Raw genomic sequence first — 208990 nt, forward strand, 5'->3', positions numbered from 1 at the left:
ACTGGGTCAGACCAAGAGTCCATCAAGCCCAGCATCCTGTTTCCAACAGAGACCAATCCAGGCCATAAGAACCTGGCAAGTACCCAAAAACTAAGTCTATTCCATGTGGCTATTCTCTAAGTCAACTTAATAGCAGGTAATGGACTTCTCCTCCAAGAACTTATCCAATCCTTTTTTAAACACAGCTATACTAACTGCACTAACCACATCCTCTGGCAACAAATTCCAGAGTTTAATTGTGCGTTGACATACATAGCTAAGGGTCGTCTAGTTCCTGAGGGCTTGTGAGCCCACTCTATGCGCTCTCAGGCGACCTCGTGGGCTGAGGCTCAGTTGGTTTAGCCGCAGGAAATTTGCAGGGTGGCGACTTGGAAGTCACTGCATACGTTTGCGAGGCACTGTCATTTGCATGTGGGGGATCGGAGTCCCAGTCTTTTGGCGAGAGTGTTTTGTGAGCAGGACTCTCCAGGTCCTACCCTATGTAGGGAGCTTTAGTACCTCCCAGGAGTCTGGACTGATCTGGGTACATACAGGGAAAGGAAAATTGGTTCTTACCTGCTAACTTTCATTCTGTAGTACTACAGATCAGTCCAGAACCCGCCTGATCTGTGGAGGTGGAGAGTTGTCCGCTTATTCGATTTTCTTGTTATGGACTACAGACTTTTTTTTTTTTTTTTTAAACAAGGAGAATTTTTGTGTCTTACTGTTTTTAAGCTTGGGTACAGGCCAATACCGAGGAACTGCAGGCGGCACATGTGGTTATGTTGCACTGTCAATAAAACTTTCTCTGTCTCCATCTGCTGGCAGGGATGCAAAACCCAGGCGTCTGGATTGATCTGTGGTTGTACAGGAACAAAAATTAGCAGGTAAGAGACAAAGGAAAATTGGTTGATAACTCCATGTTTTCTTAAAATGCTACAAGTCTTACAAATTCTGCCAGGGTTATGTAAACTTATGAGCACAACTGTATGTTCAGTCGGCTGCAAACGAATTTGTGTACAGGAAGGCTACTTCCAAACATGGCGGGAGTAACCGTTCTACACTTGTTGAGTTGGTATAGCCGGGAACTCTACAAATAGCAACTCCTCTACAGTCCTAACTGGACCCCCAATGCTGGTTACATCCAAAATGTGTTCTCCGGTAGATGTCGAGGAGGAAGCCACCGAGCCTGAGGTCGGAGGTCAGCACGGCTCTGAGCTCTGGGCGGATAATGGAAGTGGGACAAGAATCTTTGGGAATAGGAAGCTGAGTCTGAGTGGAGCAGAGGACGACAGCACACAGAACAACCCCAAGGAAGAGAATAAAACCAACAAGAACAAACCTCAAAAGGTACGTTCACCCTGACGCGCTTTAGTAACTTGCCCTGCGGGGGGGCATTGATGTCTGGCAATCAAGTTGCAAGATGAAGTGCCCGTGAAGGTTAAGGGCAACCTGGCTGCCGTCAGCATGTGCCTCGAACTTAAAGCTAATAATGCACTGCTATCTAGTTGAAGAGATTCAATTTTCAGTAATTCGAACGAACGCAGCCTGTCTTTCTGAGGTTCATCTTTTGTAGTATGCCCCTTGGGTTTTTTTTTTTCTTCCTGAGCTGTTGAGCTCGTCCAGCCCAACAACTGAGAACCACTGTAGTATACAGGTGACAATAAGTGGTAACATGCTGCAGATGTTGGGGAGGAGGGGGGGGGTGATGCAGATGCAGAACATATTCGTTAACCTGGTTGGCTGATGCTTGCTTCTTTGCTTGCTTCCACTGCGCCTCTGTACCGCGTCCTTAGTTTTCCCCCAGTAGGAATCATGGAAGCTGAACTTTTGCTTCAAACTTGAGAACTTCAAATGAATTTGATTTGCAGTATATCTGTGGAATAAATTTGGTCTAAGAATCGGGTTAACTTGCATATTTTGGTTGCCCTGGAAACCAAAGCCACGCCTGAAAATTGATATGCACTTTGCAAAGAAATTTTTAGTGCATACATAAGTAGAGCTGGCACACATTTTCTACAGCACAAGAATATAATTGTTGTAGAATATACCAAATACAACAAAAAATACTGTTAGATTATATTTGCACACATTGTTTTTATGTAATGCCGATAGTGTATATAGCATTGTACAAAGTCTGCATGCATTCAGAACTATAGTGCTACAAGGACTGATGAAAAAATATTACGAGCATAATAGATGGAGGACCTTGCCCAAAAGCAATTTAGATTCTAAAGGGTTTTGGGGTGCTAAATTATTACAAATAACATACAGTTTTGCTATTGCCTTATAAGCCAGAGCCCTTTACATTCATACAAGCTGCATAGGCATATGGCCTAAGTTTATTTTGCTAATGTCTATCAGTCTGCACTAGTTTGTGCAACTAGTGACAGACCAGTGCCATCAAAGTAGATTTTATATGCTTATGATGCTGTAACTTCTTAAAATAAGATGCAGACTGCGCTGTTCAGTTCTTTGCAGGATTTGCTTGTGGGGTTGTATAGGCTTACAAAGCAGATAGTCTAGGATTCAATTTGATCAGTGAGCTAAAAGTGTAGTGGCCCACATACAACATCTGTTTTTCATGTTGTGTGGGATGCGGGGGTATAGCATCTTGATGACTAATATCTAACAGTAAATAAATATCTCTCATTCAGTCTTCCTCCCCTTGAAATCCATGCAGCCCTGCCCTGGTTGTACTTATAATCGTTGGGCCAGGAATCCGCATTAGGACCTGCTCACTGTTGGCTGTCTTTTGTATTCATCCCTTTTCCTGTCCGCGGTGCTGCTCCCAGGGTGATGTACTTGCCAGCCAGGCTTCTGTTTTCAGAAGCCCAGCTTCTGAAAGGTGTGGACCATTACTAAACTGATCTCCTGAAAATGCATGCTTTTTTTTTTTTTTTTTTTAATTGCTTTAAACCTCTGTTTCAGCAGTCCACTAAGCAAAGAAAAGTGGAACAACGGCAGGAGAAGAAGCGCCGGCAGGAGGAGCGGCACAGGCAAAAGGTCCTGGAAACCAGAAGCAACAATGCTGACAACAACCGGCAGAGTGCGCAAGAGCCAGACCCTCAGGTCACCCTGGTGAAGGCCTTCGCTGCCGTCACCATATGATCTGCCCCGCTCCTCTCCCTCGCGTGTTTACAGGATACTGAGTTGCATAAAGTGACTGCAGTGCAACATGACGGTTTTTGGTGTTTTTTTTCTTTTAAATGCCCAGCTCGCTGGCTTCCTTCCCAGCGTCGTGTCTGGAAGAAGGGTTTCACGTCCGTCCACGTCGTCTTCAGTACCTTCGACAAGGGGGAGGTCAATAGGAAATTCAAACTTTTACTTTTAGTGCAGGAGAGGCAAGGATCTGCCCCTGCGTTCTTTTCTGTACTAGATGATTTAAACTCTCTTTACAAAATGGTTATTCCTGTTTTATTTTTTTACATAATTTATATATGAGGAAAGGGGGAAACTTGCCATGCAGTGGGTTATTGTAGCAGGCATTACGAATATGAAATGGTTTCATTTTGCCATTTAAGACTGGCTTTTTTTTTGTTTTTTTTTTTGCAATAGCAATAATGACATCAGCCTGGGTCCTAATAGCAAGGAAGAATTAGAAACAGGAGGATCACCTTGCCTTGTTTGGCCAAGGATGGTCACCTCATTTGTTAAAGCAGGGAACGAACTTCCCTTGGGAAGGAAAATGAAAATACCTAGAAGCAGTGTAGAGCTAATTGTTTTCACATTGACTAATGGGCCGCCTTATTGAGGTTTGCAGTGCAGCGGGGCTTGAGGAGCATGGGGGGGGGAGTGGTGGTGACCGGACAGGCCCCACACAACCAGGCCCAGAACAGCAGAGTCCCCAATAAGTGATGCATCTTTCCTGTCCCCTTGGCTGTGGCTATGGACCAAGTGATTTGTTCCTCCTTGTGGTAGTGAAGGGCTAGGCCAGCTGAAGGATTCCGGCCTGGTCGCTTTACCGCCTTTGCTGTTAGCTGTCATACTAGGTCCTGCCATGTTATGGGCAGCTTTTAGAATGGACCTGGTACCAGAAGGCTGGGAGTGGGTGTGACTAGATTCTGTAGTGGATGCCCCCTGAGGCGACTGAAAGGTATTACTCTGTTCACTCAGGACAAAATGAGCTTCGTGTAATTTTCTCATGTGTTCAGAAGTCAACTATGATAGATTTAGTGATAGGCAGGAGAAACATTGTGTTGAAATGGGGGGAAATAAAAAATCAACCCATCTGAATCACAGTCCACCACTCTCAAAGGTCCTGCCAAGGGCTCTCGCCTCTTCCCTGTTACATTCTTAGGTCTTCTTGTAAGCACCACCTTGGCTGTTGGTGAGCTTAATTTGGTTGAATTGCAAACAATGTTCACTGATTTTTTTTCCCCCTCCCCCAAGAGGCCACGGTGCCCCATTTGCTATGTACAAGTGCTGCAAGAAACGTTGCAGAAGGGCCGGAGAGACGCTGAATTCCAGCCCTCGTGCCGCCTCTCCTGTCATTCGCACAGCAGCCTTTACCTTGCTGGTGAATTGGTGTTTTGTGTTAGAATTGCTGCTACTCGTGGTCCCATAGAAGGAACAAATCCCTGTTTTACCTGGAGCACCTAATCCCCAGCCAGGGCTGGTGACTTCAGGTGTGTTTCATGCCAGGTTCCATGAGTCTTGACTGGAAGTTTGGCAGCTGTGCCAGTACTGAGTGCAAGCAAAAGCAATTAACTTCTTGTAGATTTACACCAGGAATTCAGACAAGGTAATCGGCTCAGGACTAGAAGAGTAAAAAGCGTGCAGAATTTCACTCGTGGATGGAAGTGGATTGATTATACAGCATTGATGAGAGAGAGTAGTAACTGCTCTAGGAGCACTCGCGTGCCCCTGCTTTAAACATCTCTTCAGGTGCGGAGCTGTACAGAAAAGGTCGCTGGCCTGAGCCTTCGAGGTTACCTGCGTGCTGTGCTTGACCAGGCAGTGTCAGAGTGAGGATTTCATCTCTCTTCAGTACTCTGTGCAATAAACGACAGCAAGTGCTGTCCTATGAACTGTGAACTTGAACTTCTGTATTTTGATTCTGTGATTATATATCTGGAAAACCATCTATGCTTGTCCTGTTTTAATTGCTGTTCTAACTACTGTGTGAGAGATGAAGGAAAGAGGGTTTGACACTCGAATTTTATACTGCATTGATGTAGTGTTCTGTTCCGTTGATGTCTAATGCAGTTGTTGAAGATTAGACGTGACGCTGTCATGCTGTACCAGCTCCCTGTATATAGAAATTCAGCCAAAGGGGAGAAGTTGGTGTGGGACAGGCAGCCAGCTAGCTAGGCTAGTTGCCATGAGCTCCTTCATTGCTGCTGCTCCCAGCAAGTCATGGGCAGGGCTCCATCCATGCTCTCTCCCTCGCTTTCACAGCCTGGGACTAGAAAGACATACGTCATGCAAGGTGTGCGCCAAACAAACTGGGTAACAGCTATCTATGCCCTCCCACTCCAGGCCTCATCGTATAGTCAAGGGCAGCAACCTTTGCTCTGTGCGGACTGCCTCTTATCTTCATTTCCATGTAAATATGGACTGAGCGAGTGGCACTGTTGGGTGGTGCTTCGTGAGAGGCCTGAATTTTTTATTCTTGCGCTTGGCTTCTGCTCCTCAGGTTAGCCAAGGGAAGGGTGCGATGTGATGTTACACTTTAATACCACCTTCCTTGCAACAACTCAAGGCCATTTACATCAAGCAATAAATACAATAGTCAAACCACACATGTCAACAATTAAATAGCACTGACTGGTATAGCTACTTGTCCCTGGTTTCCAGCTCCCTGTGGGTAGGGAGAACCTGGCCAGTGTAAAACCAGGGGCAGATGCTGAGTGCTGGAGGAAACCATGCTCCTGTCAGCCAGAAGACTGTGTCTCTGTAGTGAGGGGGCTAGATGGAAGGTGGGGTTAAAAATGGTTTTGGGGGGGAGGGGGGTCCTTCACTAACAGCATATTCAGATTCCTGAAGCTATAGCCCTAGCAGGGGCCAGTTCCAATTGAGCAGGAGGAAGATACCAGCCCACAAATAATGGTAGTTTGTACAGTGTATTGTATATATGTACCCTGGGCTTTGCGTGAATAGATTGAATTATCCCACTGCTGGATGCCAGTATACCAGTGTTCTAGTCTGGATGTTTGCAGAGCTGGTCCATAGTGCTGTGAGAGCATATACATATGTATTACCTCTTGAAAATAAAAGTAAAAAGTTACAGCTTTCCACTAAGTTGGAAAAAGAGGAAACTACTTAAAAGTGCCTTTTTCCTTCACGCATTCTGTTTTTCTTAATGTGAGAATGGGGGAGCGATCTGAGGTTTTTCTTGCTGATGAGGGTGATTGAAGGCTATCGCTTTTAACCTTGAGCAGGAACGATTCCTTGGCCACAGGTGGGAGAGGGCCCTGGACACAGAAAGTCTAGAATGGTGCGGTACTTCAAATGCCAGTTCCTAAAAGCATTTTCAAAGCAGATGGTAGCTTTCATATCGCAGTTACAGAGCAGCCTCTGGCAGGGCGTGCCCCCTCCTGAAAACAGAAAAAACAGAAAAGGATGAGCATGCACGGACTCGGTACTGAGGCATGGACAGCGACGTCATGTTCAGTGGCTGCTATCCTCCCCTGTGCTCAAGCCTAGATTTATTTTTTTAACAAATTTCTGTACCGCTTGTCAACATTTCCAAGCGGTATACAATAACACATTCATAATAAATATATATAAAATATCAAGAAATAATAAAATACTTATTTAGAAACACAAAAATACAAAATATAACACAAAACCAGAAACCCACTACTCTTTATGGTGCATAGATGTTGTGTACAGTGCTAAAGCTACTGTATTTGTTGAGAAGCATTGCCCAAATCTGTATGGCTTGGTTTTTTTTTTGGGGTAGGGTATCAGGCATAATCTTTCAATTTCCTTCATGATATCTCTGCAGCCTTGTGGTCAAGCAGTTTATCTTGAGATGAAAACTGGAGGCGCACCCAGTTCGTAGGGTTGCCATTAGCCCTCAGCATCATTTAAGTCAGAGGCTGGGCATGAGAAGTGTCTGTTTTATGGTATGTCTCATCCAGAGGGGTAGCCATGTTCATCTCTTTGACTAACAGATTTATTGAAGTGGATGCTTTCAAGGAGAAGTCCATGAGATGCATTATTTTTCTAGAGTTTCATTGAGGTGTAAGCTTTCAATACAATTTTGAATTTTTTTTAATAATTTGCACTTTGAGGGTGAAAATACAATTGCAGGTGTATTTTCATTACAATCTGTCAGCCGATGATTGCTCATGCTGAGGTAGGAGCTGTGTTGTGTGTTTCAGTTACAAGACATTGCAGGGCAATTTTGTAAGGGCCTGCATAGATTTGAAGGCAGTTACCCACCTGTGTTACACCAGCTTTCAAAGGGAAATCTGCATGCATACTTTCACTTTGAAAATTATCTCACCCAAACTACATGTATGCATTTATATCTGCTAATGCATGTGCATAGGTTATCCAAGAAATTTGATATGCATGTAACAGACACATTCAGAGGTATCCATTGTAAAATTGACATCATTAAAGAATTTTAGACCTTATATGTGATGAAAATTCTAACTAGAGTTGATTTGTAGACTGTAATGCTAACCCTCTTAACCCCAGCCCACCTCCTGAAAATTCACCCCGAATCAAAGTGCCCCTTACAATGGTCCATATATAGAGTTTCAGACTGAGCCTTAAAGATTCTCTCTCTTTCCCTCACCTCCCAACTGCATGCAAGTCACGCACAGCCCTTTTAAAATCTACCTGTATGTGTGCAAATGCAAACTTTTTTCCCAACTCCACTCTGGGAATGCCTCTGCATATAGGCCTATGCATGCAATTTCTTCCACAGAGCAGGTGGACAATTTTGTAAAAGGCCATTTCTGTTGGTAATGTACTGTTTGGTCTGCGAAAATGATCCTCTTTAATGAGCTACATCTATCATCCAGTGCGGAGAATGGGGAAGAGGGCTGCTATGTCTGTAAAACGGGTCTGAAGTGAAAGACGACAATGTAAAAATGTCACAAAGAAGAGCAAGGAGCAATATTCCAGGCCAGACCACTCTATGAATGACCTTATGATCAGGATAATAAAAGAGAATTTCAATGCACGCAAGAATGAAAGACACTGAAGATTAAAATGACCAAACAACTTCCAAAAAAAATGGACTTCATCGGGTCATGGGTTTCCTCACCCATTAGCAAACCTCGTCCTGCTGTCCCTCTGTTGGTCCTCGCACTGCTCTGCCTATACATTACTCCTTTATTCACTCACCCGCCCCACTACCTGTCACTGTACTACCTGTGAGTTTCGTATTTATTCAGACATCATCCTTAGCTCCATCTGCCCTCATAAGCTGGTCAGAAGTGGATGATGTTAGTCGAGTGTGGGGTGTTTTTTTTTTTTGTTGGCTTTTATTTCTGTGAATATATTAAAGGAAAAGATTCCAGAGAATGTTTTCCGATGGAAAGGGACTAACATTAGTAACGGCATTTTCTGTCAGATTCTGAAAATATAGCAGCTTGCTTGTCTCTTGGCCTTCTTTCTTCATAGTGTCCCTTTTATTTTTTGGGGGGTGGGGTGGGGGGGGCTGAGTATATTATGTCTTATGTTGTAGAGATTATTGAAATGAAAGAACATAGCTCGTAAGAACATAAGGTATGAAACATTTTTTGATTGCCATGATCCCTTTTTTTTTTTTTTTACAGTCTGTCTCCCTGAGTCCGTGCAGCGTTCATGCTTTACGTGTTTCTGGGCAATATCTGCACAGGGTTCTGATGGGGATCAGTCCAGCGGTTGCCCTGAAGAAAAGCTGAAGGAGCTAAGGAAGGGAAACTTAAAAAAAAAATTAGCACTAATCTCTCCTCTGCAATGAAATATTAGTGAAAAAAGGAATTTTTGCTGAAATTTAGGGACGTCCATTTGTTTAATTAATTAATTAATTAATTAATTAATTAATTTTTAGTGCTCACTAAATAAAAACAAAACATTTAATGAAAAAGAAAAAAAACAAATAAAACAAATTTGAAAAGTCAAACAAACTGAAAAAGAAAATGACAAATTTCTGGCTGCACACCCTCTATTGAAATTGCGGTTTTTCTCCTGTTCTTCTCCTCCCCCTATAACCACACTCACCACATGTAATGTTTTTATCTTCTATCTTGAAGTGATAGGTATCAAAGTAAATTTTGCATCCCATGGTCTCCAGAACCCCATAGCAACAGTCATGCTTTTGGCAACACCTGGAACGAACAAAATAGCTTGTTGAAGCTAGCCACAGAGATCAGGTAAGATTGTGTTAAACATTGCTACCATTATCTGTGTGACTTTTACATTATGCCTTTCAGGCACTTCAGAACAGATTTCATTCAAGTGCTGTAGTTATTTTTTCATTTGATTTACATTCCGCTTTTCAGTACTTCAAAGCGGATTACAATCAGGTACTGTAGGCATGTCCCTATCTTCAGAAGCCACAGACAGTCCAAGTTTTCAGGATATCCACAATGAATATGTATGAGACAGTTTTGCATGCACTGCCACCATTGTATGCAAAACTTTCTCATGCATATTCATTGTGGATATCCTGAAAACCTGGCCTGATTTTTGGCTCTCGAGGACCGGAGTTGGCCACCCCCTGATCTAAGGTCTATAGCCACTAAGCCGCAATGTTGGGTTTTTTTTTGTGGGTGTCCCTCTATTGCGGGGGATGTCGCCCAGATAGTGGGACCCCCTTCCACCCGCCAAAAAACATCATGGCTCTATGCTGCATTCTTTTGTCTCAAGCCCCAACAACCTAGGGCAAAAGAATGGGCCTAGTGGCCCATTAAGGGGACGGAAGCCCTGACCTCAATTGGCTGCTATTACCTTAAAGGGCTGCCCCAAAAAAAACAAACAAACCTCAATACTTCTGGAAAGGGATGAATTAAAAGTTTAAATAAAGGATCATGGTGTTCATTGTGTCTTGCATCAGAGCAGGAAGGAGAGCCAAGTACTAACACTTGGGGGTAGATTTAAAAAAAAAATGCGCGTTCGCGTACTTTTGTTGGCGCACCAGTCGCAAACAAAAGTACGCTGGATTTTAGTAGATACGCGCGTATCTTCTAAAATCCAGGATCAGCGCGCGCAAGGCTGCCGATTTTGGGCAGCCGGCCCGAGCCGCGCAGCCTGCCTCCATTCCCTTCGAGGCCGCTCCGAAAGCGGAGCGGCCTCGGAGGGAACTCTATTTCGCCCTCCCCTCCCTTCCTCTACCTAACCCCCCCCCCCCCACCTTTGTCCACGGATTTACGCCTCCCGGAGGGAGAAGTAAATTCACGCGTGCCAGCGGGCCGCTGGCGCGCAGAGACGCAACCCGGAGGCGGTTCCGGAGGGCGCGGCCATGCCCCCGAAACGCCGCATCCCGCCCCCAAAACGCCGCGTCGATCGGCCCCGCCCCCGACACGCCCCTGACAAAAAACCCCAGGACTTATGCGAGTCCCGGGGCTCTGCGCGCGCCGGCAGGCCTATGGAAAATAGGCATACCAGCGCGCAAGGCCCTGCTCGCGTAAATCCGGGCGGATTTACGCGAGCAGGGCTTTTAAAATCCGCCCTTTGATGAATGGGCAAGAGGTACACAGGCATTCCTCTCATCCTGTGGGAGTAAAATGCTTCAAATATCTGAACTTAAAAACTCGAGATCTCGTTACTGTCCCACTTACCAGTCGGTCTCATCTTTGGGCTGACCACGGCCTCCCTTGCCGCACCAACATCCATAGCCATAGTAATACACAGAACTAGGCCTCCCGGTGTACTTCTGGATCATGTTTGCAAACTGCAAGAGGTTAGAGGTGGCCGGAGGCAGAACTGCAGCCAGGCAGAAGTGCAGAGTTAAAGCCATCTCCAGACGAACAAAACCCATTCACCCCTCACCTCCCTCCACACAGATTACCCTTGGGTATCACTGTGATCCAACACCTACCAGAGGGGCCTATGGCAAGATGTCTATAACATCTGTTATTTATTTATTTATTTATTTAAAATACTTTTGATATACCGATACTCAAGACTGGTGTCTTATCGTCTTAAAAAAATAAAGCTTGCCATGCTAATCATTTCATATTGGATGGGGCTCTTGGGGGTCCCTTGTTAAACGTGTATTATGGAAAAAAAAAGTAACTGTGTGTGGTGGTGGTGGGTTTAAACTGAGCAGAAAGAGCCTCTTGCTTGTGACTTAACGATGAGCCATTTTATTTGCACAAATTGTTTAATTAAAATAAAGTTGGGCTTGGGGATTGAAGATTTATTTACTCTTAATTGTTTCTTCACTGGGGCACTGTGACAGAGTGTGCCAGAGAAACCCTCAGAACACCTTAAAGGACTGGTCCCAGAGCTCTGGGTCCGGTCTACCTTGAGGCAAGGCATTCTGGGTGCAGGGCGGCTTCTCCTGAGCAGGAATAAAGCACGTAGGCTCAGGGGAGATCAAGGGAGGCCCTGGGAAGATGTGGAGAAGACAGCTCCAGCTAAATACTGCTTTGATGATATGCAGGGTAAGCCATTTCAGATTTATGTTAAATGCTGTGAAGAATAAAGATTTGTGTAAAGAAGAGCCAGATTCCTGCAGGTGTTTGGCCTCTGGCAGGCTGTAAACCGCTCGTGCTTTACCACATATGGTGTCAGGGCGGGGATTTCCTGCACTAAGCGATGCACAGGCAGAAAGAAGCCCAAGACGCCAGAAAAAGGCTTGAGAGAGAAAGAGAGAGAAAATGTTTCACTGTTTGCTGTGCAACAGTTATCAGAGCAGAGACTGGGATTACAGGACTCTCCGAGTGATATTATAGCAGCCCAGAGCAGTGCTCTACCCAGGAAAGAAGAAAGGAAAACAACACGTTTTTTTTTTAAACTGAGAAATCTTGGCCACATGAGGCACTAACCAGATAAATGCAGTGTGGAAAGCACACACAAGAGTAGAGAATTTTCCAGGGGCCTGGTTGTAGTCACAACCTAAAAGTTTGGACTTATAATGGGCAAAGGAAGATAGTTCCGCCCAGGTAGTTAGTATACAGAAGTCAGTAAGTGCTGGGCAAGCAAAGTGTGCTTTTTTTTTTGTTGTTGTTGACTTTTCCCTTTCTGAAAAAAAAAAGAAAAGATTTAGTGCGGTGCATTCCTGAACAGAGCGGACCCCCCCCCCCCCCCCCTTTAAGGCAACTTCTGTGCTGCCTCACTGCTTCTCCTGAAGTAAAAGGGAAAAGTCTGTACCTATGAGAGAAGACAGGGCGGCCGCCTCGGCACTAGAATTAAAAACGATGTCCGCCTTCAAATCCTCCTGGAGGAGCCAAGGCAGTTACAAGAGAGCTTCCTAAAGAGCCAAACTTCCTGTGCTAAGGCCAGAAAGGAGCTTGAAGCAGAGTTTGCTCTCATAACCTCCAATGGAGAGGGAGAGCTTGACTTTCCTGGAAGCGGAGGCAGCGCGGGAACCCTGTGAGCCGCCTGAGCGGGGTTGCGCTCTCCAGACATACAAAGACTGGGAGATGGAAGAAGACATGAAGGCCAAGGCTGACCAGGGTCATACCAGAGAGTGGATCAAGGAAGGAGCCCTGGCCATGAGCCAGAGTAACCGGGAACTGCTCCACTGGAAACAGGTGAGGGACCATTGCTTGAAAACCCATCGGCAAGCCAGGCAGCGGCAGATGCCAGACCCCCAGGGAAGGGGCAGCAGGAACTAGCGCGAGGGCTGCCACGAGAGCAGCTGAAAACCACCGAGAGGACTGAGGAATTAATGAAGCCAGAGGTGCCAACTCCAGTCAGGAAACTTTCGCCAGCCCTACAGGGCATGGAGAGATCTCCCAATGCTGACACAGCGGCGGTGAGTCCCCCCCCCCATTGTAAGGATGCTGGTAGCGCTCCTTGCTCTGGTTTGGGCACTTATATGGTCCCGCGAAAGAGGGCAGGACTCAGATGCAGACAGTTCTTGAAACAGAAGCTGGCAGGCCTTCAGATGGAGGAGCTGAGCAGGTGGCTCAAGGCTGACCCGTGACAGCAAGTCCCTAGCCCGGGTGAGCCATTTTCAAAGGAACGGGTGGCAGAAATTAAGGAGGTTTTCTCCTTTGGTGCGGAGGATGGAGAAGACCCCCAGTGCTACCAAAGAGAACTGGTTCTGGTTCACGGGGGCAGAACCCCATGGATGCCAAATTACAGGATGGGACTTATGAACTGGACAGGGTTGAGAGCGAGGTTTTGGGCTTTCCCAGGGCTGAAAAGGAGTCTTGGCAGGAGGGTGTCCCTAGCAGGGAGCAAAAGAGAGATCCCCAGCGGGGCCCGAGGCATGCTCGTTTCCAAGAGGCCCAGAGAATTAAGAAGGGTTGGAGAAAAGAGAAACTGGGATTACACCAGGAACTCGTAGCCAAGATCCCAAAAACGGCAGGGAAAGAGGGGGAAAAAACCCCCAAAATCAGATTACACCCAGGCTTGGTTTCCCAAAGACAGAATGGAGGCAGTCACAGGGCTTAAAGCACGAGACACCCTATGTGCTAGGGGCTCAGAACAGGCGCGAGAGGTTCCTAACTATGGGCAGGGCCCTAGGAGGAGCAATCGCTCAACCTAAGAAGGTGGAGCTGAAGGGGAGGGTAGGTGGCAGAGAGTGCCAGAGGAAACCTCAGAACACCTTCAAGGTGTTCTGGGCCCGGTCTACCTTGAGGCAAGGCATTCTGGGTGCAGGGCGGCTCCTCGGAGCAGGAATAAATAGAGGAGAGAGCAAGAGAGGCATTGGGAAGACGAGGATAAGGCAGCTCCAGTTAAATGCGGATTTGTCGATGTTGTTTTCTGAAGTACTGCAAGATAAGCAGTTTGAGGTTTATGTTAATTTATGTGAAGAATAAAGATTTGTGCAAAAAAAAGCCAGATACCTGCATGTATTTGGCCTCTGGCAGGCTGTTAACTGCTCATGCTTTACCACAGGCACCTTCAGCAAAGATTTGCTGAAAGGCTTGGGTGGGTTTGCAGAATCATATTTTGAAAAAAAAAAATATGAGTATCTCAATCATAATCAAAGAATCTGTGGTATCTTCATCCAACTTACTATACAGCTTAGTATGCCAGAAACAAACAGAATCATGTCTTGGCAGCACATTTCTGATTAACTGCATAGAAGCATCCATAGGGGTGAGGGGAAAATAAATATTATTAACTTTCCATTTATATCTGGTATAAGTTTCCATATTAATTTTATTCATTTATAGTTGGTCAAACTGAATCATAGGAAGAGCACATGAACTGCCCAGGATCACACAGAGTCAGTGACTGAGGCACAGGGGATAAAGTGACTCCCCCAGGGTCACACAGAGAGTCAGTGACTGAGACACAGGAGGGTAAAGTGACTCCCCTGGGGTCACACAGAGAGTCAGTGACTGAGATACAGGGGGATAAAGTGACTCCCCCAGGGTCACACAGAGAGTCAGTGACTGAGGCACAGGGGGATAAAGTGACTCCCCCAGGGTCACACAGAGAGTCAGTGACTGAGGCACAGGGGGATAAAGTGACTCCCCCAGGGTCACACAGAGAGTCAGTGACTGAGACACAGGAGGGTAAAGTGACTCCCCCAGGGTCACACAGAGAGTCAGTGACTGAGGCACAGGGGGATAAAGTGACTCCCCTAGGGTCACACAGAGAGTCAGTGACTGAGACACAGGGGGATAAAGTGACTCCCCCAGGATCACACAGAGAGTCAGTGACTGAGGCACAGGGGGATAAAGTGACTCCCCCAGGGTCACACAGAGTCAGTGACTGAGGCACAGGGGGATAAAGTGACTCCCCTAGGGTCACACAGAGAGTCAGTGACTGAGACACAGGGGGATAAAGTGACTCCCCCAGGATCACACAGAGAGTCAGTGACTGAGGCACAGGGGGATAAAGTGACTCCCCCAGGGTCACATAGAGAGTAACAAAAGGTATCTGAATTGCATGCCAAGACTTTTCATTCAGTTCTCTAACCATATAAACATATTATCATTATTTTAATACTGTTCCATGTAAACCGATGTGATGTGTTAACGAACTTTGGTATAAAAAAGCTTTAAATAAATAAATACAATGTAATTGGTATTTACTTCTTTCAGTGCAGATAAACTGTCAAACAAAGTAAATTAATATAAATTATGAGATGTAAAAGGAAATGGCATATTGTCACATTGCGAAGTGCAGGAATAACTTACGGCAGAGGCAGATGATACAGATGATGAGCGCTTTCATTGTTCTTGTGTTTAGTTGGAGAAAAAAATATCCAAGCAATTAGAAAAGACTGAAAAAAACACCTATCAACTTGTCAGCACTTAGAATTAGCTCTCTTCCCAGTCCTTAAATATAGAGGCACTGAAAGACCACTCCCCTTTCATACAGTGTATAAGAGATGATTACTTATTTGCATATCAATACCTCCTCCTTGGCTGAATGAACCTATCCTGATGTTCAAACCTTATCCTGAGTTGTAACAGTACAGTCCATCGTATTCCGTTCCTTTTTTTTGATTTTGGGGTTTTAAAAGTCCTGTTCTGCTTTGGGAAAGATTTGCTTAACTTTCCCATGTCATTAGATTAAAAAGTTGATTATTAGCATCCGTTCGAGGTTCTGCGCTTACTTACAAATACTGTACAGAAGGAGAGGACTGAAACTTAGTCAAGATAGAAAGGTCTGAATGTTTCAGAATCTAGAACTGTGTTGTCTAGGGCTACTCACAGGGAGCACGCCCGGGTCGAGATTTAGGCAAACTACCCCAGTTCCCTCTTCTAGGTCCTCAGTGGTTGATCAGACAGAAGAATAGCTCAGGTTCTCAATGACTGTAAGATGGGAAGGTGCCTGCAACAAGAAAGAGAATTCCCATTTTCCTGGGGTTTCCATGCTACTGGATCCAGATCTCCATCTTTTTTCAAGATGGTGAGGCTTTCGCTTGTACAGCAGCAGCCCTATGATAAAAGAAATCATGGACAGGGCTCTACAACACTGTAAATAATATCTTTACCACCATGCCCTAAAACAATTGGGAGGGACAAGTGATGATGGAGACAGGACCAGTGAATCTGTCAGTCGTCAGTCATGAGTTTGCATGTAAGTGGTAGGGCTCGATGGTCGCCTTGAATTTGGGATGAGATAAACACACATTATGGCGGCAGCTACCAGGACTTGAGCAGTCCTGTTCAAGATCCCCTTTGTTGTTCACTACAGGGAAGGAGTAAGAAAAGGTGCCTTAAATCTGACTGGCTAACTGGATCCAGTGAGATCACTCCCCCTCCATTTGATATCACTCCATGAAGTTAGCATGGGGCACATCTAAAACTAATCAGAGAAAGTTCTTTTTTACTCAGCGCACAATTAAACTCTGGAATTTGTTGCCAGAGGATGTGGTTAGTGCAGATAGTATAGCTGTGTTTAAAAAAGGATTGGATAAGTTCTTGGAGGAGAAGTCCATTACCTGCTATTAAGTTCACTTAGAGAATAGCCACTGCCATTAGCAACAGTAACATGGAATAGACTTAGTTTTTGGGTACTTGCCAGGTTCTTATGGCCTGGATTGGCCACTGTTGGAAACAGGATGCTGGGCTTGATGGACCCTTGGTCTGACCCAGTATGGCATTTTCTTATGTTCTTATGTTCTTATGAAGGCAGCAACTATGATGATGATCTTTGCAACATGGAATGTCCACAGCTTAATGGGCAATCAAGACAGCAACATCCAGAAAGAAGAGCTGCTGTTGTCTCCAGAGGATTAGCAAGATATAACATTGATATTGCTGGTCTGAGCGAGACCAGATGGCTAGATGAGGATCAGTTGAGGAAAGAGGGTGGAGGTTACACCTTTTCTAGAAAGGGAAACTGACACATTCATAGTCCTCAGCGGATGGGAGTCCCAGCCATTGTGCAATGGTGACACCTACTGATTGGATTTAGGGTCCATGATTGCCAAGAACTTTCACTGCAATGACTGCGCTAAGTGAATTCAATTGCCTAGTCTGACAGGGAGCGAGCTCCCTATCTCAGCTGTAATAGCTCTGACGTAGCAGTGGGCAAGTGTGCGGGGTCATCAAATGCTTGCTTGAAATTAAGGACGAACTGCTGCAGATTACTTAATAAGGGATCCTGGCGCTCCCACATTGATGATGCCAGCTTAACGCCTTCCCTTCCAAAAGTGACAAGATATAGGCTATTTTCACAGAGTCCGAGGGGAACTGACCAGGGAGTAGAGAGAACCTGATGTAGCTCTGGTTCAAAAATCCCCGGCAGCCTTTGGCCTCTCCTGCGAAGCGTGAGGGCGCGGGCAATTGAGTGGGAGCAGTAATGTTCACAGTAGGAGCCGGAGGGGGTAATGATGGTGGCTCTAGCAGAGTGGCATCCAGGCGATTCGCCAGCCTCTCGACGGTGGCAGCCAGAACGTCGAGACAATGTTGCTGCTGTTGCAAGCGTTGGACCATTCCTGGAATGGCTTGCAGACCAGAGATATCCGCCGGGTCCATGGCCTAGCAGACTGTTGCAGACTGTTGCGGACTGGACAGTGGACCCTTGGGCCGACATGGTGGAGGAAGATGGTTGGAAGAGAGAGCTCCGCGGAGATGGGACAGGCCGGGAGGCGGTACTAAGATGAACGCAGAAACAGAATCTTCACCCTGGAGATCAGAGATCCCCCCCCCCCCGGGAGGAGCCCGTAAGGACCCGGACCGCTGGGACTTAGAAGGCAGTAGCGAATCCTGAAGAGAAGATGGAATCTTCACCCTGGAGATCCGAGATCCCCCTGGGAGGAGCCCTTGAGGATCCGGACCGCTGGGACTTAGGCAGCAGAAGCGAGTCCTGAAGAGAAGATGGAATCTTCACCCTGGAGATCCGAGATCCCCCTGGGAGGAGCCCGTAAGGACCCGGACCGCTGGGACTTAGAAGGCAGTAGCGAGTCCTGAAGAGAAGATGGAATCTTCACCCTGGAGATCCGAGATCCCCCCCGGGAGGAGCCCTTGAGGATCCGGACCGCTGGGACTTAGGCAGCAGAAGCGAGTCCTGAAGAGAAGATGGAATCTTCACCCTGGAGATCCGAGATCCCCCCCGGGAGGAGCCCTTGAGGATCCGGACCACTGGGACTTAGGCGGCAGCAGCGAGACCAAAACGAAGACAGAGCAGAAGTCGAGACAGGCAACAGACACGGAGTATCAGAGGTGAACCGGGATCAGGAACCAAGGAGACAAACCGAGAAGAATCCGGAAGATGACCAGGATCAGGGACACAGCAGGACCAAGATCAGGAGCACAGCAGGATCAGGATCAGAAACACAGCAACTGGTGCCTCCAAGGAGAGAACCTCGTTGCTAGGCAACCTCCTTAGCCAGACGCCAAGCTTAAATACCTTGCCGGCGTCTGACATCATCAAGGAGGCGGGCCGGAACTTCCTGCAGTCGAATCTTTAAAACAGTCTCCCTCGCGCGAGAGAGGAAGGTAAGGACCCGGTCGCGAGTCTAGCAACCGGGACCGCAACAGAGATACGCGTGTACTCATGCGCCTTTTATAAACCATGCGGCACACGCTGGCTCGACTTTCACCTGTAAGAGTACTTAAGTCCTCGTAAAATTACAGCTCAGTAAACTTAGTTTCCACTAAATCCTGCAAATACAGTGGGACAGAAACAGACATTTCTATCCGAGGGGGGACGACAATGACCCTAATCTGAGGACCATATTCAAAAGCATTTAGCAGGATAACTCAGAAGTGAGTGAAAACTTAGGTAATTATGTGTTGGACTTAAAAGACATCCACACTACTGAACTATCTGTGGACCAAGATGCCATGCAGATCGCAGATTACCATTATGAGCCTCCTGATGAAGACATTTTATGCGCTGATTATGTTTTGACGTCCCTGTGGTAAAGCATGAGCGATTTACAGCCTGCCAGAGGCCAAATAAATGCAGGACTCTGGCTGTTCTTTACACAAATATTTATTCTTCGCAGCATTTAACATAAATCTGAAACTGCTTACCTTGCAGTACTTCACAAAACAACCTCAATAAAGCAGTATTTAACTGGAGCTGCCTTCTCCTTGTCTTCCCAGGGTCCTCGTTTGCTCTCCTCTGAGCCTCAGCTGTATTCCTGCTCAGAGGAGACCACCCTGCACCCAGAATGCTTTGTCTTAAGGTAACCGGGACTAGAGCCCTGGGACCAGTCCTTTAAGGTGTTGTGAGGATTTCTCTGGTACGTTCTGGCACAGTCCCCTACATTTTGCATTCTTTTGTTCACACAGTATGTTATTTTGTTCTTTTTGAATAGAGAGGTCCATGTTCAGCCACTGAACGGCCTGGCTAGTTAGCCAGATAAAAAATGAGTGCAGCTCCAGTGCAGACAGAGTGAGTGCTCCTCTCATGCGGTGGAGGAGGATGGGCAAAAGATGCGTCCTTCTCCTAGCAAGGCCGAAGCGCCTCTGCCAGACTCAATAAAGTGGAAAACCATGCCCCGTGCCACTGGAAGATGGGCCACAAAATGGTGATGGACTGCTGGTGAATGGAAGAAGGCACAGCCTCGGAGAGATAGACCCAAGCACTTTCCTTCCTCTTGGATGTCATTTCGACAAAGAAACAAGTTAAAAAGGCAACAGGATAGCCAGAGGGAAAAAAAAAGTTGTGGCCCTCTCATGCCACTATCTTAACTCCTCCCACCCGGATGGATTCCCTGTTTAACCATTGTCGGGGTAATTTTGACAAAGTGGAAATCCTTGCTTTGGGTTGCTACGGAGAGGTCATCTGCAAAGATGAAACTTTAGGTGTCTTTGGTGTAAATATTAAATAGTACTGGTGACATGATGCTGCTTTGTTAAATGCTGCAAGTTAGGTTTCTGAAGGTCAGGTGGGTAGAAATCTAGATCATGCGACATCACTGCTACTTTTTCCGTGCAAGCCTTTAGCATTGTGGCTTGCGTCATTTTGTATCCATCCCTCCAATTTACATCAGCGATGGCTATTTTGGGGGCACAGGGCCTCACATGCTCGGGCAATAACGTTTAAATCATCCACTGCATGTGTCCTCTAGCGGACAGCACCGGAGCAGTTTAGGCATTGACGCCTGCCTCGGCATCAGCACGAAAACTCCTGCTACTTGTGCTCACAATGGAAGGAGCAAGATCCTCTTACAACCTGGACCACCCAGGGCTGGTGACGTCAGGAGCAGTTAATACCAGGTTACATGAATCCTACCTCCAGTATACAGTGCGAACGCAACTGGAAGTTATTCCAAATTTAATTTCTGGTGGAAACAGAAAAAAGAACCGAGGGCAAGTTAATCCATTTTGCGTAATCAGCCTGGGACCAGAACAGTTCGCGGAAACAGTGCTTAAACTGCTCCGGATGGAAGTGGATGAATGTTGTGTTATTGATAGCAGTGAAGAGTGGGTAAGAGCGCTCATGTGCTCTTGCTTTAAACATCCCTTCAGGTGGGGAGCTGTACAGAAGAGGTCGCTGGCCTGAGCCTTTGATGAGGTTTCCTGCGTGTTGTGCTTGACCGGGCAGTGTCAGAGCGAGGGTCTCATCTCTCTCCTTTCAGTACTCTGTGCAATAAGTAACAGCAAGTGCTGTTCTATGAACCTTCCTCCCTGCAGCTTCACATCATAACCCCTTGTCCTTGAACTTCCTTTTTTTTTTTTTTTCTGGAAAATTTCATTTTCCTATGTTTTGAAAGCCTATCAGATATTTTAAATCTTTCAGCAAATATTTTGTGAGTGTCCTTTTGGCCTCTCTTTGTAGGGTTTGTGTTGTAGGCCTTGTGTCGTTTCAGTAACCATTTTGTGACCCACTTTCATCCTCTCAATGTCCTGTTGAAGGTGCAGCCTCCAAAAAATGAGCACAGTATTAGAGGGGCCTGATTTACTAAGCTATTATTCCCATGGACACAGAATGTGAGAAAAGTCTTAGTAAATTAGGCCCTGTCAGCAGTGACCTTTACAAAAAGCAATATTATCTGCTTTTTCCTTCTGAAAATACCTTTACTTAGAAAATCGAGCATACTGTTAGCTTTCCAAATTCCAGTTAACATCTACCTTGAGACCATCTGAAATGATTACTCCTAGATCCTTTTCTTGCTTTCAGAAACGTCACTAATAATGATATGGAAAAGAGAGGAGAGAAGAATGGATGATGAGATTATTCGTTTTACAGTTTTTTAAAAACAAAATTTATTTGAGATATTTTAAGAATTACAAAAATCAAGGCTTACACTTGTAACAGAAAACCCATAATATTGAAATTTCAAATTAAATGAAGGAAAAAGGAATAAAAAGACATTATTTATCATGGGCCGGATACTGAAAGTGCGTTTAGCGCTGGATAGCCGAATAAGTCACTTATCCGGCTATCTGTTAGCCGGCCAATTTGTGGCCAAGCAGTGGACAGATCTGGACGGCTCTACTTATTCGATTAAATTAACTAGATATGTAGCAATATTCATTCTTATCCAGTTAAGATGGTTGGATAAATTATATCAGCCATAGAGCTGATCTAGCTTAGCGGGATTTAACTTATCTGGCTAAGTAGTGCCTTGACCATAGATAATCAGTGGTATAGTCATGCTGCTGAATATCCCTTGTAACTTAGCTGGATAAATCATATTCAGCTAAGTTACCTGGCCAGCGCTGAATATCGGGCCAATCAATTCTGCAATTTTTGCTGTATTTCTGTTTGCATGTTTAAATTGTTTTATGTTACAAAATGTAAATCCTTTTGAGCGTATGCTCAAGAAATCTAAATAAATAAATAAATGCATACGCAGTAATTAACGTCCTGTTTTATAATGCATCGAACTTGTCACTAGAGGGCGCTCAAGCTTCTATCATTGGACAGAATAGAAAAGGTGGTGGCTGCAATAGCCTAGTTCAGTGATTTTCAACCAGTGTGCCGCGGTACACTAGTGTGCCGCGACACATGGTCGGGTGTGCCGCGGGGAAAGTTCCCCAAACTATAGTGCCCCCTGTGTTTTGTTCCCCTACGATGCGCAGTCACGCTTCCTACAGTGTAGGAGCCGTGTATAATAACACATGCGCGAGCTTTGAACGCTCGCGCGACTTAATGACATCACCGAGCTGGTACTTGTACTCTGGCCTCATGACCATAGTATTTCTCATTGTACCCCTTTATATTGCAGTATATGCTTGGCAGAGGTCCTTTAAGTGTGGCAGATAATGTAATACTCTTCTATTTTAGTGTGTGGCTGCGCACACTATCTCAGCAGTGATGGAGAAGTATTTGAGAATGGAAAAGGCAAATGCCGAACAGGACCCTGGACACAATTCTGACCTAGATGAAGGCCCTAGTATGAGAGGTCGACAAAAGAAAAAAGACAAGACGGTGAGCTCAAGGCAATACAGTGAAAACTATCTTTCATTTGGATTTACTTTCACTGGGGATGCGACAGCACCAACACCACTGTGCTTGGTGTGTGGTGAGAAGCTATTCAATAGCGCCATGGTGCCAAGCAAGCTTAAATGCCATCTCCAAACGAAACACTCTTCCGTTCAAAACAAGCCGATGGAGTATTTTGTACGCTTACGTACAAACAATGAGAAAGAAGCAACTTTTTTGAGAAAAAGCACACAGGTAAATGAGAGAGCCCTCAAAGCTAGCTACCTTGTTGCTGAACTCATAGCTAAATCAAAAAAGTCTCACACTGTGGCAGAAACATTAATACTACCAGCTTGTAAAGCTATTGTAAATGAGATGCTTGGCCCTGACGCAGCCAAAGAGATAGCTAAAGTGCCTCTCTCTGATAACACAATTTCCAGACGGATTGATGACATGTCTGCTGACATTGAAACAGTTGTTTTGGAAAAGGTGCGCATCAGTAAGAAATTTGCCTTGCAACTTGATGAGTCGACGGATATCAGTGGACATTGTCAGCTGTTGGCCAATGTGCGTTTTGTGGATGGAGAAGCCATTAGAGAAAACTTCCTATTTTGCAAGGCACTGCCAGAAAAATCAACAGGAGAGGTAATATTCCAGGTCACATCGGAATATCTTGATAAAAGTGGGCTTACATGGGAAAACTGCACAGGTGTCTGCACTGATGGAGCCGCAGCCATGGTCGGGCGCATCAAAGGCTTTGTAAGTAGGGTTAAAGAAAGAAACCCAGATGTTCTTGTTACCCACTGTTTCTTGCACCGTGAGGCCCTCGTTGCAAAGACCTTACCAGCAGATCTAGTTCCTGTGTTGGATGATGTTGTGCGCATAGTGAACTTTGTGAAGATGCGACCTTTGCGATGTTGCTTATTTGCGTCTTTGTGTACAGAAATGGAAGCGGAACATAAAATCTTATTGCTCCACACGGAGGTCCGGTGGCTGTCACGCGGCAAAGTGCTGGCCCGTGTGTATGAGTTGCGAGAGGAACTTAAAATATTTCTGACAAACGAGAGGTCCGATTTTTCAAAGCTGCTTGCAAGTGATGAGTGGTGTACAAAGCTGGCATACCTGGCTGATATATTTCAATATCTGAATGAACTGAACACACGGATGCAAGGCCGAAATGAAAACCTGCTTACAAGCACTGATAAAATGAACGGATTCCGTTTAAAGGTGCAGCTCTGGCAATAACATGTTCAGGGTGGCAACCTTCAGATGTTCCCGCTCACCGAGAAACTGCATGATGGCAACACTGCTGCAATGTGCGAGGTGATTGGCAGACATTTGAAAACTCTTGAGGAGAAATTGTCGTTTTATTTCTCTTCAGCCTTCACAGAATGCCTTGACTGGGTTAGGCACCCATACAGTTCATTATCCGTTGCTGGAAAGGACATGACTTTAAAGGAGCAAGAGGAACTCATTGAACTGAAGCAAGATCGCGGTTTAAAGCTAAAGTTTGCTGATCTTCCTTTAGACAGTTTTTGGTTATCTGTTGCCAAGGAGTTCCCCATTGTGGCCAACAAAGCTATTTTGACATTGCTCCCATTTTCAACCACATATCTATGTGAGCTGGGCTTCTCAAGCTTGACTGCCATAAAAACTAAAAACAGGGAGAGACTGAGAACTGTTGAGGAAGAGCTTCGTGTGTGTCTTTCCACCATTCCTGCCAGGATATCCCTTTTGTGTTCATCGAAACAGGCCCAGGTTTCACACTGAATGAGTATAGATACATTTAGAATCTATATTTTTAAACATATGTATAATATGTACTGTTTTAGTGTCATTTTGTGCCATTTTGGTTGGTGGTGTGCCCCGGGATTTTTTAAGTGTAAAAAGTGTGCCGCGGCTCAAAAAAGGTTGAAAATCACTGGCCTAGTTCATGCTCACAGATGGCATGCGATTATATATTTTTCATGGCTGTGCCGTGTGTAATGGCTAAAGAGGCCTTTAAGCTTAGCCAGTTGTTCAAAAGGATTGTGTTGAGCTTACTTAGCCAGTTGTTGTAGGCTGTGTTGAAGGGCACTCTATGAGTGTGGGAAAAGAAAGGGAGTGTATGTGCATAGCATGGTTACAGTACTCTAAGGGCTCAGGAGCTGAAAATAGCTCCCTTTTAAGGAGATACAGAGGCATTATGATATTTTCTGTTTTATTCTCCATTCCTTTCCTAATAATCCCTAGCGTTCTGTTTGCTTTCTTGGCTGCTGCTGCTGCACACTGAGCAGAAGATTTCAACATATTATCAACATATTATGATATTTTCTGTTTTATTCTCCATTCCTTTCCTAATAATCCCTAGCGTTCTATTTGCTTTCTTGGCTGCTCCTGCACACTGAGCAGAGGATTTCAACATATTATCAACAATGATGCCTAGATCCTTTTCCTGAATGGAGATTCCTAATATGGAACCTTACATTGTGTAGCTGTAATTTGGGTTATTTCCCTAAGTGCACTTGTCTACATTAAATTTCATTTGCTATTTGCATACCCGGTCATCTAGTTTTGCAAGGTCTTCTTGCGATTTCTCACAATCTTCTTGTGATTTAATAACTTTGACTAATTTTGTGTCATCGGCAAATCTGATCACCTTACTCATCGTTCCCATTTCCAGGTCATTTATAAATATATTAAAAAGCAGTGGTCCCAGAAAAGATCCCTGGGGCACTCCACTATTCACCTTTCTCCATTGGCAAAATTTACCATTTAGCCCTAGTCTCTGTTTTCTATTTTTTAACAAGTATGTAATCCACAATAGGACACTGCCCCCTATCCCATGACATTCTAATTTCCTAAGAAGCTTCTCATGAGGGTCTTTGTCAAATGCTTTCTGGAAATCCAGATACACTATATTAACTGGTTCACCTTTATCCACATGCTTATTTATGCCTTCAAAAAAATGTAGCTAATTTGTGAAGCAAGTCTTCCCTTGGCTAAATCCATGTTGGTTTTGCCCCATTAAACTGTGCCTATCTATATGTTCAGCGATTTTGTTCTTTATGATAGTTTCTACCATTTTGCCTGGTACGGACATCAGACTCGCTGGTCTGTAATTTTCTGGATCACCTCTTGATGCCTTTTTAAAAAAATGATGTGTTTTGTCTCCTTTCTTTCTTCTAGCGATGGAATATAAGGTTTGAACTGGGATCTTATTTCAAGAACCAAAAGGACATCTGGATCAGAGAGAACAGAGCACTGGACAGACTGTGTCTGCCAACTGGTCTTTATCTGCCATCATCTACTGTGTTACTATGTTATAGCACACCCTTGATACAAATGGAAAAATGCATGCTGCAATCTCAAATAATGTCGCTAAGCAATGTCTCAGGCTTTTTTTTTTCAGAGTACCATAAATCGGCATTAGTATTGGTACCTTCTGTCTGTTAGCACCAACAAGAAATGCAATACCATACTAACACATCAGGAAGTGCTCTCCACGTGGTAGAACTTCTCGGGGAAGTCAGCAGCAGGGGGCGGTGCTTCTACTGAATCGGCAATAACTTCTGGGGCCGAGCCCGAGGCATTGCATACCTTAAATTAGTTTCCCTCCAAAGTTTTTGTGTACTTATGGAAATGGCAACGGTTTATTTATTTACAATAATTTCTATTCCACCTAATTGCCTGGTTCTGTTCTAGGCGGATTACAGAAAATAGAATGTATAAGAAACAAAATCAACAAAACAATTTAAAACAAATCATTGCAACTAATTTTTAGTATTGCCGTTTGCTGTGCAGCTCTCAGCTATCTCTTGGTGATCTGCAGTAGCCGGGTTCCAGGCTACCTCAGCACACACTTGGCAGTTCTTTCCACATTATCTCCCTTATCGGTGAATTGAATTTGATTCATTGATTTAGAAATAGCATTTTTCAAATCAATGATCCGTACACAGCAGTATACAATAATGAAATACAAACAAATTATAAAATAAACAAGCATCAGCAGGAACAATCATCCAACTAAATAACAACATAAAGTGCATTTATAGGACAAAATAACCTAAGCAACCAGAAGATGACAACCCAACCCATTAACTGCTAGATGTTGGTGAATGGTGACGTATTTCTGCTTCCTGTCACATTATTTAGGCTTTTCCCAAAAAAGCTGTTGTCTGGAAGAAAAGGTCTGCTTCACAGTGTGGCCTCATCCATTGATAATCTCCTGAACATCAGCGTCAAAATGTCCATTGGGGGAGGTGGGGAAGCTATTAACATTGAGGCTGAAGACCTGTACAGAACAAGTTACTGTACATGGTGTATTTGCCCTTGTAGTTGTCATTGTTTCTTTTAAAACACAGAGCAGCCTCCTTGTCACACTCACAGATTTGCCTGGCGCAAGTGCTCGCCAGTGTCTCATTTTCAGGATCAACTGTGGGAGAGAGAGATGTACAGCTGATCAGGGGTCTTTTCTGAGATGGAATAGGAAGTAGCATTGTCAACAAGCTCTGTGTCACGAGGTTTTATCCCATTCTGCCTAGGCATTTGCAGGTTTGCCTTTTTTTTTAAGAGAAATTGGAAACAACTACAAATCTGTAGGTACTATGGGTTGAAATCTGGACTGACTCAACCTGTCTCACTTGACTTGGAGCCTGTTGACAACTCCAGTGAGAAGAGTGTGCAGCTTAGTCTGGACTATTTATTTAAAATGTTAAGCCCAAGAGCACTAGGTAGGACGTTGCATTAAGCCCCCACTCCTCCAACTCCTGCTTTTTTTTCCCCTTAAATATTTTCCACAGATCATTACTGGAATGACTTTCCTGCCCCATAGTTTTCTCACCCGGCAAACGCGCGCACATTTGTGCCTGCGCATCAGTTTGAAAGTTACCATCTGAGTGAACAAGAAACGTCCGTGAGAACTGTTTCCGTACATCTGTCCAGCACTAATGGTTACTCTAGTACAGCAGAGCAGCACTCACTGCAGGTGACGTTCCCCTCGAGGTAGGCGTATTTATATGACTGAGTCTTTGGATGGCATCCCAATTTGCTTATCCGGTCAAAACAGCAATCGTGAGCATGGCAGCACCTCGGGAGGAAGGAACAGATAGGGGGCGAGATGAATTAAAATGTCTTTGGTGAAGCCCTGCTTAATTGGCGAAGCTCAACATCAGTCAAAAGCTGTCTACTGGGACCCTCCACTCTCAGCCGACCTGGCTGAGCCACCCCCCTCCCTGTCAAATGCAAGGGGCTCCCCGCACCAGCCTTATTCATGGATGGGAATTTGATCTCCTTTATGTAGTGTTTCTGGCCTCGATGGAAGTCCATAATTACTGAAGAAAGCTGAAAAAAAGCTTTCCTGTTCACTTGCCCTGGTATCCCGAAGAAAATGAAATTCTATGCTTTATACATTTTCTTTTTAGGAAGCGTTTTCCTCATATTTCAAATATTTGTTAACGTTCTATTCATCACGGTTCAGAAACTCGCAATATGCATTCATCTATTGTCATAGATGTAATAAATTAGACCATTAAATTTCCCATTTATAATGGAGACAGATTTACCAACAGAGAACCAAAAAAAAACAACTTATATATAGACATGAGTGCCAGGCTAAATACTTACTGAATTCCATTTAAGCTAGTATTAGAGATGCATGAATAAAAAACTTTCAGTAGTATTCATAAAAGAGTAACTCTCCAGCATGAATGATAGAGTTATTTTTAGGTATATTTTTGTCATATGGTTTAATTGCTGCTGGGCTTCCCAAACTTGTCCTGGGGACCCCCATAGCCAGTCAGGTTTTCAGGATATCCACAATGAATATGTATGAGATAAATTTACATACCGTGGAGACTCAGTATATGCAAATCTATCTCATACATATTCATTGTGCATATGCTGAAAATCCTGCTGGCTGTGGGGTCCCCAGAGCAGGTTTGGGAAGCTCTGCCCTAATTACTATAAGCTTAATTTGAGGATTCCCTTCTAACAGTAGAAGGGTTGCCGATTATGAACCTACACAATAATAGCCAGATGTGGTTAGACTTGGCCCACATCTCTTACCACCCTAAAGTCCACCCTTCTTTTGGAGAGAGGCAGCGACAGGGCCCCTGTGTCTTACCAGTCAATCTCGTCCTTTGGCGCTCCCTTTCCACTGTGCCCACAGTGACACCCGTAGGCAATGTAGTAAATGAGTGGGTTTCGTTTGGTCATTTGATAAATCATTATTCCAAACTCCAGGAGGCTGGCATGTGCAACCCTGGCAACTGCAAGACATGTAAGCAGAGAATGTCAGGAAGGAACACAATCCACTAGTTCTCTCTGGCATAGGTCACTTTTTCCATTGTTTAGCACAATCTTAAAAAGTTCATAAAAGTCTGGACTCCCACTTCTCTAATAAATGCGTCCTGCTTCTTGAGAATAATGAATTAATGCTAAAGGACAAATAGTAAAAACCGGGATTGTGCAGGCTTCAAGACTAAGCTATGAAGTCTGTAGACCCAGGGTTAGATCATGCCTCCTTTACCAACTGTATGATCTTGAGCAACTCAGCTGACGTGGAGGAACAGAGGAGAGCCAAGACACAGTAAACAAAGGAGGAAGGAGGGGGTGCCGATTCAGTGTCTCAGCGGCGGTCCTGCACGCTGCCATGTAGATGGCCTAAGCTTGATTCCCAGGCCAGGTCCTCCATTCTCCAGGCTGATTGGGGCTTGGGGATGTCACAGGTGCAGCATCAACGGATTCTGGGGTAGGGGGAGCTGAGTTCCAGCTGTTGCACAACAGCGACATCCAGTGGCCAGACTCAAGGTCTGTTTCAGCCAAACTTCAGAAGGGGCCACGGCTCCTGGTCCCTGGCTGAGGGCCGTCACTTTGATGGCTGAGCTGAGGACGATGGCTGGTTGGGAGGGGAGGAGGATGCAAAATGGTGAGAAATAAAACAAATTTGGCAAAAAAGAAAAAGAAGAGGGCAAGCCTCGGTCAGCACCAAAAATATATCTGAAAGAGGAGGCATTGGGGGTGGGGGGGTGGGGTGGAGGGAGTGACTTTGAAGTTGGCTCGTGCATGGTTACATAACTGGCAGCTTTGAAAGAAGATCAGAAATCCAAGATAAATCCACCCTTCTTCCAGCTCCATGGCGATTCCAGAGGAAGGTGATAAAGCCCTGGTGAGAGTGGCTGGCTTGATTACAGAGGAAATGAGAATCGAGGTGAATGAATAATATACAGGGATTTATCTGGCCTCAGAAAGTGTGTGCGTGTATAGAGCCTTCAGCATATAGATTCTCCCATGTTATTTTTCTGGTATAATAAAAAGGAGCTGTGAGGTTTCTTTTTATTACATTTTTTGGGAGGGCATGGACGGAGGAGCCAGCATTAATGTCCACAAACACCACTGACTATAACAGGGAAACGCTCAACAGCGAAGAAAATATAGCATTTGTGAGCACCACGTGACAGGAATTATTCATGGAGAACTGGTATGGGCGTTCCCATCCACGGTCTTACAGACAGGCTGTCTGGGTTCAACGAGTCTTGAATGCCTGGAGAGACACATTGGCAGAGTAAGTAGCAAGAGTGAGGTTATGGTGCTGTTATTAGTGCGTGTCAGCGAAAATGGGAATGTATCCCATACTTACTGCAGACGGCAATCACCAAGGCTAATGGGAATAAATGATTCATCTTTGGGCAGGACTCGAAGCTTTGCCCCTTTTGCCAGCCTAGGATTCCACCTCAGTCCTGGTGAAATGCAGCCACAATACTGCTCTCAGGACCTGCTTGTTCCGTGTTGGGACCACTTTGTCACGCCGATTCCAGAGACACGCTGTTTGTGTCTCATCCCAGAGTGGCACAACTGGAAGTAGAAAAGGAGTTCACAATCCATCAGATCCATCAACAATGGAAGAGACCTCTTTGGGCGGTTGGCCCCCTCTCAAGGCGAGCTCATAGCGCCAAGTCATGAGGGACACATTTGAGCCAGTCTTGAGTTTTTCATCTCCCGTTAAGCATTCAGGAAAGTTCTCTTGCTTTTGTGAAGCAAGAGCCCTGAGCAGGGCGATAAGGAAGATGAAATAAAACTAGTACTCCACTGTCACTTTCGACTCGAAGTTGGTTAGCAGGTGTGAAATGCTCTGTTCCTCGCTTTACTATCAGGCCGATTCAGTAAAAGTCACGGGAGAGCGGGCGAGCACACAGGCCACTCTCCTGTGCACGCGATTCAGGGGGGGAGAAGATGCAAATTAGGGCCCACGGTAAAAAGAGGCACTAGGGACAGTAGCGCGTCCCCTAGCGCCTCCTTTTTGACAGGAGCAGCGACTGTCAGCGAGTTTGACAGCTGACGCTCAATTTTTCCGGCGTTGGTTCTCAAACCCGCTGACAGCCACGGGTTCAGAAAATGGACGCTGGCTAAATTGAGGTCTGTCTTCCAACCCGCGGGCCGCCGGCCGATTTACTTTTTTTTTTTTTTTAATTTTACTTTTTGATTTTTTTAAATTCTGGGGCCTCCGACTTAATATCTGCTTTTCTGCACACTTTCCCGGTGCCGGCAGAAATTAATGCCAGCCTTTGGGCAGGCATTAATTTCTGAAAGTAAAATGTGCGGCTTCTGCATCGCGTGGGAATAACTAATAGGGCCATCAACATGCATTTGCATGTTGCGGGCGCTATTAGTTTTGGGGGTGTTGGACGTGCGTTTTCAACGCGCTATTACCCCTTACTGCATAAAGGGTAAAGCCAGCACGTCAAAAACGCACATCCAAACCCGGGCTAACAGTGCGCTCCACTGGAGTGCACTGTACTGCATCGGCCCGAGAGGGAGGTAGGGGGCAGTTAAGGAGGCATCTCAGAATACTGCCAGTGATAAGGGGTGGTCACCCTAATCTAGGAAAGACAAAAAGAGGTGTGTGAACCACACAATAAGAATGAAAACAACAGGAGTGGTACACAAAGGACAAGAAGATGATCAATAGATAAATAGATATAAAATATTAAATTAATAATGTATTTAAAATATTACAAATTTAATATCAATAAAAACATAGATACATTAAAATAAAAAATCAAATGTAAAATGAAAACAGTGATGGATCCAATACACCTGACATGGCCATGTTTTGACAAGATGTCTGCATCAGGGGTGATTACATAAATGATTATCCTCAGTCCCTATCAAGAAACAATAAAAATCTATCACCAAACTAGTACAATTGGAATAAATAACAGAAACTGTATATTAAAAACATACAAGTCGATTTTAAAAGGCCGCAAATACCGGGGGTTACGCGTGCAACTGGGCCTTGCGCGCACCGAGCACATTTTAGAAACGGCCTGGCCGCGCGCGTAACTCCGGATATACGCAGAAGTGCTGGGCTTGAAGAAAGGAGCAGGCCAGGGGCGGGCTGGGACAGGACCATTAGACGCTGTCCTGGGGAAGCACGGGCCGGCAGCTGGTCGGCGTGCAGAGTTTACTTCTGCTCCAGAGGAGCAGTAATTATAAAAACAAAAAAATTGGGGTTAGCTAGGATAGGTTTAGGGGTCGGGGAGGAGAGGGGAAGAGGGAAAAAGGATAGGGTTAGGGTCAGGGAAATTCCCTCCCAGTCTACAGTACCTGAATGTAATCCACTTTGAAGCGCTGAAAAAAGTGTGAAAAGCTGAATATAAATCTAAATAAATAAATGTGTTATTTTTTCTTTTCATGTATTTCTTATATGCAATACCATTTTTAAAGTTGTATTATTTGAAAATATTTTTACAGTAGTATTGGTTTAGGCTTTATTTCCTATGTTTTTAATATAAAAATTTTTGTAGTATTTGTTATTTATTACAGGTCTAGTAGTTTGATGATAGATTTTTACTTTTTCTTAATAGGGTCTAAGGACAACCATTTATGTAATCACCCCTGATGCAGACATCTTCTCAAAACATGGCCATGGGTGGATTGGATTCATCACTGGGTTAATTTTACATATGGTTTATATTTTTAATATATTTATGTTTTTATTGATATTAAATTTATAATATTTTAACATTTTTAATTTAATATTTTATATGTCTATTTATTGTCTTCTTGTCATTTTGTGTATCACTCCTGTTGTTTTTTTCTTTGCACCCTATTCTAGTAACAGAGGAGGTCAGTGTGCTTGCACACTATACATCAGATTTTCAAAGTTTCTTTTCTGGCTGGCTCTCTCCTTATTTTTTTTCACACTGCAGTTTGTGCATTTATACAAAAACCTACTTGCAGGGCAAGACCAGTGGCTCAGGTGGTAAGAAACTGTGCTAACTGGAAATCTGGTTAAGCCTAGGGATTACTCAAAGCTGCTGTATGTGAGCTTTCAAGGCCATATAGGTCTCCTTGTCATGTCACATACACCACCATTGCTGGTAATTCTTATGTCGGCCCAATAAAAGGTATCACCACCTCCAGAGAGTCCAGTTTTCTCCAGGGGCCACAGGGCTACTAGAATTCTGCACTCTAGGAGAAAAAGAAAAAAAACACATTGAGAAAATGATCTTGAGCTTCAAATCAAGAAACATATCCAAAGCGCTTAAGGCGAATGAAATGAAATTGTAGCACAAGAAGTTAATGTTATGAGGCTCAGAGGGGGGTAAGATCAAGAGTGACATTGGAAAATATATCTTCAAAGAAAAGGTGTTGGAGGTATGAAGGGACTTCCCATGGTACACAGAGGAAGTAAAAACACTAATAGAATCCAAGGAAGCCCAGGATAAGCACAGAGGGTCTTTAGTTGTTGGCAATTTGGGGATAAATCATGGGATAAGCACAGATGAACCAACCGTGGTCTGTGATATACAAAAGGACGTGAGCTGGGCAGGCTAGGTGAATCTTACAGTCCTTATCTGCTATCATATCGCACAAGTCTCTATTGCTAAATAACCAAAAAACAGAAGTATCTGGTACATTGGTCAAAGATGGAAGCTGTGGTTTTATTACATAAAAAATGTTACTTGGAGTGGAAAAAAAAACCACGGATGACATTAGATTCTATTCAGCCCATATCTATAAATGTCCTGCATGTGGCTTCTCTCACCCTAGAGGGCCCTTGTCATTGTCTGGCCTCTCAGCCTGTGCAACCTGAAGCCCAGGTGGAATCCACTTCACCCCACTCGTTCGAAAAATATACAGCAATAACTAGAATTTTCTTAAGAACATAAGAACATAAGAAAATGCCATACTGGGTCAGACCAAGGGTCCATCAAGCCCAGCATCCTGTTTCCAACAGTGGCCAATCCAGGCCATAAAAACCTGGCAAGTACCCAAAAACTAAGTCTATTCCATGTTACCATTGCTAATGGCAGTGGCTATTCTCTAAATGAACTTAATAGCAGGTAATGGACTTCTCCTCCAAGAACTTATCCAATCCTTTTTTAAACACAGCTATACTAACTGCACTAACCACATCCTCTAGCAACAAATCCTAGAGTTTAATTGTATGTTGAGTAAAAAAGAACTTTCTCTGATTAGTTTTAAATGTGCCCCATGCTAACTTCATGGAGTGCCCCCTAGTCTTTCTATTATCCAAAAGAGTACATAACCGATTCACATCTACCCGTTCTAGACCTCTCATAATTTTAAACATCTCTATCATATCCCCCCTCAGCCGTCTCTTCTCCAAGCTGAAAAGTCCTAACCTCTTTAGTCTTTCCTCATAGGGGAGCTGTTCCATTCCACTTCCCTGTACCTTCTCCATCGCAATTATATCTTTTTTGAGATGCAGCGACCAGAATTGTACACAGTATTCAAGGTGCGGTCTCACCATGGAGCGATACAGAGGCATTATGACATTTTCCGTTTTATTCACCATTCCCTTTCTAATAATTCTTCTTCTATAATAGGTAGCATTTGATTTTGCAGATCCTGGATGGTTTATTGAAAAATGAAAAATTTACACAGGCCAATAGGCGGCAAAATTTAGTTAGGATTATTTGACCCTCACCACTGATAAGATGGTGTCAAAATATAGTTTCAATTTTTCAAAATAAAGCATTTTCACAGTTGCTTATTTCATTTTCTAATAGTCTTCTTGCCTGCTGATATTACTGCCAGTCGCCATTTACTTGACAGTCGATACCATTACTTTGGCTCGGTATTGGGGACTGGTCTACCATGAACCCAACTGCATGAGCATCAATATTATTTGCAACAATAAGCCCTATTACTTCATTGCATGAATGGCAAGAATTCCTTCCCTCCTTTCTCATAGGTTTTCTCTGCAGCATTATTTCACATATCATACTGCCACATTTCTCCTTATATTCTTTTGTGAAGTCAATGAAAGACTTAAGTGAAGAAAAAGAATGCTTAGTTAACCTCACCCAACTAGGCGCATCCTCCTGGATCGGTCAGCGTCGGTGACGCTGGGCCAGGGAACCATGGGTCTCCTGCTCAGGTGCGAGATGCTGTCTGTCGCCAGCTGTCCTGCCCTGAAGAGATCACCGGTTCATTCCCACCTACCACGTCAGGCGCGTGTTACACATATCATCCCTTGATATGTCAATAGCGCGCTGCATTGTGCTACCAAGGATAATTTGTTTGCTTTCCTCTTTACAGAGTGTGTCATCAGCTGAGGTATAAACAAGATAAACCGGTGGAACCCCCTTTAAATGCTGGTCCATTCAACAGAATTATGAAACTGATCTCATTACTGAAAAAGGGATCCACGCCTTGTAAATTCCAGGGCTTCCCTGCCAACTAATGTGCCCTGCAGCCAGTTAATATAGGAAGGATTTCTTGCTAAGGTACTGGTTATGCAAATTCATAAGAAAACTGTCACACAAATGGTTCCTATTCAGTAACAAGGAATATGCTGTAAACCTCATTTCTATGGTTGTCTGACTGGAGGAAGGGAGGTTCAATTAATGTTTTCTTATTCCTTTTCTTATGCCCCTCTGTTTTTTTGGGGTTTTTTTTTTTGTAGACTTGTTGCAATCTGTGGTAAGGAGAGACCCACAGTACCTGAATGTAATCCCTTTTGAGGTGTCACCAAAGGCGGAATATAAATACATTTAAAAACTGTATTTTCTAATACAACTCCTTGCTTGATTGCAAATTGATCCAAAAATTCAAATTAAAACAAAAAAAGAAAATCTGACAACATATAAAGAACCATAAGGTCCATGTACTCTGCCCATCGGCTTCCTTCTTCAGCACCATAGACTACGGTTGATCTCCGGCTTTCTCTTCACTTCTTTGCAACTAAGGATCTTCTGAGCTTAATGCAGACCTCCTTGAATTCCATTAATGCTTTTGCCTACGCTGTCTCCTCTGGGAAGGCCATGCCATGCTTTCAGCACCCTTTCTGCAAAGAAATATTTCCTAGTATTACTCTTGAGTCTACTGCCTTGGAATCTAATATCATGACTTCTAGAAGTTTCTTTCCTCTTAAAATTGTTTGCTTCTTGCACACTAGGTATGTCTCTGTCATACTACAACAGCCAGAAGGGTAAGCCTATAGTCAACTTCAGTAAACTCTTGAAAAGATAACTTTAACATTTTTATTGTACTGTCTATCAGTTTTAATACAAATTAGTTTCCATGTTTTACATATCTATTTCCATAGTGTATACAAATTTTCAATATATACTAATGTGTCACAGATATTACAGTAAAACTTTGCCACATAAAAATGAAAAAACACACAGTAATACATACCATGCATTCACACATACAATCTCCTGGAAAATCACAAATCACCTAACTGAGATTCAGAGCAACATCATTTTCTAATTAAATTTATAATATCTGGTCATCAGACATTAAATAACACCCAGTAATTAAAACTAATAAGGATTTTAAAAATCCCCCACGCTCCATACCTGTCACCCTGAGATTGTTGTGAACTAGGGGTACACACACACACAGACACAAACAAAATATGCTCCCTCTGTCTCTCACACATACACGTTTGGTGAGAGACAGAGGGAGCCTGAGTGTGTGTGTGAAAAAGACAGACACACACATTTCCTCCGTCTCTCTCCCACATACTTGCTTCCTTTGTATCTCTCACACACGATGCCTGCCTCACCCAGGCGCACACACACACAAGCTTCCTCTCTTTTACCCCCCACCCCTGCACACAGGCACCCTCTCATATATATATACACAGGCACACACACTCATACACTTTTCTATACACTCACTGTCTCATATACACACAGGTATCCTTTCATAAACACACACATCCTCACACCATTTCATACACACACACATACACACACACAGGCTCTCACACAGACACACACACACACACACACTCTTCTATACACTCACTGTCTCATATACACACAGGCATCCTCTCATACACACACACATCCTCACACCATTTCATATACACACACACACAGGCTCTCATGCAGACACACACACACACACACACACACACATAGGATCTCACACACACACATGCACACACAAACAGGCTTTCACTCATTCACACAAGCTCATACATATCATGGCCTCCTGTTGTCTTCAGGCCATGGTGGGATGAGCTCCACCATGGCCTGAAGGCCTCCTGCTATGTTCAGGTCATAAGACCCACCAATCTTCCTGCTTGGGGGGGGGGGGGGGGGTGGAGGGAGCGGAAGCTGTGTGCGGGAGGGATGTGGTGCGGTAATTCTAAAATTTGGTAAAATACTCATGTGTGTTATAAAATTGGCTATACACGAGCATAAGTTGGGGTGGGGGGGATTTTAGTAGCTATGCGCTGTCCCGTCACACCCCCCCCCCCCCCCTTTGGAGAGGCCCGGCACTTGTGCGCGTGTTGGAGTTTACGCGTGTGGCTGGGCCCGTTACACAAATGCGCACAGCATGCGCAAGGCCCAGCCACGCAGGTAAAACCCAGGTATTTGCGTGCGCAGGCCTTTGAAAATTTACTTAATAATCAGGTAAAAAAAAAAATATATTACAACAAAATACCCCAAACCCCTGTTCACCTGGTGCATGTTGTTGGTATTCTTTGGACTACTGAGGTAATGGTTATCTCATGACAATGAATTTTCTGGGATTAATCTGATGAAAAAAAGATTCCCCTGTGCGTGGTTTATCCACCACGTTTTTCTTTTTGCTGTATGCTTGAGCTCGGGTTCTGTTCTGACGGGTTGCTTTGTGACTCTGGTTCTGATGCGAGAATGGGACGCCTGCATTAGAGCGCTCCACGGTCTTGCGGCCCAATTCTTCCTGCCCGGGGGTGCCCTGCAGGGTCGCCTTGCACAAGAGGTTGGGAAACCTTGTAGAGACGAGAGCCGCGGCTCTGTAAGTTCTGTTGGAAGCTTGCAGCAACCCCCAAGGTGCATTTCCTAACATCCTTCGTCCCTGGTTTGAGAAATAGCTCATCAAATCCCATGTTCACTAGTGAAAGGTAAAAAGAAAAATGAAGCAATAAAAAACACCCAAGTTGTATTCTGAACCCTCCCCCCCCACACACGCTTTCTTTCCTCTTTGCTCTCTTTAACTCTTCTCTCTGGCATGTTCCCTCTCCCTCTTCTTCTGCGTGCGCCTCCCCCACGTTCTTCTTTGGAGTCTGTCCCTAAGGCTGGGCCCGCAGCTGTGGGTGAAACCGGAGGCAGCAACAGAGCGGGCTGCAGGGAAGATGCTGGGGGGAGGGTTTCTCTGAGGCTCGGGGCACGGGCTCCATGGGCCCGGTGCTCACGATGCCCCCTGCCTGCCGCCCCCAGCCTCCAGCTTCCCGGCACTGACCCTGGCAGGTTTCTGGGTGGTTGTAGCCCATCTGGCTGCCCCTCCCAGGTCATGGTTTTTTTTTTTTTGCCTCTGCATTTTTTATTCTTTACCTCTGCTCTTGCCTTTGCTGCTGGGGTAGTGAAGGGTGGGCTGCTTGCAATACTGCATCCTCCTAACCCTGTTCCTGTTACTGTCCTAGAGTACGACAGCAGCTAAGAACCATTATCCCATCTGGTGTGTGCCCAACCATACTTCTGGTCCAGGGCCACAGACCCAGCCGATCTCCGGCTTTCCCATTAGAATCTCTGTTATGCAGTCATTTACCTAGAATTTCACTGCCAAGTGTCTGACTAGTCCAAATCAGCATTTCAGTGATGGACACCCCAAAGCCAGGTAATAAATGAAAAAGTCCAGATAAGCGACTTTGAGGTCCAAACAAGGCAGCTGACTTGCGGGAGGGATGCACCTCTTGTGACCAACTGCCTCTGACCACAGAGGCCACCGCCTTCCTGCACCCCAAATCTCAGGTTCTCACCCACAACCTTTCTTTTGACCACGGCCTCTGCTGTCACTGCCTCCTTCCCCCTCCCTGTCACGCTCTCTTGTTACAACTCTGCCCCTCTGTTGCCCAAAAGTCGTTTGAACTTCAGAGGCTGCCTCTGTTGCCACCACTTTTCTCCTCCCCACAACCCCCACTACCATTGACATGTAATGCCACTCCTTCCAGGGGATGACTAGATATCCAACACTTGCAATTATCTGACCTCGCTCATATGGCCTTTCTCATAAGAAATTGCCATACTGGGTCAGACCAAGGCTCCATCAAGCCCAGCATCCTGTTTCCAACAGAGGCCAATCCAGGCCATAAGAACCTGACAATTACCCAAACACTAAGAAGATCCCATGCCACTGATGCAATTAATAGCAGTGGCTATTCCCTAAGTCAACATGATTAATAACATTAATGGACTTCTCCTCCAAGAGCTTATCCAAACCTTTTTTAAACCCAGCTACACTAACTGCACTAACCACATCCTCTGGCAACAAATTCCAGAGCTTAATTGTGTGTTGAGTGAAAAAGAATTTTCTCCAATTAATTTTAAATGTGCTATATGCTAATTTCATGAGTGCCTCCTAGTCCTTCTATTATCTGAAAGTGTAAATAAGATTCACATCTACTCGTTCAAGACCTCTCATGATCTTAAAGACCTCTATCATATCCCCCCTCAGCCGTCTCTTCTCCAAGCTGAACAGCCTTAACCTCTTTAGCCTTTCCTCATAGGGGAGCTGTTCCATCCCCTTTATCATTTTGGTTGCCCTTCTCTGTACCTTCTCCAGTACAACTATATCTTTTTTGAGATGCAGCAACCAGAATTGTGCAAAGTATTCAAGGTGCGGTCTCACCATGGAGCGATACAGAGGCATTATGACATTTTCCATTTTATTCACCATTCCCTTCTTAATAATTCCGAACATTCTGTTTGCTTTTTTGACTGCTGCAGCACACTGAGCCGACGATTTTAATGTATTATCCACTATGATGCCTAGATCTTTTTCCTGGGTGGTAGCTCCTAATATGTAACCTAAAGTTGTGTAACTTCTGCTTGGGTTATTTTTCCCAATATGCAACACTTTGCACTTATCCACATTAAATTTCATCTGCTATTTGGATGCCCAATCTTCCAACTTCGCAATGTCCTCTTGCAATTTATCACAATCTGCTTTGATACAACTACTCTGAATAATTTTGTATCATCTGCAAATCTGATAACTTCATTCGTCATATTCCTTTCCAGATCATTTATAAATATATTGAAAAGCACCGGTCCAAATACAGATCCCTGAGGCACTCCACTGATTACCCTTTTCCACTGAGAAAATTGACCATTTAATCCTACTCTCTGTTTCCTGTCTTTTAGCCAGTTTGTAATCCATGAAAGGACATCGCCTCCTATCCCATGGCTTATTAGTTTTCTTAGAAGCCTCTCATGAGGGACTTTGTTAAATGCCTTCTGAAAATCCAAATACACCACATCTACCAGTTCACCTTTATCCACATGTTTATTAATCCCTTCAAAAAAAATGAAGCAGATTTGTGAGGCAAAACTTCCCTTGCGTAAATCCATGCTGACTGTGTTCCATTAAACCATGTCTTTCCATATACTCTGTGATTTTGATCTTTAGAATAGTTTCCACTAGTTTTCCCCGCACTGAACTCAGGCTCACTGGTCTATAGTTTCCCAGATCACCCCTGGAGCCCTTTTTAAATATTGGGGCTACATTGGGCACCCTCCAGTCTTCAGGTACAATGAATAATTTTAATGATATGTTACAAATTTTAACTAACATCTGAAATTTCATTTTTTAGTTCCTTTAGAAGCCTGGGATGCATACCATCTGGTCCAGGTGATTTGCTACTCTTTAGTTTGTCAATCTGGCCTACTACATCTTCCAGGTTCACAGTGATTTGGTTCAGTTCATCTGACTCATCATCCTCCTGGGCCACTAAGACATGGAGAAATTATGTGTTAAAATATCTGATCTTTCCCTTTGAAGGTCAATGGACATTGTAATATTCTGTGTAATGGGAAAGTTCCAGAGGGAGAGAGTTCCTCGTAGGGGTAAGGGCTCCAGAGGAGAATATAACCCCCCTTCGCTTTAGGGCTGGGGCTTCTCCAGAGTAACAGAGCAACAAGAAGGATGTAGCTGTTATCCTGTCCAGGGATTTCAGCATGAGAGAAATAGAGATCAAGTGGGGATACTCTCAGGCAGCCTGAGGGAGAAGTAGAGTGGAGATGAACCTGAAAGAGAAATTTAAGAAGAGGTTTTTTTTTTAACTGAGGAGGGAACCGGCAGGATTAGGAGATAATTGTGCCTGACTGGAACTTGCCACAAGGCTAAGAGGATTACATTTCTAAGAGAAAAAGAGGTGAATCTTCCTTGAGCTGATCAGGATAATAGTGAATATCTAAAGCAGAGTGTTTAGAGAGTGCCTAGGTAGGCCGAAGAATGGATTTATCAAGTGAATTGTGAGTTTTCTTTTGATCTCATGTAGAGAGTGTTGTTTTCGCTTTGGCGCTGTTTTAGTTGTGACTACTGGAAGATTTACACACTTAATCTGTCTTTTTGTTTGGAGCACATTCTTGGGAGTGGAAATTTTTTTTTTTTTGGTTGAGAGGGTCCAGTCCAGTTTGGCTCTGCATGATATCCAGTTCACAGCCCAGGAGAGATCATATCCCACCTTGGAGGAGTTTTTTCAAGTGCTCGCCAAGGCTGGAAAGGTGACCCCTTGGCATAGGGTTAACACTCAGGTCCCAAGAGGGGTTGGATGATAGGTCAGTGTCTGTATTAGGAAAAATGGCAAGAGAAAATATTTACAAATCCCTGAAGAGTAAGCCATGTGTTGCCAGAAACTGCATAATTCTTTCAGCTCTTTGATAATTACTATAACTGCTCCAGTCAATATGTGAGACATTGATACAGCAGATCACTAACAACTCAACTATTGATGTCAAGTTATCTTTATTATATATCTTTTATTGTAGGATATATGACAATACAAACTGCATAGACATCCTGAGTCATATCAAGCAGCTATCCAGCAAGTCCATGAGTTTAGTTTAAACATAGTAAAGATGAGGTCCATATTCAGACACAGCCCAGATAGCAAACTTTGAAGGTCTATTCAATGGTGCAGCCACACTATTGAATATAGTCAGCTAACTATAGCCGGCTAACCTTAGGACAGCTCTTTGACTCGAGCAGACTTAGTCAGCTAAGTCATCCGACTAACTCTGAATATTGGAGTTAGCCAGTTAATATAGCTGGCTAACTCAACTTCTCCCAGTGATGCCCCTGGAATGCCCAAAACTTATCCGGCTAAATTCTAGCCCCCTTTGTGGCCAATTATTCATTTAGGTGATTAACATCTCAGTTATCCGGCTAAATGCTTTTGAATATGGACCTAGACAAGTTTAGCAATTCCAGAGCTGAAGCCAATATCTACAAGCTTTCACCAAGGCATATTCGACAGTGTACCAGCCACATAATACCATGGATGCAGGCAGTAACCACACAGAAGCAAAAGACTGCAAACCAAGATAATGCATACAGAACACCATTGGGAGCACATAACTACCGTAAACAGCTCTAAAAATTAAAATATAGAGTCAGGAGAGGTTAGTACATGTAATCTGTGATCTCGCTAGCCTAATTTGACTCCCAATGGAGAAGCAAATCAAAACCCAAGAAGAGCATGTAAGGGCTGTAAAGCTTTGCAATTTAGCCCTGGAAGACAGATCATACATGAGGATTTTATCCAGATGTTCGTGATCTAAGAGCTATCGTTTTGGCTCAGGAAAGGCTCTGGTGGGATCGGTTCCTTGGCAATTAGAAAAGACTGTGAAACCTTTCATCAGCCCCCAACAAAACAGATGTTGTGGACATGAGTTAGGGAAAAACATATGGGCTCCTTCTTCAGGCCCCCTAACTGTTAAATTGTGGTTTTCATGAAATACTCAGGCCTCTCTGATATGCTTCCTGGATAGTAATTATTTTCACCAATCTCATTTTGGTGCTAAAATAATGAATGCAGTGAAGATGAAATCCAGTCTCAGTAGCATCCCAGTACCTGAATTATTAGATTATGAACTTCACGCCCCTTCTGATTCCAGGCTGTTGATGACATTACTACATAGATTACTCTTTCTAAAAAAGCTATATAATTTGCTAGTAGATGTCTTAATCCATGTACAGGTAGTACACCACTAAAAAGAGGAAGTTAGAAATTGCACAGTGGGAAAAGACAAAGGACTACTGTGCTCTCACTCAGTCCCATGGAATCGCCAAATTCTCTTTAAATGCCAGGTCCCAAACAAGCAATGCAAATTAGCTCTCAGCAAAAGGCCACCTCTTATTCAGCATGAAGCGTCTCCCGTACACAGTGCATTTGGGTAGTACGTATAACGAAGCCTGTAGCTTCCGAGATTTCTTCTGAAGCAGGTGGTAGCTGCCTTGTCGCATTCACAAATGGCTGTTTGGCACGAAGACCATGCGCCTGTGTGGGGAGAGAAGCAGACTTTCAGAGTTTACGCAACAGAGTTGGTGTCAAGTCTTGCAAGATGCTTTTGCTTCAGCACAAGATCCTACTTTGTACACAGAAGCCTTGGTCTGCAACGCATTAATATGTGTGGACATTATTGGCAAGGTCTCCGTCCAATCAGAACACCATCATGTCTTATAAATATCAATCAGACTGCCCACAAGCCACAAACAGGCAGGCCTCATGCAATAACAGGGTTAGGTCGGGGGCGCTAAGGGCGCAGTTTTGAGAATGGCCTCGGGGCTTGCACAACAGACCATGGAGGGGAATTGCGGGGGTGGGCATTTATTTTTATTGCTTGATTAGGAGATTGATGGGAGATTAATCTCCTTCTGATGGTAGGAGAAAATTGAAGCAAACTGAGGGATGAGTAATTTTTTTAATGTATTTGGGTGGCTATGTTTAAAAGTATTTTATAGTAGTGGGGGCGGTGTTGAGATTAAAATTTATGTAATTAAACATGTTGATGCCGTAATTTTTCATTTGTTAACCGCCTGGAGACTAATTGGGATTAGTTGGTTTATGAAGTTCGATAAATAATTTCCCGCAGGCCTGAATGTCCATTTTCAAAGGTAAACCCATATAACGAGCTTGGACAATGACCCTCCCAGGCACCATTTTGTAAGGAGAAGGAATGAGAGAAGGGGAAAGGTGATCTCAACCAATCACAGTAAAACAAACTGAGAAAAGGGGAGGTGGGGTGGTCTCCAGTTTAGGAGTTTCTGATATAAGAATAGGAATTATAAGGAGAGGCATTTCCAGGCAGATTGCCTGGTTGCAAGGCCCGGGTGCCATTGGATATGTGCAATACACTCACTTGTAGTTACTTGCAAAGAGAAACAAGTGGGGCCATTTCTCATGCTATTTGCACCTGCTTTTTGTGTTGGCTGCCGATCTGTGTGTGTGTGTTTGGGGAGGGGAGGGGTGGAGGTTAAAATGGCACGTGTACATTTGAAAAAGCAAAGGCCCGCGCACTGTATACGCCTGCTACCTGAACGTGCCTGAGGATGGTGCCTCGTTTTCTCCTCATTATGGAAACCCACACATACTTTTACCCAGGGAGAGGAGGAGGGGTATATTCCGCCAGGGCAGTTAGCTAGTTACCCAGGTGGGCGGCTTTGCAAATTGCCCTTCCTGTGCCTGAAGAACCCAGGGAAAGGCGGCCAGACCTCAGGTGGATTTAACCCCGGCAGCAGTTTCCCCACTTACCGCAGAGGACGATTCCTCTTCTGTAAACGAATCTATACGTGTCCGTCTTGGGCCTGCAGCCGCGCCTTTCCAGTCTGTAATAGCAGCAGTCGTGGCTAAGGCAGCATCTTCGGGGAAAAATCAAAAAGACACACCCTGAGTCAAGGCAGAAACTTGGGCTTGATTGCCAACTTAGGGTCTCTTACTCTGCGCCGGTCAGGAAAGGGAGAGTGCTGAGGTGAAAGCCTCTGACAGCGAGGATACCCGGATGTGCTGCTCTCACGGGGATACCTGCTGCCTGATGCAAGCGCAGCTTGAACAGTCACTGCGGGGCATCCAGCGCAGTCTTCAAACACAGAAGGTGTGTGCATGCATGTGCCTGTAAGAGCTTGGGGGTAGGGGAACAGAGAGGATAAAACAAAAGGCCGCTCATCAGAATCCATGCTAAAGCCTTAAACTCCCTCAAAAGAGCCATTGAATTGTGCCATTAAGATTAAGTCTCTCCTCTAAGCGGATATCTCTGGGCATATAGATGTTGTTCAACTCTCACACGATGATAATGGAATCATTTGATGGTAACGTAATTTCGTAATATAGACGGACAACTGGGTCATTTTGTAACATCCCGTGTAAAAAAATAAAAAAAAACACCCCAGCAAATCCGTGCATAAGTTGCCCCGATTTTCAAAGGAAACGCAGGTGCCAATATTCACTTTGAAAATGAATCCCAGCAAAGCTACCCACACACCGTTGCACCTGCTAATTTGTGCGTGGGAATTGTTTTGAGGAAGTTTGCATTCGTTCTTTTGAAAATTCAAAAGCATGCACGGAAGTCCCAGTCTCTCCCCGGCTTCGCCTGCAGGAATGCCTGGGGCCAGTCCAGGGAAACGTATGCGCGGGCAGCACATCCATGCGTAAGTGTACCCACGTATCGGCTGGGCAATTTCCTAATGAGTCATCTATGCTGGTAATTTACTCTCTCTAGGAGGGCAATTCTCAAAGGGACTTCAGGGCCCGACAGGGTTTCACGTGCAGAAATAACCTCTTACAAAACTGCAGGGAAACCTACGCGCGCATGTCATACATGTTTGGAAGTTTACCTGGACTGAGCGGACGCATTCCCCGGGGGTGGAGATGGCGAGGGGTTTGCACTTGCACACATACTTGTGGATTTAAAAAAGTGATAGGCACAAGTTTTCATGGAAAATCTGAGTAGATGTTTTAGCAGCTGTAAGTGTGTGTGTGGGTTAGGTTTGGAAGGATAATTATGAGCGTGGATGTATGCGCGCAAGTGTTTGCAAGTTGTTGTAACCTCTGTGTACATTTCCTGACATTTTTATGTGCTATATCATAAAACTATCCCCAAATAAGGAAGAATATTCCCTTGAAGCAGAGACGCCGTATGCTTCTCAAAACGCTTATCGGCGTAGGGCAATTGGACTGGTTATTGGGCTATTATTTGTAAAGAATAACAAGAAACAAGATAAGACCATGCTATTTTATGTGCAATAATAAAAAATTATATGAAAAATTGAAAGAGTTCCATAATTATGCACACCATCATAATAAGTGCATATGTTTGCTGTAATAGTATTGGCGGATTACAATATGAAGGTCTCCACTGATTAATTCAAGTTCATATTCATATAATATTTGATGGCAACATCCTAATAGGTGGATTATTTAATTGGTATAAAATTACCCCCTCCCCACCAAGGGGGTAATTTTCAAAAGGAATTACATACAGAAGCCCCAGTTTCCGTGCACAGATCCACGTTTGACAATCATTGCTGGGTGCATGGCTTTTACGTACATAGTAAGGCATTCTGGTGTGGTGGTGGTGATGTTCAAAAGCGTACATGCAATCCACATGCCCATAGCTACACCCGCTCTCGTTTACGTGCACCAGCTTCCACGCACACCTGCAAAGTTTACCCGCAGAAATCCACTTTGGAAATAGGGCCTGAAGTCTGTGGGTACCTGGCAGTGCTACGCAGGCCACTTAAAATTACCCAGTCCTATGTCTAGGGACCTTCCTTTTCAGTTTTTATTTAATTTTTCCTGGTGATTTTCCTGGTAACAAAAAAAAACCCCCACACACAAGAGAACAATGAGTGGAAAAGTCATTTTTCCACTGATTCTTTTTTTTTATTATAGCATTGAAATTCCCAGGAAAAATGAAATAAAAATTGAAAATGAAGATCCCTACCTATTTCTTGTCTGAGTCGTGAATTCCCTGCCTTCAGCAATGAAAACCTGAAATCCATCTTGCACTTAGGCTCATAGAATAAGGCAGCAGATAAAGAGTGCAAGGTCCATCTCATCTGTTCATTTTCCTAACCAACTAACTCTGCAAATCTTATTTGATTTCTGGCTTTACCTTCACCTCTCCCCACCAAGGATACTCTAATCTTGAATTTTTTTCCCTTCACCACCTTTACCAGGAGGATGCTCCATTCATTTACCACCCACTTTATGAGGAAATATGTCTTTACATTACTCTCAAGTACAAGGATCATCATATTTTGGAGGCTCCCGATTTGGCCCAGCGACTCCTGCATTCCAAAGGAATTGCTGGGTCTCCAGAAAACCCAGGAAAACTCCCAGAAGAGGAAGTTACCAAGACTCGCAGAACGAGGAGCGTTGGCCTGTGGCTGAGAGGGGAGGAGGAGTCCCATCTGCCACAAGTAGCAGCCTATTAACGTGGGCCCAAACAGCTGGAAGTAGCAGCAGTGTTCGTGTCTTCCAGCAGAAGGAGCAGGGGGAAGTGTCGACCCATGCAGCTGTCAGCAATAGGAGGAACACCGTCAGCCATGTGGGCCTGAAGGAGACTTCTGCCATTGATGGGTTAGGGGGCTGAGGAGAGAGGGAACATGAATGGGTTAGTGTGTGCATGAGTGGGGTTGTGAACTGGCTTGAGTGTGTGTGTGTGTGGGAGTGCGCATGTGTGTGCGAGTAGGTGTATATGTGAGTGAGAATGAGCATGTGAGTGAGCGAGAGTTTATATGTGGGAGAATAAGAGGAGTAAAAGTGAGAGAGAGAGAGAACATGTGAGTGTGTTAGAGTGTGTTTTTATATGCCAGGAGGAACTCACTGTTCCTGATTCCCCTTCCCCCTCTCCCCTTCCCCAGATAATCCACAACATTCCCAGGGTTTCTGGAAATCAAATGTTTCAGGTATGTATATCATCTGGAACTTAATTTCTATTGAAAAATGGTTGCCTCTTGTGCATTATTTATACCTCAGATATTTTAATGTCTCTATCATATCTATCTTCTCACTCCTCTTCTCATCTGATATGGGTTATGGCACAAATAGACTCAGCACAGTTTGGTAGCCCCCACTTGACCTGCCTCTGCTCTATGTCCTTCTGGTGATGTGGACTCCAGAACTAGGTATAGTATTCCAGATCTCACCAAGCCTGGCCTTCTGTGGCATATATGTGTGCGTATCATAGAATCGGCTATCCGCGTGTGCACGATTTTATATTGATGTGCGTATGTGCATGCGAATGCCATCTCAAGCGTGTAAAGGGGGGAATTTCGGTAGGTATGTACGGCCAGTTTGCTCTCAGTTCACCCCAGTAAAGGAGAGGACTTCCTAAACTCCCTAGATAACTTGCCTCCCTTTTACCCTATTGCCCCCGACCCTTAATACCCCACTAACTAGTGTATTTGTTTCTTTGTTACATGACTTACACGTTGTCCATAACAGAAGTAAAGTTACACGGTCGGGGACCCCGGCGTGCACTTGTGCGTGTAAATACTTACACACTGGATTCATGCTACAGACCCAGCCCGCTCCTGTCTTGCCCTTGCTTCACCCAGACCACGCCCATGCCCCACCCCTTTTACAGAAAACCGTGTTTACGCACGCACCAGGAGATATGCGCATGGCCGAGGGCCTTTTAAAATCTACGCGGCGCACGCGGGTTTGAGTCAGGCGCGTATCATCTGGTTTTGGCGCACGCAAGCCTTTGAAAACTGACCAGTTTATGTACACACCGGGAGATACATGCGGCGCCGGCCCGACTTCTGTGTGTATCTCTCGACTTCAGCATGCATAAGGCTTTTAAAATTCACCTTAAAGTTCATAGCTGGACGTCGCCTGCATCTCACAAGAGCCTCCCATACTAGGAGCTAATTACCCCCTGTCCTGCAATCAGACAGAAATCTATCGTTAGGTAGTATGCTCTCACACGGTATCAGGAATACAGGGTGTGCCAACCAATGGGGCAATTTTAGAGATGCCCCCATGCTCTATAATGTTCCAACACTGTGTCCCAGTTCTGCTTTGAATGGGAGATCTCTGGGAAAGAGGAGAGGATTCCAGATGATATCAGCTGGGTCGTGAACATCTGTCTGTTGCAGTGAGACTGCATACACTGCTGAATGGCTGTCAAAGGGTAATGAATTGAAGGCTGTAACCTTGCTGCAAGATTCTCAGTATCTCAATGCACCCTCTCCATGTGATGCCCTTTTGTATTTTCTCCTGTCCTCTCGTTTTGTTGACCGCTGAACAGCTATAGTAGGTCAAGCAGAGATGAGGTAACAATCAGGTAACAACTTACCGGTCTGTCGGATCCTTTGGCGTTCCACGTCCGCCGATTCCGCAGTAGCATCCGTACGAAGAATAACTTGGTATGGCGCTTTTCCCAGTCATTAGTTTAATCATCGTCTGAAACTCGAGAAGGCTGCCGTGTGCCACGATCACACCTGAGATAAGGAGAAAAGCACTGACGGGAAACGTTGCCGAGAGCATCACCCTCCCCGCCCCCGTCTTGCCTTTGACCCATTGAGCCCCTATTGGTGAGAGCTGTTCATAAGGGGGATCGTTCCCATGGGTAAAACAGTGCTTTACCTTCCGAAGAGGGTTTTTACAAAATTGCTTCGCGTTTAACTTTGGCAGAGGCGAGCAGAGGGCATTCCTGGCGCTGAAGTTGGGAAGGGGCTTCTACTTACACGCACACTTTTGAATTTTAGGAGGTGGGGAGTTTTGCTGGGGAAAAAAAAAATGGTGAGAAATGCACTGATATCAGCCCCAGTGTGGGCAGTTGGAAACGTTACCCCTCCCAAATGTTTAGTGCAATCTCTGCCTCCCTCACGGAGCTGAGGAAACAGCCAGCATACAGAGCCAGGAGTAATCTAGGGGAGGTGATCTCAAGTTACACGGCGCTTTTAAGACGCATGCTTTATACACATTGGTCAAAGAGACACGAGCTCTCCTCCTTTCTTTTTTAATAATCAGCCCCAGTGCGTTAAGAGCCGTTTCCATAGGTTGCACCTGCTGCTTGCGTGAGCAGCCAAGTGGAGGCAAAATAGCGCACATACAGCCTAAAACCACCCATCCACGCGCTATTTTACTTTCCTCTGACCTAAACACAAAACAAAAAAAAAACAAACTCCCCTCCCCCCCAAAAAAGAAAAGCTAAACAAAACACAAAGGGCCTGATTTTCAAAAGCACTTATTGGGTTTTATGCATGTAAATGCACTTTGCTTTTGAAAATTGCGTCGATGGTATGTTACATTTAATCACATAACTCCTTTGAAAAGTCACCTAAAAATGTTTGCCTGGTCCCTTGATGAGACTGCAAGGAGCAGGTCCCAGCCGGGAGCGAGCATTCTCCTTCTATTCTCACAAATGCTGCTGGCCCTTAGCTCCTCCATCACCTTGCCGAGAATGGCATTGATATGAACCCAGAGCTTCTGGTTTTAGGTAGGTAGAGTTTATATTTCAGCTCTCTCGGGGTTTTATGCGGATACAAGACCTGCTGTTTTAGGGGGTATTCCCCTGCCAGCAGCCCATCCCTTCATTCTCTCTCTCTCCCCAGTGTTAACTATCCTCACCACTCTCTCTCTCTCTAGCTCATCCTTCTTCACCCTCATCCCCACAACTTCCTTTTCATCCGCCCCCCTTCCTTTGCTCATTCTGCCCTCTTACCAATAGCTCCACTGCTCACCTTTGGAAGTACCTGAGATGGGAGGAGCACAGCAGGTGGCAACCCCAGAGGGTCCCAGGCAGGCAAGGAAGGGTGAGAGAATATTGGACGCATTGGTCTTTCCCCCAGAGTTCATCTTTTTTTTGAATTGGGGAGGAGGCTATTGGTATTTATTAGTTAAAATCTAAAACTAGAAGCCTCTGTTAAACACCAATAACACTATATTTATTTATTTTATTTATTAGTTTTTATATACCAGTGTTCAATATGGAAGATCACATCGGTTTACATTGTAACTGTACTCAAGAAGTAGGGGCTTCCTGTTTTACATTATAACATCAATATAGTCTTATTTAACATTGTAAATAATTCTTATTTAACCTTGTAATTAACTTTTATTTAACATTGTAACTTTACACTTTATTAAATTCTTACTAGGAGACTAAACCTGAAGCAGTGATGGCAATAGTCATCAATACACATTTACAACTGCTTGAATGCACTTACAGGTGATGATGAGAGTGAGCGAGATGATGGAATTCTTCATTTCTGCAAGGAATCTAAAGACAAAATAAACAAAAAAAAAAGCCATCTCTATAGTGGTCATCCAGCTTTACAAAGTCAGTTCCCAGTGTCCTGGACAGTCCCCAAGGACCCTCTGCAATGCAGTAAAGAGTTAAGGCTACGCTGCTCTTTATAACACAAGGTCCGGGAGTGGGAACACTGGTTTCAGCAGATTTACACAATAAATCCATTGAGCTCTATTATGTTGGGGTTTGAATTTTTTGGGACTTAGCATTGCACCTGAAGAGCTCATGTCACAGGCAATTAGAACGGGGCAGACGTCTTGTTCTGCTCGTCAGGGCTGTCACCAGTGGTAGGCAAGACAGCTGGCCGCTTCGGGTGTCATGCGGCCCATATGGATCACCGTCTATGAGTCTGTGAGCCCAAAAGTGAAGGGGGTCGGCCCTTGCCCAGAGTGCACTTTTGTCGAGCACTAAACTTGTGTCTGTTACTGCGGAGAATTCGGAGGTTCTCGTGTCTCAGCCGAGTCTCATTATTTCTTGACTCCAGGAGATTCATTGCATTTTTGTTTGCATGTTTTTCTGTTTTGTATATTTAAAAATAAAAATCCACTAGCAGAATTTTTTTAATTCTCTGCAAATTAAAATAAAATAACGAGGGTTTACATGTTAATGCAACCCTCTTGATTGCTGGTTATATAGAGAAGGCTCTTTTCCATATGATATTAATATCTGTATATTTACTAATATGCAGAATTCCCACCAAATATTGAAAATGAAAAAAGCCCACGCAGTACAAATACTGAGAATTCAGAGAATAGCCCATTAGGAGCTCAAGAGTTCTTTGTGGCTCGGATAATGTAAATCTGTGGTGGTTACAGATTTACAATATCAGAAGATGTGTTTAATCCCCTTTATATACACTCTTTAGGGACATTTTTGTGCATTGAATGAGGTGTATCATTGGTACTGGAGCTGTAAGCCAGTGATCCATGTGGTCCTATGCTTGTACGCTGTAGTGTTTGGGTAATGGATTTCAGGTTTTTCATTGCTCGCTGCGGCAGGGCACTTTTCAGGGTGGTCCCTTAATTCAGTTCGCTTCTAATGGGCATTTGGAAAGGTTTGGAGGGTGGTTATCAAAAAAGGAAGATGCTGGTATCAGACTAACTTTGATGAACAATGCAGCCGAGAAATAGGCACACATGGTAGGGAAAAACACCACAAAACTCATCAATTAAAAAGAACAGCAGCAAGTCAATTGCTGTTTTGCACAAAAATTATATAAAAGCTCCTGAAAATAAGGTTTTTTAAAAAAGTGTAAATGCATCTATAAAGCAAATAACATCTGAGGGACAGTGCAAACAAATTTATCTCACGTTGTGGATATTCTGAAAACCAGATTGGCTGGGTGTGTCCCAAGGACTGGGTTGAGAACCCCTTCCCTAGGGGAAAGTAGTCTGATTGCCTTGGTCCAGCTGGATACAGAGAAAATAAGGTCAACAAACAATCTGCAGGAGAGACCATGTTATTGCACTACTGATGGCATCCAAGAGCTCTGCTGCCTTTATCAGGTCAATGCAAAATCAGCTAAGCCTAAGGTTTCCAGAATATGCAAGCCAATTACTAGTTACTACTTATTCTTACCATATTCAATTTAGCTTGTGATTTATATCATATTTTTCTTCTTAAACTTGCCAGCAGGGGAGAATACTCTGGACAATATTGTCCCTATATAGTGCTGCACCAGGGACATCTCTACACCTTTCCATTCAATCTCTCGCCATAAGCAGCAGTGCACGAGGAGTTTGGGGCTTTCGTCAAAACAACTTGGCCACAATGCACAGAACAAATAGTTATAAATATTTAAAATCAGCAAATATAAAATGTAAACAGAGCTTAAAAGGGGACCTGTGTGATCTTGAAAGCTGATCCAATCCAAAGTATTTCCCAACCTACAAAGTTTCTAATTATAAAACCAATAATTACATCTATTAAAGGATATTCTAATTACAGTAAATTAAATGTTTGAGATCCAGTCATTAGGTTTTCTAATGATAAAAAGGCTCTATTACCCAGGAAAGAATCTAGCTTAATCAGGTAACCATTGCCTTAAAATGAAAAAAAAAAGTTTTAAGTCTGAGAATTTATTGTATTTGTAAATATGATAGCTCTATCTTGAGAAGTTTAGCTAATCCCACCTAGAAGAGGCTGCTTTCCTCTGGCTGCTGGGAGACTCTTGGCTGTTCTGCGAACTGTTATGTCCCGTTGCATGAGATGGGTCTTGGCATGCAGCCTCCCTTAAATAGACCAGCAGCCTTGGCATAGGACCAGATGGGTAGGGCTGAATGCAATAACAGGCACACGACAAACCGTAACTGACAAGTCATCCAGACCTGGAAAGTGAAAGCATGCGCAGATTCCTCACTTTTACTCCAAATCAGTAATTGAAGGAGAGCTGTGGACCTTTGTAGAACGGGTCCTAGATAGCACAAATTTAAGTACCCAGCCATGCCTAAGAATGGCATAACAATTAACGGAAACATCTTTATACATTATAATTTATAAATAAAGCATAATGCCAGTATCACAATACAATATCCACAATGCTGATAGGTATGCTAAAAAATGTTAATGGGGGTATTTATATTCACACGTGTCAGGCCGATACAGTACAGTGCGCTCCGACAGAGCGCATTGTTAGCCTGCTCTTGGACGCGCGTTTTCCCTTACCCCTTATTCAGTAAGGGGAGGAAAATGCGCGTCCAACCCGTGGCACCTAATAGCGCCCTCAACATGCAAATGCATGTTGATGGCCCTATTAGGTATGCGCGCGGGATACAGAAAGTAAAATGTGCAGCCAAGCCACACATTTTACTTTCAGAAATTAGTGCCGACCCAAAGGTCGGCACTAATTTCTTCCGGCACCGGGAAAGTGCACAGAAAAGCAGTAAAAACTGCTTTTCTGTGCACCCTCCGACTTAATATCATAGCGATATTAAGTCTGAGGTCCCAAAGGGTAAAAAAAGTAAAAAAAAAATAAATTTGAATTTGGCCCGCAGCTGTCAGGCCGAAAACCGGACGCTCAATTTTGCCGGCGTCCGGTTTCCGAGCCCGTGGCTGTCAGCGGGCTCGAGAACCGACGCCAGCAAAATTGAGCGTTGGCTGTCAAACCCGCTGACAGCCGCTGCTCCTGTCAAAAAGGAGGCGCTAGGGACGTGCTAGTGTCCCTAGCGCCTCCTTTTGCCCGTTTTTACCGCTGGGCCTAATTTAAATACAGAATCGCGCACACCGGCGAGTGGTCGGTGCGCGCGCCTCTCCCGCGGACTTTACTGTATCGGCCTGTTAGTCAGATTTAATCAGCAGTAGGCAATTGTTTGGGAAGTAAAGCTCTGAAAGGGCAGAGAGCCAGGGACAGAGAGGAAAGACAAGTGAAACAGACAATTTCCAATTCATGACTACTCTAATGATCTCTGCTTTCCCTATGGTGCTGGCTATACCACAGATATGTGAAAATATTTGCAACAGAAGCAATGACAACTAGGATGTCCATATCTGGCCACTGGCTGGATTGCAAAGATAGCCAGATAGCTAACTTTGGCGAGATATTCAGTAGTGCAGCCACATTGAGTCATTGTGATAGTGGGGCCCTTCCTTCCAAAAAACCTCACACCTCTATGTTGCGTTCTTTTGTCTCATGGCCAAACGCTGCAGGGCAAAAGATCGCGCCTAGCGACCCTTTAACATAATGGTGGCCCCAACCTCAAGGGACCTCCATCGCCTTCAAGTGTTGCTGGGCCCCTAAAAAAAAGTCCCAGAAAAATGAGGAAGCTGAGTAGTGGTGACCCTGCCTCCCCCGCCGGCTCAACCGGAGGCTGCCACTCGAACTGGCCCTGACTGCCCCAAAGTAAAGAAATTACAGAAAGTGTCCACGCGGCAACAGCCTGGTCCTCTATTGCCCTTCCCAAGGGTGATGGTTAAAGAAAAGATTGGTAGCTGAGGGGCCCCCTTCCTCCCCCCCCCCCCCAAAAGAGATAAAAAAATAAGTGTGCATATTGTTTTGTTTACTGTGCATATTGTTTCGCATTTTGGGGTTTCTCAGCTGTTTCCCTGAATAAACCCACTTGAAGATACAAACTTTTGAAGCCTCCTCTTGTCTGGTAGGGGGATCTTAGGACCCTAAAAAGGGCTAGAGATGCCAAGCTATAGCTCGGCCTGTTACATTAAGTTTAAAAAGGAAATACACTGGTACGAAACGCCCTCCATTTTATCCTTGTTTTCTTTTGGGATCATTCTGATTCGGGCCCTTACCGTGGAAGACGTTAAATCTTGAGCAGAAAGGATAGTTCTGAAGAGTTTGCTCAGCAACAGATTTATAAAACCATTGGGACCTGGCACTTTATTTAATTTAAGTTCTTGCAAAATGTGTAGTGATTCAGATTCCATGGCTAAAACTTCCTTTTCAAATTTTTCAAGACTGTTGAGGAAAACCGAAGCGAGGATAAACATTCATTAAGATGGGTAACTTTCAAACCGGCGCACGGGCAGACGTTGGCACGTGTACATCGGCTCGTGCCCGTCGCGGCCATTTTATAATTTGCACGCGTATATTCATGCATGTTATAAAATAGCCTGGCCATGCGTACATGTGCTACAAATTTTAAGTGGGCTAACAAATCCCAGTTCTACCATGTAAGCTGGGGCATTTTAAAAGGGGAGCGCGCCGTTGTCATTACCAGTTTATCCACTAGTTCACCCGGTTAACAGCTAGGTCCTCTAGACCCTCCTGGTTTGATAGCCTGTCCCCCACTCCCCGTCACGCCAGACCCTTTAAACCCCTCCAGAATGGCTGGATCATTTTTCTTTTCTAACTTACACGCCATCCACAGCAGAAACAAAGTTATGTGGCAGGGGACTTCGGGTGCGCGCCAGGGTGGTAATTGTTTACGAGCACGTCTCTTGGCCAGGCCCTGACACGCCTAGGCTATGCCCATGCCACGCCCTTTTTTTGAACAGTTTTGAGATGTGCGCGCCTCAGCATTTACACGCCCATCTGGGCACTTTTTAAAATACCATCGGTGCATGCGAGGTTGACTTATTCATGCTTCCCCTATTTAATGCGTGCACTGGGCTTTTAAAATTCGCCTTTAAGCGAGAAATGACCTTATCTTTGACATAAAAGGTGAATAAGAAGATAAATCTTTCCCTAATGCTTCTAGACTCCGAGTCAATTTTACTGTCTCTAATTTTATTAATGTTTCTAGCTAAAATAAATTTATGCAGTTTTTAAAAGCTAAGAAGCTATCATCCATATTTCCTTTTTCATAATATAACGGTCTGGTCTTTCTCAATTTAAAATCTATTTCATCAGCAAAGAGCCATTGCAAATATCCTTCCTCTGAGCACAATGTTTCTAATAATTTAGAAGAGTCTGTGCATCTAAAGATCGTGTTATCTTATGAAGACTTTCTTAACTTTTTAATTTGACTTTGTACTTGAATTTCTGAGGAAATCATTATCTTTCTCTTTTGAGCTGCACTTTCCACTTAGAACAACTTTGAACAAAGTGCATCTCATGGTCAGACCCATTCCTGTATCTTCATTTAGCTCAGAGTAATCTGATTTTCAGAATACCTGTAATACTTGGAGGCTCGCAAGCTGATTTTCATCAGGAAAGTACCTGTGGAGTTTCTCCTTAGCAATCCGGTTCCCAGAGGGGATTGTGGGAACGTAAGATATCCGTAGGTGAAAACGCCCTGCTGGAAAGAAAGCACACAGAGGCCGATGCAATACGAGTGCGTAGAAAACAGGCACGCGTATTGGGCGCCAGATTTCCTATCGTGTGCCCAACCACCTTTCCTAGGTGCGTGATTCAATATGGTAATAAGGAACCATGCTAAAAAAGATGCAGGAGGGATCAGTTGTGTGTTTCTACTCTAGTGCGTCCTTGTCATTGGGCGCCCAGGAGACACGGCTGTGCGTGGGTTAGGAAAACAGATGCTTGCAAATCGAGCTTCCTTTTTTCCTAACCTGACGCCATTAAGACTTTTTCTGATGCTGCTTTCTGTGGTTTCTCCTACTTAGTATCACACTAATATTAAGTAGGAGGAACCACAGAAAAGCAGTATTTTTGGCTTTCCGTGAAGCTTTGGGGCTCTTCAATACTTAATGTCAGCTCTGCGGCTGGCATTCATTTTTGCATGATAAAATGTGCACGCCGAGCACATGGTGATTTTTTGCATCGGGGGTATTTGCATGGTATTTACATGTGATGAGCACTGTTAGCTACGCGCTGGTTTGGACGCATGGTTTGAATGCTCGGTTTGGATGCGCTAATCCCGTTATTGCATCGGGAGTTATTCTACGTGTCCAAAACGCGTGTTCAGCCGTGCATCAGGCTGTGCGCAGGGCTGAGCTCACTCCATTGCATTGGCCCCACTGAGTTCAAAACAAACTCCCTGGGTGCAGTGTGCTGGGATGGCCCTGCCTTTGCCCCTTTTCCCTGGGTACAGCATGCTGGGCAGGGGGGAGGGACAGGTTTGAGAGGGGCTTTCTTCATGGGGAAATGCCTGTTTAGCCACAGAGCATTGCTTTCAGAACGGCTTCCACAAATCGTATGCTCCCAGCGGCATCCAGCAGCACTGTCGGATAACACTGTGACAACAATGCCGGCACCTTGTAGCTTTATCATCACATTTATTTATTTAAAAACCTTTCTTGCACGCTTTAACTCTAAGTGAGGTACAAACTCCAAAAAGAGGGCTATAAAGTCATAATATCCAACACATCTAAAGAAATAAAAATTACAACACACATAATCAGGTAAAAAACAAATATTACAACAAAATACCCCAAACCCCTGTTCACCTGGTGCAGATTGTTGGAATTCTTTGGACTACTGAGGTAATGGTTATCTCATGACAATGAATTTACTGGGATTAATCTCATGAAAAAAAGATTCCCCTGTGCATGGTTTATCCACCACGTTTTTCTTTTTGCTGTATGTTTGAGCTCGGGTTCTGTTCTGACGGGTTGCTTTGTGAATCTGGTTCTGATGCGAGAATGGGAAGCATGCATTAGAGCGCTCCATGGTCTTGCGGCCCAATTCTTCCTGCCCGGGGGTGCCCTGCAGGGTCGCCTTGCACAAGAGGTTGGGAAACCTTGTATAGACGAGAGCCGCGGCTCTGTAAGTTCTGTTGGAAGCTTGCAGCAACCCCCAAGGTGCATTTCCTAACATCTTGGTCGCTGGTTTGAGAAATAGCTCATCAAATCCCATGTTCATAAGTGAAAGAAGTTAAAAAACATACAAACCATGTTTTGTTTAGCAGTTCAGAAATGCATTCCCCTCTTCCCCCAGCACAGGAAACCACTTTCTTTCCCCATTTTCTCTACATTTCTTCTTTCTTACATGTTCCCTCAGCCCTCTGTTTCTTTCAAACTGTGTTATTGGGTTCCTAAAAAGGAAATGTAGGAGCCCCTTCCATGCCGCACTAATTTAATGTGCTCCCTGAAGCAGCCCCCTGTAAGCGGGCAAAACCCGGCCAGAGTCGGGCGATTATTGGGCAACTTGTCTTCGCTATAATAAAGTATTTTAAGGACTTCTGGATAAAGCCTGTTTTTGTTACCCTTCCTTTATACAGGACGTGTTTTGGCGTACAGAGAGGTGGTAGGGTCCATCCAGAAGAGCACTATTTTGGGAGATGGCTGGTGTGGGTCAGACCTGTGAGAGATGTAAGCAGCTTTTTCGGTTCCTTCTGTCCTGCAGAGAAGCTGCAGGGGGCCACGCAGAGAGCACAAGAGCTGTCGTGCGCAAGGGGAGTTTTTCCAGGCCCAAGGAAGGGGCTTTCAGGCTCTCTCCTTATTTTTGGAGAGCTAAGGAAGGGGAAAGCGAATGTTAAGCTGTCTTCTCTAAGGCCTTAAAGTTGTGAAGAGCAGGAGGAGGAGGAGCGAGAGTTTCCCAGTGGAGTGGTTGCTGGCTGTCGCAGGAGTTTCCCAGGGGAGGACAGAAAGTGAGTTCTTTAAGGAGATAGGGAGTTTCTCATGTTGATCTTCCGGACACTGTGACCCAATGCCTGAAAGATGCTGGAGTCAGTGCCAAGCAGGTGCAGCAGAAGAGGAGGTACTCAGCCTAAGGAGAAGAGACTATCCTGCTAATGAACAGTGCAACCATGCATTAAATAAAGTTACACCCATACATTTTGCATGCAAAAGTCGGAAATTTTTCTAACATACCATTTATGCACTGAAAACTGCATAAATGGCTTTGGAATTTTGGCCCTTAATGTGCAGCTTAAGCAGTGAGCCGTGTCTCTGAGGACCATAAGCCTAATAATTTACACAGGTAGCACCATCTAGTTTTGGGCTGCTTTAGCATTCGATAGTGAAAAAGAGCTACTCTGAAAATTAAAAATGGCCATAGACGGTTCCCGAGATAGAGATTGAGTGCTCTTGCCCTCTCTAACCTCTGCTTCTCTAGTTTATACAGAACGCATCAGGTTCCTTCAGGCAGCTTTCGCAGATTGCCCACAGTCTGCCATAGATGGAAGGAGAAGCTTCTCCATCGATTCACTGCTGTTGTCTTGATATTTTTAAAGTAATCTTTTTCAGCAAGGCCATTCATTATATATTCCTATGTTTACAAAAAAAAGTCCCTTTCTTTTTAAATAAAATAAACTGTCTGCTGGTTCATCAAAAACTCAGATTGGAAACTGTTGTCATGATACCAGCTACTATTTTTAACAGCTTTGCATCTTCAGCATCTGTGAAATCCGGCCCTTATGGTAAAATTAGGAAGTAAAAAACTTCCCTAGGTTGAGATGGACTCCTCATTGCCCGTAAATAGGTCATCTCTTGGAAATAACAAACCCACAGTTCCACACAGCAAGGGAACCTGGTACAGTCTGGAATGAACACAAGCTGATTTTCCACAAGTGTGACCCGGCCTGGGTTGTTTGCCTAGATGAGAGGTCAGTCTGGTACCCAGCAGATGGCTTTTAGCTCGTGCATTACAGATTCGTGACCAAGCAAAAATGAATTATTACACAGGGCCATCCACCTAGAACACTGATAAGGCTTGTAAACAATTCCTGTGCATCATCACTAGTGTTCATAGTTTCTTTAACTACTGTCCCAATTCTCAACACTTGCTCCACCCATATCACATTGCACAGAATATGTTCTTTTTTTCCAGAGTATTTCTACCCTGTTTAATGAGTTATTCCAGGTTACTTTTTCCCTGTTCATTGTAAAACAAGACTTTGTCTCTGTTATTTTTTTTGCTGGTTGTAATGTAAACCGAAGTGGTAATTAACTCTGTTGATTGAACTCCGGTATATAAAAGTTATAAATAAATAAATAAATACTAACTTAAATGCCCAAAAAAACATGATGGGCTGCAATTTTTTATTTGTTGGCACATCTCGCAGTAGCGAACTGACAGGGAGCTGCTTATGCTTGGAGGCCTGTGTGGCGGCCATTGGGGGGAGGTCCTCTGAGTAGGATTGGCAAGTGAAGGACCTAAGTGTAGGACTGACAAGTGAAGGACCCAAGAGTAGGATTGACAAGTGAAGGACCTAAGAGTAGGACTGGCAAGTGAAGGACCCAAGAGTAGGATTGACAAGTGAAGGACCTAAGAGTAGGACTGACAAGTGAAGGACCTAAGTGTAGGATTGACAAGTGAAGGACCTAAGAGTAGGACTGGCAAGTGAAGGACCCAAGAGTAGGATTGACAAGTGAAGGACCTAAGAGTAGGACTGACAAGTGAAGGACCTAAGAGTAGGACTGGCAAGTGAAGGACCCAAGAGTAGGATTGACAAGTGAAGGACCTAAGAGTAGGATTGACAAGTGAAGGACCTAAGAGTAGGACTGGCAAGTGAAGGACCCAAGAGTAGGATTGACAAGTGAAGGACCTAAGAGTAGGACTGACAAGTGAAGGACCTAAGAGTAGGATTGACAAGTGAAGGACCTAAGAGTAGGACTGGCAAGTGAAGGACCCAAGAGTAGGATTGACAAGTGAAGGACCTAAGAGTAGGACTGACAAGTGAAGGACCTAAGAGTAGGACTGGCAAGTGAAGGACCCAAGAGTAGGATTGACAAGTGAAGGACCTAAGAGTAGGACTGGCAAGTGAAGGACCTAAGAGTAGGATTGACAAGTGAAGGACCTAAGAGTAGAACTGGCAAGTGAAGGACCTAAGAGTAGGACTGGCAAGTGAAGGACCTAAGAGTAGGACTGACAAGTGAAGGACCTAGCTCCAACTCACTTCAGGGCCTGTGACAGGTCAGAGGCTGCTGGCTGAGCGCTGGGCTACCTGCAGCTGACATTTGTGAACCTCCCATACACAGAGGGGAAGGTGGGCTGCCCTGGCCTCACCCCAAGGAAATCTACCTCTACCTTTGAGCATTCCAGACAGAGGGACAAAAAGCAAACTTTTATACGATAGGATCAGTATTGCAATCATTTCTAAAGGAAATTTTCAAACTGTCTGCATTAGCACAAAGCCTGTGGGCACTTTCTACCTGCAGACTTTGCACCAAGATTTAAAGGGGATGTCAATGCCTATTTTCACTTTGAAACGTGCCATGGGGGGCATCTGCACCTTCCTTTTGTGCAGGTAGATCTTCAGAAAGCAATGCATATAGACTGGAAAACATGATCCCAGTGCATTTAGTTTCTGACTCGACCCCCCCCCAAAAAAACAGCCCCCAGAATTGCTTCCCCTGATGCCTGCTTTTAGCCAGTTTTAAGGAGACAATAATGTATAAATGACTTTGAAATTCTCTGGCCTCTCTCTTAAAATCCCTCTTTAATAATTACGCTTTAATGTGAGTGTCTGTAGGCACCGGAGACACTAAAGGCTTTAGGAAAACAGTTAGATAGGCAGGGGACACCAGGACTTATTCTCAGCAAGAAGGCCATATTGTCATTGAGCTGTCTTGCTGAGAACATGGCGTGAATGATGGTTTCCCCTGATGCAGGCACATACTAGTGCCAAAACGCTGCAGGTCGGGAGAACGTTCATTGGGTGAATTACCTTTGACGATGATGTTGGTTAGTGGTGCTCAGTAGTGAGTACCAGGAGAGACGTAATTGTAACAAAGTCAGGCAGTGTGTTTAAAAGTCGGTACTGGAAGGAGGAATTCAGCAATATTCATGGTGATTTTTAAAGACTGGAATTTAATTAATCTTTGAGTTGACTGGAGATTCGTGCGTAGTGAACACAGACTGAACTTTTGGATGAAAAGCTGGTGTTCACCTCTTATCACTGGTTTGGAATATAACAGGAAGGGTTCATGTTGCATGAGTTAACAACATTCTCTGACTGCAATTCCATCCCGTCGCCAAAAAGACTAACATCGCCTTTTAGTGAGCCGTTGTAATCCTGTATTTTGGACCTTAAAAATTAGAGATTAAAAACTGTTAGGTTAGATTATGTGAATTACATTTTGTGCATAGTGTATGATGGTGATTGAGGATTATGTGAAGGTTGTGGTAAGTATGAGTGTTGATTCGAGTGTGGTTTTTTATGAGAAGCTCTTTTGATACATCTAAATGTCTTTTACAAAATGTTCTTTATTTCGATGGGATTTTATAATGTAAGGAGGGTATTACTAATAAGAGATATATTAATGATTGGTGTTTTAATAGTTTAATAAATTATAGAGATTCCCATGAGACTGTTCTGGTTTGTATTTTAATATTATATAACCTACCCTTCCCACCCCTCATCCCACAAGACTGAAGAACCTTACTCTACAATACCTGCACAGAAATAGAGACTGTACTATATGAGGTGCATATTTAAAGCCTAAACGGTGAAGTAACTTAACTGGTTATTCAGCGGCTGCTAGGTAGCCAGATATAAGTCCTTCTTATCCAGCTATCTGCCAGCTGAAAATCGGGCCCCATCTTATCACATGCCCATTGCAATAAAAGGGAAGCTTTAGCATTTGATATTCCTTCTCACATACAGCAGGGAGGAAACTGCACCCTAGGGTACCAGGTGCCACACTCCCTCTCCCCAAACTGATAAGGAGAAAAGCTGAGCCATGTGACATATTCCTCATGGGCATCAGAGCCGTTCCACCCACTGCATGCCCGGAAGATCCTGAGAAGCCGTAGGTGAATCCATCCCCACCAGCTTGTTTTTAATATTTTATTTTGATTACTGCAGGCAATGACAACTGAGCAGCGAAATTCCTGAACCGATTTATTACGTCCAGGATGCAGATAGCATTAGCTGGTCAGGGATTCAGTGGGCCTCTTAGCAACAGGCCTTGGCTTTTCAGAATTGGCATCTTGTCCCCCAAAATAAGTGTACACGGTATTTTTACGGATGTCATATTCTGTTTTAATGAGTCCTCTTTCTACCAAGCACACACAGTATGTTTGCTCCCAGCGTTCTGCAAACAGGTAGTACTGTATTTGACTTTCATAACCCAGACGGCACTTGGCCAGGCTGATCCTTTTGGAAGATTCATTGTTCGCAGATCATTCAAAGCCTGCAGCATTACTGCGACGGGCACCGAAAAGAGGATTGCAATAGAATTTGATTGTCATAGCCCTTGTATCAGAAAGCCCTAGACAGAGGGAGCAGAGAGAGTACTTGCATTCACAGCCTTGTTTTAAACTCTTGAGAAATAAAGAAGAAGCCTACCAGATGCTGGGATGCAGGCATATGAGAAGCAGCCGAGAGATATTTACCTACTGGCAGCTTCCAACCCTAAATCAACTAAATGAGCCAATTTCAGTAGATGGAGAGTATTACCTCAGCAAGCAAATGCAGAACACCAAAAGGCATTGACTTGCATTACCAGAGCTACTCACCGGGTCAACTGCAGCGTTCACCTGGGCAGAGGGGCTACAGGGAGCTGGCGCTGTCATATGTACCCAGTAATATTCAATCCACTTCTGCAGAGGAAGCTGTTAATAGTCTTTGAGTCCGATATTCAGTGCTTCTTAGCCAGATAAGTAGCAATTTATCTGGCTAGGCTCAGCAGACACTGAATATCTGACTACGTTCAGTGGCTGCCACATAGCCAGATAAGTCATTTATCCGGCTAAGTAGTTAGCTGGATACTTAGTGGGCGGGCAGTGGGCGGTTAACGTAGCCACATAAGTAGCGGTATTCGTAGTTACAGGATCTGGTTAAGTTAACCATACAGCAGGTCAGTTTCCCTCCCTCTCCTGGTCTTCTGTCTGGCTTTCAGGCCTGCTCCGGGCTCCTGAACACCTTCAGCTCTTAGTCCACCCTCCTGCTCGTGCTTCTGACTTTTAGCTCCCTCCTGACCTTGAGCCTCGTCTGCTTTCATGTCGCTGCTCCCTTTCCAGGCTCTCAGCGGTTTTTGTATTCATGCCTTCTCAGTTTGCCTTCTGGCTCCCAGAACCTCCTCCAGCTTGCCACTTGCTCTCATCCAATTCTCAACCCTCCTTTTGTCCCACTGCTGATACCTCTCTGACCCTTGGTCTACCTTCCTGTTTACCAGGCTACTAATTATCTGAGAAACGCCCTTGTGGACAACTATAACCTTACTCAACGATTACCTATGGCGTGCAGTTTGAAAGCGCCGCTGAGTGATGGAGTTAACCAGTTAAATTTAACTGGTTTATTTTGCCTGGATTTTCAGCCACATTGTGCAGCTGAAAATCCAGAGAAATCTAAGCAGTCAAAACTTGATTGGTTAGAATTAGGCTGGCTTTTCTGCAGCCCAGGAAGAGCAGTAAAATTAGCTGGCTAACACCGAATGTCGTGCTAACCAGCTAAATTCCAAAACCCATCCACTCTGGCCCCTTTTCTGACCGGCCTAATCTGACCAGCCAGAGAGGAGAAATTCCAAAACCAGCGTTTGTAAGTGGCTAAGTCCTGACGTAAACCAGCTCATTATACCTGTGAGCAAAACTCTTCTGAACCTGAACTTCTGCCCTCCCACCACTTTTTCCTCATCCTTTATTCCTTCTTTCACCAGGACGCTTATCGTCTGGTTTCTGAAAGACATTCCCCCCCCCCCAAGACAACCCAAGAATGGGGTCAGATAGTGCAAAATGGAAACTTGTTTCATGATAGGCATAACAGCATTGGCTAACGATCAGACATGATAAAACTGATTTCCGTGGCTGACCATTAGTTCCTGTGAGAAGAGGAGAGCATGCTGGCTCCTTTAGTTAAAGATAATGTGCATCTTTCTCCAAAATTCATGGTTTCCCCCTCCCCCCGTGAATTCTATTTATTTATTTGAATTGAATTGCTTGTGCTTTTATGAATACAATAAAATCCTACATATGAACAGCAAAAAAATCTTTTGGACAATTGAAGTTTATTCCAAATCTTTCTTCCGCTCCTTTTTTTTTTTTTTCTCCAGCAGTCTGGGCCTGCACATGATTGTTCATCTTTCTTTTTTTTTTTTTTCATCATTCCCTGGACGCTTGTTATTTTTGCAATTAGTCCAATGAGAGAAATCTTTGTTAACGTGGCAGCTCTTAGAAGGCTGCAGCGGTCTTCATAAGCAGCTTCCTCTCTCCTTTTGAAATGGCCTTTGCTCGCATGGAAATTTCTAGGAAGGAGCTCATTGCACTCAGGGACATATTGTGGTTGGCAAAGTAGGTGGCTGAAGTGAACCATTTGCTAACCACCCCCCTGCGGAATGTGCCACGATGGTTATTTCTGTGGTTTAGTACAGTGACCCTCTAGGGTTTTCCGTAACGAGAGAAAGATAGATAGTGGTAAGGAGAAGTAATTCACCCCCTCTCTCTGGCAATGATCTTATGCAATGTTTGATCTGAGGAATTTTTCCCTGAAGGACCTCTGATGAAGAACGGTCAAAGTTCAAAAATCTCCCCTCGCTCTCTGTGTGGGCAGGAATCTGTGACAAAAGAATTCCTCCCAAGACACAACTGGAACGAAATCTCCACAAAACACTGCTCTCTTCCCTGGTCTTCCCTGCCAGGTCATTGCTGTCCCTCCTTTAATTGGGCAGAGGGGAGTCACAGCAACTTCCTGACCACCAGTAGGCGGATGGAAAATCATCCTAAAGCAGGCGCAGGATCCCAAACGTACAAATACACAAACTCTTTCAGACCCTCTCAAAAATCTTCTCCTCCTCCCCAGGCAATTCCTTCTAGATCGTGGGGTACTGGGGCCAGGCTGGGTGCCCAGAAATGAGAAGATGCCACCACTCTCTCTTAGCTCCAGAACTCCACTTCCAGTGTCCCGGGTATCAGGCTGGGGACCCCCCAAAAATTGGGAATCTCCCCTAACAGTCCTGCAACTCAGAAATGCTACCAGCCCAAAGCGAAAGAAGGCACAGCAAGTCCTCATGCGCGGTGGCGTTTTATAGGGCACTGCTGACCAATTCAGGCAAGCCTCAGCGGAACTGGGGTACTGGGACCAGGTCTGCAAGTCACAGGTTCCTAATGAAAGCAAGGAGGTAGGGCCAACTTAATTAGTAAAGCTCTAGGGCTCTCTACACCCACAACACATAAAGATGCTCTGCAGCTAATTGTGCACTCACTTTTCTCTCCCTACTGTTTAATCATAATAATGTGAATACTTTGTGGCCTTGCTCAGGATAGGTAGTGTATAACGTAAAAGCAGGGTAATAACATCTGTTCCACTACCAGTCCTCTTTGTGATCTCCATTGCCTCAGGTATAAACTTTGACTGTAAGCCATTTGGGGACAGGGAGATACCCTGCTGTCCCTGAATTGTACTATACTCCTCCCAGTTCTGTCAGCCCATAGCCTTGGGATCATCTTTGATGCCTCTCTCTCTCCCTACACACATCCAAAATCCTGCAAAAGTGTTTTCTTTCTTCCTCTATGACATCTCTCCCTTCCTGTCTGAGCATGCTCCCGATACGCTCATCCACTTTCTCATCACCTCCCGCCTAGAATACTGCAACTTGCTGTTTGCTGGCCTCCAGCTGAACCAATTGTCTCCATTGCAACCTGTTCAAACATCAGCTGCACAACTTTATCTTTGCCAGCGCTATGATCATGTAACTCCTATTCTCAAGCTGGTACCCTGGCTCCCCATCCACTTCAGCATACAGTTCAAGCTTCTCTTACTCGCCTACAATTCCATTCACTCTGCAGTTGCTCATTACCTATCTTCTCTTCTCTTCTCTTACCCTACACCCTTCCTCGTGAGCTCCATTCATCTTGCAAGTCGCTCTTATCTGTGGTCCTGTCCTCCACCGCAAACCTCCGACCTTATGCTTCCCGTCTTGCTGTGCTAAAGGCCTTGAACAGACTTCCTGAGTATGTGGGTCAAGCTCCCTCTCTGGCCGTACTCAAATCCTGTTTAAAACCTCCCCTTTTGGAAGCTGCTTTTAAATCCTAAGCACTTCTCTGCAATAAATATACTCCTCACAGACTCTTGTTTGTCTTGATTAGACGGTAAGCTCCATGGAGCAGGGACTGCCTGTACAGCACTGCACATGTCTAGTGGTGCTATAGAAAAGATAAATAATCAAAGCAGAAATTGTCACTCGCCCTGAGCATGGGTTTGGAAGAGCAATTTAGAGTGCAATTTTTAAAACCTGTAGTCCCTTAGATACATTTTACCCATGGGACTGCAAGCTTATTTTGGGGGGGGGGGGGGGGGGAGGGTTCCCCTTTGAAAATGCACCAGCTGTGGGAACGGGACCTGAGCTCTGTCCGTCCACTTTTACCCGCTTTGAAGCGCGTACAAACATTCCCACCAAAAGAATACGTGGGGGCTTTCAAAATGCAGGCCCTCCCCTGGCCCTTCCCTGCGACAGTCACAGCGCAGGTATCTTTACCAGCATGGGAAGAGGGGGCACGTTTTCAGTAGGGCTCTTTTTGCAGGTAAGCAATTGCTTTCCTGTGGAAAAAGCTTTGAAAATTGCCCTTTAAATCCTGAGAATCCTCTCGCAGGCTTTTCTCCATCTAATCACAATCTGCCTGCGCTGCGGCATTGCTCAGGACAGGTGTAAGTGAAAGGGGAGTCACTGGGGGTAATGATTAATCTGTGGGATTAGAGAGAAGATGGGTGAGATTTCTCAGGCTGACACCCAAAAGTCACATCTAGCTCCTCAGGACCCTGGATTCGGATCCTTTCACTCAGGGGACTTCATTTTTCATCTGGCAGTTTCCTCCTCCTCCGAGCTCCGGTGATTCAGTGCCGAGGTGCCTGGAGAGCAGAGTCCTGGACCAGGAACCGAGCCCCAGGTCGTCTGCGTGGCAGTGTGCGGCACTGGCGTTCTGGGTTCAGAGCACGGTGCACAGAATGCAGCAAGGGGCTCACCTGCACTAGAACAGGGCTTACCCCGGGACTAATGCACATAAACACACAGGGACCAAAACCAGAAAAAGGATGTACTGAGGGGCTTTCACCTTGGGGCTAATCAAACAAACAAAACCCCACACACTCATACACACACTGAATCAGTAATTGATTGAAGGTTTATTTGAGCAGTCTCTAAGCAGCAAGATAATAGCACAAAAGGAATAATAGCAAGCACTGAAGAGTTCATTGCAAATAGCAATAATAATCACTACTGGAAAGGTACTTAAATATAGAAATAGAGATAGCAAAGCTTATGGTCCTGATCAATATTGTTAATAGGATTGCTAGCTAGCTCCAGATTTTCAGGACAGGCTTTTACCCTACTGCATGAAGGGACTTGTAGTCTTGCTTTTCTAAGGTACAGCAATAGGGAAGTCAAAACCACAGGTCCTAGCGTGCAGTTTGCTCAGTCCAGGACTGGATCAACCAGTCCTGAAAATCCAGAGCTAGTTGGCAACGCTAGTCAATAACAGGCCCAAGAAATCAGTCTCTTCTGCCACTTCTGAAAGTTTGTACTGTTCTGGTCATTTACACTTGTGCTTACTTTTATAATATTGGAGCCTAACACTGGCAGCTACCTAAGGTAGGAAGGAGCAAGCAGCCCCAGACGGGGTTCTTATCAGTCTTGACCTCATAGTCCAGAATGCCTGCTTTCTCAGACGCTGGTGCTGCTTTGATGCTTACTTTCGTGCCTGGTGCTCTCTACAGTAATAGTATTTGAAGATGGCTCTTTTGAACACAGAGTTCTGTGCTTAGGTTAAGTGGGACTTGATGGTAAAAGCATTTAAATGGATCATTGAGTGATGTACTTATTGTTGAAGAAAGAACCTGTAGCCTTCATATATTTATTGTACCCCTGGGTATTTATTTATTTATGTATTTATTTATTTGCTTTTTTATACCGACATTCAATTCAAAATATCACATCGGTTTACACTGAACAGAATTGTCATCAAATACTATTGAGGACAGAATACAGTAAAGCAGTTCAAAAACATTAAGTAGTCCGCTAAGATGTCCCCTAAAACTAGCCAAATACTATGAAAACCATAAGCCACCCTTGCTGCTGGTTATAGTGAGGGAACCCCCTTAAGGCACTGTTATGGTGGGGGGGAGGGGGTGTCTACAAATGCAGAGGGATGTCCCTGAAAGATCAGCAGAAAGAAGAGAAATATACATTTATATTCCAGATATCCGATTACCCTGTCCCCTTGCACACCTCTTAAACCTCAAGGTAAGCCTTGCGATCAGATGGTGATTTACAGGACGTGATCTGCACAATCAGAACCTTAAAAGCTGCTTTATGTTTAATTATCACTGGGAAATGAAAACTTTACTGTAAAATCGGTTGGGGGGAGATGAGAGTGAGCGTGGAGGCTTCAGCAGGCTTCTGTCGTCCCCGTGCAATAGCTCTCGGGATAACAGGTATAATTCTTATTGTAGGTGTTCAAGTTGCTCTTCAGACAGAAAGCCAGAGCCCTGTCACATTCACAGAGATCTGTGTCGCAGGTCCCAGGGCTGCCACCTGCACGGGGAGCAAGAGAGCACAAAAAATCAATGGCAGCAAAAGGAAAACGCAGGCTGTGCAGGCAAAAACGTGCAGGAAAGGATTCAGTTCTGAGGATTCTTTAGCATAGAATTTAAAGGGAAATTTTTGGATGAAGCAGGCAAGTGAGGACAAATCTGAGATTCTCCGTGGGTAAACAAATCTGCCTCCTCCCCAAGGGCATTACATCAGTGCCAATGCTGTTGTGGCAAAGAACACAAGGAGAAGATATTTGGAAAGGGAAACTCCACAGATACTGCCAACCTATGAGCTACACCGGGGGACTGAGAATGTGTTCCCCCCCCCCCCCAAACAAAATCCCGGGGACCAGCTTTTGGAGACAGTGGCTAATTAGGTGAATCTCAGAAATGTATTCAAAAAGACGATCCGCAGGGATACAAGCCAGACCCTTATGCTGTTTAAGAATGGATCAAATCCATGTTTTTACTGAATCTAGTGTGCCCTGATCAGCCTCTGATTTTATTGTTCCCTTACACAGGGGCTGCTTCACAGGGTGACCAAAACATACAGATAAATCTGATTCTTACCCCAAACTGTGCAAACATAGCTGACAACTACACATTGTGGAAATCCAGCAAAGCAGACCCTATCTATGGTGCATGTGCCCCTGTGCCTCACACTGGGATAACATGGGACCGAAGCATAAAGGTGGACTGCTCCTTGTTAGGAGAACACTGGGGGGGGGGGGGAGAGAGAGCGCAAGAGAGAGAGAGAGTCTAACTGCATTGTACAAATCAATTTATAAAGTCAAAAATTCTCTACTGATGTCGATTTTACAATGGATACCTCTGAATGTGTCTGTAGCACCAACCCCCTAACCCCAACCCACCTCCCGAAAACTCAGCCCTGAATCAAAGTCCATATATAGAATATCAGACTGAGCCCCAATGTTCGTCCAGGCTCCTGTACCTAACCAGTTGCTGTACCGAAGTGTGGCGCACATATGTATGTGCGTACAGCTCCAGACATTCATGGAGAGTATTTTATAACCTACACACATATTTTATGAGACAGCGTGTATTTTTGTATGGGCGTACACGTGGCCCTTTTAAAATCTAACTTGTGTTTATTAATAATAATAATAATAATAATAATAATAATGTGATGTGAATGCTGGCATATCTTCCCCTCACCACAAGTGATCGTGCTTTCCTTGTATATTGCACAGTACGGGGTTAAGTAGGGATTGCAGTTTCTCGATGTAAGACGGTCATAACAGCAGTCATGGGTGTGGCAGCACCTACAAATGAAAATATTAACCAACAGAGATATCAGATGTCAGTGTGCAAGAATCAATAACGCATAAAGCAAAGTCTACAAAAAAAAAAACCCCCATTGGCTAGATCAGTGGCTCCCAACCCTGCCCCCAAGACCCACTCAGCCATGTATGCAAATATCTCATGCATATTCATTGTGGATATCCAGAAAACCAGCTTGGCTAGATGGAGAACCATTGAGTTAGGACAGAATATGACACTACAATCTTCATTTCATGGGCTCCACCAAACTAGTTCAAAGCCAGTTCCAACCTGATTTAAAATAATGATCTTAGAATGAATGAAATTCATTTTTGGGCAAAGCTAACTAGATATTTAAACAGAAGAATCGAATTGAGGTTAATGTGATGCCAGCTTTGTGTCATTTTTATGGGTGAACATAGCCGGATCCCTGATGATGACTAGCTCAGCTCCTCCCCGTTATGCCCATTCCCTGCCCCTGACATATCCAGCTAAAAACGTAGCCAGATAAGGGACGCCCATTGACCTTAAGTAGGACTTATCTGGCTAACTACCGTTTTGAATATCAGGCTCCTTATACCTGACTCGTATTATCATAGGCATACCAAATCCCATCATTGCATCAAGATTGGCCAGCTAGCCCAGCTCTAATACCAAACAATTGTCACATAAAAATTCCACCAAAATATCAATTACAAAACGCTAACTCTAGACTCTAATCATCAGGCTAAAACTTCCCAGCAACATGCTTCTCCTGAAGTAGTGAGGAAGGTTAATCATGTCATTCAAAGGCCATTCTAAATAGCCAAGTGTGCAATGATTTGCAAAATGTCTCAGTAGAGGTCATTAAATGCAATTGTTCTGGCAAGGTGTTCCAGAACAGTGGGCCAGCCGCAGAGAAGGCCCGATCCCTGGTTTCTGCTAAGTGCGCCAGCTGAGAGAAAGGAACTTCTAAAAGACCATGTTCAGCTGACCTCAGTGCTCAGGATGGCTGATATACTGTATATATAACGTTGCGCAGACCCATGGTGACGTACTATTGCTAACATGTTTGTGAATAATCATATCAACTTTATGCATATTTCTCCACTAAATCAATAACCAGTGGAGAAAGTAAAGAATGGGAGTAATATGTTCTCTCAAATAAATACGAGTGGCAGAGTTCTAACTATTTCATGGCGTTAGCAGGATGATCCATACATACTGAATAGAGGTAAACATTTAATTTTGTTTTTTAATTTCATTATTGGGGTGTTTTTTTTTCCATGAATTTCATTTTGTTTAATCTTTATTTAGTTTTCTTTACTTTTCAAAAATGAAATAAATATTTTTTTTAAAAAACACCTCAAAATAAAGACAAAAAACGGGGCCTCCTGAAGCCTCCCGTCCCATCTGTCCCAACCACAAAAATGCCGAGGCCAGGGTTTTTCTCGGCCCCCTCTTGCCCGGTCTGAGGGGGTGATCCACTGAAGAGGCCTCGGCTCTACGCAAAGCTCAGACTTCGAAGCCTGGTCCCAATGCCGGGGCCTAGGCTCGGACCTAGACCCGATGTTGAGGCCCGACCCAGAGGTCAGTTCCCAATGCCTGGGCCTCAACCTAGGCCCAGACCCAACACCGGGGCCCAATCTGGAGTCCGGGTCCCGATTCCTAGGCCTCGGCCAAGGCCCGGGCCCAAGCCCAATGCTGGGGCCTGGTCTGGAGACCACATCCCAGTGTCTGGGCCTGGGCTCGGACCCATGCCCAATACCAGGGCCCTACATCTGGGCCTCAAAATGGTGTCCTCTGCTTAGGAGGATGTGCCAAAGTTAATTAACTCTGGTACATCCCAAGCAGAAGTCATCCTTTCAAGTAAGAAGGAAGAAGACATCACAAGAGGGACCTCCAAGGCCTGGGCTTCAAGCCTGGACCATGGCATAGGTATTGGTACCTAGCATCCAGACCAGGCCCTGGCCCTGGCCTAAGCCAAGACCCAGGTATTGGGTCCCGGCCTCTGGGATGGACCCCAGCATCGGGCTTGGGTCTGGGCCATCAGGACCCAGTCTCCGAACTGGCACTGGTGTTGGGCCTGGGCATCAAGACCAGGCCTCCAGGTTGGGCCTGGGCCCGGGACTTGGTCTAGGCTGTGATCCAGGCGTCGTGACCCGGCTTCTTGTCTAAGCCAGGACGATTGATCAGGTAAGTGTGCTACATTTTTGGTGCCTGGGCCTTTGCTCAGCTCTCGAAAGATACTTCTGCATCAAGACCCCAGCAATGCACCCAGGTGTGGTCCACGACCCCTGCGTTGGGCCACGGCTTATGTCTAGGCCTAGGCTGGGATATCAGAGTTGTGCTCGGGCATAGGCTGTGTCCTTGCATTGAGTCTCGGCCTATTCCCTAGCAAGGCCCTGGCTTTGGACCTCAGTGTAGGTTCGATGGCTGACTTTGTTTTTTATTCCCAATTTTCAAAACGGAATGAAATTCCAACCAAATTTTATAGGAATTTAAATCGTTCCATTTTGAAAACGATCGAAAATGAAATAGGAAATTTTGTCTCCTTTCCTATTTTGTTTCTCCTGAATGCACATCCTAAATACTGAATTATAGTAATCCGGGCGTGAAAGGATATGAGCCTGGAGTATCGCCCTGAATTCAGAAGGATTCAATAATGGCTTAAGCCTCCGCAATACCCTAAGAAAGAGTATGTTGTAGGAAGACTCATTTTATTCTCTCCCACTTACCAATCTGTTGCGTCCAAAGGTTGCCCCGACCCACCTAAGCCACAGAAGCATCCGTAGAATAGGTATTCAGGGAGGGCAGACTTCTTTGTCATCGTTGTAATCATTAGGCCCAGATTGGCAATGCCGCTATGCACGGCAATACAAACTGCAACACACACACACACACAAAAATGAAAATCTCCAAAATAACAAGGTCTGAGAGGGCACAGTCAGCAGGAGAAAGGAAGTCGAGCAAGACCATTCACATCATATTATTGGAACTGGTGATTGAGACATTTTTTATAATCATTTTTTTATACACCAATTTGAATCTAAGGAGGGCCTGAACAGCCCTTACAACAGGAGCATTCTAGAAGCTACAATCTAGAGAGTGACATCCCATGGGTATGGCCTGGGAACCCACTGCTGGCGTTCAAACTTCAGTGGACCTTCCCCGGGAGTAATGGAGGCGGATATGCTTTAAGGGCCTGATTTTTAAAAGCATTTATTGGCACAAAACCCAGGGAGTACTTATACACACAAAAGAGGAGATCCGCGGAGGGGCTGGTGCTGGATGCTGGGAAACCATTTGCGTGCATACTTTTGATTACGATCACCACCCGGGTGGGTTTATGGTGTGCTCAGCTTTCCTTTCCTTTGTCCATGTTTCCAGATCTTTTTCTTTTTTAATATCAGCCCAGACTGCTCTGTTTCGTTTTCCCTCTAAGGCGACCTTCGGTGTTTCCCTCTGAATGCATGACCAGCAAATCTCTTTTTCCCTTTTGCCCGATCTGCTACCAGGGTTCCTCCATCTCCCGTCATCTCGTGCACTCTTTCACGAGGGACCATGTCCTTTCGGCTAATTTTCAGAATTCTTCTATAACACCACCATTCAAATGCCTGGATTTTCTTTACAATCTCTTTACTTTAAGTTCATATTTCACTTCCGTACCATCCTATTGAAAGATGTTGTAGTAAAAGAATGCCTTAGCTGGTATTTAAGATCTCCTTGCAAACAATTTTAGCTGTAAACAGGTAATAACATCTTCCTGTTAATGATTTTTGTTATCATCGATGTGTATATTATTTTTGTTTTGGTTTATTTTAGATAATTTTATTAAGAACTTTTTTTTGATTGTGATTTAAATTTAGTTTTATTACAGTCCCTTTGTCTGTTTATCTTTTTTATTCTCTTTTATTTTTAATGTCTCTCCGCTTGGTTCACATGCTTTAGAAGTGGTATATACAATTTTATTAATAATAATAATAATAATAATAATAATAATATTGTCTGTGATCAGGAGCCTCTTGTTCAGCTTTAAAGCCTCATTCTTTCAAAAAAAAACTTCTTACAGTCCCAAAAGTTGTTTGCTTGAATTGCCAGTTTTTCTTTTTACTTCTGTTAGACATTTTCTGTCTTCTATGATTCTGCTGCTGAGAAATTTATGTTCTTTGATTTGTTCCAGTATCATTCCTTGATAGTTCTTTGGCATAAAACTTTATTTCTTGGTAGATTTCTTTAGGGAGCCTGTTTATCTTTTTTTTTTTTCTTATTTTTTCCTGCTACATTTTCTATTTGCTGTAAATATTTGTGCTGAGTTCACAGTTTGCGCTAAATTATTGCTCGACTTCTAGACATGTTTTGAGCATTTTCGCACTGCTCACATTGGGACTCACATGTCATGGTTACTTTTGCTAGGGATGTGCAGGGATATTTTTTTGTTCTTTTTATTTCTGTTTGCACATGTAAAGGGAAAATCGAAAGAAAACCGAGTTATAGTTTTACTTTCACTTCTCTTTGAAAACATTTTGTTGACGCTTCTGTGTCATTTTGAAATGAAAGCAAATCCCACTACATTTTACCTGGGGAAACGTTGCGGTGGCTTTCGAAGAGAAGTCCGCACGCCCTCTCACTTTGATATTTGCCACGGGTGCAATGTACCCACTGACATTTGAACCTGCCTCTTGTGGGGGTAGATTTTCTTTGGCAAACAGCACACGTGGACCAAAAAAAACCATAACCTCCGTGCTTTTATTTTCCTTCCCCTGGAATTCCTTTCCTGCTGCGGCGCGCCACATCACGTGCACTTTTAGCTGCGGTGAAGGAGCGCAATTTGCAGACAGTCAGCGTGCATGTGTAAATCGCCATTTTTCCTGTGTCAAATGCCTATGAAAATTGTCTTCAGTGCAGCCCGCAGTGCTGAGATAAATACAAACATGCAGACTGTATATTACACTAACCTGCTGCTGGAGCCTGGCATGGCCTGCCCATGAGTGTAGCTTGCTATCACCCACCCATCGGTCTGGCTTGGTATTTGCAGCTCTTCTTGTTTAAGAGAGAGGCTTCCCCAACACTGATCGGTTTTCTGGGTCTTCTCTAAATTTTAAGAACATGAGAAGTGCTACGTTGGGTCAGACCTATGGTCCATTTGAGCCCAGCGACTCAGCCAATCCAGGCCACTTGCAAGTTACCAGAAGATCTTTTCCCTGTCGTTCGTTCCCAGATGTAGGAGGTGGTGATCCTCACACTTACCTGGCTAATAAGTAAGTATTAATGGACCTCTCCAAGTGTTTTTTAGACCCAACTATGCTATTAGCTTTAACTTAAAACTATGGCAATAAATTCTAGACCTTAATTGCCCATAGATTGAAAAAAACCCTCTCAAATTTGTTTTAAATCTGCTACCACTTGGTTTCATGAAGTGACCCTTAGTCCTAGAACTATTTGATAGAGAAGATACCCATTGTCTGTTTACCTGCTTCACACTACTCATGATTTTGTAAACTTCTATCTTAGCCCTTCTCAGTTGTTTCTTCTTCAAATTGAAGAGCCCTAGGTGTTTAAACTTTCTTCCTCCCCCTTTCTCTGACTCTAGTACCTTCCGGGGTGGCAGAATGATATCTACTTTTTATTTCTTTAAAATTGATGTCTTTAATTTATAGGTGTATATGGCACCATTTAACTCAGAAAACTGTTATCAAGACAAAAGTGCACACTCTACAAATACAAAACCTTATGGCACCATCGATCCATCACTAGTGCCTGACATCACCTCCCCTTCAACCTCACTGCTGTTCTCTACAACACCCCTAGTGGTCAGCCAAAGAGTTGCATTGGGAATAGCTCAAAGGGCAGCCATAGGAGGTCTATGCAACACCAGAACTGAAGAGAGAGGATGTGGGAGAGAACAATGAAAACCCTGGGACTGCACAGGATGACTTTATGATGTGAATGAGCAGAAGTCTTCAGGCCATGACAGTCAATAACGGCAAAACGAAACTCTGCTGGTGTACGTGGGAGCTCTACAGGCTGCGCTTCACAATTGTTCAGTTTTATGGAGTCATCAGTTGAGCTGACGTAAGACTTGAGATATGGTTTACCTGTTCATGGACAGAGGATGTTATGAACTACAGCTGACCAGTAAAATATTCCTGTTACTTACAGCAGATGAGCAGCACGCTGACAATAGCCAGGTTCTTCATCTTGTCTCAGGACTCAAGAGGTGCAGAATCAGATGTTCGTTTTTCAGGGTAGAGCACTAGCTCTTCTATCTGAACAATCAGCCTGGGATTTAAATTGGATCAAGGGAAGTTTATTTTTCAACATCTAAGGGAATCCAAGCAAGCAAGGTGTATGCAACACAATCAGCATCTGAACATCTCTGGCCATTGAACAGAAGAGAACGTCTAATGGACCAGCCTGACTCTTCACACTCCTCTTCTGGCTTTCATCAAGTGCATGTTATCAATGTAATAAAATATACAGTACTAGCAAGTGTTTTTCTTGTGCTGTTGTCAACAGGAGAGTTCACACCAGTTGTTGTCAAACCAACATGTTTCTATTGTATCAATTTCTGGTTCACAATTAGGGTTACCTTTTTAAAAGCTTAGTGGGGACTTAGGTGCCTAGAGGTTGATATTCAAAGGGGATGTCTGACTTGGGACATTCCCAGGGCGCACTTTCAAATTGTCTCTCCATGGCAAAAAATGAATGCATTTGTACATGGCTGATTTTCCTCCCTAGGAATATCAGAGGTGCTTTTTGTATACCTATTGATGTTGTCAATTCTAATTAATTCTCCTTCCCAAGAAATGAATCCTTTTTGGTTTTTGCCTAGTGTTTCCAGCATTCTGGATAGGAGGAGCAGTAAACTGTGTTTTATTCTCCGGATGCATTTAGCTGAAGGAAGTCCTGTGTGGTATCCCTGATCCTGAGTGTTTCACCATTGTGGACTCAGGTTGGGTGTCAGGCAGTTTTGCTGGCATCGTGCCATATGACGCCCAGGGATGTTACTTAGTGGGTCTGTTAGCATTTTGCCATGTAACCCCCACATGGAATGGGTTGTTCCTGAGTCTGGATACAGTTTGTCCATTAGGGGCTGAGACTGGAAAGAGAAGTTGTTTGAGTTCCAAATAATTTGCTTGAGAGTTATGTCGGGGATTGAGGATACCCCATGGAAGTGAGCTATGCTCCCTGGCTGGGATCATGGTGGCAGCCTATTACCTACTAACCCTGGGCAGAGGTCAGCTCTCATCTGGAGCTTGAGGAAAACAGAGAGCAAGAGAGCAACTAATAATTGCCAAATAAGTGTAAAAGGGGTAAAACTATATTCTTCACTGACCCACTATCAACTGACCATACCAACCATCAAATGAACTCTCAACTCTAATCTCCAACCAAACTCGCTTCCCTCCACTTCCAACCCAAGAATAGTTATTTGACCTGACTTGCTTATTTCTATATATGCTCATTCTGTTATAATGTTTCAATACTGTTAAGAAAATAATATTCACTTTGTAAACCGTTATGATGGCTCTACCAAATAACAGTATATAAAACTCATCAAATAAATAAATAAATAAATAAGACAGCAATGCCTGTTACAACAGAGAATCTTCACCTTAGCCTGAAATAGAGTTAAATTAAGAAATATGAAGTTTCATGATTTTGGAATTGTGAATATATATATATATATATATATATATATATATATATATATATATATTATATATATATATAGTGCAACATAAAAGTCGTGTAGAGGTGATGAGTGTACAGAACCCTTCAGTGACTGCTCTGAGAATGTACTGGGAAAGAATTTGCACCAGAGAGTTCCCATTGTCCTTGGTTGCGGCAAAATAAATTCAGCCCTTGCCAGGACTAATTTCTGACTTCATGTTGAAGTTTGTGAAGCAAATAATGGTTAAATGTTGTTGGGGGTAGCCCCTGAGATCAAAGCGGTTTTCTACAATTATCACCTGTGGTCAGCTACACCATCTGATGACCCATGAGACTGACCCCTAACAACCCCCAAGGGGTACCTGCTGCGTATGCTTTCCTCACATGCGTGCATCATATATGTTTATCGTTAAAGAGTATTAACAGCTTGGAGGGTAGAACTTACCGCTAAAAGACTCTCTTGGAAATATGCCTCTGTAGAAATGGCCCAGAAAGGGAGATTACCCGGTACATACGACAGCGCCAGCTCCCTGTAGCCCCTCTGCCCAGGTGAAAGCTGCAGTTGACCCGGTGAGTAGCTCTGGTAATGCCTTTTGTGTTCTGCATTGCTTGCTGAGGTAACTCCGTGTATTGAAAATGGTTCATTTATTTGATTTAGGGTTGGAAGCTGCCAGTAGGTAAACATCTCTTGGCTGCTTCTCATATGCCTGCATCCTAGCTTCTGGTAGGCTTCTTTATTTCTCAAGAGTTTAAAACAAGGCAGTGAATGCAAGAACCAGGCCTGTTGCTAAGAGGCCACCTGAATATCTGACCAGCTAAGGTTATATGCATACTGGCTGCTCCAAAGCTGTTCAAAAATTTCTCTGGTCAATTGTCATTCTCTGTAGGAACCGAAATAAAATGTTAATGTAGAGCTCTTATACCTCTTATACCAGAGGGAACGTTTCAACTAATGTTTGGGAAAGAACAGATTTAGGATTATAGAAGGATAGCTCCCCATGAGGGAGCCTAGAATGGTATGCTCTTGGGGTATAAAAACCTCTGCCACATTTTGAGGCATGGAATCTTGAGTTGACCCTTCTAGGGGCATCATGCCCATGGTTCCTACCTGTTTTGTTTTATTTTTATGGAGTAAGGACTCTGGGGACTCAGGGTCTCAGAGTGGAGATATAATTAAGCCACCATGGTTATGGAAACCTTTCTTTTCCTTGAGAGGGGAGCTTTCCGCTCTCCTCATTTCATAATTTGGTTTCCCCAGTGTGGGGGACAGCTTGGGAGTGAGCATCAAGGTGGTGGCATGGGTTACAAGTTGGTTGACTGATAGGAGACGGAGTGTAATGGTAAATGGAACCTAACCTACTCTGAAGAGAATTCAGATACCAAAAAAGCACGAGATAAACACAGGGAATCTCTAAGGAAGTGCTGAGAATTATAATGCTAAACTAATTGGATGGATGGGCAAACTGGATGGGCCATACAGTCTTTTTCTGCTGTCACGTTTCTATGTTTCTGTATTTCTATGTTTAAGATGGGTCACCAATTAAAAAAACACAAGAAAATAGACAAACCCAATTTCCAGGGACTGCCTCCCAACCAGAGCAGGTCCCTTTTCAATTACAGAGACAACAAAAATGTATACAAGATGATTCAAATAATCCCTTCTCTCATCACAAAACACCAAAATACACTCCCCACAATCCCACCTCCACCACTTCCCAACTTCTTCCACCCCGTCAAACAATTAAAAGAGAGCATAGAAAAGATCCAACACCAAAAGAACACAACCAAGGAAATTCTTCTAGATCAGCTCTTAGGACTACAGTTTGAGAGCTCGGGTGCCACCACCTAATGAAAGAATACAAAATTCAAAAGAGAAATGATTGCGTGAAACAAGAGAAAAAGTTCATGCAAATATACGTGCACAGTCTAATAACTGAATTTCCGAGAATAACTTGCAATTAAGAAGAAGAGAAAACCAAAATCTGTCCAATTCAAACAATGAAAATTCTAATTAAATCATTCAATGTTTGGCTTCAGAGTCTGCAAAAAGGATTTGGCTTCAGTGGCTGCATCAAAGTGTATAAGGTGTGCCAGATACTGCAAGACAAATGTAATCTTATTGAAAAAGTCTGAACAAAGAGGTGAAAACTGTCTCTTTCGTTGAGACATTTTATTGGAGGAGTCTTGAGAAATCTGAATTTTCCTGCTGTGTAGACTCAGACCCACCTTCCTCTAAGCTTGCAAGATCAAAGCTTTATGCGCATAATTCAGCAAGCATGCAATCGTTGGTCTGCCATGTTGACACCCAACCTATATGCACGCTGGTCGCCTTCCAAAATGAGGTCGTTCAGACGCACAGGTAATAGGGCTTCAAAAACACGTGTAGGTTCGGCATCAGTAACTTTCTCGTTGATACCTACAAAATTTATTTATTTATTTATTTAAATTCTTTTAATATACCGATGCTCAAGACGAGGTCTAATCGTACCGGTTTACAATGGAACAAGGGGAAACCAATTAACAACAATATAGAAGGTAAAGTTACATTGAACAGGGAGCATAAACATGGGCATTGGAAGAAAGAAAGATTTCAAACTAATACAACTAGAGAGAACTAAAATAGCAGCGAGACATATGAAGATTAACATAAGGTTGCTGAAATTCAGTTGGAGATTTATCTTAATTTACCTTAAAATGTAGGCCATTGCATGGGATCTATTTTCAGGATCCTCTGTTTTCTCATCTAACCCAGCCACTCACTTCTTTAAAGCCTCACATTGGGACTGCAGATTAGCAATCTCCTCTTTTGCTGCTGCTGCTTGTTGCTTAACTATTTCAGTATATGCACACCTACTTCACGCAAGGCAGTGTTAAACGCGGGAAACTGCGGATGCCCTTTGTCAAAGTCTATTTTTAAAGCAGCCACTACCAAAGAAGTTATCTTGTGAATCAAGACCTCTTCGAGATCGTTATTTGAATCAGTCTCTGTTTTCCATTCAGCCATTTTGGATTGGGTTGGCCATTACTTTTCTTTCTCTTTCTCTTTCTTCAGCAGTTCAGAAGACATCAGTGCAATGACTTATTAGCGGCACAACAATGCTACTGAATATATCCAGATAAGTATTAAAGTTAGGCAATAAGCTTATCCACTTAGCTGGATAAGTTTGATTTATCCGGCTAAGTAGCGATTGACTATCTTACTCCGGATGCTTTGAAATATTTATTCTTTTTATTAGCATGGTTTAATTGATATGATTCATGAGAACAGACTGGCGTAGTGCTGCAGGACCCCAGCAATGAGAAGCTCGTTCTTTGCCACACTGAACCCGAGTGCCCGCAGTCTCTGCCGTACATACTGGCGTAGTGCTGCAGGATCCCAGCGATGAGAACAGACTGGCGTAGTGCTGCAGGACCCCAGCAATGAGAAGCTCGTTCTCTGCAACACAGAACCGGAGTGCCCTCAGTCTCTGCGTTCCTGACACTCCTCCTCCGCTCCTTACACTCCTCATCCACTCCTGACACTCCTCCTCCACTCTTCACACTCCTCATCCACTCCTGCCATTCCTTCTCTGCTTCTCACACTCCTCCTCAAACTCTTCACCCATTCCTGACACTCCTCCTCCGCTCCTCACACTCCTCATCCACTCCTGACACTCCTCCTCCGCTCCTCACACTCCTCATCCACTCCTGACATTCCTTCTCTGCTTCTCACACTCCTCCTCACACTCTTCACCCGTTCCTGACACTCCTCCTCCGCTCCTCACACTCCTCATCCACTCCTGACACTCCTCCTCCAACATTACAAACTGCTGCAAAACTTCCAGACTGGAGGAAAAACCTTTACTGCACATGGATATCCGGGGGGCGAGGCTCCACTCTCAAAGGATGATACGTGATGAGGTCGCTTGGTTCGATGCGCCGTGAATTAGGACAATTCCCCCTAATCCCTTCCCCCCTCCTTAACGCATGAGACGTATTACAACTAGACTTGCGCTCACTCTCCATCTGCTGGAGATAGGAAATACTCTGCAGCATCGCTCGGGACCGGTGGAAAGTGAAAGTGGAGTCAAGGTCTCTCACTGGGGTAATAATATCTGAGGGGGGGGGGAGGGGGGAGGGATTTCTCAGAGTGGTGCTCAAGAGTCAGTGCCCTCAAAGTGACTTTCACTTATGGGATTTCATTTCTGATCTTCCTGCTTCTTTGGACTTCCAGATAAATTGGAATCAGAGCTGGGATCTGGTGCTGATATTATTATTATTATTATTATCGATCATTTGTATAGCGCACCCCCTGATGTATGGCGTGCTCTTAAAGAGACGCATAACAGACAGGGCCTACACTCACTCCTTGAAGCTTGCAATCCTGTCAAAATGGACAAACAGGCATCAAAGAACAAACACGAGGCGACAGCCAGACAATGACTGAGACTGAAGAATTAAAGTAGACTATTTTTGGTTACAAGTGGGATTACCCTGAAGATATTGAGTATCATCAGATATGATCGTGGGGTCTTTTAGCTGGGCAAGCAGAACTCTTCTTATCAATGTTAAGGTCACAGTGTGATTGCATTTGCAATTGACTCTTTTTGAACTAGACTCACTTCAAATGTCTATTCTAGTAGGAAATGAGTGCCCGTGGAATACTCAGTAATCAACAGAAAGTAAAATTATAGTGACATGGGCGTCATCATCTGGATAAAGGTGCACTTTTGTTATATGAGCGTTGCAAGATAAATGCCACAGACATGAAGCTGGACTTTACTGCATGAACGCAATAAGATAAGTGTAGTAGTTCCCCTTAAAGGGGGTTTCTAATAAACCTTTTCTGGATTTCAGGTCCTGTTGGATGTGGGGTGGAGTTTCTTGCTTTAAACAAAGTTTTTGTATAGTTTAATCTTTTTATACACACGTGGGAAAGCACTTTGAGAAGCACAGTTTTTTGGTTTGTTTTTTTTAAATACTGTATTTATGGCCACATGTATAAGGATACAACCTTTTTTTTTTTTTTTGCCAGTTATGATTATAAATACCTTGCACTGGCTTGGCAAAACTGTATTTATCATTTTGCTTCAAGGATATGACCTGGCTTTTCATCCTTTAAAGGATATTGCATAATTAATTGTGTCCCCTTATTGTACATAGTGGTGTACAAGGTGATAAGTGTTCAGGTACAATAAGTTACTGCCGGAGGCAATGGGCAATAAAGCGGAGTGGAAGAGGAGCCTTGTGGTTAGAGAGAAGCAGGCTACAAATCAGAGAAACCAGCATTCAAATCCCGCTCCTCAGATACAAGTTTAGATGGCAACATTTAAATAGGTGCGTGCATGTGCTGGCTTGCGCCAAAATAGGCTGTATGCGTGCACGCAATTTTCTTATGAGCATGTGCACACAAATGCTGCCTTTACTGCATAAGTGGAGGATTTTAGTAGACACAAGTGCCCCTGTATCTTCCAGCAGGCTGTCCCCCAAAACTAACCAAAGAAGATGAAAACTGCAAGGAGCTCTTCCTACTGCTTATATTGAGGGAATCCCCTCAACATACTGCTTATGGGGGATCTGTGATTGCAAGGGATGACCCTAAGAGATCAGTCACCAGAAAAGAAATACTGCGTTTATATTCTAAATAACAGATTTATTATCATGTCCCGCCTTCCAGAAAAGGCCTGCAATCAAACGGCAAAAATCATTCCCTTTAAAGCTGCTCTTAATTTTCACTTGAAAAAAAAGGCAAAGTAAATCTACCATAAAATCATTTGGTGGTAGTGGGACGAGAGTGTTATTTCTGGCAAGCTCTTTTCGTTCCTGTGCATTTTGAATTAGAATAATATTTATAGTTATTATTGTAGGTGTTCAGGTTTTTCTTGAAACAGAGTGCTGCAGTCTTGTCACATTCACAGGCCAGCGCCCCGCAGGATCCAGATGCACTGCCTGTAGGGGAAGCCAAAGCAATGACTCCAGATTAGAGACTGGATCTCACTGAGACACAAGAATCATTTATAGCAAGGGCAAACGTTTAGGTTTTGTGGAATAATATGCAGAAGAGGACTGCTCCTGAAATTTCATTTACATAAAATTTAAAGTGACATTTTTGGACGACACAGGCGAGCGACAGCAAATCTTGCTTCTTTCACTGTATTTGCAGCCTTCCCTCCCCCTTTATAATTCAAAAACACAGAATTTGCAAATCTCAATTGTGTTCTACGTTTCATTTGGAAACTCTCCTTTTAAAGCCTCTGAGGGAACCCCCCCTCAGGTGCAAGTCTGTGAATCTGCCGCATATCCGTGACGATAGTCTCAAAATGAAAATTTTACATTTCACATTTCCTTAACATCCAGGACCAGCTCTAGAAAACTCTTTCTGGTTCCCAGATAATCCCGCCAGAAATGTGACTTAAGCTTTACTTCTGCCCTGATCCCAAGTTAAAAAACTTGCACTAAAACGTCTCCCTGCTAAATGCGGCTTTCTGCAATGCCCTATAATAGCTAATACCTTTGTTTACATGTGATCTGCATGCACATGTGCTAAGCATACCAAGGGTTTCTCAGCACGGGATTTTCGATGCTAAAACCATATTACACGTCTCAGTAAGATTCCTGACTGAATCCAGAATAAATACCCACAGTAGGCTCAGTGTGGCTTGTTACATCAGCCCTTCGGTGACCAAAATATGCCGAGTAACTTTGTTTGTTCTTCAGTCAAGTCGTGCAAGCAAGCATAGCTCTTGTTAACATTCAGAAAATCAGTCCTGTTCTGACCCAGGAAGACCATCGCCCTGCCTTCCTGCCTTACACCGAGAAAGCAAACACGAGTAAGCATTTGATAATGGCATGACGTGAGCATGGGAACATTTTTCTCTCACCGCAAGTGACAGTGTTTCTGCTCTTCGTTACCGAGTACTTGTAAGGGGTCAGATATGGGTTGCATTTTGACTTTTTCAAACGTGCATAGCAACAGTCATGGACATGGCAGCACCTTCAAATGAAAGCATTAAAACACACACAGAAATATCAGATGCCAGTGTGCAAGAATCCGTAACACATAAAATAATGCCTCCAAAAATCCCATTGGCTAGGACAGTGTCTGTGATCCCTGTCCTTAAGGTCCACCCAGCCATGTATGTAAAAACCACAGGCATTTTCATTGTGGAGTCCCTAAAAACCAGACTGATTGTGTGGGGGCCTTCTGGCAGGGCTGGAAGGGAGAATCGCTAAGCTAGAATATAGTATGCAGATTAACTGTCTGAACATTGCTACTGAACAAGTATGAAACCGCTTCTAAAATGGCAGAGCAGAACTAAGAAAAGGGCAATAGAACTGAAGGTGGGAATTGCAGTATCTGTCTTAGGAAGAAAGGCTGAAGAGTTTGGGGCTCTTCAGCTTGGAGCATATAACAGAGGTTTATAAAATTATGTCTGGTAGGAAAGAGGTCCAGGAATGATTGTTTACACTATCAAACAGTACTAGGACTAGGGGGCACTGCCTGAAACTAACAGGTAGCAAATTAAAGAAAGTATTTATTTAGAGGGACGGCAGCTTTCAAGCTGGCGCAGGGGATGCGCATGGGCACCTATGCGTCAGCGCGAGCGCCCATGGATGTGGCCATTTTATAACGTGCGCACGTACATTCACACACATTATAAAACAGCCTGGTCGCGTGCACGTGTACCAGATTTTAAGTGGGCACGTGCATGGGCGAGCAAATCCTGCTTCTACCATAGAAGTCGGGGGATTTTAAGAGGGGCGTGCACCCATGCCATTGCCAGTTTCAACGGTTCTTCCACCAGTTAGCTCAGTTTAAGAGCTAGGTTCTCCACACCCTCCTAGTTTTATTTATTTATTTTATTTATTTAAGTCTTTTTTTATACCGAAGTATAGCAAATGCCTTCACTTCGGTTTACAGTAAAACAACTTGATACATACAACTTACAAAATGAATGGTTATCCAATAAAATACAGACAACGAACAATATAAGTGGGTAACATGTTAACAAGATGTTACGGAAAAACTTTGTAGTAAGAAGTGAGGTTAAACATGTCTAACTATGTATAAATATTGCCTTATCAGGTTATATATATGTCAAACTATGTATAAATATTGCCTAGTCAGGTTATAATCGAGTGCTGATGCGTTAATTTTATGAAAAAAACAGGATAGCGCTGGAGAGTCTTTTTGGAGAGTGTATGATGTATGCTTATCCAGTATCATCTGTAAAAGTCTGTCTGAAAATCCATGTTTTGAGTTCTTTTTTGAAGGATTTTATGTCTCTGAGTGAACTTAGGTATAGTTTGATAGCCTTCACTCCCCCCAGTTAGCCCAGACCCTCAAAGCCCTCCTCCATAGCAGAAGTAAACTTGCGCGGCACTAGGACCTACGCACGCCCAGGCAAGAAAGTATTTGCTCTCAGCCCCGCCCCCAGAACGCCCTTGCCCCTCCCATGCTTTGTCCAGACCACGCCCCTTTTTGAATCAGAGTTACACGCATATCTGGGCAGCTTTTAAAATACTGTGGGTGCACACGAGCCCGACTTGTTCACTCATCCCCCGATAGATGCTCATGCCAGGCTTTTAAAATTCACCTCTTAATGCACAGCTAAGCTATGGAGCTTCTTGACAGGAAATGTGGTCAAAGGCTTAGGCAAGTTTGTGGAGGACAGGTCCATAAATAATTATTAGCCAGTTAGATTTTGATTTCTCCACCTCATAGTTCTTGGGTAGAGCGACATGGAATAGACTTTTATATTGGGATTTGCTGGGAACTTCCAAGCCACCCGGACAGGTCACTGTTGGAGACAAGATCATTATTTTAAACTTTTTTCTTACTGATTTTAGTTGCTTATAAAAAAGAAATGCCTAGTGTATATGGAGTACCAATCTTTACAAAACAACTCAAATGTAGAAATGAAGGAGCTCTGGGTTTTGGGGGCAGTTTCTAAAACTATGTGGAACTGTTGCAAAGTCCATGGTTCATTCCCTTTGAAGGTTGCCTTGGAGCTCCACAAAGCTCAATATTACCAGCTTTATTGTTTAATATCATTCTTTCACCATTAACAACTATAATACAAGACTGTGGCTTTCGTCCTTCATTTTATGCAGATGATAATCTATCTGGTTTCATGCAATGTCTTGATCGTGTAGCCATTTGGGAACGCGTCCATGGGTTACAGGTTAATCTCCTAAAATGAGAGGCTATGTGATTTAGTTCTAAATCTTTTATACCATTAGTTACGCCAGACATTGATGGTACTCCTATTTCTTTAAAATCTGATGTTTCTACTCTGGTTGTCCTCTTTCTTCAATAGTTCAAAAATCTTTTTTTTATTTGCGATATGTTTGTCAGTACGCCTTTTGCTAGATACTCCTGATTTAAAATTATCCGTCCATGCTTTTATTATTTCTAAGTTGTACTACTGTAATTTGCTGCTTCTAGGATTATCCAATTCTCAGTTGAAATGTCTTTAGCTTCTTCAGAATACAGCTGCAAGGGAATTTTTGGTCTCCACAAATTTGATCAAATTTTTCTAGTTTTGTATCAATTATATTAGTTCCTTGTTTCATATCGTATTAGATTTAAAATTTTATGTTTAACCTTTCGTGCTTTTTGATTTGATCTTCCATTTTGTTTATCTAAATTAATGACTCCTTACATTCCTTTACATAGCCTTTGTTCCTCTCAGATGCGTTTTCTTCATATTCCTCCACCGTCTGTTATCTGTATAGATTGCACAAGGGAGTCTTCTTTTAACTATCAGGCTCCAATTTTATGGAAATCTCTGCCTTTTGAAATTCTTATGGCAGTAGATTACTTAAAATTTAGGAAGGCTATAAAAACCTAGACTTGATTTAATACTTTATTTTGTTAGAGCCTTTGGTATATTCAATTTATATTCTATTTTATTTTATAGGTTAGGCTTTTATAGCATTCATTCTAATCACAATTGGTATTTTAGTGATTTTATACTGCCTTTATTGTTGTTTTCACTTGATATTTTATTTTAGTGTAGTTTGTAGGAGCGATTTGTTTTATGTTTTGTTTTGTTTAATAATGTTATATTTTTATGTTATTTTAAGTTTTATTTGATTTGTATGTTGATTTTATTTTGTTCTCCCACCTGGATAACATGTTTTACAAGCAGAATATAAAAGTTTAATAAAAGAAATGAAATAAAGTACTCACAAACATTCGCACCTACTTTTCCTGTGGACACTATTTCCCATCAAAACAACTCACGTAATTTTGAAATTACCAAACTATGAGGTCCTTTTACTAAAGGTTTTCTCCCATATTGTGTCTAGGGGAAAAATGCTTGATAAATGATCCCTTATGTGCATTTTTGTCTCCCCCTGCCTGATCCGTCCCTGGGAATGCCTCAAAAAATATGGTTAAATGTAGGGTGGGCTATGTTATTTTATTAGCATGATATTGCTTGCTGAAGAGCTGATTTGCTTTCTAATCCAGCGTAGTGCCAGGTTTTGATGTGGGGAGATAATGTGCAAGATTTGAAGTACACCGCATTACCTCCATGATGAGGCTTTTACTTTGTGTTAAAACCCCAGCGCGGCTTAATAAATGACCCTCTCTGTGCATTATTTCCTCCCCTGACTAAATGCTCCCCAAGAATGCCTCCAAAAAATTACAGGTAAATGCAGTGTGGGTAATTTTCAGCCTATTTACCCTCCAAAATGGAAAGATTTCACACCAAGGGGTAGATTTTCAAAAACCGCGAATAGGCGTACTTTTGTTGGTACTCCAGGCGCAAACAAAAGTACGCTGGATTTCAGTAGATACGCGCGTAGCCGCACGTATCCGCTGAAATCCGGGATCGGCGCACGCAAGGCTATCGATTTCGTATAGCCGGCGCGCGCCGAGCCGCGCAGCCTAACTCCGTTCCCTCCGAGGCCGCTCCGAAATCGGAGCAGCCTCGAAGGGAACTTTCCTTTGCCCTCCCCTCACCTTCCCCTCCCTTCCCCTACCTAACCCACCCGCCCGGCCCTGTCTAAACCCCCCCTTTACCTTTGTTGGGGGATTTACGCCTCCCGGAGGGAGGCGTAAATCCCCGCGTGCCAGCGGGCCGCTAGCGCGCCGGGATGCGATCTGGGGGCGGGTCCGGAGGGCACGGCCACGCCCCCGGGCCGTAGCCACGCCCCCGGGCCCGCCCCCGGAATGCTCCCGACACGCCCCGAAAACGCCGCGCGGTTCGGGCCCGCCCCTGACACGCCCCCCGACACGCCCCCTCCGAAAACCCCGGGACTTACGCGAGTCCCGGGGCTCTGCGCGCGCTGGTAGGCCTATGTAAAATAGGCTTACCGGCGCGCAGGGCCCTGCTCACCTAAATCCGCCCGGATTTGGGCGGATTTAGGCGAGCAGGGCTCTTAAAATCCGCCCCCATGCGCGTAGACTGTATAGAATGTATTGTATGGACTCATTTTTCACTCACCGATCTGTTGCATCCAGAGGTTGCCCCTTTCCACTCACACCACAGAAACACCCATAGGTGGTGTAATTGGGGATGGCGTACTTTCCAGTTACCCTTTTAATCATGTTGCTAAAATTCAAAAGGTTGCCATGGGCCACAACACTAACTGCAACACAAACAAAAAAAATTACACAAAATAAAGGCTGCAATGGTAACTTTTAAATAGCCAGGCGGGTGCATGTGTACGCTGGCTCACTCCAAAAGACGCAGCCATTTTATAATAGGTGCACATAAAATAGGCTGTACGCATGTTCATATGCACACAATTTTATATGGATGCACGCATGTGCACACAAATGCCACCTCTGCCGCGTAAGTGGGGAAAATTTTATAAGGGATGTGCGCCAACGCAATTACCAGTTCCCCCAGTTTCCTCCCAGTTTGCCCAGCTAATGGATAGGACTTCGTTAACCCCCTAGTTAAAAAGCCTCCCTTTTACCCTGTTAGCACCAGCTCTTAAAACCCCGCTGACCAGCCTGATTTTTTTTATTTTATTATTTACACGCTATCCATAGCAGTGGTAAAGTTACGCGGCAGGGACCCTGGTGCGTGCTTGTTAAAATCCCACTCATGCCCTACCCAGACCATGCTCACGCCTCGCCCCTTTTTTCAACATATTGTGTGCGCGTGACCCGGAAGATACGCGCATACGTGGCGCGCGCCAGCCTGACTTCTGCGCGTTATCTCCCGGCTTTGGCTCACGTAGGGCTTTTAAAATTCACTTCTGTGAGTGCACAGTCAGCAGGAAGAAGGAACTCCAGTAAGATCATTCATATTATGCTATTGTGTAATACATGTTCGGGGTGAGCACAACACCAACTATAATAATACTTTTTCATAGATCAACTTGAATCTGAGCAGGAACGAAATGGTCCTTACAACTTGAGCATTTTAAAAGCTAAAGTACAGAATGTGGTAGCTTATGGGTAGACTTGGTAGCCCACTGCTGGCAGCCTGGCAATCAAAACTTTGGAGACTTTCCCCAGGACGAACGGAAACTGATGGGCCTAAGGTGCAGGTTATGGTTATACACGTGCTGTCAGCGAATGAGCTAACAGAGTAGTCACTGTCAAATATAGCTGTAAAATTCATCACTCTGAGAGTCCTCATGACCAAGTGTCGTCTTCCATATGAAGGTAGAGCATGCTATTTCTATCTGGGTTCAGCTTTCCTCTTTGTTTCATCTATATTTTCAGGGTATTTGTTATTGCCCTAAATGTATCTCTGCTTTCCTCTATTATGCCCTCCGGATTACTTAATTTGCCACCAGAACTTCTTGCTACATTTTATAGTCGCTATAAATATTTGTGATTTTTGCTTTATATTTACTCTATCTGATAATTAGACATACAGTATCAGTGCAGTCTAAAGCACTAGCACTGGGATATACACATACATGTTTGCAACTTGTCCCACCTACCTATCACTGCAAACTGACATTCTACAGCCATTTGTATGGTTGGATATCATGTATCCAGTTGATAACCTACTATTTACTTATTTATTTAGTCGTTTTATATATCGTCGTTCCAAAATCAGATGACAGCGGTTTACAATATCAGCTTACGGTTGCTCGGTCAACATTTCCATTCAATGCTCATATTCTAGGGCGATATAACAGCATGTACATTTCTAGAAAATATATTTTCTAGGTCTATTTTATACATAATCTAGTTCATCTCAACAGAAAATGCGTATTCTGGGTCGATACATCCACATTAATTGGGGTGCGTTGAAGTAGAATTATACCCTAAGATTTCCATTACATTAGTGAATTCTGGATTGTACAGGAAGCCAGTGCAGGGCTATCAGTGAGGGGGTGTTGTGGTCAAATTTCCTTGTCCCTACTAAGAGTCTGGCAGAGGCATTTTGTAGTAACTGTAGAGGTTTTAGTAGTCCCACGGGTAAGCCTAGTATTAGGGAGTTCCAGTAATCAAAGTTTGAAAATATTAGTGTTTATATGTAAAACTGTGCGGAAGTCTTGTATTGTTAGCAATGCTTTCAGCTGATGTAGTATTCCAAGCTTGGTGTATCCTGATTTAATTACTTTACTTATATGTTTTTTTCATTGAAAGGTTCTCGTCGATCTGAATTCCTAGATCTCGTACTTGATCAGAGGGTGTAATGCTAAAATTTCCTAGGTCTAAGGCTGGGGGTTTGATTAACATGGAGTTTTCTCCTTAACCACATAATTTCAGGGTTTTTTGTAATTAGCGTTAGCTTCAGTTGAGAGAGTTTTTGTTGTATTGTCTTCATGTAGGTGGACAGGGACGAAGCAGTTTTTTCAAATGACCCGTTGAATAGTATATAGAATTGCTTGTCGTCTGCATATAGGAAGAAGTTGATTCCTAGATCCACTAGGAGGGAGACCTAAATTTATCTCTGACTCGAGTGCATTCCAATAGGGCAGAATGGTATCTTGTCTTTAATTTTTTTTAAATTGATGGCTTTCATTTCTGGGAGTATTTGGCACCATCTACCCATCACTGCAGCCTGGCACATCACTACTGTCCTCAAGGCCACAGCTAATGGAGAGCCAAAAAGTTGCATTGGGAATAGCTCAAAGGGCAGCTGCATCCTTTCTTCAGCCACAGGAGGCTGATACAGTGCCTGAAATATAGAGAGAGGAAGGGTCTACACGGTATGACTTTCCGATGAGAATGATAAGCTAAAATATAATGCAAGCAGGAGTCTTCAGTCCATGGCAATCTATAATGACAAAATGAGATTTCACTGGTATATGTGGGAGCCCTACAATCTGCAGTTCACATATGCTCCTTTTACAGTTTCTGCAATTGCGCTGACGTGTCTCAAGATGTGTTTTATCTTTTCATGGACTAATAATCTTATGAGCAAGGAGAATACAGAGGAAGATCAGTGAGGAACTCTTGTATGTACGCTCTTAACATTCTCAGTGCTAGTGTAGTGTGACTGGTGAAAATATTCCTGTTACTTATGGCAGATGAGCAGCACGCTGACAATAGCCAGGTTCTTCATCTTGTCTCAGGACTCAAGAGGCGCAGAATCAGACGATCCTTTTCAAGGCAGAGTGCTAGCTCCTGTATCTGGACAATCAGTCGGATTTAAATAGGATCAAGGGAGGTTTATGATTCAACATCAAAGGGAATCCAAGCAAACAAAGTGTGCAACACAATCAGAAACTGAACATCTGCTCATGCAGGAGATGAGAAGGACTGAGGTCCAGCATGACCCTTCAAGCTCCTTTGGTGGCTTTGATCCAGTGCATATTATCAGTGTAATAAAATATACAGTACTAGCAAGTGTTTGCTTTCCTTGTGCTGTTATCAGCAGCAGAGTTCAGGCCAGGAATTGTCAGACCAACATGTTTCGACTGAGTCAATTTCTGGTTTACACCTAAGGTTACACATTGAGAAGCTTAGTTGGGACTTAGATGCATAGAGGTCAATACTCAAAGGGGTCTCTGGCTGAAGACATTCCCGGGGTGCGGTACTGATTTTCAGCACTGCTCGGACAACGTTAGCCAATTGAGTCTGGACAGACAAACACCTGTACTAAAGTTATCTGAATAACTTTATCTGGATATGTTCAGCGGGAACATGTTCCATTGCATATCCGGCTAGGGCAAAATGGAAATTTCATGATAGGCGTAACAGCATTAGCTAATGATCAGATGTGATATAATTGATTCAGTGGCTGAGCATTAGTTCCTATGAGGTGGGAGCTACAGCTACCATTGGTGGCAGAGCCCTGGGACAAATTATTAGCTTGCCTGAGGCGTCCACATGTCTCGGTCTAGCCCTGTCCCTCAGACGCACCAAACCCCATGAAACAGCACAGGGCTCATATCCCGTACGCTCATCCTTCCCAGGTGCTGAATATCGTGCTGACCTGCTAAATTCCCAAACTCATCCCTGGAATGCCTCTGATCCTACCCCCTCTTGGACTGGCCAAATTTGACCACCTTCTGTGCTTTGTATTAGAACAGCTGTGAAGCGGCCAGTCTGGCGAAACCTTGGCCATGCTGGCATCTCCAGTGTCCCATTGATATCAGGGTTTTATGCTGTGTTTATTGCTGTCTTGGCTTTGAGCACCGTTCTGAAGATAAGTTATTGATGGAATTACAAATATTTGTTCATGTTGATAATGACAGAAAGATTATGATTTAAATGCAAATAGGAGGATTTTCTGACTGATGGTGGAAAGCACCAGCTGGATATGAATAGTTATTTGGATGCACAGCTTATATCTGAGGTCTTTCCTCCTTTGTTTCATCTGTTTTGCACTTATTATTCAGTTTGCTTAGGTGGGGTTTTTGTGTTTCTTTTCACATTTACTCTCGCTGCCTCTTTTTCTTTTTGACAGCTTCATATTGGAGTAAAACACAACAAGGTGTGTGTTGATTAGATTCATGATGTGTTGTCCCTCTTTGTCATCCTACACCTCCCATAACATGTAGAGGACTCTGCACATTGATGGTGCTAGGTAATAACAATTAAATTATAACCACATAGATGACTTTGTGAATTTTACATTTCTCATTTATTTGATTACTGTACTTCGGGCCGATACAGAAAACTTCGCAGTTTTTTCTGCTTTTCTGTGCACTTCCCCGGCGCTGGCAGAAATTAACGCCAGCCTTTGGGCAGGCGTTAATTTCTGAAAGTAAAATGTGAGGCTTGGCTACACATTTTACTTTCTGTATTGCACAGGAATAACTAATAGGGACATCAACATGCATTTGCATGTTGTGGGCGCTATTAGCTAAGGGAAGGTTGGCCACGCGTTTTCGATGCGCTATTACCCCTTACTGTACAAGGGGTAAAAATAGCGAGTCAAAAACGCACGGCCAAACACGGGCTAACAATGCGCTCTGCCGGAGCTGTGTCGGCCTGATAGTTAAGTTGCATCAGGGAAGCCAAGACAGAAAATGAGATGAAACGTCTGGTGGAGATGATATAGAAGTGATTATAAAACAACTGGATGAGGATGGGATGGAGAAACTGCTTCTGACACTTCTCCCTCCCCACCTCCATTTCATCGCTAAGCTCTCCTCCTCTTCCTGCACGCACGCTCACGCTGGCTCTCAACTCCTAGCTATTCCCTCAGGAGTAATCAGGAGGGGAGTCATTTCTCAGTGAAACCCCTGGCATTACAAACTGCTGCAGAGCTTCTAAAGAGAAGGATCTGTTGTTGCTACTTTTATAATTATTAATCAGTTGTATAGTGCACATCAGATGTACGCAGCACTGCACTGAGACACATAATGCCCCTACTCCTTAGAGCTTACAATCTAGTCAAGATGGACAGACCAAACAACAAAACAAACATAAGACAGAAAAGCCATGGCTGAAAAGGCTTAAAATAGGTGGTTATATGTGGGATTAAACTGAGCATCATCAAATATAATCTTGGAGTCTTTTAATGTGCCTATGAATGTTTTTGTTAGTGTCGTGAACCTTCCTTTGCATCTCTGTCCCCCTGGGGCTGTCCCCCTATTTCATTTCCCTTCCCAAATCAGCCCAATCATCTCAGCGACAGTCCAGAGCCGGGGGCACCACACCAAGGCTCTTTCAGGAAGCCTGCATTAATGGACCTCAAATCCAGTCCCTATGGAGGTGCCATTGTGCAATGACAGGGGATTACTGTCCCCCAAGGGCTGTGGACATTGCATCTTCAGCACCTCCAGCCCCAGAGTCCTGGGCCAAGCATTGATTGAACCCAGGTGATATGAATGGCAGTGTGTGGCACTGGCCGCTGAGCCGGCCCAATACAGTATTTAATTTATTTAATATTTGGTTACTTGCCAGGTACTTGTGACTTGGATTGGCCACTGTTGGAGACAGGACACTGGGCCGGATGGACCTTTGGTCTGACCCAGTATGGCAAGTCTTATGTTCTTATGCTCTTATTTGAAGATGGCTCTTTTGAACACAGAGTGGTGTGCTTAGGTTAAGCGGGACTTGATGGTAAAAGCATTTAAATGGATCATTGAGTGATGCACTTATTGTTGAAGAAAGAACCTGTAGCCTTCATATATTTATTGTACCCCTGGATATTCCGCTAAGATGTCCCCTAAAACTAGCCAAATACTATGAAAACCATAAGCCACCCTTGCTGCTGGTTATAGTGAGGGAACCCCCTTAAGGCATTGTTATGCTGGGGGGGAGGGGGTGTCTACAAATGCAGAGGGATGTCCCTGAAAGATCAGCAGAAAGAAGAGAAATATACATTTACATTCCAGATATCCGATTCATTACCCTGTCCCCTTGCACTCCTCTTAAACCTTAAGGTAAGGCTTGCGATCAGATGGTGATTTACAGGACGTGATCTGCACAATCAGAACCTTAAAAGCTGCTTTATGTTTAATTATCACTGGGAAATGAAAACTTTACTGTAAAATCAGTTGGGGGGAGATGAGAGTGAGCGTGGAGGCTTCAGCAGGCTTCTGTCGTCCCCTTGCACTTGCTATTCGAATAAAATGTAAACTTCCTATTGTAGGTGTTTCGGTTTCTCTGGAAACAAAATGCCGCGGTTTTGTCGCATTCACAGGCCAATCTCCCACAGGACCCAGAGCTGCCACCTGTGGAGGAAGCAAGAAAACCAGGTCACACACAGACACAGGAAGCATTAGCGACAAAAATATGCAAAACAGGATCAGCTCTGAGAATTCTTTAGCATAGAATTTAAAGGGAAATACAGTTCTCCTTCCCCCTTTTCATTATAAAAAAACGTGGAACCTGCAGATTTCATCCTTTTCTGCATTTCACGTGGAAATTCTCCTGTTAAAGCCAAGGAGGAAATCTTTCAAAACTTCTTGCATGCCCCCATTTATGTATTTATATGGGTGCACCGGGAGATGATAACTTTAAATAGGCACGCGGGTGCACTTGTGTGCGTATTCGTTGACCCGCGCCCAGGTATGCGGCCATTTTATACCATATGCACGTATATGCGCGCATGTTATAAAATAGGCTGAGCATGCAAATGCCTCTTCTACCACCTAAGTGGGGGGATTTTAAAAAACTCGCACGCTGACACCATTACCAGTTTTACCAGTTCATTCCCAGTTCGCCCAGGTATGGAATAGGACTTCCAAACCCCCCTGGTTTAATAGACTCCTTTCTCCCATTAGCCCCGACCTTTAAAACTCTATCGATCTATTTGCTAACTTCATAAAGTACCCCCTAGACCTTCTATTATTTGAGAGAGTAAATAACTGATTACATTAACCTGTTCAAGTCCTTTAATGATTTTGTAGACTTCTATTACATCCCCCCTCAGTCGTCTCTTCTCCAAAATGAAAAGCCCTAACCTCTTTAACCTTTCCTCATGGGGGAGCCATTCCATGCCCCTTATCATTTTGGTAGCCCTTCTCTGTACTTTCTCCAGTGCAGATAGTGTAGCTGGGTTCAAAAAAGGTTTGGATAAGTTCTTGGAGGAGAAGTCCATTAATGGCTATTAATCAAATTTACTTAGGGAATAGCCACTGCTATTAATTGCATCAGTAGCATGGGATCTTCTTAGTGTTTGGGTAATTACCAGGTTCTTGTGGCCTGGTTTGGCCTCTGTTGGAAACAGGATGCTGGGCTTGATGGACCCTTGGTCTGACCCAGCATGGCAATTTCTTTTGTTCTTAATGTTTCTCCTATAGTCCAATATTGCTGATAAATACTGATTAAAATTTTAGCAAAAATATCACAACTAAGAGTGGAGGATATACAGTCCCTATTTTGATAGATCTTGATCAAACTGGCTTTATAGGCAAATAGGTGCCTAGTGTTGTTCGTAGACTATTTAGCATCTTATTCTTGGCTGCTAAATACAAGGTTTCTGGGGCCATTATTTAAATTGATGCAGAGAAAGCGTTTGATCACAGATCTTATCAATTTATTTTTTTGATGCTTCAGAAGTGGGGTCCTCCTGATGTCTATATATAGGTATCACTATGTGACAGAGGGGCACTTTGTATTGGTATGGGTTTTCGGGAGGTGGGTTGGGATTAGGTGGAGTGTTGTGTACATTTATTTATTTAGACATTTTATATATCGAATCAACTCCTCTTGTTAGACTTTTCATCACTTATAAGAGCTATAATTCTTTACTGATGTCAATTTTACTATGAATACCTCTGAATATGTCTGTAACAACACCCCCCGAAGCCTAACCCAGCGTCTGAAAATCCACCCCGATTCAAAGTGCCTCTCTAGAGTGGTACAGACAGACTGACTCTATACAGAGTCTGTCTGTCTGTCTGTCTGTCTTTCTCCTTTTCTCCTTTTCTCCTTTTCTCCTTCTCCTTCTCCTTCTCCTTCTCCTTCTCCTTCTCCCTCAACCCCCTCCCCCAGCTTCTTAAAATTCACGTGGGCCCACATACACGCCTCAATATAGTGCTTAATAATAACAATATAATGAGAATGCTGGCACATCTTCCCCTCACCACAAGTGACAGTGTTTCCCTTGTATTTTGCAAAGTACAGATTCAGGTAGGGATTGCATTTTTTCGCCTTCAGATGTTCATAACAGCAGTCATGGGCATGGCAGCACCTACAAATGAAAATATTAACCAGGAGAAATATCAGATGTCAGGTGTGCAAGAATCCTTAGGGGCGGATTTTAAAACCCCTGTGCACGTAAATCCTTCCGGCCGGCGCGCACAGAGCCCCGGGACGCACGTAAGTCCCGGGGCTTCCTGTCGGGGGCGTGTCGGGGGGCGCGGCGGGATGACGCGGCGTTTAGGGGGCAGGGCGCGGCGTTTCGGTGGTGACGACGTGGGCGTGGTTTCGGCCCGGGGGCATTCCGGGGGCGTGGCTGTGGCCTCCGGAACAGCCCCCGGGACCGGACCACGGAGCGGGGCAGCCGGCCGACGCGCGCAAAGTTACGCCTGCTGAAAGCAGGCGTAACTTTGCCGACAAAGGTAAGGGGGGGGGGGTTTAGATAGGGCTGGGGGGGGGTTAGGTAGGGGAAGGGAGGGGAAGGTGGGGGGAGGACGAAGGAAAGTTCCCTCCGAGGCCGCTCCGAAATCGGAGCGGCCTCGGAGGGAACAGGCAGCGCGCGCTGGGCTCGGCGCATGCAGGTTGCACAAATGTGCACCCCCTTGTGCGCGCCAACCCCGGATTTTATAAGATACGCGCGGCTACGCGCATATCTTATAAAATCCAGCATACTTTTTTCGCGCCTGCTGCGCGAACAAAAGTACGCGCTCATGCAAGTATTTAAAATCTGCCCCATTATGCATAAAGCAATGTCTGCAAAAGATCCCATTGGCTAGAACAGTGCCTCTCATCCCCATCTCCCACCCAGCCATGTATGCAAATACCTCATGCATATTCATTGTAGATATCCTGAACACCAGATTGGCTGAATGGAGAACCACTGAGTTAGAATAGAATATAATACTACAATCTTCATTTCATAGGCGCCACCAGAGTAGTTCAAAACCAGTTCAAAGAGCTGATAATTATGTTAGAATAATGCACACATTACTGATTTGAAGATCATTTTTGGGGAAAGATAACTAGCTTTGTGACGTTTTTATGAGTGAGTGTATCCGGATCCTTGATGATGAATTAGAGAGCGGGAGAAAAAGCAATCAAGAGGGTCATTTATTAGATTTTATTTTAAATTTTCTTTTTATTGTTTTTAACTTTTTACAACAAATAAATACCGGTACCCAGTTTCCTTAGAGTAGCAATCTGTAATGTAGAATTGAAGGTATCCAGCACATTCAGTGGCTATAGACAATCTACATCTCTTCCAAAATGTTTACCTTTTCTTGCCTTATAGCCTAGAAGTAAAATGCATTAAACCAGTGTTTGTTCCAGGTAGCCACATATCCTATCTTATAAATGCCAAGTACAACATATAATCCAGAATTGGTTAGAAAATGAAGTACAAATAAAAACATAGAATAACTTCCTTGGATGACTGTCCACCCCCTTTATACTTCTGTAGGAATCCTAAATACTTAAAGCTCTGGTGTAACCAATCGCTTTCAAAAGCACACACAATGGAGGTAATTTTCAAAGGAGTTAAGCGTGTAAATTTAACATACTGTCTTAGCAATTTTCAAAAGTCATTTACATGCTGTTGTACTCATGGCCCGGGCTGGCGTGGTTCCCCAAGGTCGGAGAGCCCCCGTTGCTGCTGACGCCGGCGCAGGGCCTCCGGTGTGCAGGATGCGCTGGCGCCACCCCGAGCTGTTTCCTGCCTCAGGCGCGCGCACGCCTTCAGCAAAGATTTAAAGGGCCCGCGGCAGGAAGTCAGCGCCGGCCCTCCTCGCTGACGTCAGGGGCTCTTCCTCATAAAAACCTTCAGCAGACGTTCCCCTGACGACTTGGCAACAGGTCTGTTCAGGGTATCCCTTGTGGTGCCGTGCTTGTTCCTGCATTCCTGATTCTGTTCGACCCATTGCCTGTTCCTGTCTTTCCAGTGCCCGTTCCTGCCTTCCAGCCTTGTTCCAGCTTCTGCTCCTTCTCCCTCGGACGGATTCCCCTCGCTTGACTTCGGATTGGACTTCACACTTCTTACTCGCCGCCTGCCCTTGACTTCGGATTGGACCTCATGCTTCTTGCTCGCCACCTGCCCTTGACTTCGGATTGGACTTCACGCTTCTTACTCGCCGCCTGCCCTTGACTTCGGATTGGACCTCACGCTTCTTGCTCGCCGCCTGCCCTGGACTTTCGGACCAGACCTCACGCCTCCTGCTCGCAGCCTGCCCAGGACTCGGATCATCACTTGTCGGAGCTTCATCACAGGGGCCCACCTAAGTCCAGCCAGCCCCCGGAACTCAAGGCTCAACCTGCGGGGAATGGGGTTGGTAGTGGTGAAGCCTCAGCCAGCTGGCCCCTGTCATCCGCTGGCCTCACCTCCAGACGTTGGGAGCCTGTGATTGGTCTTCCTCTCAGGTGACGTCAATCCCAACTCAGACCAAGGGTCTGTTGCGTCCGTTGCTGCTCGACGCCTCACTCCGCCCTCTTTACCTCTGTGGCAACTCCCTCTGGGTCTGATGGACGGCTGGCTGCCGTGGCATCTTCTTGCCATCTCTCTCCAGCGTCCCCGGACCGGCACGATGCTGCGGATCTGCCATGTTGCCTGATGACATAGGGCGCGTGCTCCGTTTGATGTACCAGCAAGGGCGCGAACTTCGGGGGCGTCCCCCTGAGATGACATCATCCGCTTCCAATATAAAAGGTCTCAGTATTCGCTAACGAATCGAGTTAGCAAGGGGATTGCTTCGGCTTTTCTCCCAAGCTACTCTGCCTCCTCAAACTTACCAGGGGTACCCATTCCTCGGGGGCCTCGCTCTCTTTTCTTTATTTCATATTGCAGATAGGAACCGGTACTCGCTCCTCAAGGGCCCATGTTCCTGAACACTCTGAAGATTCTCTACTGCCTGGAAGCTATCCAGATACAGACATTTGTGAGTTACCATCGCTCTCTCAGAGCTTTCCCTGGGACCAGGTACTTGCTCCTCGAGTTAGTACCCAGCTACTGAGCTTCTTAAAGACCTTATCTGAGTTTTGTCATCCAGTTCTGGCTATGAACACAGCATACCCTGTCTACTCACTATCTATAGTTTCTCTACAGCTCAGCAACCCTGGGATTGCTGTTCCAGTACCTGAGGGACTTCAGCCCTGCCGGGCATATCAGCTCACTACTGCCACCTCTGGTGGTTCTACTAACCTGTCTAATAAAAGCAATATCTGTGTTTGTCTCCGTACTCAAGCCTAGCCGGTGGTCCCTCTCAGGATATCCTCCTGGGGGTGCAGTCATCTGCCATCGGCCCAAGGATCCACCTATCTACATTCCTCTACAGCTGGGTGCCCTCTCCAAGCACTCTGCTGGTAACAGATTGCTACTCCTTACTCATCAGGAGCCTTCAGCAACAGATTCATAACAGATTGCAACTCCGCAGTCTATACTTTAACGGATTGTTAACTCCTCCCTTCTTGAGGAATAGAGCATGTCAGTTTGCTAACTCATCCTTCCATAGGAGCCAGTTCCATAACAGATTGCTAATTCCTCCTTCCACAGGAGCCGATTCACAACAGATTGCTAACTCCTCCTTCCACAGGAGCCGATTCATAACAGATCGCTAACTCCTCCCTCCACAGGAGCCGATTCACAACAGATCGCTAACTCCTCCCTTCTTGAGGAGTAGAGCATAACAGGATCCACAACCCACATCGAGGTCACAACTCATGCGTAAAGTGTACTTACCCATGAACTAAGTCTGGACAACTCAATGACTTTTAAGTGTCTAAAACCTCATATTATACATGCAAGATACTTTAAAAAGTTCAGTCCAAAAAGTTCGGGATTACAAAAAAAAAACCCCAGAAAGATTCCAGTCTGCAAACGTAGACTAAGAGTTTGTTGTTAGTAGACTGGTTTCTTCTCTCCCACTTACCGATCTGTTGCATCCAAAGGTTGCCCCTTCCCACCCTTTCCACAGAAGCACCCATAAGTGGTGTAACTGAGGACAGCAGGCTTCCTTGTTGCCCACGTAATCATGTAGCCAAAATTAACAAGGTCGCCTTCCACAGCAATACAAACTGCAACACAAAATAACAAAGTCAGCAGGAGAAAGGAAGTCGAGCAAGATCATTCACATCATACTGTATAATACATTATCAGGGTGAAATGCATCACTAATTACTAATTATAACAATCATTTTTTTATGCATCAACTTGAATATAAACAGGACCTGAACAACCCTTACAACAAGAGCATTTTGAAAGCTACAATCTAGAGAGTGACATCCCATGGGTATGGGCTGGTAATCCACTGCTGGCGTTCAAATTTCAATGGACCTTCCCCAGGAGTAATGGAGGCGGATATGATTCAAGGGCTGATTTTTAAAAGCATTCACACTAAAGCTCACTTTTGTGAGTGTAAATGGACTTTTGAAAATTGCCCTGGAAGTTATGCATATACCGGTAGAAGTACCCATGGGAACTCAAGAGGCATTCTTGGGGGGGGAGGGGGGCAGTGTTGTGGGGGGGGGGGGAAATCATTCCAGTTTGTATTTTTATTTATTTATTTATTTATTTATTTAAAAACTTTTCTATACCGGATTTGCACCTGCTCTGGAGTTGTTCTGCTGTGGTAGGTTTCCTGAGCACAGCTCTAATTTTCAGAGTGCACTTATGCAGAGACATTAGCCAGGTTATAAGTATCCACGTGCGGTCAGTATTTCAGCTAACAGTGTCACTATCAAATACAGCTGTAAAAATCGCCACTTTGATCATCCTCAGCACCAAGTGATATCTTCAATATGATGTCTGGTGCACCAGTGCACTCTGTGCTCAGCTTTTCTTTGTTTTGCCCGTGTTTCCAGATCTTTTTAAAATATTTTTGCCCCAGACTGCTCTGTTTAATTTTCCCTCAAACATGTCCTCCAGTAGGTGATCAGTCAATTTGTCCCCAGAACTTCCAGCTGCATGACCAGCAAATCTATTTTTCCCTTTGTCCAATCTGCTACCAGGGTTCCTCCATCCTCTCATGTGCTCTTTCTTGTGAGATCCTGTCCTTCTAGCTTATCTTCAGAATTCTTCTATAATATGACTGCAAAGGAGTATGCAGGAGAAAACCCCCAAACACCTTAAAGGACTGGATTCAGAAATCTGCCCCGGTTCACCTTAAGCCTAAAACAGCAGAGAATCCTGGCCCAGGCAGAGATCCCTAGGAAGGGAAATAACTAGCCAGGCCTAGGAGGGAACAGGAGGCCCAGGGGAGAGAAGGAAGCCTAGAGAAAGAGAACATTGCTGAACCGTAAGTTGTAAAACTACATTTGTGTTGTTAAATTGTGAAGAATAGCAGAGCTGCTTTAGTTTGTTTTCTTGTCACTAATAAAGAAGTTTATACAAGATTTCTGCCCGCCTGAATCTCTCTTCTGGCTACTCTACGACAGCTCATGGAACCACAACTATGTTTCAAATGCCTGTGTTTTCTTTACTCTCTCATTATTCTAACTTCACATTTCACTTCCATGTCATCCTACTGAAAAGATGCCTGCAATCAAGAACTTCTTTAGCTTTAAAGCCACATTGCCTCAAAGAAAATCTTTACAGTCCCAAAGTTCATTTGTTTGCATTCAGTTTTTCTTTTTTACTTCTGTTAGACATTTTCTGTGTTCTGTGATCCTGCTGCTGAGATATTTATGTTCTTTGATTTGTTCTGGTTTAATTCCTTCAACAAATATTTTGATAGTTTTTTGGTTTAAAACCGTATTTCATGAGAGATTACTCTATGGAACATGTCTACCTTTTTTCATATTTTTTTCCTGCTACATTTTCTATTTGCTGTAAATATTTGTGCTGAGTTTACAGTTTGCGCTAAATTATTGCTCGACTTCTAGACATGGTTGGAGCCATTTTCTCACTGTCCACATTGGGTCAAACTCCATGGGGGTGCAAAGGGATGTGCAAAGATATTTTTTTGTTTTTATTTCTGTATGCACATGTAAATGGAAAATCAAAAGACAATTTAGTTTTTTTACTTCACTTCTGCTTGCAAACTTTTGCCATTGCTTTTGCATTATTATCGAAAGAAAGCAAGTCCTCTGATTTTTACCTATGGACATTGCTGCAAGTTTCAAAGAGAAATCCGCACATCCTCTCACTTTGAAATTTGCCACGGGTGCAATTTCCCCGCCCCCCCCCCCCCCGGGTAGATTTTCTTTGCAAACAGCGCACATGGACTGATAAATCATACGCAATTTAATTTCCGTCAGCACCCAAAACACGCCCCCGTGTGTGAAATAGGTAAACAGGGAATAGTTATTTACGCTTTCAAATAGCACTAGGACTAGGAGATGCTCGATGAAACTAACTGGAGGCAGATTTAAAACAAATTAGAGAAGGTATTTTTTCAGACTATGTGCAATTAAGTTCTGGAATGTATTGCCAGAGGATACGGTTAAAGTTAGTAGCGTATCCCTTCTTACTCAATTCTTCTCCACACTGAAGAGCCCTAACCTGTTTAAACTTTCTTCTTAAGGGAGCTGTTCCATCCCCTTTCTCTGACTCTAGTGGATTCCAGTGTGGCAGAATGGTATCTACTTTTTCTTTCTGTAAAATTGATGTCTTTAATTTCAGTGTGCATATAGCCCATGTAGCTCAGACAAACTGTTAGCAAAAGTGCACATATACAAAAGACTTATGGCACCATCACTACTGCCTGACATCACCTCCCCTTCAACCTCACTACTGTTCTCTACAACACCCCTAGTGGTCAGCCAAAGAGTTGCATTGGGAATAGCTCAAAGGGCGGCTCCATCCTTTCTTCAGCCATAGGAGGTCAATGCAGTACCTGAACTGAAGAGAGAGGATATGGGAGGGAACAAGGAAAACCCTGGGACTGCACAGGATGACTTTATGATGTGAATGAGCAGAAGCCTTCAAGCCATGACAGTCAATAACAACGAAACCAGACTGCACTGGTGTACGTGGAAGCTCTACAGGCTGCGGTTAACATTTGTTCAGTTCACAGTTTCAGCAGTTGTGCCGACATGTGATTTGAGATGTATTTTATCTGCTCATGAACATGGTTTTAAGAGCAAGAAGAGTAAAGAGGAAGAGCAATGAAGACCTCTTGTCTTGAAGGTACACTCTCAGAAGAACATGAGACTTGCCATACTGGGTCAGACCAAGGGTCCATCAAGCCCAGTATCCTGTTTCCAACAGTGGCCAATTCAAGCACCTGGCAGGGTCCCAAGGGGTAGATAGAGTCCAAGCTGCTTATCCCAGGGACAAGCCGTGAATTTTCCCAATTCATAGAAACATAGAAACATAGAAATGACGGCAGAAGAAGACCAAATGGCCCATCTAGTCTGCCCAGCAAGCTTCACACATATTTTCTCTCATACTTATCTGTTTCTCTTAGCTCTTGGTTCTATTTCCCTTCCACCCCCACCTTTAATGTAGAGAGCAGTGATGGAGCTGCATCCAAGTGAAATATCTAGCTTGATTCGTTAGGGGTAGTAGCCGCCGCAATAAGCAAGCTGCACCCATGCTTATTTGTTTTACCCAGACTATGTTATTAGCCCTTATTGGTTGTTTTTCTTCTCCCCTGCCGTTGAAGCAGGGAGCTATGCTGGATATGCGTGACGTATAAGTCTTCTCCCATGCCGTTGAAGCAGAGAGCCATGCTGGATGTGCATCGAAAGTGAAGTATCAGGCACATTTGGTTTGGGGTAGTAACCGCCGTAACAAGCCAGCTACTCCCCGCTTTGTGAGTGCGAACCCTCTTTTCTTCTCCCCTGCCGTTGAAGCAGAGAGCTCTGCTGGATGTGTGAAGTATCAGTTTTTCTTCTCCCCTGCCGTTGAATCAGAGAACTTTGCTGTATATGCATTGAAAGTGAAGTATCAGGCTTATTTGATTTGGGGTAGTAACCGCCGTAACAAGCCAGCTACTCCCCTCTTTGTGAGTGTGAATCCTTTTTTCCACATTTCCTCTTGCTGTTGAAGCTTAGAGCGATGTTGGAGTCACCGTAAGCCTGTGTATGTTTATTTAATAAGGGTATTGACTCCAGGCAGTAGCCATCATTCTGGCGAGTCACCCACTCTTCATTGGCAGCCTCTTGACTTTATGGATCCACAGTGTTTATCCCACGCCCCTTTGAAGTCCTTCACAGTTCTGGTCTTCACCACATCCTCCGGAAGGGCATTCCAGGCATCCACCACCCTCTCCGTGAAGAAATACTTCCTGACATTGGTTCTGAATCTTCCTCCCTGGAGCTTCAAATCGTGACCCCTGGTTCTGCTGATTTTTTTCCTTCGGAAAAGGTTTGTCGTTGTCTTTTGATCATTAACACCTTTCAAGTATCTGAAAGTCTGTATCATATCACCTCTGCTCCTCCTTTCCTCCAGGGTGTACATATTTAGATTCTTCAATCTCTCCTCGTACGTCATCCGATGAAGATCCTCCACCTTCCTGGTCGCCCTTCTCTGTACCGCCTCCATCTTGTCTTTGTCTTTTTATGTCTTTTTAAACCTTAATAATGGTTTATGCACTTTCCCCCAGAAACTTGTCCAGTCTTTTTTAAACCTACCAACACTAACAGCTTTCACCATATCCTTTAGCAACGAATTCCAGGGCTTATTTGTTTAGTGAAAAAATATGTTCTCCTATTTGTTTTAAATGTACCACCTGGCAACATCATTGCATACCCTCTAGTCTTTGTACTTTTTTGAAAGCAGAAACAACCGATTTGCATTCATTTGTTTCGCTGGGCCTCATTATTTTATCCTATCTCCCCTCAGCCACCTCATCTCCAAGATGAAGGGCCCTAACCTTTTTAGTATTTTCTTGTTGGGGAATTGTTCCATGTCATCATTTTCAGTGCTAGTGTGGCAAACAAAGCTACAGTATGACTGATTAAAAACATTCCTGTTACTTACGGCAGATGAGCAGCACGCTGGCAATGGCCAGGCTCTTCATTCTTGTCTCAGGACTCAAGAGGCGCAGAATCAGACGTTCCTTTTCCAGGGCAGAGTGCTAGTTCCTGTATTTGGGCAGTCGGTCTGAGATTTAAATAGGATCCAAGGTCTGTTGATTGTTCTGCATCAAAGAGTTTCCAAGCCATTTGTCTAATTGCTATTTTAGAATGAAATATGTTTGCTGTGGTTTGTTACGTTATATGTTATTCTCTGCTGTCCATTTTGAGAAATAAGGAGTAAAAAATGAAAAAGAGTTTCCAAGAAAACTTGGTTATGTGCAACACAATCAGCAGCTGAGCATCTGACCCTTCAGGAAACGAGAAGGGTCCAGCATGGTCGTTCAAGCTCCTCTTGCATCAAATCATCAGACTTTGACTTTGATCAAACTCATATTATCAATGTAATAAAATATACAACCCTGTAGCTGGTTGTCTGATTATTTTCTTCAAGCTGTGATAAACCTTTTCATTATTTTACATACTGTACGTCTTTTATGCAGTTTTGAACTGGTTCCATTATTTGTGAAATCTTTAAAGTTCTCAGTTGTTTAATGTTATTAACAAGGATTGACATTTTTAAAGTTTTTATTTATTCAGCAAAAATATAAACAAACATGGAAATGACTGCCATTTGAGGCTTGAAGAAAAAACAAATTAAACTGCACCTTTTGTCATTGACTTGAGATAATATAAATAAATAACTGCTGGAGTTGGTTACAGGAGAAAAAGAGGCTGAGCAAAGGAATGAGACAGGAGCTGTGAAAGAAGTTTTATGGGCAAAAATATGCCAAAGAGCATTTTGTGAGCCAGGGTATTTGCCAAAGGTGATTACTGATAGCGCTGATTAAGAAAAACCCAGAGTCCTTTGCACACCGAATGCAACAGTTATTGAGTTTTATTGGCAGGAGCCAAAGGTGCATCCATGGGTGGCCCTTGGGGGCCTGTGGCAGGAGACTCCAGGACTGGGCATTGGAATCATGATCCCCTGTGCTTTTAAGGAGGCAGGAGTTACTTTCTGTATTGCGCGGGACTAACTAATAGGCTCATCAGCATGCATTTGCATGTTGCGGGCGCTATTTGTTTCGGGGGGGGTTGGCCGCGTGCTTTCCACGTGCTATTATTACCCCTTACTATATAAGGGGTAATAATAGCGCGTGGAAAACGCACATCCAAACGGGGGCTAACGGTGCGCTCGGCCTGAGCACACCGTACTGAATCGGCCTGATTGAGGGGCACTGGGACTGCAGGGGATATCCCTAAATGATCAGTCACCAGAAGAGAAACTGCTACCCTTGTATTCTAAACTTCAAAATTGTTATTATGTCCCCCCTGCACATCACATACTGTTAGGGTCATGGGCTTATGTAAAATGAGCTTATACCTGCATAGGTAACCTCTGTGCATGGTAAGTGAATATTCAGAAGGGTGGGAGTGCACACCTATGGTCACAACTGTGCTGAGAAGTGTGCGCATACAAAGCGGGCATTTCGAGGGCGTTTCTGGGGTGGCCTTTGGATGCACGAGCACATTTACAGATTTTTCGATGGATTACACGTAGCGTTATCAAACAAGCATGCATGCTTTTACACCCGCCGATCCAGCCGCAGACAGTAAACATGACTTCTCTTTTGCCTGCGGTTTTTGGGTGAGGTTCCCTGGTGCCAGGGCCAGATTAAGACAGCATGGGCTGGGGGAACGACCCCCCTCCTGCCAAATCCTCCTCCCGGGGTGTCCCCTCAGCTCCACATCGCAGCAGCTTCCTCCTCTTGCACGGGGGGGGGGGGGCTTTATGTTACCGGGGAAACCCATGGGAAGGGTGGGAGCCGCCCCGCAGGGTCTGTCAGGTCCTGTGCGGATTTTTCCTTCCTGCTGGGTTGCTGCTGTGATCTGAAGTCAGCACTGCCAGAGGAGAGAAGCAGCTTCAGGGTGTGGATGCTCCAGCACCTCTAGGAATTTGACACTGGTTGCCTGTGTTGCCTGTGGCTCAGTCTGGGCCTGCCTGCTGCACAGTTCATAAAATGCAGGCATAACTTTGGATGCTCGATTGATACGTGCATGTTTGGAGTTATGCACACTCTTCAAAATTAGCCTCTTAAACTTCAGAGAAAGCCAGGCAGCGATTTATGGGAGGCGTTCTTGGAAATCATTCCCTTTAAATCTGCTTTATTCTTAATTTTCACTTAGAAAAAAAAGCAAAGTAAAATGTAACCATAAAATCAATTGTGAGACACTTGGCAGGCTTCTATCGGTCCCTTGCACTTCCAGTTAAAATAATATTTATATTTGCGATTGTAGGTGTTCAGGTTTTTCTTGAAACAGAGTGCTGCAGTCTTGTCGCATTGGCAGACCAGCGCCCCGCAGGACTCGTGTTCAGCATCTGTAGGAAAGGTAAGGACATTGATTAAGGGCTAGGTACCGGCTCACACGAAGACCCAAGAATAATTTACAGCAAATGTACAAATGCAGGCTTTCCAGAAGAACATGCAGAGCAGGGCTGCTTCTGAAAATCGCTGTAAGAAGGCCTGGGCTATTCCTTTGGGATGTTATCGGGGTCCCTGTGACCTGGATTGGCCACTGCCGGAGACAAGATGATGGGTCTGACGGACCTTTGGTCTGTCTCAATACCACATTACTTGTGTAAAGGGAAAGTTGTGGATGAAGCAAGCACGCGATGGCACATCTTGCTCCTTTCACTGCATTTGCAGGTCTCCCTCCCGCTTTTTAATTTGCATAAGAAGTACCTGCAAAGCCCCTCGTGCTCTCCATTTTACATGGACCCTCTCCTTTTAAACCCTCTGATGAAGCAAGTTACAGGGTTTTGTTTTGTTTTTTTTATTTTGCAGCATAATTGTGAAACTGTTCTCAAAATGAAAACTTCACTTTTCACGTGTCCTTAGCATCTAAAAGGGATCTTTCGGATTCCCAGGTAAATGGCCCCTATTGGAATCAGATCCCCAGTAAAGCCTGGGTGAAAAGGACAAGCTGTGATTTTAGATAAACTAAAGGCGAGAATATAGGAAATTCATACAGAAGCATTACAATTCTTGGGCACAGCTCTGAAGACAGGAAGTGCAGTGGCTAATTGGGTGACTCCTGGAAGTGCCTCAAAAAAGATGAGGGATATCGCCCAGCTCCTGCCTCCTGTTCAAGGCTGGACCGGATCCATGTTTTCAGTCTCCCCAAGATTCTACTGGGCCCTCATCACCCTGATTTTATTGTTCCACTACGCCAGGGATGAGCTACACACGTGGCTCTTAGAGTGATCAAAATGCGCAGCTTAACCTGGTTCATAGACCAAGTTGTGCAAACATAGCCCATGACTGTTCCTTGTGAATATTCAGGAAATCAGACCTGCTTTGACCCTGGAGGACCGTCGCTGTGCCTCCTTGACTTACACTGAGAATGCACAAGACTAAAGGACAAACACAAGTGAGCAGTGATTTTGGCATCAAGTGAGCACCGGAACATTTTCCTCTCACCACAAGTGACAGTGTTTCCGCCGTTCGCTACAGAGAACTTGTAAGAGTTCAGATAAGGGTTGCACTTTTTCTGTAACACACGTTCATAGCAGCAGTCATGGGCATGGCAGCACCTTCAAATACAAACATTAGCCAGCATAAGTATCAGAAGTCAACGTGCAAGAAGCGATTAGAACATAAAACAGGGTTTACACAAAATCTCATTGGCTAGAACTGTGGCTCCTAACCCATCCTTGAAGCCCACCCAGCCATGTATGCAAATATCTCACACATATTCATTGTCAATATCCCTAAAACCAGACTGATTGTGGGGGCCTCCAGGCCGGGCTGGGTTGGACATCACTGAGCTGGAAAAGAATATGCACAATAAAATCTTTTCTGCCAGTGAAGGAGTTTGAAACCAATTCAGAACTAGAGATGAGCATCAAAGTTGATTGTGGGGAAGAAAGTCGAAGCTGGTTCGTATCCCATACCCGCATTGGGAACAGTCATCAAACCATCAACTCACTCATGAAACAAGTCATTTTCTTCTGCTCTAACCTGGGTGTGAGGGGGGGGGGGGGGGGGAGTCATTCCAGGCCCGAGGGGCAGCTGTTGAAAAGGTCCCATCAGAAAAGCGCTCATGCAGTTTATGAGAGAAGGCCATAGCTGAGGAACATCTCTGTGAAGAACGGACCAGGCCAGGTCTATACCAAACCAGCTAGCCCCAAAGATATTTAGGACTAGTACTTCTCAGGAATCAGATTTGTGAAATGGCGCTGGTCAGCCAATTTTATACCTTTGCCCCATCATGTGAAGGGGCAAGACTGGACTTTGGCTGGCCGGTGCCATTTTGAAAAATGGTGACAGCAGGCCCAAATAGCTAGGAAGCCATCCAAGCCCCCCTGGACAGCCAGGGTTTATGAGGCAAGGCCTGGGAAAGGGGGATGGGGGGCCAGGTCTGAGGGGGGGGGGAACATTCTTTTCAAAGAGGGGGGGGCTGAGGTTTGGGAGGGCGGAGCAAGGGAGGGGCTAGGAACCGGTCACATTCTTCCATTTTTATTTTATTACTGGGGTCGCCTCAGGGGTCATCCAGAGAGGAGGGAGTGGTGGAACAGGGGGGTCTTGAGACCCCCTGAGGTTCTTGTGATACCTGAGGGGATTCTTCAGGCTTCTTTAAATGATCACCTGGGGAACGATGGGACTCGCGCTAGCATCCCGATTCTCCCAGGTAAAGTGTCAGCTTTTGTGTTGTAGCTGATGTTCCTCAAAATAACAAGGCTTGCAACCTCATTATTTTACCATTCCAGCATTGTGCCAGGTTTTGATGTGGGAAGATAATGTGCAGGATTTGACATACAGCGCATTACCTTCGTGATGAGGCTTTTACCATGTATTAAAGACCCAGCGTGGCTTAATAAATGACCCTCTGTGTTCATTGTTGCCTTTCCTGCCTAACCCCCTCCCTGGGAATACTTCCACAAAAATGCAGCTAGAAGCAGGGTGTGCAGATTTCAGCCTATGAACCAAAAGAATGGAAAGATTTCACTCCATGCACATGGGTTGTAGGAAGATTAATTTCTTCACTCTCACTTACCAATCTGTTCCATCCAGAGGTTGTCCCTTTCCATTCATACCACAGAAACACCCGTAGAAGCTGTAACTGGGGATGGCGCTCTTTCCTGTTACCAGTCTAATCATCTTGCCAAAATTCAAAAGATGGCCGTAGACCACAATACAAGCTACAACACAAAAAAAGCACACAAACATAACCAAGTCTGGGAGGGCAGGAGATCGTTCGTGTCATTTTCAGGGTCAGTGCATCACTAAACATAACAATACATTTTATTTACCAAACTGAATCTGAGCAGGACTGGAGCAGTCCTTACAACCTGAGCGTTTTAGAAACTACAGCTGCAATCAAACTTCAGAAGATTAGTGGAAAAATGGGAACCGATGGTCCTTAAAGTTGCAGGGCGCTGTGAGCCAGGTTATGATTATACACGTGCTGTCAGCATTTGGGCTTTATCAAATACAGCTGTAAAAAATCATCACTCCGAGAGTCCTCAAGCTCAAGTGTCGTCTTCCATATGAAGGCTGGAAGCTAGAGCATGCCATTTCTATCTGTGATCAGAGTTCCTCTTTGGTATCTGTCTTTCATTTCTTTAAAACTGATAGCTTTAATTTCTGGGAGTATTTGACACCATCTACCCATCATGGCAGCCTGGCACCACCTCCCCTTCAAGCCAACTTCACTCCTGTTCTCAAGGCCACAGCTAGCGATCAACCAACGTGCTGCATTGGCAGTAAGTCAAAGGGCAGCTGCATCCTTTCTTCAGCCATAGGAGAGGATGCGGGAGAGAATTAAAAAAAACCCAACAAAAAACCTGGGACTACACAGGATGACATTCTGATGAGAAGGAACTGAAATACAATGCAAGCAGAAGTCTTCGGGCCATGACAGTCAACAATGACAAAACAAATCCGCACTGTGCGCACGAGTGCTCTACAGACTGTGGTTCACCTTTTGTTCACTTTGCAGGTTCAGCAACTTTACCTGCTCAGGGACAGAGGATGTTATGATTAAGGAGAATACAGAGGAAGAGCAGTGAGGATCTCGTCTCGTTTCTATGCTTTTAACATTTTCGGCGCTAGCGTGGCAGCCGAAACCACAGGGTGAGCGGTAAAGCATTCCTGTTACTTACAGCAGACGAGCAGCACACTGACAATAAGAGCCAGGTTCTTCATCTTATCTCAGCACTCAGGAGGCATGGATTCAGATGCTCTTTTCCAAGGCAGTGCCAGCTTCTATATCTTGGCAATCAGTCTGGGATGTAAAGAGGATCCAAGGGCTGTTGATTATTAGGCATTTTGCTATTTCAGAAGGAAATCTAAAACGATAGCTTTTAAACGGGTGCGCGGGCGCCCATGTGCGTGTGTTCGTTGGCCCGCGCCCGGGGGACACGGCCATTTTATAACATTCGCACGTATATGCACACGTGTTATAAAATAGCCTGACTATGCGCACATGTGCGTGCAATTTGAAGGGGACGCGTGCCTGGGCGCGCAAATGCCGCTTCTACCGCTTAAGTGGGGAGATTTTAAAAGATGCGCGCCCACCCCATTACCAGTTTTACCAGTTCATTCCCAATTCGTCCAGGTAAGGAATCGGATTTCCAGACCCTCCCCCCCCCCCCCCAGTTTAATAGCCTCTCTTCTGCCCTGTTAGCCCCCGACCCTTAAAACCTCGCTGACTAGCCAAGTTTTTTTTGTTTTTTTTTTAACGTAGCAGAAGTAAAGTTACGCGGCAGGGAACCCCGTCCTGCGCCTGTGCATGTAATTATTTAAGCACAAATTTCAAGGTGAAATGCAGGATCGCCCATGCCCCGCCCAGTCTAGGCCTATGTACCCACCCCTTTTTTCTGAACCTTTCATTTGTGCACATACGACTACAATTTCGGCTTTTAAAATCCGATCGGCATGCGCCGGCCCAACTTGTGTGCATTTCTTACGCTTTTGGCGCACGCCCGGCTTTTAAAATTCACCTTTAAGTGTATACATCAAACTCAGCAGCTGAACATCTGTCCTTTGGAGAGATGAGAAGGAGAAAGGGTCCAGCATGATCCTTCACGCTCCTCTTGAAACAAATAAACTGACTTTGCCTTTGATCAAGTACATATTATCAGTGTAATAAAAATATACCATAATAGTAATTGTTCATTTAATTTTTGTTTTCAAATGGCTTTGATGAATTTTTTTCATTGTTTTATGTATGTCTTTTGTGCATTTTTTTTTAACTAGTTCAAATGCTTTATTAGTGAAAGTTTGGAAGAACTAAATTGTGAATATTATTAACAAAAATTAGCATTTTAAAATGTCCATTATTCAGGAAAAAACAAAAAACCTCACAAGGAGATAGCCACTTGATGTTTGAAAAACAATTGAGTTTGAGATAACAGCAGTACAGAAAAGTAATTTAATAAATGCTAAGTACTGAAGTTAGTTGTAGGGGGAAAAGGCTGCATGAAAGAGTGAGATAGGAGCTGTCAAAGGATATTTTGTGGACCAGGGGTTTTCAGAGCTATAAATGTAAAGCAATATAATATTGCTATAGTTCTGATTGGAATAAGACATGGGTTCATATAACCTTTTTTCTACTGGCACTTCCTCTCTGCATATTTCAGCCATCAGACCACATGGTGCCAACGCATCAGCAGATACCATCTGTGGCTTACCCAATTTAGGGTAGTGGTGCCCTACCAGATGGAGACCACCCCCAAGGCGAGTGTCCAGAACATTTGCCCCTACATTGTGAAGTAACTCCATCGCTGTGCAAGGCATGTACTGTGTCTCACGTGTCAAGAAAGAACCCGGTAAGGTCTCTGAAGATAACAAGATAAGATCAGGAGATTAGAAAAGTTTGGGCATGCGGGCGTACTTCACAGAGGGCTGAGAGAGTGAGAAACAGCTGAGACGGAATCCAAGTTAAACTATGCTGATAGGTCAAAAGTGTAAACAATGTACCTTACTAGTTGGATGGCACCGAGATATCTCTCTGGTCACTGTGAAATATTCATCTTAGTCCCTGAGAATATTCTAAACTGGGCATTGTTTGCTCATGTGTGTTCCATAAACGTTGTTGCCATGGTTGAGAGTTTGTCATACAATATTCGCCATATTGCAGCGGATGCACCAATTACTGAAACACAAGATGGAGGACTAAGCTGCTGTTATCTTGGCTCAAGGGACGCTTGGTGAAAGCTGAACAACTAATTAGGCTTCGTAGTTGCCATTTTAGCAGATCAGACAAAAGTCTATGACCAGAGCGCCTGGTTTTCGGTGGCATATTTCTCAAACTTCTGTGGCAACTATGAGGCAACTTTGCAGAATTTTGCAGAAAGTTTCACACCTCCAATGATGCCAAAAAAAGGTCAATTTTATTGAACACCATTTATATTGTTTTTAACAATAAATAAAAAAATGTACCAAGTACAAAAATCAGCAATTTCTAAAGTTAAGACATATAAGTTTATAAACTTTTGACTGTGGAATGTCATTTTTGTTGGGAATTGAAATACAGTGCAACCATCCTTTTCATATTTTTTGAGAAAGTCCTAGCCTGAGTATATGAACTTCTGCATGCTGAAAATGCCCTCAGTATCAGCAGTGTGTCGCGCTGTTGATTACGCAGAAAGAGACGTGTGCAATTCTTGGACTCAAGGTAAAAGATAGAAAAAGAGGTTGAATTAGTAGAGCTTGAAACTTGTCGGCAGTAGTGCCAGTCATCAAGGCTTTCTACGGACTGAAATGAATGCCCTCTCTGCCGGCTGTTGCAGACTTCCGAAACGCATCCAGGTATTGGCCCATGGAGTCTGACTGCCCACCTAGACTGTGCAAGAATCTTTGTATAAAGATGAAATTCTTCTGTGGGGACTGTCCCTCCATCCAGAAACGATATCAAAATTATTTTTGGTTTGAGGATTTAGTTGAAATCTTTTTTTTTTTAATTCATTTTCATAGGTGATCTTTGAGGGATCAAACATTCTGATGGCTTCCTTTTTCAACGTCACTTCCCCTCTGCTCCCCATTCCACTTCAGGACAGGAGGAAGTGGGTGGAGACAAGAGAAAATATGCTCTATTTTATTTTCAGTTCAGAATCATTTCTAACACTCTGTTCACTTTTTTGACTGTTGCCACACACGATGATTTGAGAATTTCATTTTATTATCCACACTAACTCCAGGATCCTTTTCCTGGGTGGTGACTCCTAATATGGAAACCAGTATTGTGCACCTGTAGTTAAGATTTTTTTTTCCCCTTCATCCATTCCCTTGAAATTTTGTGTCATTTTAGATGTTCAGTCCCCCAATCTTGCAAGGTTCTGTTGCAGATCCTCACAATCCACTCACTTTTTATATTTGCCTGTTTATTGACATTTTCATTAAAATACACGAACAAAGAAAAAGAGAAAGAACGGAGACCTTAACTGTGATAATTGTACACATACTTGAAAACATATTGACATCTTAATGTACAGTAGGTAATTCTGTGAATAATTCTTAAAAAGACCCCCCATCCCCTCCCACTCCCACAGTAAACCTAACTTGATATCAAACATCTCTTACATAGAGGATTTACCATGAAGTTATTATTTGTTATCTATGGTACTAATTTTGTGCTGAGATATTTCATCCCTGAGGACATGATAAAATGCGTTGCAAATCTGCCCACATTCCAGAGCCGTATTCCTTTCCTGAAATTCATTCCATTTGTAGCTCATTATGCGTTGTCGTTTTCACAGTTTGCCAGCTGGTGGCGTGTCTGCCATGCATTGGATCATTATACACTTTTTGACTATAATCATGCTTTTACGAACTAACAAGGCATGATATTTCTTTAAATAAGCCAAGCTCATAATTTTTGCCGAATTATTACTCTTCCTGATTATTAGACATATGTTATGGGATGTCGAATTTTTAAAAGCTTTCGGTACGTAAAATTGGGAGCTACGCATGTAAGCAGCATGCACACATGTAAGTAGTATTTTGTAAAAACCTGAAGTATGTGGGGGTCGCGCGTAAAGGTGGAAGGGAAAATGGCAAGCTCAGGGCACTCTGGGGCAGGGCTCTGAAGTTCGTGCATGTTGCTATTTTGTAAGCAGTGTATGTGCGTGCATTACCGCACTTGTCCATCTGCTTTAACAGACGCTAATTGAATCGCGGTCCTGAAATCACACTTGTGTTTTGTCTGCAGTTTTCGGGTGAGAGATTTGGGTGAAGAGGTGGGGGCTAATTGTTGGAGCGGTTGGGTGAAGTATTTTGATATGCGGACTATGCACATTCATTCTAAAATAGATGCCTCCACGTATAATTGATGATTATTAAATGCATATGTTACATAGTTAAGCTCTGGAATTCATTGCCAGAGGATGTGGTTATAGCAATTAGTGTAGCTGGGATTAAAAAAGGTTTGGATAAGTTCCTAGAGGAAAAATCCATAAACTGCTATTAATTAATAAGCAAATGTAGCTTGTGAATTATTTAATGTTTGGGGTACTTGCCAGGGACTTGGTGACTTGGATTGGCCACTGTTGGAAACAGGATACTGGGCTTGATGGACCCTTGGTCTGACCCAGTATGGCATATCTTATATGCTCGTAAAACGTATAAGGTAGATTTTAAAAGACACACTGATTTTATAACATATGCACGTCGCCGCGCGCATGTTATAAAATATCGGCGCATGCATGGGCGCGCGAGTGCCGAATCGCATGCACAAGGGGAGAGAATTTTAGTAAAAGCCACGTGGCAACACGATCAGGCCTACCCCAGTTCTCTATCCCCCTACCTATTCTTCCTCCCTTTTCCCCTCTCCTCCTCGACTGCTAAACCAACCCAAATTTTTTTTTGTTTTCCAACTTACTTCATCTTCAGAGCAGAAGTAAGTTGTGCACGACGGCAGCACCGGGACAGCACAAAATGGTGAAATGGGACCATCGGTAAAGGGCCTACATATTTTGACTTTGATCCTTTTTTTTTTATTATTTCATGATGGGCTCAGATTTGCTTGTGTTTATGGAAGAGGGTTGGAGAATAATGAAAAGCTCAGTGCCCTCTGCTCCTCCCTAAGTAGGTTTTTATCCAGACCTTTGTTTCTTTTTATATTTATTTTTTTAATAATATAAATGATGGCCCCCCCCCCCCCCCCCCGCTCAGTAATTCAAGAAGTACAGCAGACAACAGCCTTTACATTTCTTCCCATACAAGGAGAAAATGCTCTTTAAACCTTGGAAATCATTGCAGTCCTTTATTTACTAATTACAACAAAGCAAATCAACACCAGCAGAGACAGAATTTGAAAAGTATGGTCAAAGTAAAATGCAGTTATAATATGAATCATGTAGTACAGAATTTAGAGGCTGTACTGTCCTTGGATTAGATTCTTTGTGGGTAGGGATATCTAATGTTGGGCCACTATAAGAATTATCAAGACCAGATAGGGTCGGTCTTCAGAAAGCTCTCATACATCATCTTTGGATGTCTTCTTATGGCAGGGAGTGGGGGGGGGGGGGGGGAGGGTTTAATAAAATGTACCACGGTCTTCCCAGAATCCAATGTGGCAGACTGAAATAGCCAGTCCTGCTAGGGCGAGATCATGGGACTGCTCAGGCCAAATTCTGTTTCCCACTGATCGATCTCGCCGGCGCCTTTTTACTTAAACCTTGAGTGAGAGTGTGTGCATTGGGCCTGTATGTACGTCCTTTTATCCTCAGTGACAAGAGGCATTTCCAGGGATGGGGCTGGGGAAGGATTTGCACCCACGCACAAACGTTTATAATTTCAAAAGTCTGCACGCATTTGTTCTTGGAAAAACTGTCCGTACAAGTTAGAAGGCGTAAACGCGGGCTGGCACTTTTTCTGAAATAATTTTCAAAGGGAAAGTAAACATATCCATTCCCTTTGAAAAGTCCACAGGTAATTAACTTCGAATCTATGCAGGCAGCTACAAAATTATCCCCTTTATGCATCTTCTGGGAAGTTGAGGAACCCAAGGTCTCAGCTCACATCTCACAATCCAACTAGATCCTTACCATACTTGAGGAGGAAACGAACAGTTGTATGAAGGGCAAAGTAGCATGGAAAAGGCTGAAACTGATACCCAGGTGGAGATGAGATAAGAACCAGTTCCTGACCCATTCTCCATTCCATCTTCTCCCTAATCCTGCTAACTTTCCCAGGTAACATAATCTCTTCTCAACAAAACCACAGAACCTGGGGAGCTTATAACTCATACAGAGGGCCATGATCCCCAAGGAGAATCTTTTCTGTTGTGCATAACATGGGTTAGCACGCTACCATTCATGTAAAGATATTCAATTACATGAGCATCATGTGATGAAATGCCTTGCCAATTGTAATTTAGGTTTGCTCTCCTCTGGATGAGGCTGTTCTCAGCTCATAGCGTCTCTACCTTCATATTCTTTCTCATTGCCAAGGCCGGTCTTAAAGCACAAACTGAGCTTCCATGACTTCCATGATGGAGGTGGTGGTGTGTGTGGGGTGGGGGGGGGGGTGGGGTGAGGGGCTGTGAAAACCAGTGGGCTGGGAAAGAATTGGTGGGTTGGGTCTGTGGAAGTTAACTTCAGGAGCAATTCTTTATGCCACAATTTCAGAAATATCTCCACTGATCCCCTGGAGGAAGGTAAGGTTTGGAGTCAGTGTCCTACAGAAAGCCAACACATTCAGAATTCCCGGATACGTGAATTCAGACCCTACTGCTTTTATTTTTCCCTTGCAATTGCGCAAATTGACAAAGGGGCTTAAGAGTGTGGGCCACCCTCAGCATGCCACTCTCCTGCCCCTGCAGCGCGCGATTTTCAATCTCTGTTTCCGATCGTAGGTGTCCAGGTTCGTCTTGAAACAGAGCGCTGCAGTTCTGTCGCATTCACATGCCAGCATCCCACAGTCGTCTAGCTCATTATCTGTGGGAGAGAAAAACGAATAGCGTGTGAAAACCTGACCGTTTGCAATGCCAGGATGTTTCTTCTGCGGGCTTGTCACTGGCTAGGATGGAAGTGATGGGCATTACTCACTGCTTGAAAGCAGGGGTTTTTTTGTTTGTTTTTTTTCAGATTCCTTCCTGCTCTTCTTCCATCTTTATCAATGTCTTGCACTTTGAGGATTTTTATCTCTAGTTGGTAGTTCCCCTCCCTGCTCCTATGCGCTTCCAGCTGAATCAAAATCAGAACTGGCACCATGAGCCTTCATTCACAACTACCTTTATTTCTTTACTTCCTTTATTTAGATTTTTTATATTCTGCTTTTTTGTGCTTCTCCCCGCCCCTCTCCCCCAGGTCACATCCCCTCCCAACTCACTGTAGTTCACTCATTCGTTCTCAGTTGAGGGCCCTGCAATCAGCAGCCCTAAATCCACTCATTAACCCTTTGAACCCATTGTCCCTGAATTCAGGGATGGCCTAATATCAATATCAACACCCGTTATCCTGGTAAACCCGTACAATCGCATACTGAATAGCCAATACTAATATTAAAAATAGCACATTGACAAAAATTATTGGTTTTCCCGAGGAAATTAGGGTTGACAGGTTTATCGCCATAGGAACCTAGGGTGCCATTGCGTGATGACTGTGACCCCTCTCCCTCACCAGCCCCTGCAGGGGCTTCTCAATTCTGACTCCACGGCATCCCCAGCCCTGGCCAACCCGGGAAACGGGCGACCCGAGCTGGAACCCAGGTCCTCCCTCATGGCAGTAGGGCAGCACTAGCCCTGAGCCACCGTAGGCGGCTCTTCCTAGTTCTGCATTCTGAGAAAGAATGAGCATAGATTTTCTTCTGCATTCACAGGCTGAGAGCTGACTGCTTTAGACCCTGCTTAGCTCTATAGCAGTTCCCTGGTAAGGGCAGCCAGAGCTTCAGTTTTCAGGTTATTTTCCTTCTGAATGATGAACAGCAGGATGAAGTAAAGGTTATAGATCTGTGGGCGGCTTGGAGAAGAATTGACTGACGGGATATGATTGAAGTTTATAAAACCATGGATGACGTGACACAAGTTAACAGGAAATGGTTAGGGGGACGCTCCATGAAACTAACTGGAAGGAAATGTAAAACATATTGAAGAAAGTATCTTCTTTCCGTCAATGCATAATTAAGCTGTGGAATATGCTGCTGGAGGATGCAGTAAAGGTTAATAAAATAGCAGGGTTTAAAAAAAAGGTTTGGATAACTTTCTGGGGGTCAGGTCCATTAACACTTATTAGTCAAGTAGATTTGGGGGTTCGCCCCATCTTTTGTGAATGAGCGACGGGGAATGGACCTTCCTTTGGAAATGAAGGAGAAAATGAGTGTAGAGGGGAGTGGGGTTTCCTTAATCTGTCCCTCGATAGTAGCATCAGAGTCCCCCCCCCCCCCCCAGAGTAGGCGTGGTAGAAGAGGTGTGACACTTCCCAACGGGTGGGGTCATGAGTTTAACAAGCCCTGGTGGTTTGGGGGTTCCTTGGGGCGACTCTCTGGTTAAAAAATGTGCTAGAGGGTGGTCTCTCCAAGGGGAGGGGGACGACTTCTTGTCCTGAGAAGGTGGCTGGGGCCCATGGTCGGAGTGCCCAGGCCTTCGGGACTGAGGAGGTCTTATCTTGGGGTACGAGAGTGGTTCCTGAGTTTCCCTGAGGATCCGTAAAAAAGGGGGGAGCTAAGCTCCGTCTAAGAGGGATTTCTTAAGAGAGTTAGAGAGTCAGAGGAAAGACTGCCGAACAGGGGAAAGGTCCCAGCGCTTACTGTCTGAGGAAAACATCAGTCAGAAGCTCCTTTGCTTTTCCCCATTGGATGTAAGAAAGTTGCATCCAGGAGTGCAGGTACCAGGGGAAGAGGCCAAGGAGGTTCACCAATGCCAGGTACCCACTTCTATTGACTTGAGACTGTGGATTTTGGTTCTTGTGTACTGCTCAGAGCGTAACCTATTGTGGATTTTTTGTTTCCTGCACGTGAGTTTACACTTAAGGATTTTATTTCTGAATAACGGCTGCAGTGTGGTGTATTTCTGTTTGCAGAGGAGCTCCAGGCACAGAAACGTTTAAGAGCCTGGGAAGACTTTTCCTTCCTCACCCACCCCCCCCCCCCAATGCATCACAACCTGGCAGCACGAGTGTAGCAGTGGCCCATGACCTCCCACATAAGCCCCTGTGAACCCAAAGAAGTTGGGGGCGGGGCTATTTAGAATTGACAGAAGGTGAAGGGGAACGCTTGATTGGATTGTACTGACATCTGTTGACCCTCATGGCAGAACACACCGCACTGGGGTTGTGGTAATCCAGCTCACTCATAACTCTAAACAATTTGGGAATTCAGCTACTAGACTGCACCAAGTCATCGGGCAGAAAAGGAGCATGCCTCACTTTTGAATATTGCGACTTAAGAGTATTAACTTCCCAAAGTCAAAGCCCATAAATGCAATGCAGCAAACCCAGGACTGGCTCTACCTACAATGCCCTGAGCTTATCCAATAACTCTCTCAGTAATCCCTTTCTGGCAGCTTTCACTAGGAAGGAGGGAAGTACATTTTTCAGAGGGGGGAGTGACATCATGGCTGTGGCAGTTCAGATTCTGCAAAAATCTGTGAAGTACACATGTGAATGCAAGGTAACATAGATAGATGACAGCAAAGAAAGACCAATTGATCCCATCCATTCTACCTAGTTACCCTTAACCGCACTGCTATGGATCTATCCCAGCTGTACACCGTAGAAGCTTGACTGCTAACTGGACATCACGCCTTATCCAAGACAGTTTTTCTCGTCATTCTCTTGGGCAGATAAGCATGCAAGATTCTCTGTTTAGTTCACATCCTGCCCATCCCATGTATAATCAAACATTTTTGAAAAAGTGTGTTTTTGAATTGGCTTATGTTAAAAACAAAATGACAAAATGAGAAGGCAGATGAAACCCACCTCAGCACAGCTGGAGACCGTGAGATGCCACTACACGCAACCCCAACAGTTATTCTATGAATTTTATTTAAAACATCCCTACCCAAAGCTATTCTTACCACAGGTGACGTTTCCATTGCTAACGGTGTAATCGTATCCGTCAAACTGTGGCCTGCAGCCCCCTGCTGAGAGATCTGCATAGCAGCAATCATGAGCATGGCAGCATCTGGAAGGAAGGAAAGCAAAACATGGTTTTATTTCTAGCAACGTAATATAAAAAGGAGAATGTACACCGTAGTCACAACACGTGGAGCTTCATTGGTATAGCGTTTTCCCGATGAAGCACTCCGCCCCTTGTCATTATATGCCAGTCTTTTAATTGTATTTTAATTGTGAATTTCCAAAAACTAAAGAAGAAACATGGATGCCCCCAAGCGTCAGTCAAAGAAAGTCAATGAGAGATTAACAACTTAACTTAATCCTCTCAAGATCGGCGTTCATGAAGTTTCCTTCTTCCAACAACTTCCTCCGGAAAAATCTTGAGAGGATTAAGTTAAATTGTTATCTCTCATTGACTTTCTTTGACTGACGCTTGGGGGCATCCATGTTTCTTCTTTAGTTTTTTGATATTCACAATTAAAATGTTTAAATCACTGCTTAATGAAACAATTAAAAGACTGGCATATATAATGACAAGAGGTGGAGAGCTTCATCGGGAAAACGCTATATTGATGAAGCTCCACGTTTGATGCCTCAAAAAATGTACACAACTGTGTTGTTTGATTAAATGCGTGGTAAGCTCTCCACTCAAGTTCTGTTGTGACTATTTATTTCTAGGAAGCCTCAATAGTTTTGCTCTAAAAATGCAGTTTTTTTTCCAGAACAGCTCTTTTTCTTTCTTTTCACCCACTTGTCTGTTGCATCCACAGGTTTCCCTCTTCCAGCGGCGCCGCAGTAGCATCCGTAACTGGCATAATGGACAGCAGCATCCTTTCCAGTTACATCCTTCACCATCTCAGCAAAGTCTATCAGGTTCCCATGGACCATGATATAAACTGCAAGGGAAAGGGAAAGCTGAAATCTAGAAAGGCAAGACAAAGACATAGAGCGAGAAGCATTGGCCAGGCCAGGATGTGCCAGACTGACACGTGCCAAAGGTTTTGTAATAACTGCCACTGAGCTGAATGCTTCCGAGTAGCACAGCCTCAAGGTTTCTAGCAAGGAGTATCAACATATGAACTTCCAATCCCAAGCTCTTTTTTATTTTTGTCCTTATATTATTTTGGGCTTCCAGCTTAATCAAATCTTGTCTCTTTAGGCCGGCCCACTGGCAGAGCTCTGCACTGCCAAGTGTCCCCAGTTTATTTCCCAGACTGGGCCTTCCGCATCCCGGGTCAGCTGGGGATACTACAGAGGCAGCATTTTTGGGGAGGGGATGGGGGGGGACGACACGACCTCATGGTCCTCATTAAGAGCAGCACCTGGTTGCTGGATTTAGACCCCATGATACAAGGTTCTGGAAGGAGCCTTGTTGCATGACTCCTGACCCCAGGCCCGTGGCTGCAGTGGCCACACTAGGAACAGTGGGAGGGTTAGAATAGGGGAAACCTTGTTGTGACTGAAGATTCATGCTGCCAGAATCCTAGCTCTGGTACTGATTGAATTGGAAGCAAAAGGAGAAAGGATGGACTGCACCTGCCTTCCCTCCCCCCCCCCCCCCCTCAAAAAAAAAGAAACTGTTCTCTTTGAGGTTCTGGTTCCAGGAGTCTTCATCGCAACTACCCAGGGCATTTTCTCCTATGTTATTGCCACTTGTTGCAGTGATAGTCCTCCTTGGCCAGGGGGCATGAACCACAGCTCCCTGCAGAATGCAGTAACAGAGACCTGTAGATTGGCCATTGATGCTGGCCTGGAAAGCAGAGCCCCGGCCTAGGAACTTAGCTCAAGCCCTCCGCATGGCAGTGTACAACACCGCAACTGAGCCATCGGGCTCGCCAACAATCCTCCGTTCCAAACCAAAGACACTGCAGATGATTCCCTCTGGGTAATGTCGCCAAATGGATTTCTTTTGTGCATATCACTAAGGGAATGAACCTGACTCGTGAGCCAGTGTATGCGGGCTATGATCTCAGTCTCTCAGATTTAACGCCGGTGCTCGTCTTAATACTTGCATTGTACCAAAGACAGCTTCTTTCTGGAGTTCATAGGGTTTAATATAGACAGGTGATATATCAAGATATCTTTGGAGGTTCTTTCAAATCAGGACAGTGACCCACTGCAATTGAGTCTATTTCTGTATCTTTCTGCCACATTTTTTTGGTTTCTGATTGCATCTCTACAGACTTGAGGATCTTCTCTCTCGCCACGTGTAGCATAGAATAGTCACTTGATGCTGACACCTCAATTAGCAAGGCCATTTTGGGGTTTTTCTCCTTTACCACTATGTCGGGTTTTCTTGCATCGAGCTTTTTATCGGATGGAATATAAATGTTCAACGTCTTCATTTTCTGCAGTTCTGTTAGTGCTGTCATTCCAGTGTTTTTCTGCTACAGCGTTGCTATAACATTTAACAGTTTTTGGTGGATAAGCCTTGCTATCTTATTCCGCCTTTCTGTATACATGCCTTCCGATATCAGCACATCACACCCAATGATGAGATGAGCAACCATTTCCAGTTCTCTGCTACATTGGTCAGGGGTTTTTTGTAAGAGTTTTTTCTTTGCTGTCCAAAGTCTGCTCCAGTGCTTCATTTATCGATCTGCCCTTATCGGTCAATCTTTAGATTGACGTTTACCCTTCTTTAGCTGTGCCTGTGTCCGGTTTTGACCCATGTGTGATTGCTGGAATAACTCTTTGCATTTTCCACTCTATTTGTGCTTTACACAATCGCTTTTCCTTGTTTGCTGGTTGAATTTTTTAGAGATTTTTTTTCCCCCTTGGTTTGCTGATTCTATGGTCTCATTCCCTGAGTGTGCTGGCAGATTCTTGCTAGTTCCTTCCACTCATTGAAACCATTGTCCAAGCTCAAGGAAGGAGACCGATTCAGCACCTTGAGTATTTGAGTCTGCTGATGCTGTTAAGTGTAGTGCACTCAGGTAGTCACATTAACACCCCGTGATTAAGTTACAATATTATTGATGCTTCCCTGCCGTCTCTTGTTTCCACTTTGGAGCCTGTGCTATAAAGTGCGCAAGTGCTGAAAAAATGAATCGTCATTCCACCCCAGAAGAGGCTTAAGTGCTATGATTCATAAATGTTTTGGGGGCTCCTGTTTCCATGAAAGGTGCCACGGCAAAGCAGGCAAATCATTTTTGCTTCAGATGTCCTTCTTTGTAACACAAACCAATCTTGCACAGACTCATTGTTAGAATAATCCAGTTCTACAAGAACAGGATGTTTCAATAGCAAGCAAAGTTATTGTTTCAAAGCCCCATCATCCTAAAGAAGAATCACTCTGTTCCTAGCATTAAACAAAATATCAGCACCCTGTCTGCGCTACTCAGAAACCCATACACCAGCCTGCTTGTTCATGTCCCTGCACTTATCACACTGGGTACAGAGAGAATATAGAATGGTTGCCCATTACAAAAAGGTTTCATTTGACTGCTCATGTGAGGGTAGGTGCATGCATAAGTCATGAGTGGCCATCACAAGCCAGCAATGCAATTCTTGCTCACAGATAAACAATGAGCATAAACTCTGCATCTAATGGAAAACCACGGCCTACTACATGTGCTACATGGGAAATGGCATTTTGTTTAAATTAGTGAATGTGGCTGTTGCAGGCTGATTCAGTGAGGGGTGCCTTCATGATCCCACCAGGAAATAAAAAACTAGTGACATCAGTAAGGTCTGATTACTTATTTATTTATTATTGGCCAGCAGTCTCCTGCAAAATTCCAGTCCAATTCCAGATTAGTATTTAAAATTCTAAAAGCAGATTTAAAAAAATGCATATTATATTTTATGGACATTTCTTTAATGGTTGCTCAAGGAGATAAGGAGACAAAGGGATAGATCACTGAAGGGAGATTACAAAGATATGGAAAGCATAAGAAGAGAGACAGACTGAGATGTAATGTAGGTAGGATGATAGAATAAAATTAAGAGTGTTATTGAGAGAGAATAGAAGCATATAGTCAGAGAACGAGAAGTTATAATGTAGAGCATACAAAGGACAGGGTATTTCCTGCTGCAAAATTCCTTTTGTTGCTTCTGGTGCACCAGCTGCTTTCCAGCTGAGTTGAGCTGGAATAGGCGAGAAGTAAAAACCCAAGCGATATCTGGAGTCAAAATGGCCAGGTAAACAAGAGGGTCTCAGAATCCTTGTCCCATAATGCCGCTGAACCAGCATTAATCCCATGGAGCAGAAAAAGACCATATGGCCTATTTAGTCTATCCATCCACACCAACTGCTCAGCTCTAAAATGCCTACCACTCTCAGACATCCCTTGTGCTTATCACGTGTTAACTTGAAATCAGATCTTCTCCTTGAGAGAGAGCAACATTAGAGAGATAGAACCTAAGGGCTATAGGAGGACAGCACAGCATCTAGCCTTCCTTGTCTCAGCCTTCTCTTGAAATATTTCCTTCTGTAAAGCTATAGAAACTCAGAAACGTGGAAATGATTGCAGAAAATAACCAAATAGTCCATCCAGTCTGCCCAGGAAGCTTAAGGTAGTAACTGCCACTCTGTGCAGGTTACTCATACACATTTTAACAATATGCTCCTTCACCCCTGCCACAGGATTCACTGCAATAAAACGAAACCATTCTCCGAGGCCCTCTCTAGCAAAGAGTTTCTGTTACTTACAGAAGACAAGCAGCACACTGAGAGTTACAGAAGTCTTCATCTTTTCTCAGGATTTGGGAGAAACAGAACCGAGTGCCCTTCTCAGTCGTGAAGAATTCTCTCCCGTCAATGGACAAGTCTTCAGCCCAGCATTTATTACATTTAAACTCTTCTGGGGCTGGAATATTGTTGAGCTTCAAAGTGATAAAAGCAAACGATATGGGTACACAATGCCAACAGCAGCTGAACATCTGAGCATCGAGGAGAACATAGATAAGGGAAGGAGGGATCTAGTTTTCCCTCCCCCCCATCTCTTTTGATCATTTAGCTGGTTACACTAGAATCAGACAACCTGGCTGTGGCTTTGATCTTATCCATATTATCAGTGGAACAAAGTGTTTAATGAGGTACATCTCAATAATTTTCTGGAGGTGATATAAGCTGGCAGGCAGCCAAGTCCATCAGATGCAACAGATGCCTTATTTCATGCTGACTGTAATCTTTTATCCCCTCTCATTGGTACTGTTTCCATATCCTTACTACTAATCCTCCCTTGCTTATGCTCTCCCTATATATATCCCATATCCCCTCGTTCTCGACTTATTTTGCTATTCCCATGTCACTCCCTTCAGTCTTATCTGCTCTCTCCAAATCCTTCTAGCCTGCTTTCCATCAGTATCTCTCTGCATTTTGTCACCTGACATCTACCCCTCACCACAGCTACTGACCTGCAGCATATCACTCCTAATCTGTCACTTCAAACAGCAGGAGCACCCAAGGCAGCTGCAGCTGCAAGTCTGAATCTCTCGCCAGTGTTGCAGGCAGCCCACTGTGCCAAGTATAAGAATACTCAAATTAGAATGCAGATAGGGAAAATAGTCTAAATTATGCTAAGCCAAAAACTTTCAGCAAAGTGTGAGCAACGTGTCTTACTCCTTGGATGGCACCGAGATGTCTCTGGTCCACTGTGATCTTTTCATCTTAGTTTCTGAGAATGTTTTAAGCTCAAGATTATTTGGTCATGTACAGTATGTTCCATAAACATAGTGGCTATGGTTGTTAGCTTTCGCCATACAATATTTGACATTTTGTAGCAGAAGCAGATATTGGTGAGACACAAGATGGAGGAATAGGCTGTTGTTGTTTTGGTTCGTGGGAAGTTAGGTGAAAGCTAAGCAGCTGTAACAAGATGCCTGAATGGGAGGTAGGCAGACCTGCACAATACTAAACACACACACTGACACACACACACTATGATACAAGATACGAGATATATAGTAATGAAAATATAGCTTTATTTACAGCACACACACTTCATTTCCCATGACTATAATACATACCAAATCAGCATCCTGCCACTCATCAGGTCAGGGAACCCCAGTGCGACCGAAAAACAGCATCAGGTCAGGGAACTCCCAGTGTGACCGAAAAGCAGGAGCACACAGCTAATCAGCATCCTGCCACTCAGGTCGGGGAACCCCCAGTGCGACTGAAAAACAGGAGCACACAGCTAATCAGCATCCTGCCACTCATCAGGTCGGGGAACCCCGGTGCGACCGAAAAACAGGACCACACAGCTTCAACGGGAAAGATCCTGCACCACTCGTCAGTGCACAGGTGAGGCTCCAAGTTCCCACCGGAGAACCCTGAACTTTTATAGGGCTTTGTAAACAAGTGTGTGTGCGTAGATGAGCCAGCACTGGGTCTGGGAATCTTTCTGTAGGGCTGCTGTCCAGGCATTCCTCCTCCTGTTGAATCAAGTCCCAGGCACAGACAAGCTGCTCTCCCCCACAACCACTTGTGTAAGCCCTGCTGATACAGCTTTTTGCTTAAAAAACAAGTCCCCAGCTTAAAAAGTGACAGGACAGCATAATGTTTGTTATGAGAGCATTTTTTTAACCCATCGTATTACAGCAGCTAAACATCTAATTAGGCTATGTAGCTGCTGTCTTAGCAAGAATGCTGGATGGCAGCAAAACATCAAAGAAATATATTCTAAATGCAGCAGCGCTAATAATAGTAATTCTTACAAATAAGATGCTCTTATTTACTAGCAACCAAGAGGTGTTCCAGAACAGAGGTGATGCTACAGATAGGAAGAGCTGCACAGCACACACCAGATCTTTTATGACATATAGTAATACAGTAGATCTGGTGTGCACCATCTTCTCCTGTGCAGAGCTTTTCCTGTTTGTAGATTCATCTCAGGTTCCATTCTGTAGCACCTCTTGGTAATTAAGTAGCTAGCAGCCACTTATCTGCCTCTCTTTGCATTGTGGATATATACATGTATAACTGCACCTCAGTTACCTGTCCCAAACCATTCCCAGCAGTCTATGTTTAAAATATATGTATTTGTTGTATGCTAGTTTAACTGACATCCAGCATCCTTATATACATAAGATACCAGAATACTGACAATCTACGCACTAATTACTTCCTGTGTTACAAGTGTCCTTTACTGCTCTTCTCACCATTAGGGATTTATTTCTCTATTACCACATTTCCTTGTTTGAGTTCAGCTTGTCCAGTCTGCTGCGATGGTGATTACGTAGCCTAGCTTTCACCAAGCCTTCCACGAGCCAAGATAACAACAGCCTATTCCTTCATCTTCTATGAGAGTGGGAGACAGAAATGTAATAGGAAGTGAAAAGAGGAAGACTGAGGACTGGGAAAGAATGAGCATTAGAGGTGGGGGTGAAGGATATGGAGCAAAAAAAGAAATGTTGGGAAGGGCTGAAGGAGGGTTGGAAAAAGAATGGTTGGGAGAAGTGAGGGGGAAGATTGGAGAGAGAAAGTCAGCATGGGGAATGCTTTGAAGGGGAGTTTTCAAAGAACCAGAAAGGAAGAAATTGATATAGGGAAAGGACAAGAGAGCCAGGGGGAAAGAGAGGGGAGAGTCGGGGAGGTATAAGGTTGGGAAAAAAACTGGAGGGGGAGAAAGAGGGATGAAATCTAGCTATGAATAGAGAGGGAGAGAAGAGGGAAATGGAGATGAAAGGGGAAGACCAAAGGTAGAGACAAATGCAGATGAGGAAGTGAAGAAGACAGAAGGATCAAGAAGAAAGGGAAAATGGAAAAGAAATCCTGGAAAAGGAGTTATAAGACAACAAGAGCAAAGTGGAAAAAAAGTGACTGGGATCAATACAATTAGAAAACAAAGACAACAAAGGTAGAAAAAAGCATTTTATTTTCAGATTGGACTATGCCAGCCATGGGAATCTGTACCGAAAGAAATCCATTTCTATTTCTGTTTCTCCAGTGGTGCTTCTTATGGTTTCCATTCCAGGTTTCATGTGCACATTCTAATTTATTTTTATCTTTATTGGATTTATGAAGTGCCCAGGCCTTGGCAACAGGTGATGTACAACAGAACATATATAATATCCAACTTATCCATTCTATTAAAATAAAACATAAAAACATAAAAATAAACATAACAGGTAAACCAAAATCAACACACTTATAACATAAGAACATCTGAAAAAAACACTGTTCTTAAACAACAATTTAGAAATAAGCCTATCTAAAAAGACAGGTTTCAGTAAACTCTTAAATGTTTTTGTGCAATTCATGAGACACAGCTGTTCAGAAAGCAAGTTCCAAAGTGTTAGAGCAGCGACCAAAAAAGATCTTTCCCTTGTCTCAACAAGGCAGGAATGTTTCAATAATGGAAATGCCCAACATATTCTTTCCAGAGATTAACTGTGCAGCTAAATTCTGCAAAAGTTGTAATGCTTCCATTGTCGCAGCTGGAAGACCAATGTTATCTATTCTATATTTTGTGTCTGTGTTCTGTATGATGACCAAGGTGTGGTATTCTGCTATAATTCCTGTATAGGGATCTATAGGGGGTGCATTGGTGTTCTAGAGCCTGTTGCAATATTTGCAATGCTGCCTTTTCATAGCAAGGGTTAATTGCTGTCTGTGTCCTAGAAGATACTGCTGTTATGGTATGGCAAGATTTTCAAAGGGATTATAGTACTTAATTTTGCCCCTTGAATATATACTAGACATCTAAAAAGTGGGTGGGCCAGGGTGGGGAAAGTAAGTTAGGCACTTAGCACTGATATCCAGTTCCAGGTGCCTAATTTAAGCACCTACATTTAGAGAGTGAATAGCAGCCCTAAAATTAGGTACTTTACTTTTAAACACTTTACACAAATCTTCAGCCTAAAACTTATCCTAATTTTGGCTGAAATTTCACTGAATCTTAGTCACCTAAAATAGAGATGGTTAGGTCAGGTGTTCAGCATCCTTGGGCTTTGTGTTACCTCACAATTTGTCTGGTAGTAGAGCAAACTGTCAAGGTGAAACCAATCACCCACCTGGGTTAAAAAAAGAAGAGATCTGGGTAATAAACAGCTATCCAGATCAGCCCTTCTGTGTAATGTCCTTATGAGCTGCTGACGTTCAAAGGATCTCTATCTACCTACCTACCTTTTAACTTCTGTCTATGTGGCTTTCCTCCTGTCTTTATTTTTATTTATCTATTTCAATCTATCAAACATCTCTCTTTATATTTATACAATGGCTGCATCATAAAATCCAGGGTGATACTGTCACACACTCTCCCAACAAACACAGATACAACAGCGCTCTCTGCCCTCAAACACACACAATTTCCAATCTTTTAAAGCTATTTTGCAAGTTAAACAGCTTAAAGAGCAGCTTCAGTAATTCCTAGGCACATCAATTTTGTACAGAGCAGTGGGAACAGTCAGTAAGATTGGCTTTGCTCCCATTCAGCTGAATTACAAACTCTATAACATTGAGCGAGACTGGGTTGGACAGGTGGAGATGCTGTGCACTGCTACACAGAGGCACTGGATTCAGTTCCTGGTCAGGTCTTCCATTCCCTAGGTTGGCTAGAGTTACAGATGCAACATTCACAGACCTTGTACAGAGAGGGAGTCCATCTAGTGACTGGATCTAAGGCCTACAATTTCAGAGCTTCAGAAGGGTTCCTTTCAGCTTTTCCGCATCTTTTCCTGGCCTGTGAGCCTGTACAGGGATACCAGAATGAGGCTGAAATGCCCCTACATACTAGTTTAGCGACTGCCTTTGCGGTGTGGTAGGAGTAGGGCAGCATGCACAACCAGAACTACTAAACCAGAGTAGAGGCAGGTGGAGTAACTACTGCTGCTATTTGCAAAAGAAACAAGAGTTGCAAATCACCTAGACTAGATGATATACACACAGAGTTCTGAAAGAACTAAAAAATGGACTTGCAGACCTATTATTTATTTATTTGTTTGTTTATTTAAACAATTTATATTCTGATTATCCACAAATCTAAGTGAATTACAAGTAACATACACAAAATATTTGTAGTAATTTATAACCTATAATTTGTAAAATAATCTGGAAAAGGGATAGTGAGGTGATCAAATTTTCAGATGACACAAATATATTCTGGGTTATTCCATCACAAGCGGATTGTGTGAAACTGCAGGACTTTATGAGACTAGGCATCCAGATAGCAGATGAAATTTATTATAGACAAATGCAAAGTACTGCACATAGAGGAAAGTAATCCTAACATGAGGTTAGGTTCCATACTACGAACCACCACCCAGGAAAAGGATCTAAAGGTCATTGTGACAATATGTTGAAATCCTTGGCTTTGTGGGAGGCGAGGGTCAAAAATAAAAACAGAAAGTTAGGAATTATTTGGAAGGAATACAGAATAAAACAAAGAATATCATAGTACCTCTGTTTCACTCCATGGTGTTACCACATCTACAGTATTGTGTACAATTCTGGTCACCGCATCTTAGAAAAGGTTCAGAAAAAGGAGACCAAAATGATAAAAGGCAATGGAATGGTTCCTCTACGAAAAAAGGCTAAAGAGGTTAAGGCTCTTCAGTTTGGAGGAGAGATGGCTAAAAAGAGATGGGATAGAATTCTATAAAATCATGAATGGAATGGAATGGGTAAATGCAAATTGGCTGTTTATTCTTTCAAAAAATAAAAAGACTAGAGGACACTCCATGATATTACTAAGTAGCACATTTAAAACAAATCAGAGAAAATATGTTTTCAATCAACACACAATTAAGCTCTGGAATTCATTGCCAGAGGATGTGTTTAAGGCAGTTAATGTAGCTGGGTTTAAAAAAAGGTTTGGTCAAATTCCTAGAGGGAAAATCCATAAACCGTTATTAACCAGGTGGACTTGAGAAAAGCCATTGCTTATCTCTGGGCAGGCAACATGAAATCTATCTCCTATTTGAGATCCTACAAGGTACTTGAGACTGGATCAGCTACTGTTTTACTGGGCTTGATGAACCCTTGGTCTCACCCATTGTGGCAGTTCTTATGTATGCAAAACGAGGTGAGCTATGCTGGAGCAGAATTGCACTTGCCGCTGAAGGAATTTATACATGTAAATAAAATCCATCTCGATCCCTGCAAAGCCAATATTCAACCACCCACACTCCTCCAAGCCCAATCATAGCAGCAAGCCTTGAGCACTACCAGGCACTGCAGGCTGCCCACCAGCGATGGACATTTCCGGTACACGTACACGTCTCCGGGCGTCAGGACGCACAGGAACGTGCTGCGTGCAGGTTGCCTGGGGAACGTAGCGTTGTTTACCGCCGGGAGCCTTGGAGGGAGCGGGCCCGGACGCTCGATGGAGGCAAATGCGCCCGAGGTGAGACCACCCGTGGGCAAAATGGGGCGATAAAGGCGGAGAGCACCTGCGGAGCCCCAAACGGGGGAGAAATGGGGGTTTACCCAGGGTCGAAGGGGGAGAGACGAGGGAATTACCTGGGATGGGGGTGGGAGAGAGAGACGGAAGGCTGCACAGCGAGGGGAGGAGCGCCGGATAGGGGCGAGAGACGGGAGGTTACCGGGGAGGTGAGGTGTGCATAGACGGGGGTCCCACGGAGACCAGCGAGGTTACCCGGGGGAGGGAGAATGGGGGATTTGTAGGGCGGGAGGAGATGATCTTGGGGCTAGAGGGAGAGGCTCAGCTTAACCACCTGTGAGGAGAGGGAAGGAGGTAGCGCCGTCCGTCCTGGCCTGGGCAGCGGCAGCAGCCTCTGTCCTTCCGTCACTAGCCGGGGACATATTTCCTGGAACTTGCTTGAGATGCCAGCGCCAGCAGTTCTGCACCAGAGGTTATAGAGAAATCTACTTCCTAAAACTCACTAGCCCAGGAGGTATTTAAACCATTTATTTTAACAGCCAGGCGTATCATAAACTTGATTTTAACCCCCGCGACGAGCAGTGAGAGAGCAAAAATAGAAAACAGGCTTCTTGTGAAGTGTGGGCGAAAATCATAGTGTTGTTAATCATACATATAAAAAGACAGGTATTTCCCCAAACAATCAGATGGCAAGGTGGCAAAGGCAGATCAAGGGCACCTTTATAATACAGCCTTAAATCCAGCCTGCTATCCATGGGAAGCCCAGGAATCAACGACAGTGTCAGCAAGATCCCAACATCCCCATCTAATCAGCAATGCGAAATAATTATGTAAAACGCTGATCTTTTCTATTCATACCAGAAATTCATTGCTAAGTATGAATATAAAGTTAACTGATGAATAATGCTGTGTTCAGAATGCATGAGATTTATAGGGGCTGCTTTTATATCTGGTAAAGATGAGGCAGGCTCAGGGAAGCAATGTGATGCCTTCTCCCTGCCTTACTTCTTTCTTAGCTACTCTGTAATTTCTCACCAGGTTAGGGAGCAAATGGGACTGGGGATATCTCCATGATGTGCTAGCTAGGGGGGGTGAGCTCTTGTATGTTTCACAGAGTGGAGGAGAGCTGGCAAGCAAGACCCACTTGATAAGAACATGGGAGCACATTACTGTGAAAGCAGCAAACAAATATGGGGCCAAAAAAATTCAGCAACTTTGAAATAACACATATTTTGCTCAACGCTTTAACCCTTTCACTGCCCTGATATTTGCAGTCTACATAGCTACATGGATTTTGGGAGGGAGAGAGGTTTGCAGTAAAATATTTAAACCACAATAATACATACTGTTTTTATGTATACCCATTCAAACCATACATCATTTAACTCAGCTCAAGGGTTTTCAATTGATATAAAACTCATGTGGATATTTAATCACATTTCTCCATAATCCCTCTGTAGATGTGTGGAAGCAAAGCGTTGTTCAAACTAGCTAGCTTAAATGCCTGTCAAAAGTAATGAGTTGCAATTTATTCATTAAAAATTTCCATTTCATTAAAATAGCAGTCACTTTAGTCTGTCATCACATTTATGGTACACTTCAAATATTTTGTTTTAGACATTTCTCCTGAACGCTTTTTTATTATTATTCAATAAGCTTCCTTGATTGTCACCCTCAGCACAAAATCTTTCAAATTGTTCAACATTAGGATGTCTTTGTCCTTTGCAGAATTATGATTTTCTTTGACAGTTTCTCTATATTTCTGATATTAATAGAATTTCTGTAACTTTTTCAATCATTTTTTCGGGAATTTCAAAAATCCCATCAGCTAATTCATAGATTTTTGTAATTGATGATCTTTATTATCGGATTCCCCACCATTTTGAATAAGAAATCGTAAACTAGTTGAAAAGGCCTGTCAAAAATGACAGGATGACATGGCCTCTCCACATGTTCACAAAAGCCCTGACTGCACCTTTCTCCTCTCTCATACTGCTGCCACTCTGGATGTCCTCGGGCCCACATGGTCTGCTTCAACCCCACAGTGTTTTTTGTTTTTTTTCTGTTATATGGCCTGCACAGGCTGCCACCATCTTTGGCCTCTGCGCACACCAGCGGGAGGTGTAGCAATTCTGCTTCTCCAGGTCGGCACTGCAAGATCTGTGGGCCTGCCCCCAGCTCTATCAAGGTGGCTAAATGGAATATTGGTGACGGTGCATAGCACACTATGTGCCATCCACTTGTGCATGCACACATGGGGGCTGGGAAAACAAGCAAAAAAAGCTTAAGTTTGGTTTGTTAGTATATGTAAGCTACACTCTTCAACTTCACTGTGATTTAGTCTGTAAAGCTCACCCTGCAGCTTGACTGTAATCCACCTTTACAGTGGCTGTCTAGCCATGAAAGACAGAATAAAAATCCAAATTAAATGCACAAGCCATTATAGAGTGCATGACAGAGTAAATTGCTGAAAATCTCAATAATAATTCTAATTATTTTAGATATTTTCATTTCTTTATTTCAAAAATAATTTTTGACTGACACTTTGAAATGTTTTACATCAGAGATACCTTTTAGCATTATAGGCAAAAATGCAAAAGTCAAAGCTGTGTTTGAGTAAAGGGTGAAAAAGTCTTTAGAAAGGTACTTTTTCCTGTGGTAAAAATCAAAGCTAACATATGATTGTATTTTTCTTTGATTATTGGTGCAATCCCCACAAATAAAAAGCATTCACAGTGTTTGGTCTGACCCAGTATGGCATTTTCTTATGTTCTTATTGCACCTGCACTGTTTTCATAGAGTAAAAAGGGGTAGGGCTGTTGCTGGCTGGTGAACCACTGCTGGCTGCTTGGTTCTCACCCCACTTGTCTCTGTAAAAGACCACATCCTACTATAGGTAACGTTGTCTGAAACAAGACAAAATTAGGATTTCAGAAGTAGCACAATGGTGTGGAATGGGACCACTTTTGAGCAGTAGTGCTCCAGTTTACAGGTACGAAGAATATAAGCAGTTTGCAGGCAAAATAATTCTCCCCCATCTGGGAAACCCTTAGAAGCCCCACTGCATTTTTCCATAAAGTTTTACTTTTGCAATATTTTCTGTGGATTCCCTTTGGTTCCAGAAGACAAGGGAAATTAAATTCTTAGGCTAAAGATGAGCTGTTTCAAATCCATGCAAGCAAATTAACTTGTAGGCTTTTTCAGGTCTTCTGTCCACAACCTAAATCTAGCTCTACAATTTATTTATATATATATATTAGGAATAACTTTTGCAAGGTGTAAAAAATGCCTGCTCTAGGGAAAATATAGGGGTAGGATACATTATTCAGGGATTCCAAATGCCAAGGGGTATGTTTTCCATAATACGCTAACTGCATAGTTCCACACATAATTTTAAGTGGGCACAAAACCACATGCTGAAGTTGACTTGGAGGATCAAGCTGCTATGGAGCTAAATGTCTGTGAATAACTCTACCCATTCTACAAAGAATGGGTAGAGTTATTCATAACCAATCAAAACCAATAGGTGGACTATTTTCACACCGAACTTAGTGACAATTCAGTTTTATGCACTTAAATCCTCCTGAAACCTCTCACAGAATGCCCCATTTTGTTGCAGGAAAATTTACATATATAAAGGCGAATTTTTAAAGCTCTGGGCAGATTTTAAAACATACGCGCACGGCGTACATTTGTGCGTGCAACCCAGCGTGCACAAATCTACGCCCGATTTTATAACATGCACGCGCAGCTGCAGAATCGACCCGAAGAAGAGCAGCAGCGGTGTCGGCCCAAAGAAGAGCAGCAGCAACGCCCGGAGCAAAACGAGGAGCAACGTCAGCCCCCTCGGCCAATGGGACTCCTTTCTTGAGGCCGCGAGGGCTGGAAGAGGAGGAGGCTTTTGCTGCCGTTAGTCTGATGGGGCGTGACTGAGTGAGCGAGTATGTGTGTGTGTGTGTGTATATATGTGTGCGTGTATAAGAGAGAGAGAGCATGTGTATATGTGTGTAATTGAGAGCCTATGTAAGTGAGAGAGAGAGCATGTGTGTGACTGAAAGGAGAAATTTGCAGACAACCCCCCCCCCCCCTCCTAATTCACAACAATCTCAGGGCCCCTGGAAATCAAACATTTCCAGGTATGGAAAGCAGAGCATTTTTTAATCCTTATTTTTCATTATTGGGTCTTTGTGTCTGCTATTTTGAAATATTTTATTGGTATCTAGAAATGTTTGATATGAAATTTTAATTTTTGGATATTCCTTTCATCAGCCATTTTGAAATCTGTTCTTTTTGTTAGTATGCTTTTACTGCTACTGATTTTTATATTTCTTGATTTGTTTTATAAGGATGGGTGATGTTTCTTTTTTCCTTTGTTACACTGCATACAGAGACTCTGGCTTGTTGCAGTTTCCAATTCAGTTTTTTCTGCCTGCTTCTCGTTATGCGTTTTGGTCTCTTTATTCTTTGTTAGGTGAGGGTCAGCACATGTGACTCAGGTGAGGTTTTCTGCTGGCGTGTAGTTTCTGTATAGGGCTCTATAGCAGCCTGGCTTGGTCCGTTTTCCTAATAGGAGGTATATTGGTGTCTTAAGGCCAGGTGTAATATTTTCAGTGTTGTCTTTTCTAAGATAAGGAGTTACTGTTTGAGTGTTGGAAGTTGGTTCTGTTCTGGTATGGGGGGTTTACTATTTATATAATTTATGTTCAGAGAGAGTATTCTTATTTTTCCCTTGTGTCATTCTTAGTAATAAGGGGCCTTTTTTGTTTTTTTCCCGTCATAGGTTGTAATGAGCAGTGTGTCACGCATGTGAGAACCATCTGTCAGGTGTGTCTCGATTGAAAGAAGGTTGAGAATCATTGTGTTATAAAATGGCTGCGTCTCTGGGCGTGTACGTGTATGTCCCTATGAACTTGTATGCGTATTATTAAGCAGTTGAAAATGGGACACTGTGCACATGTTCTTATTTTATGCCTGTATCCTTGACTAAGCTTTTACATAGCATCACAGCAAAAAAAAAGACCAAATGGTCCATCCAGTCTGCCCAGCAAGTTTCTTATGGTAGTAACTGCCGCTCTATGCAGGTTGCCGGTAACCCCCAAGCCTTATAATAAGGGCAGTAATATTTACAATCAAAACCAAGCAACTGTCAAACCCATAACAAAATTACTGCTGGCAACATTCTTTCAGGGTGAGCAGTCTTCTTGATAATTCAGACAATGCTGCTTGAATGTGCTTTGCATTTGGACTTGACCATAGGAGCAGACCTGTACTTTTTCCCTAATGTCTGCATATCAGTATCCCAGACCATAAAAATTGGGGTTCAGCATTGGCTGTCATCTGAATCCAATTCTCCTTTTTGCCCCTGCTGATGAAGCGGAGAGCAATGTTGCAGTTGTATCAAAAGCATCGAGGCTAATTGGTTAAGGGTAGTAATCCCCATTCCTTCTGTTAAGGGTAGTAAGTGCTGCTCCGTGTAAGTTACCCCCATGCACCCTTTTCTTTATTTCCAACCTCTTGCCTTTAGGGATCCGCATAGTTTATCCCATGCCCTTTTGAATTTGTTTACTGTTTTTGTCCTCACCACATCTTCCAGAAGGGCATTCTAGGCATTCATCTCCATGAATAAATATTTCCTGATGTTGGTTCTGGAGTTTCATTTCCTGATTCCTAGTTCTATAGTTTCCTTTCCAATGGAAAAAGTTTAAATTTCATGCATCATTAAAACCATTCAGGTATCTGAAGGTCTGTATCATATCTCTCCTGCACCTCCTTTCTTCTAGGGTACACATATTCAGATCCTTCAGTCTCTCTTCATAGATTTTCCCAATATAGACCCCACACCATTTTGGTTGCCCTTCTCTAGAGCGCCTTTGACTTGTCTCTATCCTTTTTGGGATTCGGGCTCCAGAACTGAACACAGTACTCCAGGAGAGGCCTCACCGAGGGTCTGTACAAGGACATTATCGCCTCCTTTTTCTTACTGCTTATTCCTTTCTCTCTGCAGCCCAGCATTCTTTTGAAGACTTTACTCCTAAGAAATCTATTCTGAAAAGCCAGAGCTTCAAAAACACAAGTAAGGAGTTTGTGAAAATGCATTTCTTGGGCAGTAGAAAGTCTGTTGGGATGTTGGTAATCGCTCATTTTCTGCTCTTTGTGGACAGCTAGCCAGATGCACGCTCCAACATTATTAGCCTTTTTCACAGTTTTGAAACCTGCTCAAATGGAATACAGAGAAGGAAAGTCTGCTTTGTTGAACATTAAAACATGAGGTTTATTGAATAAATTTTAATAATGAATATCAAAATGATCCATAACCTTTGGGACTTATTAAAGAATATTTCTTGGACAGTGGAAGATTTATTGTGACAGACAGGTGGGCAGAAGATCAATCCAGTTTTCAAAAATAAGGGCTAATTAAAATGATTATTTTTGGCCTGGAAGTTTCATCCTGCTCCTTTCCTTTCTAACTCAGAACCAGCTTTTGTTCATCTGCAGCTTACAGTGCTACAAGCCTTCGTTCACAACTACCTGGTGTTGTTCCCTATCCAACTCAACCCAGTCGTCGCATCATTATAGTGACAGTCCTTGATCAGGGGCCATAAACTTCAGCTCTCTCCAGAACCTAGCTGACATGGGCCCTACGTCTACTAGATATCACTGCTGCATGATGACTGGGAGTCCTTCTTGACAGGGTCTGTGAAGCAAGGATGGTGCTAGGCAGTGTCACGCAGGGCACATACCCTGATTCTATTTGACACAGTCCTGAATTGAAGTAGTCTGGCAGATGCCGTGAATGCCATCTTTGCAGCATCCCCACTCTTTATCCGGCTGGAGCAGCAGAGTTCTGGTCCCAGGAATTACAGACCTTCTGCTTGGATGTGCAGCTTTTGAAATGCACTAACAAGGGAATGCCCCAAGGGAATGTTATGGCCCCAGGAGGTTTAATCCACACCCTACAGCACAGACATACTTAATTGTGGCAGAACTCATCAACTGCATAAAAGAACATTCACCTGCTCTTAAAAAGAGCAGGCTTTATTTATCTCTTAGGCCGTAAAGCTCCATGGGGACTAGTTGCTCACAAATTCATAGTATGTGGGATGGAGGTAGGAAAGGAATTATATAATTCTTTCATTGGAGTAGAACAAGAGTCCTGCTGGTAAAGCTTTTTATCTACATTAGTGAGCAATTTGCTACTCTTTTTTACTTCATGCTAATACATTTTGAAAATCAAAATTGACCGCTACCGTCAACTGCTTTTGCCTAGTGCAACCTTAAACAATACAAATTGACAGCTGGGTGGCACATTTTTAGTCTTAAAGCAAAATTACTGTTTACGAAAATGTGCTGGTTTGGCAGTGCTGGAAATGTAAGTCCTTTATTTTATTCAGAAAGTGGGTATAACACAGAAAGGGCGATAGATGTGTGGAATCCCCTCCCGAAACAGGTTGGTGAAGGATGAAATGGTAACCATTTTCAAAAAGGCATGGAATAGTTGCAAAAAAGTGATAAGCCAGCAGTGTTTAAAGTGCCTTACTCAAACGATTCAATAGCAGGGCCCAGCTTTAGGGCTCTGAAGCCCATAGGAAACCCCCAGGGGGAAGTGGGATTGAAGAATAGGGGAAATGAGTCAGGGGAGGGTCCTGGGATGCCCCTACCCAGGTGATCCTGCTTCTGCACATGCAGACCCTCGTTCTCCCCATGGCCTTTCCCCAAATCCATCTTCAGCCCAGGGCAGCAATAAAAAGATGATTAGGATGGGGACCTGTGAACCAGGGCATGCTCACAGGCCTTGCAGCAGCCCTGGCCCATCCTCAAACATGTGCCTCCTGTTATTAAGGGAACCCATGTAACAAATGGGGGCTGTCAGAGGGCCTGTGAGTGCATCTCAACTGAAAGGCCCTGCACTGATTGTCTTTCTATTGCTGGTAAGGCACCACCTGGCAAGCTTTGAAGTGGGCTGGTGCTGGTAGCAGGATGATGCCTTAAGAAATGTGTCACTGTAAATGTGCAAAACTCTAGGCCTGCTCATCCCCCATTAAAGCCTGATGCCCAACATCCCTTTCTGTCTTCCCTCCACTCACAATTCAAGCCCCTTGCTCAGCATCCTTTTCTCTCCTGCCATCCCTCCCTTTTTAAAATCCTCTGTCCAGCATCCCTGTCATCTCTTCTCTGTTCCCTTGCCCAGCGTCCCCCCTGCATTAAAGTCTGGTGCCCAGCATCCATTTCTCTCTTCCCTCCCCCATTCCCGTCACCTCATGCTCTTTCTCTCTGTCTCCCTTCTCACCACCGGAGGCTGCAGGCTTTGTCACATCTGTCCACAGACTGGCAGGCTGGCACTTTCCCCTACTTTGAGCAGTAGCTAGCAATTAGTGTGACTCCATCACCTGCATATTGTTTGCACGCCACGTCTGCATTGGGAGCCTCACATGCTTGTTGGCTGGTGGCACAGTTGTGTGGTGCCTTCAAAATCTGGGGCCTTTGACAACTGCCTACATAGCCAATCTGCAAGTTTGGGCTTGTTTAACAGCAAGTATTGGGGCTGCCAGAATGAATACAAAATGGGTCATATGAAATGTTAGAATTGAAATGCAGACAGCCATGTAGATGGGTCTATCAGGCAGGCTGCAATGACAGAATCACAACTGGATCTCGCTGGTGGGCTATAAGCACAGTATTATCTAGAATTCTTAACAGAAACATAGGCAGCCATGTAGCTAGGTCTGTCTGTTGGTCTACATGCTCTTCTTTTTGACTGGGTCAGTGCAGCAAGTTGGTAGTGGCAGGGTACCATCCGAGTAGGCCAAGTGAACTTAGGAGGCTGGATGTTTTGGGCAACAACCATGCTGGTGTTAGTGACTGTTTGGATTAGACATCGCAGAGATAGCAGGTGGGAACTAAATAAGGAATTTTGCATACTGATCTACTCAGGAGAGTGGAGTATGTATGTATGTATGTATTTATTTATTTATTTATTTAAAGTTTTTATATACCAACATTAGTAGGGAACATCATACCGGTTTACATCTGAACTAAAAGGTGGAAAGTACAAAAAACAGGTAATGGGGAAGGGCAATGAACAGAAAGGCCGAGAGGGTACAGAGGAGGAAGACAATAGAGAGTACAGAGGAGGAAGACAATAGAAATTGCTTTAATAAGAAGTGATATCCTACAGGTGGTCACACCCTATAGCAGGCAGCTGGGATAGTTCCTTGGCAATGAGGACAGGAGTAACTGGGTAGACTGGATGATCTGCTATGTTATGGTGTAACACAGGTGATGACATTGCTAGCTTTTCCTGTGTATCCCCACCAACTTGCCTCAGTCTTGTTTTGGAAGGATCATCTTTAGGTGCGAAACTCATTCAGTCCTTAGCAATCCAGTTGTTTATGGTAGTCTTACTGTCATAAAGCACATCCTGTGAGAAATGGCGTTCAGGCAACCCTGATCTAGGGCATAAATGAACAAGCAACCTAGAGGTGAAAGGTTTTGTCCTCCTGTTGCAATCTGCTTGATTCTATTCTCTTCTATATGTGTTTATCCAGTCTCCTGGGATAATCTGTTGTGAGCTATGCCCAGATTGCCTTTCTCTGTATTGCAGTGTGTTTACTGCCTTTTATATTTACCTGATGTGCCATGGAAATGAAGGGCTTGTAGTGAACAGGTCCTTTTGGAAAGCATGCCGAGGCATGCCCATGCATAAGGTCTCTTGTTATCTCTGCTAAATGTTATTTATATAATATAATGAATCAGAGTAGATTGTTTGAGTTTCCATAACTTCAAGGGAAACAGCCCTTTCTTTCTATCATGGACCTATTTTGAGGTGTTCAGAAATCTTAAAATCAAGTCTGCAGAAGCAATCCAATTTAGTTTGTCTCGTATATTTTGCAGGTGCCTTGTTTGAATTAAAAAAAAAAAGTTTCTGTAGTTGAAAAATTAAATTGCTATGCTGAATTGTTGCCTTTCTTTTGGTGCAACCACTGCAGATCCTTTGATGTTTAGTATCTAGCAAACTAATGATGTATTTGCAGTAAATCAGTTATATTTTACATCATACTAACACAAAGGCTTTATAAATCACAGTCACCCTAAAACATAAAGCCCTCCTTTGGCTAAAGCTCATCTGATCTTAAGTAACTTAGTTGAAACATTTGCAAATGTAATTGATAGTGTTCTTGTGCTAATTGGTTCTGCACATTCAGATCCACTGTATGGAATAAATCGGTGAGATTTGACTTGGAAAAACCCATTCTTGAGCTTCAGAATATGCAGCTTTCGTAGTCTGTAACTGATATTCACTAAACTTCTATAGGTTTCTATGTACTCTAAAGCTGAGCTACAGTGTGGATTTAATCCATTGTTATATTCTTTAGTTAGTCGGAGAGAGATTTACCTTCCCCTCCACAGAGCTTTATTTGAGAAATGAGTTGATTTAAGTTCTGTTCTAATGTACCAGGTGCTCACATAACAAAAAATGATCTCACAATTAACAGTAATTAGTACTGTAGTCGGCCTTGTCGTTGAATCCGAATGAAGAGAGTTGGACGTGATCGGATTATTCTCTTCTTTTGACTTTATTGACTAGGTAACCAGGAACTACTCTCAGACATGGAGATGTTGTTTTCTAAACTGGGTTGAGGCATATGCATTGGTAGGCATATTTAGTGAAGATATATTGAACTGTTGCTGTCTGGACTGTGATGTTTATTTTCCAGTACTCTAATATATTTTACCAGCATAAGATTCACTAGAAATATGCTACATCTTGCTCACTTCGCTCTCCAACCCTACCAGTGAGCTAACTGATCTCGACACTATATTCGTGCTTAGGTGGAAAATGCACTGAATGGCTGGATGGCGCAACTGCATTTAATGATAGCAAGAGTGGGGAGAGAGCTATAGGATTCTTGACCCTCCATTTTACCCTGACTGAGTGTGCATGGACATTAAGGAAACCCCCCAGAAAAGAGAAGGTAAGACTTGCATGCCTTCTAAGAATGTGTTTTATGACTTCATGGCTTGGTTATGTACGTTACGGAAGGTATCTTGTACCAACAGGAAAAAGGAGGTGCTAATGCCCCTGTACAGTCATTGGTGAAGCTTTGCCTGAAGTCTGTATCTCACAAAGGATTGCCAGAGGAGAGAAGTGGTCCAGAGAAAGGCAACTAAAATGTGGGATCTGTACCAAAAGCCATACAAGATGAGATGAGACCAGAGTACCTAAATATGCATACCCTAAAAGAGAGGAGAAATGGAGCGGTTAAGATACAAACTATTAAATACCCAAAAGGAATCAATAATACTGAAGAATCAAACTTTTTCCAGTGGAAGGGAAGCTGTAGCACTAGGGGCCATGATATGAAGGTCTAAGAGGGTAGACTAAGGAAAAGATCAGGAAATATTTTTTCTCAGAGAGGGTGGTGGATGCATGGAATGCCCTCCCCCTCCTGGAAGAGGTGGTGAAGACAAGAATAGTAATAGGATTCCAAAGGGCATGGGACAAACTGAAGATTCCTAGATTATGTTTATGGGTAGTGGATTTGATACACCACATGTAAAATAGAATTATCCAAGTGGTTTACAAAGTAACTAATCAATAAATACAGTCATTAGGTAAAACACTAATCAAATAAAGCAAATTAGTTAATTGTGCAAGTTACAACAAAAGCACAAAATAACTTAAACAACTACTCAAATAAAGGCGAATTTTAAAAGCCCTAGGCGCACCAAAGCCAGGAGATACACGAGTACCTTGGACGGCCGTTGCAGTGTGGATTTTAAGAACCGCCGAGTACGGACACTAATGGGAAAGGCAAAAAAGGGGTGGGGTCTAGATGGGGCATGGGCAGGACGGGTATATGAAGAAATGGGCGAAATTAAACAAATACTTCAGTTCTATGTTCACTAAAGAGGACCCTGAAGAAGGACTGTCGCTAGTTGACAAGACTGTGGATGGGGGTAGAGTAGATGAAACTCCGTTTACAGAAGAGAATGTATGGGAAGAGCTAGGAAAACTGAAAGTGGGCAAAACCATGGGGCCGAATGAGGTACATCCCAGGATATTGAGGGAGCTCAGAGATGTGCTGGCGAGTCCGCTGAAGGACCTGATCAATAGATCCCTGGAAATGGGAGGGGTGCTGCAAGATATGGAGAAGAGCAGTGGTGGTCCCACTTCACAAGAGTGGGAGCAGAGAGGAGGCTGGAAACTACAGGCCGGTTAGCCTCACCTTGATGGTGGGAAAATTAATGGGGACTCTGCTGAAGGAAAGGAAAGTGAACTATTTACAGTCTGGAGGGTTGCTCGACCCGAGGCAGCATGGATTCACTACGGGAGGTCTTGTCAGACAAATCTGATTTTTTTGATTAGGTGACTAGAGAATTGGATCAGGGAAGAGCACTCGATGTGATTTACTTGGATATAGTAAAGCTTTTGATACCATCCCACATAGAAGACTCATGAACAAAATGAAAAGCTTGGGAGTGGGTGCCAAGGTAGTAGCGTGGATTGGAAACCGGTTGACTGACAGGAGACAACATGTGATGGTAAATGGAATCTACTCTGATGAAAGAACGGTGTTGGAGTGCCACAGAGATTGGTTTCGGACAGATTCTGTTCAATATCTTTGTGAGAGACCTGGCGTAAGGGATAGAAAGTAAAGTTTGTCTATTTGCAGATGGTATTAAGATTTGCAACAGAGTGGACATGTCTGAAGAGTAGAGAGAATGAAAAGTGATTTAATAAAGCTTGAAGAGTGGTCAAAGATTTGGCAGCTGGGATTCAGTGCCAAGTGCAGTGTCATGCATCTGGAGTGAGGCAATACAAAAGAGCTTTATGTGGTGGGCAGTGAAAGATTAATGTGCGCATGCCGGGAGAGGGACCTTGGGGTGATAGTGTCTGATGATCTGAAGATGGTGAAGCAATGTGACAAGGCGATAGCTAAAGCCAGAAGAATGTTGGGCTGCATAGAAAGAGGAGAAGAACAAGTAAGAAAAAGGAGGTGATAATCCTCTTGTACAGGTCCTTGGTGAGGCCTCACCTGGAATAATGTGTTCAATACTGGTGCCCGTATCTCAAAAACGGATAAAGAAGAGTGACCAAAATGGTGAGGGTTCAGCATTGGAAGACTTGTGAGAGGCTGAAGGATCTGAATATGCATACCCTTGAAGTGAAGAGGTGTAGGGGAAATATGATATAGATCTTCAGATATCTGAAAGGTTTAATGATGTACAATCATCCAACCTTTTCCATTGGAAAGAAATTAGTAGAACTAGGGGTCATGAAATGAAACTCCAGGAAGGACGACTCAGAACCAATGTCAGAAAATATTTCTTCACGGAGAGGGTGGTGGATGCCTGGAAAGCTCTTCCAGAGAAGCTGGTGAAGATGAAAACTGTGAAAGAATTCAAAGGGACATGGGATAAACACTGTGGATCCCTAAAGGCTAGAGGTTGGAAATAAAGAAAAGAGTGCATGGGGGTAACTGGGGGTAACTTGCTGGTGTGGCAGTTGTTACCCTTAATAATTAAACCTTGATACTGTTAATGCAGCTCCATCATTGCTTCAATGGCAGTGGGAAAAGGGGAATTGCATTCAGACAGCAGCCAACGAGGGCCATGACTTTTAAGGTTTGGGGAACAAATAAACATGGGGGTAACTTGCTGATGCAGCGCTTACTACTCTTAATCACCAGGCCTGATACTTTTGATGCAGCTCCAACATTGCTCTCTGCTTTCACGGCAACGGTTAAGGGAAATTTGATTCAAACAGCATCCGAGGACCCTGACGTTTACGCTCTGGGAAACTGATAAGCATGGGGGTAACCTGCCCAGTGCAGCAGATACTGGCATAATAAGCTTGCTGGGCAGACTGGCTGGCTCATTTGGTCCTTTTCTGCCGTTATTTCTATGTTTCTATGTAACAAAACTCTCATTCTCTTGATGTTTGTGGAATAATATAAGGTCTCATCTTTTAGCGTTGTGGATTTTTTTGTATTTCTTAAAATATTTCTATTTTGGTTTTAAATCCCTCCTTTCCAGTTGCAAGGGCTGCTTAAAGCAACCTACAATTAATCCAATTTATGTTTAAATCTGTTTATTAATAAGATGTGAACTATGTAACAAACATAAGCCAAGGTGCGTGGGTTCTGCAACACCCCGGCTACCAATACAAAATAATACTTTTCAGTTTTAATACAGTTCAGTTTTTCCCCCAGCACCCTCTACGCTTATCGAGGAGGACTCGAGAGCCAAATCACAGGTTTAACTAATAGCATCTACTGACTGTGATAAAATAATATCATTCAAAATTAAACTTTGTGCTCAAGGAGAAAGATATTGCAGCTATAGGCCCCAAATTTGTAAGAAAGGCCAATGATTCTGAGAACGGTCCATACGCTCCACATACTTTTCCATCAGGCAGGTTTAGAATATAACATTTTTTAGGTGTCCAATAGAAGGAGGGTCATCCCTCATCCAATGTTGAAGAATACATTTTTTGGCTAGCAAGAGTATTTTCCGGCACCATAATTTTATATATCGGTTAGGGAACGAAGGTCTTCAAATAGGAGCACCTTTACATCTAAAGGTAATGTCACTTCTGTGATTATGTGTAATAATTCCTGCACCTTTTTCCAAAATGCTTGGCTAGAGGTACATACCCAAAACCTATGTCCCAGCTTCCCAGTTATCTCTTTCCACTTCAAACAAAATGCTGTGGGCGTTAGATGGCACTTAAATGCCTGGGATTGAGAGCAGAATGCCCGGAGTAGGAACTCTCAGAGGGCAGCGTTAATGGTTATACTACGCTCTCTTGACAAGTAAATAAGAACTCCTCTGTTAGATCTGTGTGCAATTCTCCATTGCAGGCCCTCACCCCGATGGGGGTTCCTCAGCATTTTGTACCAAAAAGAGATAAGAGTAGCAGTCTGGGTCATCTTAATCCAATTTAAACAATTCCAATTCCATATGTAAAGACAAATGCAATTAAAAATCATACAATTCAGTACATATACATAACTATCAATTAGTCTAAAAAAGTAGTTCTCACTCTGGTCCTTTGGATGTACCTAGCCAGTCTGGTTTTCAGGATACCTACTTATGAATATGCATGAAATAGATTTGCATGTGCTGTCTCCATTGTATGCAAATCTATCTCATGCACATTCATTGTGAATATCCTGATAATCAGACTGGCTGGGTGTACCCAGAGGACTAGATTGAGAACCTCCAGTCTAAAAAAAAAATCATCACCATTGTATTAACAATTAACAGATCATTTGGACTACCTGTCTGAGGGTGATTGGCCAGAACTGAAGCTCCTACTCCAAATGTGTCAGATGACAGCATTGTGCAATGGACGCATGCCATCTGTTTATTGCTTCCACTCCATGCTTAGGGGGTCATTTTCAAAGGAGTTACGCATGTAAATGTGACATACTATCGTAGCAATTTTCAAAAGCTATTTACTCGAGTAAAGTGCACTTACTTGAGTAAATCCTATGGACAATTCAATGGCATATATTGTAGCAATTTTGAAAAGCCCACTTACTTGAGTAAAGTGTATTTACTCGAGCAAAAACCAGTTTTGCTCGAGTAAATGCTTTTTAAAATCTACCCCTTAATGTATGCCAACACCAGCCCTACTTGGGCTGTTGCTTGACTTTGCCCACTAATTGCCAGTTTATTAATTTCTGATATGCCCAGGTCATTCACTTGACTAGTGTCTGCAAGTATGATGCTTGTCGGTTTGAATTTCTGATTTGTTACTGAGAAACTCCCTCTCCCCACCACCCCATAGCTTCTCCCTCCAGTTAGTGCAGGTTTCTGCTTTTCCAGCTCCTGAAATGATGAACTCTTAAATTGCTCTCTGTCTCAATCTGTCACATCGTTATGTAGCATGACAGACAAATCTCTGAGACAACCAAATTATATTAAATAATATGGAAAGCTGACAAATGTGTATATTCATTAGAAATGATCATCTAATTAGTTTAGCCAGCATATAAACACTTTAGTTCATCTAGTTTTTTTTTCTCTTTTCTTGCAGGCATCTTGAGAAGCAATGGCAACAGCACCTCCTGAGCATATTACTACTCCAGGGAGAACTGAGTCCTTCACTTGGCAGCCAAGCACAATCAACATGCACGTCACGAGGCCGAAATCTGCCAAGGGACGCACCCGAACAAATCTGAGCTACTCGCACAATGTGGAGGCCTACTCTTACCAAGTGCCATCCCCTCCTCAGCCAGCGGCGGCGTATGAAGTCGCGAGCGGCCTACGAACCTCTGCTTCAGCCACAAGACAACCTCTTATGGGAATCTGCAAGAGTCAGGGGGAAATTGCAGAGATCCTGAAGCAGGTGCCTTCGAGGCCCTCCTCATCCCTGAATAAATACAGGGTGCTGCCTTCCATAGAGAGAAAGGGCTCAAGAGGCAGCCTGGGGGAGAAAATAAGTGAACAAATCGGCACTCTGAACCTGAATAACAAACCTGCATACAGAGGAAGCAAACCAGCCAGTGCAAAGTCAGAAAGTAAAGGGACTAATGGAGCTCACACCAAAAGCCAGGCTCTGATTTCTGAGAAGGCACATGTTACAGCAACAGAAGTGCTTTTAAATCTAGAGGAACCATCAGAAGAGCCCAGACTGCTGCTTGCCGTCAGGTCTCCCTCTGGTGAGAGGTTTGAACGCTACTTCAGGCCTAGGGACAGCCTTCAAACAGTCCTGGTTGTTGCAGAGCACAAGACCACCTGCCAGTACAAGAATTGTATCATTGAGACCATGGAGGTACCAAGGAGAAGCTTCTTTGACCTGACTAAATCTCTGCAAGAGTGTGGGATTTCCAACAAATCTGTGCTGTGTATTCTGCAGGCAGAGAGAGACTGAGGGCTTGGCATGGGCCATGACACACTGCAGACCTCTGCTGTCTCTACTGGAGAACTCTACTGGATGCCATGGACTTTTGCAATATGAGTCCATAAGAACACACAGTGACTTCTGAAACACTGAAGAAAGTCTACCGTTCTTAGCCCTGCTGTCTTCCACCGAGATGTTTTCACAAAAGAGACTTGTATATGAAAAGAGTGTGCTTAAAGATTAAATACCAAGAAAGTACACCTGTATACAAACACACAAACATGCGCACACACACACACACACACACACTTTCTTTGTCATATGATCAGACGTTACATATCTGACCTGGACACACATAAAATCCTACCAGCAGTTCGTCTGCGTTTAAGATTTGTGACAAACAACATAAGGTTTGAGGGCTCAGGAAAGTCTTTTGGAACGCACAAATTATGGGAATATACTCAGTATCAAAAAGTGTTCATACCCAGATTAACAGAGATGGTTAGGCCCTAAGAACAGCGCCGGGTATTGCCTTACCTCTTCAATATTGTTTCCCGTTACTCTCTTCACTCCCTTCCCTCCCCAACTGTAAACCTCTGAAAGGCTCAGCTCCACTTCTAGACATCCAATCAGTTTGCTTATGGCATCTTTAGCACGGAGTGACAAACAGGTAAGAGGTGTGTACTGACGTCTGATCTCCTCTCTCCTAGAAAGAACATGTGAAAACCTTAACGTTTATCCAGCTCATGTTTTCTAGCCCAGAGGCCTCACATTAAGGCTGCACGTTTCCATGCAAGAGCCTGGGTTCAGAGGTGATCTTAGACCAGTGAAGCGGAGTGCAGCTGTAGCGTGTTAACCCCCGACGGCATCTGAGTGATTCACCACAAAGAAATCCTCTTGCATTCTGTTGGTCAGGGTGCCTCATGGCTACTTACAGTATCCTAAGGCCACCAGCCTCTCGCAGAGCAATGCTGAGTGAAGGCAGGCCAAGTATCATGTGTGGAGTCAGAGCCAGGAAGCATTCAGAGAGCAGATGGGAAGGTTTGGAGGGGTGAGGTCCAGGAGCTAGCTGAAGAGAAAGGGAAGTTAGGAGACCACCAAATATCATAATGTGTTTCTTTACTCAGGATGACAAGGGAAGATGCACATTCCCTTTTGTATTCTTCTGGCCTTTCCTCCTGCTTCTGCTCATACTGCTGATTTTCTCTTCCTGTAACTTTCTACATTTTTGTACTTTTCTTGACAGTGACATACTGGGAGGCCAAATTTTTGTCAGCAGATGGTGCTTAATTTGTTTTAGGACATAATCACTACGTAAAATAGTTAATTATAGAAACAGGGCAGAGATCGAATGATAACCTGCCTCTCCACAGCACAAAAAGGCTGAAACAAATGACATGTGTAATGCCAAGCAGCAAGATGTGGAATTTGGAAATATTTGCTGTCATTTTTTTGGTTGGATATTTTTTTTTTCCCCATAGTTGCGAAACAGTCAGAAACCCTTGGTACGTCAGGCTCTAATTGTTACTGCATAAAGGGGAAACAAATCCAGAGCTGGCAAGTCTATTTTTCCATTCGAAGCTTCTGTGTGGGTACTGGTTTCTTGACCCCTCTTTAGAAACCTGCCTTCCACGTTGATTTCTCATCTTCAAGGCCCAGACAGTTTGGCAGTGAATACTGAGGGGCAGAGCTGTGGCTGAGTTGCAGACACACTCCTGCGATGCCCTCATGTGTCTTGCAGGCTTGCTGACAAACTGTCTGTCATAAGGAACAGGTTGCATCTGTCCTAGTGAATTGAAACTAAGTGCAAAGATGCAAAGGGTTAAAAGCAAGCATTAGCTCAGCTTGTGACACAGAGTTTGTTAGTTTCTGTCATACTATTTGTTCCCTTTCCCTATTGGTGTTTTCAGCATAGACTTCAAATGGAAAAACTGCTTCAGTAAGGGCCAGATTTACAAAACCTTTTCGGTTCTCATAGACACAGAATAGGGAAAAAGCTTGAGTGAATTGGGCCCTAGGTTTGAATTGTGTCACCTTTCATGTAGTGCCAGGCACGAGCAGTAGCAAATACTTTAGAATCAAAGGAGGGGTTTGATGCTAAGAAACAGCAACGGTTACAAAAATGTAGCAGCTTGTATAAGATTTGGCATTTCGTTCATAATCTTCCACACTCAAGCCAATCGCAGAAGTAGAAAATTCCCCACCGCTTCAGTGCTCAGGTCATAATGCAAGCAGTATAAAACCAGTGTGCCACATGGGAAGATGTCCTATTAATGTTAAGCCCCCATCTTGCAATAGAATGGGTTTGTGGGCCATGGACATTCTGTTTTCTGTGCTCCTACTGCAACATTGTCTTCAGGACTCTGCAAATGTTCGTGCTATGTTGGGTGCATTCTGTAGTCAATATTGCTTGATCTTAATGTAAATATGCTGATCGGGGAAGGGTAAATATAGAACCTGAATCTAGCACTTGTCAATATATCCATTCAAATTATCAAGCGATGGTTTGAACTTGGCTTCTAAAACTGTTAAGTAAATTGCAAGGTTAACCACCCATCTGCTTAATGGTCTGTAACATTTGAGAGAAAGTTTGCATGTGATCACCTCAAAGTCAAAAGGTCATTATACTTGTTTTCTTCCTCAGAAATAAATAGCCCAGCTGAGGCTTGCACCTAGACTTTTGTTCCCAGCTTACCATACATTTCTTTCTGGGGATATCAGGAAAGCGGGTATGATTTTAGTATCCCTCCGATTTGGACAGCTGTGCTCAGTGGGAAATTTTCACTACAGAAAAATGAAGTAAGATGTATGCTGGGATAGTCCCAGTATAGGATTCTACATATGCTTGGCCTCCTAATACCATGTCAGTGTACAGGGATGGTGCTTGTGGTTCTGTGAAGAGCAGTGTCCTATCACACTGTGATTGTATGAAGCGACTGGGACTCTGTGCAGCATGATTCAAAGTGCATTCTCCTATCAGATAGACAGGGTTTCACTTTGGAGGGAAGTTGTCCTCTCTCTCATACATTCCCCCTCCTAGTAATCTACCAAAGATAGGGAGACTCTAGTTACGTGGGGTGGTGTCCCTTTGACAAAATAAGATCTCCAACTTGCCTGCCTGTACCTGCTCGACTACTTGTTAAAATTACTTCTTTTACACTCACTAGCCAGACAGAGGCGTACGTATCTCAGCATGTTGTTCATGTAGCTGTTGTACAGCTGTCATCGGCTATAAAAAGACACCCTTGGATTTGTATTCTGAGGACTTATTTTATCAAAGGTGTTTTTCAGTAGGTACAGGAAAGGAGGAAAATCCTCAAATCAAACTCCACTAAGTAAATTCAAGTCAGGGTGCTAAGAAATTTCCTCTTACTCATGCAGACTAGAAAGTTAACCACAACCTACAGCAAATAAGCTCCAGCTTGCTTTTTACTGGTTAACCTTAATGTGTGTGTGTGTGCGTAGGAGGGTGCGTGTGTGAAATTGGACTTAATCTGTTCTAAGCACATTGGTTGTCAACAATAAAATGACTTTTAGGAATAAAAGTGACCCATCTGCTACTCACAAATGGCCTCAAGCTCTTCAGTAAATGAACAGCAGACAGCATCCTGCACATAAAAAGCACTGGTCCTCGCTATGGAATCACATTCTGGACATTTTACTATTTCTTATTGTTGAACATGCCCTTTCATTACAGCCCAGGGCATGTTACAAATCCACACACAATAAAAAAAAAGGAAATATATTTCTAATTTATTAAAGATTATTATTGTATAGAATCCTGTAGGTCTGGCCTGATATGCCAGCTGTCCCAGAACTGCTTTAGAGCTTTCTCTAAGAGGTGCCATGCTCAGATCAAACCAGTGGTCCATCCAAGCACAGCATCTTGTCCTTGACCATGGCCAATCCAAATCCTTTGGAAGTATCCTCAAGATCCCTTCCCTAGTGCCCTTTGCCAGCTGTAGGTGGTGGCAATACCCATGCCTGCTTAGCTAATATGCAGGTTCATGGACCTCTTCTCCAGAAACTTGTGCAAACCTTTTTCTAAATCTAGGCAGGAGGCGGTATCCTTAGCCACAAACCAGCAAAACAAGCTTAGTCTCTGCTGACTGCAGGGCTTTGCAACCATGTGTAGCAGTCACGGTCCACTAGACCTTGGACTGCTGTCTGACAGGTGTTGGAAATTCTTGCTGCATGTTGCTGGGGAGGTTGACTGCATGGGGGAAGGCCATACCCGCTGGATGGCCTCCAAATACTGGCCGCTGGAACTGTGAAGAAAAATGGCAGGCAGGAACGGGAAAAGAGAAAGTCCATCCCGCAGCACACACCACACTGCAGGGCCCATGCATTTTAGGATTTGATCTAACTTTTTGAGGCATGCCAATCTTTTCCACTTCTTTTTAAGCTGTCGCAGCAATTTTCTGCTAGGAGAAGTCAACCGTCTGTTTGAAAGAAACTTGTGCTTATTTGATGTAAAGGCTGAATTCAAAAGGCTCATGAAAATGGTTTTAAAAGTACATTTCAATAGGAATATGGTAATAATAATAAAAGTACTGTAATTTGGTTGTCAGAAAAACAAGTCTGACATTTTCAGATTTCTGCCACAGCTAATCCAGCTCTCCCCATGACAAAATTACAGTCCATGACATCATTTCCCCACTGGATGTTGTACCAATGGCTGCACTTTGTTTAAAAAAAAATATACCAGCAAAACTCCCAAGGCTTAAAAGCATTCAACCAAAGCCAGAGAAGCAATTTTTTACTTAAGGCAGCAGTGCTGTCAAATCATTGCTTAATTGAAGTCTGCAGTGTAAGGGAGCAAATTAAAAACACACTCCTCAGGTTTGATTTAGAAAGCAGAATATACATTTAAATAAATAACAGACCTGGCCTGGTCACAATCCTAATTAAAACTTTCTCAAGTTCAAGAGATTACCAGGGAATAGGCACTCATGGGTTTATAGGAAACTACCAGTTTTAGCTTTCAGAACAGAGGTCTGGTTTTCAGGATTTCCAGAGGACATCGTGCATGCAGATATCTCTCACACAGATTCCTCATAGAAATCCTGAAAACCATACCAGTTTGCAGCCCTTGGGAACCAGATTTGAGCAACCGGTAGGTTTGCCCAAGACAACAAATTCAAGGAGGGACCACAAGGTACTGCTTGCTTGGGATCCAATTCCTACTATTTTCTCAGATGCAAGAAAAATCTTTTTTTTTTTTGAAAGCTTAAAAAGAAAAATTTTCCATGGAAAGGTTTCCTTATGCTGCTGCTGCTGTTACACTCCTTCTAGCAAAATATAAACAAACATATTGACTAGAGGTGGGGGATGCACCATCAAAAAGTCCATTTCTTTTGACCTTACCAATGATCATGCATCTTTTGTTCACCTTTTAAGAGGATGCCCATAATTATAGAAACATAATGGCAAAAAGGACCATGTAGCCTATCTAATCTGCCCATCCACACAGCTGCTTAACTCTAATCTCTCTCTCATTCCCTCATCACCTGGGCCAAAAAGTGAGCTGGAATTTCATTTCCCTATTGAAAACATTTTGTTTTAAATCCTGCTTCTAAATGTACAAGGTTTGCCTTCTTGACAGAGGGACCTGTCTGGACTACATGCAAATTAGCAGCAGCTTTAGTATAGGTAAGACTAGAAGCACAGTTATAAGTTTTTCATCGCTCGTGTAATTTAGGTAAACAATTAAAAAAAAAAAAAAGATACATAAAGAACCTGGATAAGAATTTAATGCTCCAGTACATTCTAATTCTCCATCTACTGGAGGCCATTTTTGTCTTACAATTTATTTTATTACACGGAAAAAAGAATGCATAAAATGACCATTCGCAAGTCGTATTGGGGAGAGGGCAAAAGTATATGAGAGGATGTCTGTTTAATGAAAGCAATAGTGCCCATGCAGAGTTCTGGTATAGTTTCTTTATTACAATTCAGATACAAAGGAAAAAGCACACGGGAGCAGAAGAGGGGAGGACGGTCCCACCCACTGACCTGCCATAAACACAGTCACTCCCTACTGGTGAAAATTAGGCAACTGCAATTTAACGTCCACTCAACACCCATTCATTTTAAAGCCACTTTAAATAGGTTCCAATAGCAGAATAAAAATAGATTCAAGCCCCATCATATAAAAGTTCAATTTATAATCATTTTCATGAAAGCATTTATACAAATTGATAAAAGGGTGCTCAAGTTTCCTAAAACTTTAGGTACATTTAAAATGAGCTTTATTTATTTTTTTTTACTTGGTAAAAGGATCCATGCTCCTGTTTCATAACAGAATAAATGATGGCCAAAGAAAAAGCAGGGCACACTGAACTTTGAAAAGTTTTAATTTGACTGGGTTCTGTTAAAGCGCAGAGAGAGTGTGACAAGTCAGCCAACGTGGCCAGAGGCTCCTCCCTGCCCCCTCCCCCCAAAATTAAAAAAAAAACCTCTCTCTCAAATATACCCAATCCCATTTCTTTCAGGCTTATCTACACACCATGATCTTTTACTGAAAAAAAGGACCCCTCATGAAAAGCCAACATATGAAGGATGATTAAAAACAGCAAAATCGTACTTTGCTTACCAATGCCTTTGTACTAGCGAGCAAGTGAATGGTTCCACAGAAGTCTCATATGGACTGTAGTTTGGATGTTACTGGGTTACTCTATCTAATTTTAAGGGAAGGGGGAAATAGGCCACAGGTTTGTATTGCACACTTGACCCTAAAATACATGCCAAAGTCAGCAGCAGTTACTTTGATTTCTAAAGGAGAGTAAGGGAGGGCATGACGCTTCACCGACAGGACCATGAAAGCCTGTCCCCAGCGGCTGACTACAGATCTCCCCCACTGCTCACAGGCAGAAAAATCACTTTCTGCACAATCTAATGCTCAAGAGGAGGATCGCTCTACCCCGGGGCCAAATTTAGAAAGCTGGTCCTTTAGTCATTCACTGAGAAGGGGGGGTAGGGCTGGCAGGGCTCAGCTCTATTCTCTTCTCCTTTAAAAACTTTTGCCCCGATGCAATCTGGGAGTTCTGATTTCAGAGCTTCCCTGTTAAGGAAGGCAAAGGCAAGAATAAATACAAAAGGAGGACTACGGTGGCTGAGAAAATGGCAATTTGAAATCAAGTTGTAGGCACTCTCAAACCAGTCCTTGAACTCTGCCCAGCCAGACTGATTTTCAGAATCGCCATAACAAACATGCCCGAGAGCATCTGCATACAATATGAACATTTGTTGTGGAGATTCAGATTGCTGAGCGGGTCTGAAGGTCCAGGTTGAGAAGGAGTACTGTATGTGTGGATCTCATTCTTAACAAAACAACCCCCAAACCTAATTGCTGCCCTTAGCCTCCCAAGATAACCGGCCCTGTTTTTAGGCTTTCGCCTGGGATACCAGCTGGCACAAAATGTCGCCATCCAAACCATAACGCACCAAATGGAAGCAGCACCGTACCTCGTCATTAAATAACGCACACGGACCCGAAAAACCCTGCCCTGGGTGGAAGGCAAACCAACACAAGGTGCCGGCTTCCCTGACCCCCACCCAAAGACAGCATGGGCAGAGAAAGGCCGAGCCCCATCCCCAAATCTCAAATTGCAGAAACCGCAAGCAACTGCTTTTTACTTTTCAAATCAAAGTTCTTCCGTTTCCCTTGGCCTTTTGTATGTTTTATGAGGACAAGGATGATTTAACATGAAAAAAAAAAAAAAGATTTATTTTCCCAATTAAAAATAAACGAAAGTGTCTATTTCCTGGACATTGGCTGAATATCCATTTTCTTTTTTTTTTGGCAAGGAGTTATTTCTTAGAATTTAAACCATTTCCCTAGATTAAGGCTCAACTGAGAAATGTCAAACGCTTCCATGTACTTGACCTTTTCTCCCCTTCCAATGGCAAAAGTTGCGTTTTCCCAACTGCAGCTCCTGAAATGAGGTAACTTCAGCGACTTCCTCGTCCTGTGTCCGACAGGCAGCTGCAGCGCGATGCACCCCGGTCCGTTGGTACTGGCTTTTAGGTTTTGACCACAGAAGAGGAAGCGGGCGGCTCTCCCGTTTCAGTTGGCAATTTTCTCAATTTCATCCAAATCGTCGGTATCTAGTTTCTCTATTTTCTTATCTGCGTGGGAAGAACCAACGAGAGAGGGGATAGGTAAACTAGGCCAATGGGTGTCCAAACCCAGTGGCGATGGGTTAAGTCCCTCTCTGCCACCAGCTGCAGGTACAAGACACCTCCCACCTCGCTACAGGGAATCCTGCTGCTTTGTGAGAGAACCCTGTCCCCCAGTAAAAAAAAAAGTGGGGACTGGCCCTGCATTTCTTTTCTCACAATAATAATGTTACTGTACACGATCCCTGCAATGACTTGCCACAGAAGGCTGCAAGGTTAGTACCATCTGTTTTAAAGTCCTGCCTCTCCTGTCCGATATGTAATTTTATAGGCAGATGATGCTTCTAACTGGAATCCAGTAATCCTGCCACAGTGGGAGCCAGGCTTCCCATAGTCACTACAGGGAGAGGCCCTCTGTATGGGAACTGCACAAACGTTACCATAGGCAGTTCATGCCCATTGCCATCACCAAAGTACTGCATTCAAATATTTAAAAAGAAAGACCTGATTTTTGAAACCGGTTTTCAAAATCACAGCCTATACCACTGTACATAGTGATTCCAGGGTATTCACTGCAATTCTTCATACCTGTTGTAAGTCCTCTAAGGAAGGCAAGAGCAAGCTCTCCACTTGTAAGAAAATCAAATATATATTAAAAATGTAAATACTAACACACAAATCTGATAAGAGAGACTTAAAACTTGATGCTCTTAACAGTTTCACATCATGTAGCAAGATCAGTTCCTGGGCCATGCTACTATTTTGTATATAGGAGCAAAGGACGTCGTTTTTTTTAGGGGGGAGGGGGTCAGAGATAGCTTTGGGGTTCTGCATTTAAACACAAGAGGAGAGGGACGGATTCGGCTAGGGTCACTGGCATTTTTACACTTCAAAGAGCGAGTCAAGGAGTCATCTCGCTCTGTTAATCTGCATATTGATCTGCTACATTTGTGCGTTAGCCCCGTTCAGTCACGCTCCACAGAGTAAATTTGTACTGCCTTTTTGGGACATTTAATGGAGAAATTACTTACCTGATAATTTCATTTTCCTTAGTGTAGACAGAAGGATTCAGGACCAGTGGGTTTATGCTCTCCTACCAGCAGATGGATTCAGAGCAAGCTCATTACTATATAACCCTGGAGTGACCCCAATCTGCCAGTATTGTCTTCAAAAGCAATTGTGGACAGACTAGCAAAAAAAAAACAAACCAAAAAACCAAACTTGATTAAAACATGACTAAAAACAGGCAACCATAACTGTACTCAACCAACAAGAAACACTGAACTTACGTAAAATTGTAGGTACCCCAAGCAAGGGACTGGATGAACGGGATTCGCATCCCCACAGGAAGACTATTAACACACTCATACAGCAGAGACTGCATCCACACGTGCATCTACCTTTGGGAAACGGAAGCGCTCTCTCACCCCTGAATCCAGAGGGTACAGGCCCTTTGGAAATAACTTCAATCAATTATAGAATAGCTTCCAAAAAACAAGAGGCTTTACGCAAGGGAAACCAAACTAGGATTTCTCTTTGGCTCAGAAATGGAATCTGCCCAGAACTCCAAGCATCGTCAAGGTATGGGAAAAACAGAGCTGGCAGTTCTCTATACAGCTATATACAGTTCTATACAGCTCCAATCCGGGGGGGGTGTGTCTCATCCTCAAGAGAGGCCGGACCGGTGCCATCCTCCGAGCCAGCCTGAGCTCCAATCCAGAGGACCTGCTGCCGCTTGAGGGACACTGTGGTGCTGAAAAAAGGTAGATGCATCCAGACCGAGAGGCATCTGAGGACTACATACTGAGCCGCCTTCCCCTGCTGAGGAAGTTAGGGAAGGGCCAAGGTCAGGCACCCCACCTGAGATGTTTTCAACCAGACCACATTTGGCTGGGAAGAACCAGGCTTAGCCAAAAACAGAGGAAGACAAGACACTCAGCTTCCAAGCAGCTCGCGTCCCAGGAAGGAAACGCCTGCAAAGAACAGGAACGTATGATAGTGCAAAAACAAGGCCCTTAGGCTTCTGAGGCACAGGCACTTATTATGGCCGACAATGCACTGAGCGGCAGCCGGAGGAGTACGTCTAGCTGCTTTCTGCCTCTTTTTTTTTTCGTTTTGAGATATATGCACTCAATTAGGCACCCAAAAATTGCGTCCAAGACTTATATGCGCACATCTCAGCGCTCAACTTTGTGCCTAAAAATTAGGCATCCAAGACTTATGTGCACACACCTAGGCGCTCACTCTGACAACCAAAATGAGGGCGCACAAAAAATCTCAAGCACACAGTGCCACTTGAGTGCTTACGGAAGCGAATGGCCACTAGGTGGTGCTTAATGTGGGTGCTCAAAATTCAAGGCTTTACTGTGCACCCAAGAACTGAGCGCACAGCGAGACGCATATGCCGGACCAACAAGCCAGTAGAGGGCAGCCTCCTTAAGTGCTCAAGCAGCCATTACAGCCTATCACACTGCGCGCAGCAAAAAGCCTCAGGAGCATGGCCTAGCCTACAGAGACTGGTCAACCCAAGCTGCCCACATCCCTCGACCTCCCATGCCGAGCTCAGAGACCGGGTGGGAGAAGGAAACCCTGTACAGTAAAATCTCCCACTAAGTCTGTGTGTGTGTGTATATGTATATATATATATATGGTTTTTTTTTAAACTTAGAAGAGCTAAGCCTTACCTGGCTGAGCACAGAGACTGTCTTTGGCTGCAGGGGGCAGAGGGCAATTGCCGTCACCGCCACACTCAGCTTCTTGCACCTGTTGCCTTTTAGCTGCTCAAGCAGTGAAGTCCACGCCAGCAAAACCAGCTACTGGATGACCAAAGCACACCTCTGAAGGACCACGGAAATCACTTCAGGAATTCTCAACTGGGGGAGGGACCTTTATGTATCACCACAGGAGTGCGGGGCTTTCTTATCCTTAATTTAGATTTCAAATTTCTCCTTCCAAAAAACTATAAGCAATCCCCATAGGGAGATGCACATCCACCATCTGCTGGAGACGGAGAATACTGGCAGGCTGGGGTCAATGCAACACTATATATATACTGTGATGTCAGCTTGCTCAGTCTCCATCTGCTGTCAGGGGAGCATAAACCCACTGGTCGTGAGTTCCTCTGAATATACGCTAGGAAAAGATTTCACTTTCTTAGGGTGTGCATTCTTTATCTCACAAACAATTGTGCCTGAGCAATGTCAACAAAATATGGGTGAGCATATCTGTACGCTGTGTAAAAAAAACAAAAAACGACTCTAGAACACTGTGCTTAGGTAATAGTAAGCGTGCAGCTGAACAATTTGTTTGCCTTTATGTCCTACAAAATGTACATGCACCATCAGTGGCTGAGAAAAGGCTCAATGCCAGTGGGGGCGGCTCTGACTCTCCAGGTGTAAATGCATTTTTTCCTGTCATTTTTGATGGGCCCTTACACTAGTGTAGCTGTAAAATGTTTGACATCTTAGCGAAATAATAGAGGAACTTTTCTAACAGGTATGCTAAAGTCAAGCACACATGGTTTTCCATTAAGCGATATATGGACTGTTCCCCACAGCTGCTTATGGAACTTTTAACTTCCATTGCATTCACCTGCCCCCTTTCAAGCTAGAACAAAGAAAGAAGCACGTACTGAAGTGTTCTTGGATTCGCGTTAAGATGTTCAGACTGTGTTTGCTGTCCACCATGTTAATTGCCAATCCTCGCTTCCCAAAACGGCCAGTGCGTCCGATTCGGTGCAGGTAGGTCTCGTTGTCTGGGTTACCATCTTTATCCACAGGAAGGTCGAAGTTAATAACTACAGAAACCTGCTCAACGTCAATGCCTGTGGGAGACAGGAAAGGTTTTCCCCAATGGCTCCATTTGGAACTAATGCTCCATTACATTTATTAAAATTACTAACGAAAAATGCCTGGCGTTGCTTGGGAAGTCTGCAAGCTTGTATGCGTGCACGAGAGATAGGGCTTCACAAACAGTGTGACCAACACAAGCCATATATTATATAGTGCAAGGAGATTATATAGCAACATACAGTGGGGATCAGCGCTTGCACTTCAAAACAGGTGACATCATAAAAATTATTTACACAACACTCTGGGCACTGTTTAATAAAAATCATGGGAGATGCCTTTCGTTTTACAGAAGCATTGCCTTGTGACACTAAAAGCTGACCGAAGCCTCACTCAAACTAAGGCCAGAAAAGCCAGTCTGACTTACCTCGGGCGCAGACGTTGGTGGTTACCAGCACTTTCTCTTTGCCTCCACGGAAACGCTCGATCACGGCAGCTCGCTGTTCTACCATCATTTCGCCGTTCAGCAGTGCCACCTGGTGGCCTTCCTTTGACAGCTCGGCTGCCAACCAACTGGCCGTCTTCCTGGTCTGAACAGAAAAAAAAAAAAAAAGGATTCAAACCATAAAGCAGCGGGAGGTGAAGTGGGGTGAACTCCTGCGCCCAGCTTGTCCCTTCCCACCCACCTCACTCACACCGCCCATGAGCTTACTACCAGCTAAGAGATCAAGCATTACCTGCATGGAAAAAATCTTCATTGGTTTAAATACATTAAGGCTTTCCTCAGACACAAAATGGTAGAAATCCTTTAGTACATCTGGCCCAATGTGCTCACTCCTAGACAAGGAAGGGCAAGAGTCCTGTCTCCGGGGAAAGGAAGAAGAGGGCTTCACTGAAATCCACTCCCCTTATTTTCCGATGGTTAACTTACATGACAGAAGATCATGGCTTGTGCAATAGTGATTGCCCCATAGATGTTGCAGAGAGCCTGGAACTTCTCCTCCCGGTTATTGCACAGCACATAATATTGTTTAATGGTGTCCAAAGTCTCTTCCTCTCTCTTCAATTTGATAATATTTGGATCGGGAACCATTTTTTGAGCAAATTTCCACACGGAGTCCTCAAAGGTGGCAGAAAAGAGTAGCATCTGGCAATCTTTGGGCAACATCCTGCAGAGGAGAGAGAGGGCAAAGGGTAATCACCAATTGCATCCTCCCAGACTGAGAATCCAGTGGTCAAAAATCAGGGCCCTGCATTAAGGATGTGTATTCGTTATTTGCTTTTGGGTTTTTTTTTTATCGCGCACCAAATCGAAATAGTCTGCACTATTTAGAAAACAAAAAGTAACAAGAATAAAAAAGAAAAAAACCACACAATAAAAAGGAATATAAATTTTTTTCTGGCTGTACAACCTTAGCCTGCATCCTCTCAGACCAAGGACTCAACGGGCAGGAATCAGAGTAAGAGAGAAAAATGACAGCAGATAAAGACCAAATGGGCCGATTCTGTAAATTGCGCTCGGCCGTGCGCCCTGTTTAACACGGGTTTGGCTGCGTGTTTTCAAGAGGCGTCTATTACCCCTTATACTGTACAGGATTTAGTGCCTCGAAAACGCGCAGCCAAACCCCCAGAAAACTAATAGCGCACATCACGTGCAATTGCACGTTGATGAGGCTATTAGTCAGTCACCCGGGATTCAGAAAGTAAAATGTGCGGCCAATCCGCATAATCCAGCCCGGAAATGCGTACAGAAAAGCAGAAAATACTAACCAATTGCTGTCAGCGGGTTCGGAAAACAGACGCTCGTAAAATTGAGCCCTGGCTTCCTGAACCTGCTGACAGAGCCACCTCTCCTGCGGCCAAGGAGGCGCTAGGGGGCACATAATCGTCCCTAGTGCACCTCCTCATTTAAATATAGGATCGCGCGCCCAGGAGAGGTGGCTGGCTGCGCATTAGGAGAGTGGGCCTTCAACGCGGAGTGCCCGCTCTCCTGCGAGCCTCTCTGTATCGGGCTGAAAATGGCCTTGCAGAAAGTTGTTTAGGGTTGGCATCCTCGGAAAGCAAAGCTCCAGCGGGCAGGAGTTTGTCCCTAAGATCAGACAGTTCCTCACCTCTGAATGCGGATACTCTGGTCCTGGTGGCCTTGAGTTGCTATCATCACATCTGCCTCATCCAGCACGAACACTTTGATCTTCTTGGGGTCTATAAATTTCAGCTTAGAACACCAGTCCAGGACAGTGCCAGGTGTGCCAATCACAATATGCTCCGAAATCTTCTGACCTCGCTCCACTGTGCGCAACCACAGAAAGAAAAAGCAAAAATCAACCAGATGGCGCACAGAGCTGGAGGAGATTATAATAAGAGAATTGCTTCTGAAACTGCACTGGAAGGATTTATGTCCCATTGTATTACAATGATCATTTTCAGGATAAAATGGGAACCAAATTTTCTATCTTTATCTGGATTCTTGGATACTCACATTTATTTCCTCGGACCGCATATTCTAATTTCAGTTCAGGATAAAACTTTCCCATTTGTTCGATTACTTTTCCAGTCTGAAGGGCCAACTCATATGTTGGGGATAGACATAAACACTATGGAGACAGGAGAGAGAATGAGACGCTTTAAACGAAAGCCAGACTGCTGCTCAACATTTCAGAAATGCACACAGCTGGTAGGAATATCCATGTTTATCCGTTACAAATCATTAGTACTAAGTTATTCATCTTGAAAGTCCTTTAAACAATAACTTTGCAATTCTATTCAACTACCGGGGGAAGCCACAATTGCAACAGCATGACAAATTACCTCCAACAGAATGATGATCATATTGGTTTATACAGAGGAGCAATTGTGTTAGTTTACTGTAGGTGGAGACACCTCATAGACAAACAGATTTACTGAGGCATAAGCTTTCCAGGATAAGATGCATCTGACTAAGTGGATTTTTACCCTCAAAAGCTTATGCCTCAATTCATTTATTCTGTTCTTCAATAAAGTGCCACCAGCCTCTGTGTCATTTTTGGTTAATGCAACATTTGCTGGCATGTGTGATCTCAGAACCAACATGAAGCAATCTGATCCAGAAAAAAAAAAAAAAAGAGTGGGTGGGTATCAGATCAGGAGAAATATGGGCCAGCTGGATTCAATCTGAAGGACTTCAAAGGGGCGTGGGATAAACACTGTGGATCCATAAAGTCTAGAGGACATGAATGAAGAGTGGGTGGCTCACGGGAATGACGGCTACTACCTGGAGATAATACCCTTATTCAATAAACATACACACGGTTAATGCGACTCCAACATTGCTCTAACCTTCAACGGCAAGAGGAAACGTGGAAAAAAAGGATTTGCATTCACAAAAAAGAGGGGAGTAGCTTGCTTGTTACGGCGATTACTACCCCAAACCAAATAAGCCTGATCACTTTCAATGCATATCCAGCATAACACTCTGCTTCAACAACAGGGGGGGAATGAAGAAAAGTGGATCTATATACAGACAACAACCAACAAGACTGAATTACATAGTCTGGGTAAACAAATAAGCATGGGTGTAGCTTGCTTATTGCAGCAGTTACTACCCCTAACTAATTAAGCTAGATATTTCACTTAGATGCAGTTCCAACATTGCTCTCTACATTAATGGTGGGGGTGGAAGGGAAATAGAACCAAAAGGTTACTAAGAGCCAAGAGTAACAGATAAGTATGAGAAAAAAAAAAGTGCAAAACTTACTGGGCAGACTGGATGAGCCGTTTGGTCTTCTTCTGCCTTCATTTCTATGTTTCTATAAAGAACCTTAAAATTTTGCTAATCATGGCCACTCCCAAAGTTTCAGAAGAATTAGAGCAGCAGCTCCCAACTATCCTCATGATCCCAGAAGTAGTCAGAGTTTTAAGGTACTCACATTAAATATATACGAGAGCAGTTTCCATATACTGTGTCTCCAATGTATGCAAATATATCTCCAACATATTAATTGTGGATATTCTGAAAACCTGACTCACTGCAGGGTCATGAGCCAAGCTGAACTGGAAGAATTAAAAAAACAAACATTTTTTCTAAAAGTAGGAGTTTGCTATGGCTTGCTATATGTAATGCTGAAGTACTAAGCCATAAACAGAGGATGCAGCTTGTCAACCAATTACAGCTACAACAGAAGCTCCTAGAAGACAGCCATTACTAATGGAGTGCTCAATCGGTGTAAGCTGTCTGTTAAGATCAACATTGGTGGCTTTAGATTAAAACAAGAATGGCAACAACCAAGAGGCTTATTAAAACATTTCACTGCTGCTCAGCACCACAGGCTCTGGGGACAGTTACTATCAAAAGATGAACAAGTAGTCACATCAAAATGAATAGGACCTTTCAGAGTATATTGGAAATTCTTCAGGTTTCCCACAAAAGGGGGAGTGATTTCAGTATTATGATGTTCTAGTGAAGTGTGCGAGACCTCCAATAAGGGCAAGAGAAAGTGCAGTGTGTCAAAATATTAGCCTTATCTCATCACAAAGATATTTCAACCATCCGAGGGAGCTTGAAACACCTCTCTGTAGACCTGTATGACTTAGAAGCAAACATCTGGCACCTGCAAATATTACTTAACGAAAAGAAAAGGGTGAGTGGGGTTTATTTTTGGCCTAAAAATAAAGTTTGGAAAGTCCAAAATTAGGCTGAATTCTTGTGCTCCCCCTTATGCTTTCCGCACAATCTAATCCTGCCTTTAGAACATCGCTAGGCCTGTGCCACATCGCAACGGCTTTTACAATTAAGTCATTCCAAAACTGCATTACACACAGAACCCTATACTCCCACCCAACTAGCCTTAAAAACAATTTCCTGCAGATCACAAGGCTCTGGAGATATCTGCGCGGCAGAGTCACTTATGTTGATCATTGGGGTGTTGAAGGTTAGATTTCTGACAATTGCACTACAAGGGCAGACAGACAATTACATAATTAGTATGTGTGTGTTCCAATTATAAAGGTGTTATCATCAGAGGCACTTTGTAGATCCACTGAACCATTATTACCCAAGTCAAATAATTAACATGTGCAGTGCCTTTCTCTTCCTCCACATTCTCGGGAAGCAAAGTGGGGAAAAGAAGAAGCAAAGCAGAAAGGATTCTCCTGTTCCCCCGGGCTACGAATTCAGATCCCGAGACTTCTGGTAGCCATAAGTGGTAGCAAGTCTGGGACCCCCACAGGCAGGAAGCACCTCCCGATGCTTTACCTCCAGTGACTGCAGAAATGAGCACAGACAGGAAGAGAGAGCGCTAGCTGGGTACTCTTTCAGTATTCCCGGGCAGAATTACAGATAACTGTGACTAATGAGGTTTTAAGTAGCAGAGATTGTTGACATCACAACCGCCAGCAGCCAGACATGTTACAAACGTGTTGACAATCTGTCCATTAGTAATGCCATGTAGAATGGATTATTATAATATTCTATTATACTACTGGAACAGCAGCCCTGATTTCATCGGTGATATGTCTACAGCTTTCAGTTCAACCAGGAAAAGCCAGACCTTAATGCAGAAAAACTAAAGCCAGTCCCCGCAACTGGCTCCTGCAGAGCTCCAGCAAACTAAGCTCCAGCGCCATTAACCGAAAACCAGATCTGCTGTTCTGTAATATTTACAACATCGTAATACTATTCACTTAGCTCCCTAACCAGACTTCAGAGCAATTACAATAAAATACTTTGGAAACATACGCAGCCACCTCCGATGCGAGAGGGCATAACACTGTACATAACACTGGCCTTTGAAATGCACGATGAATCTCACTGTGAGACAGAAGGAATAATTTTACACATTTCTCATTTACTGAAGTCTCGTTAACATTTATTTTACCTTACAATACATCGCATTTCACATATCTATCGGTGACTGAAGTTTTGCAGAGATGAAAAGACTGCCACCTGAAGAATAAGCCAGGCATGTCTGACTGTAGAAAGTCCAGTTTGCAGTCAGCTTCCATCGGCACATGGGGCCGCTCTTGGGCTTCCTGGAACAGATCTCACTACTAAAAAAAAAAAAAAAAAAAACCTGGAGCGCTCACCTGTGGATATCTGTTTGCAGGATCAATTCGACTAAGCATTGCGAGCACAAAGGCCGCGGTTTTACCCGTTCCAGATTGGGACTGTGCAATCAGGTTCTGAGGGCTAGAATACAAAAGAAAGAGGTGGGGGAATACCACATTTTACTCCAAAAATATATGGCAACCATGAAAGATTTGAGGCCTGGCAGATCTCTAGGGTAATTGGCTCAGCTATATCCCAGTTGGCCAGCAGGGGTTCCAAGCTGAATTGGGTGCAGTGATCATATTGGCACAAACGCGCTCATCTTACAAAACTGAGGAGAGGGGAATATTATGTTAAACATATCTGAGCACGTTCATAAGCACAATGCTTTCAGATGATAAGAGAGCTCCTGGGAACCACTCCATGATGCTCTCTCTTCCCCTCAGCAACCAAAGCTGAGCTTAGCTTTGCTCTGTAGGGAGAGGTTCATGCAGCAAGTGGCAATATTCAGGTTCACACTGGGCCGAAGACAAAATTTGCTCCTACGTTCTTTCAGCTTGAAAAGCTCATCCAATTCGTTTCCACAGTAATACAGATGGTGTCAGGTGATTTGGAAAGATGTGCCTAAGTAGGGAGAACCATATCATTATTCTATACAAAATGGATGCTTCCATTATGCTTCAGGGTATGGTTTTCCAGGACAGCAACATGGAAAAAAACTTAAAATTCAAAGTCCAGATTCAAGATTCATTTTCTCACTGGCATTCAGTGTGGAACTATAGCAGGGCTGGGACGTGAATAAAACATCAGCATCTCCAGGCTCTGAGCTGAGAAAAGGCCCAGGATGTAGCAATGCTACCCAAGCAAAAACTGAACCCCTTCCATTGTCCATGACAGAAAGTACAAGACCTCAGCCCACAAAAAGCACATATGCAGTGGCCACCGGGCCAAGTCTGTGAGACCAACAGGATGCAGCTAACATGACACGAGATAAGTAAACTGCAGCGTTGCCTCATGCCTTCCCCCTTCCCTCACCCTCCAGAAAGGTAAAGACTAGGACTAATGGATACGCACGGCTCTGCCAGCATCATGGGTAACGCATTCTCTTGAATCTTTGATGGTCTATTGAAGCCCATTGAGTAGACCCCCTGAAGAAGTTGTGGCTTCCTGAAAAGAGAATACAGACAAATATTACATGGTATAAGCATCACAGGTGTCCCTCAGGTCAGAAAACAAAAAACCCTCTCTCTCTTTAGCCAAAACTAGATTCCAGGCAAAAGTTCCATGCTGTAGATCAAACAGGATTTGTCCAGCTAACCAAGACATTTAGGGCTAGCTACGTGGTCTTACGGTGTAACAACTTACACTACTCTTTGTGCAGTCAGTTACTTTGCACTTAAAACTATCCTTGTGATCAAGAGACTTCCTACCTCACCTTCCGAAAGAGAGTCAGGGCCTTCCCCCAAACCTCACCTTAACTGTGACAAGATCAGAAAAGAAAGTGCCTTTACTCTCCTGGAACTTAATCATGAAACTACGTCATATAGCACTGGATGCACTACCTACAGATTCTCTCTCTCTCCCATAACTAAGGAATTATTGTACCTTTTAATCTACCTAATGAACTCATACTGCCAGCATTCCTTATACTACCCTAGATAATGATGTTTCTACAGCTATTAGTTCAACCAGGAGAAGCCAAACGTAATGCAGAAAAGCTAAAGCTTTAGAGTTCCGGCAAACTGAGCTTGATTCGATTAACTGAAAATCAGAAGACCTGCTGTTCTGTAATATGTCTTAGCTTTACATGCCTTCTCTCATGGTCCCTATGTTGTTCGTAAGCTGAGTCCTATTACAATAGCACAATAACCTTAAATCCGATCGTAAACTGCTTTAAGCAAGCCTGGAAAAGGTGGGATATCAAAGATTCATACACAAACAAAGCACTCTCTCATCCATATACCTCACCAACATGAAGTTAATGTAGAACCAGCACAGACCAAGACAGGTTCAGTCCAAGTCGCAATTAATCCAGGCTTCAGCAAGAAAGAGAAGACATGGGGTCTGCAAATTCCTCTTTGGCTATGTTTCACGGCTGATATTTCAGGGGAAAATCCCCACACACAAGCTATGAAGCATTACAACTGCAACCTAGCCCAATAAGGGAAAAACGTTTGCTGCAGTGAGTGCTGCAACCTATTCTCTTCTACTTGAGGGGGCTCTGGAGCAGGCCAGACATACTGTAAATTTTAGTGCCCCTGCATGCACTTCAGAATCTTTATCTGTGGGATGGAGTCTTTTAGAAGGCCAACAAAAAAAAAAAAGATGTTTTAGTGCATGAGCTTTTCAGACCACAGGGCTGAAGGAGGTTTTTATACTTAAGTTGGTGAGGGGAGGAAATCCCCATTGAACATGGGTCGGGTGTCCAATGGAGTGTGGAAGAGCATCAGTTAACAGACACTCAAGTCACTGGTGATGCTAGAATTGTTGTGAAGGCAACAGATCCCCTGGTTAAAGCAGAGAACAGAGGGCATTAAGGGTTACCATCAATGAAGTTAAATTTCTTGAGACACCTTCTGTTCACAATCCTGGTAAGGGTGGATGTTACCTTCACAGCCTGTTCTCAAACATTGTAGCACCACCAATGGCTAAGCTTTTATTAACTGATGCTCTTCCATTCACATTATAAAGATTGTTCTCTATGTGTATTGTTGTTTTTAATTATGAATGTTAACTATTATGAACCATGGCGATTGTATTACAGAACGACGGCAGATAAATAAAGCATCTCCTGACAATGTCTGTTATGGGAATTCCCGCCCCACAACATCCTCAAGATATAAATGCAGCCTCCTACACAGATTTGCCCTATTGTGGGAGAGATTATAGGCTCCATTCTTTGGCAGTACCAGGTTTTGGGGGAGGGAAGGGATTTAGAGGTTTAACAAAGCAAAGAAAGTATGAACAATAACAATTTTTCCTGTTCATAAACTGTTCTGAATAGGAGATATGTACACAAAATTTAAAAATGATGTACATGAGAAGTCAGTGTACAAGAAAGTATTAATGTTTCTTAAAAAAAACAAAAATAATAATTGTAGACATGTTTCCACCTTACATGCTCGAGTTACACTCGGAGAGATCTGGGTGATCTTGAAAGCTCATGAACTGCAATGCCTGTTTTGTTGGTCCTTTAAAAGGAATTGCAATCTGCTAAACTAATTTTCCCACAAACCAATATGACCACTAGAACTCCATCTGAAGGCCAATTTACAGTGCAATTTCGTAGGTTTTAGTCAAGAAACTGAACCAGAAAGTCATTTCTATCTATTTCAAAGTAGATATCTATTTTGCTAAATCTTATGTGGAGTATTGAATTTTGACCCTGTTAAAACCAACAGCAGTGAAATACAAAACCTGTAGAGCGAACAGCCACCTGAACCTGCCTAAAAATGTTATTTAGTGTTCACGTCATTGGAAAGAAGAAACCACATGTATAGCGCCTTATGCCCAACAACCTGGAAGGAGAGGGAGACCTTTTCAAATCTAACACACTGCTCGCAATTTCAAACAAAAGTTCAGCACATTCCCCACCAATACCTTGTGACCTTATGCATAAAGCTTACCACCACGAAACCCACAAGCTGTACAAGAGATGTAATAAAATATATTAGCAATGTAACACCCACACGTTCCTGCTTATTAATCTCATCTCCCTAATTAAAACAAGCTTTTTCAGGAGCACATTTCATTCAGCCTGGCAGTGGCTCCCAGATAAGCAAGCTTTGAAAACGGATAACCTTTCTGTATCCTCAATTCAAAAGCAATGAGCTCCAAAGCCCAACCCTCACTCTGTGAAGCAGTTGCCTAGGAGACCCTGCAAGTAGTTAGGACTCAATTAATCCAAATGCCCCTTTATCAATTTAATATTTTCAGCACCAAGCAGAGGCAAAATAGCGAGAGATCTCATGTTCTGTTGTTTTACTGGTGTGGGTTTGGTTTTTTTTGTTTTTTTTTAATGGGATTGCATTTACAAGCATTTCACCATTTAAAAAAAAAAAAATGTCATTTTGGATTGGCTGTTCAGACCTCTGCACCAGAGAGAGATGAGCATGTATGGGAAAGCCCGCAGAGCAGTGAAGAGCATCTTCCAGTCATGGCAGAAAGGAGCTAACATGAGATAAGTCACTTTGGCTATCACTCTGGGAAACTTATGCATATGAATTAAAAAAAAAAATCCTCATCACAGAGAGCAAAATATCTGCTAAACCAGTTCCAGTTAAATCTCTTTTGCAGAATGAGGGGAAAAAAAATACCATGAACTGAATATCCCCAGGTAGGCAACCTTTGGTGTGACTTTCAAATTTAGTAGCATGGAGGCCGGTGTCAAATAGCTTTCAAACTTCCTCTATGCACCTGATCTAGGACTTTTAGGCCAGATTTGTACCATTTATTACTTGAAGTGATTCATGCACACTGCACAAGAAAAATAAAATCTGATGCTAGGCTAGAAAGTATGCTGAATTATTTTCAAGGTACAGGAACTGACAGTGCAAAAGGGCTGAACTTAAACCAATAAGCTAAGAAAATATTTGAAGAAACCAGTATCAGAAGCAGATGTAATTACCAGGAAAGTTCCTATTTATCACAGGAGACCCTTAAAAAACACCCAGGATATTTTCTGACAGTTCATTTCACCCCCAAAAGGAAAAACAAACAGCAGGCACTGAGGACATAGTGACAGCAGTAGGTGGGCAATAAGGCCCTCAGCAGAGCCTGCTCTCTCATCCCTGAACAACAATCAGCTAATGAGCTCTCATTAACAGCTAATCAGCACCCCAAGAAATCAAACATTACACCCACACTAACATGCACCACTGCAAACTGTGGCACCCTAAAACCTAAGAAACGCAGAGACATAGCTTCAGATCAAACAATCAGGGAACAGGCAGGGCTGCTCTGAATGAGCTCCCCTTGAGCAGAGTGGATCAAAGGAGCAAGATTTTATCAGCCAACCTACCTGCTGCTTCTACCTCAATTATATCAACTCTTAATGGGAAACCGTCTTACTAATCTATGTAATAAATTATGAAAAACTCCAGGGAGGACAGTAAATGTACTAATTAGAAAACAAAATCTTTTGCTCTAAACCGTAATGCCCAGTGTCTCCCAAATTCAGGAGTTTCTGTGCTCGGCCACACATTCACCCCTTTCAGACTGCTCTTTTCTGTATCACCAGCAGAGTTATTCCACAGCTAGCTATTGCCTAGACCACACTACAATACAAAGGCTCTACAGGCTGGCTTTGTTTTAAAAGAATTAGATTCAGAGCCCATGCCCTGTGGCTCACGCAGCTGTTCAAGGGATGGAAGCCAAGGTCTTCAAGACACCAGAGGTGAAAGTATCTGCTCCCCTTTCATCCTGGCCACTCCCAGCACCTTGCCTCAAGGTACTCACAGTCTAAGCTCTTCAAAGGACTTCACAGAGTAGAGAGGCGAGTTTGGGTCCCGCTGAAGCACCTCTACTTGGTTTGTGTTGTTAACTAGGTTACTGCGGATGAGCTTATTCAACAGAGATTGGGCAGCTTTATCCTCTGCGGGGGAAGAACAAGAAAGAGATAAAAGGTGACATCCAGAGTTCACCAGGAAAACAGCCATTCATTCATTTCTGGGAAGAAAGGAACAGTAACCAGTAACAACCTCCGATCCCCTCCCCTAAGTCAACCTCACCTTTCTCATCATCCTCTGGTTTCTCTGCATTCTCACCATTCTTTACAGCTCCTACAAAAATAAAAGCAAAGCAATTTAAAGAACCAATCTCAAGCTGAAGTATGAGAAGCTGGGAATCCTTCAGAGTATAAAACTGCAGTGCTAGGCAGAGCCGCAGAAGGGAGCCAGGACTGGCAGAGCAGGGGTACGTATTGGGACATGATCACGCATCTCCTTCCCAGCACCGCTTGCTACTGTTTAAGTACCTCGGCCTCAAGGGCTCTCATCAAAATGAAATCAGTCGCTTGAAGCTTCAGAAATAGAGAGAATCATATTTCCTGAAGAACAAAAAGGTATTATACAAAAGTCAATCCAGAACACTCACCATTTATGTCTGGCTTGGATTTCTCATCCGGAGTCGTCTCATCTTTTGGTTTTGCATCTTTCGGTTTCTCATCTTTAATTTCCAAGCTGCCCAGCTGTGCAAAGAACAGAAGCATTGGCTGAATGTCTGTCGTGCATTGTTTATGTGGCGCCCTGAATAAAATGACAACCGTGCAAAGACATGGGGCATACAGGAGGGGCAATGCTCGAAAACTCACAGCCTCTCTCTAGGTAAAAGTACACATGGGGGGATCAGCAGTGCATGTACTGGGGGGAGGGATTATTTCTTGAGGTAGTGTTCAAAGGGAAAGCACCAAAGCGGGTAGTTTTGAAAAACTGTGCCTATGTGAACAAGAGACAAGAATGCTGATCCCCTATTTTTTTTCTATTAAAGTGGCCATCTATCCACCAAGAACTAGACTGATACCATAAACTCAATTTCACTTAGGTCAACCTACCTTTTTCTTTTTTGTTTTCCAGAGTTTGGTGACTTTTGGCTGCTACCAACAGAGTCAAATTTAAAGCCGTTGACCTGACAAAGCAATTGGTGTCTAAAATGCTTTCACGTAGTGTAACAAACATCTGCATGCTTCAAATCATGTTCTTCCACAATGCAGAGTTAGCATATGGCCAACTGAGAAGTCTGATATATGTGAAACTAGATCTAGCAGGTATCATGAAGCCTAGTTTGCGCTTAGGGTAAAAAGACAACCGACATGCATAAGCCAGCAAAACAAACTGAAATGGACTAGGTTAAAACTGACCAACAGTACATCTAACAACACTTTTTATCTCCAATTTTGTCAGTAACTATAGTGCAGGTGGTGAAGAAGCTCTGGAATAATCTATCACTAAAGTTGTTTGATGCACCTTTCCTGCAAACATATAATACACAAAGTTTTTAACAAAAGGCACACAGAAATGTACGAGCTGCAAACATCAAGGCATACAGAAATGTTCGAGCAGAATCAAAAGAAGTTTAGGTAGCTTGGTAGGTGGTCAACAAGACTTTATAATATACACTCAGTCTAAAAATGAAGTATTACTACCTTCAGAAGGCAGCTCTGTCTTGGTAAGACCAACTCCTCAGTCAGTCATGTAGTCCACCTCGGCTGTAAAAGTACAACAGATTCCTATGCATGGCCTATATTTTAAAAGAAACCAGTATCGCCAAAAGCCAGTTCCAAAGCCCCATTTCACAGACTAGAAGAGTGCTCCTAAAGATACATTAAATAATCACTCAGTCACGTCTCAGAGGCATACCATCCCTTAACCATCAAACAAGTGTTCACTCCATTTTATTTCATGCAATATTAAAAGCCCACACAGAGGTAAGCACAGTTTCACTCCTGAAGAGCTGCAAAGTTCCTGTGCCTTCAGCCAAGCATCACAAGGTAGACAAATATATAGAATAAATCTGCCAGCTGACTTTGGGGTTTTCCTGCTTTCATCTTCAGGCCAATGCAGACAGTTCAGCATTAGAACAAAATGTTCTAATCAGAAACCATGCAGCTGGCAACAGCGGCTAGAAATATCTGCAGGGGGATGTATAGTGTCATCTAATCAAAATAAAATTTGCTGGAAATAACAGAAATCAATCACATCACTACATTTCCATAGCAACTTACTGCAATACTAGCAGCAGCAAATGAAAACTACTTGAAGGGAAACTTACTTAGCCAGTCGGGTTTTCAGGATATCCCTAATGGAGATGCATGAAATATGTTTGCTTACATTGGAGGCAATGCATACAAATCTCTTTCATGCATATTCTTTAGGGATATCCTGAAATGTCCACTGACCTGGAGGGAGGGGTGACAGAGGACTGGTTTCCGCCCCACTATCTTAAAAGAAAAAAAGATTGTTAAAGGGCTGGTCCTAACCACTCAGACTACCTACGTTCCCTTCCATGTGTGCAGCCAGCACTCTAATCCATACAATGATAGCTTTCACATTTTATTCACAGCTCCTGAGCCATGGGTAAAGGATCATTGCCTTAGCAATGTACAAGGGAGAAGCGAGGTCATTTTTTGCTCCCTTAGCTCAGTGGAAGTGTCCTTAGAGTAGAGCCAAAGGATTGCCAGCTCAGTTTTACAGATCCTGACTGGGAAATGATCCAAGGGTGTCTCTCTCCAGCCTCTGCATAGCCATAGGCCAGAGTCTATAAACTTTCATAATACTTAGAGAAAGTTGAACACCTCAAAGAGCCCTACATTCAAAGGCTACTCATGTGAGACCTGAAGTGATGCCTAATCTGCATTCTGATGCTTTCTTGTAAAGCAACAGGTCTAATGTGCATCAGGGCTCTAAATCATGATACTTGTATCAATGAGAGTGCTCTTATGGAATTAGGAATTTGTTTAAATAATTTCAGAGTCCTTCTACTTTTGGTTTCTAAAATAGTATTAGTCATAAGAACTCTGAAACACTGCCAAGTGCACAAAAAGTTGATTGAGCATTCTTTCATATTGCTAGTTTAACTGTATAAAGCTGGCAATTAGTAAGCCAATTCTAAAATAAAAGAACAAACTATGCAGCGCCTTCAGCCTTTCATCCCTCAAGAGTGGCCGAGACTGTACACTTGGGAATCAGGCAAGGTTAAAAATACTGGAAACTGTTAGCACCATCTTAATTCAAAGATTTTCTTTACTTATTTCAAGACAAATTTCAAGGTGTTACAAAAGATACATTCTTTATATTTGCTTAAATATTTTTATTCGCTCCTGGGCACCCTAAGCATCATAGTCATTTTGAGAATACCAAGCTATAATATCTATTACCCCTGCCTTTGCCTTGCATGAATACTCTTCCTATTCAGCTATTTGATGATTTCCTCTTTTGCTCGCTGTTCCCAACTCTTCTAAAAGTAGGACCTGTTTCCTGGCCCGCACATAAAAACATTTTGTAGTTCGCAGGGAAACATAATAGCTAAAACATTCATTTTTGTTTTCTGTCCTTGGCATAACCATCTTGTCTATTTTTCACTTGTGTAATAACCTGAAGAAGCGAGCTTCCCTTATAACTCCTCCTCTGGATCCCTATGTCTTCTTTCCATCTCCCCTAACACCACAACAGTACCAGGTAAGACAAGCCTGGTTTTACCCACTGCATGCAGGGAGATGGACTTCCAATTTCCCAACTGAATTCCCTTAACCTTTTAGATCCTGCTCATTGAAAGAATTATTTCCCCTTTTTACATATCGTAGTTAACTAGACCCAAATATGGAATAAATATGGTATAAAAAAATTTGCAAGTAATTCAAAGTAAATGAAAAAATGTTCCACTTGTGGATCGTTGGTACCTAAAAGGTTAAAAAACATAAAAAATAACTAAGCAGCACTGACACATCCTGTCCCTCTGGAAATGGAGCTATACAACCATCCTACCATAACTCCCTAAAGAAGTGCTTCTCAATCCAGTCCTCAGAGCACACCCAGTCAATCAGGTTTTCTGGATATCCAAGACAGATTTGCCTACAATGGAAGTAATGCATGCAAATCTCTCATATGCATATTCATTGTGGATATCCCGAAAGGACACACCTAGCCAGCTAGGTTGAGGACTAAGTTGAGAAGCACTGCCCTAAAGGCCTGATTTACTAAAGGAGAGGTAAGCCAACTCAGGTCCTCAAGAGCCACAAGCAGGCCCGGCTTTCAACATATCCATAATGAATATGCATGAGATAGATTTGCATACATTGCATCCACTATATGCAAATCTCTCATATGCATATTCATTGTGGATATCTTGAAAACCAGACCCGTGACACTTGAGGAATGGAGTAGGCTAACCTGTACCAAGGCTCCTCTTCCCCCCCCCCCCCCCAATTCTGTTTTTATGGGGGAAACAGCTTTGTAGATCAGATTTGCAGTTTGCATGGAACGCTAGCCAAAGTGCTAATTAACTTTCTGATCATGTCAAAGTTAGGGCAACAAATTACACCAAAATTTCACCTATGCAAATCACCTTTTAAAAGCACCAATTTGAAAGATTTCTAAAGACAAACAATACGGTGTCCAAAGTTCAGCTTTTCTTCGCATGCCTTCTTCGCTAACCAGTACTCAATGCTGTGCTCTTCACATCTCTCTCTTTTTTGGGGGGTTGTTTTTTTTAACAGTTTTTTTTCTCTGTTTCATCAGTTCACATTTTGAAAGTCAAAAAAGTCCAGATGGCAGTCCACAGAGGCCTATTTCTTCTCCTTCATAACATGTTGAATTTCTTATTCTGCTCCTGACCTCAGATACTAAAATAAAGCTCACTCAATTACAGCAGCACTATGATTTTCTTCATCTCTTCCTTGAATCATCGCTCCTACAAAACTTCATGATTATCATTAATATCACAATTGGTCTATTATGAGCTAAACTGTGATGATTTTGCCCAGTATTGGAAAAGTAAAATTGAAGGGTTATGTGACTTGTCTGTAGATACTCATTTGGTTAGGGAGTTAGGACTGAAGAAAGAATCATCACCAGTGAGTCACTGAGTTGGAGTTTAGGTGTTTGAGGAGGTGACCCAAGGAGAACTAGGTTGTATTCTGAAAAACGTGAATGCCACTACTTGTAGTTTTAACCCTTGTCCATCTGTTTTGGTGAAAAATCTCCCTCTAGAATTAATGGGGAGGTTTCAAACAACTGGAAATGGTTCACTGAGGGAGGGAATATACCCGTCAGCATTGAAGAAAATAGAACATCCATTTTTAAACAGGGGATGTTTGAATAATGAAAATTGTGGAAGCTACCACCCCCACTGGCGAATAATCCATTTTTGGGGAAGGTGACTGAAAAGGTTGTAACCATTCAAATGTCTGAATTGATGCAAGAGAATAAGTTATTAGATGAATGCCAATCAGGGTTTAGAGCTGGATATAGCACAGAGATAGCTTTGGTAGCGACACGATTTTGTTTTGTAGGAATTTGGATAAGGGATGAAATGGTTGGGTCGGTTGGATCTACCAAGTGCTTTTGACTTGGTAGACCATAGAATTTGAGTCCAAAGATATGAAGAACTAGGTTTTAGAGGGAAAATTTAGACTGGATCTCCTCCTTTTTGGGGGATAGGAAGTTGGAGGTATGGGTAAAGGGAAGCAGTCTGCTCCATATTGTCTAGACTGTGGCTTCCCACAGGGATCCCCATTATTATTCAATATTTTCATGCAGCCATTGGGACAGATAATTCAGGCACCGGGGTTCAGGGGATTCATTTCTGCAGATGATGTCCAATTACTGTTTCCCCTTGGAAGAGATCCAGAGTTGTCACTGGTTAAGGTACATGATGGGCTGAAGATTTTAATGGTTTGGTTACTAGGGAATAAATTAGTATTAAATGAGGGTAAAACTGAGTGGATGATTTTCACAGCGACAGAATTAGAAAAAACCCTACAGTTGGAGTGGGAAAAACTAAATGTTGGAATATTTCAAATGACCGTAATTTGGGGGTTCAATTGGATGGCAAACTGTTCCTTGTTGCCCAGATTTCCTTGATGGTACAAAGAATTTTTATGAAATTAAAGCAACTCAGGAGAATTAAAGGCTGGTTAAGTTTTCAGATTGTTATCCAGGCATTGGTATGGCCCATATTTGATTACTGTAATAGTTTGTTGATACAGGTGACAGTGAAAACTATGAAACTGCTACAAGGGATGCAAAATATGACAGTGAGATTGATATTTGTGTATCCAAGAAGGACCAGTGCAAGGCCTTTGTTAATGGAATTGCACTGGCTCCCTACTGAAGCAAGAATAAAGTTTAAGATCATGACTTTAATGTTTAAAGTGAATCATGAGGGAGCAGAATATCTGGCAAATCTGGTACAAAGATATATTCCAAGACAAAATTTACATTTGGCAAATGGCCCTCTTTTTGTAGTTCCAGGGGTTAAAGCGATAAAGAGAGAAGCCTTTTGTAGAATTCAGCATCACTACAAATCAGGTTGGAAAGGTATTATTTATCATTCAGGAAAAAAGTAAAGGCAAATTAAACTGAAAAAGCAAAATGATTTTAATGATGAGGAGGTTAAAACTTGGTTTTATTTTTGTTTTCTATGATTGATTGTATATGGTTTTATTATGTTGGAAACTGCTCTGACCAGTTCTTCTGTTGGGCAGGATAGAAAAGCTGAAAAATAAATAAATAAAATAAATACATTTTTCAGTGTGAATAAGCACACAATGTTCATTAGTGACCCCACAGACTGGAAAATTCAAGAACATTTTAAAAGACTGCTGTGAATTTTTTTTAAGAACATTTACTAGAGACAATATTTGTTTTTCTAAAATGGTTTTATTTTTTTGTAGTACCTTTTAGATCCTGCTCATTAAAGGAATTATTTCCTGATGCCCCTTTTTACATATCGTAGTTAACTAGACCCAAATATGGAATAAATATGGTATAAAAAAGATTTGCACGTAATTAATGGCAGATGAGGTTTCTGCAAGCACAAAAATTCTTGGCTGCGATATCAGTCCAGTTTCATCTATGAAGCTGCATTCCTGCACCAACATCAGAAACCCAGTTCCCACTACTGCAGTACTACTGGAATTAATTACAAGTGCCATGTTAAAATGGAAGAGCGATTTTTAAAACAGAGACCATTTCCAAACTCCAACAGAAAATGACTACAGGACTCATTTAAGTAATATTCAGACAAAAAATGCTGAGCATTCCTCCTTTTAGTCATGTTAATATACTGGAGACTCAGCAAGATGAAAATTAGAAAGGAGGAGGAAATACTTCACTAGGTATCAACTTGTGCTCCTATGGAGGAATACCAAATCCTAAATAATGTGGAGGTATCTTTGCAGGGAAAAGTCACAAGGACTCTAGAATGGCAACCTCTAAAACAAAGGTTTTATATTGGTGGGGGAGAGGGAAAGAGGAAGAAGAGAGGGACAAAGGGGCAAACCCATAAAAGTATATTTATTTATACGCTTTTCTTTACCGACATTCGTAAGGCACATCATGCCGGCTTACACTGAACTGAAAGGAGGAAAATACAATAAAACGAAGACAGGGGATTAGGCAGGGATTAGGAGGGGAGAAAAGGGAAAGGGAGGTGGAGGCAGAAGGAAGGAGGTGGAAATCAGTAAAACTGGGTACATAGCAACTAAGTACCAGAGAGAGGTGACTGCAACAAGGAACTATATACATCTTATGTATCATTATATACCATAGTGGTTAGTACATATAGGATATACATAGTTCCTCTAAGTCACTATCTTTATCAATGGAGTTCATATGCTAAGGCCGTTCACAAAGTGCATGAGTGAAGAGGAGAGGCTGAGGGGTGGGAGGGAGGTTAAGGTGAGCGAATGGTGGGAGGGAGAACGGAGGTGAGGCGGGGCAGAAGGAAGGATGCCAAATAGAGGTGCAGAACGGGGAGAAAGTCTACGTTTGGTTTGCATCAGGGTAGGCCTGCTTGAAGAGCCATGTTTTGACTCCTTTTTTAAATTTGTGCAGGGATGGCTCAAGATGGAGGGGCATGGGGAGGGAGTTCCAGAGGGAGGTACCAGCGATGGAGAAGGCCCTTTCTCTGGTGATGGACAAATGTGCAGACTTAAGGGAAGGTGTGTGCAGTGTGCCTGCAAGGGTATTTCTAGTGGGGCGGTCAGTGGCGCATTTCGTCTAGCCAGGTGTAGTTGAATCTGTGTAATGAACAATGAAGGATGGTGAGGGTTTTGTATTGTGAGCGGAAGGAGATGGGCAGCCAGTGCAGGTCCTTTAAAATAGGGGTGATATGTTCCGTTTTACGGGTGTTAGTTATGACTCTGGCCATGGAGTTTTGTAGAATCTGGAGTGGTTTAATGGTGGAGGCGGGAAGGCCGAGAAGGAGGGAGTTACAGTAGTCCAGTTTCGTAAGCATGGTGGTCTGAACTACTGTACGGAAGTCTTGAGTGTGGAGTGGAGGTTTGAGTTTCTTGAGGACATTTAATTTGTAGAAACCTCCTATTTCTTGGTGGGGTCATTAAAATGCTTGATAGCAATGTTTCGGGTAGATGTTTTGTTTTTTCTTTTCCAGGACTGAGCAATAATGCTTCCTTTCTTCTAAAGATGTAGTTGTCAGTCAAGGTTACTAACCACCAAGAAACATTTAGACAGAGGGGGGGTTTTTGTTTTTTTTTTATACACCAGAGGCATCACTGGACTGGGAGGTCTTGGAAAATGTCAGTCTTCTGTGGCCCAAGATGCATTACTTGCCCAACATCAGGAGAGGAGGGGGGGGGGGGGGGGCACGACATGGCAAAATTACAAGTGGCATCATGACATTTACAGAAAGGTCAAGTTTTCAACAATTTTTACAAGCTGTTGCCAACCCTATTGTCAGCGTTCCACAAAATGGCACAGCAAAGTCTGCTCACATAATTATGTCCAAGCCTGTGCAATGGTTCAAAAGGTCATTGGTAAGATGTGTTCAACCAAGCTGCACGAGCACAAAAATTGACCTTGGAAAACAGTAGCTGAAAAATGTTGCTCCCTTCAGCGATAAATAGGAAAGTTTAATTTTCCTGAAAACCTTGAAATTGCTCATTCGAAGGTGTATTTGGCTGCACTTACAAGCAGGCGCAGATAAACTGATAAGAATGGCCATGAGTTGTAGACAGACTATAAATATGGAGGCTTTGCCATATGTAATCAGATATCTGTTCTTTTATTAGGAAGATAATTTTGGTACCAGATTCTGTACCTGATAAACTCAGGACTAAAACCCAGAGAAGGTCTGAGAGGGAAGTGTGAAATGTGAAAATATCCAAGCATTCAGATTCTGACAATGTTTTAAGAATTTTTATGACTCTCCTTTTCTTTTGTGGATTTCAAACCCACCTGTTTACTAAAAATGGTTATAGTGAACATTTCAATAAATCATTTTTCAATCCTAACAGATCTTTACCATCAATCTAGCTTTTTGTTTAATAAATATTTCCTTATATTGGTTCTGAGTTGTCCCCCCAGGGGGGGATTGCCCTTCCAGAGGTGGTGATGAAGAAGAAAACAGTCAAAGAATTCAAAGGGTTATGAGATAAACACGGTGGATCTCTAAAGGCTAGAAGACAGAAATGAGAGGGGGGGGGGGGGGGTAACTTGCAGGTACGGCGGTTACTACCCTTAGCAGAAGGCATGGAGATTACTACCCTTAACCAATATGCTTCGATACTTTTAATGCAACTACAACATTGCTCCCTTTTTAAACGGCATGTGGATAAGAGGAATTTGACTCAGACGACAACGGAGGATCTCGACTTCCATGGTCTGGGATACCTTTATGTGGATATAAGGGAAAAAGAATAGGACTGCTATGGCCTAGCACGTCAAGTAAACTGACTGATCCATGGGAGTAACTTGCACGGCGCGGCAGATACTACCGTGGGAAGCTTGTTGGGCAGACTGGCTGGACCCCTGGTACTTTTCTGCCATCATTTCTATGTTTCTATATTAAATATTCAGTTTAGCTATACAATAAAATAATACACAAAAAATAAAGCTAACATATGTGGACAGAGAGCATAGATATTCAGCTAGCTTCAAGCCCTTAACCTCTAGAAAGGGAAATATTCATAAGCTTTTAGGGAAGAGGCGAGGCAATGTGAGAATCCCAGAAATTCAGATTCCACACCAGAATCGGCCCCAATCCTCTCAACTAGCTCCACAGCACCCCTCCCATTCGGGCCACTCTCCTCTGGTTACTACCGTCAGGATTCCCCGCCGGTTATTCCGGTCCGGACTCTCCTCCTCCCTCTGGTTAATCCCTCCCGGGCCTCCCCGTCTTTCCCTTCTCGCGGGCGCCGAACTCACAGACTCCACGGCCGCCGCCTCCTGCTCATCAACAGCCAAAGCCCACGAATCGGTCGCCATGGTGCTTGGAGGTTCGTCCGCGTCGGAACCGGTTCCCAGCGCTTCCTCTTCCGCCTCGGGTGGTCCGAAGAGGGGGAACGAAGCCGCCTCCGCGCGGCTGCCCGGTCTGACTCAGCGGGAGTGCAATGGCGCCGAAAGACCGCAGTGCGCAGGCGCGATGCCTCTGTCTTCCCCTTCCGTTGCGGCTCGGGAGCCCCGGGAATATTGTTCCGGGGCCTCCAACAGGACCCGACTTAAGTGGTCCCAATAGCCCAGGTAGCCTCACAACGTACCAAGAGCTGGCATGGGAGAGGGCGCTGACCTTAACTTAGGGTTGCCGCCTCACCCGGGTTAACCGAATAGGCAGAGCCAATCCTGGGTTTGCCCCCGTTGCATGCATAGGGTTGTAGTTCTTTTTTTTTTTTCTACAACTGTACATGTTTGCAAAGGCCCAATATCAGGAATTTCTGTACCTGTCCAGGGCGGAATTTCTAGTATGCAATTGCCCCGTCACCGGAAGTTCACCCCATCACTCCTTCGCGTCCTACTGACTGGACTTTGAGGGGGGGGGGACCGACCCTCAACAGGGCCGCTATAACTTGAGATTTCAGAGGGGTATCTTCCTCCTGGAATGGGGGGCAGGGTAGCCGGAGTGTTAAATCCTCACATGTACCCAACTAATAGAACAGTGATAGACAAACAGGTCTAGTTTTCAGGTTAATCCATAATATATATGCAAGAAGTAGATTTGCATGCACTGCCTGCATTGTTTGCAAAAACACCTAGTGTATATATAATCCTGAAAACCAGCCCAAGACCAGAGCTGCCTATCCCTGAGCTAGAAGGATAAGACAGGCAACATTACAAGCCCCAACCGTTTTAAACTCTTGAGGTGCAACGGTGCTTGTCCCAAGCCAGGATAAAGGAGGAAGGTTGGTGTCATTAGGGATAACGGGTAACACAAGATTTTCAACAATATTCCCCCCAGCACATAGTAGTGTGTATTTCTGGTCAGAATCAACAGTAGTGCCAATTATAGAAAAACTACAAGGATGTTCCTTTGCAGGGTTGATTTGGTCAAGAGACAAACTTGTGCAAGTCTGGCTGTGAATGGTTGCCATCTGTGCTAAATGTACTTTTTGTAAGATCATTTCAATTGAAGACGTTTATGCTGAGTAAAGACTTGCCCTTGGAACACCAGCCTTGTGTGGTTTTCTAGAGAGACACTAGTAATGCCCTGAATATATCTCTTTCTCTCTCTCTCTCCCCCCCCCCCCCCCCCCAAATGGGAAAGAAACCTAATACCCTTCTCTTATAGAGGAAAGGGGCTACATTATTATCCCTTAAAACACTTATTCTCTCTCAGTTCTGAAGTGGGAAAACAGAGCAAAGAATCCCACAGTTTTCTTCACCAGGCAATCAAGGCCTATGGCTCAAGCAAGAGAACCATGCTTGACCCTTTATTATGGCGGAGGGTGGCTAGGACTGCAGACCCCACATGAATGGGAAACATGTAGAAGAAAAAGACTGCTACACATTTGAAAGTCCTGTCTCAGTGTTCTCTTTGATCTTCACTTTTTTCCTAAAAATATTCAATATTGCTGGAGTTTGGAGGAAGTCAGGGCTCATTTTATTGCATTTTTGGAACAGAATGCTAAAATCTGATAGTTCTAATGAGCAATTCTCAACATTTTTGTACCATGCATTGTGAACAGTCTTCGCTTTAAGCGTATTGTTTCCATAATTCCATAACTAATTACTATATAGTCTTATTTTTAAGGATGTATAAACTACTTCATTGCATAGGTCCTGGGGTGGTGCATATACTCACAAACAGAGCAAGACCTTCAGAAAAAAGAATATATATAGTTAGGCATAAAGCATTTTTTATTTTTTGGGAGGTAGAAATGAGTCATTCCACAGATATTCCTGAAAATGTACTGCAAAATAATATGAAAGGGAAGTTTACTGCTGATGTTTCCCTTCATGAAACATGTCACAGCCTTAGTGCAAAGTGAGTGGCATTGGGCCAGGCTTGGGAATGGTTTTTCTCCCATTCTGTATAGGAAAATATTTGATAAATAAGGATTGATGTTAAATTTGGTGGTATAAAGGCTGGTTTCTAAGCGTCCAGACAGATGAATTCAGAACCAGTGGGTTATGCACTTCTACCAGCAGATGGAGACAGAGCAAAGCTGACATCACAGTATATATCCCTGCAGTGACATCAGCCTGCCAGTATTCTTCATCTCCAGCAGATGGTGGATGTGCATCTCCTTACTGGGGGATTGCTTTAAAAAAAGAAAAAAGGAGAAAGAGATAAAGGAGAAAGGAGATTAAGGAGACTATACGTACCGCTCTCCTGAGATGATATCAAAAGGTCCCTCCTTCAGTCGAGTTTCTCATGGGGTGATATCCATTCAATCCCTCTCCCTGTCGAGTGCCTTGGACTGACAGCCGGTTCCTGGCATGTACTTAGCTGATGAGAGTTCCAGCTGAAAGGCTAGCAGTTGCAGAAAGCCATGCGCGGCAGTAACCCTCTCCCCCTGCAGCCAGAGATCGGAGCTGTACTCAGTCAGGACAGGCTGAGCTCAGGTAAAGAGTTGTAAAAAAAACAACAACAAAAGAGAGTAAGGGGAAGAGAGTTTAAGGACCCCCTCCCCCTCTTCTTGTCTCCGAAGCCTTGGCACGCTGATCTGACTTATTTCCTGCCCCCGTGGAGGGCTTGGGGATCGCGGTAGTCTGGCAGTTTGAGTAGCCTTTTTAGTCTAGGCCCCGTTCTCAGGCTTTCCTGTGGCATCACGTGATAGGCCGTGGCAGGATTTGCACGTTTTGTTTTACACATGCCCGCCACATATCTGGGCCTACAGTCAGTTTGCACCTGCACGTCCTGGTGGGGTGTCTGCTTGGACCACGTACTTGGACATCCAAGGTTTTTTGGGCGTCCAGGTTTGTGCATCCAATCCAGGTTGGGTGTCCAGGGATAGACGCTCCTTTTTCTTGGGCGTCCTTATTTTAGACGGACGCATAGTTCGACGTTCTGTTTTCAGAAGGTTTTGAGCACTACGTTTTGGTTTGACCTTCGGGCCCAGTATCTTTTTTCTACAAGATTCTGGAAGAGAGCCTGGACTCGGTTGAGCATGATGAACCTGGCCAAGAACAGTCTTCAGCATTCACAGTCACTAGGGTCTTTCGGTCAGGGCAGGGTGTTCCTGCCAGACGGTCATATTCAGATGTTGATGATGAAGGTGCGTTTATTGATGAACACAATACGCTCAACAGTTTGGTCCTGTCTACAGGTGCTCAAATTGATTGGTGGTAACCCTGGAATGGAACTGTGGGTGAGGACGCATTTGCGTCCTCTTCAGCACAATCTGCTGTCTCGTTGGAGCCTACAGTCTCAGGACTATTCGATTCAGGTTCATCTGCCGATGAAGGTCTTCACACATCTGTGGTAATGGTATATAATGGATCATTTGAGGAAGAAGGGTGTTTCTCTAGGCTCACCGGACTGACTAGTACTCACGATAGATGCGAGCCTCCAGGGTTGGGGAGCTCACTGTTCGGAGCTGACAGCAAAAGGACACTGGAGTGCAAAAGAGACTCTCTGGAATATCATTTGGCTGGAAGCCCATATAGTTCTGTAGACATGCTTGCAGCTGGAAGATCATTTTCAGGGTCGAGCGGTTTAAATAATGTCGGACAATGTGACAACAGGACCTTGCATCAATTGGCAGTGTGGAACCAAGAGGCAGAAAATTTTGCAGGAAATAGCCCAATTTATGGAGTGGGCAGAAGTACATCTTCAGGAGATCTCAGCCTCGCGCATTGCAGGAAAAGACAATGTAAGAGTTGACTTTCTCAACAGACAGAATCTGAATCCAGTTGAATGGGAATTGTCAAACGAGGCGTTTCAGCTGGTAGTTGATTGCTGGGGCCATCTGTTTCTGGATCTGCTAGCGACTTTTCATACTGCAAAGGTTCCTCATTTATTTGGTCGCAGGAGAGATTCGAATCTTTTGGGCATCAATGCCCTCCTGCAGGAGTGGCTGGAGGAAGAGCTGCTGTATGACATTCCCCGTGGCCCATGTTGGGCAGGGTGATTCGAAAAATCGAGAGTCACAGGGGAATGGTGCTTCTGGTGGCACCAGTTTGGCCCAGGAGATCATAGTCTGAGCTCAGTGTTTACTGTTCGCTGAGTACTGAAATGGTTATCTGTTATTAATCAAGTTTTTTGCTAGTCTGTCCACAGTTTGCTTTAGAAGAGGATATTGGCAGGCTGATGTCAATGCAGGGATATATATACTGTGATGTCAGCTTTGTTACATCCCCATCTGCTGGTAGAGGTGCATAACCCACTGTTCTGGATTCATCTGTCTAGTCTAAAGGAAAGGAAATTATCTGGTAAGTAGTAATTTCTCATTCTTCTGGGCAAAATAACAGAAGCAAAGCCAATTCATAACTCAGCAGTAAGCAGAAGTGGGTGTCAATTACAATTTTGTTTTATTCTATTTGGAAAAATAATGAAACAGAGTTCAAATAAACTATCTGGAAATAAAAGTCAGGACATAAGTTGTATTTGATGCTTTTTTATTGGACTAACTTAATACGTTTCTGCAGGGCTGGAAACATCCTAGGTTGTCAGGTCACCTAAAATTCGGGGCCTGGCACCTGATGGAAGAGACACCAGCAGGGATGGGGCCATGGAGTGAGAATTGCAGTGTTGCCTCTGGTGGGACAGGGTAAGTCATGGTGGCTGCTGTTGGCAGGGCTAGGGAGGGGAAGTTGCGGCAGCTGGTGCTGGTGGAGCCCAGGCAAGCGAGTGAGTCTCGGTGGGACTGCTGCTGGCTAGGCCATATTGCTGGACTATGGAGAAAGGGAGGGGGGAGGGGGAGAAGGAAAGAATTCTTGGGGAGTGTATTGGTAGGGACCAACAGTGTGAAGAACTTTGCTGTATGGGCAGGGCCAGTTAGGCCCCTGAAGAATTGAACCATTGACTAAGCTGTATAAATTGTGAATATATATATATTTAGGATTTGTTAAGCTTTTTGGCTTCTCTTTTCTGCTAAGCTCTCTGTTGTCTCTGGAAAACTGAGCAACTGAATTTTGTGTGCTAGCGGTGAGTCTCCGATGCCCTTAGGAAATCTGCATTCCAGTGACCTTTTTGAGCCAACACCTGGCATGGCCCCTGTGCTCTATGGCTGGAATGCATGGGAAAAGAAAGGGTGCACAGCATGATTTATGGCTGGGTGTTGGTGGGAAAAATCAGACAAAAAGCGAGATATTCTATATAAACCAGCTTACAAGACCTCAATGCTGGCGGTAACGCAAGATGTTCATGATATGCCAGTGTTCCAGTGCTGAAGTCTATAGAGTTTGGATTGTTCCACTGCTGAAATTCATGAGACACCTTCAGGGAACTGAGCAGATTTAGTTTTACATTGAAAATATATATATTCTCTGGTTTTGATATTCCTTTTTCTTTGCATATATATTCTATGCATATGCTACCTAGGGAAGCTTGCTGGGCAGACGGGATAGACAATTTGGTCTTTCTCAACCATTGTTACTATCTGGCTGATTTTCAAAGGTTGGCGTGTGTCAAAACTGGGAAAGGCGCAAGTGACTTGGACCCCTGCATGCCACACGGATTTTAAAAGGCCCACAGTCACGCGCATATCTCCCGGTGCGCGCGTAAAAAAAGTTTTCTGAAAAAGGGGTGGGGTGTGGGCGGGGCATGGACGGGCCAAGACTGCACCTTGAAGTCAGCACGTAAGTAGTTACGTGCACAAGCACGCACCAGGGTCTCCTACTGCGTAACTTTACTTCTGCTACATAAGTCGTGTAACAAAAAAATAGAGGCTAGACAGCAGGGTTTCAACTCAAAATGGGTTTGGGGAGGGGGGCTGTTACACTAGTCTACCTAGGGCACTACAGACCCTTGCACTAGCCCTGGAGAAGAGGAGTGGGAGTGAAAACGAAAAGCCAGGATCGGCAGCTGCTCAGATGTCACCAAGCGGCTCACTGTGCTATGCTGCCCCCTTGGAGCTGCTGCCCTGTGCAAGTGCACAATTTGCATAGTGGATCACGCTGGCCATGCTCGTGACCTGATTTCACACCTACTTTTATGGAAACTGGGGATAGGCATTGCAGGGAGTGGAGTTCGGATTTACACACATAGGACAAGATTTTAGTAGCTACACGCGGGCGTAGATTTGAGCGCGCAACCTGGCGCACACAAATCTACGCCTGATTTTATAACATGCGCGCGCAGCCGCACTCATATTATAAAATCTGGGGTCGGCGCGCACAAGGGGGTGCATACTTGTGCACCTTGCGCACACCGAGCCCTAGGGGAGCCCTGATGTCTTTCCCCGTTCCCTCCGCCTCCCCCACCTTCCTCTCCCTTCCCCTGCCTAACCCACCCCCCAGCCCTACCTAAATCACCCCCCCCCACCACCTTTATTTTAAAAGTTGCGCCTGCCTCTGAGCAGGCATAGGTTGCGCCCACTGGCCGAGTGCCGGTGCTCGATCCCTCGGCACGGCCGTTGTGCCGGAGGCCTCGGTCCCGCCCCTGCCCCATCCCCGGACCGCCCCACCCACTCCCCGCCTCTTTTTTCAAGCCCCAGGACATACGCGCGTCCTGGGGCTTGTGTGCATCGCTGGGCCTATGCAAAATAGGCTTGGCGCGCGCAGTAGCAGGTTTTCAGGGTTCCGCGCGTAATATACGCGCGGAACCCTTTTAAAATCCGCCCCATATTTTTGATGTTTAAAACGTATGCATGCAAGTTAACCTGCACAAGTTGTGCCTTTGACAGAGCAGGTGTAACTTTCTGCAGATAAGTTTGTGTGTGTTCTAGGCCACTTATATGCAAACTTTCAAGGCAAACTTGTGTGCTTAAGTTTGCTTTGAAGATCTGCATGTAAAAGATATGCCTAGACTTTATGGTAACAAGCATAGATATGAAATTACCCTCCCTGTGCCAAAGAAATATCCCCACATTCAGTACACAATGACATGATTTCTCTCTGCTGTGTCATTTCTAAAGTCCTTCATTACTTCTTACTACCCCTCAGAACTGCATTCACATTTGCTGTACAAAAATGGGTTTTCCCCGTGTCTCATCAATATTACAGGCTTTCAAGGGGGTGGCTTCATGGCTGATCCCTTCCATACCAGTCCACAATGACCTGGAAATGTGCCTGTTACATGGGCCTGGTGAGTTTTGCAATGAGGTTTTTCCTTTAAAGCTGCTGTGCGTCATGCTTGCTATAAAATGAGAACGTGCAACCAACTGGAGGCTGAGGATGAGCTTAATTGCAGGAAAGAACTGATGTATTTAATGTCTTTCCCCTGGCCAGCTACTGAATGTCCTTTCCACTGCTGCCACCAGTACTGCTGCTTTTGCCACCGAGCCCATGTTGCCCGGCCTGGAGTAAATCCTTTCCGTGGTCTCTAGGTTCTTTTGCCGAGCGTGGGCAGCGTGGACTTGGGGCTTTCGTGATTCTCTGCGGTGGCAGAGCTGCGATGGAGAAGGCTGTTTGCTCTGAAGGAGGATTTGCTGCCCTCTTTGAGGAAAGAAGCAGTGCAAAATGGGGAGGAAAAAAAAAAAACCTCTCCGTGGCTTTAAGAAATGGAATGGATGTCGTTCTTTGGTGACGAGGAGATGTGATGGTCTTTGAAAGCTTGTTCATTTTCTCCCGAGACTTAGAACGATGAATCTGCAGCGCCCTCGCGTAGGAGAGAATGTCACAAACAATGGATTTTTTTTTTTTTTTGTTCCTGGACATTTGTAAAATGCTCAGCTTTTGATCATTTGCTGCAAAAGATTGTCCAAACAAATCCGATGCCTCGTTTGTGATGTGGCGTGCGGGCCTGACGGCTTGGGTTGACCTGATGCCATTCATCCCTGAGGACCACGTCCCAGTGCTTGACCTCCGCGAAGTGATTACAGATGGCATCGCCTACTGATGGCTTGGCCCACGCAAGAAAGGTGCACTGAGACAACACAGGCCGAATTACCTGCTGGATCCTAATTAATCTTATGTTTTCTGTCTGTCAGAATCAGGATCTCCAGAGATCTCCACGCGTCCCTCTCTCAGGCTGGTCTGTGAAACAGGGATTGTTTGCTCCTCCTGGGTTCAGAGACAGCAGGGCGTGTGGAATAATGACAAGTGACAGGTGTTTGTATGATGAGGTTTATCCAGTGCACAGTCTGGTGCCAAAATTATTTTCCTGATAGAGAAGCAGAGATCTGATCACACAAGGCAAAGCTCCTGCATTTATAGTCTTCCTGCAAAGCAATCGCCTTTCGAGCCAATAAGGTTCATGGCCATTTTAATAGAACAGGGACTGTTACCTGCAATGGGATGTGGGTTTTTTTCATAGCATGTTTTTAAATATTGTCCTTGGTATGTTTATGTGTTGGATTAGTTCTATGTATTTTGGATTCTGATGTTTTTAGTTTTAGTTTTAACACTGCTGTGGGTGATCTTTATTTTAAGGACTGGGAAGGCATGTTTTTAATATATAAGTGAAATCTTGACCTGCTGGTTAGTGCAGCCAAATATGCCTTCCACTAATGAGCAATTTCCTTGTTCTCAGGGGGAAAAAAAACCCCTCCAAGTCTTTACCTCTTATCTCTGAAGGAAAAGATACTGTTTCCCCAGGCCACATCTTTATATCTATGCAGCATGGATGAACACCTCTCAGAAATGACCTCTGAACCATTGCTCAGGCTTTGGCCTGTTCATGCCAACAGGCCTTGCCGCACTGCATTGTGGGTTAATGCAAAAAAAAAAAAAAAAGAAGAAGAGCTACCTCATCTCAGGTCCGACTCTGTGAATACTTGACTCTAATTTACTTGGATGATCAGAGTAGGCTCCCCCACCTGCTTAAATCTACCTGTCTGTGACCCATTTTTATTTTTGTAAAGAAAAATATGGATATGCACAGCTTGGTCTGATGCAAAAATTGGCAAAATCAAACCAGTGGAATAAGAAAGGAAATCTGCAAATATGGCCCCGCTGAAACCAGGACGCACCTTGGAAATTGGGCAACTATGGAACCTCTAGTCAAACAGGAATGGGCCAGATTCCTAGAATCCGAATTATAGCATGATCCAAATGGAATCTGATTATTCGCCTCACTTGTGATTCGCATTTAATCCAAGCCAATTTGCCACTCCTTAACATAACATATTCCAAGTTTCGAGATTATTGCTGTTATACCAAAAAGGATGGGTTTTTTCCTCTTGAAATTGTTTTTATTGAAAGCAAATACAAAGTTACATGAAAGGGTAATTACAGAAACAGCATAAAGCTCATTGAGAAATTATTCACCAACAATACACAAACAGCGTCAAGTATGTTGGACCTTATGTAATAATATGGATAAAGAAGTTTTAGGGTCGCATAAATCCAATTATCCTCTCTTCAGATTCTAAATATTTGTTAACTTTTCTATCAAATTATAGAAAGAGCTATTTCTAAATTCTCTTGGAATTCTCAATGCAGTTTAAGGGTGAGAAAAAAAGTCTACCCAAAGAGATGGTAACTTCGATACAGGCACATGGGCGCACATATAGGCATGTATGCAAGCTTGTGCCAAAGGAGGCGGCCATTTTATAACATATGCACATATATGCACGCATGGTATAAAATAGGCTGTACACGCGTATATGTGCGCAAATGCCGCCTCTACTGCATAAGTGGGGGGATTTTAATAGTCATGCACGCCAACGCAATTAACAGTTTCCCCAGTTCGTTCCCAGTTTGCCCAGGTAAAGGATAGGACTTCCTAATCTCCCCTAGTTAATTAGTCTCTCTTTTCCCCTGTTAGTCCTGACCCATAAAACCCTGCTGATTAGCCTAGTTTGTTTTAGGACTTACACGTCATCCGTAGTAGAAATAAAGTTAGGCGTTAGGAGACCCCTCCCGGCACGCGCTCGTGCACGAAAGTATTTACGCTCTGATTTCAATCAGAAATCCTGGAATGCCCATGTCCCGCCCCTTTTTAGAAAAAACGTTTGTGCGCATACTGGGAGATATGCGCGTACGCACGCACCTTTTAAAATCTGCGCGGCGTGTATCAGCCCTTCTGCTCGTATCTCCTGGCTTTGGTGTGCGCCGGGCTTCCAAAAATTCACCCCAGGCCACTTCTAGGAAAATAATTTATGCTTTCAAAAATGGAGCCCACCCCTTAGGAGCATTCTGCTGCTTGTCTCTTACACTGTCTACCTGAGGCCTGCGTCGTTGTGAAAAAAAAACACATGGGTGGGGCAGGAGCGACTGGGAATCGCTCTTGATCTATGAAGTCTTGCGAGCTTGGATGAGGTAAGAGGCAGGGCAGGGTAAGGATGGCGCCAGGGGGTGGGGGGAGACAGTACTTTGATGGCAGCTGGCTTTCTTCAGTGGAAGGAGGAAGGAAGAGGCCCCTGGGACTAGATGCTCTTGTTTTTCCTTATTTTTTTAACAAAACGAAACACCGAAAGGTTGTGCATTTTTTTCTTCTTTCATTTTCAAATGTCATTGAGATTCCCCCCCTCCCCCCCAAACGAAAGCATTTCCTCATTACAGCACGGAACAAGGTTAGGACCCATACACATTCCATACAGTTTCCTTTCCTTTCACAATGCCATAGGCCACGCTTGATTTGCCGTGTTCCCTTTAATTCTGCTTATCCAAAGCTTTCTTGAATTCTGTTGCTGTTTTTGCCTTTGCTACCTCCAACCGGGAAGCTATTACAAGTATATACCACAGGCGCTCAGAATGCCTTTTTGGTTTGGAAGGTCCAAACGAAGTAACCAACCTCTGCGCCCGTGCCTTTTCTCCCCTCCCGCCAGTTCATCCACTGAAAAGCGGGTAAACACTATAACATCGCTGCAGCAGAAAAACCACTGGGATCATGACCATGACAGGACAGAAGAAAATAAGGAAGGTTTGATCACATGGGACATTCCCAGACCAACCGATAAAGAGCTCGATGCCAGAAAAGCAGATGTAGTGGTAAAGGAGAAAACCATAAGAACAGCATTGCCAATAGAAGTGTCAATACCCAGCGACTATTCTGAGAGAGAGAGAAGATCCTCAGCTACCAAGACATGCAGTCAGAAACCAGGAAATGTGGTATAAAGGTACAGAAATAATCACAGTATTCAGGTTGAATTTATATAATAGTTATACAATTTTATACCTCACAAATCCAGTATAGAATTGATCAGTACAGTTCACAATAAAACAGTCATAATATCAGACGTGTTTTGTCATATTTTTGCTTCTGATTATTAGCTGCATATCTGAAAAATTAGAAACAGAAATACATTTTCTCCTATACCAAGTAAAATACAAAGACAGAAGAGATGCACATTCCCCAAACTGACATATTACAGCTCTTTCACCCTGTCCATCCCTTGCATGCCCATCAACCCCATGCTCCCTCCAACCATTCTTTCTCATTTCTCCTTTAATATGAGATGTGCGCGTATTTACGCGTACGAGCGTGCGCCGGGGTCCCCTGTCATGTAACCTTACTGCTGCTAGGGATGGCGGGTAAGTAATAAAACAAAAAAATTCTAGGCTAGTCAGCGGGGTTTTAAGGGTTGAAACTAACAAGGGGAAACGGAGACGCAGGGAAAGTCCGAAACCGTTAACTTTACAAACTGAGAAAACTCCCTATGGTGTCAGTGTGCGCATCCCTTATAAACGTCCCCTACTTACGCAGTGGAGGCAGCATTTGCGTCACGTGCACGTATGCATATAAAATTCTGCGCACGTTCAGCCTGTTTTAAACCATGCGTGCGTATACGCTCGTATGTTATAAAATGGCCACGTCCTTTGGCACGAGGCAGCATGCGCACGTACATGTACACCTGCACGCAGGCATCAAAGTTACCGTCCCTATCTGTAACTATTCTGTACTAAGACTGTTCTATACCGCTGGTGCAGAGACAGAAGATCATCGAGAACAAGAGGTGCAATCAGAGAGGCAAGGAGATGTGACAGAAAAAAAAAAAAATAGAGAAATGCCACCAGCCTGATTAAAAAAGAATTTCCAAGAACACCTTGAATACATTATTATACCTGCCGAGCTCTGGAAGGAAGCTGTTTGGCACAATGTATGTACTGTGAAGAGCATCAAGAGTAAATTTGGGAGATCAAGGGCATGCCAACCTACCCTGGCTCAAGATCGAGGCTCTTATCCATTTGGGGACACTATCCCGAGAGAGAGAGGCTGAGCTTCAGGTTTCAGGAGACGAGCGTGCACCGGCTGAAAACTGATTAGCTGCCTTGTCAGACCTCATAGATTTAATTTGGAGAGATCCAACTAGCTGGAGAAGCAATAGAAGGCTGACAGTCTGGGAAACGTTCATTTTCTGCACTTTTTAAACAAGCATTTTTATTCCTCTGGAAAAGCGACAGGCGCATCCGCGCAAATAAATCTGTCAGGATCTCTGGAAAATATTTATTCCTGGAGCGCACAAAGTGCCAGGCAGAAACCTCAGCCGGGTAAATTGCACCGACTTGTTCATGCAGGCAGGAAGCGGTTAATAGAGCAAGAGCCAGCGTTGCGAATTAGCTGTAAAAGCCTGCTAAGCAGCACGCAAAAACAACAATAAACACATTATGGGAATAAATATGCGCATAAATAAACAGAACATAGTAAAAAAAAACAAAAAAACATCAACACCCTCCCACACAACCAACTCTTCAGTCTGGCTTCACTCCATGCAATCTCAAAAACAGGTTTATGGGGCCGGAGCTGGTATTTGGAGCTTAGGAAAACATTTTTCCAAGTGGCCCTTCGGTGCCAAAATAGGTCCTGCTTACAAAAAGAAAAGGAGAGCTAATGTTTAATTTGCTGGCCTAAAGCACTTTTTTTTTTTTTTTACACGCTCAGAGCAAACGTGAGGTCTGATTCCTTGGGCAGTCAACTGACGTCATCAGGTGGCTGACGTCACGACCCCAGGCCATTACCTGGGCTGTTATTACCTGGGGGCTAGCAGCCCACGGAGGAGAGAAGCCGCTGTGCGTCGACGTTCTCTAAATCCCAACTGCGCGGCGTGTCAAGTGCAAAACGGGACCGGAACCAGAGCAGAGGGACTTGGAGTTCATTCCATAAAGATCCCTCCCCCCCCCCCCCCCCGTACAAAATTTGGGGAAAAGTCCATTGGGAATAAACCTTACTGAGCCGTCCTAGTTGATTTTTGTTAGTTCTGAATCACTGAAGATTTCCTTTCTCCGAAGATACGGGCAAGGCTTCCTCCCCGGAGCGGCTTGGGCGGATGCGAACGCATTGGCGACGCCGTGAGATTCCCCGGGGCGCTGAAAAGCAGATCATCGCAGCCCCAGGGGATCCCTCCCATTTTCTTGGCTCTCATGAACGATTGGGGGTTTGTTATTTTAGTATTTGTTTTTTTGGTCTGTTCAGTTTTCTTACACGAATGATCCTACATTTACAAAGTCTATACCTGATAAGGGAACGCATAAAGTCACCGATTTTACCACCCTGGCTGATGCGAGGTAGGAAAAGTAGGAAGGTTTCGGGACCTGTGGAAGCAGAGTGGGGACCCCCCCCCCCCCCCCCTTTATCTGGAGGACGTGAAGCCGAAGCCTGCCTTAATCTCTCCCAATGCCCTGGGGGGGAGGGGGGATCCCCAGAGGGCCCTGGGCACAGGGCGATCGTCATGGTTACCCCCTCCGACAGTAACCAGTGGCTCGGCTTCCTGACGGTCACCCAAAGGGAGAGCGCAGCCCGAGCGGCTGGCGCCGGAGCCGGACCCTCCCCTGCTGCCATCGGAGGATACGCGCTGGCGCCAGCCTCGCGCACTCACAGCCCAGACGCGCACAGCTCCGGGCGCCCGTGGGGAAGGGGGCTCGCGAGGAAGAGCCACATGTTGCTGGCCCCGCCGCGTTAGCTGCCTTGCTTCCGAGGGACTTTAGGACACTGATTGATCCCTTTTTGGGAGGAGGAGGAGGGGGGGAGTGCAGGGGGTGAGCCATCTCTCCCTGGTAAATGCTCACCGAGAAAGGCTGCCTGAGCCCGGCAAGGAGAGGGATTTGACTACCACATGTTGCTGAGGTCCTTGGGGCTTTTTTGTTTTTTGTTTTGAACACCCAGGTCTCGCTTTTCTGTCTCAGAAACACAGCCAGAGTTAAAGGAGAGGAGCTTCCGCCTACTGCTTCTTCGGGGCTCTCTTTTCCCTCCCTTCCCACTCCGAAATTTCAATTCGGACGGCATCCGGGCGCGGAGCATCCGAGGAGCTGCTGGGGCTGAGGTAAGAGGTCGGGGGGCCTTCCTGCTGCCCTGACCCTGGATACGTCGCTCTGCGCTTGCCTCGCAACTTTCTGGAGGAATCCGTTTGCACGCGCAGACCGCTAACGTCTTTGGGGGGAATTCGCGGTGCGCGTTTAGTTTAGCTCCAAAGCGAAAGCCACGGTCCTGTGACTGAGGGTGGCCCCAGGGCCGCTGTAGCCCGTGACCCTGATGGCCAAGGTGTAATAATAAACACGTTTTGGGACCCTCCCCTTCTCGTGGCCTTCCCACCCTTCCGGGGCAGCTGCAGCGTCGGTCGGTCGGTCCCCCCCCAATCGAAGTGCCCGGCGTTGCCCTTCGGCGTCGGTCATTCCGCTGCATGTTTCAGGGGAGCCTGCATGAGATCGTTTTAGACCTCCGGGTCTCTTTCCTCTGACCTGGCCGGTTCCCTCCTGGATGGCTTCGCATTGCAGGGCATGAACCCGAGTCGCTTTGTAGCAGGTTGGAAACGTTTCATCCTCGGAGAGCGCTCGGGGCTTTTGCATTCAGAGCTGTAGTTTTACCCACATAAATGCATCCGTGGGCTCGTTGTCTTCTCGGCTGGTCCAGATAATAAACCCAGCTTCGCTATTATGGCTGCCCTTTCTTTAGTCGTTGAATTGGGTGCTTACTGGCTTTCGTTAGATGCCAGGGAATTCATTCAAGACCGTGTTCTGTTTGAGGAATCCACGGAGTGCCTGGATCTGTTCTGAAAAAGCAGGCTTATGTTATGTAACTTGTACGCTTTTATTTCTCATGTTTTTTTATTTTTTTATTAACGAGATGCTGAATTTCCTGTCGGGGACCGATTTGTCATTAGCAATAACTTAAGCAAGGAGCGCTGTGAAGTAGATGGCTGTGCTGGAGATGCCCATTATTTACCCGTTTAAAATGGCTCATAGTGTCAGTTGGTAACTAGCCCTGTTGTTTAGCAAAAAAAAAAAAAAAATACGCTCCCCCTTTCTCATCCAGGACCACCAAAAATGGGAAAATCATGGAGAAAGGCTACAGAGAAGGATGTGGGGAAAAAGGGGAGGGGGTACATGGGCAGAGTATGGTTCATAAAAAGGGGACCGGCTGGGAAAGTGCCCCCTCTCTCTGGACTACTCCCCCCTCCCCCCACCTCTCACAAAAAAAAAAAGTGGCACAAAGAAAGTCTGGGGAAATCTACTGCCATGCAAGGAGGCAGGGCATGGTGTGGGGGAAAGAGGGTATAGGGAGGGAATGGCACAGAGAGGGCATGGCATTGAAAGATTTGGCACGGGGAGGGCACACTGCTGCCATCTTTATATTTCTGTAGCCTTCCATGCATGGATATGTGGGTGAACATATAATCTATGGTTTTCTTTCTTTGAACACAGTTTATTGAATGGGAGATTCGGGGGGGTGGAGACAGACAGAGCACCATTCTGGTCGCTAGTTATGGAGAGAGTCTCCATTTCTTCCAAAGACAGCATCCAGATAGTATGGACATATTCTCAATGCACTCCAGAAGCAGTGCCACAAATTCCCTACACATTCTTAGACACCTTAGAATTCAAATTCTAGGTCTCTAACCTGCAAAATTTGGTGGCGTGCAAACTGTTTGCACAGGAGGGAATAAATGTGCTCGACACCAGCCTGAATAACTTTTTTGCAGCATGAGGGAAAACATGCAGTGGTTATCTAATCACAAATGGGGGTTTTTTTTTTGGTCATTTATCCAGTTCAAGAATGTTATAGAATAGAGACCATGGCAATGCTGCTCAGCACAGAAGCGGGAAACTTGCAGTTCACTGTTACTGGGGCTTGACCAGTGGTGAGCATGGCTTGACCTTGAGAGGCAAGGCCAGCCCAAAACTTTGTAGGGCCGGAGTCCAGAAACTTTGTCCCAAGCCTAGCTTGTTCTCAGGGAGATTGACTGAAGGTCTGGCTGTGCGTTTTGTTATGTTTGTGTCTCTGTAATCCACGTTGGACATTTCTGGAAATAGAAGAATATAAGGTGGAAAAATAAAATGAAGATAATTCTGCATCCCACTGGAATATTGTGAGGAAGAGAGAGAAAGTGTAGGAAATGCATCAGTCTCTGAAGTTTGCTGATTCATTTGTTAATAAAGTAGGCTGGTTGCCAGGCTAATTCACTTGGATAGATAGGAAAAAAGGTCAACGAACAAGTTGCAGTTGATACCTTTCTTTTAATAGGACTAACTCACTAGCTTTCAGGAGCTATGCTCCCTGCATCAAATGAGTGGAAAATGAGCCAGGCTGGGCCACCAGTAGGTCTGAGAGGTCTGCATGGGAGAAGAAAGTTATCTGCGTCTCCCTCTAGTCTTGGGATCACACCTTAGGTAGGTGGGAGCAACCTCCACCTCCTCCCCTTTAGGATCGGTGCTGTCTTTCTCAGAAGAAAAGGTGCCGGGATTCCCATGCGGGATGCATGGTTTTCGTTTTTTTTGAGGGACCACAGGGCAACTCAAGCAGGTGGAGGAAAAAGGCGCGGGGGCTCAGTTCCAGCTTGAAAAAAAAAGCCCTGGTTAGCGTACACTTCCTTCTTCTCAGCCCAGCATTAGCTAAGGTTGGCATTCGTGTGGTACCCTTGAGATGAGGGAGGCCATATTTGTTTGCATGCGGGAAAGTAGGCTGCCATTGGTGGTTCCCCAGCCCTCCGCCCCAACACGTTTTTTTGTCCAGCTTTTAACAGATCGGAATGAATGGACAAGTCGATCACAGGCTGCGTTATCATAATGGTGCTGGTTTTCCAAACTGGGAAAGGAGTGCGGTAGGGTGGAGGTGGTGAGGCATGGATGTGCCTACAGAGCGGTGAGAAAGCCGGGGGAGTCAGATCGCAGAATTTTGAGCTCTGGGAGGGCTATGTCTGGTAATGGGGGGTAATGGGGAAGCCAACGCTTATTTCAGAGTGTTTGATCATATTCATTTCCCAATACCTTTCATTCTTGAGTAGTTTGGAAGTTCCAGAATGCCGATCCTAAGGTCATTAGTACAGCAGTCTGATAAGAATTCTTCCGAGCACATCCCATTAATCACGCACATTAATCACTCGGCTTTCTTCTTGGGGTTCTCATCCCTCCTCTTTCTCTCCTTGTGCGCCTTGTGTTTCAGTTTTCAGCACTGCTACTGCTGCTTATCACTTCTGTGGTGCCTCTCAGTGTACGCGGCGCTGTACAAAATCAGAAACAGTCCCTGCTCAGTTTGGTATCGACCTTACCAACTGTTGCTGGCAGTGGAGCGCTGTTTAATTCCCCTTTGTACTGTTCCCTGGGTTGCCATTTAGGGCCAGATGTACTAAGAATTTTCCCCATGGACACAGAGTGAGAGAACCCATTGAAAGGCAGAGAAGAAGAGTTAGCTCTTGCCCGTTTGTCTGGTGGCTCTCTATAAACTGATGTGCTATAGAAAAATAACAAATATTACCCTAGTGTAGTGGGTGTCAAATCCTGAAGTTATGAAGGATGTTCCTGTCGATTGATTTATACAGAGCGGCCGCCTTTCTCCCTTCAGAGAGCTCTCCATTACCAAGAGAGGATACTTGTAGTTACTAATAAAGCAGCCGATGAGTGCGTCCTCAGGTAAGACAGGGTCTAGTATTTCTGGAGGAGGATACCATATTTATTTGCTTGTAACCCAGCTGATAAAATCTGATGTTGGCAAAACTTAGCACAGTCCTGGCCCTCTGCTGCCCGTCTGGACTCCATGCATTGCTTCTCCCAAGTTGAGGGAAAAAATTGGTTAGTTTTTTTTTTTTTTTCCTATTTTCACCAGCATGAAAATGAAACCGAAATGAAAGAGGTGAGTCATTTTCCGATTCTGTTTGTTTTGCGGTTCGATAACTTCAATTTTTTTATTTTTGAATTTTGAAGCCTAGCTTTAAAAGGAGACTTGCTATTTTTTTATCTATTGTTTGTGGCCCTTTGGCCAGTTAGAAGTTTAGCAGTACTCTAAATTTAAAAAAAAATCAGCAGTAAAAAAAATTAAAAAAAGCTGCATATTGTGCATGCAAATTAGACAAAGCATCATGGTTCTTGCAGCTTTATCGGTCCTGGATGAAAGCTGGATCCTTGCTGGCCTGGCACACCTTTTATCAGGGTGACACAGAAATAAGGGGGTGTTACATTTGTATAACACCTCCTCAATACGCACTATAGTAAAAAATACACTTTTATGAAAACATGGCATCAAACGTGGCACTTAAAATGATCCATTCTTGATCATCATTTGCCAGTCCAAAAAGGTAGAAGGAAAACAATTTTTTTTCTTTTTTTTAGCTTGCATTGCTTAATTTGCAAATGGTGACAAAGAGTGCTTGCTCTTGATCATGAACAGTGGATCATTTTAAGTGCCACGTTTGCTGCCATGTTTGCATAAAAGTGTATATTTTGACTATAATGTGCATTGTGGAGGTGTTATACAAATGTAACATCCACTTCTTTTGGTGTCACTTCGGTTGTAGGGTGGGCTGATTCATGCTCCTTATTTTGGTTGACAGATAAACTTGTATCAGACCGTCCTAAGAACAATCCAGAGATGAGCTCATAAGACCAGGTCTTAAGAACAGACCCCTGTGGGTGCAAAAGCTCATGTGCTATAATTCCTGGTAAAAGGTGTCACACGGTCTGTGAAGAGTATGAAACAAGTCAAGTGGAGAAAAAAAATGGCTTACTATCTCACGCCTTGTGAGTGAGCAGGGTCAAGACGTGATCTGCCCTCGTTGGTTTGGATTTGTATGGCAGACGCAGCCTATTCTGACCTGCATGGCCTTGTTGGGAGGCATTTCTCCATTATTCAAAAGTGTTTTTTTTTTCCTTTTGGTAAGGGGTATTGTGATGGATTGCAGAGCTTCTGATGATTCTTTGAGGAGGTGACATCCTCGGACAATGGAATGTTTGCTGTCTGCTCTGATAGCTCAAGAGTGAACACAGGTGGAGCTTGGCAAGCTGTTTTCACTCTGCAGTGACTGTTTACACACTGTGCAGTGTAAAGTGCTTTTGAGCGCTTTATTCCTAAACAAAATAAAATCACTTATGTTTTCATTTTATCGATCTGTCTGTGTGCACATTATCTCATGAGCCATTCAACTTACAGCAGCTGCATTTTCAGGATAGGTAGATCTATTTTAAAAATAGAAACTGGAATAATGTTTTCCCAGAAAACGTATGGATAGAGTTGAACATTGGGAAAACAATTACTTTTTCAACTGCAGTACCAGGACTGGCCAAAAGGTGGCAGTATCCTATTGTTATAATAGATGAGACTGACACCTAATGGCCACTGTGAGTGCTACACCCTACAAAGGCAAATGGATAAGAGTTCTCAAGAAAAAACACCTCCCAGAGAAAAGTTGTGCAATTATTTCCCTACTTGTTTTTAACATGGGGCACAGTAAAGTTGCAAGGGCAGATTTAAGCTTTGGGCAAAAAAGACTAAAAAGTCAAATTTGCTTGTCAAGTTTACAGCAAGGACCTCTTTTGCCCCCAAATTCAATTCCCTGGATCTTAAGGAGGGAAAACTTGAACACCACTGAGAAAACAAATCGTGCAAGAAAGACCTGTGCATACAAGGAGCTGTGGGACTTTCGCCTGATACTTAAATTGAGGCCTTCGAGGCAAATTTTCCTGTGATTTGTTTTTCCCTTGAACATGCAGTATTTCAGAATTGGGCCAGCACGCTGACGTGCAGGCCTTCTGCCCTACTTTTAACTGGAACTTAAATCTGCTCTTCATCCTGGAAGCAATTTATTAACAATGTTCGTATATCCCAATGGTCTCCTCTTTTTTCCAGAGGTTTTTATCAAGTTAACAATGCACGTTCATTAGTGAAATATATTGCTGTGTGAGTTGCTTTCCTGAGGTACGTTTGGATTGTGTGTGAACAGGACCGGAATTTGAACAATGCACGTAGGTGAAAATATAGAGCCTAACTTTGAAGCCTATCCACGGTAAAGCATTTGCATGTGTAAGTAGATGCACAGAGATTAACGCTAATATTTTTGTGCAGCGCGAGCTGCACACTTTACAAAATACACGTACATCTTCTTCGAAAGTACATGCCTGTGTTTCCGCACACACGATTATTTCCAAAGCAAGAACATGCATGTTTTCTCTACCTATTTTATAAACATAAGCATGTATAATGTATGCACGTAAAAAATATAACATGTATGCACAATAACCCCAATTTATACGTAGAGACAAGTATTTAATAAAATATACACATGTTCCGTTTTGAAAAGACTTACTTGCATGTGTATTTGAAATCACCAGTTCACTGATACCACCACCAATTCACCCCAGTCCTTCTCCAGTACACGTAGTCCCTCTAGCATTGCACCCTGAGCCCCCACCAATTCATCCAGAGCTCCCACTTACAAACTGTAGACAACAGGCAATTCTGATTTCACTAGCATGAGTCATTGAGCAGGTGTAAAAGTGTACAAATAAGTTCAGTAATGTACACGCTCATATCTCTTATAAAAAGCAACTCTAACATGTACCTCAGAATGCCCCAGACTGCCTTTTATAGCCCCGTAAAACTGTACGTGCAAAACTAAAAATACGTGTGCAGTCTTGTTGTTTATAAAATAGCATATTCTCACGTGCATGCTACTTACGTGCGTATAATATGCTATTTTTACATGCAAAATCCCTTTGAAAATCCACTCTCTGGATATTGAATTTGAGTTGTAGCACAGTAGATGATGGCAGAAAGAGAGCAGCTGGCCCCTCCATTTTAAAGCCATGGTTTGATGCCATGTTTATATAAATGCGCTGCTTTTGAATAGCACCTGAGCAGCAGCACCTCAGATCTGGCCTGTGAGTTATTGGCTAGGAACACCCACATGGGGTTAACTTAATTAGTCCAGGCACTGCTTCTCTTTGGCAGCTGCATTTCGGAGGTGTAATTACCTTAACTGGCCATGGGGTATCAGCACAGATTCATGCAAGTGCTGCTGAAGAATTATTTATTGAACAGAAGATGGTAATGCTGAGAGAAAAGGCTGGCGGAATAAGTGCACATCAAAGTATTCTTTAATTTACAAGGGACTGATGAAAACGCTGCGTGTTTAACGGGATACTCGGCTGTGGCACTGACAGGCAGAGAACATTCAGCCTGTGGACTAACTCTAGGAGCTCAAGGGCTGTGAGCCTGGATGATACTGTCGGCAGACCAGGGCAGCTGCTGTATAGGTAGGGGCAGAGACCCAGCTCCCGCTGGATGATGAGCGGGAGGACTCGACTTCTGCTGGGTAATAAGTTCTGGAATTCAGTTCCTGCTGTACGATACGGGCAGGGACAACAGTTCCTAAGTGCACGGATTCAGCTTCCGGGAGCCTCTGCTGTATAATGAATATTGGAGCTAGGGATGGCGCGAAACAGGAAATGTTAACACACTTTTCTTTAGTTTTTAAAGCAAAAGAAAACAAACTTTTGCTTCTTTTCTTTTGCTTTGGTTTAAAATTTCACCGTGACCACCAAAAAAAACTCCTCCTGGGCCTCTCCTGCTCCCTAAGCTCCCTTACCTTATTTTTCCTCTTTGTCACAGGACAGGAGCGATTTCTGGTCATTCCTGCCCCACCGGAGATACTCTTAGCAATGGCGTCGGCAGACCAAGACCTGTGCTGGTGTTGATTTCTTTCATACAAAAGGGCAGTGGCCTGGGTCTTGGCCTGACCGGTGCCGTCTTGTGTGGAAGAACTGAACCATGGTGCCGGCATCGGTCTGCTTGCGCCATTTTTAAGCAGGACCTCCGGCGCAGCAGGAGCGACTGTGAAAATAAGGAAACATATTTATTAGTTATTTATTTATTTTTATATACCGACACGCGATCTGAGACATCACATCGGTTTACATTCAGGCATTGCAGGTGTAGTAAGAGGGTTTGCGGGGTAGAGGAAGTGTCAGTTTCTGGAAAATTCCGCTGTATAATAAGCGCAGGCCAGGTTGGGTTCCTCCTGGGAATGTCTGTTGTAACGAGCATGGGGACAGAGCTGTGAGCAGAGTGAGGAAGGTGAGATGTGCTGGACGACTTGGCTAATTGAGTGAGATCTCTTCTGGGCCGGGCTAAGCGTGTGGCAGAAGGTGGTGGTCTGGGCCCTGAGTTCTGGGCTGGGAGAGGACGGAGGCATGGCCTAGTGGTGCAGAGCAGAAGACTGAGACGCAGAGAATTCCCCACTTCTCCATCTGCCGCTCCTTCTTGGACCTTGGGCAGACCACTGTCATCCTCCCTAGCCTCGGGTAGAAACAGAGAGGGCAGCGCCTAGATTTTCAGACTTCTATGCATAATTCAGCTTGGCAAATTAGCAGGCGTGGCCAGAACCCAGCGCAGCCTACGTGCATGCCTGCGCGCTGGCAGGTATAAATGTGTGCAAATGGATTTACACGCATACTTTTGAAAATCCAAAGTATGAACATAAATGGTTTCTATCCCGCCCCCGGACCGCTTCTCCCTAATGCACCTAAAAGTATGGGTGAAATCAGTTTTCTGTGCACACTGCTCCATGCACATCCCCCTTCCCTCCCCATCCGGGTTTTAAATGCATACATGCTTTTCAAAATCAGACTCTTGCACTGTAAGCTCTCGGGAGGGAAACACCTTTGGTACCTGATTTTAACTTGTCTTCAGTTCATCTCTGGAAAAGCGAGGAAGCAGATGTAAAAAAAACAACCCAAAGCAGAATCTGCTAGTTAAGTTGTCCTGAGAACTCACTGGCCTTAACTAGCCTTTGAATCTCTGAGCTTACGAGAGGGTGGAGGCAACTGGATTTCCTGCTAATTCCCTGTGCTTTTTTGGATCTTGTATCTTCCAGTGTAACTTCATGTCAGCTGGCCTGAAACAGAATCCGCAGAAGAATTCATTCATTGCTGCACAACGATAGAAGATAGATCCTTCCAGTTATCTTCTTCTGTGTTTCTTGGCCTCCCTGTTTGCTCTCCTTTTTGTTTGTGTCCTATAGTTATTGTATGTTATGTTTCTTATATTTTTCCTTTATTTTTTTTTTAATGGAAAGCTTACACAGGCTTGATTACGCCAAGCCTCCTGCTTTTACATCTCTTTCCCTGAGTTCATCCTTTGTTTTTTGTACCAAATTCACACTTTAAATGTGTGGCCTGCTTGGGAATCCTGATGACGATCAGCACAGCAGCGCCACAGACTGACCTCGCGGAGGTGGTAACTGAGTAAGTGGCACATTCAGAAACTCGAAACGCAAGAATCTCCTAGCGAATCACATAAAAATCCT

At 43.9% G+C, this 208990-nt stretch overlaps 8 protein-coding genes across 12 annotated transcripts in view; 2 read left to right on the plus strand and 6 right to left on the minus strand.

Annotated features, from left to right (window-relative positions):
• OTUD3 (OTU deubiquitinase 3) overlaps nucleotides 1–5065 on the plus strand; it is a 16873-nt gene extending 11808 nt beyond the window's left edge. The window contains exons 7-8 of one of the 2 annotated variants that reach the window (XM_029578573.1): nucleotides 1145–1329; nucleotides 2914–5065. In XM_029578573.1, the coding sequence (XP_029434433.1) occupies nucleotides 1145–1329; nucleotides 2914–3090 (362 nt within the window). In that variant the 3' untranslated portion in view covers nucleotides 3091–5065. Of the gene's footprint in view, nucleotides 1–1144; nucleotides 1330–2910 lie in introns of both variants that reach the window. The other variant, XM_029578572.1, reaches the window with a different exon arrangement.
• A 1283-nt stretch (nucleotides 5066–6348) lies between these two features.
• LOC115076508 (basic phospholipase A2-like) lies at nucleotides 6349–10906 on the minus strand. The gene is made up of 3 exons (XM_029578048.1): nucleotides 10707–10906; nucleotides 9148–9254; nucleotides 6349–6518 (listed from the first exon to the last, which is right to left on the minus strand). Exons 1-3 carry the CDS (start codon nucleotides 10904–10906, stop codon nucleotides 6349–6351), a joined length of 477 nt encoding a protein of 158 aa, XP_029433908.1.
• A 14677-nt stretch (nucleotides 10907–25583) lies between these two features.
• LOC115076812 (basic phospholipase A2 Ts-G6D49-like) lies at nucleotides 25584–34727 on the minus strand. Its single transcript, XM_029578730.1, has 5 exons — nucleotides 34647–34727; nucleotides 29951–30165; nucleotides 28436–28580; nucleotides 27294–27400; nucleotides 25584–26746 (listed from the first exon to the last, which is right to left on the minus strand). The coding sequence occupies exons 2-5, from the start codon at nucleotides 29991–29993 to the stop codon at nucleotides 26586–26588; spliced, it is 456 nt and encodes a 151-aa protein (XP_029434590.1). The 5' UTR covers nucleotides 29994–30165; nucleotides 34647–34727; the 3' UTR covers nucleotides 25584–26585.
• A 6783-nt stretch (nucleotides 34728–41510) lies between these two features.
• On the minus strand, nucleotides 41511–55202 carry LOC115076509 (basic phospholipase A2 VRV-PL-VIIIa-like). The gene is made up of 6 exons (XM_029578050.1): nucleotides 55068–55202; nucleotides 52958–53100; nucleotides 50743–50795; nucleotides 48867–49011; nucleotides 44318–44424; nucleotides 41511–43063 (listed from the first exon to the last, which is right to left on the minus strand). Exons 1-6 carry the CDS (start codon nucleotides 55200–55202, stop codon nucleotides 42924–42926), a joined length of 723 nt encoding a protein of 240 aa, XP_029433910.1. The 3' UTR covers nucleotides 41511–42923.
• Nucleotides 55203–68168: 12966 nt separating this feature from the next.
• Nucleotides 68169–115463, minus strand: LOC115076510. The gene is made up of 13 exons (XM_029578051.1): nucleotides 115400–115463; nucleotides 114421–114537; nucleotides 113581–113702; nucleotides 112473–112617; nucleotides 110897–111009; nucleotides 109636–109794; nucleotides 102386–102530; nucleotides 98414–98520; nucleotides 89956–90100; nucleotides 85381–85493; nucleotides 73582–73726; nucleotides 70760–70866; nucleotides 68169–69584 (listed from the first exon to the last, which is right to left on the minus strand). Exons 3-13 carry the CDS (start codon nucleotides 113621–113623, stop codon nucleotides 69439–69441), a joined length of 1368 nt encoding a protein of 455 aa, XP_029433911.1. The 5' UTR covers nucleotides 113624–113702; nucleotides 114421–114537; nucleotides 115400–115463; the 3' UTR covers nucleotides 68169–69438.
• A 3204-nt stretch (nucleotides 115464–118667) lies between these two features.
• Nucleotides 118668–129798, minus strand: LOC115076751 (basic phospholipase A2 2-like). 2 transcript variants are annotated; one of them, XM_029578589.1, is made up of 4 exons: nucleotides 128129–129798; nucleotides 124226–124370; nucleotides 123435–123541; nucleotides 118668–120357 (listed from the first exon to the last, which is right to left on the minus strand). In XM_029578589.1, exons 1-4 carry the CDS (start codon nucleotides 128166–128168, stop codon nucleotides 120215–120217), a joined length of 435 nt encoding a protein of 144 aa, XP_029434449.1. In that variant the 5' UTR covers nucleotides 128169–129798; the 3' UTR covers nucleotides 118668–120214. The 2 variants fall into 2 exon arrangements, with proteins under 2 accessions (XP_029434449.1, XP_029434450.1); XM_029578590.1 differs by having other exon boundaries at nucleotides 129448–129795.
• A 4837-nt stretch (nucleotides 129799–134635) lies between these two features.
• Nucleotides 134636–154291, plus strand: UBXN10 (UBX domain protein 10). 3 transcript variants are annotated; one of them, XM_029578728.1, is made up of 4 exons: nucleotides 134679–134765; nucleotides 140767–140835; nucleotides 145593–145735; nucleotides 150808–154291. In XM_029578728.1, exon 4 carries the CDS (start codon nucleotides 150823–150825, stop codon nucleotides 151642–151644), a length of 822 nt encoding a protein of 273 aa, XP_029434588.1. In that variant the 5' UTR covers nucleotides 134679–134765; nucleotides 140767–140835; nucleotides 145593–145735; nucleotides 150808–150822; the 3' UTR covers nucleotides 151645–154291. The 3 variants fall into 3 exon arrangements, with proteins under 3 accessions (XP_029434585.1, XP_029434588.1, XP_029434586.1); XM_029578726.1 differs by lacking the exon at nucleotides 140767–140835 and having other exon boundaries at nucleotides 134685–134765; XM_029578725.1 differs by lacking the exons at nucleotides 140767–140835; nucleotides 145593–145735 and having other exon boundaries at nucleotides 134636–134765.
• A 3251-nt stretch (nucleotides 154292–157542) lies between these two features.
• On the minus strand, nucleotides 157543–185705 carry LOC115076530 (ATP-dependent RNA helicase DDX19A). The gene is made up of 12 exons (XM_029578070.1): nucleotides 185427–185705; nucleotides 175639–175732; nucleotides 175275–175325; nucleotides 175003–175138; nucleotides 170620–170712; nucleotides 169584–169686; nucleotides 166003–166117; nucleotides 165635–165812; nucleotides 164455–164692; nucleotides 163951–164113; nucleotides 163367–163558; nucleotides 157543–159744 (listed from the first exon to the last, which is right to left on the minus strand). The coding sequence occupies exons 1-12, from the start codon at nucleotides 185484–185486 to the stop codon at nucleotides 159683–159685; spliced, it is 1485 nt and encodes a 494-aa protein (XP_029433930.1). The 5' UTR covers nucleotides 185487–185705; the 3' UTR covers nucleotides 157543–159682.
• Nucleotides 185706–208990: the final 23285 nt, after the last annotated feature.

This window comes from Rhinatrema bivittatum, chromosome 15 (genome assembly GCF_901001135.1).
Source record: "Rhinatrema bivittatum chromosome 15, aRhiBiv1.1, whole genome shotgun sequence".
Taxonomy (NCBI): domain Eukaryota; kingdom Metazoa; phylum Chordata; class Amphibia; order Gymnophiona; family Rhinatrematidae; genus Rhinatrema; species Rhinatrema bivittatum.

Coding starts and splice junctions, on each gene's coding strand:
- LOC115076508 (XM_029578048.1), bottom strand. CDS start 10,906: ATGGGTTTTGTTCGTCTGGAGATGGCTTTAACTCTGCACTTCTGCCTG. Junction 9,255..10,706: donor CCCAAAGATGAGACCGACTG/GTAAGTGGGACA, acceptor TGTTCGTTCCAG/GTGTTGCCAAAAGCATGACT. Junction 6,519..9,147: donor AGATAAAAACATTACATGTG/GTGAGTGTGGTT, acceptor TTCTGTTTTCAG/GAGGGGGCACGCCCTGCCAG.
- LOC115076812 (XM_029578730.1), bottom strand. CDS start 29,993: ATGAATCATTTATTCCCATTAGCCTTGGTGATTGCCGTCTGCA. Junction 28,581..29,950: donor CTTGGTGATTGCCGTCTGCA/GTAAGTATGGGA, acceptor CATGTCTTGCAG/TTGCCAGGGTTGCACATGCC. Junction 27,401..28,435: donor CCAAAGGACGAGATTGACTG/GTAAGACACAGG, acceptor CTTCCTCCCGAG/GTGCTGCCATGCTCACGATT.
- LOC115076509 (XM_029578050.1), bottom strand. CDS start 55,202: ATGGAATCTGAATCACTACACATTTTGCAAGAACTTAAATTAAATAAA. Junction 53,101..55,067: donor AAGATTTAACGTCTTCCACG/GTAAGGGCCCGA, acceptor TATTGCATTCAG/CCCTACCCATCTGGTCCTAT. Junction 50,796..52,957: donor AGGAAAGCAGCCTCTTCTAG/GTGGGATTAGCT, acceptor TTTTGTCTTTAG/ATTCCTTGCAGAAATGAAGA.
- LOC115076510 (XM_029578051.1), bottom strand. CDS start 113,623: ATGAAGAACCTGGCTCTTATTGTCAGTGTGCTGCTCGTCTGCT. Junction 109,795..110,896: donor CGGAAACACTGTCACTTGTG/GTGAGAGGAAAA, acceptor CCTTTCCTACAG/ATGCTGAACACGAGTCCTGC. Junction 98,521..102,385: donor CCTTTGGATGCAACAGATCG/GTAAGTGGGAGA, acceptor TTTCATTTGTAG/GTGCTGCCATGCCCATGACT.
- LOC115076751 (XM_029578589.1), bottom strand. CDS start 128,168: ATGAAGACTTCTGTAACTCTCAGTGTGCTGCTTGTCTTCT. Junction 124,371..128,128: donor CAGTGTGCTGCTTGTCTTCT/GTAAGTAACAGA, acceptor TTTCCCTTGCAG/TTTATATCATGGTCCATGGG. Junction 123,542..124,225: donor CCTGTGGATGCAACAGACAA/GTGGGTGAAAAG, acceptor CCTTCCTTCCAG/ATGCTGCCATGCTCATGATT.
- UBXN10 (XM_029578725.1), top strand. CDS start 150,823: ATGGCAACAGCACCTCCTGAGCATATTACTACTCCAGGGAGAACTGAG.
- LOC115076530 (XM_029578070.1), bottom strand. CDS start 185,486: ATGGCGACCGATTCGTGGGCTTTGGCTGTTGATGAGCAGGAGGCGGCG. Junction 175,326..175,638: donor ATCCAAGCCAGACATAAATG/GTGAGTGTTCTG, acceptor TTATTTTTGTAG/GAGCTGTAAAGAATGGTGAG. Junction 165,813..166,002: donor TGCGGTCCGAGGAAATAAAT/GTGAGTATCCAA, acceptor GGTTGCGCACAG/TGGAGCGAGGTCAGAAGATT.